Source organism: Marmota flaviventris, chromosome 6 (genome assembly GCF_047511675.1).
Source record: "Marmota flaviventris isolate mMarFla1 chromosome 6, mMarFla1.hap1, whole genome shotgun sequence".
Lineage (NCBI taxonomy): Eukaryota > Metazoa > Chordata > Mammalia > Rodentia > Sciuridae > Marmota > Marmota flaviventris.
The window spans coordinates 118,098,842-118,342,607 of NC_092503.1; the positions used below are offsets into that span (position 1 = coordinate 118,098,842).

A 243,766-nucleotide genomic window follows, 5' to 3' on the forward strand; every position below is an offset into this window, starting at 1 on the left:
AAATGACAACCTCACACAATGATGTGGGTGAGTCTTGGAGGCATGATGTTGAGTGAAAGAAGCCACACGCAAGGGGACATCCTGTATGACTCCATTTATAGGAAATTCACAGATAAAACTGCAAGAGGTCAGAGTAGGTTTCCCCTTGGGGAGCCATTGCTGTATTGGAAAGGGGCTCTCGGGGTGGGCATGCTCTGTTCCTTGGCCTAGATGCTGTTACCTGGGTATGTTTAGTTATGGAAAATTCTCTAAGCTGTTTTGCACTTATGTTTGTTCTTTTTTATACATATGTTTACTTCAACAGAACTTTTTTTTTTTTTTTTAAGTTCTGGTTGAAGTCTGGGATGAAGGGAATGGTGAAGAAGAAAGTAAAGCTACAGAAGTCTGATTTATACCCACTTAACCTGTGCCAAGCCAGAGGGACTATGAAACAGGGCTTGTAACTCTCTTTGCTGCTTGAGACCTATACCACCCCCTCCTCCAGGCCTCTGTGAGCTGTAACCAATTAGTTTTTGAAGTCTAAATGGCATGCTTTCTACAGCTCACTCTGGGGGTGGGGTGGGGGCATGGAGAGGAAGAGGGTAGAGTCAGCACCAAGAAAAGCACTGACCCCTGAGTGCACGGCCCCTGGAGCAGAAATCCACCAGACTTGCAGGCACTCAGCAAGTAGGAGATACTTGTTGGTGGCCTGTATCATCCAAGCTCCTCCAGTGCACCCCTGAGCTCCCCCCAAGCCCTCCCCAGTCAGAAGGCCCCTTGGGATGCTGCTGAGGAGGACATAGGGTCTGGGGCCCTGGGAGAGAGATTGCATTCCTTCCTTGGGCATTAGGAGTCTGCGTTCCCTGATGCCCTATTGGATGCTGAGGGGAGGGCAGACCCAAACCAGTGACTTGGCCTGGACTGACCCAAGGTGACTCCTGTCACCAAAGAACTCTGCGGTTGGGGTTGGGGGGAGGGGATAATTTTTATTTTTGCTTGATGACAAACTGCTTAAATAATAGATCTGGCTGGGGTTTCCATTTCTCCCTGACTGGCCTGACCAGTGTGTTGGCCGATTGACTCAATCAGCAGGTTATTTTGGCCCTGTGGGGACCCAGGGCTTGGTTTCTGCTCCAGGAGGCCTTCTCTCAGGGTGTCTGGGCCTCCCCCACAGTGTGATGTTTGTTTGCCTGCCTGTCTGGGAGCCTGAGGACTGAAGCAGACTTTGCCAGACTCGGGGCTTTTACATGGCCTGGGCACGTGGCAGTGGAGAAGCAGATTCACAGAAGCAGAGGTGTTCCCCATGCGCATGCGCAGCAGATCCTTTCTCCTTCCCAGTAAATGCTCCCCTCTTCCCCGCTCGGGCTCCTCCGCCTCCCTCCCAGGAGCACACAGCCAGCCACTCTTAGCCTTAATGATAGCAGCAGCAGCACTAATTGCTTACGTGGGAAGAACGCATTCTGGTTTACAAGCCCTTCCCCAGCATTTGACCCTCCCACAGCCCTCAGTCTGGGGCTGAGGCTCAGGGAGGTTCTGGGACTTAACCAAGGTCAAGGATTCATAAAGGTTAGAGTATGTCTTTTAATATCTGGTTTCTTCTTCTCTACTCTGACCCCAGATGCCCTCCTGCTTTTGGAGACTGAGACAGAGTCTGTCATCCCAAATCCATTTCTTCCTAAGCTACAGAACCTCAACATATTCAGGCAAAAGAATGAGTCCAAGCCAGTGATATGTAAGCAAAAATTGAATGAAATCCTTCAAGGGGTGAGGAAAATGGGCTCTTTTACCCTTCTTCATGGCTCGGAGTTCAGAGATGATAACTGGGGCTTAGCAGCTACCTTGGACAATGAAAGGACTTTGAAGATAAAAGTCACTAGGGGAGTAGAACAGAGATTTAGAAGGGGTCGAGTCTCAGATGACCAGAGAGTCACCATACCAACCCAGATTCCCTACCTCCAAATTCTTTTACATGGAAGAGAAAGAAAGTTGTATCCTGTTTATGACACCGCTATATGGTTTTCTGTCATTTGCAACTCAGTTTAATTTCTCCTGATTCAGGGACCTCATTTCTGAATCGTCTGATACACAGCCCCTCTTACTCTTCTTCCCACCCACTCACTTGGGATGCAAAGCACCCTCTCCTGTAATTCTCAGCTTTCATAGTTTGTACCTCCTTGGGTCATGGAGCTATCCCAGGAAGGGACATTTCTGAGTCTCTTGAATCTGAGAGCCCTAAAGAATGAAAAGCAACCCATGACCAGCTTTCTTAGCTCCTAAGGCTGAGCAAAACTGATAGAGGGGCTGGGGATGTGGCTCAAGTGGTAGCGCGCTTGCCTGGCATGCGTGCGGCCCGGGTTCGATTCTCAGCACCACATACAAAGATGTTGTGTCTGCCGAAAACTAAAAAAAAAAAATAATAAATATTAAAAAAATTTCTTTCTCTCTCTCTCTTTAAAAAAAAAACAACTGATAGAGAACACATGAGAACCCTGCGCACTCTGCAGTTTGCATAGATTGGATTCTTCTGAGGCCAGTTTACAAACACACCCTTCCAACCTCTGTCCTCCATCCAGCCTGTCAGAGAGTGGGACAGACAGTTGATCACTGGGGCCTACTCATCTGCTCCCTTTTTCCCAAAGCACAGCAGAAAACATTAGAGTCCATGTTTTTGTGATCCCTGTCACATGAATCCACACCAGTAAAAAATTTTGAGGCTACATCTTATAGATACCAGTTTATGGACTTAGAGATGATAGCACACTGCTATCAGAGTGGATGTGTGAAGCTGAGAGTAACTAAAAACCCAGGTTCTGTGGCCATATCTCTGAAGTCTCTGAGTGGTTCCTTTAAAAGAAGTCAGGGGAGGTGGCCTGACCCTCGTTCTCCAAGTCAGGGACATCATGAGGGGCCAGGTGTGCTCTGGCTCTGAAGTTCCTTCACCCTCCAAGTGCACTGACTTTTGTTAATATCAAGGTGTGGTTAATGTCAGATCTGCCTTTTCAGCAGAAAAATGGCAGGAGCTGTGCAGGCCAGCTGTGCTCTGGTGCTGCCCCCTTTCTAAAAAGTCTTCTCCAGAAACCCTGGTGTATGTGCTCTGGTGCCTCATTGGCCAGCTATGGGTCACATGACCTCACTGACCTCAAAGAGGTCTGGGAGAGTATTAGACCATGAGGGAAAATGGCGGTGTAGATACTGCAATGCACATAATTACTGGGCTAGTACTTTGGGTACATTGTAAGAGCCACATATAAAAATAGGAGTTTAACTGGGCATGGTGGTGTAGTCCTGTAATCTCAGTGACTCAGGAGGCTAGGGCAGGAGGATCTCAAGTTCAAGGCCAGCTTTAGCTACTGAATGGAGACCCTTTCTCAAAATGAAAATTTTTTAAAAATTATAAGGACTAGAAATGTAGCTCAGTGTAAAGTGCCTCTGGTTTCAATCCGGAGCACCACTACCTCCAGTGAATGTTTTAAAAAGATAAGATTAAAAATAAATAGACATCCTAATGTCACTTCCTGTATAGCACCCACTCTGGGAATCATAGCATAGATGGTACAACCTTTGCAGCCAGAAAGGGCTGAGTTTAAATGTTGTCTCTGCTACTTATCTGCTGCAGCCTTGGTCAAATCCTTTAATCTTGTTGAAGCCTCATATTCCTCATCTGAAAAATGGGAATAGAAATAGAAATCACTTGACTAGGCTTGGTAAATTTACTAGCATGGAGCTTAGCACCTTATAAGAAACAATAACTGTTAGATATATCTCCCTCAATAACGGTTTCCCATTTATGGAGTGGGGGATGGTATCCAGGAGAGTTAAAGTATTGAAAGCCATGGTACCTGTAATCCTAGTGACTTGGGGGGCGAGGATAGAAGGATCACAAGTTCAAAGCCAGCTTCACCATCTTATCAAGATCTTGTCTCAAAGTAAAAAATTAAAAGTGCTTGGGGATATAGCTCAGTGGTAAAATGCCCCTGCGTTCAATCCCCAGTCCCAGTAATAATAATAATGTCCATCATTTAGGGATTCAGGGACTTTCCATTTCTACAGCAACAAAAGCCAAGTTCTGGAGATTCCCATCAGGGCTACAGCTTGGGCCAGGAGCTGCCAGTGTCTCTGGGCTTTGCCACTGCCAGCCAAGGCCCTCTGCCTGTGATTCTTCTCTCTGGGCTTCAGATTCTTCAAATGAACATGGAAGGTCTGAAGCTTCTCCTTCCACTTAGAGCACCCCATTGTTAATCCCCACTCATGCAACATCTGTCTGCTTGGTGTCTCCCCACTCCCACCCCCAACCTCCATGGCCCCTGGACTTGATTTCTGAGGTGCTGCTCCCTGTGACTCACCTTCCCTTTCTCTGGCCTAACCACCCTTCATTCCAACCCCAGTAACTAGGCCCTTTTCAAAGTGCTTTCTATCCTAGGATGCTGTGAGATTCCATGATCCATGAGGAGAAGGTAGCATGAAGTTCTGACCTCTGCTACAGAGTTAAAGACTAGACCTGGTTTTTGGTTTTTCCCCACAAAACATGTCCTGATCACTTTCAGTGGGCCATACTTTCTTCTAAGTGCTTCACATTTTAATTCATATGACACTAGGATGTAGATCCTATTATTGTTATCCTCTTCCTCCCTGTTCCCATCTTTAAAAGGAGGAGAATGGGGTCCTAGAGAGGTTAATTAACTTGCCCTAGGTCACACAGCTGGTGAGAGCAGAGTTGCACATTAGCCCAGGCAGCGTGGCTCTGGACACATTCTCAACCACTGTACTAGTTAATAGCTAATTTTTAAACTTTGTCTCTTCTTAGTTGCGCAACCTATGTAAGTTATTTAACCTTGCTGCTTCTTTAGAAGCTGAACCTCTTGAGAGTACCTGGCAGACAGCTGTTTCACTCTAGATATTTCACATGCATCTACCAAGAACTGGGACATTGCCCTACGGGACCTCAGTACTGTCACCAACTCAGAAAATTAAACCCCAAGTCACAGGGATTATAGGTGTGTGTCACAGCACTTAGTTACAATGTTTAAATTTTTTTTTAAATTGAGATACAAAAATCATTCTTTTGAGGTGCACAGTACAACTCATTAGTTTTCAAGTATATTCACCAAGTTGTGCAACTAGTCGCACTGTCTGGTTTCAAAAAAATTTCATCATCCTCAAAAGAAACCCCCATTTGTTATCACTTCCCATTTCCTCCCCCTGCTCCAAGCCAGTAAAAACCACTAATCTACTTGACCCCTGTGGATTTCTCTATTCTCAATATTTCCTGTAAATGGAGCACACTTCTGGCTTCTCTCACTTAACGTGATCCACACAGCACGGATCAGAATGTCACATTCTGCTCCAGGATATGGTGTATTGTGTTGACCCAGTCATCTGTTGGGTTGTTTCTACTTTTTGGCTTTTGTGAATGATGCTACTTGGGTGCTGAGATCTTTGGAGCGCAGGCTGCTATTTGGCAGAAAGTCCCTCCATTTGGATTCATCTGGCTGCTGCCCTGGGGATTGGTTTCAGGTCTGCTGCACCATCTTTCACAGCTGAGCAAATGTCCTTCTCTTTCTTCCTGCTGGGCCCGGCCCTGGGCTGTCACCTCTGCTCAGCAATGTTGCCGGCAGGTGGAACAGCCTGGCAGAGGCAGAGTGGCACTGTGTTCATTGCCACTACCCACAGGGCCTGCCACCGCCCTCCTTCCTAGTGGACCAGAACCTCTGAGCTATTCCAGGTCTGTCTGTGGTAGACCCAGCCTGGGAAAATCTGAGGTCCTGGCTGCTAGACAGCTGCCTTCCTCAGAGGCGTGAAGGTCATTCCCTGGGCTTGGCTCAGCCCCTTGTTTCTGGCTCCCTTTGGCCCTCAGCAGTCACCCCTGGCGGCAAGTGTGAGGGTGCACACGACGCATCACTGGGATGGGCTTCCTGTTGACACACGCCAGCTTGTGGCATTGGGTGTAGTTATGGTCAAAGGAGCACCTACCTAAAAATGGGCCATTCGTGCTCCATGGGTCAGAGCAGATGTCTCTAAGTCATTACTGTTTCCTTCGCACCGGCAAAAACAACCTTTCCTCCCTGGCCAGCTTCCTCTCTGCAGCCCCCAGAAGTCCCACAGCTATTTGGAGTTTCTTCTGCCTGGACCTCTTCCCCAGATTCATAGCTCAGCTTTCCTGCAAAATCCACAGGGAAGTGGGGGCTGTGGACTGGGAGTTGTTTGTTTATTCGATAGAACAGGAGGAGGCAGGGCTTCTGTGTTATTTTGTGACTTGCTGTGTGGTTTGAATGCACCACTTGACCACTCTGTGCTCAACGGATCACACGTTGCAGCATTTACCCCCGGACAGAGGTTGGTTTATGGGTGAGACGATGGAGCAAGTGATGGAGATGGGGGTGAACCCCCTTTCTTGGTGATATAAACATTCAACAGTAGCTTAGATCCCCATTTGGCCGCTCATCCAGATAAAGACATGGTTGTGGGAAGAACACAAGCTTCAGGGCCAGGCATTCCCAGAGCCAAAACTTGTCTCTCTGCATCTTACTAGTTGTGTGGCCTTGGGAAAATTACTTAATTTCTCTGACCTTTCGTAGAAGGGGGCTAACACTGGCTTTTTCATGGGGAGATAATAAAGTGCTAGGGACAGTCTGCAATGTTGGAGATGCCCCCTAAACCACAGAGATGGAGCAGGCTTGGTCTGCAGCTCTACCACCCTGAACAGGCCACATCGCAACTGAAGTTAAGCAGGGTCAGGCCTGACGGGTCCTTGGATGGGTGGCAGCAGGGTCGTTTTTGAAAATACATCCAAATTTTACTTCTTGCTCCGTGTGGGTCAGTTTCTCACACAGGGTTTTAAGACAGGTAATTTGGTGTTGCTGGGTGAATAGCCCCAAATTTACTTTGGTATTTTTCCTGGAAATTAAGGCCCTTATCTTTCAAGCTCCTTTTTGCCCAGCCCAGATTTCACCTCCTTGGGAAACAGAACCAATCAGAAATGGGTTTCAAAAGGTCTTAAGTTGGGCTGGGGATATAGCTCAATTGGTAATAAAGTGCTTGCCTCACATACATCAGGCCCTGGGTTCAATCCCTAGCACCACACACACACATAAAAGTTCTCAAGTTATCTCCAGGAAAACCTTGCAGAAGGTGAAGCGCTGCAGGGCCAGCCTGTGAACCCCACCCATGGGGCCCCATCTCCCTGGGAGGCATGTGGGTTTGGGTTCTGGCCTCCCTGGTGGCTCTAGTGGGCCACCCAGGGGGTGAGATTTCAGGACTGCCCAGCCACAATCCTCCCTGTCTTGTGTGATAATTCTTGATAGTCCACGGAGGCCTGTTGACTTAAAGCTTTGATCCCTGCTGGAAAGAGCAAGCTCTGGGAAAAGACAGCACTTTAATCCTCTGCAATCACCTAACTTAGTATATGTAGCTACAGCAGAATAGCTAGTGGTCCCTGTAAACTTTCGCTTCCTTCATTGTGAGACAGGACTCCCCAGTTCTGATGGCTCCACTAAAGCAGGTTTTCTCAACCTGGGCATTATCAAATTTGGGGATTTTTTTTTTCCAGTGCTAAGTCCTTGCACATGGTAGGCGAGAGCTCTATCACTGAGCAACGCTGCACTCTGGACAATTCTTTCCTGTGGGTGGCTGTCCTGTGCACTGAAGGACATTTAATTACAACCGGTCTCTTTGTTGTGACCAAAAATGACTCCTAACATTACCAGGTGTGCTCTGGGGGTGAGGACAAAAATCTTCCTCACTGACAGGAAGAGATGACATTCTCCAGCCTCCCTTGCAGCTAGCTGAGGTCATGTCATGAAGTACTGGTCAATGGCACATGATGTGGATCATGAAGAGGTGCTGATGTGTGCAACTGCCCAGTCATGCCCTTAAAGGGAAGTGTGTTCTCTACTTCCTGTCTTCCCTTCCCACTGGCTGGAATGTGAACACTATGGCAGGAGCTGGAGCAGCCATCTCAGGCCCTGAGATGAAATGAATGAAGAAACCTGCCTCCAGGGGGCCCCTCCTGAGTTTTAGGCACTGTGTTAGGGGGTTTTGTGAATTCTCCAAGTAACTCTGCAGGAGAGGGATTATTATCCCTGTTTCTAGAAGAAGAGGCCGAGGTTCAGAGAGGTTGAGTGATTTGTTCACCCGCATCACACATCCAACGAGGGACAGAGCCAGGGTTCAGCCTCAGGCTTTCCAGCCACCCCCTGCAGGGCACTGCCCCTTTAGTTGAGAGACTATACAGATGCGAGGCTCCAATAAGGACGCCACTGCCTTCAGGGTAACCTGTCACAGGTGTCCCCACCCTGACCCTGCTCTTACCCCCTCCCACCCCACGTTCAGCCTTACTCATCTCCCAGTGGGCCCCAATTCTTGAGAACGAGCTTGGAATCCATTCATCCTTTTAAGTATCCACAGTGAAAAATCAGTTGATAGTTGTGTGAGGAGTTTCAGTTAGAAAATGTCCTTGGGTTTTGTCCTTAAAAGGCTAAGACAGGCACACGTCTATGATCCTCACTCAGGAGGCTGAGGCAGGAGGATTGCATGTTTGAGGTTAGCCTTGACAACTTAGTGAGACCATGTCTTAAAAAAAAAAAAAAAGATCCGGGGGCTGGGGAGCTAGCTCAGTGGTAGAGGGTCCCAAGTCTAACACACACACACACACACACACACACACACACACACACGAAGAAGAAGAAAAGAAAAAGACAGCTAAAGCTAAGACACTGAGATCTAAGATGAAGCTAAAAAGAAACGACTGTGAACACTGTTTTTGCAGGTGAGCTGTGGAATGGGTCCCCTGAGACTCTCAGCAGGTCCCGGCCCCTGTCTACCCCATTGACCCCTACAAGCACCAACTCATCTAACCTCAGTGTGAGCAGAACATCATCAGGGAGAACTTTTAGCCAGAAAGCAGCCCACAGATTCCAAGGCTGAAAGCAAGACCCGGCCCCTCTGACCTCCTGCCCCGACTCCCCCAGGTCGTGGGGAATTGGTTAGGTCTCATTCTTGGGGACATGCTGGCATTCAGGGTGGGGAAGCCCTTCTCCAAACCCCACTCCTAAGAAGACTCCTGGGAGGACCGGGAAGGTCCTGACCTCCCCCATTGTGGGGGGCCACCCTGGGGTCCGATGGGGTGCCTGTAGGACGCCCTGCTGAACAGATACAGAGGTCTAGGAAGGAGCGCAGCTGTGAGCTTTCCCTTGGCCAGAGAAGCTCCCTTTCCCTCAGTGGCGGGAGAGGGTGTCCCCCCAGCTGGAGCAGCCCCGAGGGTGGATGAAAACCAGGGTTCCTGCTACCCTCACTGGCTGTGTGACCTCGGGCAAGTTACTTCTGTTCTCTGGGCCTCAGTTTCCTCATCCCAATACCAAGGGGGTCGGACTGAGCACCCAAATCCTCAGGTCCTGTGATCAAAGGCCAGTGGAAGGGCCCAAGGACCCAGACAGGAAAGCTCAGGCCTGCTCAGCCCCCATGCTAATGGCTTTGCAGAGAAGGGGCCCCGGGCCATGGAAGCTGCTTTATCAAAACGTGTTCCAGCTCACTTAGATTACACTTCACTCCACTGAACTTCAAAAGCCGCACAAGGGCTCCTCCGCAGACAATCGCCCGGGGAACATCAACACAACTCGTCAGGCTCTATGGGGTCACTTCATTGGGGAGCGGAGAGCAGGCTTTTATGGACCTGCCATGGGGAGGGTGGGGGTGGGGACAACCCGTGGTTGAGTCTTCGCGGCTTTCACATGGTGATCAGCTCTCTAGGGTCCAAATCTCAAAGACAGTCCTGACAGGCCCGAGAGACAGGCTAACTCAAATCAGATAAAGTCTCATCTGGTGAGCTGCGAGCTCAGAGAGAGACAATAAAGGAAAGCAAGATGGTGACATGCTTTAGCAACTGTAAGAAAAAGGGACACAGGTTCTCATGGACGTGAAAGGGTGATAAGGTTTCCCGAGAAAGTGAAACTTTGGTTCTGCAATTAGAGAAGTTACAGTTTGCAGCTGAAGAAAAGTGAGATTAAGTGTTCCTTTGTATAAGCCCTGACTGTGTCAGACTCTGGATCCAGCCACTTATATGGATTATCTCATCTGATCCTCTGACACCCAGTGCAGTAAACATTAATCATGATCTTTCCATATTTCTGATGAGAAAACTGAAGTTCAGAGAGGTTTAGTGACTTGGCCGAGGCCACAAAGCAGATAAAAGGCAGAGGTGGGCTTCAGTCTTGAGTCTGTCTGCTAGACCTGTCTGCATTCCAAACACATCTTTCAAATCAACATCCTGTGAGGAGCAATCAATCAAAAGAACAGCAGCTGTGAGTCTTTTAACTATTTCAAAAGTGACGGAGAAAAGGGGAATTGGACTCAGCCTGCATTGGGTCACTGGGAAGAACTAAGACCACATTATAAAAAGTAACTGTCTTCCACTTGAGGAAAGGAAGACATTTCTAGCAGCCAGTTTTCTGAAGACAGCAGGACACCTCAGGACTGATTTCTTTGACCTTAGGGGTGTTGGTGCATAAGGACCTGGCAGAGAGGCCGGTGAATGGATTCTTGGGGTGCTTGTATCAAGGCCCCAGTTGCTAACGTTGAAATTTTAACAGGAGGACCAAGGGGCAGGATCAAACAGACACATCTTGGTCTCTGACACTCAGAAGGTGACCTACAGGGCTTCTCCTGGTGTTTTGGGAGGTGTGCCCCCACCCAGCACCTCAGGCCACGGAGGACTAACTTGGCCTGAGAGAACACTGGCCTCTGTGTCTCTCTGTGTCAGGGGACCTACTCTCTTGCCTTCCACTTTCATCTGTGTGCTCTTGGGCAAGGCATTTGCCCTCTCTGGAACTGTGTTTCTTCCTGGTAAAATGAGCTTCCTGTGGGTCAGTTCCTCCGCCCCTGGGACAACAGGCCTGTATCCCAAAGGCAAGAGCTGGAGGGACAGCGACAGTGGCAGGATGCTGAGGGGTGGCCCAGGGCGGCTCTCTGAGGAAAGGGGGTCTTCTCAGTGGGGAGGGCTGAATGGGTCCTGGCCTGGGGGTTAGGGTGGGGAGCTGGGCTGGGGGCCCAAACTCTGAAGCGGGTTCTTGCAGTCTTCTCCTGGAGCTGCTGGTGGAGATGCTCCCAGCAGGAAAAACAGACACCCCAAACCAAGGTGGGTGCTGGTGAGTGTGTGTGTCCTGTCTGCTGAGCGCCACTGCTGCTGGGGTGCTCTTTCTGGCACAGAGAAGACCAGACAGGCTCTGGGAGGCCCCGAGGGAAGGAGAGGAGGGGGAGCAGGCGCAGTTCCCAGAGGGCTGCCAGGTTTGCATCCGCTCCTCCAGGTTTGACTGTGAATGAGGAAGGAGCCCCCCACCCCACCACCACCACCACCACCACCACCAGCAGCTGCTCTTTGGTGAAAAGCTGGGTTTCGATCCCAATGCTGGCACCTTCTAGCTGGGTGAATTGGGGCAAATTCACTGAGTGTAGGATCTTCCTGTGACTCTTCATGCCCAAGACAGGGCTTTTGTTAATCATGCTGGGACAATAGCCACAGGAACTCTGGGGCAGACTGGCCCCCAGGTCGCCCTGCTCGAACTCCCAGAGCCTATTTCTGCATGGGGGACGTGGATGGGTGATAGGCAGATGCACGTGCTTCATATAACTGAAGACTCAATGGGTGTGCCCGGCCTTCTGTGCGTCTGCAGTAAGAGAAGGCCCCCTGTCCCTTTCCCCATTCTTCATATTTCGGAGAGGCTGTGAAATGGGGCTACCTGGGGTCCCAGAGAAGCTGTGCTCAGATCTCCTTTCAATCCATGTGCTCTTCCCTGGAGGGCCTGCGCCTAAGCTAGGACTCGGGCCTCTTTTTGGGGATCTGTTTGCCTTTTCATAAACAGACGCAGGATTTTTCTTGGCTCCGACCCTCTGCTCACAGCTCGTGGCCTGGGCCGTGAAGCGTTGGCTCCCAGGTGATTTGCATCAGGATCTACCAGGAAGTTTGTTTTTCGAGGCCTTAGTCAACATGTGGGTGTGGAAACTCCAACCAATTTCAATGTTAGAGTCAACTCCTTTTTAAATAGGGACTTTCACATTAGTCAGACTTTTCAAAACAACATAATATTTAGACAAAATTCCATTTCCCTTTCCATCACCAGCAGCAGTTGCTGAAGATATTTCTATTCTGACCAGGGGCTTCCCCAGGCCACTTTCCGCTGGTTCCCCTCCTATGTCAGTGACGTCACAGGGCTGGGGTGTGAAGTCATTCTTCCAGGTGCCTCAGTTTCCCCTCCTGGCCCCTCAATGATGGCATTGGGCCAGAGTCTTAATGTATTTTGATTTATTTTGAACCCCTGGTTTGTCGATTGCCAGGAATAGCAACAATGGAGCCCACCTCCTCCGAGATACCACCCCTGGAAGCCATGGCGTAGTCTCAGGCATTTCTGTATGTCAGCCCTCGAATCTCATAATTCAGACTGTCTTTGAGGTACCAGGATTTGGCATGAGATGCTTTTCACAAAGTATCACGCATCCTGAATGTGGTCACCCTGAGCAGACCCAGACTTAGACCTTACCCAAACTTGTGCGTTGGCTTGGCGCACACACACCTGGCCCCTTCCCACAGTTCTGAGCTGTTGTCTGCGTCTACTCTGGTCCCTTCTCTCCTGGTTGCTCCATTCCCAAGGCTGGACCTGTGTCACACCCCTGTGGGACATCTCTTTGCTGGCTGGATAAATCAGGCAGTCTTGGGCAACCTGTTGGCTGGGCACTTCTGATGTGTCCAGAGCTCTGCTAGCGGTGATGTGCAGGATTCACTTTGTGAACAACTTGTTAGCTGGCGTTTACCAACCTGGACCCTGGGTAAACTACCACATGATCTGTCTGGGCCTCAGCTCTGAAGAATGGGGATGATCATGGTAATAGTCCCTCTTCTATGATATCAATGTGAGAATCCAGTGAGTTCAGGAGTATAAGTGTTTGGAACCTGGTGTCTGACAAGTGCTCAGTTGCTATTAGCCATTTTTACAATAAACCTTTACCATAATCCTACAAGATGGGAACTCTAACTGTCCCCACGGGCCAATGAGGAACTGAGACTCAGGTTAAGTAACTTACCCCAGACATGGGCTAGAATGAGAGGCAATGAGCATGATTTGGGAAGTCTGGTTAAATTCCAATTCGCTTCCATCTGCATCCACAGTATTTCTAGAGAACCCATGTGCCAGGCCCTGTGTTAGGAGCCAGGGGAAATGGAGATGGGCCAGACCCAGGGAACCAGCCAAGAGCTCCACCCAGTTTTTAGCCTGGCCCAAGCAGGCAGCTCTGGGCTAGGCACAGTTAATCTCCAGCCACCCCCACTAGCTTCACCTGGCTCATTAAAACCAGACACATTATGAGTTTACTTAGCATCTGCAGAGAGTGTCTTTCATCTTCAAAGGCTTCCCGAAGCACCAACCAATTAATCCTTACAACACCCTCATCTCATAGACAAATATTTATCCTCATTTCATACCCAGGAAAACGAAGGTGCAGAAAGAGAACAGACTGGGCTAGAGGAAGAAGAGTAAGTGGAGAGCTAAACACAACTCTGAAGCCCTTGACCCCTCTGGCTGCCCAGTCCATCTGGAGGCTGCTGGGAAATTCTTCCCATGATCCCTTTCTGTTTCCTTTTTTTTTCTTTTTTAAATGGAAGCAGAACCTTTTTGCAAGTTCAGAAGAATTACATTTCTTTAATAGTAACCTGCAGGAAATACATTAAAAACACATTCTATCAGTTACAAATCTTAATGTCACCAGCCAAGGATGAGGGAATTAATGCTGGGTCCCAAAATACATATAGTCAGCAACTCCGGGGCAAGGGCAGAGACGATTTATAGAGTGCGAGGTCTGGACGTCTGGAGCAGGCAGGCTGAGCTCAGCTGCGGAATTGAAACAGGGCTGTTTTCAGATGGGCCAGTGGGGGGAAGGCTGCCGAGGGCAGCTTTGATTTAATCATTGCTTCCCATTTCTCCTCCATGTAAATCACTTTTTTGATGCTATAAAAGCCAGGTTCTGATCTGTCAGGAGAAGACTGCTTTCATTAACATAAGTGCCTGTCAAGGATGCTTTGTAAAAAATCAACCCCCCCAAAACAAGCCTCCTCCCCCCCACCAAAACCAATCCCAACCCTGATTATCTCCTCTGTCTACAAGGGTCAGACCAAGGGGACGTCCAGGCGATGGTTTGGGTAGGGAACTAGACGATGAGACAAAACATATGTATGATTAATATGATTTTACTCCCTTTAACAGCAGGTATTTTTCTTTACCTTTGCATGGCAAAATAAAACAGGGTATTAAAATCCCCAACTAAATGCACAGCTTAGTAAATTATGATTAGGAAAATGGTTGGGTCTTTTTAAATTACTTTGGGAACTCAGTGCTCATTTTGACAAACTTGAACTGAACACAGCCTTGGAAAAGTGAAGTTTTGACTCCCAGAGTATAATGTGCCCATTTGGGGAAGGAAAGTGACTACAGGGATAGGAACAGCACTCAACTGTTAGTTGGGAGCTGACACGTTCCCATCGCTTGTCACCAAGAAAGCACATTAGAGGACTCAGTGGGCACCAAGTAGCTGAATCCTGCCAAGTGGAGATGGACATTGATCCCTGTGTGTCCCTAGGCTGTGTGGTTTACCTCTCATTGCAAATCACACGGCACTGCATTCTGTCACTTTGCGGGGAAGGAGACCGAAGCCCCTGGGGTCAGAAGAGATAGTCATAGGTCCAGGAATGAGAGCTGGGGTCATAGGACTCCCCATCTGCAGGCCCCCCTCTCCTCCAGCTGTGAGTGGGCATTCCACATGGCAGGGCATCAAAAGGTAGGAGGAAGAGGCGGACAGGGCTTCTTGTGCTGCATGAGTCGACTTGGAAACAGTTATCGGAACTGGGATTTTTAAATGTTACTGAAGGAAAAGGAGTCCATGCTGAATTATATAATAGCTAACACTTCGAGAGTGCTTTAAAATTCAAATGCACATTCACATTCCAAATCTTGATTATTGGGCCTCTAAGGCAAGAATGTCTGATTGGGATCATTTTTATGAGTGGGAAACTGAGGCACAGGATGACGTGGGGGCTTGGCTGGTTTGCCCAGCCATGAGGGGACAGAGCCTGGAAAAAGCTCCCATTTTCTGATCCGTGGAGGGTGCTGTTCTGCCAGCCCATCACTGGTCAGGAGCCCTGGCCAGAGGCCAGACCTTGAGGTCTGTCTTTATTTAATTGTTAGGAGGCAGGAGGCCTGAGGCAGGAGGCCTGAGGCCGGGGCTTTTCCAAATTCAATACCCAAGGATTTTAAATTAACACCCGAATAGTTCTTACAGGGGACCTAGCTTAGAAAAGAACCTTAGAGCAGTCCAAGGATGATGGGGTTTGATCAAGCAAGGTCATACACCCACCTTCTCCCTCCACAATCTCACAACCAAGCTCCTTCTGAGAACATTGGGCTCTCTGGGCCAACCAAGCCGACCCCAGCCGGGACGCTGCTCTCCACTCACATGGGACCAGCCCGACTCTGCACTTCTGAAATCAGAGCTGGAGGTGAACTGCTTTGCTCATTTCACTGCCTTTCTTCTCTCCTGAGTTTAACTGCGTTTTCTGGCCTCAGGGAATCCCTTGCAAGTTAATAAAACTCACTACATCAAAGGGCTCCACAACCATTACCCAATTAAAACCTCACAGCACTCCTGCAGCAGGTAAGCTGATTAACCCCATTTTACAGATGGGGAAACTGAGGTTAAGTGGTTTGCCCCCGGCTACCGAAGAAATGAGTGTCCCAGCTGGCATCAGAACTCGGTGGTTTGTTCAGATCCATCCAGGGGTGGTGGTTTCTGTCAAAATCTGTTTTCACAGCACTTTGATGCCTAAAGATTTCTTTTTCCTTCAGGAAACGGATTCCTTGCAGCCTGCACTCAGCGTGAAGAATTTCTCCAGAACTGGTTCATCTGATGCAGCCGCTCCTGCCTTCATGCAGGAGAGGGGACCATAAAAATAGATGAAAGCTAGGAGCTCAGTGCAGTCATTTGGGAAACAGTTTGGGCCTTTCAGAAATTAATGTTATTTAAAGATGCAGATTCATCCACCCCAGTGGCCTCCCGGGAGTGCTTCCCGAACCATCTGGTTCAATCGGCTCATTTTCTTTCCCCTAATCCTCCTGGCTCTCGTGTGTGTATGTACAGCGAAGGCTCCTGGGGAATTCACAGCATGAATAAAAAGCAAAGAGCTTTCTCTTTCACCAGGCACCTCTCCTCTTTCCCAAACAGCATAAAATTCCTAATCCTGTGTATTCTTAGGAGGGGTATAAAACTCATGTTCTAACAGACAATGAGGGGACCCAAGGAGGCCTCCACCTCTCAGTCCTCCAGCTTCACCCCATCCTTTGGGAGGACCTCTAAAACCTAGTGGTGTCAGGGAATAAATTTGCCCAGGCCTTCTGGAAGAGAAAGGAAAAAAAAAAAAAAAAAGAAATATCTTTTTGGTCTGGTTACAGCTAACCTTGAGCCACAGGAAAGATCTCAAAGACTCAGGTGAGTATTTTTCAAAAGGAGGGTTTCAATGCAGCCCCGACTGCGTTAAGTCCTGCTTCTTGCTGTTCAAGTCCAATTATCATCCACACAGGCAGGATGCCGAGTTTACATAAATAATTACCAGATTTTGGATAGCCAGACGTGTTTCGGCACACAGGAGGCAAGCCCATAAATTACATTTGAGGAATTAAGGGTCAGGTTGATCTTATCTCTGTAAATCCGGCTGAATTCCAGCAAGCTAAAGGGACATCCGGTTGACTGAGCCTTGAGAGGCAAAGGCCCCAGAAGCCAGCCCTCCTGAGGATGTCGTTAACCCCACTGCCTTCCTTTTTTACTTCTCCCTGCTCTGGTTTGCAAGCTGGTTATGAGAGCAAGGGGGTGGCAGGAAGAAGAACTGCCCCAACTTGCTCTTTGCCCAACCTGCAAGGGAGAAAATGGGAAAGGGGTGTAGGCATTCCTTCTTTTTCCTCCTGGACCACACAGGATCTCACCCTAAGAAAAACAGCAACAGGAGGGATGGGAAACAGAAAAGCTGGGAGAGCAACAGGACAGGGACCCTGCTCGCCTCCTGCACAGGCTGAGCCTCCATGTTTTCATTCATTCATCAACAAGTGGGGTCGGGCGTGGCTCCATGGTAGAGCCCTTGCCTGGCATGAGTTCCGACCTCAGCACTGTGAAAACAAAACAAAGATGTATGGACCAACTACTGTACCCGCCGGTGCCACAGCACAGTGTGGTAGGCAAGGCTCAGAATGCCTGAGTGAATCCTGGCTCTGCTAGCTACCCTGGGAAAGTGACCTAACAGCCCTGGGCCTCCACTTTCATATCTGGAAAGTGGGATAACAGAACTAACAGAGGGGGTGAGGATTCACTGAAGTCATTCATAAAAAGTCTTAGAATAGGGCCAGGCACGCAGTCAGTACTTGGTAAGTGCTGGTTGGGCACATGTGGGCTACCCTTTTGAAGCTGGTTGAAACAGATGCTCCCACTTAAACACAAAAGGGCATAACAAGGCAGTATGGATGACTAGGTACCAAGTGAGTGGAAAAGATAACTGAGTTCTAAGAAGCAGGCAGGAGGGTGAGATCACCATGGCAGGAGAAGACTTCACGGAGAAGGAAGGCTTCAGTTGGTCTTGGAGGATGTGCAAGATTTGACTGGGCCACAGAAGGGCATCAGAGGTGGGGAGCTTGAGGGGAAGGGCTGGAGCCCCAAGGTTTCCCAAGAATTCAGCTAGAAGCCAAAGTGGTAGGCACATCTGATACTTCCAAGAGGATAAGCCAAGTCTTTTCATTAAAATTTACAAATCAGAACGTTGGCTCTCTGTAGAGAAAGAAGTGATTTGTGTTAAGTTCATCTGACAAAAGAATTTACTGCCGAGCGCAGTGACGCAAGCCTGTAATCCCAGTGGTTTGGGAGGCTGAGGCAGGAGGTTTGTGAATTCAAAGCCAGCCTCAGCAATGGCAAGGCGCTGCGCAACTCAGAGAGATCCTGTCTCTAAAATAACACACACAAAGGGCTGGGGATATGGCTCAGTGGTTAAGCACCCCCACATTCAATTCGCAGTACCCCAAAAAAGAAAAGAAAAATGTTACCAAGTGACATTACAAAACCCATTGTGAAGAGACCAGAAGAAGCAAGAACCTATTCTAAAGAGAGCTTTGATTTATAAAATGGAAAGAGAGGCATATCAGGTAGGATGTTATTGAAAGGAATTATATTATTTGGTAAAGTAAAAAGTGTTCAAACCAAAAAGTGTTCCATTCATTCATTCTTTAATACATAGTGCTAGGTATTCAAGGGGACTTTGGTAATGATATTAAACATCAATACATCAATATGTATTGATTCCATATTTGTCATTTTCTATAAGCCAGAAAACAATTTAAAATAAATATCTGGAGGCAGGTTCACATAAAACAAGTATTTGGAAAACATTTCTTTGTAGTATTGTCATGAAAAATTTAAAAATCTTGGAGCTGGGGTTGTGGCTCAGTGGTAGAGCGCTTGCCTAGCATGCATGAGGCCCTGGGTTCGATCCTCAGCACCACATAAATGTAAAATAAAGATATGGTGTCCACCTAAAACTAAAAAAAAAATTAAAATCTTACTCTATGCAATTCCATAAACAAATCTGATCTGTATTTGAATAAGAATTATAAGAATTTTTTATTGAACTTTAAAAAAATTAATCTAATAACCTACAATGGAATTTCTAAATAAACTTTTGCTTGGATATCATTATGTACAAAGATAAAGTAATTCAAGAAGCAGTCAATGAAAGAACCAACCATATTTTGCCCAGCACTATTCTAGTTGTTACAAAGGATAAGCATTTGAAGAGAGAAGACTTTTTCTTTCAGTCAAGATGGAGCAATAGCAATTGGATTTATTCCACCACCTGGGAAGGAAGGAGGGAAGGAGGGAAGGAGGGAAGGAAGGAAGGAAGGAAGGAAGGAAGGAAGGAAGGTTGGTTTTTAAGACTGTTTGAGGCAATGAAGGACAGTCACTGAAGGGAGGGAAAATGAACAAAGTTCTACAGTTACCCCATCTTATTGCCTCATGAGGATATCCAGGCTGTGCACAAGGAAACTCAGCAACTTCTCTGAATTGATGATAAAACTGTGAGTCCAAAGAGACTAAGTGTCTAGAATTTGCAAGACAGGGTGCTGGAGAGGAGAGAGCTGTATAGAGGCTGGAGGTGCCTGAAGAGTCCCCCTCAAGTATTTGGCATGATTAACTCATGTGTGTGAGGAAGCTACCCAAGGCCAGGGAAAGAACTGCCTAGCAGATTAGAGAACAGTGCCAGGTTCACACAAGACTGGGAACAGTGGCTGTTCCCACGACAAACTAGAAAACTTCATAATTCATGGGGCATTGAGTACAATACTCAAAGGGTAGTGGAGAATAATTAACCCTACACTAAATAATGCTCTGTCCTGCCTAATAACTCTTAAAAGCAAGACTAAAAGGATCACACTGAAGCTGGGGATGTGGCTCAGTGGTAGAGCGCTTGTCTAGCATGCAGGAGGCCTGGGTTCAATCCCCAGCACACACACACACACAAAAAAAAAAAAGAAAGAAAGAAAGAAACTGTTTCCAAGTAATCATCTGAATCCCACAACAAAACTCAAAAATATTTATAGAAATACCAAAAACCTCTTGTAAGATAAAATTCACAACATCAGCCATCTAATCAAAGATTTCCAGGCATACAAAATATTAATTATAAGGAGAAAAACCAATCAATCAATTAAAATTGAACTAGGACTGACATAGACGTTAGAATTAACAGATAAGTATGTTAACATAGTTACTATCACTGTATTTCATAATTCAAAAACATGCATCTAAAATATGCAAAGTGAACTTTTAGAGCTGAACACTACATTGAGTAAGATGAAAACTATGTTGACTAAGATTAATAGCATATTAGATATAGCAGAAGAAAATTATTGACCAGAAAGGCAGAAACTATTCAAAATTAAATACACAGAGAAAAAAATAGTTTAGTCGGGCGTGATGGTGCACGCCTGTAATTCCAGCAAATCAGGAGGCTGAGGCAGGAGGATCACAAGTTCAAAGCCAATATCAGCAACTTAGTGAGGACCTAGGCAATTTAGCAAGACCCTGTCTCAAAATTTAAAACAAAAAGGGGCTGAGAATGTAGCTCAGTGGTAAAGCACCCCCGGGTTCAATCCCTAGTAATGGGGGGAAAAATAGTTTAAAATTAAAGAGCATCAGCTATCTATGGGACTTCAAATAGTCTAAGATATATGTAATATATGAATTGGAGTCCCTGAAAAAGAGGGGAGTACAGAAAAAATATTTGAAGACATCATGTCCAAGCCAGGCATGGTAGCACATGCCTGTAATCCCAGTGTCTCCAGAGGCTGAGGCCAGAGAACCCCAAATTCAAAGTCAGCTCAGGCAACTCAGCCAGACCCTGTCTCAAAGTAAAAAGGGCACAGGAATATATAGCTCAGTGGCATAGTGTTTGACTAGCATGTGCAAAGTCGTGAGTTCCACCCCCAACACCTTAAAAAAAAAACAAAAAAACAAAAAACAATGTTCAAGTATTTTCTAAAGTTGATGAAAACTACAAACCCACAGATCCAAGAAGTTCAAGAGCCCAAAGCACAAGAAATCTGAAAAAAAAAAAGCACTAATATACATGTAATTAAATTGCTCAATATATGTGAGAAAGAGAAAATCTTAGAAGCAGCTGGGGGGCATATTATGTAGAAGAATAAATATAAAGATAGCAGCAGATTTCTCCTTGGAAATAGTGCAGTGAGAAAGAATACTTCAAAATATTTTAAGTGCTAGGAAAATCCCCCAACAATTTGTCAATCTAAATCTTTAAACTAAGCAAAAATACCTTCAAGGGCAATCCCTACTGCAGTCCCCTCTTGACCCTGTGAGAGTTCTGTTTCTATTCTTTACACTTGAATAAATCCCACTCCTTTCACAATTAAAATAAAAATTCTTCAAAAATAAAGGTATGCTGGGTGTGGTGGCACATGCCTGTAACTCCAGCAATTTAGGAGGTTGACACAGGAGGATCACAAGTTCAATGACAGCCTGGGCAACTCAGTGAGACCCTGTCTCAAAAAAAAATTATTTTTTTTTCTTTTTATAAAAGGACTGGGGATGTAGCTCAATGGTAAAGGGCTTGCCTGATATGTACAAGGACCTGGGTTTGATCCCCAGAACCATAAACAGACAAACAGGTATAATAAAGATCTTTTCAGGCATACAAAAACTGGAAGAATTCATCACCAGCAGAACCACACTATAAGAAACTGTTAAAGAAAGTCTTTCAGGAAGAAGGAAAATGATACCAAATGGAAACTTCTATCTACCCAAAGGAATGAAGGCAAAACCACAAGATTAAAAAAAAAATGTTTATATCTTTTTAGAAGATAACTAACTGCTTAAACAAACAACAAAAAGACATATTGCGTAATTTATAACCTGTACAAATAAAAAAATATAACAATAAAAGAGAAGGGTCAGGAGAAGAGAAATGGAAGTATATTATAGAAAGTTTCTTATACTATATGTGACATGGAGGAAGTAGGCTATGATAAGATATGTATATAATAAACCCTGTAGCAACCACTAAAACAACAAAACAAAAATTGTAGCTACTAGATGAAGAAAGGAGATAAATGGAATCATGAAAAGTATCAATCAATTCAAAAGAAGGCAGGAAAAAATAAAGGAACAAAAATGAAATACAGTAAATACAGAAAAAAAAAAACGCAAGATAATACAGATTTAAACCCTAACTCATCAATAATTACATTAAAAGTAAATGACCGCAGGGTAGGGTGAGCCAAGGGGTTTGAGACCAATCTGGCAATATAGCTAGACTGCATCTTAAAAACAACAAACAAACAAAGTCAACAGGCTATCCTGTATCCATGTACATGAGGTATCTATGCAGCCAAACTCAGAAACATAAACAGAATGGTAGTTCCCAGGGGCTAGGGGAGGGGAAAATGGAGTTATTTAATGGATATAGAATTTCAAGTTTGCAAGATAAAGAAGTTCCAGAGATTGGTTGCACGATGATGTGAATATACTTAGCATTACTAAATTGTATACTTAAAAATGGTTAAGATGCTAAATTTTATGTTATGTGCTTTTTACCACAATTAAAACAAAGCAACCCCACGTATTTCTTTGAGGTGAAAAATAAAAGTAAATGGTTTAAATGCTCTAATTAAAAGGCAGAGATTGTCAGACTGGATAAAAAAAGCAAGAGCAAATTATATGGTACTTGTAAGAAGTACACATTTACTATAGAGACACAGATATGTTTAAAAAATTAAAGGATAAAAAAAGATATACCATGCTAACACTAAACAAAAGAAAGATGGAGTGACTATATTAATATCGCACAAAGAAAACTTCAGAGCAAAGAACGTTTCTATGACAAAGATCATTCCACAATAATAAAGGAGTTAATTCATCAAAAAGTTTATGGACTTACTAACAACAGCTTTAAAATACATGACATAAAAATGAATAGAACTGTAAATGCAAATGTAAAAAAATCCTAATTTCAATACTCCCTCTTAATAACTGATACACGAGTAGGCAGAAAATAAGCAAGGGTATAGATGACTTAAACACAGTCAACTTGACCTAATTGATATTTATAGACTACACCACCCAACAATAGCAGGATGCACATTATTTTCAAAAGCACAAGGAGAATTTACCAAAACAGGCCATATTCTGGGCCGTAAAACAAGTCTTATTAAACTTAAGATTCAGTTCATACAAAATGTTCTCTCACCACAATGGAATTAAGTTAGAAGTCAGTAATAGAAAATTTCTTGGAAAATTCTCCAAATACTTGGAAATTAGATAATGTACTTCTAAATAACTCACAGTCAAAGAAAAATACAAAAGGGAAATGAGGATGTATTCAGAACAGAATGAAAATGAAAATCCAACCTATCAAAATTTGTGGGTGCTATTACATCAGCACTTGAAAAATCTCAAACCAATAATCTCTGCTTCCACCTTAGGGAACTAGAAGAAAAAAAAGAGCAAATGCAGCCCAATAGGCAGAAGAGAGGGAATAATAAAGATCAGAGCAGAAATCAATGAAATAGGATACTGGAAAACAATGGAGAAAACCCAATGAGGCCCAAAACTAGTTCTTTGAGAATATCAATACTGATAAACCTCTAGCCACATGGATTAGGGGAAAAAGAGAAAAGACACAAATTATCAATATCAGGAATGAAAGACCTGACTTCTTCACTTGAGATTTTACGAGTTGCTGAAGTCATGTACAATGTGGCTTTTTATGGGAACTCTGCTACCAAAAACAGACATGTCATTGTAATTTCATTTATATGAAATTTTAGAACAGGTAAAACTACAGTAATCGAAAGAAGATCAAGGATGACATGGGGCCTGGGATAAGAAGATGGATATTGACTGAAAATGGGCACCTAGATACTTTGGTGGGGGGTAGGAGTATTCTGTTTGTGGTGGTGGTTACATGGGCAAAATTCATTCAAAATGTACACTTAAAATTGGCACATTTCATTTATGAAAATCATACCTCAATAAAGTTGAGTCTTAAAAAAAAGACATGTAAAATGCATAAAGCACAAGCTATGAATGCAATTTAAGGGAGTTGTGAAGTCTGCCAACGCTTCATATTTTTCATTTTTCAATTTTGGCATTTTAGAGAGATTTATTTTCAGCAACAAAGAGGGATGTAAATGGAGCTCTCCACTGCTACAGGACCCTAGACCAATAACCCTATATTTCCCATAACTTATATATCAAAACAATCAACATTAAACATTAACCAGCCATTACAAAGATATGTTGTACTTTTAAGGAAAGAAATACCGGGGCTGGTGGTGTAGCTCAGTGGTAAAACATGGGCTCAAGGCCCTGGGGAGGGGAGGGGAGAGGAGGAAGAGGAGGGAAATAAGATCAAGAATGCTAGACACCAGCAAGGTGGCACATGCTTGTAATCCCAGCTATCTGGAGACTGAGGCAGGAGGATCATAAATTGGAGGCCAGCCTGGGCAACTCAGCAACATCCTCTCTTAAAATAAAAAAAAAAAAAAAAAGAAAGAAAAAAGGGGCTGGGGATGTAGCGCACTTGCCTAGCAAGTGCAAGGCCCTGGGTTCAATTTCCAGAAATACACACACACACACACACGCTTAAAGACAAGAGACAAGGGATAGATGACTTTATTTTCCAATAATACCATCCTGGGTCATCTAACTGCATAATGAGGTGTCTCTCTACTTCGCTCCATACAAGGGCCGAGGATGCAGAGGAGGAGACAGACGCGGTTGGTGCCCTCATGGTGCTTACATCCCAGCGGAATTGGGGGGGGGGGGCTGCAAACATCCCAAGTCAAGATGCCTTAATGTCTTAATGTACTGGCTTAATGTGTGGACTCTATGCCAGGGAATCAGGCAGCAGAGCTCCAGGGGTTCCCTACCTCTCTCTGGGCAGCGAGGATCATAGCCCAACGGCCTCCCCATCCCCATCCTGGCAGGGCAAAGTCTGGAACAAGAGCTCCCCTTTCCAAAGGCAGTGGCTGGAGGTCCAGAGATAAAAGCTTCTGGAAACTGCTAGCTGACCCCTCCTGTGCCTCATTGGCCTGACTTGTGTCACGTGTACTTTTCTGAACCAATCACCGTAAGGAAGATGAGGCCCTTAAGCCAATCAGGTTTCCCCAGGAACAGGGTGTGATAGGAATTAGCTGGGCAGGCCCTAGAGACAAAAATTAGGAGACAGTTTGGTTAGTAGGAGATGAGGCTTGGGGAAGATTAATTCTAATTGGACTAAATGAACTCAAATATGCATATAATAAATGTAAACATTGGTTCAAGACACTTGATACGCCCTTAGCAACTTCCAGAAGAACTGATTCTAATACTGGTGTCAATCACAAACTACTTTAAAGGGAAGAACTTGTACCCAAACCATAGAAAAGTCCAGAGGTTACACTTCGTGACTCTGCAGTCCCTGAGCCATGGAATGACTCATCCTGCCACTGTTTTCCTGCTTGGGAGAGGCAAGACTTGAGCTGGCTCCAGAAGCACACAGCTTGTTGGCTTTCCGTCCCCAGCTCTGAGACTTGTGACTTGTCAGCTGGTAATCCCTTCAGCCTGTTCCCTCGCCTGTAAAATGGGCTATGAGACCTTTTTTATGGTAGGATTTTGGTGAGGTGACTAAATGGGATACTACATGTGAAGCCCCCTTTAACTGTACCTAGTATACAGTGAGTCCCCTTATGGATGCCACCATTATCCAACTTATGCAGAGCCAGCCCAAATGACAGCATCACTGGGTACACTTGGATACCTCTCTATTTCTGATTCACAATCTTCATCTTTTCAAAATCAGATGTTAGATTACAGTTGATTAAGAACAGGACTACCCTCTTACAGGTATTTATCAATTTTCTGCCTTTCTTCTATATTTTTTTTCTCAAATGCTTCTCCACCTCCACGGTTTCAGGAGCTGATACCAAACATTAAGAGCTCTGAAGGCAAGCTCCTTTCCTACCACTTATCTGATGTGTGACCTTGGGCAGGGACTTCTCAGGGTAATTCTGATCTGCAAAGTGAGTGTAAAACATCTTTGTCATCAGGTGATTGTGTGAATGATGGGAGCACTTCTATGAGAAGGGTCCCCTGAGGGTCTGTTATGTGATAAGTCTTGATTGGTGTTGCCTATTATTATTATTACTATCTCATCTATCAACCATGACCATGACTCCTATTTTTGTTACAATCCGTTGGTCTTAATCTCTCTCCTTAACTCCAGCTGCTTATTTCCAAAGAACATTCGTCACAAGGTCCACCCAAAATTAATTAATTTTTTTGGTACTGGGATCAAACCCAGGGACACTGAGCTTCATCTCCAATCTTTTTTTGTATTTTTTGAGTCAAGTTCTTGCTAAGTTGCCCAGGTTGCCCTGGGACTTGAGATCCTCCTGCCTCAGCCTCCCAAGTTGCTAGAATTATAGACCAAATATTCATTCTTATTCTATCCTCAAAATATACCCATCTGCTCTCTCCTTTCCTCAAATTTCCTCTTCTCCCCTGCAGCCGTTCTTTCCATGAACGTTAGCACCTATGGAAAACCAAAAGCATTGTGCCCTGTTTCAATAATTCCAGACACCAGGAAACCTCACTTTCTTCCTTGCCTTCCCTCCCTCAAATCCTTAGAAGTGGAGGACACTTCCATCCAACTTGAGGGAAACGAGGCCAGAATTGTGACTTGTTCAGGATCATCAAGCGGGCCGCAGGAAGCATCCAGGCCTCCTCCTTTCAAGGTGACCCCCCTTCCATCACTCTAGGTTTCCCTGAACCATGGACTCAACCTGCCAAGTTGTCCTAAGGGCCTGTCGCAGGCTCACAGTCTTGGACTTGGGACCCAGAGATGAGGGCCCCCAAGTAGTTCTTGAAAGCAACAAAAATCAAATATTTCTTGTTATGCAGACTTTGGAGGTGGGTAGCTACTTTGAGAATTTGCAAGCATTGTGAACAAAGTAAAACCCAAGCCTCAGGATGCCTGAGTCATTCTGAAGGTGACTCTGTTCGCCACAAGTGGGTACAAGTGATGTAAATTCTGCAGGGGTTGTGAATGGCTTACTCAGAGTTTTCCAATGAGAAATTCAGTGGCATGGAATTGAGGGTGCCCAGGGGAGATCTCTGCTTCACTTTCTCATCTCAGGTGTGTGGCTGCGGCTAAAACAGGTTCACATGAAGGCTTCAGGCACCACACATCCAGAGTGCTGAGTGTCCCTACTTCCTCAGACTATTGAAGTCAGAAAATTCCTGCCATTCCTGAGCTTGTAACAGAGACTCAGACCCAGTGACCTCCTTTTGTTCCTGCTGGGGGCTGCAGCCCCTCTGCAAGTTTCAACCCTTTGAATGAGCTCAGGCTTCCTCACAGAGATGCTGTTGCTATTGGTAGAGGAAAGGGGAGTAGAGGAGTGGGGAGATGACCCTAGGAAGGATCTAGAAGGTGAAAAGAGAATGGTCGCAGTTTGCCCCAGCCTTCTACCATCCCTGGGAGGGGAAAAAAAGCCCCAAAGAAAAACTGGAAGTGAGAGAGTGTTCTCTGTTCAGAGACAGACAGCAGAATAGAGGGGACTGGAGGGAGTAGGGAAGGGGAAGTCATTGTTTTAATGGGGACAGAGTTTTTGTTGGGGATGATGAAAACGTTTTGGGTATAGATAGAGGTGACGGTTACAAAACATTGGAAACTTAATTTGTTTAATGCCACCGAATTGTACACTTACCAAGAGTAAAAATGATAAATAGGATGTTATTTTACAACAACAAAAACCCTACAATAATCCTTTGTTCTCAGCAGTTCTTTTGAGATTGACTTCAAATAGACTGGCCCTCAAATCTATGAGGCTGCTTCTTTCTCAGATCATTGTACTTTGCTTTCGGCACAATTTAGAGAATTATGAGTGACACAAATGATTGAAACTCATTTTATTTTCTTCAGTGTTCAAACTTCCTTCATCCCTACCCAATACTGTCTAATCAGAAGAGGCTTGTCTTTACCAAAATCAGAAAAAATAAAGGAAAAAGTATAGGCCACCATCTCATGTGGGCTTCGGTTTAAGAAAAATCTCCAGTGCGAAATTTCAGATTTCGAAAACCATTTGGTGGTTGATTATTTGCCTTACAAAAGACGGCTTCACTCAACAAAAGAGTTTACTCCAAAGTTCCTTTAAGAACAGAGCTCCCTAGGGTATTTAATATTATTGGATTTTTAAAAATCATGCAGACCATTCAAGGACACGGCGCTGTAAATCCGTGAATGCATTGTATTGTGTTGTAAGAGGACTCAGGACTCTTTGACAAATGGACCATTTTGGCCCAAAGTAACACAAGGAAGGAACAAGATGAGTTTTCTTGGCCTAAAGTTCCTCGTGGCTTTCTGGGAGTTTGTGTGATTTATTTAAGACCAGCTAAGCCGTGGGCCTGCAATGTGTCCATTTAGAGAAAGGGCCTGTGCCAAACTTAGGGTCAAAGTTCTCACTCTGCTTATGCTGACCCCTGTCACCTGCCCTAACCAAAAAAGGTTCTCAGATGTGAGCTCAACTCTGTCCAGTGACGGCAGAAAAAAATATATCTGTTGCCAGAAAGTGGATTCTCTGGTGTTGAAGAATGATCCTTATTTATGTCTGCATAGGTACATTCTGGGGCCCATAAAGGTTTAATTGTCCCTCTAACTAGTTTTTTAAAAAACCCACAAAGAGGCTGCCAGCTTTCCCCAGAGTTTAAAACCAACTGAATGCGGTTCTGTGGAAACTGCTTTAAGTGTGTAACTCGCGCCGTGTCCCAGGGCACAAGGCACGATTGTTTTGGGGACTCCAAAGATGCAGCTCTCAGGAGGACTTTTGAAGTCAGTTTTTGTGACTGCTGCTGACCCTGGGTTGCTCTGCAAAGAGAGCGAGAGAGAAACTTCTTCATCCAGGATTTCTCCCGTGGTACCACTGCCCCCTACTGCCACCTTCCGGTTCAGGGGATACCTCAGTGTCACAGGACCCTAGATGTCATTCCTTTTCTCCTGAGAGAGCTAGATATTTCCACAAAGGTCACTCATGCAAACAAACGTGATACCGAAATGTGATGAGCGCTATGAAGAAAAAGTACAGGGTGTTGAGAAAAGCTAGCGGGGAGCCATGGAAGTTTCTCTGAGGAAGTCAGGCCTTATAAGTTAGATCTGCAGGATGAGAGGGAGTCAGGGAGGTGAAGGAGCTTTGCTTGAGCAGGGAGAAACATACTAGATGGAAGGACCAGTATGTGCAAAGACCCTGAGGCAGGAAGGAACAGAGCATGTTAAGATGTGGCTGGAGAAGTTGGCAATAAACACAACTTCCAGAATCTTCTTTGTCCTCTACGTTGAGCCTCCTGTCCCTTAAGATTTGTGATGGTTTCCCCATCCATCACACACACTTTGCTTTAGGCTTCAAAGAGCCACCTCCAGACGGCCCCAAGATTACCTCCACCCTTCTCAGACTCCACTTGGGGTCTTGTGAAGAAAACACATTTGTCAAGCGACTAAAGCAAATAGTTTTGACATGCGGTTCTGTACCGTTAGGGAGGCCATAGTGAAGTCAATCCCAGTTTACATGACTCCAAATGGTTCCATTTAAATGTCCCACCCTGTATTTACACATCCCTACCACTTTAGTTGGCTGTTTATCTTCCAGTGTACTCTACTCTGCTTGTAGTCTAGGCCTCTATTTAACTCCATCCCTTACTTTTTCCATCTCATGACCTATCATTTACATTTTTTTTCTTTAGGAAATGTAAATATTTATTTACAGCATTAGCTTTTACTCTTGCATTGCTCTATACATTATGGAGTAAACAGACTGTGATATGGGTTCTACTACTGAATTTTCCATAAATTGGTGGTGACCTTAGCCAAGTCATTTAACCTCACTGAGCATAAGATATGTCTTTGTAAAATGAGATGTTTTTCCTTTTTGTTTTAGCTAGCAAATCTGTATCCGGGATTTCTCTTAAAGTCTGTGATTCTATATCTTTTACATCTTTGTCTATCCACCTCTCTTTCATGATGTCTTTGCAGGTCAGACTTTCTGTATAATTTGGTTTTGAGGGGTAGTGTGCACAGAATAGAATTTGACAAATGAGAATAAATCATACTATTGAGATTGGGTTTAGGCTCACATGTATGGGGAATGGTTGAACAGTAGAAAATTCTAGTTGCAGGCTTGAAATTCTCACAGGTTGCTTTTCAAACTGGGGTGTGGGTACCCACAGGGTACAGAAGCATGACAGTGAGTATAGGAAGCCCTTCTCTCTAGAAAAATAATTCTATTCAAAGATTTGAGAAGGGGAAATCTCCCCTTCAAATATGCTTTGCATATTTGTATAAACATGGAGAGTATTAAAACATACATGGATATATTATGAATAGAAGATAAAAGTCACATGACATCTTAGTATAAAAAGGGAGCCATAGGCTGGACAGCTTTGGGATTACTATAGTGTGAACAGAAACATGGCTTTTACTTCTGTTTTTGAGTTGCTGGAGAAATACTTGCCTTATGGGTCTTTTGAGGTATGTGCACTTTAATAGGGTAAAGGTGTTAGATTACCAAGGAGGAACATTCCTGCTAAATAATTGACATATGTAGGAAATCCAGTTTCAGCCAGGGTCCTGGAGGTTGAGGGAGAGTCTGGCTGGACAGAAGACCTATCTCCAAAGACCAAGTGAGGTACAGAATCTTGCAGTACTGGCCAAAGGCTGGGCTTGAACTGATCCAAACACCTGGATGATCTCTCCCCCTCTATGTGACCTCCAGTAGACCTTGTTTGTACCCCAGCCCTGGTGCTTACAATGCCATTAAATGTTAGTTTTATTTTCTTGCATGTAGGTTTCTCAGAGTCAGGCAGATGGTGTGAATTAAGAAAAAGTATGTGATCAAGAGCCAAGACCTTCTTACCTTGTGATTCTTGCTTACTCCCTGAAATCTCTCAGATCCCATTTGCTCACCTATTAAATGGTCCAATATAACACCTACCTTGCCTACTGAATAGCTAGGCTTGTGTTCAGAGCGTATGGATTTGCAATGTAAAAGGACTGAGTAAATCATTAAACCAAAATCAGTGATTAACTAAGACCCCAAAGGGAAGGAGGGTATATCTCTCACATTATCTTTCTATTCCCCCAACCTCTAACTTTTGCCTGGTTAGTTCTGATAAGTATTAGTGATAAAAGATCATGAAATGCTGTACCTAGTCTGACCCTGGGAAAATTCTAATTTGTGTTCTCTGCTACCCCCAACTCTTTTTCCTCTTCTATCTGCAGTTTCCCACCCCCATGTTCTGCACAACTTTCGTCCTACTGACTATCCCTGAGAATTGGATATTAAGAGCACACTATTTCATTGATACAAATGAACTGTTACGGGAATTTCAGGCATCATTAGGGAGAGTTTTACAGCAATCCTTTTTTGTGGGGGGCAGGAACAAATTGGTATTAATTTATAAGCTTTCTCCCAGACATTAAACTGCCCAAACAGATTCCTGGATGTTTTTTAAAGAGAAATTAACTGCCCAGTCTAAATACCTCTCTCATAATAATGAAGCGACTATTTACTGAAGTGGCTGGTGGACATACATTCTTCTCAAGAGCACATGGAACATTCTCCAAGGTAGATCGCATGTTAGGGCATAAAACAAGGCTTAGTAAATCTAAGTCAAGTATATTTCCTGACCACAGTGGTATGAACTAGAAATCAGTAACAGCATGAAGGCCAGTCTGCCTCACAATTGATCCTCTAAGAGAAATGTCAGGAAAGGGCAAGGAGGAGGAAGGTTAGTTTGAGATATTCTTTGGGTGAACGGTAACTTTCTTCCTTTCCTGGGATTGAACCCAGGGGTGCTAAACCATTGGGACACATCCTTGGCCCTTTTAATATAATATTTTTAAAATATTTTCTTTAGAGACAGGGTCTCACTGAGTTGCACAGGGCCTCGTTAAGTTGCTGAGGCTGGCTTTGAACTCTCAATCCTCCTGCCTCAGCCTTCCAAGTGTCTGGAATTATAGACATGCACCACCACTTCCAGCTAATTCAGTTTCTTAGGCGATACTTTATTTTTTTAAGTTAAAAAACAAAAACAAACAAGCAAACAAAAATACCTTTTATGATAAGAAATCAGGTCAGTAACGGAGAGGGGTGGGAGAATGTGGAGTGGAGATGTCATTTTCAATTTCTCTCCCCAAGGGGCAGGGATTGGGGGAAGGGGAGACACTCCGGGTCCTCGCATCATTCCAGAAACCACAGATCAGACTCAGAATCAGGAGAGGACGGTGATCTGAAGCCAAGGAGCAGGAGGGCCGGCCCCCAAGTCTCAGGGGAGCCCCTGGCAAGCCATCTTGCGGGAAGAGCCTGAACGCCCCCAGCCCACCTCCCGCCCTTACAGCTTTGCAGATGACTGACCCCGGGCCAGACACCGTCCCTGCTATCGCAGTGGGGGGAGGGTGCACTGAAGCAACAGCCCTCCTGGGTGTGGTGGTGCTTCTCCTCGGGCGTGTGCACAGCCTGAGGGAAACCCACAGACTGCTCGCCCCTAAGTAGTTCCAGGTGATCTTTTCCAGCGGGGCGCGAGCGGGTCGGCCTGGTAACCGGCGGCCTGGCGAGGGAGCACGAGCCTGCAGCTCCTGCCTCGGCGGGTTACGGGTGGCCAGCAGCCAGTGCCCCGCCCGGTTGCCCCGGGCGACCTCGACGGTTTGTTTTCGGAGCGGGACCCTCCCACGCGCCCCCCTGGCCAGCGGCTGGGGCGTGCGCCTGGTGGGCTTAGTTGTCTGCGCGTCTCCGCGCGGCCGCCCCCGCCCCGCCACCCCGCCGCGGTGGTTCGGTCCCGGACGCGAGGCAGGAGGCGGCCACCGGAGCCGACGCCAGAGTGGGCGGCCAGCGGCGGGGAGAAGGTGAGAGGCTGCGGCCCGACCCGAGCGGGGCGCCCCGGAGAGGTGGTCCCCGGCGGCGGAGAAAGGGGCCTGGCCGCCCCGCCGCCCGGGGCTCCTGGTCTCAGCCCTGGGCTGGCCTGTCCCCCTGGGCGCCCCAGCTCCTGGAGGCTGGTTGGACCCCCGAGGAAACTCTGGAGCCGCCGCCCGGGCCTCAGGACCCCCTTGGCGGTCGGGGAGCCCCCTCCCCGTCGCCAACAGCACACCATTTCTCCCCCACCCAGATACCACCAGCAAAATGCCCGACATCAAGGAGAATGTGCCCCCAAAAGAACCTGGCAGCGGCTCCTGCGAGCCCGAGACCTCAGAACCGACCCAGGAAGACGAGAACAGCTCCCAGGACAACGCTTCGCGTAGGTCCAGGTCCCCGAGACCCTTTGGGGTGCCCCGTGTGGGTCCGATCGATCGCAGGGAGCCTGCCCCCTGCGCTGCAGCGCCATTGAGGGGACCACGTTGAGGGAGCCCCAGGTGCTCTCTGGCGCCTCTTCTCCCCCCTGCGCCTGTCCCTGTCCCTGTCCTGTCTTCACTTACAGGCCTAGGCCCTCTGTGGACTAGAGGGCTTCAGAGAGTCACATCTCCGAGGAAGAAGCCACGTGGGATTACTTGAATCTAAGATTTGAGGCTGAGTCAGTTCTAAGCCATCTTTGGGACTTGAGTGGAAAATGACAGATATCTGGGGTTAATTTTTAAAAGAAACCTCAAATTCCCTAGATGGGAATTGTGTTTTTTAGGTACTTTGTTGGCTTGAAGTGATGCTGTCCTAGGCTCATACGTAAGCTCTGCACCCTGTAGATAGGTGTCCTTTGGTGTTCATATCAGGTCACCAGGTCTCTTCCACACTAACTGATACGTCAAACCTCATGGAGTCTCAAGCCATCAGTTTGAAGGGCTGCCCACGTGCAACAACTTGAGCTAAAATTCGTGAAGATGGACAATGAGAAAATTTAGTTCGCACTGAAGTTAAATTAGACTCATTTCTCTTATGACCACTCGGGGTCGCTGCTGGTTAACAAAACGCACCCAAAAGGCGCACTGGCGCGCATTGGACAGATGGGACCCGATGGGTGAAAGATTTTTTTTTTTTCCTTACAGTGATTATTTAAATGAATCCCTAGGTGAGATGACTCACAGTAAAGTGAATAACCATATTCCTTCAAAACATTTTTTTAAATTTTGTATATTTTGACTAGGTTAAGTTACTATTTTATCTTGAAAAATTCTTTGTCCTTGGAATTGTTTTTGTTTGTTTGTTTGGTACCAGGGATTGAATTCAGGGGCACTCGACAACTGAGCCACATCCCCAGCCCTATTTTATATTTTTTAGAGACAGGGTCTCACTGAGTTGCCTAGTGCCTCATTTTTATTGAGGCTGGCTTTGAGCTTGCTGCTATCGTCCTGCCTCAGCCGCCGGAACTGCTGAGATTACAGGTGTGCACCACCACCCCTGGCAGCATCTGGATTTTTAAAAATCTATTTTAGTCACATTTTTATCTCTAATTATTCTTGAGCCCTCTTTCCTGAATCTTAGAGTGTTCCTAGAATGGCTTAGTGCTGTACTTGTGAATAACTGAATAGTCTTTCAAGGCTGGCTGTGAACTTTGATTTGTTACAGGGGGAAAATCCTTTAGTAAACTATTGTGGCTAATTCTCATTTAGCATTATAATTTAGCAGAGATTCTGCATATTTGTGTTTTGCCATTTTGACTGGAACTTTTTCTTAAGAGAAGCTGTAAAAATCGAGGGAATTTCGCCCACCCACTTGATGGTTCAGCTCAACTTTGTTCACCTAAGACTGAATTTTTTTATAAATGTCTAGAATCACATTTTCCCCTTAACTTTTTGGTTTGAAATACTTCAAATTTGTTGAAAGTTAAAAAAGTGAACACTTACATTACTTTTCTCCAATATTGCCTTTTTTCTCTCCATATCTGTATTTTCTCCCCTATACTGTCCCAGAGACTCCACTTTACCTCTAAAACTTTATCATGTTTCTAAGAAGGGCACTGTCTTGTGTAAATTCTTTTCTATAATAACTTTTCTTTTTACATTTTAAAATCTTTGACTATAGGAAATTTTTATAAAAGCAGAACTAATATAATGACCCACCTCCATTTACCCATCACCCAGCTTTGACAGTTATCAGTTCACAGCTAGGGAGGCTGAAGCAGGAGGACAGCAAGTTGGAGGTCAGCTTCAGCAATTTAGTGAGACCCTGGCTCAAAATAATAAAAAAAAAATGGCTGTGAATGAAAAGGTTCATTGGTGGAGGGCCTCTGGCTTGAATCCCAGTACTGCAGTGAAATGGGAGGACTAGAACTGTGGTTTCCAAATGCTGGTGCTGGTCTGTGACAAGATTCTTAGCAATATGAAATTATTATTAGCCCAAGGCATGGTAGTGCATGCCTATAATCTCATCTACTCTGGAGGCTGAGGCAGGAGGATCACATGTTTGAGGCCAGCCTTCAGCAATGTAGCAAGACTCTTTCTCAAAAAATGAAAAGGGCTGGAGATGTGGTAGAGTGACCCTCAATAATCTGTACCAAAAATAAAATAATAATAATAATAAATATATATGTACATATATATATGATATGTTATTGGCAATGAAATCATAAAGAGATTGTAATGACTTTTCCTAAAACTAAAAGTGAAATTGATTCAGCTTTAATTGCTCTTTATTTTGACAATTTTTTTTTTTTTAGATTAAATGATCCTTTCTTTTACAAAATAATTTTGGCATACTAGAGGGGAATTTTTTTACATTTATTTATTTATTTTTAGTTGTACATGGGCACAATATCTTTATTTTATTTATTTTTATGTGGTGCTGAGAATGAAACCCAGTGCCTCTCGCATGCTAGGCAAGCACTCTGCCACTGAGCGACAGCCCCAGGCCATAGAGGGGAATTTTTATTGCTTGTTTTTGCTTGTCCATAGTTGGTAAAATAAAAGTTGGAAAGTTGTTGTCAGTTGCTTAAAATATTTTTGGAAATTTTATTACTCTGTGAAATTCTAAAATCTGGGAACTACTGCCTTAGAAGACTAATTGACACTGGCACTGTTCAGTGACATCTGAGTGTCATTTCCAGTGGGAATCTGGCTTTCATCTTTGGCAGGTAGCAGCAGAGGCAGGAAGTGAAAGGACTTTAACACATCAGTGTTTATTCTCTACAAATCATAAGTTGTTTCTTTGCAGTTTTGTGATTTTACTTTTTTTTTTTTTTTTTTTTGAGACACTTGGAATTGAACCCAAGGCTTCATACATGCTAGGCAAGCACTCTGCCTCTGAGCTACATTGCCAGTCTTTTTTTTCCATTTTATTTTGAGATATGATCTTGCTTAGTTTCTCGGGCTGGCCTCCAGTTTGCAATCCTCCTGTCTCAGCCTCCTAAGTAGTGTGATTTTAAGAGAATGAGAGTGTGATTTTTTTTTTTTAAGAGAAAAGTTTTTAGTTAGTTTCACTTAATTTTTTTTTTTAGAGAGAGAGAGAATCTTTTTAACATTTATTTTTCAGTTTTCGGTGGACACAACATCTTTATTTTATGTGGTGCTAAGGATCGAACTCAGCGCCCCGCGCATGCCAGGCAAGCGCATTACTGCTTGAGCCACATCCCCAGCCCTAAATTTTTTTTTTTAATTTCTCTCTCTCCCTCCCTCCCTCCCTCTCTGTCTCTCTCTCTCTCTCTTTCTATTTTTACATGGTGCTGAGGATCAAACGCAGTGCCTCACGTGTGCAGGCAAGCACTCTACTACTGAGCTACAGCCCCAGCTCTCACTTAATATATTTTTTTAATAAACTAGCCTCTTTATCTTTTCCTTTCCCCTTTTGTTGGACTACCCTAAGAGTTTCCAGCACTGTCATGGGGCAGGGAGTTCAGAAAACATAAATAACTAGTATGTGAGTGAATCTGTTGTTATAACTTTGAGGCCTACTACCTTGAGTGAATCTCTGAATAAAATAGAAATTCAAACTCTTCGTGGGTTCACTTTTGTCCACCCTAAGTACTTTCAGTTTCAGATCTGACAGAGACAATCAATGAAGTTTCCAAGATGAGCAGCGAGATTGGATTGAATCGTGATTTCCATGGGGAGGAAAATTTGCCTTCAAACAGGTATGGATTCTCCTGCTTTCTCCATTTTGTTCACCCCGGCATCAGGGTTCAGCACTGATGGCTTCTGACCAGATTAAAAGCATGTTTGGTAATGATACACTTAGCGTTTGTGTTATAATACAGAAGATCAAGCCGTAATAGCATTATTAGTAAGAAGCAAATGTAATTTAACCAGCAAATAAACGGAATAACTAGCTGGGTGCATTTCAGATCTTCTCTGACGGACTTGAGGAAGGAGCCCGGCACTCAGCAAGCTTGGGGTTTGGGAGCATTTTTTGATTTCAGACTGAGAATGTTCAACCTGTATCATGATTTAGAGAAGAATATTCACATCTCAAGAGCACCGAGAAAGGATTTGAGCGTTTCCAAGGAGTTTGAGGTGTGTCAAAGGAGGATTTAACATGGATGTCAAAGTAACAGTCTTAGAAATTCATCACAGGATTTTACGATGAAATACAGAGTCTAGAAGAAAATCCAGAAGCCTATACAACACAACCAGCTGAATGCCAGAAAGTTGCATATTAGTAACTGTTTAGTTGCAGGTGGACACAATATCTTTATTTATTTATTTATCTGTCCTTTCTTTTATGTGGTGTTGAGGATGGAACCCAGGGCCTCACACATGCTAGACAAGCGCTGTACCCCTGAGCCACAACCCCAGCCCCAGATAGGAGGCTTTCATATTTAGCTTGTTTCTTAACTGGATCAAGGGGTTCAGAGCACAGCCTTTAACCAGTAGGACCAACAAAGCATTCGCAGCTTCTGGGGCCCAGCATTCAGATCCTCAGAAATTAAAGATCCCGTTTCTACTTTGAATCTTGGGTCTCAGAGCAGAGGGGAAAGCCAGGGGGTGGTCTGTGACGTGCTTTTCCTGTAGACCTCATGGTAAGGGCGACTGTCCAAGGCCAGCAGGGGACCCAGCACCCATCAGCCCATGGGCAGCCCATCTCCTCACAGGAATCTTATTTTTGGCGGGGGTGGGGTGGTGGTGGAGGGGTGACTGGGGTTCTAACAACCTCTTGTGTTCACTGTTTCTAACATCAGGTTGTGGCTTTGGCTCAGAGGTCTCAGCCAATGGCCAATGATTTTTGGGGGGCGGGGGCAGTAAGTTGACATTTGCTGCCAATTTTTATCGGACCCAGTCAGAAATCTGAGGTGTCTGAGGTGTTTCTTACACAAAGAAACAAAATGGACAGAAAGCCACAGTTACCCCCTGCAGTGATGACCACTCACTGGAACTTTGTTTCCTTTGAACTTACATCTTGTGGCCATGAGCTAGGCAAACCCGGAGGCCAAGGGCCCTCTTAGAGCATGAAGTGACCCTTGGTACCCTCAGACCCAGAGATCAGGGAGACCAGTGCCTAAAAGAGTTTCATATCTCAGAGGAATCTACTCATGACTTTTGGGGCTCCATGAGGAAGACAGAAGACCCCCAAAAGGGGGGGGGGAGGCACCTTACTTGCCTTCTTCAAGGGGGGTCTCAGGGTCACCAGACATCTCCTTCAGCACCTTCCTAGAGGGGCCAGAACCCACCCCAGTGTTTCCTCTGGTAGATTTTCATCCACTGACCCCCAAATAGAGGTGCAGGGCTTACAGGGGAGCCTTAAAGGGAACTGGATGGAGGATCGGAGGTGGCAACAGGAGGAGGAGGAGGAGGAGGAAATGCAAGGATCCAGCCTCAGAGAAGCCAGTGTGGGGAGAGGAGTAAATGATCAGCAGGTGTTCAGAAACGGAAGGTCAAAAGCCGAATATCTTCTCTGATAAGTGGATGCTGATTCTTAGTGGGGGGGGGGGGGCGGGTAGCAGTGAAGGCAGTCTGGTTTGTGTAGAGGGGAGGGAGGGAGGGGTGGGGCGGTGGGATGGAGAGGACAGAGATTGAGATAGACATGCACGACTGCACTACTGCAGTGAGTCTGCACCAGGTACAGAATGAGAAGTTGTGCTCCACTTGTGAACAGTGTGTCAAAATGCGGTCTACTGTGGAATGAATGAATAAATAACAGGGGTTCAGTTGACTGAGAAATTTCCATGGGAGAGCAGGAGCCTATATAGAGAGAAATGTTACAAAAATGATACCCTGAACGTCAGCCTTTAATTGACCCGAGTTAGATCCTAGAGCTCTTTTAAAAAATCTTTTTCCTTCTTTTTAAGTATAGGACAATTCTGTTTTTAATATCCTTGTTCTTAAATATCTGTAAACCTCTGAAGGCAAACAGGGAAGTTTCTGTGGCTGATGAGAACGATTGGTGGACTTTGAGTTGCTTGTAGAATCACACTTATGTCTTTATAAAGATTCAAGTTGCAGCTGAGTGCCGTGGCGCACGCCTGTAATCCCAACTGCTCAGGAGGCTGAGGCAGGAGGATTGCAAGCCTAAGGTCAGCACCTTAGTGAGTGCCTGTCTCAAAATAAAAAATAAAAAAAAGCTATAGCTCGGTGGCTGAGTGGTTGCCCAGCATGCATGAGACCCTGGGTTTGATTCCCAACACTTGAAAAAAAAAAGTCGCAAGGCAAGGGGGGTTGACATTAATTTTTTTAAAAATTGGGTGGCAGCCTACTGTAATGAAGGGGCTGACCCATCTGTCTGTCATCTTGTCTTTCATATCAGAGAGCAGATTTCCAACTAAGATGGAAAAAAAGATTTTTCTCTGCCCAACATAGAGCTATTTGAAGTGTTTGAATACACCACTTTCTTTCTCTTTGAGTGTATGGTTCCATTGTTGCTTAGGAGAGAAGGAAAAAATCTCTTATGCTCAGAATAAAAGTCAGAATTCCAAACCAACAGTACATGTTCAGGTGACTCAAGGCACAAGTATAAATCAAATTAATTTTTACTCGAGACCAAAACTAACAAAATCTATTATGACTTTTCCCAAGGTCTTCAGAAGAGGGAGCAAAAGATGCAACCCTTTCACGAGGCAGACCATTTGCAAAGATGGGCAAGAAGAAAGAAGAGCTGAGACAGTTCAGTGGTCGGTAGGCGGCGGCCAGGGGGTGCGGCCCCTGCTCCTCCCTGACAGGGTCTCAGGGTTCCCACCTGGTGGGTGGCTGCCTTCCCACAGACCCCAGACACACTGACCCCATCGAGGAACAGTGAAACAAGAAAACAAAAGCTGTTCACAGAGGAGGAAGGAATCCCTAACAATGAGAATCCCAACAGCCGAGCATCACACAGATTCAAAACAACAATTCAAACTAATTTTTCTTCAGATGTTTTTCTCCTGAATTTAAGGAATTAATGTACTAAAGAAATAAGAGTTACATTCAGTGGAGTGGAAGTTTAAACCAGGGACTCAGAGATTCAAAAGGTCTTCTGATTTAAAGAATTTTAGCCAGGTGTGGCTAAAATTAGCACGCCTGTAATCCTGTGACTTGGGAGGCTGAGGCAGGAGGATCATAAGTTCTAGGCCAGTCATAGCAACTTAGTGAGACCCTGTCTCAAAACATCAAAAGGACTGGGGATGTAGCTCAGTGGTTAAGCACCTCTGGGTTCAATCCACAGTACAAAAACTAAAAATATTTTTAAAATTTGTTCGATTCATTAATTAATTGAAATAGGGTCTCACTAAAATGCTGAGGCTGGCCTTGAACTTATGATCCTCCTGCTTCAGCCTCCCGAGTTGCTGGGATTATAATAATAATTATTATTATTATTATAATTATTATAATAATTATTATAATAATGTGCCTTGTCCAGCCATTATTTAATATTTAAAAATGAAGTTGTGACATTATCAGACAGACCTAAGATCAAGCTAAAGGACAATCCTTAGGACTGAATGTATTGTCTGATGGTAAGAGGGACCTCATCTTTCCTCATTGTTCATTTTCTTATTGTTGAGGGTATGTTTTGGGGTAGATAGAGTGATTCTCTCTTTTAACCTAGTCACAGTTCAGAAGGCAAGGTCAAGGAGACAATGCACAATGACTTTTGGGACCATCTTAAGGAACAGCTAATAGCTACTCCCCCTGACTTCAGTTGTGCTCTCGAACTTCTGAAAGAAATCAAAGAGGTGAGTGACTTCCATTTGTAAATAGAAAGTTCCCAGATATCCTGAGCTAATACTGAGTATCAATGACTAGCAAATCCTAACTGAACATGGTCCATCAATCAGTCACACAGAAATTTGAACAGGAATGGTTTAATATCAAAATAACTCTGACAACAGAATTAGAGAAATGTCGGTGCTTGCCAGAATTTCATTCCTTTTTATGGCTGAGTGATATTCCATGCTTTGGATAAACCACATTTTCTTTATTCATCAGTTGATTGACATGTTTGCTTCTGTCTTTTGACTACGGTGAATAATACTGTTATCAACATTGGTATACAAGCATCTATTTGAATCCCTGCTTGGAATTCTTGTAGGTGGATGCTTAGAAATGGAATGGCTGGATCATATGGTAATTTTATGGTTGACATTTTGAGGAACTGCCAACTCCTCCACAGCAGCTGTACATTCCCACCACCAGTGCACCAGCGTTTCAGTTTCTCTACGTCTTCGCCAACACTTTACATATTCTAACTTTTTTTTTTTTCCCTTGGTGTGTAATACTGAGGGTTGAGCCCAGGGTGATTTTACCACTGAGCTACATCCCAAGCCCTTTTTATTTTTTATTTTGAGACAGGATCTTGCAAAGTTGCTGAGACTGGCCTTGAACTTGTAATCCTCCTGTAGTAGCTAGGATCACAGGCATGCACCACTGTGCCTGGTGCTGTGTTCCAGTTTTTTGATCATAGCTTTCCTAATGGGGGTGAAACATTATCTCACTGTGGATTTCACTTGTGTTTCTCTAATGGCTACAGATGTTGAGCACCTATTCATGTACTTACTGGCCATTTTTACATCTTTGAAGAAATGTTTACCCAAGTCTTTTGCCCATCTTTAAATAGGGTGTCTGCCTTTTTGTTGCTGACTTTTAGGTGTTCTTTACATATTCTAGATACTTTATCTTTGTAGATATATGACTTGCAAATATTTTCCTATTCTTTGATTAGTGTTTTCATATTTTTTTTGTCTTATGATGCTCAAAAGTTTTAATTTTGATGAAGTTTACCAAATTCAGGATCATGAATAAGTCTATTGATTTTTTTTTCCTTCTCTGTAGTGCTGGGGATCAAACCCAGGGCCTCACCCACATTAGCAAGTGCTCTTCCACCAAGCCACACCCCAGCCCTTCCTATGATCTGTTTTAAGTGTTTCATAGTTTCAGCTCTTAGGTTTTAGATCTTTGATCCATTTTGAATTATTTTTTAATAAATAACTTCATTCAGCTTCATTCTTTTATGTGCAGATATTTTTTTCTTTTATGTGCGGTATTTTTCCAACACCATTTGTTGAAAAAGATGTTCTTTCCCCCATCAAATGCTCTTGGCCTTGCTGTTCAAAATCATTTGACCATGTTTCCTTCTGGGATCTCTCTCTGTTGGTCTATATGTCTGTAGTTTTTTTTCCATTAAATGCTTGGTTGCTTATGGGCCATTTTATTTGATGACGTATTCCTGTTGTGCTTGTCCACTGAGATTGGCTGGGTCCGTCACACAGCACCTAGCTCCTGGTGGGAAGCTCAGCCCTATGGTCACTTGATGCCATAGGCTCAGTAGGGAGCCATTTCTCAAAAGGCAGATAGTTATCTGCAACAGAGGGTGTCGATGTGCTTCAGAATCCCAAAGGTCTATGTTGGGATTCTCCTACAGTTGCTTGCAAGACGTTTCTTCACAGCATCCTTGATGACCACGGACACTTAAGGTGCCATTGGGTCTCCTGGCTCATAAGACCCAGGCTGTAGAGTGGCTTGTGCTGCCGTCTGAACTTGCTGCAGAGCCTGCTCTTGCTCTGCTACTCACTGGAGATTTGTAACCTTATGAGTGATTCTAAACGAGTAAACTCGAATCTGGTGTATTGCCTCAAAAATCCAGAAAAGCCTCCCAAGTGTGCCTCTGTTGTGATGGTAGTGGTTTGAAGGTAGCAACTTGTTACTTGTTTTTCGTCTCGGAGGGGATACCTGTTAAGCCCAGACCCCTGCAGCCGTAGAAACCACGAGGTGTGCTGGCCTCTGAGTGTATGTGGGGGTGGTCTCCGTCTTCTGGTCTGCATCATCTCTTTGAGGCGTCTCAAGCGCTCACTGTGTCCTGCTCACGGGATCCAGGGGCAAGTGTTGGAGTTCAAACCTCACTTACGGGCCGACTTGTTGGTCAGTCAGGGTACGGTAGGAGGCAAGAAGCACGCCTGGTTTGAACAGAGACGCTTCTGAGATGTAGGAAATTGCTGGGAGGAGAGGGCCGGAGCCAGGGAGGAAGACCCTTCCTCCTGAGAATCCCTTTGGTGCCTTCCATGCACAACAGCCTCCCAACCAGCAAAGGAACAGGAGTTCAAGGACCAGCCCCATCTTCTCAGAGCAGGCGCTGCAGGGCTGGTTTGGAACAGTCTCCCAACTGGTAACTGTCCTAACTCGACCGTTAGGATAGGGAGTGTGAGCAGCACCGTCTTCTCTAATGTGAAGCTGGACGGAGACCTGCTCTGACACACAGCGCTCCCCTGGATGAAGCCTGGGGCCCAGGCCTCGCCACAGTGTGTGTTCCAGAGGCAGAGAGGTGAATCCGAATCCCTGTCCACCGGGAACTTACATTTTTGGGTTTAACAGGTGACTTCAGGGGCCTCTGAGCAGCAACCTGGTCTGTTTGGTCACTGCCTCTCCAGGAGGCCTCCCTTTACAACTGAATGGTCACATCATGTGATGACATTTGATGTTTGTTGTACTCTGTACTTCTTAATCACACTCCTTAATTTTATTCATCTCTTTATCCCATTTTGTATAGAAAATGTTACATTATTGCTATAATTGGTCCTCTTAAAATCTGAATTATCATTGGCCTCTAAATAAAGATAAATAATATCCTATAAGGAATTTAGAGGCTCAAATTGTGTTCCTCAAAAGATACAGGCTGGGATCCACCTTTTGGCCATCTCACCAAGCAGTTCCTGTCACATACGCAGGAAGGAGAGAGGAGGGGAGGAGAACAAAGGAGGCCCAGGATGCCCACCTCCTGGGGTACCAGGACACCAGCTATGGCCCCTTTCCCTCCTGGGAGAAATCTGTTATCCCTTTTAAAATAAACCCTTCTTCATATTCTTAAAAAAAGATATAACCTGGATGGCTGGGGCTGGGGCTTAGTGGTAGAGCACTCGCCTAGCACGCGTGAGGCCCTGGGTTTGATCCTCATCACCATATAGAAATAAATACATAAAACAAAGGTGTTGTGTCCATCTACAACTAAAAAAAAATCTTAAAAAGATACAGGCTGTCCCTGGCTAAAGGGGTGGCACAGGGCTGGGGTGTGGCTCAGGGTAAGAGATTTCCCCACTGGGGAAAGTTGGGACTCTGAACAGAACTGGACTCCTCTTGACCTTCTGTCCTGGGCAGATCTTGCTGTCACTGCTGTTACCACGTCAGAACCGCCTGAGAAGTGAGATTGAAGAAGCTCTGGACATGGAGTTGATCAAGCAGGAGGCAGAACACGGAGCCCTGGACGTCCCTTACCTTTCAAAGTACATCCTCAACATGATGACTCTGCTGTGCGCTCCGGTCCGAGATGAAGCCGTACAGAAACTCGAGAACATCACCGACCCCGTTCGGTTACTGAGGTGTGAGACTCATGCTGACCCCCGAAACCTGCTCCTGCCCCGGCCGGGGAAAGTGGAGCCAGACACGGGTCATAGCCATCGTCTGGGCTGACTCTTCCCCGCCAAAGACCTAACACCCCTGTTCTCCTCTCGTCTTTTCCAAAGACGGCCCCATCGTGGCCTTGTCTGTGGGGGACTCCGCTGTGTGACATGCTACCATAAGACAAAAATCCTCTCTCCTAAAGAGTGAAGCCATCCGTTCCCCGGGTTTTCTCTTGCCCATTTCACATAGTCTAAGGGTCAGTGATGGATAGCTGTAGGAACTAAGGAACCGAGACCCAGGAAGAGAAAAAAAAGAAGCCGCCATTGCCCAGAGAGTCAAAATAGCATCCCCTGTAATCCCACTGCGCGGAGGACACCCCTGACAAGCTGGTGTGTCCCTCCCTGACCACCCTTTATAGGCGACAGCAGAATGACCACTGTGGGAAGAGACGGAGCTCTTCCTAGTTGTGCCACTCCCTCCCTCTGGGCTTCGGGTCATGTCCCGTGTCTGTAGACGTGGGAGGTGGGACTAAGTGGGTCCTAAGACCTCCCCGATCCCAGAGAACAGAGACGCCATGACCGCCGCCCAGGTGGGCGTCCCTCACTAGATTCCCTTCATGGTGTGACTGTTCTGTCTCCCGTGTCAGAGGGATCTTCCAGGTCCTGGGCCTGATGAAGATGGACATGGTGAACTACACCATCCAGAGCCTGCAGCCACACCTCCAGGAGCACTCCATCCAGCTGCAGCGGGCCAAATTCCAGGAACAGCTCAACAAGCAGCCGAGTATGTAGGCCGCGAGGAGCGGCAGAGGGGTGGGGGGAGCTGATGAGACCTTCCCGAGCCCATGCGGACTCTTTTAAGAATAGAAAGTTTCTCCCTCAGGTAAGGGGAGGGAGAAGGAACTTGAAGACAGAGAGACCCCAAAGCACTTACTTACTAACCAGGACATTTTGAAAGGAACCTTGGTCTTCAGGCCCCAGGGGAAAAGGTGCCAAAGATGCTGTCACCCCCGCTCCCCGCCCCAGGTCTCCTGGACCACACCACCAAGTGGCTGACGCAAGCAGCGGCCGACCTGTCCACTCCACCCTCCGCGGCCCTTGACCCGCCTGACTCTTCCAACGTGGCGGGCCCTGCGCCAAGTGAGGCAGCCAGCAACTCGGAGCCCCTGAGCCCCACGATGGTGCTGTCCCAGGGCTTCCTGAACCTCCTTCTCTGGGACCCTGAAAACGAAGAGTTCCCCGAGGTAGGAATGTGGGGGTCTTGCCTTGGTCTGTATTCTGGCCTTCTGTCGCCACCGTGCTGTCCTGAATGACCGCTGACCTCTGCTCCCCAGACCCTGCTGATGGACAGAACCCGGCTGCAGGACCTCGAGTCCCAGTTGCACCAGTTAACCATCCTGGCCTCGGTCCTGCTCGTGGCCAGCAGTTTCTCTGGCAGCGTTTTGTTTGGTTCGCCCCAGTTTGTGGATAAACTGAAACGCATTACCAAGTCCCTGATGGAGGAATTTAAGACCAGGTGAGCGCAAGGTCTCTTAGAGTAGACGGTGAATCACTGCTCCCTGCCCACCACAGACCACAGGCCCTCGGGGGCCACCCACAAGCAGTGGTTTCTTTCCCTAAGTGATCTTGAGGCTTGTGACAAAGAAAAATAAAACTTTCTTCCAAAAAGGGTAGTGTGGAGGATGCTTAGTAGCAAAGGGGTCGTTAGACACCAGCCCTTCATTGTTGTGGGAACGTCACAGCCGGTGTTAGGCATACCCAGGAGTTGGTCAGTCAGCCACAGTGACTGAACACCCCTGAGTCCAGGCAGAGAAGAACCAGAGGCCAAGGTGAGGGCTGGGATGTGACTCAGAGGTCACGCCGAGCCTGCCCGGCACTACAAGGCTCTGGGCCAATTCCCAGCATCACAAAAACCCGACCCCACCAACCCCAGAAGGACAGGATTGTAACTGATGAGGTAGGACAGAGGACCAAGGAAAATCTTTAAAATGTCCATATAAAGTCCATGGACAAAGGAATGTGGATGGTGGCTCCTGGGGCAGAGCTAAGCCCCTTCCAGAGTTGGTTTTATAGTCTGTCTTCCAAGGAGTAGGACGTGGTACTGTGGGTGGAAACAGGTGGTGTCTTCGAAGGAAGCAGAGAGGACACAGTACCTGGACAGGGGCCTGTCCACGGGGCCTGGGCCTTGCCAGGGGGTGGGGCTGGGTAGATGGCTGGGACTCGCTCTCAACTGGGCCTAAATTCCTGTGGAGTTTGCTGTGTCTCTGTGCCTCTGCCAGGGTCACCACTGGGTGCCAGCTGACTTTCTTTCCTGGTCTAGGCCTGAGGAGGCTATGAAGACTGTGAGCGAGCAGGTGTCTCAGGAAATCCACCAAAGCCTCAAGACCATGGGCCTGGCTGCGCTGAGCAGTGAGAACACGTCCTCTCTGACAGGGCAGCTAGAGAACATCGCCAAGAAGGAGAACTGCGTCCGCAGCGTCATCGGTGAGTGTCCCAGAGGGAGTGTCCCAGCCCAGAACGTCACTCACTGAACCACAACAATTACAGACCGGGTCACTGGGCAGCCACCGTTTACCAGGCTGGAATTACGTCCCTTTGCAGTTCAAGGACTGACTATGCTCTAAGGAAGATTTGCTCCCAGGGATTCATGACCCTTTGGGTGTGGGATATTGTCCAAACTGGACACGTCACTCTGGCCCACTGGGTGTTCTCTCAACTGTAATCTGAGACCCTTGGCATCCACCAGTAGGGACACACACACACACACCCCTGCCAACAAGAAATTATTGCTGGGCTGGGGTGCCGCTCAGTAGGACAGTCTGCCTAGTGTGCATCAGGCCTGAGTTCCATCCCCAGCGCCACAAAAACAAAACAACAAACAGTGTTGCTGAACAGGCTGAAACCCATGTCCCCAGGGTGAGGAATTGCCCTGTCCACCTGTTGGAATGGAGACCCTGGACTTGGGCAGCTGAGATCCTCCTGCAGGCCAGATTCTCAGTAGGATGGACTGATGGCTACTTAGGCCTTCCTGAACGCTCAGAAACTGACTGACCCTTAAGTGCTGCATAACCTCAGCAAAGCCACCTTCCCCTTCTGCGGGGAGTGGGCGGGCTGCTTCATCTCTGAGCTTGGAAGGCGGTGAGTGGAGTGCAGGCCCAGTGCTTCTCCCTGAAATCTGCCCTTTCCCCCCTCTCTTTCTTCCTGCTCACAGATCAGCGGATCCACTTGTTTCTCAAGTGCTGTTTGGTTCTTGGAGTGCAGCGATCTCTGTTAGACCTTCCCGGAGGCCTCACCCTCATTGAGGCAGAGCTGGCGGAACTGGGCCAGAAGTTTGTGAACCTGACACATCACAACCAGCAGGTGTTTGGCCCCTACTACACGGAGATCCTCAAGACCCTCGTCTCCCCCGCTCAGGCCCTGAGCGCCAAAGTGGAATCTCTCTGATAGCACCACTCAGAGCCCTGGCATATTGGACTCAGGAGAAGGCCATCATCTTCCTGGGTGACGTCACCTTGACTGGCAGGGCAGCGAGGCCCGATCCCCACAGCCAGTATGCCAGGGCTGAAGGGACTAGCAAGTGAATGCCAACTGGTCCAAACCCATTCACCAATGAACATTCAAACTGCAAAGTAAAAGAAAAGAAAAACAAAACAAAAACAACCCTCCACTCTTCCTGTGCTTCAGCTGAGGTCAGGCCCCGGCCCTCAGCCCAGAGCTAGCTGAGAAGTCAACAGGCCCCATGTCCCCTTCTTTGGCCTTAGGTCCCCTTTAAGCACGTGCAGCTGAGCATCCAAGACACTAGGTCCTAGCATTAGTTTCTCTTAAGGGTGAAGCATTTCTCTGAGAACTCCCATGGAATTATCCAAGATGTGAGTCTAAGGACTTCTCGGGACGCCTTTGTTTCGTCCAGTTCAGATGGGCAGAGGGCATGGTTGGAAGCAGTTAGGAAACTCTTGGTCAGGACTAGATTCCCCTGAAGGTTTCAGATGATCCCAGAAGTAAAGGAACAGGAAAAGCCTCAGCTTCATCTTGAGTCAGAGTTGCAGACTGGCAGCTGGATGCCCATGGGCGCTGGGGACAGGGATCAGCACTCACCGGTCCTCCCAGGTTGTCGGGGTTCAGCTGGGGCCTTTAGGTCAGTTTTCCTGGTCCTGTTCTCTAGCCCAGCGAGTCTCCTGCTCCGTCTCTGAGCTTAGAACACCTGTTCTTCAGACAGAGGGATGATTGTGCTCAGAGGGGGCGGGCTTCCCTCCAGCTCCCCTCTGGTCTGGGAGGGGCTCCTTGTCACTGATAGACACCAGTCGGGAAGGTTCTAGGAAGGACCTGCTTCTCTCGGACTGTAGGTTTCCAACCCATGGTTTTCAGGCCGACTGCAACAGAGCAGCCCCAACATAGTGTGGTTGAGATGAGGCAGGTGTGATCCAGATGTGATCTCTTTGTAATGGACAAGAGAACATGAAGGTGCACTAGGGTGCCTTCTCAAGGGGCGGGAAGATCAACAACACTCGCCATTCAAGAGACGGAGGTGTAACGCTCTGAATGTAGCAGTGGCAACACGGAGAGATTTGAGTTCTAGATCTAGGGCTCTCCCCTAATGGAGGCCATTTGCTAGAGGATAGAGTCTAGGGGTGACCAGAAAGCTGGGGGCGTGGATCATTCCAAGTTTCCAGTCTCCCACCTGCACAGCCTCAGGACGGGGAAGCCCAGAAAAGGTGGTGTGTTGAATAAACAGTGAGGCTTGGTGAACTGGATACTCTGATTTGCAACAATCTGATTTTGAAGCCATCCACATTTTGGAAGCCTCAGGCTCTTAGAGGCAGAGGTGCTCTTGAGGGATTCCTGTGGGGAAGAGCTCGGGCTGTGGCGCTGACTCCGGGCTGGCAGTAGAACCTGACTTTGTACTCAATCATTAAAATCTGGAATAATCAACTAACTAGATATTTCGAATTGTTTTTTCTTGTGCTTCTACATGGAAGAGACAAGGATCCTGTCTCTAAGTCCATTCAATCCTCCTCACTGTTTTGAGGGGATTTAGTATTTTTTGTATTTTAAATTGTAGATAGAACATGAAGTTTGCTGTCGGTGATACTGAATCGTTCACAATGGCATCCAAGATCCTGGCTAAGTCCAGAACATTTTCATCAGCACAAAAGGAAATTCCATTCTAGTGACAAGTGGCTCCGTCCTGCCCCCTCCTCGCCTCTGGTAACCACTGACCTGCTTTGTGTCTTGATGGGTTTTCTGACTCTGGATAGTTCACGGATCCTTTTGTTTTCCTTTGAGCCACGCTGGTTGAGCCCAGGGCCTTGGACATGCTAAGGCAAGACCACCACAGAGCTGCATTTCATTCCCTAGCCTTCGTGTGTGTGCTCTGGGCAAGCGCTTTACCAACACTGAGCCACATCCCCTTCTCCCCAGCCCTTTCTACAAAACTTATAAGACAGGCTGGCCTCAAACTTGGGATCCTCTTGCCTCGGCCTCCTGAGTAACTGAAACTACAGGTGAGCACTGCTGTGTCCAGCTCATGTAGCTTTTCCTGACTTCTGACTTCTTTCAGTTTTCAAGATTCATAATGTAGCATGTTCATCATGAAAAAGTTGTTTGAATGCTTTTTCCTGAATCAAGAAATGATCGTGGGGTTTTCTTCATTGTATTTGTGTGACATATTAACATGATTTGATGTTCCTACAATGAATCACCCTTGCATTCATGGGGTAACACCACTTGAAAATGGTGTCTGGTGGCTTTTTTTCTGGAGATGGGGGTCTTGCTATGTTGTTCAGACTGGCCTCCAACTTCTGGGCTGAAGCCATCCTCCTGCCCTAGCTTCCTAATTGGACTGCAGGTGTCTGCCTAGAATCCTTTAAATATGCTGTTGGATTCAGTTTGCTAGTATTTCATCGAGGATTTTTGTGTTCTCATAAAGGATATCATGTTGTAGCTTTCTTGTGTGCCTTTGCCTGGCTTGGAATTAGGGTCATTCTGGCCTCCTGCCAGAGCTAAGAAGTGTTCTCTCTCCCCTTCTCTCTCGTTTGACAAGAATGGTGTCAGTCTTTCTTTAAATGCTTGCTAGACTTCAGTAGACCAGTGAAGCCATCTGGTTGCAGAAGTTTCCTTGTTAAAAGCTTTTAATTACTAAACTCTGTATCCATTTTTTTTTTTTTTCTTAAATCAGTTTTGGTCATTTGAATGTCCCTGGGACTTGATCCATTTCATGTAGGTCATCTACTTTGTTGACATACAGTTGTTCATGGTGTGGTTTTTTTTTTTTTTTGTAATTTTTTTTTGTTTGTTTCTGGGGGATTGGTAGTAAACTGCCCCCACCCTGCATTTCTGATTTTAATTACTGTATATTTTTATTATTTTCAGTTGTTAGCAATAACTGCTAATTAATAGAAATTGTAATAAAGGTTTGTGAATGTGGTCTCTCTAAAAGTATTTCATTGTCCTCTCTCTCCTTGTTCTTGTGATGAGGTGGAGTGAGGTTGGGGACGTGGCGTTTGTCTTAGTCTGAACCGTTATTGACATTGTTATGATCTGTCAGCAGGATCCTCTGTTTGACTGTGGAGCGTTGAGAGGGTCTGTGCAGGCAAGGCTGATAACTGGAGCTCCTCAGTCGTTAGGGCTTTTCCTGACACTTGTAGTAAACACTACAAGTGTCACTAATTGGAATTTCTCCTCATTGGAAGTTGTTTTTGTTTGTTTGTGTGCAGCGGATGGCGCCCAGGGCGTATGCTCTGCCATGGGGCCATTGATGAATGTCATTGCATCATCAGGAGTGAAGACCTTCTAGAACTGCACTGTGTCTAGATCGATTGCTGATTATGAGAGCTCTACCACTGCGCCCCCTTTTAACTCATCCAAGTACGGCCTCAGAGTTTCCATCCTCCGGTGATCATATGGGTGATTCAATGCTACCTTCCATCTGAGGACTGTACTCTGTGACTTTGTCCTTTTGATGCATTTGAAACACTTCAACACATTTCAGGAATGTCCACATCGAGGTTCTGCTTGTCTCTTCCTCTTCCTCTTCCTCTGTAAATGACTAAACAAGTCCTTCCTGTTCCTTTCTTGTTGATACTTTTCAAGACTCGTGATATGTTCTTCCAGTTCTTCAAGCGTGTTGTCAAATCCCCCTCCCACAGCTTCTCTGGCTGCCTGGATGATATTTCTCACTTTTGTATCAATCTCTGGGAAAGCTGTGAAGTCACTCTTGATTCGATCTATATGTTCTTCCTGCAGGTATTTGCAGTTTCTGGTTTTAATTCATCCATTGCAACTTTGAAGAACGTTATTGCATCAGCAGGAGTGAAGACTTTCTAGAACTGCCTCATGTCCAGATGAGGGTCTGCTTCAATTACTGATTATGAATTAAAAAAGAAAAAACAGGCGGAGGGATGTGGCCTTGGAAAACGGACTAATTGCCCTGGCCACGGGGCTGAGGCAACGAGGTTGTATTTGAACAATTGGAATAACAACCTTGATATCGTCTTTTTTTTTTTTTAATCTTTATTTTTATATGGTGCTGAGGATCGAACCCAGGGCCTCGCACGTGCTGGGTGAGCGCTCTACCGCTGAGCCCCAGCCCCAGCCCAATATTGTCTTTTTAAATAGCAAACAGATCCAGAATGGCCAGCTGCATTGTCTAGTGATCGTAGGACTTGAAATTCCAGCCCTTCCTCTGCCACACGCTCTCGTTACTCCTGGGATGAAACGCTCCATCAACAAGATGACTGTCACTTGTGCTTCCTCAGCAGGTTGCCAGACCTGGGCAGGTGAATTCTGCCTTTGGGAGTACACGTGTCCCCTTCTGCTTTACCCCCGGCTTTAACATGTGCCCTGTGGCATTGCCATGCAGAGTCCCTCTGTCCTGCCGCGTCCCCTCTCTGGTGCGTCCTTTGCTCTTGTATGCAGGTGGGTGCCAGTGAGCGCCTCTCCCAGGAGAGCCAGGTTCCCTCTCAGCTGATGACCCTGTGGTCGTGCCCTTTCTCCTAACTTCAACCCTCCTGGAAATGTGCCAAACACAGCCTTGGCACTAATTTTTGTATTTTTCAGTCCACAGCTGATCTGGAATCTGTGTAACCATCCCTCAGTCATAGTAAATGGCTTGATGTCACTTGTTGCAGGGTGTCCCTGGCTGAGGCTTTTGTGTAGCTCCAGCTCTGTTTGGCACAGTGTGGCCAACAGCCATGGAACATTTTCTCTTCAAGTTTTCCTGCAAATTTGATGCCTTTTCCATCACAACTAATTCATCGTACACGGTGGCCATGACTTTTGTACGTATGACAGCAGAAGTAGCTGGATTTCTTTTCCCTTCGTCATACATCCACAGATGAGTCTCACTGTAGATTTCAGCAACTCAGCACGATGTTTTTTCCTTTATCGAGTCAAGAGTGTTCACTTTTCACTTACGGGTGGCACTTGTGGCTTCTCTTTGGTACATGCAAATTGTCAGTGTCAGTACTTGTCAGGGTTTGGACCTGGAATGTCCCCCAAAGGCTTGTGTGCTGAAGGTGTGGCCCTCAGAGCAGGGATGTTTGGAACGGCTCTTGGGAAGGGACTGGATCATGAGGGCTCGACCTCATCAGTGGATTAATGGATCATTGATGGATTCATAATTTGGCATTATCAGGAGTCGGTGGAAACTGGGTGCTGGGGCCTAGTTGATGAAATAGATCAGTGTTGGCCTGCCCTGGAAGGGTCATCTCTCCCGGGCCCCTCCCCCCATCCCCTCCCCCCATCCCCTCCACTTCCCCAGGGACCATGAAGTAGCCGCTCTCTTCCACCAGGCGCCCTGCCATGATCACTGCCTCGACTCAGCTCCAAGGCAACGGAGCCAGTTGACGATGGGCTGGAGCCTCTAAAACTGTGAGCAGAAGCAAACCTCCTCCTCTCTCAGTTGGTTTTCTGAGGTGCTTTATCCTAGCAATGAAGCCCTGACTCACATCGCATCCTTATGCTTTGGGCCATTATTAAGTAAGATAATGGTTCCTGGAACATAAGTGCTGCCGTACCAGGGTAGTTGGTCTGGTGACTGGGATGGCTAGTAAGTGACTGGTGGGCAGGTAGCATGGAGAGGCCTCCGACTAGTGGTCATTTGTTTTGACTTAAAATAGTGCTGTTTTCCAATTTCAGGTACAATATTCAATAAGTTATGTGAGATTTTCAACATTTCATTATATAATATACTTGGAGCTGGGGATGTAGCTCAGTGGTAGAGCACTTGCCTAGTGCACGAGGCCCTGGGTTCCAATCCTGGCACTGCAAAAAAAAAAAAAATCACACTCACACATATGGTTTGCCCGACTGGAGGCTAACACAAGTGTTCTGAGTGCAGTTAAGCCGGGCGAGGCTAAGTATGATGCTCGTAGTGTAGGTGTATGAAATACCTTTTCTATTTACGATGTCACAGTGCTGTTCCCTCTCCGGGCGGGCAGAGCAGGCCAGTGCCAGTTTCCATTGCACTACTCGGGACGGCACGCAAGTTATGAACTATTTCTGGAATTTTCAATTTGCTATTTTCAGAATGTGTTTGCAGAAAACTGAAACTGCAGAAAGTGAGATGATGGGTGCAGGGGACTGCGGACGTTTGATCTCTGTTCAGTAGGTCCAAGGACTAGGCTTCCAGAGACGCTTTCGATATCTTATTTCCCCCCAGCAAATAGGCCATGTTTTCCTGTTTCCTTATATGTCTTTAATTTCTTCTTGGAGATCGGTTTTAATATCATGGTGTGATTCTGAAAGTCAGGTTTGCCCTTCTCAGGAGTTACTGCTGTTGCCTGTCGTGGGCTGCAGTCATCCACTGAGGCTGGGACTTCCCGCCTGGTTCCCCTCCACACCCCAAGACTGAGCTCCTGTTGCTTCACCTCAGGGGTCATCCGTGACTGAAGGAAAAAAAAGTGAAAGTGTAGACACACACACACACACACACACACACAGACACACACACACTCTGCTAGATAACAGTGCAAACAGTAGGCGGATATAAGGGTTCTGAACACGCTCAAGGCAGGCTCGCCTAAGCGATACTCAGTAGGTGTGTTAACTGCATTTTCTACTTTTGAGATTTCCAGCTTCCAGTGAGGTTATCAGGATGTAACCCCCTGAACCAGCTGGGAACTCCCTGCACATGGTTACAAAGCACACGCAGTGAAAAGTCAGTCCCTCTCATCCCTTGCCCAGGAGTAATGGCTAGTACTAGTTTTTTGTATGTATATCCTTTCAGAGTCAGTGTATGGGACGGCAAGTATATGCATATATACGCACACACAGATCTCATATATGGAAATATGTAATGTGCATACATACACATAGGCGTGTACATATATACGTGAAACCTTGTGAGTACCGTGGGCCAGGCTCTGTTAGAGCGCAGGTTCTCTGCACACCCTCCCAGGGCTCCTTGAAGTGGAAGTACTGTTGCCTGCTATGCTGCACCGTCTCTAAATCCTAGTTTTTACTACAAATGTTAATATGTACAGATACGGTCGCCTAACACATGCATCCTCTTAAAAACAAATCAGTAGATCTGGGTTGTGGCTCAGTGGTACAGCCTTAGGTTCAATCCCTGGGACTGCAGAAAACATGAATCCACAACTTTGGGGGATAGTTGTTTTCACTCAGTGTGATTCTCTGGAGACTGATCCAGGTGGTTCTGTGGCTCGGTGATGATTTTTCTTTTTATTGCTATTAGTCCATGATACGGATGAACCACAATTGATTTAACCCTTCACTTGTTGAACAACATCTGGATTATTTCCAGTTTAGGACTGGAAATAACAATGTTATAATAGCTATAATAATAGTATAGCTATCACAAACATTTATTTACAGTTTTTTTAAAATTTTAAAATCAGTGCATTTATGCATCATAGTAGGATTCTTCGTCACACATTTGCACAATTACACAATGATAATGGGGTCAGCTTTGTCCCTGAGTACCTCTCCTCCCTCTCCCGCCCTCCTCTCCCCTGGGTCTCTTCCTTTACTGGTCTCCCTTCTATTTTCATGAGATGCCTCCCACTTTTTCCCCCTTTCCCTTTCTAGCTTCCACACATATGACCTGTGACCTTCTGAGTTTGATTTGTTTGCTTCACACAATGTTTCCAAGTTCCATCCATTTCCTGCAAATGACACAATTTCATTCTTTATGGCTGAATAAAACTCCACCGTGTCTCCACCACACTGACTTTATCCATGCATCCTTTGATGGAGAAAATACACATAACACTTTTAGTGAATGACTTTAAAAAATATAGATGAATAGTAACAAAACAAAACAAAACAGGATGACAGTGGATTTGATAGTATATGCCAAGAAAAGGCAGGCTATCAAATATAATGGTTAGTCCCTGGTTCCCCCCTGAGTGTTAGTCACTGGTAGAAATAAAAAAAAAAAAAACAAATAAATCTATGGAGTTGAGCATTGACTTCACCTGGGAAATATGAAATATTAAAGTATGAAAAAGTTTAATACAAAGTTGAAAATATAGAACACTGGGTATGGTAAATATTTGAGAATAATATAAAATAAATGAAATAATGGCTATGGTGAGATCTGGGCATCTTCCATAATTTGGTTATTGTGAATCGTGCTGCTATGACACGGGCATTATTGACGGGTTTTGTGTGAGCACTGTCTTCGTTTCTTTGGGATACATTTCCAGGGATGTAACTCCTAGGACGTACAGTAGTTGTGTATTTAGTTTTTTTAGGAAACCGATAAACTATTTTCCAGATTGTGAAATTTTATACTTTCACTAGTAATGTGCGGATGATCCAGTGCCTCTGCACCCTTAGCAGCATGTGGTGGTATCACCGTTCATTTCAGCTGTTCTGACAGGCGTGCTCCAGGGTCCCATTGCAATTTTGGTTGGTACTTCCTAATGACGGAGGATGCTCAGTATCCTTCTGTGTGCTTATTTGCCATCCGTATATCTTATTTAGTGAAATGTCTTTTCGTGTTCTTTTGTCCCCATTCTAATTGGACTGTTTATTCTTTTACTGTTGAGTTTTGAGAGTGTATTCTTAATATTACTCCTTTGTTAAATATATGCTTTGAAAAATTTTTTAAAATATTTATTTTTTAGTTTTAGGTGGATACAATGTCTTTATTTGATTTTTACATGATGCTGAGGATTGAACCCAGTGCCTCACACATGCTAGGTGAGCACTCTACCACTTGAGCCACAACCCCAGTCCTGAAAATTATGGTTTTTTCAGTCTGTGGCTTTTCTTCCTCTTAAGAGGAATGCCCATAATCCCATGACTTGGAAGGCTGAGGCAGGAGGATCACAAGTTTGAGGCCAGTCTGAGCAACTTAGACTGTCAGCAGCTTTTTGACTCTGTTTCAAAATTAAAAAAAAAAATTAAAAATAACTGGGGAGGTAGGGGTAAAGTGACTCTGGGTTCAATCCCCAGTGTCATAAAAAGAAAAAAAAAATCAAAAACATTCATAGAGCAATGGTTTTTAATTTTGAAGTCCAATTTATCAGGTTTTTCTTTTTACATATTGTGAGTTTAGTTTATAAAAACTCTCTACCTAGCCCTAGATCCCAAAGATGATCTTTGTTTTGCTAAGAGTTTTATACTTTTATGTCTTACTTTAACTCCGTGATCCATTCTGAGTTAAGTTTTGTGTGAGGTGTGAGGCTCCGGTCGGGGTGTGCTTTTTACCTATGGACTTCCACTGGCTCCGGCCCCATTTCTCCATTGACTGCCTTACACTTGTGTGAGTGTCTTTCTGAGTCCTGGTTTCTGTTCCATCCATCCATGCCGGTCACTGCCGCACCATACAGTACTGACTTGGAGCTGTGTAGTAAGTCCTGAAATAGGACAAACTCATTCTTCCCATTTTAAATTTTTTTTAAATTTATTTTTTTATATATATATTTTTTAGTTGTAGTTGGACACAATATCTTTATTCTATTTATTTATTTTTATGTGGTGTGAGGGTCAAACCCAGGGCCTCGCACGTGCTAGGCAAGCGCTCCAGCGCTGAGCCACAACCCCAGCCCCCCATTTTTTATTTTTAAAAATTGTTTCAGTTGTTCTAGTTCTTTGTCTTTTCATAGAACAATTCTGTCTAAATCTTCAAATAACGACGACAAAAACCTGGTGGGAATTTGGTAGGAATTTGTGTTAAACTTTTCTATCAATTTAGGGAGAAGGAGCGTCTTCACCATGGGGAGCGCTGCAGTTCGTGAACACCCAGGCTTCGCTGAGCTCTCCCGTCAGCACTGTTCAGTTTTCTGTATGAAGTCCTATATGTGACGTTAGGTTGACAGCTAAGGATTTCATTTTTTGGGGGGATTTTCTATTGGAACTTGCATGTTTATGTTTATGTTTTGCTTGGAGACCTTCCATCTTAGGCCTCTGATTTACCTGACTTTGTTTGACACTAGCAAGGGAAGGGCTTCCTTACTGCCAGGTAGGGTGGAAGTCAGGTTCCCACCTGGCCTGCAACGCCACAGGTAGAAGGCTCCTTGCTACCAGGGTGTGGGTGTGTGGGAGTTCTGACTCCAGGTGGGAGTGGCCCGTGACCACTTGTTACCCTGATCTGACACTGCCCCATGGGAGCACTGGGCCACCTCATGACAACCTGGGGAGGTGGCAGCTAGGCTCCTCACCTGGCCAGCACAGGTGGGTGTGGGGCCACAGTGTCTCTTCTGGTGTTTGGCTGGGGTAGAGCAACCATTAGCTAAGCTCCTGTCTTGTGAGGCTGCCCTTTCCTGGTCCTGGCTGGCTGGTGTCCCCTGCGAGGAGATCCAGGTGTTTGGTCTGGTTTTGCTCCTGGGTTGAACCCAAGGATGCGCTACCTCAGAGCTGCACCCAGCCCTTCTTATTTTTTAAAATTTATTTATTCTAATTTGTTATACATGATAGGTCCCTTTTTATTTTTTGAAACTGGGGGTCTCACTAAGTTGTCCAGGCTTGGCCTTGAACTCAGGATCCTCCTGCTTCAGCCTCCTGAGTAGCTAGGATTACAGGCATGTACAACCACACCTGGCTAATTGTTTCATTTTCTTTTCTTTTTAAATTTTATTTCTTGTAGTTGTAGATGGACAGCATGATTTTATTCTACTTATTTTTATGTGGTGCTAAGGGTTAAACGCAGTGCCTCACACATGCGAGGCAAGCACTCTGCCACTGAGCCCCAGCCCCAGCCCTGATTGTTTTTTTTTTTTTAATTTTTATTGTTTTTCTTAATGGAGCAGTTTGCTATGCAGGACTGTTTGTGTCTTATGTAGTTGAATATGTTAGTCTTTAAAAAAAGAATTCAAGAGTTTTGTAATACGTTTGAAAAGAACTTTCTCATACCAAGATTATGAAAAAATGTCTCCCTTTTTTCCTAGCTTTGAGGTTTCTTTTCTTTTTTACATTTGGATATATGTGAGCCATCTGGGATTTATTTGGGGTAAGTAGGAAAACAAATCTCCTGCACCCTGAGCCCGTGGCTACCTAGTCATCCCCACTCCACTTACCGGATAGTAACTATCTTAGGTGTCTGGACAGTTCTTTACTTGGCACACGCTTGTTTATGTCCCCAACAGCCAAGTCCTGGAGAGAACAGCATGGGGTCCTGGCACCTGCACCGAGCCTGAACAGTTCAGACCTTGGGTGTTAGTTGGTGACAAGTTGTGCCATGGGAGTGCAAGACACACTGAGGTTGGCTGAGCCTGTCTGTGGGACTCGGGGGACCTGGACACGCTCTAGGAAGCTGGGTGGCCGCGGCTGACTGGAGGGTGTTTCCCACTGCCTTAGAAAGTGCTCCAGTGGCCAGGTTCTTCCCCCTCAGGGCCCGCTCCTGGCTGAAGGTGACATTTCCACTGGTACTGGCATTGCCACAGCCACCTAGGAGCTTGGCCACAGACATCTGTGAAGAGGAGACCAGCAAGGATGTGGGGAAGTTGACAGAAACAGGCCTCTTCAGGGGGACAGAGAGGAGCGGAGGGAGAGGGCTGTGAGGTTCCCCATGCTCCACTCTAAGGCCCGAGAGCAGACACTTTGCTCATCGCTTGGCCTCTTCCTGCTCCAAGTCCGCGTGCTTCCAGGGTGTAGACCAGGCTAAAGAGGCAGAGGGACACTACACTGCTGTTGTGTCCCATCTATTCCCAGCTTGATGCCACCTTCTTCCTTCTCTCCCTTCAATTTACCTCTGGCTCAGGGGCAGGCTGGATGCCAGCCACGGACTCTGCCTCCCCACCCTCCCAGGCCTGGGCACATCAGCCCCGTGGCCTTGGGGGCAGAGTAGAAGTCTCCTCCTGTGAGCTTCTGGGTGGCACCAGAAGCAGGTCATGAGTGGCAACGTGTCCCAGTGCCATATTGCAATGGCATAGTGACACTATTTATGACCAGACTTGTCTCTTCTGTCAGGTTTCTCCTGCCGCGGACAATGCCACAGCGGCTGGAGAGGTGGCCCCAAGCCTGTGCCCTGCCTGCTGTCCAGCCCGAGTGCTGCGATGCTCTCTGGGAAGCAGAGCCTGGGTCGGGACCCCTCGGCCATGGGCTGGCTGGCTAAGGCAAGAGCCTTTCCTTGTCTTGGACCTTGTTTTCTTCATAAGTAAAACACGGTGCTGGGCTGATCATGGTTTTTAAACCTTTTAACAAGTGGAAGATTTCACAGAAACTCACGTTCTGTGTTGGGCACTCGGGTTGAAGCAGGCCTAGGAGCAGCTTGGAGCCACTGGGGTGGTCTCTAAGTCCTCCTGTTGGCTCTAAGCCTTTCTGAGCCTGTTTCCTTCTCTATGAAGAAGAGATAATACCTCCCCATAGAGGCGTGGGCTGGGGCGATGGCTGCTTTGAAAGTTTTCCACGGGACTTGGAACGCAGGTATTCAGTGAGGCTGCTCCTGTTTGTGCCTTTCCTCTCCCTCCCACTCCCCAGCACTGGGGACTGAGCCCAGGGGCGCTCTACCACTGAGCTACATCTCCTTTTTATTTTTTGAGAAAGGGTCTTGCTAAGTTGCCCAGGCTGGCTTCAAACTTGCAATCCTCCTGTCCTAGCCTCCCAAGTCTCTGGGATCACAGATGTGCACCTGGCACGTTCTCTCCTTTAAAAACCAGTTCAGGCACCACCCTGTCCACCATCGTTACAGCTCTCGGACTGTCTCACAGGCCTCACGATGAGGCTGCAGGCCAGTAGCTAGCTGGTTATATCGAAAACTTGACTTCCACACTTCAGCTCTAGGTTCCTGAAGGGAGACAGCCTTCCTTCAGTTTTAGATCCACCAAGGTGCACAGCCTGGTCCCTGGATGTTCAATAAATGTTCATGGACTGAGAGCGCAGCCCAGGACGCAGACATGTACCTGCAGCAGTGTGGCCCTTCTCTGGTATTCCTAAGGATGGGGAGGTGAAGAGCAGGGCCCCTCCACTCACAGGGTCAGCTGTAACAGGCCACCCGTGGCAGCTACCTTTGAAGAATGCCTGGCAGGGAGCAGAATTCCCAAACTGTCACCTAAGCCAAACAAAGTAGGGTGCTTATTCGTACCCTGCAGCAGCACCCAGCCCACATACATGCTTCTGCCAGGAAATAAAGTTCCTATTTCAGAGACTTCAAAAAATAAGGCTGGTTTTGTTTCACTTCTCATTTATTAATTCAGTCTGTTCTAAGTTGTACAGTTATGAAAATAACAAAACCAAAGCTGGAAGCCCAGAACTATTTACACTCTCTTGTGTAGTGAGGTCAGTCTATGTTGCTGCACAGATTGGTTATGTTTGGTACCACAAGATGTTTATAATTCAGACAAAATCAGATTAACAATTATATGTACAGTAAAACAAAAGGGGAAGTCATTCAAGTATCAAAATACAGAGACAAAGATTAAATAACATTTTTATTACAATTCAGTCCCATCGCCACACCATTAGCAGCAACGGTCTTGTGAACTGCGCTCTGCGGGCCTGGGTATCTCAAAGCTGACCGCGTTCAGACTCAGGTTCTAACGTCTTGATGCAAAGCCGCGCCCGCCGCCTGCTCAACCCCAGGCTCCTCCAGAACGCCCGACGCGGAGGCCAGGGGCCGAGAGGGAAGGCGGGAGGGAGGGCGGCTGGTGAGAGGAGAGCAGAGGCCAGGGGACCTGCGGCCAGCACAGGACTGAGCGCACGTGGGCTCCGCCCAAACACCGCGCAGACGCAGGAGCCACACGGTGTGGGGTGCACGGAGAAGCGCAGGGGCCGGTCCACCTGAAGCCTGACCTTAAAGTTGCAATATTCCTTTCTGGGGAAGGTAGAGGAAGAAGGAAGGAGAGAGCGAGCAAGAGAGGTCCAGCCACTTTCCTAGTTTCAACATTCAGAGAGAAACCCATCCCGCCCCCGGGGCACAGGAGCACAGCCCTGGAGGCTTCCCAGCAGGAGACACCTGAATAAATACAGAGGACTAGCAGCTTCGGGGGAAGAAATGCCTCCACGTGTCTAAAAACAAGACAGCTTCAGGGACTCTGTAGTGTGTTTCCGGCAGCTCCTGCGCCAGCAGGGCTTCATGCACCGCGGGCTCCGAGGAGCAGGAGCGCCAAGGGGGGAGAGGGGGCGGCCGGGGGCGCTGGCAGCAGCCCAGCGCAGGGCCGGGAACCGGGTCTCTGCGTCTTTCCCACGTGGTGTGACCCGAGGGGAGGATCCCTATGGCCAGGTGCAACTTCAAGGTGTCAGGCCCTGGTTTAGTCTGGAAGTGGAGGACAACCTGCCTCTACTGCAGAGGGGGCTGCGCCCCACGGCACTGTCTGGGCGCTCAGCAGACGGACACGGCCTGCTGTCCTCTGCGGGGTGACCACCGGGGCTGGGAAGGTGCCCAAGGGCACGCCCTTGCACACGCACACCAGCACAGACTCACTCACAGCCTCTGCTGGGAAAGAGAAGCGCCGCTGAGGCCTGGATACTCACCCAGGACCAGAGCGACCCAGGCCTGCTGACCCCGCAGCACGCTGCCCTGGAAGAGACTGGAGGGCAGCTGGCCTGGCTTTGCCTCCACCCCTTCAATTCTCCAGCCCAGGAAGAACAACCCCAAGCAACTTTCGGATGAAAAGCAAGGGCTAAGCAGCAGTGGAATGCCAGGACACAGCCTGCCCTCAAGGCCACACAGGAGGAATCACATGGACTGTCACCTCATCTACTTTTTCCACCCCTGGAGCCACATGTGCCCAGCAGTGGAGAACTCAACACTCAAACCATAACGCAGAGAACCAAAAGCAGCCCAATCACACAGACCTGGTCAGGCAAGTCGCCAATTGGCAAGTAGCAATCTTAGCTGACCTTCCCATTAATGCCCAAAACACGGCGATTTTCCCGTTTAACTTGGTTGAGGCAGAAATATCAGCGGGGCATGTGGGGCAGCCAGCCTGGGCAGTGCCCAATGCCCACCAGGTGAGCCACCGGGAGCTCCCAGTACCAGCCGTGACATCCTGGCACCAGAGACTGTTTGCCTACCTCCCTTCTGGCCCCTGGACCTTCACACTGGGAACCCCAGGAGCAGACCAGAAACCTCTGCTTCAGCCCAGGTGCCTCTGAGGCTGTGTTCTTACTGAAGAACCCGAGTCCAGCTCTAGATGGGGACAGAAACTGAGCAGTCTGTGAAGGACAGCAGCCACCTTGCTGGGTCTGAGAAGCAGCCCCTCAGGAATCCCTCACCTGGGCCTGCTCCTTCCAACTCACCCAGGGCCACTGCCCGCTCCTCACATCCCAGGCCAGACCAAGGCCCCAAGCTGAGGACAGGGCTTTCCCGACTGGCTTTTTGGCTAATCTCAGTCCCTCAGTCCTCTGACCCCATGGTTATTCGTCTAAAGATTGGCAGTTTTACCTAGAGGTTTGAGCCAAGTGTTAAAAGTTCATTTTATAAAAAGATTTTTTTTTCCTATTAAAAACATGTTACTCTGGACAAGTCACTTCTTGACCCTCTGGGCTTCCAGGCTCATCTGCTAGAGGCCTGGAGTGCTCCTCCGCACCAGGCAGGGCTCACTCTGCAGGACCTGGTGGTGGCAGACCCGGGCCAAGCAGCTGAGAGGAGGTCCTGCAGGCGGCTGGGCTGGTCTTCAGAGCTGCAGGCCAGGTGGCGGTGGCAGGGGGCAGACCTGCTCCCCGCGGCTGTTTCCGCAGCACAGTGTGGTTCCTCAGTGGCTCAGCTTGGCAGAAGCAAACAATGGGGGGAGGAGAGGGTTAACCAAGGGGCCTGCACAAGGCGGAGGAGACTGACAGGAACAGAAGCAGGACAGAAAGGCCCTTGCCCCCCAGCCCATCACTGCCTCTGGCTCAGGAAGGTACAAGGACAGGCAGGCAGCAGCAGGACCCACCCTGGTTTACACCGTGGGGTGGCTCTAATTGCTGGCTTTTGCCCTGGACTGCGCTACATCTGCCATGTGCCACTTCCCATGAAATCACTTCTTTCCTGTCTCCTGCCCTCGAACTGTGGCCGGCCCACGGTGGGGAGTGCGGCCTTCCTCCAGGACTCGCTCACTGTCCAGCGGCTGTGAGGAGATGGCCTGGCCCTTCCCAGAGGAGTGGAGACTTGGGGGAGAGGCCAGTCGGGCACTGGACAATGGCTCTCTCAGGTCCCCAGACTGGGGAGAAGAGTCAAAGCTCCCAGAGACCATGGGAGGTGCTTGGTCAGGCCCTGTGCTCAGGCAGCTGCTCTGGGGGAGAAGAGAGTGCACGTGTGTGGGACCCAGACCCCCCTTGAGCTGGATCCTACAGAAAGGGTCTCCTCCTCGTGAGCTGGGCTGCAGAGCCAGGACCGCTACACCTGTTCTCAGTGGTGAGATGTGAGGAGGGGACGACCACAGGCCCCTGCTTCCTTGGCATGGAAGGCCCACCAGGACAAGGGGCCCTGAGACGCCAGCCTGTGGGCCTCAGATGCTCACAGCCCTGCGCCCTGCATCCAGCTGTGGGCAGAGTGCAGGGTGCTCTGGCACCAGGTGATCACAGTGCTTGGTTGTGTCAGGAAAGGTGAACGGAGTTAGCTCTTGGCATCCAGCTGTGGCTCAGGATGGAAGACGGGAGAGAACAGCCAGCTCCACAGAGCTCCCAGGCGCCCACTGGCTTCGCCCAAAGCCCACCCCTCAGCAATGCAGTGCCCACTGCAGGGCTCCTGGTCGCAGCAGAGCCCTCTGCCCCTCGTGCCCACCTCAAAGGCAACTCGCCCCCCCAGCTGTCCTCAGCCCAAGGGGAGAATTCACAGTGTTCGGTGGTATTAGGTACAAGAGCTGTGAGTGTAGCATCTACAGCTGCTGCCCGGGAGGGGGGCAGGTCCCCGCGAAGGTGGGGCCGTGGTGGTGGCAGCTGGAAGGAGAGAGTCGAGACAGCAGAAAGATCGGACGGCAAAGGCACAGTGAGACTAGTGGAGACAGGGTGGGCTGTTAGAAGATAGTGGTCTCATACTTGGTGCTGAGGCTCCGCTTGGAGTCTGGCTTTGGGTCCACAATCCAGGAGACACTGGCGTGGGACTGGGCCTCTTGGTCAGTGTCGGGTGGTTCCAGCTGCCAAACAAGGAAATGGGGCAAGAGTGAGCAGCTGCCCCCGGGCCAGGGGCAGGTGGGGCCCAGCGTAGAGCCAAGGAACAGGCCCCTGGGAGGGGACGGGAGGAGTGTCAGCCTCGCTGGAGCACCTCCAGAGACAAGTGCCTCTCCCAGGGGTTTCTTAGGACTGTGTGGGTAAAGGAACCAACCCACTAGAGCCTCCTGCTCTAAGCCCCAAACCCATCCCATGTGGGGCCTGCAAACCCCAGTCCTGGGGCCAGAGAGCTCAGGCTGAGGAAGACCACAGCAGTCACCCCAGACCTCAAGGAGGGGACACGACAGAGAAACAGCTAAAGCACACACAGGAAGGGCAGAGGGTGTCTCAGGAAAGAAGAGAGTGTCAGTGCAGGTAGAGGGGAGGCCACCAGAGTCTGAGAAAGCTCACGTCACTTGAGGGAGACTGACACACAAGACAGCAGGAGGCGCAAAGACCTTGACTCCAGGACTAACAGACGGCAGCGGCAGGTAGGAGGGGCGGTGGGTGGTGCAGGAGTGACAGTGACAACAGCGACTATCAGGGGTCAGCGGTACCTGGGGTGCAGAGCAAGCAGACACAGACACAGGGACCAGGTCACTGTGGGCTCCCACAGGCCCCGCTCTCAGCAGCCCCATGGTGGCCTGTCCTGACAGAGGAGGGGAGCAGCAGACCCTGGGGCAGAGGAGCTGTGGCCCTGGGGCGGGGAAGGGGCCTGGGAGTAGGGGCCAGAGGGCTGTCCCTGGGGAGGAGGGAGCCCAAGCTGCAACCGTGGGTCAGGGAGCCGGGGAGTCTTACGACTGGGCCCACGTACTGCGGACTTCCTTGTGCCCACCCGAGGCTTAGGCACCGGTTTGGAAGATTTTGTTTCGATCATCTCGACAGCAGAGGCCCCCAGCGACCTGGACTTCTGGGCCTGTAGGGCCAGCTGATAGGCCACCTCGAACGCCTGGCCCAGCGTCAGGATGATCTCATAGGTCAGGTTCTGGGAGGAAGCAGAGTCCACTTGAATGCTTGGATTTAGGAGTCACCCCCTGCCTCCTGACACCTTCCCCACCCTCACAGGGAAAACGGAATTGTTGTTTTGAAAAAACCCAAATTTGTTCCAATGCAAGTGGCACATTAGGGAAAAATTTGAACAAAACACAGTTAGGATCCAAGTTTGAGGCCAGCCTCAGTAACTTAGTGAGACCCTATCTAAAAAAGGGGCTAGGGAAGTAGCTCAGTGGAAAACACCCTGGGTTCAATCCCCAGTACCAAAATTTAAATAGTTTTTTTGTGTCCTTGGGTACGATTTTGTCTGACAGAAACACTAGGTACACATAAAACCCGCAGCCTGCCGAGCTGAGTCACGTGAGATGAACAGAGCGCACGTGCCATCTGCACGGTGCCTCAGCACTCCCCTGGAAGCCTCCGCCTCAGAAGGTACCCAGCTGTGCAGCCTGCCCACCTCCTGGCCACTGTGTGGTTGACTCCTCCGTCTCTGTCCTTCTCTCCTCTCTCCCTCACTTTTGTTCTCTTCCCACAAGGCAGTGGGCCTGGGCTAAGGAGGGCAATTCTTTATTGTGGTGCCAGGGACTGAAGCCAGGGGCACTCTACCACTGAGCCACATCCCCAGCCCTTTTGATTTTTTATTTTGAGACAGGGTCGTGCTAAGTTGCTTAGGGTCTCACTCACGTTGCCCAGGCTGGCCTCCAACTTGCAAACTTGGCTGGGAGTGCGTGTCCTGCAGGCCAACCTCAGGTCCTTCTCAAGGTAGAACTATGGCTACTGTAGTATTAAAGGTATTTCTTAATGATCTAACATGAATAAAATAGTGCTAGTGGTTTTGTTCTATTTTAAATTTTAACCATGTCACTGACAATTTTGCTAGTATTATGCCTCAACTCTATTTGCCGATAAACCCTAAGAGTGTTTCTTTTTTCTTTTTTGTGGTACTAGAGATGGAACGCAGGGCTTTGTGCACGATAGGCCAGGGCGCTACCATAGGGTTACACCCAGTACTTTTTAAACGTGTTTTGAGACAGTCTCACTGTATTGCTGAAGATGGCCTTGAACTTGTGATCCTCCTGAGTCTCTGGGATTACAGGCGTGTGCCACTGGGCCAGGCCTACTCTGTGGTCTTGACTGATTTTACAAAGTGTGGTGATGGTAGGAGCATGGGTGCTGCATTACAGCAGGGTCGGCTGCAGGTAATCAGCCATCGATCACCAGGGTCGTGTGGATCACCTCATTTAAGCTTCAGGCAGCCCCATGAGGCTGGTTATAATTCCCTTTGTACAGAGGAGGAAAACAGGTGAGGTGACATTTCCAAGATATCACAGCCACAAATGGCACAGCTGGGTGCCTGATTTCAGAACCCAGGCTCCTAGACCCCATTGGCCCAGAGCAAGCAGAGGGTGAGCTGGATCAGGACCCAGGGACAGGGACTATCCAGAGAGATCTGCGTTCAGGAACCACAGAGATTCTGGAAATAGCTCCTTTTCCTGAGGGTGACAGGGACTTGACGCCCCTGCTGAGGTGAGGAGATGGCCTGGAGTCCTGGCCAGACCTGGTCTCAGGGCAGAGAGCATCCCTGGCACCGGCTGTAAGCTCCTGTGCAGGCTCTGTGGGCAGCTGTGTGTGGAGGAGGTAACTCTGCAGCCCTCCTGGGAGACGCTTACTGCGGAGGGCACTGCTGCCCCAGGGCGACGCAGAGGGCACTTCAGGAGCCTGCCCACTGAAGGTTTGGGGAGTTGGGGCAGTGGGTTCACAGACAAAAGGCTGGAGAACAAAGGCCTTGCCTGACCAATGAACAGTGAGCCAAGAGCTGAGAACCTCTGTTGCTAGCTGCAGAGCCAGCCATTCCTTCATCTCTGAGACTCAGTCTCCTCACTACATGAAAGGGACAGGAATGGATGCTGCTGGGCTCCACTTAGGAATTACACATTTTGCCAAGCGCCAGCAGGGGCCAGGACAGCAGCCCTCCGTGCCCAGCCAGAGAGGGCCAGACCCTTCCAGGGCTCACAGTCCCCACTGCCTTCTTGGGGCCCAGGTGGCCCCTTACTCACCACATCTACTGTGCTGAACACGTGGCAGTAGTGGTGGCTAGTCTGCAGGTCCTTGGTGATGTAGGCAAAGGTACAGAGGTCCTCTGGGTCCTGGGCTGCACAGGAAATGTTGCGGATCTCATGCTCTGCGATGACGTTCTGAGGGGAAGCAGTGTTCTGGTGTTTCTGGGCTCCACCCAGAATGCTTCTGGCACCGCCCACCATGGCCTCCCACGTCGCTACCTTTCTTCATCTCAGCCTAGACATTAGCCAAACCCCACTTCTTCCCCCCAACAGTGGGAGTGAGAGCAGTGTCTTGCCTGGCTTAAGTATGGGTCTCACCTGGACCACGGCAACTAAGGCAGTGAAGCCTTTACCGCCAACCATGAGCTCTCTCCAGCCCCTGCCACCACCAAGGGTACAGGGAGGTGGAAAGGGTCTCAAGAGGGGCGTGGGGAGTCCTCTGCTCTCTGAGGGATATACCACTGAGGGCCCATGAGCAGGGAAGCCAGTAGACCTGAGTTGGGAAGGCAGCACCTGCTGCCACTACAGTGGGGACAGGGGTAGGATCCAGGGTCAAGGATACAGAGCATATGAGAGACAAGAACTTGTGGAAGTGGTGGACACGGGAAGTAAAAAGAGGGAACCAGGTTGCTGTCTCGAGCCGGCTCAGAAGGGGAGATGGCCCCACCCCTTCTTAGTCCTCCTAAGAAGCACACCTTATTGGAAGCATCGATGAACTTGACACCTTTGTATGTGATGGACAGGATGATGGTGGGGATCTTCTTCATGTGCTCGGTGGATTTCTATAGGAAACAAGGGTGGTCCTGAGAACGCCCCATTCCCCTGGAATCTACAGCCCCTGCCCGCTTCCATCCCTCTGCAGTGTGGTGGGCCTGGGCAGCTGCAGCCAGGACTCGGCTTGCTGCTTTCTGTCCTAGGCACGCCCCCCATCCCACAGGTAGCCTACCCGCATCTTGGCGCAGGCGTCCTGCGTGGATTCTGTCCCGCGCAGGTCTTTGATCAGCATGGAGCCCAGATACTGTGAAACAAGCAGCAACTGGGATCAGCAAGGAATGTCTGCATCCATGCAGGTGACCCAGGAAATCTGGGACGTCCTACCATACAGTATTCACCTCTCCCAACAACACCCTTCCTACCCCAGCTGGGGAGGCCCCCGTTTTCATTTCTGGTTAGACCTACCCAGAGGCCTCTGCTCCTCCCCTTGGCTTCTAGGAACAGCTGAGGGCAGAGGATGGCCCTGGCCTAGTACTGCAGAGGGTCAGGGGCCTGTGGGAAGGGGTGGGAGCAGGGAGGCTGGCCACCTGAGAGGGCGAGAGTGACTCACGTTGGCCTCGTAACCGCAGGACTCGAAGATGAGCTTCTCCGGCTGGTGTTGCCAGCTCTGCACGGGGGCATAGGGGGCGGCTAGGCTGGGCGGCCGCAGGGTTAGTTTGGCCTCGCGGTGCTCCTCCTGCAAAACACACAGTCGGATAGTCGGACAGCTGCCCACCTGCTCCAAGGGAGCTCAGGGGCCTGTTTGGCTCCACATCAGGGAGGAAGCTGGTGACCTCAATGAGGTCAAGGGTCAGAGCAGAGGGTGGGGGGGCAGAAAAGCAGACTGTGGTGGAGTGGGGGGCACTACCGACACCAAGGAATAGGCAGAGTAGCTGGGACCCAAGCCAGCCAGGAGCAGGGCTGCAGGAGGGGTCAGCATTGTCTGATGAGTCTCGAAAAGATGGAGGGACCACACAGCAGAGCACGTAGGGGAGCATTAGCTGTGGGTCATTCAACACAGAACAGGGGTGGCCACAGCAGGAGCCAGGTGCCAGAGCGCCTCAAATCCCAGTCAAGGGCTGTGGACTCAGTCCTGGGGTGGGGGTGGGGGGAGTGAAACACCAGGGCGAGGCCACATTTCAATGGATCCTTCTGGCAGCAGCTAGGGGTGGGGAGAGGGTCCTCTAGTCCAGGCCCCAGTGGAAGGAAGATTCAGGAAACGCTAAAGATTCCCACTCCCAGCAACACGCAGAGTCTCCACACAGAGCCACTGAAGCTGAGGGGTGACGTACATATTAGATCGTACATAATTCATGGCTGTCAAACTATGGAACCCGCCTAGGTGTCCATCAGTGGATGATGGATAAAGAAAATGTCCTATGTATATGCAATAGAATTTTATTCAGCCATAAATAAAAATGAATTTATGTCATTTACAGGAAAAATGGATGGAACTAGAGACCATCATGTTAAGAGAACTAAGCCAAACTCAGAAGGTCAAAGGTCATTATGTTTTTCTCATGTGAAAGCTAGAGCAGAAAAAGGAAAAGAAATGTGGGGGTGGGGATCTCATGAAAATTAAAGGGAAATCAGTAGAGGAAAGAGACCAAAGGGTGGGAGGGAGGGGGGAAGTGCTGGGAGTGATACTGGACAAATTATATTGTTACCTTGTTTGCATATATGAATATGTAACAACAACTCCATCAATATGTGCAACTACAATGCACCAATAAAAAAATGTGGAAAGAAAAACATGTGGCTCGGCTGTGGAAAGTGGTGGACACGGGAGACCCCAGGGATGGTGGGCAGCAGTGGGAGGGGTGAGTAGAGGGCAGAGTTCACCCTGGGGGCAGAGGGACACGGACAGGCCAAGGGACAGACAAGGGTTAAAGCCAGAGATGTGAGCAAGGCTGGAACTGGGACAGGTAAGTCCTGAGTAAATCTGGGAGCCCTGAAAGTGAGCCCCAAGGCAGAGGGCTCTCAGTGCAAGAGGCTAGCCCTGGGCAGGGGCTGGAGGCACCCTGCAGCCTGTGATGAGCTTCTGTTGGGCAGGTGGGATGACGACGTGGAGTTGGGGCTTAGGGACACTGGTGCTGAGGAACAGACAGGGCGAGAGTGGAGGGGACAAGGGCTCTGTGATGGCTGTGGTGACCAGCAAGGGCCTGCAGGGCTGGACTGTGGGAGGCTATGGTCCCAGAGGAGCCAGCAGAGCGAGCTGTGAGGAGGACGTCTGGGGTGTGGTGCGCCGAGGCAGGCCCAACGCGTGCATTACAGTCTGCTCTGGGAGGCCTGGGGCTGGACGGGCCTCACCCAGGGAGCTGCGTGGTGAGTGAGGGGAGCAGGCTGGGGTCACTCGTGATTCATGCCAGCACAATAGTGCTCAGCCACAGCAGGTGGCTCCTGGAGGCCCTGCCCTACCCAGGGGACCTGGCTGCAGTCTCTTCTGCCTACCTGGATTCTGAAACGCTCTGCTCGAGAGGGTGCTGCAGGGTCCTGAAGACTGTCATGCCGCCTCCTGCCTGTGTCCCCAGAAGGCAGCAGCAGGTCTGCTGACCGCCCGGTGCAGGAATCATTCTGGCTCAGTGGGGACGAGGTCTGGGAAATCAAGTCTTGGCACTGTAGGGGGAGAAACTGGGTGACGCCGACCAGTCATCAGCCCAGTCCATTGGCAGGCTGGAGGTGTCAGGGGTGCTGGGCTGACTGGGGCTGGGCATGGGCAGGTCAGTGAGACAGGAGAAGCAGGGAGCTGAGAGCCAACAGCAACGAGCCTGGGGTGAGGCCATCAGGACCACTTGTAGTTCAAGAGTGTCCCTTGGCTGGGGCTATACCAAAAAGATGGTTAAAGGGTAAGGGAACCAGAGAAGGATTTCCCAAAGATGAAGTCATCCCTAATAATCCATTGCAGGACTCTGGGTTGTATGACTAAATATAAAGTCTTTCTCAAGACCCCACTCAACTGCAGAGGGCACCTGATAGCAAAGTCAGCTGGGTGTTTGGTTTTGAGAATGGGGCCAGGCCTCAGCCTCCTCTCATGGAAGGGAAGGAAACAGCCTTTCTGAACTCCGCAGAGCTGAATGGGATGTGCAGCAGGCAGGAAAAAGTGCAGGTCAGGGGCCGGGGCAGGGCTGCCGTGTCACTTGCCATCACAGCCTGTTCTATCCTGCAGGTTTTGGGGAAGCGTACCCTGAACACAGTCTAGCATATTTCCGCAGTCAGGGATCACCTGGCTTGAGCAATCATCATTTGTGAGGCTTTTAAAAACACAGATTCTGCAGGACATGTGGTGCAAGCCTATAATCCCAGTGGCTGGGGAGGCTGAGATGGGAGGATCACAAGTTCAAAGCCAGCCTCAGCAACTTAGCAAGGCCCTAAGCAACTCAGTGAGACCCTGTCTCTAAATAAAATACAAAAAAGGGCTGGAGGTGTGGCTTAGTGGTTAAGTGCCCCTGGGCTCAATCCCCAGTGCCAAAAAAAGAAAAGAAAAACATAGATCCTTTTACTGACCCTGCAGGAATTCTCAATCTGAAGACTTGGGAGGGGGCCCAGGAAGCTGAGCATCCTGGCTGGGGATCCCTAGCTTTGTCCGGCTCAGTCAGAGGGCTGGAAGGGGGCTCCTGCAGCCTCTCTGCCCCACCCTGCTTTGTCCCCATCAGGTGCACAGCTGAGCTCAATGGCCACACTGGCCCCACTGAGCTTGGGGTCTATTAACTTTGTGATATTTAAACTGAGTTCTTTATTATAGTCCATCTCAAGTGTTTTGGATAAATAACCAGGCAAAAACCTTTCTCTCCTGAGCTTGTCTTGACCTCTGTGAGGGAGGGCAGGGATTTGTCTCTCCTGTATGCAGACGTCACACAGTCTCTGAAGAAGTCACCAAATGCCAAGAGCAAGCGCACAGATGTACCCTTTCCCTCCCCCCAACTCACCCTCAGCTGGGAAAACCTTGGGGGCTTCTGCGGCGGCTCCTCGTAGGGCCTCTCTGCCAGGGAGGCGATGATGCGCTTGCGATGGCCCAGCAGGTGGACCTTTAGGACCTGGGCAGCGAGGAGGGGGGCAGGCAGGTCAGTGGCTGACAGCCCCCAGCCCCCCAGCTCTAGGCCTCCTGCTGTGGGCCAGGCTGTCACCGAGGGAACCTGCATGTCAGGAGGGGCCGGCGGCCCAGCCTGGAGCCGTACTCACGTTGACAAGCTCCAGCTCCCAGAGGTTCTTCACAGTGTCGATGGAGCTGTAGCCACTGGACAGGAAGGAGTGGACGTAGTCCTGCAGCCCCAGGGAGTCCAGCCAGGAGGGGACGGATGGGGGACTGTTCCCATCATAGCCCAGGGCCTTTACCTACAGGGCAAAGAGGTGGGACCAACATCTTAGACCCACAGGACGGGGATGCAGGGACCAAGGGCCCAGGTCAAGAGGGTCCCTAGAGGCCTGACTCCCTAGTACTCCCAAGACTGATCTTGGCACAGCCCTTTCTATCAAGCTCTGGGAAGTGGAAACCACTGGAGAACTCCCTGTCTGGGGGGACAGGGCAGTGGTGCTTCCTGAGTGCTGGCAGTGGACGGGACGGGACTGCACCAGCACAGAGGCTGAGGCTCAGGCCCACTAGCTCCTGGGAAGCTGCCTCCTCTGCTGCCTGCTCCTACCAGGTCTCCCTGGGGAGGGCCAGATGCCAGGGTCAGGATGGGCTGGCCTGACACTGTGAGGCAGGAGAAACCCCAAAGCGGGCTCTGGTGTCAGGCCAAGTCTGTGGCACCTGGCTCCTGAGCCAGGAGGATCCCTCCTCAGCCCCAACAGGATGCTCGATGTCCCTAGAGCTCCGCTGACTCCAGAAGCTTCAGGACTTAGTGAGGAAGGGAACAGGACCTGTGCTCTCTGGGGCTCCACGATGAGGGGCAGACACTCCACTGAGATCTGCACACCAGAGCCAAGCTCCTTCCCTGTTCCCAGTCTAGGAGGCAGAGGGAAATGGAGCTGGCCCTGGCAGAGGCCAAGGCTACAGTGCTATTGGTGGTCACCTTGGGCAGAGAGCGTGCAGCCTGGAGCAGCTTTCGCCGGTGCTGTGGGTCACTGATGCCGATTTCCCGCAGGTCCTGCTCTTCCATTACGTTAGACCCCTGAGAGCAGAAAGGAGGACGTTAGGGCCCCTCCAGAACTGATGGTTGATGGCCGGGACAATCGTCCTTCACGGCAAGCACCTAGAGGGTGTGGAGCTAGAGCCCCCCACAGGAGGCTGGGCACGCTATGGACAACTCTACCCAGACTGCCCACTCCTACAATATGCCTGAGGTGTTGACCTGGGCCAGGACACATGGGGCGAGCAGGCTGCCAGGTCCTGCCACAAGCCCAGCTCCCTTGGTGCATATGAGCATGTTTCTGGAAAGCAGGTTCCAATCCAAAGTGGAGAAATTGGGGACCAGTGCCAAGGTTTCTCACAGATGTGATTTTGTAATTACAAGGCTGCAACAAGCTCCTCAGGTGGACAGCTGGTGACAGAGGCAGGTACCAGAGGAGCCAGGCTCACCTCAAGGAGTAGAGTCAAATGGGGAGATTTGGAAAAGTTCTCCCTGCCAGGGGGAGAAAGGCCAGGGCTGGGCCTGATCGGGGCAGTTCTCACTCAACTCCCCAGGCCCTGATGGGAAGGTGCTGCAGTGTGGCTGGTGCTGGGTGCTCACTTCCTAGGTGACAGGGGACTGAGAGCTTTCACATGGAACATCCCGCTTCACACTCAGGCCCTGTGCAAGGGCCTTTTCAACCTCATTTCATAGATGAGAAACCTGAGGCGCGAGGGGTCAGAAATCCTGAGAGCTCACCCACCTGGTGGTGGAGCTTGGAAGTGAAGCCAGGCAGCCGGACCCTGCTCCATGCTCCTCACCCCTAGGACACCGTGTCATTACGACGCCAGTCACAAGAGGAGTTTTCAGATTACATTTCAAAATACACAGTATTGCCAATGGCAGGAAAGCCACAGGTTGTGCCTTGTCGCTCACAACAGCCCTCCCAGAGGCAACTGCTGCCACTTCCTGGATGCCGCATTCTAGCGGGGCGCGGGGTGTGTGCACACGGACCTGTGCGGTTCCTCTCTGCACAGACACAACCGTGACTGCCGACTGAGGCCCTCCTCGCCACCTCGCCACACACGGGCAGGCCTGCCTCTTTCCTAGGCTGTGGGGTTATCGGGCTTAGGGAAGGATTTATGGAACCCATTCCCTGTAGGAGAATGTTTGGTTCCACATTCTGTGGCAGACAGCACTGTACGAAGAGCCCCCAGTGGGCATCACTTCTAGACTGGATTTCAAGAAATCTGAAAGTCTATTTTTTTTTTTTTTGGTGGTACTAGGGATTGAACCCAGGGGTGTTCTACCACTGAGCTACATCTCCAGCCCTTTAATAATAATAATAATAATAATAATAATAATAATTATTATTATTATTCTTTTTAAACTTTGAGGTAGGGACTCATTAAGTTGCTGAGTCTGGCCTCAACCTTGAGATTTTTCTGCCTCAGCCTCTGGAGTAGCTGAGAGGCACCACTGTGCCCTGGCTTATTTAAAATTCTGATGGACATTTCTTTCTCTCAATGATGTCAGCTAGGTTCCCGTGCTGTCAACAGCTGATGGAGAAATGGCCGTCACTGCATAGATGCTAACACAGTGCACTGGCCTAAACATTTCAGTTAACAGATTTGTTTAGCTTCTTCCATTTGTTGGGGGTGGAATAACCAGGGATTGAACCCAGGGGCATTTAACCACTGAGCCACATCTCCAGCCCTTTTTTTATATTTTATTTAGAGACAGGGTCTCGCTAAGTTGCTGAAGCTGGCTTTGAACCCAGAGCCACAAGGTGGGCTCTGAGCTACAGCCTTTCCCTGTCCTGACTCACTCAGTCCCCAGGGCCACCTGGTGTGTGTCCTCCTGTGTCCACTCCACAGATGGAGACCAGGAGGCTGGCTAGGCAGCCTGACTCTCAAGCCTGCACTCTGGTTGTAGCCTGTTTTCGAGGGCTTGGCCTGGACAGTGACTCCCTGGCACTGAGCAGGGCTGAGGCCCCTGAGGAAGGCATGGAGCTCAGGGGAAGTGGGAGGAACTGGCCAAGGCCAAGGAGAAGGGGCTCTCCCAGCACCCATGGCCTTCTCGTCCAGCGTCCTCTGGCCCTTCAGAGCCTTCTTCACTATATGATTTAGAAAAATGTCCTTTTGCATCCTGAAGAGCACCTCCTTGCTAATATTTTGCAAGTAAGGTCTTCACTCAACAAACAGTGAAAAAGCCTTTGAAGGGCAATGTCTGGGAGAGGTGACACATTTAGAGCCCCTTCAACCAAAGGTGAACAGGGCGGATTTCAATTCTCTGCTGAGGGTCGAAAGGCTGTTCCAGGACTGGGAGGGGCCAGCTCAGGACTTTGGCTCCCTGCCTGCTGCTCAGTCTGCTCAAAATTCCTGTGTGTGTGACAAGCTGGGGCACAGGGCAGGTGGCAGGGAGGTGTCCTGGGACAGAGGCCTGCGTGTCTTAGCACAGTTTGACCTCCTGTGCCCGAGCAAGGCCTGGCTGACTGTCCGTGCTTGATATCTGTGTCCAATCTGGTAGGAGGGGACACCGATGACTTAAATAAAGAAGAAGAAAAAGAAAGAGGCCGAACAGCAGCTGAGCCATGTAGACTTCACAACAGGCCTCTGAGGACCCTCTGTGAAGACGGGCAAGGGCTGGGGCGGGGAAGCTTTTTCTTCTACTCCTCCTACATCCCAACTTCCCTTCTGACCCCAGGAGGCCTTTTCTCTCCTGCAACAATCCGATGCCCTGTGGACACCAGCAGGGTGTCCTGCAGCTTTACTCAGTTCTGACATGTCCACCTGGGGTGAGTGCAGACCCACAGGTTGGCGCCCAGTAGCATAGGACCATCCCACTTCAGATGCCAGGTGTCCCCGCGTACCTGACCCACTGGTTCTAAACCTGAGGTTCCACGCCCCGTCCTGGAGCTGTGGTTGGCTAATGGCTCACAGAATGCAGACGTGCTCCCCACTTACATCTGCTCCTGCACTAAAGAGCACGCAGCTCAGACTGGCCAAATGGACGAGATGCCCCGGGCAGGGTACCGGGAGACGCAGGAGTTTCCATGTCCTCTTGGGGTGCACCACTCTCCTGCACCTCCTCATGGCTACCAACTCACAAGCGGTCCCAACCTGTCCTGTGTTTTTATGGAGGCTTCATTATGCAGGCATGACTGGCTGCTGGTGTTCCACTCAGCCTGCAGCCCCTTTCCTCTGCCACGAGGTTGGGGGTGGGGCAGGACCGAAGTTCTGACCCTTTAATGGCCTGGTGGCTCTCCTGGAGGCCAGCCCCACTCCTTGGACTCTCCAGGGGCCCAGCCACCAGGCATCTCATTAGCGTACAAAGGGAGAGTCCCAGCATTTTGCATTCTATGTGCCAGGAAAAGAGAGGAGGACCCCAATACATATTCCTTCTTACATCACACAGCCCAGGAGTGGGGAGGAATGGGGACACTAGAGGGAAGGAAGGATGCAGAGCGAAAGGGACCATGACCTCAGGGAGCCTTAGGGCTAAAGGGCAGGCTGCAGAGGGCATGGAGAGGGTAGAGGGCAAGGCCAGGAGGGCACAGTAGGTAGAGAAGCAGTGCGTGTGGGAGGGGCGCCCAGGCTGGGGAGGGATGGCTGCTGAGGGCCAGGCCATGAAGCTACACCAAGGGCAAGCTGCCCCCGCCCCCCGTCAGCTCGCAGAGCCCAGATGAAAAAAACTGGAAGCAAAGCGAGGTCACGTCTGAACTCTGAGTGACAACACTGCCCGTGGTGCTTCCCTGGTCTGAGTGGGGAACCTGGGGTGGTCTACGTTAGGAAAACTGAATGAAGAGCCCAGGACTGCTGACCTCTAGGAGACCATCCACATCTGACGTCCTGCCACAGCACTGAGCTCTGCCCACCTGCTGCTGCAGAGTGGCATGGGACAGGGAAGGACACGGCAGTCACCCACAAGCACAACTGGTGGCAGCAAGGCCTCACTTGACTGTTGCTCACATGCTTCAGCCTCTCCTAGATGAAGACATTTTCAGTGTGGGACACTTAGTGTACCCTGAGCACCACGTGATCAGATCACCAGCAAATGTCAGGTGGGCTGGGCTCCCCATTCCTGCCAGCTGTGAATCTAGGCCCTAGAAGGTGTGCATGCTGGTAAGTCCAAAGCCAACTAACACTTAATCCCAGCCTTTGTCCAAGAGCCATCAGAAGAAGGGCAAGGCCAGCAGGTGCCTAGAGAGTGCCTAGGTGGTCTAGAGAGGTTGAAGGGGTAAGTGGCTAGGGAACTCCTGCTAAGGCCACTGCCCAGTAGAGCCAAGGGAAACCTCAGGCCCATCTTGGTTTGTCAGCAATTGAGTATCCCCTCCCTACACAGAGGGTCAGAGCTCCAGGGACCTGGCTGCTACTGCAGCATTGACTTTGGTCAGTTCTGTCTACAGTCAAAGATATGAATGTCTCACTGGTCCCCATCCACCTCCACCGCCCCACCAGGTTCCTCCTATGGACTCTGCAGCAACACAGATCACTCAAAGAGGAATTTATAGAGAGAAAGCATACCACGGCTGCTGGGCAGACACAACCCCCTGTACCGTGGAGATGGCTCTGCTGGGGGCACAGGGCTTTGGGGTCTGGGGACGGGCTGCGAGCACTGAGGTACCTAATCCTCTCTGGTGAAGCCTTTCTCCCTCAGTTGGACACATGTCACCTGTTAGAACTCTGTGATTTGGGTGTATTAGAGTGCTGTGTCCAGAGGACCTGCTAAAAGGAACACATATCCCCACACCTTGGCACACCCAGGTTAGAGGTCCTTGTACTTGGGGCTGCCCTGGATCCCCAAGGCAGGCAGGGCTGGGCTTCCACCCAGAGCACCTTGGACAAACCTGCACTGGAACACACCCTGGTGCACTGCGACTGTGCTGATGTCTCCAGGGGAGGTGGTCAGTGCTTGGGAAGCAGGTGCTTCAGCATGGTCACCTCCATGGAGTCTGCCCACCACACCTGCAGGCTCCACGTCTGATGATCCAACATACTGCAGATCGAAGGCCATCATCCCTCCATAACTGCGGGCTCCGGACTAGGACCGAGGATGTGCAAGTCCTTTATGTAAAATGGTGTGGTGTGTGCCTATCACCTGTGCACGCCCTCCCTACGCCTTGTATCTTCTCTCGATTACAATGGAAATGCTGTGTACATAGTTGAGTATTTTTACTTTTTAATTTTTTCATTTTTATACTAGGGATGGAACTCCAGGGCTCTTTACCACTGAGCAACATTCCTAGTCCTTTTTCACTGTGAGTCAGGGTCTCAATAAATTGCTAAGTTCTCTTTAAGTTCCTGAAGCTAGTCTTGAAATTGAGATCCCTCCTGCCTCAGTATCCCAAACTGCTGGGATTACAGGCATGTGCCACCATACCTGACCTATATTTTTATTTGTCTTATGTACTGTCAGTTTTCCATTTTTAGTTCTACTCTTCCTATCTCTTTTTTTTTTTTTTTTTTTGGGTACTGGGGATTGCGCCTGGGGGCACTTAACCACTGAGCCCTATCCCTAGCCCTATTCCTTTTTTTTTTTTAGTTTTGGGACAGGGTCTCACTAAATTGCCAAGGCTGATCTTGAACCCGTGATCCTCCTGCCTCAGCCTCCCAAGCAGCTGGAATTACAGCAACTGCACCCAGTACTTTTCATATCTTTTGGATTCATGATTGTGAAATCCAAGGACACGGAGGGCTATTATGAAATAATCATGTCTGTACAGCCTTTCCTGCTTGTCTTTATTCCCTAAACAATACAGTATAACAACTACTGATGCGGGTCCGGGAACTCTAGGACACCGGAGGGAAGGGGGAAGATGGAGCTGGAGTTGGGGTGCTGCAGGGGCTTCCCTAGAAGGTGGACTTAGGTAAAGCTGGACCCTGCAAGATGGGCAAGGGCTGGACAGGTGCCGCAGAGGCAGCAGAGAACAGGTGCTGCTGCCAACACCATCATGGCCTCAGCATGGGTGACAGTGATGACAGCCCAGTGTCCCTGGCACTAGCCAAGTGCCTAGCGCTAATCTCATCCAATCCTCCACAAGGTGGGAGAAAGACCCATTTTATAGAGCAGGAAACCAAGGGAACTAAGTTAGTTTCCCAAAGTTACCACATAAACCAGTGGTGGAGCTGGGGTCTGCTCCAGAGCTTGCACATCTGAGGGGCCTGGGGTGGATGGAGCAATGGGCCACAGGAGTGGGGTGCAGAGGGGGAAGCAGACCTCATCCTAAAAGCCAGAAAGCCTTGAGTGGGAGGGCATGGGTCTTCCCAAACTTAAGGTTTCCAAAGAGAGCCTAGGAAAAGACTGCAGCCTGCAGCTCCCCTGCTCCACAGCTGCGGAAAGGCCAGGGTTGCCTTCCACACCCACTGCCACCCGGAAAAGCTCAGGGAGCCCAGGTGGTACTTTGGAAGAGATCTGAAGGGCTTGGTGTGGAGGGACAGTCCTGGGCCCTGCCAGTGACCACAGGTCAGCCCGCCAGCATCTGAGCTTCACATAAACCAAGGCCACAGGCAGTGATGGACACATGACTCTTGGGTGAGCTGCACTGGGTGGGACCAGGATTTGGCAGGGCCCCGCCTGCCTCACTTGCATGTTTGTCGTTCCCCTGCCTGGCACTGGGCATCAGAAGGCAAGGGCAGAATCTCCTCTCTTGGAGGAAGAATGACCAGCTCTGGCCTGCGCGGCAAGGTGACCACTCTGCAGCCCTGCCTCCTCAGGGTTTCACAGCCAGGGTGCTTCCCAGGGGTTGGGGGCTGGTAGGACTTGGACACACAAGAGAATGCAAACAAGACAAGAACAGGTTTCTCAAGTAGGGAGGGGGAGGACGATGGAAGAGCTGAGCAAAGGGACAAAGTGGTGCTCAGCTCCCGGAGGGACCGATTTACAGGGCCTGCCTGCTCCTGGGGCGGAGCTGTCAAAGCTCATTCCTGAGCCCTGGGCAGAGGCAGCAGGCTCCGCCCACCAGCCCCTTGGCCCTTCCCCAGCGCCTCTCCGATCGCTGAGGGGCATCTCACAGCTTCCTCAGGCCTGGGCAGCTTCCATGTGCTATTTACTCCATTTCTACCTTCCAGAGAGGGCTAGATTTCCACTGCCTCTGTCTTCCTCATATTAAATTTTTTTCCCTCAGTAGAAAAGTTGAATGAGTTATTATATAAAATTGTAAAAAGAAAAATATATAAGGGGGTGGGCAGGACTATCATACTACCGTTATGGTGAATTCTTCTAAGTGAGTTAATTATCTTAAAAACCTAAGATTGGAATGACTTCTACCATTATAATGTATTTTCTAAGCTTATATTTAAAAAAGTTTTTAGCAAAATTGGATTTGCAGTGTGTACATGCTGTTTTTTTCATACAACAGTATACCAGGTGCACACACGTCCCTGTGACACTGAGCTGTCTCAGTGAATGCCTGCAAATACTGCACGTGCTCCAACATGCCCGTGATCCCACCTGCCGCCAGAGACTGGGCTCCTGCCATCGCAGGCCACCCCTAGAGCCTAGTACTGGGCAGGGTCATCACCAGGGCATCGGTCACTGAGCACAGGGCCCCGGTGTTGGCCAGAACTGCCTCTTGAGCTGGGCTGGTCATAACCACAGGTGTGCCCTCAGGTGGCAGGAGAGGTGGAGCACCCACTCTGCTTCCCAGCCCAGACCACACCCCAGGTCTGGTGACGGGGGCATGTGCAGCCAGTTCAGGGGTAGCAGGAAGAACCACTCTGAGAGGGGACAGAAAGCAAGGAGCTGGGGACAAGCTCTCTGATGTTTACCCCAAATCTTATCAGCAATGGGAGGCATGCTCCCTGAAGCCAGGAGCAGTCACCTGCGGGGTGGGGGGATGCTTACTGAGTGTCACGCTGAAAGGCAGCTATGGCACAGGCATGAGAACGGGGTCCTCGTGCCAGTTCTGTGGTCCATGTTCTCACAAAGACAGCACCCGGTGGACAGGTGAACCCCTACTCACACCACCTCTCTACTCTCACCTGGCAAGGAGAGGTGCTCAGCCTCAGCTCACACCTCCGGCTTTCCCAACTGTCCCACACTCTGCCCCGCCCAGACCTTGTCCTTCCCTTAATGGTGACAGCCACCAGGAAGAAGCAGAAAATATTATCAGTCCAGGTTCCTGAAGTTGCCACAGGTGACTTTTGGAGACTGTCACCTCAACTCTGCTTCCTGCAAACAGACTACTGCTCGCCCACTCTGTTGGAGAAAGTACCAGCTGACACAAACAACAATGGTTGGCTCTGCTCTGATGCTATTCGTCACTACATGTGACAGTGTGGCCCCTTCCAAGCTTATGCCCCATGAAGGAAGTGAGTTAAGTGCAATACCATTAACCAAGGACAAACATGGAGACGGAGTAACCTGCCCTACGTCTAGAGGGGGACTTGGAGAACCCAGGTCTCCCTACTGCGGTCTCTTTGCCACTAAGTGGAACTAAGAGTTTTCTCTTGAGCACTCCTAATCCAGTTTATGGAACTATGAACCAACCTCGAGTGTCATGAGAGTTGGTGGCAGGAGCCCTTGGTACCAAGGCTCAGGGTGCACTGGTGGCTGCACAGGCCTAGAGGATGGCAGTGGGCCTAAGCCAGGCCAAAGGCCATATCTGATTCCTTGCCAGCTCCATTCTCAGCCTTTTGTAGAAAGACTCCCCATCTGGGGCTGGGGATGTGGCTAAAGCGGTAACGCGCTCGCCTGGCATGTGCGGGGCGCTGGGTTCGAGCTTCAGCACCACATAAAATAAAATAAAAAGATGTTGTGTCCACCGAAAACTGAAAAATAAATATTAAAAAAATTCTCAAAAAAAAAAAAAAAAAAAAGACTCCCCATCTAGAGCAGGTGAACAGAATGGTCTGTTTGCCCACCCATGCACGCCCGGAAGTGATGCACACCTGGCCTGACAGGCCCCAGGACAGGCTGGGACTCTGCAGAGCACAAGGCCTGGAGGCAGCCCATCCCTGGGAAGAGGCACAGGGACTAGAGTAGGAGTAGAGAACCACACCCTGTACCTGGCTTCTTGTCCCAGCTCCACCGCCTGTTTGAGGAACAACCTGGGGCAGACGACTAAACCCAGGAGCCTTGCATTTGGGAACATGGACTGCAGGAGTTTGTGGTGGGGACTTCGGAAATGCCCATGAACCCCTGAATTATAAGGATATCTGTTGTGCTGGGTCTATGGCTCTGACAGAGATACGAGCCCCAATGCCCTGTCCCCTGGGCCTCGCTTTCTACGCATGTACAATGTGAACCCTAAGGGACAATGGAGAAGTGAACGCTGCAGACACTCTGGCATCCAGGAAAGACACCTCTGTTGCCACTCACACCAAGAGGTCAGCCAGTTCACTTCCATCTCAGAGCACAGCAGTCAAATTAGCGATCATGAAAACAAGCATTTGAAAAGAGAGTTTCAACTACCTTCTACTACCATACAGGGTGCCGAGGATGCCAGGGCAGTACCTGGGGCCATCAGAGCTGTCTCCTGCATAATCGAGCTGTGGTCACCCTGAATAACTCTGCACAGCCAGGCAGACAGAGGGAGGGCCAGAGGTGGCAATTACTAGCCCAAAGTGAGCTGCCCAAAGTCCGCAGGTAAGAGTGCTGCCCTCACCTGGTTCCCAAGCTTGTGGGGAGGGCCACAGAGACTGGGAGACCCCTGGGTGGCACTGACTCCTGGGACAGCTGAGGAGTTCAGGTCTTACTGACCACAGAATTCAGGAGGCAGGACCCACACTTGTCTGAGTACCTTCTAGGCCTTTGCTCCGCTGGCCTCTGCATCAGCCCTACTTCAACTGGGCAGAGGGAGTCCTAACGGGCAATGGAGAGCTGGGCAAAGGCCGGCCAGGAGCAAGCCCAGGCAGGGCTCCTCTCCACACAGCAGTGGCCCCTTGGGCCTGGGACAGAAGACAGCAAAGGAGGCGCACGGGAGGAGGGGTGAAGAGAGCACAGGGACCAGGGTAGGAAATGACAGGCACCCGCACCATGGCTCAGCTGAAGCGGCTCAGAGGGCTCAAGAGGAGGGAGCTTGGGGGTCAGGGGCAAGAAGGGCACCTCAGGGGCTTGGGGGCCTGGTGGGAAAGTTTCACAGATGCTAATAAAGAGAAGACCCTCGTGGCCCAGCTTATACCTTTTGGCCCCATAAGGGATCACCCGTCTTCAAGTCTCAGAAGTAGACAGAAACGTGGTAGGAGCCTACTGCCACGTGTCTGAAGCCCAAGGAGGAAGAAATGGAGGGGAGGAGTGGAAGGTCTCTGTGGCCTGAGAAGCAAGAGCTTGCCCACTGCTCCTTCCTAACCTGTCCTGGACCTGCTGCAGGCTCGTCTCCTTTCTCACACACTCACCCCCCGCGACAACTGCTCCCCCCACAGGGCTCTCCATTGACCACCCCTTAGTCAACCACTCCTGGAGGTCCAAGGTGCACCGTATCTGGTAAGGTGGAGACCCCTCCACACACTCAGGCCTCGGAGACCTAGGGACCCTCAGCCCTCTGGTTCTCAAGGCCCTGAGATCAGGCTTAGCACACCTCTCCTGTGCGGCTGGGGCTGTGCCCTCCACACCCACACAGGCAGGCCCTGGCCCCTCCCAGCTGCCTTTCTTCTCTCTAGACTCCTCCTTAAGTTCCAGGTTCAAGGATAGACAGTCTTGGTCCTGACACTGGGGAGGACCTCTGTCCACCCCGTGCCTCCACCACCCTGTACAGGGTGAGGCCTGGGAGGCGTGGGCTCCCCTCGCCCTCCTGCAGCACTTGGGCCTCCACCACACTGGAGAGTTGGCTACTCTATTGTCTTCATTGTTTGATGTGCTGGTTTCCCAGCTGGACCATAATGTGCATTAAGATACCTACAGCACCTGCTGCTTTGATTCTACATCCATTCATAGCAGGAAATGGAGAGAATCTACTACATTCCAAAAAGAAAAATGAAGGCACTCCTGAGATCACCACTGAAGACGTTCTGGCTTTCTCCCTTACACCTCCCATGATGGATGTTTTCTTTGTGACATATTAAGATCATATTGCAGGAACTTTTGTGTCTCAATTTCTGCATTCAACACTCCAAGGTGAACAATCTCCACATCAGGTCTACTTTAAAAACACTCCAGCCTCAGGACCACTGTCGTTCACGCACTGATCCTTCTGTGAAGGGCGGCTGGGCTGTCTTCAGAGGCGGTGGGCAGCTCTCGCATTCTTGGATCCAGACATCTGACAACCATAGGTTCCCTCCCTTCCTGGATACGTTCCTCCCTTCTCCTAGCACAGCCATTGCTGTGGACAAGCTCTGTGGGGAAAGTGGAGATGGCCATGGTGCACAAGCAGTGCTGGGGGCAGACTGGCAGACATGGGAGCCACATTCCCACACCTGTCTCCCTGGCTCTGGGGTCCATCCCATCAGCATTGCCCTGGCCCTGACCTCTCCAAAAGGCCCTTCCCACCTGCAGGTAAGACGGCATGGCCGCAGTTAAAGCTGCTAGGCCTGCTTGCCGGGCTCAACCATCCATCACAGTGGGGACAGCCCAGAGTAAGTGGGAGTTGGACAAGACACGACTGGGGCCACAATCGAGGTTTCCACTTTTCGTAAACACATGCTGTGTGGCCCTGAGTGGTAAACCTCAGGCCAAGGGACAGAAGCCGTAAGGAAACAGATCCTGACTCCACATAAAGATGACTCTAAAGCAGCCAGAGCCAGGGAAGGAAGGAATGGGCTACTATTTTGTAATGAAGTGAATCCTCAGTCACTAGAAAAACAGCATGGCAGAGGTTATCCAGAAGAAATTCAGGCATGGAGAAGATGACCAGACAACATGACACTAAAGTCCCTTCACCTGAGAGGGAGCTGTGTCTCAGGTGTGTGACATTCTCTTGTCACAGGGAAATTCCATAGTACCTCCTCATCTGTGAAACATCCCATTTCCTGATGTCCCTAATACTCCTGGGAATCTAGCAGCCTGGCTTCCTGGAGCTACTCTGCATCTGGGAAAAGCATCTCCAGGGCATTTCAGAACCCAGGGAAATGTGTAGCTAACTGAAAAGCAAGCCACAGGGGACACTCCACAGCCACCATGATTAACGTCACACCACACACATGAGGGAAAGTTTCAGTAACAAAAACGCTCCCCTTCCTGTGCCAATCTCCATTTTTCCTGGTTGCTAAAACTTAATCAGCCTCAGGACTCAGCTGGCAGCTGACATCAGTTACCCAGGATGCTCTGCACGACTACTCAGGCCACTCCAGGTATCTGAAGTCACACGCCCAGCCCAGAGGCACTCAGCTGGCCTCTGTGTACAGACCCCACCTGCTGCTGCCACCAGATGGAAAGTTCCTAGCAGGGCCCTGGAGCAACTGAGCTGCTGGCCCCCATGTGGGGTCCTTGAGCAGAGGCTCTGCACTCTGTGTGGAAATCTGGCCCAGGGCCCCACTTTTCCAAATGCCCACGTAGTTGCTCTGGTTCAAGGAGTCTTGGGGCTATTCAAGAGCTGGGAACTTTATCCTTTCTACAAAAAGAGCTCCTCTATGACACTGAGCTACAGGGGACCATCGTCACCTGCACATCTGACGGGCAGTCTAATGAAGGGATGTCTCAGAGAGGAAAGCCCCTAAACACTCAGAGCTGGGCCACTATCCCGCTCACTGGCTGAGCCCCACTTCTGTCCCAGTTTGTTGTCCTTCCCCCAAGGAATGTGGCAAATCAGAGATTATGTCACAAGAACCAGAAATAACACTCGGTTTAACTTTTAAAAAGAAAGAAAAATAAATTGCTATTTCAAGTTCAGGATTTTTAAAAGTTGAGAAATAACTGGCCCAAGCTGGTTTTGTTTTGGTTGCGGTACTGGGGAGTGAACGGGGGTTACATGGAATTACATCCCTAGCCCTTTTTAATTTTTAAAAGTTGCTTAGGGTCTTGAGGCTGGCCTTGAACTTGTGACCCTTCTGCCTTAGCCTCCCAAATCGCTGGGATTACAGGAGTGTGCCCTGGCACAAGCAGGCTTTGGAACAGTGGTTTGTGATGGGCTTCGTTGTCTGTCTTAGAGATGGAGATGGCTCTGGGTAAGCAGAGCTGTCCTAGTCAGGTTCCCTTCGCAAGTAGCAGGCCAACTCCCTGGTGCGGCAACTCCCTGGTGTGGCAGGCACCACAACAAACCTGTGAGAAACCCAAAGTGATTTCACTGGAGAGCAAAGGGCAGTGAGGGGCCCTGTGCTGACTTCTGCCACTGCCCCTCATCCCTGGAGGCCAGGCAGGAGGCCCAGGCTAGAGAGACCTGCTTCAGAGGGGCAGGTGGCTCAACTCCGACCCAGGCCCACATTCTCGAGGACAGACTCGGGAGCCAGGCCTCCCAGGAAGCAAGGAAAAGTGGGGGGCAGTACAGGGCTTGCTGTGTTCACCTTGAACCGAGCCTCCAAGATAACATGTGCAAGAAGGTGACACTGGCACATAAGTGGTCACACCCACACCCAAGAAAGAGGCGTGTGACACAGTGGTTAAGCAAGTGCCCTGGGCCCAGAATGCCTGGTGCATGTTTCTACCCTACCAGTACTGACAGTGTGACCCTGAGCAAGCCACTTCACCTCTCTACCATGTTCCCCTCACATGGAGAACGGAGCCGAGAACAGTACATACCTCAGGGAGCACTAAGCAGTAAAATGAACCACTGAGAATGGCACCAGCACCCCCTGAGCCCCGATGACAGCATCAGCAATTGTGGGTGGGCACTGCTGTGTCCCCACATGCAGCCCTGGGGGTGCTGGTGCTGGCTCTGAGGTAAGTCGGAACCCTTGGCTCAGCCCACGGCCCAGGATGTGCTGTCCCTGACCAACCCAAAGGATGCAGAGGGACATGATGCTCCCTGCTCTGAGCCACCCCCTCCACTGAGAGAGGGAACACTGGACCCTAACGGGCGTCCTGGCTGGTTCCCTACTCCACAGGGAGCCAGCATAGACACACCATGGTTTTTCTTTTTGACCCCCTGAGGTCTATAAGACAGTGAGAATTACACCTCAGAAAAGCAGCCAGCCCTCCAAAACATCAACTCAGCATCTCCGCAGGCCAGGTCTGAGGCCAGGAACAGAAGGCCATGCCAAGAAGGAGCCTTTGCTTCAGTGGCAACTCACTTGACAGAAAAGTTTTGGGAAATAAAGGATATGCCTGGTCTCCAGCTCAGATGGGATGTGAAGTCACCACAGGATACCTGGCTGTCATCTCCAACAAGGATCCCTGATGGCTAATGGCTCCAAGGCTCTGAGTCAGGGACCCTACTGAAAGAGCTCTCCCCTTGGAGCACATCTGGGGCAGCGGTGGAGGGGGCAGTGTCTGCACAGGCAGCACCCAGCAGCCAGCTGACATGGTGTGGTCTACGTCACTGTTCACTCTTCCTAGATCCAGGACTACGTACTGTTTAAACTCCGGCGCATCCACAGAGCAGCGCTGGCTGGTGCTGAGGTGGCCCACAGGCACTTACCAGGAAGCGGACATCGTCAAAGCCATTCAGAAGCAACTTGCTCTCATACTGTTGCAGCCCAACCGACTCCAGCCACTCCCCGACGCTCTGCTCCAGCGTCCGTGAACCTGACGAGAGAGGAATCGGCAGACGCTTGAAAAGGGAAATACCGTTAAGGCGGTAGCAGCGGCACTCAGAGGAAGACAGATGGCACTGCCACATCATAGTCATTACCATAAAGCAGCCAAACTATGTACAAGAGACCAGAGCAGCGGGCACGCAGCTCCTCTTCCGTGGACAGGCCAAGGACAGGTGGCCCGCTGCTGCCCACAACTACCCAACCTGGGCGTCTGCTGCCCACTTATACCCCCTGGGTCTCAACTGCTCCAGGGCCGCAGCGGCACATGCACGACCTCGCCCCAGGTGGGGGAGCCAACCCCCAACAGTCTCCAGGTCAACTCCTCATCAGCGTCCACACTGAGGCGGTACAGAGAGTCTGTCCCCACAGGCACTAGAGGGGGCCAGGGGAGCTCCTAAGAGCCCGCAAGCCCCGCCGCTCCTTTCATCCATGCAACTTCTGGAGCCCCTGTCGGCTGCGGCGAGGGGCCAGTTCTGTGACCTTGCAGCATAAACCGGTCAGGAGAGAGCACACATCTTCATGCAGCTGAGGGACACAGGCACACAGCGAGGGCTCCGGGAAGGAAGCAGTGGTGGCTGTTCACAGGGACCCAGCACATGCAACACAAGCAGCACAGAACACGGCAGGGGGAGAAGAGAGACTTTTACTTGTTTTCCCCCAGCAGTCCCGGAATAAGCAAACCATGACCCCTGGCCCTTTGTGCTCAGAGGCTCAAGGCAGCAGGGGCTGAGTGGGGCGCATGGGTCAGGGCGCGGGGGTCAGGCTCAGGTGTGGCTCTGCTGGGACAGCAGCATCGCATTCCGCCGGGCTGCACGGCCAGCGGGGCCAGGGCCCATCCACTAGACTCTAGTGGCCAGTGAGTGGGGCGTCTCCCGGGCCAGGACGCTGTCTGAAGAGCTGCCTTCCTGGGCTGGGCTGGCTGTCAGGGGCTGGGCATTCATTTTCCTCTTCTGATAGTGGCCGTTCCTGTGACTTGCCTGCCTGCTCAGGTGGAAAGCAGGCAGGCAGATTCAGTTCTTGGCTAAAGAAGACAAAACCCAACCAGATAAAAGAGAGAGAAAAAGGAAGTGGTCTTCGGTCAGCTGAGCTGTGGTGGCTTAAGTCTATTCACGTTCTGCGCCGCTCTCTCTTTGGCTGAGTGATAAAGACACAACTGTCTTCCCAGGGTCTCCAGATCTTGATGGTCTCCTCTATGGACGAGCAGGGAAGGGAGGGCATTTATTTGCTAAGCCCCTTGGTTAGGACGGGGACTGTGCAGGGAGGACAAAAGTTCAGCCCTTCCCGGAAGCCGTCGGCTGTTCAGAGCTGAACGCCTTAACCCCCACCTACTTCTCTGGTTCTCACGGGCAAGAACAAGTAAAAGGAAAAAAAAAAAAGGAATGGAGAGAGAAAAAGAGGCACAGGAAGGAAAAAGAAGAGCCAACTACAAAAACATCACCTCCAGTGAACTCTTGACACGGTGAAAGTCATTCTGTCGATCCCAGGCTCACTCTGCCCTTCAGGGCAGGACAATGACAACTTGCTTGGTTATCTAAAAGACCCTGATGACCAACTGTGGCAGCCTCCACCCGCTCTCCTGTCCTCTGCAGAACGGATGGTGGGCAGGGACCTGGGCAGCCCTGGACGCAGGCTGCAGCAAGCACTCCAAAATGCCGAGTCTGGGGGCTCCTGGAGCTCCCCTGCCCTTGAGCGGGGAGATCTGCTCCAGGAACCTAAGCGGCAGGCTCTTGAATGCCCATGAAGTCCGGTGGCCCCGGCTGCTGATTCATTCTGGCTTGTAATCCCCTCGCCAGGCAGGGCAGCTGTGGTCCTGCTGCCGCCGGTGGATGTGCGCTCACAGAGCCGCAGCAGAATGCTTTGTCTAGAGGCTCCTGGGCTCCACGCTGCCTGCTGCCGGCTCCACAGTCCTCGCTCACTCTCATAATGTCTGGCCCTCCCCTTTCTCCCCTCCCTGCCCTCCCCTCTTCCACGCTCAGGAAAATACATCAGGGATCGGACATCAGAGCAGAAGCTGCTGCTGCTGCCGCTGCCGAGGGAGAAGGAGACAGCAGCACCATCAGCATCAGAGCGAGATGACAGCCGATGCTGGTGGTGCCAATGCAAACCTAAGGGGGAGAGGGCACAACTTCACCTCCAGCTCAAGGGGCTGCAACTGCGTATTAGGGAGAAGAGAGAGGGATCATTCGTGTAGCTTTGGCAGATAGTCCATAAGACAGCCAAGAGAAGGGACAGAGGAATGACACTGGCCCAAAGGCATAGTCTATAGGTAAGTGACCCCCGTCGCCCACTTGCCACTTCAGAAAGGACTGTGCTTCTCATCACAAAAATGGGCAATGAAACAAGGCCACTGCCCCTGATGTTCCTCAGGTGAGCATGCCAAACAACGTGGGGACAGACTTTTCCCGAGGCCCGTTAGAGTCCAGGAGAGAGGTACCACACCCAGAGCCACTCATGCAGTCTGGAGGAAGAGAGCAAGAAACGGGAATGGCCAAGGCCAAGTGGGGAGCAGGCAAACCCGAGTACTGCTGGGGAGGGACAAAAAAGGTCATGTGTGCAGGGCAACACATCACCCCCCTAAATATGTTGGGAGCAGGTACCTGTATCCCAACAGGCTGTAGGTAGGCACTGGTGAAGAAAGGACTTTGTGTCCAGGGAGATCAGGCCCCAGAAGGATCCTGCACTTAAGAGCTACTCAACAGTGAAAGGGGCTGGCTTTCACACAAGAGAGCTGAGCAGTTCTCTTCTCGCTTGACAGAGCAGATCTCTGGTCAGAGAAGCCAGTGTAGCCAAGGTTTACCCTCCTGGACTCCTGGGAGTTGGCAGAGGGATTAGTTGTAAAACAAGATTGTTGGGGATTTGGGTAACTAGCTCAGTGCTGGTAACCCAGGGCTCCCTGGACCCCCAAACAGGACTGTGACTCCAATGCTATGGTCTCACCCTTCCGGGAGGACCCTCTGCAAAGCTGGCTGCCCTGAGCAGTTCATGCTTGGTCTAGGAGTGCCTACTGGAGTGTCCCTCCCAGGCTTCCAGGCCCAGAGCCTCGGTTTCTCTCAATCTGAAACCCAAGGACAACTGTCCATTCAAAATAAACAGTAATTCTGCTTTGGTCTGAGCTGAAGGACAGTGCTCTCTAAGGCTTCGGGGGACAGTTCCCCCGATCTATCACTGGGAGTTCACAGGCAGACTGGCCAGCCTCTCTGTTTCTTGGCCTGGCAGCAGTGCAGATGCTGTGGTCTAGGATTCTGTAGCATGGCTGGATGAGCCCTCTGTTCAGATGGTCACCTGCATATGCCTGCTCTTGAATTCCCTAGGCTGGGGTTTGGAGGATGGCTCAGGACTCCACAATGAACACTGAAACAAGACTGTGTTGGGGTCTAGACACCCTGTGGTACAGACAGAATGCCTCTCACCATTCATGCTCATGAAGGCAAGAACTGGTGGGTGGGGCCAGATGGTAAGGAGGAGCTCAATGCTAGCCCTTCTGAGGACAAGGCCTTTGTGCTGCCCTAGCTCCTGACTGAAAGCTCTCAAGCACATGAGGTGATTTCAGCTGTGTTCCTTGGACACAAAGGAGTATGGGAGAGCAGAAGGTAGTCTCAACTGAACTGGATGCTCTTGAATCCATCCCTGACTATCTCCAAAGCACAGCTTTGAAAGTGGCTTCGGTGTTTGTCTCAATCCTGAACATTTATTCACATCAAACACTTGACCCTTGGAAAAGCCTGCACACTACAGCAGAGTGACATCACTTGACGGAGTATAAGCAATTGCCTGGAAATGAACCCACAAGCTCTTAGCCAGAAGAGTCACCTCTGTGGACTCCAGCGTAAGACTGACAAAGATGGGCCAAACCCCGGCCAGCCCTGTCTGAGCCCAGGGAAACAAGGCAGCTGGAGGGGGGATAGCTCCAGGACCAAGACTGAAAAACAGGGGAGGGAGCCAAGCCAGAAGAGCAGATGCCCTGTTCTCTAGGTTTCTCAATGTGAATAAGTAGCGATTTCATGGGGGGAAAATGGGCATAATTACTATTTACTGACTACCTCTTTTGCTCAAGTAGTTGTATATCTTACAACTACCACAAATCTATGAGGCTGTAAGCTGGGTATGGTGCTATGGACCTATAAGCCCAGAGACTCAGGAATCTGAGGTAGGAGGATTGCAAGTTCAAGGTCAGCTTGGGCAACTTAGCAAAAACACTGTCTCAAAATAAAAAATAAAAATAACTGGTGGTGTCGTTCTGTGGAGAGTATCCCTGAGTTAAATCCCCAGTACTGCAAAATATAAAAAATAACAAAAATAACAAATCAGTTGTAGGTGGGGAGACACAGCTCGTGAGATTAGGTGACTTGCCAAGAGGCTTATGTATCTAGAGGCAGGATGTGAACCCAGGGACGTGGGGCTCCAGAGCCCAGGCTCTCCCCTCAAGCCCACAACCCCAGCAGCTTCTTGGTCCCTGATGTTCACATGCATCGTGTGTCATCCCCCCCAACCCACCCAGGGCCACAGAGGTCCACGGAGGAATAGGTAGTCCCGCTCAATGCTGCCAGGTTAATCCTGGAAGAAGCACCCAAGTGAGCAAGAAGTCCCCACATCCAGTGCAGAGGCCTGTTCACCAGTCAGGGGAGAAACCAGGCTCCTCCCAGGCTGCATTTAGCCCAAGAGCCCTGGTGCCAGGACATCTGTGCGGATGCTGGGGGAGGGGCTGAGAGCTGCTCTGAGAAGCACTTTAAGAACATCTCCTCCCTGGGAAAGAGACATGGCATGACCCTGTCATCAAGGGAACTCAGCTCCCCAGCTCCACAGTTCCATTTCATATGGGAAACAGAGACAGACCTCAACCCAATGCCTCGGATATGAAAAGAATGACTAAATAGTAGGGACTTGGGGTACACTTGGTAAGAGACTAAATAAACCAGAAAATAGAAACAGACACAGGGAGAAACAGCAAAGTCACCTCCAGATAGTCCAACACATGCTGACAACGTTGGAAAAAAACAAAAACAAAAAACACTGGACTGGCCCTGAGCTGTGCCGCTGGCTTGAATGACACCAGCGTGGGCCTTGCGCTCATGAGCTGTACCACAGCCACCTTGGGAGCCTGAAAGACCAGCACTGAGGCGCACTCCAGCTGAATCCAACAAAGTCACATTTGAAAAAGGAGGAGTGATAATTGTTTATTAAAAATTTTTTTCTTGGCCGGGGATACAGCTCAGTTGGTAGAGTGCTTGCCTCGAATGCACAAGGCTCTGGGTTCAATCCCCAGTACCACACACACATACACACACACACACACACACACAAAATATTTCTTAATAGGTGCCTAAAATTCAATATGTACACTTTCCCCAATATGCTGGAGGAGCCACATCTCCCATGGTAGGAAACATGATGGGCTGTCCTGACACGGGGTGTATGTGTGTGTGTGTGTGTGTGTGGGGCAGGGGTTCTGAACTGCAAGAGCATGATGTAGTCTGCAGCTGCCCCTCTCCCACGCTAAATGCCTGTCTATGTCAGAGGGAAAACCTGAGCCCCAAAGAGCCAGAAGTCAAATCCTGCTGGACAATAGTGTGGGATACGGTACCTGAGATCTTCTGCTGTTCCTGAGAAAAGTCGATCCCTTCTCCAATAGAGCTCATGATTTTCTCAATCTGAAACAGAGGAAGAGGAACAAAGAGAGGTAGTCAGGCTTGGATTCACTGTGGCCAGCTCACCGTCAATGTCACTCAGGCTGCACTCCGGGCTCTTTCAGATGTTCCCAGTTCCAGTACCAACCTGCAAGGTATCAGAACTCTCTGCTGCTTGGATCTAGAAAAGCTCTTCTCTGGCCCACCAAGAAGGTGTGGAGAACTGTCCCCACTTCACTCCCTTCAGAGCAATCTGGTCTCCACTGCTAGAAACACCAACAAGCCTCCATTTAGGGGCATTTGTGATCATCCACGCCTTGGAACAGACTGGGGAGAAGTGCAATAGCAGGCCAGACCTGGCACATTTCACTGCTCATGCTAGAATTTAAATTCACTGAGAGTGCCAGCTCTGTTCTATGCTACACCCCAAGACTAGAGGAGAGCCTGGCAAATCGCGAGCACCCAACATATCATTGATATTACATGGCTTTCAGCTCTGAGGTGTGGACCACGTCTAGAGATGACACCAGCAGAGCACCTGCATATGGGGACCTCTTGGAAGCCAAGGGCAGGCAGGCAGCCTGGAGGCTGGCAGTCGTGGACAGAGAACTGCAACAAGGGGAGAAGGGACACAGACACTTGCTCTTCTTCTGGACCACAGCAGAGAAAGGTTCTCAACGCATCCAAGTCTCCTAAGCACCACCCCCTATATGGACCACCTGTCCCAGCCATCTGGCTTTGGTCACTCTGGGTCAGATCCAAGCTTCCCATCCCAGGAAACCTGGCCAGGCGCATGACTAGACAGTGAGAGGAGCCACCTTCTCTTCTCCTCCTCTTCCTATTTGGGCTGCAGTGATAATGAGCTCATTCACTGCTTTTTCCAAAGAAATGAAAAGAGGACCTTTTGTACCAGGGCTTGGATGCTTTTTCCTTTAAGTGCAAGTAAGGAGCCTGGGTCTGACAATCAGAACAACAACTCTCCAGCCAGCCTCCAGCTGGCAGACGAGGAGGCACATCTGACACCCAGCCGAAGAGCAGACAGCAGGCACCACCTCTCCCCCTGCAGCCAGGAGCTCGGGAGGTATTTTCCTCTAGCCACAGAAATGACCGCTGGCTCAGTCACCTGACTGCTGGTTAACTCAGATTGCCATCCCCACCCTGGAGCTCAGCAAAAGCCCAGGGAAGCAAATACATCTGACTCCAGGAGCCAACTGGGGGTGTGGCTCTCCTTCCTGGCCCAGCAGCTCAGAGGCAGACATCAGAAGCGGGGGTGCAGGGAGGCCCAGGTAAGGTCTGCACTGCCCCTTGAAGAGCATGGCCAGCCCAAGGCATTACTTCCTCTGTCGTGCCCATTTCAGGAGCTACAGCACAAGGGAGCAACCCAGACAGACAGGCAAGTGCCGTCACCCTCCCAAAGTCTCAGATTTAAATGTATAAACAGGGACTGTCACTGCCTCCCATATGGTGTGGCATGGGTTGAAAGATACTGTGTATGTCAAGTGTGCGGCCAGACAGCCCAAGTGTTGCTCAACAAAAAGTTAGTTTGCGTCCCACTCCCCTCTGTTGTCCTCAGGTGCTCTAGATCAGGAAATCAATTTTTAAAAAATTAATTAATTAAATTTAATTTTTTTTTTTTTACACAAATGGAGCATGACTTTTCACTTCTCTGGTTGTACATGATGCAGAGTCGTACCATTTGTGCAATCATAGCCATACACAGGCGTAATAATATCCACCTCATTCTACCATCTTGCCCCCACAGGAAAACCGAATTTTTAAGTTTTCAAAAATATTTTTATTTATCCTTATTTTCTAAAAGAAAATCTGTGGAAGTCTCCCTCCTCTCTCTGCTTCATCTTCTCTCTGGAGGCAGTCCACATAGTAGCCAGTTTCTCCCGTACCCTCCTAGATCTATTCTACTCAAATATAGACAGACAGAAGGGCACAGCCCACACGGCAGGCCCAACAGACACCCCACACATACCACTCTGCATGTCACTCTTCCACTTAGTGACACAGCTTGGGAGTTCCTTCCACAGTTCATAAAGATTTTTTTTGGATGGACGAACCACAACATTGGTGTATGGCTATAAAATGTCTTTGATCAAGACCTGACAGATATGTGGGTATTTTCCAAACTTCTCTCAATTCTGAACAGCACTGCGATGAATGCTGTTCTCTACACACCTTTGTACACATGTGTAAGCAGATCTGCAGGACAACTCCCGGGGTTTCTTGAGAGTCCTCAAGGCACAGCACTGGAAGTCAGCCGCAGTTAATATGATCCCAGTTCCTACCCCAGGCCCTAGTTTGCTAAAGGCCCTGCAGAAATGAGTGCTTGCTAGCTCATCCAGTTAGTTCCCCCATGTGCAAAAAGTGCCTGTTGTAACATTGGCCTTTGTATAGATTTCTGTAACTTCAACACAGTGGCACCCATTCTTCCACTGGAAAGGGGCAGGGACACTCGAAGACAGCTCTTCTCTTCTAGGCCAAGCTGCTCCCCAAGCCACATAAGTCCAACCTGACACTAAATGACACATCAGGGCCAATTCTTAAAGCCTGGGTTACTCAATCAGATTACAGAAGCCTTCAAACTGGGCAAAGAGCCTTCAAACTGGGCAAAGGTACTTAAAAAAAAAAAAACAAACCTGCTGATTTGCCTTCTTTTTTATTTCCTGTAACATTTATAGAAAAAGACGATGCTCGAGGTGACAAGAGTTTTTTTCCTATGTGGTGGAGGCAGTGGGCCTTCCACCAGGCTTTGGGTCTCTGCTCCAAGCCAAAGGGAATGGTAATGGGAGAATCATAACCCTGAGGGTTGGAATCAAATGTATTTGATTTGGCATTTCCTCTGAATCTCTCACAAAACAGACAAGCAACTCACTGAAGGAATGAATGATGGAGGAAGAAAGTGGGACTTCCATTTATGTAAGTCCAGCAATATAGATGTTGTTGTCCCCAAGGCCATGCAGAGTTCCAAGAGTGGAAAGAGCTCAAGTGAGGGGTGACTCTAAGGTATGCTTTGAAATAAAGTCAAGTCACTTACACCATGCTTTTTGTTTTCATCAAAATCGCTTAACACCCAAAGCCCCAGCGGGTCTGTCTAATCATTATCCCTTGGCTATACAGTCCTGGAGGTTTTGCCAGAAGGCCTTTTGAAATCTGAGTGTGCAGAGGTGAACATCCTGCTGCTTCTCTCTCTGCTCCTTCCTGACCTGCAAGTCTGCTACAAAGGGGGCAGCAAAGCATAGGTTTCTCTGGCCTACCCACTGGTGGGTCTGCAAGGGGCTCCAGACTGCAGGCCAGCTGGGAAGTGCAAATGGACACTGTCAGAGCAATTTCACTCAAACTAGGAAGTGTGATCTACTGTTCTGTGACCTGCCGTAGCTAGGGCAGGCTGAGAAGATTCTAGTTTGCATGGAACTGAGGGATACTTGACAGTCGGACAGCTTGTCATCCAGGACCCCTTCCTTAGCAACTGGAACCTGCTGTGGTGAAGAGCGAAGCTGGGAGAGACATCTGACTCTTTCAGTCTACCAAAGACTGCGCTGAGACAGCAGACCCCATTCTGATCCGCACACTTGGTGTAGTTTCACCACGGAGGCTGCAGTTGAAAACTAATTTGATCAGACTGCTTTCCCAGAAACGTTCTGTCTCGCAGGGAGAACGGAGGCAGGTGGAATGGAATGGAAGGGCACAGCTTACCGTCCCCCTCGCCCTGTTGTTTGCATAAGTTATTTTTGGAGAGATGGCCATGCTTTAATACTGTACTTCTTAAGAATTATGATAGAAAATGGGTATTTGTGTTGGTTAAGATGAGGCCCTGAAAGTTACCACCATAATGGACTCTCATATTTAAAATATCCTTAAAAATGTTCCATTTTCAAAAAGGTACTCAGGACGAGTCTGTTTAGACTTTCTTCCTCTACTCGGGCTGCATAAAACATATTCTCCTAATGGCTAAAAACAAAAACACAAGGCAACACTAGAGATATTGCTGCTCGAGCCATCGGACATCTGCTTGCTGGCCCACAGGATCCTGGCTACACAGGAGGTACGCTTGTCCATGGAGTGGCTTCCAGCTGTCCCCACCCTCTCACCTGGCTGCAGGGCCACTCAGATGGTGCTATTCTTTTCAATGAATACTGGGAGTGGGGAGAGTGGGAAGAAAAACTTCCCTAAGTTTTGATGAGTCTTCTGCGCGTCAGGAAGTGTGCAAGGCACAGGCAGTCCCAGGAGGACCCTGGAGGAACAAAGCTTCAGTGCAGCTTGGCGGAAACTTGCCTTCCAAGTCAGAAGAGGTGGCTGTGTTCGGGGCTCCCATTAAGGACCAAATATCAGACAGCAGGAATCGGAATGGTCTTAGAAGTTGGGGCCCCAGGGAGAGAAAGAAGGAAAAGGAATTGCCTTCCCCCTGCTTTTCTTTCTGCAAATGGCGATATGAAAGGTGACGGACGCTGCTGTAACTTACCAGCATCTGAGTTGGCTCCTGACATCTGACACTTCCTCTCAACCCTCCTTCTGCTGCTGGGGAGCTGTGGGTACCTAGGACTCTCTGGCTCCTTGGCCTGTTCCCCAGAGTGGAAGGCACCTATGTCTCCTCTTCCACCCCAGATGTTTATTACCTTAGTGGCCCACAACCACTTAACCTTGCTCTGCTTTTTCCCTGTCTCCCCGACCCAGGGGGTGGGTACCAGGGATTGAACCCAGGGACACTTAATCACTGAGCCACATCCCCAGTCCTTTTTTATTTTGAGACAGGGTCTTGTTAAGTTGCTGAGGTTGGCCTTGAATTTGCAATCTTTCTGCCTCAGCTTCCTGAGCGTCTGGGATTACCAGCATGCGCCACAGTGCCTGGCCCGATTGTTTAAATGGTGTGTCCCAAAGACACCAAGGACCCCTTAAGGGCAAGACCCCTATTTCATACAGTGTTTCTTTTAGATCCTGCCCTATGTACCCTGTACAGAGCTGGCATGCTGGAGGTGTTCAGTGACAAACAGTGACAGTCAACCACTTGTCAGATGCTCTCACTAGGCTAGGCCCCGACACACTGGTCCCTTTTGCTGTGATGCAGGGCAAGGGGCAGCGCACACTCCCACTCTGGGCCAGCCAGAGTTCTCTAGTCCTCCTTCCCTCTCTGTTTTTCAACTGTCCCCTCTGCCAGATGGCCTTGATGGACAGTATTCCCTGTCCCCAAGTATGGAGCTGAGGAATTGAACCTCCTCAGCCTCATAGGCTCTCCTGCCACTTAACACGTGATCGATGACTTCGCTGCTGGTTCCTTCAGTTGTGCGGGACCCTGCAGACTGCTGACGGCTGCACTCCCTGCGCAGAGACCTCATAAGAATTCCTCCCCACTCTGTCCCTCGCCTCTCAGCAGCAGACAAGCTCTCAGCCTAGCGTGGGCTCTGCTTCCACTTTTGAAAAAGGGTCACTGACCAGGCTCTGGGTTATTTTCTTCCTTCTCCTGCCAGACTGAATTGCACAAGGCCTCAGGAAAGACAAAGATGAATTGAAGTAAATTATTTGTCCTGATTTTCTAACCTTGTCAACTGCTTTCATGAGGGGGAGGCAGGATGGGATGGTGGAGGGGGATGAATAGTCCCTGCCCTGGGCCCAGGGCCATCCTTCCCAAGGCAGACCAGACAGGCGTCTCCACAACCATGAGCAACTGCACGGCGTTGGCTGTCAGCCTCAGCCTAACTCGTCTCATCACAGGAGGGCACGAGACCAATACCACATTTATTGTTGTCTCTCCCCACTCCGATCCTCTTTCCATTGCCACTTTCCTTCTCAATCTCCCGTTTTCTTCTATGCTAAGAGATGACAGAGGTATTTTGTTTCATAAGTGCTTTGTCCTTCACTGACAAAGGCTCAAGGCTGGACTGGCAGAGGGAGGAAAGGCAAGGGCGCTGGCTTCTGGGTGCCAACCTAAGCCGTGCACCCTTCAGACCACCTCCTTTTATCTCTCCCACACCTCCTGAGTGCCTGACCCTGGCTCTTGCTCCCCCAGAGCATCTCACACCCTACAACTACCAGCGGGCCCTTTCCTGAGCCAGAGGTCAGGGCTTCAGGCCAAATCCGCAACTTAACAGAAAGGAAATAGGTGGCCATGACATGAACATGACAGAAAGGAAACACATGGAAGTAAGCGGATGCCAAGTGACGTTCCCACACAACAGCCTCCAAAAACTGCTGAAAGACGAGAAAAGTTGGGAGACCTAGATTCCAATTAACTTTATTATTGCTTGCCACAGAACTCTGGGTTATGTGCCAGGTACTGGCTTTAGTAAGTGGGACAAGAATCTAAAAGATTAATGAGGATTATGGATCTGGGTTCTAGTGCAGTTTACACAATCTACTTTCTCTTAGGGAAGTGGCTTGTTGTTTTGGGGTGTGTGGCGGGGCAAGTAGGAAGCACACAGCCCTCAGAGAGGCACCACTTACCGGGAGCACTGGGTAACCTGCCTCTTGGTGTTTCTTACACAATCAATGACCTCCAAGCAACCTTCCCTTGGTCCTGTTCTTTCACAATCTGAATTTCATTACAGAGCACTGTACTTTTAGTCTGGCTATGGATAAAACCACCCCAAAGAAATCATGCTAATTTTCCACTCAAATTTAATTTCCTCAGCACTGTGGTCAGGAAAAAGGGTCCTCATCCATCAGGAGCTGAGATGCTAGAGGGAACACCTGTTTGTAACAGCAGGGTAGTCAGAGCACCAGATTACACACACTTAAGATCTGTAAAAAACTGATACACTTAATATAAATATATCATCAGCTGCCTTGAGTTTTCCCACAGTTTGCCACTCTTCTCACCTCTGAACTTACGAAGTAGGGAAAAGCTGGATAAATGAAATTGAGAGTCCCCAAACTTCATTTTAAGGCTCTAGAGTCCTTCAGATAATACAAAAAGGAGCACATACTGTACTAATTCCAGAATAGGCAAACTATCAGGGGCAAAATATCAGAAAAGAGAAGGTGTCAGGGATGGGGTGCTGGGTAAGAAGTGACTGGAAAGGGCATGAGGAGACTTTCTGGGGTGACGGTAATGTTCTGGATCTTGATGAGAATTGAGGTTAAACAAATGTATGTATTTGCTGAAACTTATGGAATAGAAGATAATGATTTATGCATTTACTTTGTATAAATTTTATCCCCCTTGTCCAAACCCCAAAATATAAACAAGTACTAAACTCTAGAGGATTTGGAGATGAAAAGTACCAACATCTGCAACTTCTTTGATGGATCTTAATTTTATTCATTTATTTATATGTGGTGCTGAGAATCGAAGCCAGTGCTTCATACATGTGCATCAAGCGCTCTACCACTGATCCATAGCCCAGCCCTGCAACTTCTTTGAAATGCACCAAAAAATAATGTGGATTCCTAAGTGGACTGAGCGACAGGCAAATGGATGGCTGAGATAGAGCAAGCATAGCAAATGCCAATTACAGAACACAGGCCCTGCACTGTGGATACACCTAGGCATTCACCATTCAAGTCTTTCAAGTTTTCTGTAGTTCAAAAATTCTCAGAATAAAATGCTAGGGAAAGAACATCTCTTCCAGGATCAAATCTTTTAGAAAATTAATAAATTGTAAGATCAACACTGGTTTAAATTTCATTTGTAAGGAACTCTGTTCAACCTGCTAATAAGCAAAGACATGCCCAACAGGCAAAGGAAACAAAGAGTAAGGAATGTGGAGAGCTGCCCCCCCCCCCCGCCCCCCACGGCATTCTGGTGAAGGGCTCACCCACAGCCTTGTATGATGGCTTTCTCCACCTGCAACCAGGCTAACTTCAGTCTTGCTAGTCTGAAAACTCAATTATCAGCATTCCCAAGGACAAGCAGACCCTGGGAAACTGGTTCATATTAATCAGATCAAAAGAAACCAACTCCTACATCGGTGCACTGTTTGAACATGGTAGGTAAGCAGCACATTAGCATCCTTAGCTAGTAGGACATATTTGTACCACCTATAGCCAGAAATCAATAAAATTAGGAAGTCAAATACACCTTCAGAATACTGAAAGATTAAAAGGGGTGTGGATAGTATTGAAAGCTTATTAGATTATCCCTTTCCTACTTCAGGAGGTCAGCTTTCCAGAACACTGAATCAGGTGCCTGGAAAGCACTCTGTCAGCAACATTAAAACACAGGCCTTGCAGGGTTGCTCCGCTCTGAGCTCAGTTCCGCCAGTGGGCCACACTACACTGCGATGCCAGTGACACACTGCCCAGTAAGCCAGCTCCTTGTCACGGCCATCCTGGGATTCTTCCCAGACATCAGCAAAGCATGTGGCCACTTAATTCATGGTGTCTGGCTTACTTCAGGCCTACCTCTGCTCTATTACAGTGCAGGGTAGAATTTCAAATATATCACATTGAGAATATTGGAAAGGCAAAGTATCAGGGTAGAAAGAACAAGGACTTTAAAATAAAAAACTCGAGTTCAAATTCTGGTTCTGCCACTTCATTAATCACGGAGTGGAACTGCAGACAAGTCATCTAACTTTGCTGGCTTTCCATCTCCTCTTCTACAGTGTGTGAAAAAATGCTTCACTCATAGGACCACTGTCACAGGCAAAAGATCTCTCTTCTTTAAGGATCAGTTTTCTCAAAGGCAAAACAGATACCAACTGAGGGCTGCTAATGTACAAGAGGTCTGAGAGCAGGGTCTGGTTTTCAGACAGAGCTCTGATGAGGAATTAATTCATTGAGAAGCAAATCTAAGCGAGGTGTACACTAAAGTTAGAGGACTAGGTGAGGGCGCCACTGCATGGTCTTAGTGGACATCATTCCTTCCCTGGCACCATCCTGGAAGGCTACTGCTGGAGTCACGTAGAACACCTGCTCCTCCAGAAGCACTGTCTGTCTGCCCTGTTGCTGATAGATTCCAGTCCCTGTCATCTCTGGAGCCACAGCAGGAGGAACTAAAGAGCTTTCTTTAGCAAAGTCCTTAAAAGAATGTGGTTGAGCTTAATGGTCATTTATTTCTCACTTTGCAACCCACCTGACCAGAGGCAGGCCTTCCTGACACTGGGAAACATCCTCGTAACCCACAGCTGCCAGGCCAGTAGTCCACGCAATGATACTCCCTCACTTGGGCCATTTTCAGAGATTAGAAAGGGCCTGTGCTTATGAGTCACATTCATCTTCTTCCAATATAAACAGAATTCCACCTAAAAAACAAGTTCATCAAAACCCAGGCCCTTTGTTTTTTTTTGTTTTTTTTTAAGCTAAACCAGAGGGAAAGGGTTTCCTTCTGGCAGAAGATGTTTAGAATGTGCTGTATGAACAATAGCCGCTTCCTGGACACTCAGCTGGAGGTGGCTTCTCCCCTCTGGACAAAATGTTTCATGTGAGGGAGGAGCCGCCTTTCTACGAACCTGGAGCACCTAGGACAATATCAAGATGAGGAAAAGGAGCCGGTGTCAACCCAGGCAGGAGGGGAGGGTGAGGGCTGCAGGCCAGGTGCTGTGCACCCTGGCACCAGGTACAGCACCACTCCACAGGGTGAGGGCGGCAGCCAGGAGAGCTAGTGAAGCAGATGGGGACGACAAGACTGTTAACCACTCCACTAACCTGACCTGCCAATTAGACAACTGCACACCATCTCGTCTCTCAGTGGACACCACAAGCTGGTGCCCATGTGCACAGCCGGCAGGCTTCTCTACAGCACACCTGTGGCCTTCTGCTTACGCCCACCAAATGTTATGGCTAACAAAAATCAATTTCAAAATGGCTTGGTGTGATGCTGCACACCTGTAATTCTAGGTACTCAAGAGGCTGAGACAGGAGGATTAAAGTTCGAGGCCAGTGTGGGCAACTTAGGGAGACCCAGTCTGAAACATTTTTAAAAGGACTGGGGATGCAGTTCAGTGGTAGAGAGCTTGCCTGGCATGTGCAAGGCCCTGGGTTCCATCTCGAATACCATAAAAAACACCCCCTCCCCCAAATAACCCCTTGTTTATGATGGTTATATCTGTTCATAAAAATAGGAAATAAAATATTACAAAAGTGATGAAACAAGTGCAAAAAGCTGTTTCTGTGACAATCAAGTAGATAACTTCAAAAAGACAATAATGGGATCATTTTTAAAAAATGTGCTCTTGAATTAAGTGTGCTTGGAGAAATAAGTTTAAGAAAGTCTATACTCAGATTGCTTCACTAGTGGCTAAATTCTGGCTTTACTTTTAAGAAAGTCAAACTGGAAACTGCAGTCAATGGTCATTGTGGATGTGGCTCACTTAATAAAAAGAGGACAGAGAGCTCTAAATAAGCAGATCCACACTGAAAAAAAAGGCCCCAGCTCCACATCAAAAGCCAGGCATACACATCTATCATTTGGGGTTAAACTATTATGTTTATATTTCTTTTTAAAATGACTTCCTCCTTTAACAGGGTTTTGTAATTAACCAAATAACCCCATCCCTAGTGGCAGCCTAAGAGGTTTCTGCTAGGAACAATGGTCATGTGGAAAGCCCTGGGGGGAGCTGGCAGCAGTGCCCCACCCACACATGCACTGGAATCTCAAATACGCTCCTACCCAGTTGAAAATAAACACAATGGCTCTAGTCAAAACTACCATGCCGCCTATCCAGCAATTTGGGAGGCTGAGGCAGGTAGACTGCAAGTTCAATGTCAGCCTCAGCAACTTAGCAAGGTCCTGTCTCAAAATAAAAACAATAAGGGCTGGGGATATAGCTCAGTGGTTAAGTCCCTCAAGTTCAATCCCTAGTACCCAAAACAAACGGAAGCTCAACACTTCTACTACCCGCCTTGCTATCAGAAGTGGCACTAAGTGGAGAACAGCTGGTATGGGGACCAGCAAGCCCCGTCTTATAGCTCTTACTACCATGTTGGTGGCAAGGAATGAAGCCATGGGAGGCAGGGGCTGCAGGTTCAGCAAGCAGGGGCTCCGGAGATTCTCTAGAAGAATCTCTCTGTGTAGCAGGTGAGCAAACCATGGCTCAGGGAATCTAAATAATTTTAAAGTAATTTGAACAGGCGGAACAGGGGCTAAGCCTTGCTTCTTGCCTCTCTGCTGACACTCCATGGACCCCCATGACTGCGGTGGAAAATGGGGCAGTCCTGGGTGGAGGGGCTGGTTAAGGACTGAACTGCATCCTCCTAAACTCATACGCTGAAACATGCACTTGCTTCTCTCAGGAGAAGGCTTCCGAGAGCACTGCCTTGTCCCACTTCAGCAGGGAGACACAGCGCAGTGATCCTGCACTTGGTTGGACTGGGAGGAATGGCGGTGTTGTAAGTCTATTTACATCATGGCAGATAGAGACTGAGAAGCTAACAGGATGGCAATATGAGGCAGATCTTTGTGGTGACAGGATACTGCTGCATCCAGACTCAAAGTCAGTACATGAAAACACACACACACACACACACACACACACACACGCGTAAAACCCGGTCTGTGGATTGAACAATGTCAGTTTTCTAGTTTTGGTATTATATTAGCGTTTTGTGATATATCACCACCAGCAGAAACCACGTAAAGGAACTAATTAAAGGACCTCTCTCTACTATTTCTACCACTTCCTTGAAGCTACAATTATTTAAAAATAATAAACTCTGAATAAAGGAAAAAATTTAAAAACCAACATGACAACTATCCACTTATTTCATAAAAGAAAGAACAACTAGAGTCTGAGAGATGAAAAGGACAGACATAACCAGAGTAAAGGTGGCCAGCAACCAAAGGCCACCACACCACCACGACACCCCACTGCCCTTGATTTTCTTCTCCACCATGGACCAGGCCGAACTGTACTGAAGACAATCTGTGTAAGAACGCAAGCCCTGTCCTCCGCCTCACGGGCCTGGCAGGCAGGCTCATGCCAGGGCACCCACCGGAAGCAGGCCTGACATAAAGCTCCCTTTCTCCCAAAACAGGGGAGACTATTCTCTGCAGCCTAGAGAACAAAAGTGGGGCAGCAGAGGAGTGTGGGTTGGTGCTGGGAGAAAGGGGCCTGGAGAGGGGGAGCCGGGGGCTTTGGTGGCAAAAGAAAAAGTGAGTTTCTCTTCTGCTTTCTACTGCTCTCCCCAAGCCCAGAACCTCTGCTTTCAGTTGCCCTCCACCAGAGAAGAGGGCTGAGGCCAGCTGTTCCCATGGTCCAGGTTTTTTCATTTAGTCCATCCTGCCTGTCCCCGGCCCAGACTCTGCAATCCAGAGTCTACTCTCATAGTCCCCTCCTCCTGCCTCCTGCCACCACCCATGGCAGCTGTTTTCAGGCTCTGGGTGCCACCCACCCACCCACACTTCTCCAGAATCAGGACCCCAGGAGCAAGCCCTGCCTGTGCCAAGGTAGTGGGTGCTCCCAAAGACCACCTGGGGCTGCAAACAAGAACGAGGAGAAGCCTTGGCCTGGGACAGCTCGTCGGCAGAGCAGTGCCGTGTGCTGGGGGTCCGCCTGTAGCCCCCTGCACTCAGCAATTGAACCCGGGGGTGCTATCCACTGAGCCACATTCCCAGCCCTTTTTGCATTTTATTTTGAGTCATGGTCTTGCTAAGTTGCTGAGACCAGCTTTGAACTTTCGATCCTCCTGCCTCAACCCCCAAGCTGCTGGGAACACAAGTGGGCGCCATTGTGCCCAGCTTACACTCAGCATTCCTGAGTCCTCTAATCTGCCAGTCTCTAATGGTCAGATCCTGTGATAACCTGAGGTCCTCTTGGGCCCCAAGGCCCTCTAGGCCTGGGTAGCAAGTAAGTCCTGACCCCACTCTCACTAGGGGAGCAGCTCTTACCAGGCTGACTACACCCTTCTCCTCTATCCTGGCCAGTCTTCCCAGGGCAAGCCCTGGGCCCAAGGCCTAACCTGCTGGATAACAAACCCTTCACTGGTTCCCCTTCTTCCTCAATCCCCTGCTCCCATGGTGCTTGCTGGAGTCATCTCCCCAAAAAACCATTTGCACTTAGATCCTGCTTTTGAGGGAGCTCATCCTAAGACAGGTGACCACAGAGAACCCCAATAACTGGAAAAAAATCATCTGAACTTCAAATATGGGTGAGTGTACCTGTGGGTGTGAGAGCTGCGCCTTGTGTAACAAGGGAAATCGCCCACAGTATGGCTGCCGGCAGAAACTAGGAAGCTAATGGGCTGAGGGGGGCCGATAAAAGCTTGATTTGCTTGGGTAATGCTCATTATAGTCGTTTATGCGAACTGCTTTTCATTTGCCTAATTAGCTCTGGCACAATAATGACCACATATATGCTAAATGTGTCAGATAAAACTTGCTAAACTGGGCTGGAGTAGTGGCTCAGTGACAGAGCACTTCCCTGCATGTGTGAGGCCCTGAGTTCAATCCTTAGCACCACATGTAAATAAAATAAAAGATCCATTGACAACTAAAATTTATTTTTAAAAAACTTGCTAAACTTTTGCTTGATTACTAGCATTATGCAAACCCACGCTTGGTTCTGGAGGGTTTGTAACTGGGTTCTCACACTGCAGCCTGCTCACCACCAGAGGGTACACGGGCAGGACTTTGCTCTTAAAGCAGTGTGGTTCTCAGACTTCAGTGTGCATGACAATCACCTGGAGGGCTTGTTAAGCCACTGATTGGCTGCCCAGAACCAGAGTTTCTAATTTAGAAGGTCTGGGAGGAGGGAAGAATCTACGCTTCTTACAAATTCCCAGCAGAAGTTAATGCTGCTGGTCTGTGATGCTACTGAGAACCACTGCTCAGAAGCACAGGGTTAAACCTGCAGGTCAGCACTGGCAACCCAACAGGGTGACCAGTCTGTATACTGTTTCAAGAAAACAGGTGGAATCTTCTAACATTCTAGGTCAGTCACTGAACCACAACCAGATTTGGTATGCTGACTGTGTAAACCAAAAAAGGTAAATTTAACTCTGTTACTCAAATCCCAGGAGAGCTGGGTTTGCTCATTTATCCAACAAGTGAGTATCAAGCTCCAAATCTGTACCAAAGATGTCGCTAGGCAACGGCAGTTTGGATACTGTCAAAGGTTGTGTGAGACTCTGAGTAGGTCACATCCTCTGTGGGCTTTAGTTGCTACCTGTAAAGGAGATCATTCATGTTTAGGGAGTCCCTGGTTTTGACATTTCACAATGAAAAGCAAAGCAGCCTTACAGCTCAGAGGAATGACACCTTGCCTAGCTGTTTGGGCAGTATGATGTGGAATGTAGGAGCCCAGATGCTCCACAGGCCAACTGTGACAGGGCAGGTGAGGTCCTGGCGGCAGTCTTGGCCCTGAGACCCTTCTGGCTGGTCAGAGTCCAACTCAGTTCAATGAACACCCCAATTAAGGGTGCTGCCAAGGTAAGTCAGTACTATACACAGTACCAACCAAGAATGCAAAAGCACCCAGCGTGAAATCCACGTTCATAATTGGTACTCCCCTGATACATTATGACATTTAATCACTTGAACTGCTGAAGGGAAAACAAGAGCTGCTCACTAGAATTAAGGATGCTGTGAGAACCTCCTTGCTGGGGTTTAAATGAACCTCATGCTAACAGCATTCCTGCTTTGAATGCAAAGCAAGAGGCAGGTGGAGAGAGGCGGGGCAGCCACCTGTGAAGGGCATTGGTGGCTGTGGCTGCTGACACTTCTAGTCTTTCTGTGAAGGCTGGCTTCTGAATGAAGCCGGCAAGCACTGACCTTCCACACTCCACAGGGAACACTCCTGTTTTATCTACTTTACAGACAGACAGAATGACACCCAGGGATGACCAATGAGTCAGCATGGGACTGTGCTGGCTGATCTATGGCTGACCCAGGCTGGTAACCGTGGGTTGGGTTTGAGGTAGAAAATAATTTTGTTAATGCAAACATCCACCACAAGACCTAAAGTCACTGTCACACAAGGGTTACACAGGTGTGCAGAGAGTCCAGCCCTGGCAGCAGCAAAAAGGGGCACCCAGGGGCGGGGGCACATTTATGCAGCTCAATAACCTCCTGGCAAGCCGATCCAATGGAAGTACATTTCTTTTATATATAAACAACTAACATCTCAGTCTTATATAAGGTACAAATAAAAAGCATATTCAGTAAACTATTTTTTTTGTTAATCTAACACACAAAGCTTAAGTGAAAGCAGCAAAGCATTCTAACACAAGCCCCTAACCCCTACTTTCAGTCAGACTGCTGCTCCAAAGCTGCCTTATATGGAATTCAGGAGCCACCCACTTCACTCAAGAAGCCACCTAAGAGAAGGAAATGTGTCATTTAACTATCTTCCTACACCCAGCATCTACCACAGAGCCTGGCACATAGCTGGCAGCTAATAAATACCTGCTGATAAAGTAAAGGGCACGGTCCCAGCCAGCCTGGTCAGCCGCTGGCAGTGAGCTGAGAGCAGGATTCCTGGGAGGACAGCAGGCGCTGTTTTGCCTGTTACTAAGGGTGAGACTGTTCCTAAGCCAACCTGTTCCACTCCTCAGAGGGCAGCAAGTCCCCACGGGCTTATTTCCACTAGTGCCAACTGAACTGCTTCTTTCTTTGATCTAAAAACCTCACTTTAAGTGTCAGTGTCTGTGTTTTGCTCACGATGCCAGGACTCAGGATCAGGGCTGTGCTCAGCCTACTACTCCATCTGTGATGTCACAGGTGCCAATCGTTTCTCAGCTTCATCTTCCTCTCTTTGGACTCAACTTTTGGAGATCTGATTTTGCCTCTAACCAAACTCACTTCAGATTTATGTCTCACTTCCTTTTTTAGTTCACTGAAGAAATATAGACACAATTACCTTATTACCTAAAATTTGTCAAATGTAATGATATTGACCTGAGTAATGCTCAGTCTATAAAAATCTGGAAATTTAATTAATACAACCAAGAGGCATTGCCTAGCCTACGGCAAATAAAGGGCACAGCACAAACCCGATAGGGGAATGTGGGCTCCCCCAAAGGGAAGCACACTTTCTGAAAGCCAGGTTTGGACCAAGGAATCTTGTCATTTCCTTGTTTCAACCACTCTGGCTAATATCAACACATGCCTGGTGTGGTACACGCCTGTAATTCCAGGGATCTGGAGGATAGCAAGTTCAAGAACAGTCTCAGCAACTTAGTAAGACCCTGTCTCAAAATAAAAAGGCCTAGGGATGCAGCTCAAGAGCAAAGCACCCCTGGGCTCAATCCCCAGTATCACAAAACAAATATAAATAAATAAACGATTCATTTAATTAGATATTGTATTTAATTAAATAAAAAGAAAAAGAAGAAAATCCTGCAAAGTCAAACAGAACCTCTTATATTGTCATCTCTCTGGTTCTTCATAGTCACATCTTCCTAATGTCAATGAGTGACCTGCATGTCCACCTGCCCTCCTGATGTCACTTAGTGTGTACCTGAGAAACACAGCTGGATGGGACTAGGGACTGCAGGACAGTGTGGTCCCCCACCGTTCACTTTTCAAGTCTGTCTCAGGTTTGACTCCAGAGAGAAAAACATTCAGAGAGGAAAAAACCCAAAATGCTCATGGTGCTGTTGGAATAGAAACCCACCTACAATTTGCAGTGGGCCACAGCTACGAAGTCAGCACAAGCACACTCTCCTCAAAAAAGCAAAAGCAAAATGAAGTGGCAGAAGAAGTAACAAGGCATCATCCACCTCTGAGAAACGCAGAGTTAGAGCCCTCGTTGGCCACACGGGAATACCACCACGAAGCCCACGATGGTGGGTTCTCACAATGCCACCCCAGCAGCAGGGCCTGCTACCATGGGTGCTCAGTGAATGCTGCTTTGTAGTGGAGCTGTGGGTGTTAAAACTGGGGGGCTTCAAATAAGTGGCTTAGTGGGAGCCCAACCCGGAGAAGTGGGTGCCTTCCAGAGCACACAGACTTTAATGCATCTCGGCATTAGGACCAAAAGACTCGCTCTTCATTGACCAATCTGTTTCCATCCCCAAGGGGCTTGGAGATTTTACACTGAAGGGTTTGTCAACAGTGAAACAAATGCATCCATCACCATCCTTCAGCCTTACAAACTGGCAGCTCTTGAATTGCTGCCTAGGAAGAAAAAAGGCTGAATCTAATCGAACCCTCAGGAGGAATTTAGCATAGAGAAAATGTGACCTGAATGGGAGCCCGGCCAGACCTCTGGGTTAATACCCCTCCAGCACAGGCACACCAAGGCCTGATTTCTGGATCAGCAGCAATATTTCTGATTTTTAAAAAAAATGGGCTTTGGAAAAGTTCTTTAACCAAATCAATACCACCAGCATAGCAAGCCAGACATGCTACCTCCCTGCGTGACGGAATAAGCTCCTGTAAGTCTATGAATGGCTTTGTACAGAAGGGGCCTGCTAAGGACTCGTTCAGTCATGCACTCATTCCACTGCACCAAGTCCTTCTGGGGACCTGTGGGGACAGATGAGGTTACCTGGGCAGGAGCTGGCATGTTTACTGAAATATGCCGCATCTGGCTTGGTTCTTTTTTCCTTTCAATCTAATTTAAAGATTAGGGGCCAAGAACCTGCCAAACATATTTCTATTCTTGACTTACATAGAGGATACTTGAAAGTAGAAAAAAAGTAGGCACTGATCATGACATCAAGGGGGTTTCAATTTTCCCATTCTTTAGAAATGCTATTTTATTTATAGGAGGAAGGGCAGGCAGGGAACGGAGTAAGCCTAAAACTTATATTGACATTTAAACATGAAGTTTTCAACTCCTTTTTTTCAAACCTACCTGTTTTAGTAAAAACAAAACAGTTTCAACTTTAAAAAATGGAGGAAGGGTAGTAAATCTATCAAATTAAGTGAGAAATCTACAAAACATTAGTAATACACACCTCCTGAAATCTGTAGATTTCTGTGCTTGCATCTGTGAAACTAATTATCCTCGCTATTCTTTAGAATCCCCCAGTTATGGTATAAATGGGCTATTGTTATTACTAGACAATTAAAAAGAAAGCAAAATTCAAAATTTAAGGGTGAGGAAAAGGAGAAAAACTTAATTTCTGTATCTTCCTCAAGAAGAAAAAGAAAGCTACCCCAAATCACTACAAGGTCTTCAGCATCCGGATGTTGAGCACTTTGGAAGGGCTGTGACAGTTCAAGGATTCAGGACATCCACATCCTTCCTTCCTTTCAAGGCCCTTAATCATTCCCTCAGGTTCCTGAATGCCCACTGTGGCTGGGGAGCCCAAGGGCTTGTAAAAATGAACTTTGATGGCTACTCTTGAACTGGCTCTCTCAACTAGCTGGGGAGACATATCAGCAATCAAACTAGTGCCTGAGGAGAGAACTGAGGAAAGCCATCTCAATGCTGGAGGGTCAGCGATGGGCCCTGCCTTCTGGGTTTCCTGATAGCTCCTGACACAGAGGCCTTGACACCCGCCAATGTGCACAGGGCCGACCCCACCTCCCACAGCACTCTTTTTCTTCAAGAACACTTCTTTTCTTTTTCCTCCCCCCACTTTTTTTTTTTTTTTGTATCAGGGATTGACCACAGGGTGCTCAACCCTGAGCTTTAGCCCAGCCCTTTTTGGGGTGTGGGAGGGGGACGGGGATTGAACTCAGGGGGCTCAACCACTGAGCCACATCCCCAGCCCTATTTTGTATTTTATTTAGAGACAGGGTCTTAATGAGTTGCTTAGCACCTCACTTTTGCTGGGGCTGGCTTTGAACTTGCGATCCTCCTGTCCAAGCCGCTGGACTGAGAACACTTATTTTTGTTTGTGATACTATTTTTATTTGTTCGAACTTGTTTAATATCTGTCTCTTCCTTTAGACTCTAAGTTCCTCAAAAGCTGGGCGTTTATTTTGGTTAAGATTTCATTTTGTACATTCAGTCCTTAGAACTCAGCCAGGTGCACAGCAGGCTTTCAATATGTGGGGAAAGAATGACACAGCCCTTAAGGAAGGGTAGGATTTCAACAAAAAGAGCTGGAGAGGGCTGGGAACCTGGCTCAGTGCGCAGCATGTGTGAGGCCCTGGGTTCCATTGCCAGTACTAACGTCCCCCCACCCCCACCCCCGCCACACACGGGAAGCGGAGGGCACCCTAGTCATATACCAGAGTGCAGAGGAAAAGTGAGCAAGAGAATGGACCAGAGGGTCTCAAGTTTATCTCCCACTTTTCCTTTCTTGGCCAAGAAGGAAGCACTGCTCAATTAGTGCTCGACCTTGTGACTGGTTCCAAAATTCTGGGAGGGAAAAAGAAACTAGGGGTTTAAAAAAAAAAGCGGGGGGGGGGGTGGGAGCAACATTAGACACACAGGATGTGGACTGTTCTCCAGCTTAATTTATTTGATACTGGGGACTGAACCCAGGGTCACTCTACCACTGAGCTACATCTCCAGCCCTTTTTATTCTGACACTGGGTCTTACTAAGTTGCTGAGGTTGGTCTCAAACTTGCAATCCTCCTGCCTCAGTCTCCCAAATTGCTGGGATTACACCACCATGTGCACCACCATGCCTGGCCCTGGTCTCACTCTTAATGGTGAAGACTTTGGTCGATTGGTTAAGGTGTCGACCGACGTCATTATTATAAAGGTTCCTCCCCCACCCCTGTTACTAGTGGGAACTAGTGAGAAGACTGTATTCCTAAATACTTTTCTAGAAACCAAAATGTTGCACCATACAACTTTATGTCCTGTTTTTCATTTGGCAAGTTGCAAATATCTTCTCATACCATTAAATATTCTCCAAAAACAAAATAAAAACAACTATACAACAACAAAAAAAGGAGGAGGAGGAGGAGGAGAAAAAGAATTATTATTATTATTGACTGAAGCCAGAAAACTAGGGTTTAAGACAAGAGAGAAAGCAGCTAGCTACAGAGGCTGGAGCACAGGGTCATTCTCGGGAGAATCGTGAACTCCAGGCTGGAGAGTTTGGATGTTATACTGTGGCAACAGGGAGCCCAGGGAGGTTTCCAGTCAGGGGACGGTGATATGAGATATTTCAGGAACACTGTAAAGCAGCCACAAGTGAGATGGACTGGAGGAGATGCCCAGAGGAAAGCTGTACAGATGATCCAGAAAGGTAAGTGGGAATGGAGAGGAGGGAGAAAGGTGTTGGGAGGAAACCTTCATGAGCGGCCAGATGGGCAGAAAAAGGAGGATTCAGAGTCAAGAGCCCTTGAGGGCTTGAGCTACCCATTATAGGGTCTGGTTTGGGGTCATTTATACCACTCAGGTTTTCTCAGTCCTCGCCTAACTGATTGATTTCAAATGAAAAACTTGTACAAAAGCATCTTTATCTACAAACCAAGGTCACTGCAAGTCATATAGCTGCTAAAAGTGCTTGAAAAAGTCTCACGGGCCCAGAACAGGGCAGGGATGCTGTTAGGTGGAGAGTAGGCAGAGTCCTTGGGATGTCATGGGGCATGGGGAAGACCTGCATTGATTCGCCCAAAAAGCACAACAGGGAGAGTTTGAGTTGTGTCTCCTAGGCAGGAATCACAATGGATGCTTCAAAAGGTGACAAGCAGCTCACTGCACAGAGCAGCTTTCTGTGTGGCTCCTGAGGGGGAGAGGAGGAGGAAGCAGGCATACTGTGCTTAACTGAAGTCACCGACAGATTGATCCCTTAATTTTTCAGAAGAATGGGAGGTACACTCAACTCCTTGATGAAGCATTATCAAGTGCCATGTGGCAAGTGAAATCTCATGATACGCGATGCCATGTACATTAGGTTCAAGCATCTGTAATGGGATCACATGACTCCAAGAGAGCCTGGCGACCTGGCACACTTGAGAGAACAGCCAGGACAGAGCAGCTGGAGAACAAGTCATCTGAGGAGAAGGAACTGGGGTGCCAGGCAAGGAATCTGGATTTGAGAAGAGGGGACATAGCTGTAACTTCTAACATCTAACAACCATCGAGGAGGACAGTGTTCATGATGGGGCAGAGGACACAGATTTTAGCTGGAAATGAGAAAGGAGTTACAGCAAACGAAGAGGGACACCTGGAGTTTCCAAGCCCAGGGTGGAAGATCATTTTTTGGGAAACACGTGACTTTGATCAAAAGGGAGTTGGACTACATGATAACCAAGAGGCCTTCCAATTTTTTGACTTTAGAATTTGCTGGAAATCACTCACTTTGCAGTTTACAAAAGAAAAACCTAACAGGCCCCTGCCTGGGACAGCAGTAAAGGCAAGGAATGAAAGGAAACTTGTCCTTCTCCCATCAGGCCCCTCTCCCAAATTTTCGTACACACATTTTTTTTTTTTTCCTAGAGTTGGAGGAGAAAAGTAAGAGAGTGTTTCAATAATTTGGGTCGAAATAAGAGGAACTGAAAAGTAACCACTAATTGGTGCCAAAACAATAATTTACCTCACTGAAATTCTACATATAATCTTGTTAAGACTTAATCACTGGTTTCCCTCACTTATCAACCCTAAGACCTTAAGCAAGTCATTTCAGCTCTCAAAACTTTAGTTTCCTCACTTGAAAAACTGAATAAACAGTAGGTTAGATCAAATAATTGCTAAAAAGCAACAGGATATTTACCACTCCTTATATCAAAAGAAATTCCAGAAGAAGCAAAGACTTAAACCTGAAAAATTAAACTATAAAAGCACTAGCCAGGTTTTTATTTTCTTCTTTTTTGTAATCTTAGAGCAGCGAAGGTCTTTATAACTCGGATACGAGATTGAGAATTCAGGCTGGGGATGTATGTAGCTCAACGGTAGAGATCTTGCCTAGCATGTGTGAGGCTCTGGGTTCAATCCCCAGCATTGCAAACTAACAAACAAAAGCCCAAATCCAGAAGTCATCAGATTGACAGATTCACCTACATAAAAGTTTAAAATTAGTGCATATTTAAAAAAGAAAGAAAAAGATGGTTCACCCCTGTAAATACCAGCAACTCAGAGGGTGAGGCAGAAGGATGGGGAATTTGAGGCCAGCCTCAGCAATTTAACAAGGCCCTGTCCAGATGAAAAATGAAAAAAGGATTGGAAATGTAGCTCAGGGGTAAAGTGCCCCCAGGCTCAATCCCCAGTACTGCAAAAATAAAAAAACAAGGAGTTGGAGTTGTAGCTCAGTGGTAGGGTATTTGCTGAGCATGCATGAGGCCCTGAATCTGATCACCGGCAACCTCGCCCCAAACCCCACAAAACACCATAAGAACAAAAGACAACTCATATCACAGGAAAAAACTAATCTCTCCAAACATGAAGACCTTCTTGCAGATTAGTAAAAGATAAATTCAATTTAAGTGGGGGAAGAAATATAACAGTGCTTTTTAAATGCAAGATGGCAACCTTACTCATAATGAGAAAACACATTATAGGGCTATCCCAAGATAATACTGTCAGACAAATCTAGTAACGGAAAAGAGATTAAGAGGCTGAACGTCTACCCCCACATTGGTAAGGTATAGAGAACAGGCTTACCTTTTTTTTGATACCAGAGATTAAACCCAGGGATGCTTAACCACTGAGCCACATCCCCAGCCCTTTTTACACTGTATTTTTGAGACAGGGTCTCACTAAATTGCTTAGCGCCTCACTAAGTTGCTGAGGCTGGCTTTGAACTCTTGATCCTCCTGCCTCACACTCCTGAGCCTCTGGGATTACAGGCATACGCCACTGCCCCTGGCTAGAGAACAGGCTTACTTTATTGGAGAGAGTAAATTTAACATGAATGAATTCTTCTACACAACTGTGCAACTTCTAGAATGCTATCTTAAAAACGACTCTGCACAAGAATTTGCATCACTAATGCTCTTTGTTTGTAAAATCTTCACAATAACCAAAATGTCCATTGTCAGGAAACTTTTCAAATAAATGGTAATGTATCTATACCACGGAATACTATGAACCATAAAAAAAGGAAAGGAAACTCTTCATGTATTTAATTAGAATGACTTTTTTAAAAAACTGTATTATTGGGCTGGGATATAGCTCAGTGGTAGAGGGCTTGCTGAACATGCCCAAGGCCCTGGGTTCAATCCCCAGCACTGCAAAATAAACAAACAAAACCTACTGTTACGTGAAAAAAGTTTGGAGTGGTATATAGAAGAATAGTACCTCTTTTCACATTAAAAAGAACGTGTAACATGTCTAAAATGCTTGTATGTGCACAGAGTATTTATGGAAGGCTATTTAAAAAACAAGCTGGTATCTGTGGACAAGGAGGGAAGGAGATCTGTTTCTCTTCTGTTTATCTTCTTTGGTGCCTTGAAAATTTCAGCCATATTCAGGAATTAAAAAAAAAAAAAAAATCCTAGGGTATAACAATTCCATTTCCAGGGTTGGCTTTGCCTAGATTTCTACATGCAGTTAGATATGGTAGCTGTTTAAAGCAAATATTCCTTCCATGGGCACAGAAATCACTCCAGGACACTTTGGGGGTGGGATAGTTCTACTTTAAAGTACAGTATGAAGGCAGAAGGCCCCTCCTCTGCCATAGCACCCCAAGTTCCATGGTATTTTCTACTGTCCTAAGGGCCAGCAGGAGGGTAGGGCCAACCCCCAAAGATAATCTTGTCCAGGCTCTGCACCTCTGAGTGTCGGAAGGCAGCTGTTCCCCAGCAGGCAGCCTCAGTGCTGCATACCCCTGCCTAACAGATCCAAGGCACTCCCATGGTTTTAGGGGAAGTTCTGCTGAAAATAACAAGATCCATAGCAGACAAGAACCAGAACATTGACCAAAGTACACTATTTCAGCTGAGCTTACAACAGCTTCCTGTCTGTTTTAATCAGGACAGCCAAGAACAGATTGCCAGACAAATTGTCATTTGTAGGCCCCTGGTGAGCCGAGGCAGTTTTCCACCTGTCCAGACAGACCAACAGGCTGCCTCGGGTTATAGACAGGTGGGCCCTGTGGTGCCCGAGACCGGGTCATTAGACCGCATGATTAGACCGCATGAGCAAGACAGAGCAGGATGCCTGGGAAAGTTCTGCTCAGCACTGTGGCCCCGCCGGGCACCTACGCCTCATAAGCATCCTTTTCATCCACTGGTCTCACCTGGTGGCATCAAAAAGGAGCATCAGTGGGGAAGAAAGCAAAACAGAGGGAAGTAGAGGAACCACGGGCAAGAGGGTAGCCTCCCATGAAAGAGGACATAAATACTCTGTGCATATATAAAACTGAGGTCAGAGAACACATCTTTGAGGGTGCTGCCCAACACCAGGGGACAGAAAGCAGCTGTGTTGTTTCTGAGGGTCACAGATTCCAAAGAAAGCCCAATGATAATAATAAAAGCCAGTCCCCTACTACCTACCACTCTGACCACACAGCACGAATTAAAACAAATCAGCTTCTCCCCCCAACACACACAGACCAACCTCTTGGGACATCAGCAACCGTGTCCCACACTGTACTGCTGATGCCGCGATTCACCTCCTGACTCCGCCAACACCTTGGCATTGGATCTCCTGTTCTTGAGATTCCCTTGCCTTAGAATCCTGGATTTTAGTTTTTACTTCTGTTTTGAGTGTGTGGCAAGTTCACTGGAATGTATTTCTTAAGATAATGACCTAGAACTTGGGCCCTCTACCAGAACTCCCCTGACGATCCATCTTTACTTAGAATAATGACAAAGACATCAATCAAGTTTGAGAAATTCTTAAAAGTTCAGATCCCATTCTAGTTCAAAGATTTCAAACATATGAATGTAAGCTGGGCACTGTGGCACATGCCGGAATCTTGGCTACTTGGGAGGCTGAGGTAGGAGGATTGCAAGTTCAAGACTAGCCTCTGCCACCTAGTGAGAATTTGCCTAAAAACTAAAAAGGGTTGAACAAGGTGGCACACACCTGTAATTCTAGTGGTTCAGGAGTTTGAGACAGGAGGATTGCTGGTTCAAAACTAGCCTCAGGGGCTGGGGATGTGGCTCAAGCGGTAACACGCTCGCCTGGCATGTGTGCGGCCCGGGTTCGATCCTCAGCACCACATACAAACAAAGATGTTGTGTCCGCCGAAAACTAAAAAATAAACATTAAAGAATTATCTCTCTCTCTCTCTTTAAAAAAACAAAAACAAAAACCAGCCTCAGCAACTTAGTGAGGCCCTAAACAACTTAGCAAGACCCTGTCTCCAAATGAAAAATGAAAAGACCTGGGGATTTAGCTCACTGGTAAAGCACTCCTGGGTTAAGTCCCCAGTAACCCAGCCCCCTCAAAAAAACCTAAAAAGGGTTGAGGGTGTAGCTCAGTGGTAGGGCACCCTTGGGTTTGAGCCCAATATCATGCCCCAGCACACACAAATATATATACACGAACTTAAGTTTGAAAACTTACCCAACACAGTTAAACTCGGGGTGGGGGGGTGGGGGGTGGGAAACAACACAAGAAAAGAAGCCAGTGGCAATAGTGTCTCAAGAGAAAGGGGGCCTGAGGTCACAGCGCAGTGGTAGAGCACTTGCCTAGCGTGTGTAACGCACTGGGTTCGATTCTCAGCACTGCATATAAATAAATAAAGATTCATTGATAACTAAAAACATAAAAATAAGAAAAAAAAAGAGAAAAGGAAAAGAAGTTAAAAGTGAAAAGTCGAATCATAAGGAATATTTCTAGGACAACATAAGTGAGGATGGAATTTTAAATTTCCCTTCCAGCAAAAACCAAGAGAAGCCTGCTCCACACCACCACTCAGGCGTGCCCTCCCTGCCAGGCCAGGGGCGCCACTTCCCTTCCGTCGCACCCGCCCTCCTCTCCCCATTCCTCATCTCCCACTTATTTTTCTCACAAGCAGCTTATCACCACCTAGTGAACTATGAATTTTACTGATTCACCCTTTTTTCCTGCTTTCCCTTCTAGCTTTTCAGAACATCAGCTCAGTGAAGGCAGGGGGTCTGGTGTCCTGTAGCATCTGCAGCCCTTGGAACAGAGCCCAGGAGCGAGCGGGCCACACACCAGCTGAGGGAACGAGGGACGCACTAGGAACACGCAGCACTTCAGGCTGGCATTATTATTGGGCAGGTAAGAATACCTCTGCTCAGACCCTACTTATTACTCATCTTATTGGAGTAATAAGATGAGCTATTACTCCCTGAATTACGTAAGCTCACTATCTACATCCTACTGATGCTGTTCCAAAAAAAAAAAACAAACAAACAGGAAACAAAGATGCAAAAATCAAAATGAAAGTATATAAAGAACACTCCAGAAATCTCTCTATGATTCTCAACACTTAGGTGCACTGGAACACAGATCAAGTTGCACTCATCAATTCGTCAAGCTTTTGGTCTGGTTTAAAAAAAAAAAAAAACTAACAAAATGAAATGGTGAGAAAGGGGACATTCTCATTTTGCTGGCAGCTTCACAGCTACCTCCACAGTGCTTGCTGCTGCCCCTCCTGCCATAGCTAAACGGACCCAGATTGCTTGTGAAAAGATGGGCAGGGTGTGGGCGGAGGCGTGGAACTCCAAGTGGCAAAAATGCCTCTAAAGACTATAAACATGGGCAAGCACTGGCACAGCGTCAAAGGGAAAAGTCCTTCAGTGGAGAGGGAGGGCTGCGAAGGAAATCAGAACAGCTCCACCAGTGACAGGAAAACAAAACGAATGCAGAAAGTTAGGAGGAAGAGAGTCAAGGGCAGGCGAGAGCACAGGAGGAAAGGGGAGAAATGCCAAAGGGGACAAAGTGCAAGAGAAGGTGGCAGGGTGGCAAGGAGGAAGGAGACCCTGGCAGAGAGGCGCGGCGACAGCAGGGCACCCTCCCAGCCCAGTCCCAGGCTCTGGCAGCATGCTGTCCAGTTAGAGGGGTGATGTCATGGGGTGGGTGGGGGGAGCGCGAGAGCCCTGGGGCTAGGGCAGGAGGCTTAAACCACCAGCCTCAGTTCCCCAGGCAGTGAGGGCAGGGCTGGTCCCCACCAATCCACAGCACTGGAGGCTGCCTGCTGCCATCGAAGCTGTGGAAATGCATGTCCCTGGGCGAAACAAATCCATCAATGCAGGTCACAAAAGTCTCTTTATCTTACACAAAGGCTAAAATATAGGGCTGCCCATAAAATAAGTGATTATTTTAAAAATATGAACAGAACACCTCAGGCTTCCCAGACCACCTGAAACCCATGGAAATTTAGAAGACATGTCATCCAGAATAAAAGCTGTCACTCCTGTGTACACCAGGAAGCAACTCAAACAGAGTGGATGTCCCAAGAGCAGGGAATGTCACATTCTTGTTTGGAGGGAGAGGGCTGAGCCCAGGGAAAAGGATGGCACAGCAGCCTGTTTACATGATAAAGAGAACTCACTCCAGACAGGGTAGAAGGCGGCTGTAACCAGGGGAGACTCAAATCTCCTTTTCACATCCCGCCACTCTTCCCACACACCGGATCCTCAGGGGTTAAGAGCAGCCAAAGCCTCTGTGGAGTTGAGCCAATCGTCTTTCCTCTTGATGACATCACATCTCTAATGGGACAGTGCTGGAAAAGGCGAGGCGTCTGGACCTGGGCCTGGAAGGGTGCCCTCTCTGCTGCTGCTGCCACTTCATGCCTCAAGAAGGGATTTAAGAGCCCAGGGTCCACTTGGCTACCACATCAGACAAAACCAGGACGTTCCCCAAATGGACATTCCTGGCCAGAGATCATCCTCGGTTCATACAAAATGCACACCAGGCCCTGCTCTTCACTCATTCCTCACTTGTTTAATATTTATGAAAGTTGATCACAAAATACAAATTTATCACTTAAGCCTTCTGCCAAGTTTTAAATGACTCCATGTTTATACCTAGTGGACAAGCAGCCCTCTGTGGTTTTCTCTTTCATAAACTTCAATCCCATTCAAAGGCAGGTATGTGAGAGACCTAGCTGACCCCAAAGACTAGATACGTCCAAATCACAGCCAGACCAGAAAGTTATTTTTTGTTCTTACAGTCAACCCACCCATATCTGAGGGTCCCGCACCTGCAGGCTCAACCAACCACAGACTGGAAAGTTTTGGGGAAAAAAGTCTACACTGTGCACATACGACCTTTTTTCATACTGTTATTCTGTATGCTAGAGTAAGACAACTATTTACACAGCATTTCGTTGCCATTTCACAAAGGGACTTGAATTGAGCATCTGCAGATTTTGGTATTGAGATCTTGGTCCCAGAATAGATACCCCAGGTCCAAGTGCTGCTGCTGCAATGAGGGTGGGAGTGGGCATCACAGTGTGCAGGCAATAGGCTGAAAACACACTGTAGGCGCTTTTGATAGGGGAGCAACTGAAATGATGCACTGCCAACTTGGAAGGAGGGAGGACAGGTTTCTTTCCTATAGTTGAAAGTGGGAAATCTTCAAGTTATGATTTTTTTTCCTGTTCCCAGCACCATGAATATCCAAACCTTTTGGTTCATTTGCAAATGAAAATTGGTTTACAATGTACACGCTAGAATCCTATGGACTGCTCTGGCACACAGCCATAGACGCTTGTTTAGAGATGACAGAAAGAGGGTCCCTACAGGAAGAAGAGTAGGGAATAGAAGGAACTTCCGAATAGGCTCCTTCATTTAGGCTGGTCTGGGCAGCACGCAGGGAGAGCCACAGGGACAGAAGCTGGTCACAGTGAAGAGCCCCAGGCCAGGAGGGGGAAGAAAAGGCCTCCAGTAAAACCGAGATAGAACAGCTGCTGGGAGAAGATCCCTCTTAAGACTGGTGCGTTAAGGGACACAGCCCTTCCAACATTCCCTTGGCCTGTTAATGCAGGGGCACACAAGCACGCAAAGAGGGCAAGGAAATGATCCAAAAGGCAGGTGGAAAATGGCTGGCACAGCATCAAATGGTTAAAGAACAGTTTATTTTTTTGGTATCAGGGACTGAACCCAGGGGTACTTCACCACTGAGCCACATCCCCAGCCCCTTTTATTTTATATTTTGAGATAAGAGTCTTGCTAATTGCTTAGGGCTTCCCTAAGTCTCTGAGGCTGGCCTTGAACTTGTGATCTTCCTGCCTCAGCCTCCTAAATTGCTAGGATTATAAGCATGAGCCACCACACCCAGCAGATTTTATAATCATTAATGTTTCACAAACTTGTGATCCTTCTGTCTTAGCCTCCCGAGTCATTGGGAGAACAGCTTAAATAACAAGCCAACCAACCTTATGATAGAGCCATATAACAGAATACTAACCCTTTTAGAATGAAGAACTGAATCCAGATCTTACTGAGGCTGTCATGGTAAGATATCTACAGTTGGTAAGATATCTACAGAGTGTGGTGGCACACACCTGAAATCTCAGTGTCCTCGGGAGGCTCACAAGTTTTCAAGGCCAGCCTGGGCAACTTAGTGAGATCCTGTCTCAAAATACAAAAGGACTAGGGATATAGTTCAGTAGTAAAATGCCCCTTGGTTCAACCCCCAGTACTGAAAAAACAAACAAAAAATGATATCCACAATATGGAGAAAAGCAAATTATAAACCAGTAAATATATTAAGACCTCCAATTTGGATGTATATCAAATATCAACAGAGGTTAACTATGAGTAGAGGGGTGTGGGTTATTTCCCCTACTCTATCTATATTTAAAGCTTCCTTTATAAACAGCTTCTCAGTTTAACGTCCACTGTGCCTCAGGGATCAAGGCGATGCAGAGGGCTTTGGCTGGAGTGGAGACCGTGGACACTTGATTGGAACTCGGAGGCAGACAGCATGTTAGGCTGAGCTCTTTTGAAGGCAAATTCTATTAACGCTTCATTATCAAAACTATAAGAGAAAATAAGAAGTGACACATTAGGAAATGTGTCACTGATGGCTATTCTTTCAGAGGTTTACCTTCACCAGGCCAACGCTCAGAAGTCACCTCGTCTAGGGCAATTCGACAAGTGCAGCATTGCCAACGCTAAGGAGCATGACTCCCAAACTTACCAGCAAGGCACATTGTCCAACAAGAGGACATCCTCCCAAGCAGCCAGCCAAATATTATGTAGAAGAACACATTTGAAAAATTAATAGAGAGAGCTGCGGATTTCTAACATCTTTCCTCCTCTCAGAGAGTTAGGTAGAAAGGCTCAGTAATTCCTCAAAAATCAACAGGGGGTGCCTACCTGACTTTCCCAGGCTGGGTAGGCTCTCTATCTCTGGGGTGGAGCAGAGTCTTGCACGAGGACCCTCAGCTGAAGGGCTTGAACTGCATCTCCTGCCTCCCAGTCACTGATCACCCTTCCCTCAGGACCATACATAAAGAGTTCTGCCTTTCCTCAGGTCAGAGGCCACTCAGGCTTCCCTTCCCATTCTCTATAGCTCTAGGCACAATAATCATATTAATGCCTGCCACCCAGCCAACCCCTATGCATGCCAGGGACTTACACACATCTCTTATTGTTAAACGCTCTGAAACAGATCTGACTGCCTCTGTTTCACAAATAAGGATGACAGCACTGAGGTTTGTGAGCCCATCCATGCACCAAAGGGAGCAGACGATGACACTGGGCTCAAAGCCAGGTCTACTGAGCTCTGAGCCCATCTTCACCCTGCTTTGCCTTCGAGGAGCCACCTGCCAGACTCACCGCAACTCCACCTACGCTGAGATCACAGCTGCCCGGCCCCTGGGCCTTGCTCTCCCTCCCCAGGCCTTGGAATGAGGAGCTGAGCCGGGTCCAGTCTCCTCCGGAGCAACTTTCCCTATATATTGGACACTGAAGGTCGACAAAGAGGAAATCAGCAAGCACAGGATATGGCAAAGCAGCCTTTGGGTACTTGGTCAGGGTTAGGGTGGGGCATGACCGTTAACCAAGGTCCTATCCTAGGAAAGGTTGCCAAAGTTCTGAGTTGAGGGCCAGTGACTTCATTTTAGATGGAGCCTCAAAAATCAAGTATCACACAGCTCAACGACAATGTAAAGGGCCGAGGATGTAGCTCAGTGGTGGAGTGCTTACACAGCATGTGTGAAGACCTGGGTTCCATCCCAGCACTGCCAGCCCATCCCACCCCCAAAATTGAAGGGTTATGCACCACGGGCCTTGCTGCTTTTCATTATGCAGGCAAAGCTCAATCTTCTAAATTCTTTTCTCGACTGCTGGGGGCTGAGGTTGTGGCTCAGCAGTACAGCGCTTGCTTAGCACATGCGAGGCACCAGGTTCAATCCTCAGCACCACATAAAAATAATAAAATAAATAAATAAAATAAAGGGATTACATCCAACTACAACTAACTAACTAACTAAATAAGAAAGATCTCAACTGCCTTTAAGGTTTTTTGGTTTTTTGTTTGTTGTTTTTGTGGTGACAGGGTACTAGGGATTGAGTTTGGGGGCACTCAACCACTGAGCCACACCCCCAGCCCTTTTTACTTTTTATTTTTGAGACAGGGTCTTGCTAAGTTGTTTAGGGCCTTGTTAAAGTTACTGAGGCTGGCCTTGAACTTGAGATCCTCCTGCCTCAGCCTCTTGAGTCACTGGGATTACAAGTGTGCACCACCATACCCAGCTACATGCCTCTAAGTTTTTTCAAATTTAAAGTATTTCAAGGCTTCTGGTGCTTTAGCCAGACTGTAGAACTGGCCCATTCCACTGAGACCTCCAGCAGTCCCTGGTTCACTGTACTACCCCTAACCTCTACCTGAAAAGGTAACATCAGTACGTGGACTTCCTCACATTGAAACACAAAGAAAACTGGTTCATGAGCCCAAACAGCTGACTTCAATTAGGCTGGGCTTGGCTTCCGTGATTTTGTTTCTTCTTAAGGAGGAAATGGTGGGGCCCATTAGACTGCCTGGCAATGCTGTAGGTTAACCAGGCCTGAACATGCTGTAAAGAATTGCCCAGCACTCCTGCCTCTCAGAGTGAAGGTGTGCTCAGAGACGGAGCCATAAAGAGGTAATTCATTAGACTGATAAAGCCGCCTTCCAGCACCTGAAGGACTCTGAGATGCAGCCCTGAGAGCAAATCACCTGCTCATCTCTTGGCCTCACGTTCAAGGCCCTTTCACGTCAGCTCTGAATCTCACTCTTTATCAGTATTTCTTATTCTCCCCTATAAACACTCAAGACTGCAGAAACCAGAGGGCCTCAGATCTCCCAGCCCTGTGCTCTGCCTGTGTTCCCTCGACACCTGCCACGCTCTTGCCTCATCCCATGACTTCACTCCGGTTTGAACCACAAGAATTAATTCTTTGATTCCACATCAAATTCTCCTTCTCTGTGGTCTTTCCTGAGGCTCCTTCCCACCCTCACCGCCTCCCGTCTGAGTCCCCTACCACACACCTTCTTCTCTCTTCATCCCTCCTCATTTCAAAGCATACTGTGCCTGTCCCCATCCTGCCTTCAGCTGTCTTATTCTGTGGCTCCCTGAAAGTAGTAAGACTGTTTTGAAAAACATATTCCTACAAATACAAATATTCTTGTGTGTAATGTCCTAGGGGACACCCAGGATTACCTCACACACAGTGTTTTTCCACTAGTGACCAGGCATCTGGTATAGGTTCACCAAGTCTTTGTTTACTAAGCAACGAAAACCATCTTTTGCACAGGATTCCTCTGTCTCTGACTAAACAGAGTCCTAAACTGCATCTTATCTGGAGATAACAGTCCTGGAGGAATTGTCCCCACCCTGTTCCCACACTGGGAATGAGATTGGCTTTGGTTTACATAACTTTGCAGCTGCAACCCAAATAGAGTTGGGTAGGGCATCAAGTCTACAGAATGTTCAGATGGGGCTGTCAGCTGCCTGGCTCCCTCCTCTTGGAGGGCTAAATTCATCTCTTGAGATTGTTCTTGGGAGATAGACTGAGTCCACTTCAAAGGCAAAAAACTTGCCAGGGTAGCACGTTAACATTCCTGGCTGTTTACCAGTCTTTCACAAACACATTCTTCTGCACAGTGAGACACGCCATAGGTCACTGAGAAACATCTGGGTACATGTTTCCAACTATTCTGTAACATGGTTATGAAAAGCACCTAGGCCTCACACTGCATGGATTTTCTCCCCAACTGTCTTTCTGGGATTCCTGAACCACCAAGCCCTCTGCGCCTCACCGATATGGGAATGTGGGTCAGGCAGGATACTTTACTGGGAGAGGCATTAGATCTTCTGGGGAATTATCATGGAGGTGCCCAGGATGGAAAAGCCCCCTCAGATCCTCGCTCACAGTAGCTTCTACCCAAGCTCCCCTCCTGGTCCCTACCCCAGCTCCTCGCTAACCCTGGGTCCTTCCTCATCCTCCTGAAGGGCTCACAGGAAGTACTTCAGCTCTTCCTAAGCTTCTTCAGGGTGAGCATAATTCTTTCAATGGGGCTCCAAATTTTTCCAAGCAGCGTGTCATTTCTAGGAACTCACCACTCCCTGGGCCCCGCTCTGCTGGGGCCTCCACCCTTAAATTTAACCGTTCACGGACCTGTCCTCTGTGACCCAGGTTACACAGGGCTTGCTTCCCACCACAGTCAGGGACATGCTGGTCACTCAGTGAAGGAACCAAGGCAACCTGAGCCCAGGTCCTGGTCCCAGGGGTTGGCACACGGGGGAGCTGAGGTGGGCTGCGGCCAGCCCAGCCAACCCAGTTCTCTGTGACGTCACGTTGGTCTTACCTCATCCCACTCGGAAGCGAAGGAAGGCGACTTCTCCAGCCTCTTCTTCCCAATGCTACAGTTGGACAGAGACTCACTCCGGCTCCCCATCGTAGCGTCCTCGGTGGGTGAGCAGGTCAGGAGATCAGAGTCAGACTTGGACAAACTGCGGCTGAGTTTGAGCTCGGCTTTGGGTTTGCTGGTGGGAGGGGCTCGGCTTCTGGCCCCACTCCGGTCTCCTTCTTCCTCAGCACCACCAGGGTGCGGGGATGCCGTGCGAGTCCAAGTTTCGGGGTGTGACAGGCTGCTGGTGGGGGGCAGGCCCGCTGGGTAGCCTGCTCTCTTGCTCTGGTCCAGACCACAGGGCTGGGAGGCTTCTGGAGTGTGCATACCCGGCTCCTCCAGCTGCATGCTGGCCTCGTGGCAGGCGCCCTGCTGGGGGGACCCGTCTGGATGGCTCTGGCCTGTGGTGGAGAGCAGCTGGAAAGGGTCCTGCCCCACCTCACACACCGGGGAGGAGCCGTGGAGGAGACCGGAGAACTGCTCGGGGACCTGCCCGTCCTGCCCCTCTACAGAGTCCTGGCTCCGACTGCTGCTGCTCCGCCTGTGGTCTTGAAGTGGACAGAGAGAAATAAAAAATTAAACGTGGCAAAAATCAACAAAGTTCCAATGCAGCAAGCGTACAGCAGAGCAGAATTCAAAACCAGAGAACAGAGAGAAGCTGGAGAGGGTGGGGAGGGGCGAGAGGGAGAGAAGAGGAGAGGGGAAGGAAGAAAACAGTTTCATATTGTTCTTCATGTTCGATTTGTACCCAAAGTCAGAGCATTTATGAAATTCCAAACACTGGCCTGATTAATGCTATCTGGCAGCCCTCCCTGTTGTTAGGGTGCTGTTAACATTAACGACCAGACCTTGCTATATAAGGCGAGGAGAAGTGTTAACCATATCCTACAGAAAGGACACAAGTGAGGACGGAGCAAGTGACCGAGGAGCAAGAGGGAAAGGAGAGGGAGTGTGCGGCCAGGGCGCGGGCGCCAGCGCCAGCCAGCCAGCAAGAGCCTGCGAGACTCACTCCTGGAACATCTGATACATTTCCATAAAGGCCAAAGTGTTATTTACAGCCACCCGCCCTCCCTTCCTCTGGCAAGCAGCAACACAGGAAAAAAATGGAGGTCATGATCCACAACCTGCAACTTCTGGAATTCCTTAACTGAAAGTGCAAAACAAAACAGCAGAGAAATAACTGCTTCCTTCCTCAGAGGGGGCCATTCAGAGCTCCACGCCTCGTCCTTCCTTCCTCAGGGAACACAGACTTTTCTTCTTTTAAAGAATATGCGTATCTCACTCCTGCCAAAGACTCCCAGCTGCTCATATTTGTTTAAGTTTAACCTTAGTTGATCCTCTGAAAACAAAATGGTCTAATCCGTCAATGCCAGGAGACATTTGTAGTTCTCTGGAGACCTCCCCAACATCCCAGAAACCTGACACTACTAGCTCATAAGGCCAACTTCTACTGTATGCTCAAAAACTTCTGTCCTGAAGTAGCATAAATAATTGACCAAATTAGTGTCTAATATCAGCATCACCCTGGGACACCCAGGGGCTTTCCCTGCATGAACTCAGTCCATTGAAGACTTCCATCACATTGCCAGGGGACACAACACTGTCTCCTGCACTAGGTCACAATCCAGAGCTAATATTCAAGCTTATTTTCTCTGAGTGGCATCTACAGATGCACCAAATAATTCCCTAGTCTGCCCAAAGCTCCCAAGAACTATTCATAAGATCAGAGAATATTAGAACCAAAGGGGTCCAGTGTGAGTATTTTTACAGATGAGGAATCTAAGGCCCACAGGCCTGCAGTGGTTTGTCCAAGGTGGTGGGAAAAAGAATCTGATGCAAGAGTGGGAAGATCTGGCTCTGGTCCTGGCTGTGCTTTCTCTGGCTGTGTGGCCTTGGCACTGGTGACTTCTTGCTGGGCTTCCATGTCTAAAAGAGCAGGTAGGACTGCAAGGTTCTTCAAAATCCTTTCAATGCTCTGACAGTAATGAGAACCTCAGTCTACCATGTGGCAAACTTCTCCCCCTAGGGCGCTACAGAGCTCTGGCTGGGGGATTCGCCTGTTGCTGTCTGTGGAGCACCCACACTCCCCGACACATGTAGCTCAAGGCCCCTTCTGAAAAGAGAAGTCAGGTGAGCACTACGATACAGACCTGATATTCTAAAATGTACATGCTGCTAGTGCCCTACAATGCTGTTCTTAAGACCCAAACAGTCAGAACTCTCAAGGAGTCCACTGTCCCAAGGACTGAATTGGACATGGTTCCACTCACCTCACCCTCAGTCCCCACAGTCAGATCAGCTTTTGGCAAATATGCAGAGGGGGCCGCCAATTAACTGCACTTATGGCCCTGATTACTAATTTACAGGAGCCCAGCTGTATGAACTTCAGTGTCTCCCTCCTCTGCACTTGACCACGTTAGAACTTTCACACCCCCCAACTCACCCATCTTACAACACAAGGGTCAGGTCCTGAGCAATGAACAGATTCTGACCTACTTGCATCACTTCTCTAGGGAAGAAGAAATGCTGAGACCTGAATTCCTATGGCTTGACTGGGGCCCCAGGAAGCTATGACTTCATGGCTACGAATATCCTGCATAACAACTGGCAACCAGAATGAAGCTGCCCAGTGGTAGTGCCTGCTGGGGCCACAGAGAGAATGACACATGATCACACATGGTGGTTCAGGTCAATAGTCCCGAAAAGGCTGACAGGGGAGTCAACCAGGCTACAAAATCTGACACACAGTCTAATGACCAACTGTGTGTAGATCATGGCCCGAGGTAAATGTCCTCTGCATGTGAACGCAAGACAGGACAGTGGTAACAGGAACACAGGCCCCTCCACTGCATTGGCTTCCAGGTTCTCATTTAACAATCTAGGGGTGGGGAAGGCCCCAACAACGAAAGAGAAACACCACAGCCCAGACTGGGAGTCTACTTGGCTGCACTGCTTGGGTGGACCTTGGAACCCAGGCCCCAGAGAATGTTCTGAGTGCCGCTGTGGGGGCTGACAATGAAGGCCCTGTCAAACAACCACTCATTCATGCAAGCCATCAATGAAGAAAGGGAGGCAGATGCCAAGAACTCAATACCAGATGGATGCCAGGGGGAAAAAGTGGGCAGAGAGAAGAAATGGAAACTTCTGGAGGAAGGAAATATGTGGAGAAGCATCTCTGAGGATTGTAACCCCATTACAGAAACACAATCTATCCAATACATCATGGATTGTAAGAAATCAAAGGATTCTGACAATCACACGGACTTACCCAGGCAATGCCCTAGGGTGGATACCTTGTATCTGAAAAGCTGTCAAGATCCAAGAACCCTAGAGTTGGGCACAGATGCCTAGGCCTGCTATCCCAGCTACTCAGGAAGCTAAGACAGAAGGATTGCAAGTTCAAGGCCAGCCTGGGCAATTTAGTGAGACCCTGCCTCAAAATAAATTTTAAAACAGGACTGAGGATGTAGGTCAGAGGTAGAGCATTTGCCTAATATACACAAGGCCCTGGGTTCAATCCCAAGTACAGTACTGCAAAAAAAAAAAAAAAAAAAAAAAAAAGGGGGGTGGGGTGGGGTTGTGGGTGTGCTTAGCATGCATGAGGCCCTGGGCTGATTCTCAGCTTCCTGCGGGGACAGGGGCATCTAAGAACCTGAGGATTTTAACAAGCTGGCATTCTCTTTCCCTAAAAACCTGCATATGTTTCCTGGCAATTCAATGGGTGGGAAAAGAACTGCTCAATGCTTTTTTTCTTCTCCAAAGTCAGGATGACATAGGTCTTTAGGGTCAAGGGATGAATAATATGAGTACAAGTGAGCAGTCTTAAGCAAATTACTTGACATCTTTGTGCCCTAATATCATCACTTGTCATTTTGAGATCATAATAATACTTCATAGAACTGGTGCGAAAATTAAATTACATGTGTAAACCATTTAGAACCATGCCTGGTCCACGCTAAGACCTCAACAGATGATGGCAGTTGTTACTACCCACCATACAGCATCCAGCACAACACACTCTGCTCATAGATGAGACCAAATACTTCTCTGTTTCTCACAGGTGTGTCACAGGGATCCTCAATGGCATGGTACATGAAAGTACTTGAAAGAGATAAAGCACGTTATGAGAATCCATTAGGCTCATCATCCCTGCAACTCTCAACAGCAGAAGGAAAGGACAGAAGGTAAGATGGAGAGAACGTTGAAGCCCCAGAACTGGTGTGGTGACCATTCATTCTGATTACCTTAGGGCACACCCAGGGGGTATAAAGACACCATGTCTGCCCCAGTGGGCTTCCTAAAACTGGAAGAAACTGGCATATTCAGAAACAATTAGAAGGGGAATTAACATATTCTAAGTAATGTGAAGACTAAATGCACAGTGAATAGAGGAAAGTGCTAATGGCCCTGAAGCTCAATGGTAGAGCACTTACTTATTAAAATGTAAGAGGCCCTGGGTGAAAGGAAGAAGGAGGAAGGAAGGAGACTGGAAGGAAAGTGGCATTACTGTAGGCCAGGCGGCTTCCCCGCCTGTGGCTTCTGTGCTGGACATTGAAGAAGTGACCCTTGCCAGTTATGCCCCATCATCTTATGTGCAGGACACTTGCACAAACTTAAATGGAGCAACTTTATAGGTGTCCTACAACCTTCATAGGTTTTGATAAGTGTCCTACTTATAGGACAGTGGGAGCAACAAGGTGAAGAGGAACAGACACACATCAGAAAAGGTGGAGCCACACACCTCGTCCAGGGACCCTGTGGCGTGCAGGAGGAGCCTGCAGACCCAGGCCCTCCAGACCACCTACGGTGCTTCCAGCAGCTCCCCCTGCCCTCAGCCTTCCTCCCATCTGCCCTCCTAGAGAGAAACAAGGAAGCAACCCACACAGAGGGAGGGCTGCTCCTTACTCTCCCTGGACACCAAGGCCAGTGGCTTCCCTGAATAGGCCGCTAGTGGAGCCAATTCCCAGCCCATCAACTTCCCATCTTTACCCATTCTTGGTGCTGGCTTTCCTTTTACCCTGAGAGCTGCTGAAGCAAGAGGTCTTCTGTGCTGCATTTTAATGACTGTGATGGTCCAGGCAGATCACACAGGCTGGTGAATAAATAACATTTTAACATTTGCACATTTTCAGTCACCTCTGCCTATTTAAATTAGGGATGAAAAATGCAGCTCATGAGAGGAGCTGCTAACTCCAATCACTCCTCAGACCCAGAGGAGAGAACTGGGCAACCAGTCTTGCAGACTGTTCTGCCTCCTTTGTTCCATGAGGACTGGAACCCTCCAACTGCCTAGTCACTGTGGTGAGCATCTGAAACTCTACGGTTTGCCGGCTATGGTGGTACAAGCCAGTAATCCTAGAGAGTTGGGAGGCTGAGGTAGGAGAATCAAAAGCTTGAGGCCAGCCTAAGCAACTTAGTGAGACCCTGTCTCAAAATTTTAAAAGGGCCAGGCCCAATGCTGTGGTACATACCTGTAATCCCAGCAATGCAGGAGGCTAAGGCAGGAGGACTGTGAGTTTGACCAGCCTCAGCAACTTAGCAAGACCCTGTCTCAAACTAAAAAATATAAATTACAAAAAAGGAGGCTGGGTTGTAGCTCAGTGGTAGAGCGCTTGCCTAGCACACATGAGGCACTGGGTTCGATCCTCAGCACCACATAAAAAATAAATAAAGGTATTGTATTGATCTACAACTAAAAAAAAATAAATAAAATAAGGGCTGAGGATGTGGCCCAGTGGTAAGTACCCAGGGATTCACTCCCCAGATCCACAGGAAAAAGAAAACCAAGAAACCGTGTGGGCCTAGTAGAACTCCTAAGCACAGGGCTGCTTTTTGAGGGTTACTGGAAGGAAGGCACTGACTAGGTTATGCAGACAACTGCTGAAAATGATGACCTGATAACCAGATGACCACTCTGGTCCATGGTGATCTGAGATACGGAACAAGAGCTGGACTGAGATTCAAGGGGCCCAAGTTGTTGTCCTCCTAGAACTTTTCCTCTGGGTCTCTTTTAAAACATGAGTGGCTGGGATGCATTACCTGGGGCTTTGAGACTTAGTATGGTGTGAACCTGTCAACAGACAACCTCTCTGGTCCCCTGCAGTTCTATGATAGTGGCAGTGTGAACTGCAGCAGGGCTGCACCTCACAGTTTGAAACACAGGCTTTGGATTCAGTCAGACAAGGCCCACACACTCCACCCTAACATCTTACTAATCTACCACACGGGGACAAAAACCAGCCCCTACCCTGAAGATTTATCCTGAGACACAGAATGACATAATCTGTATAAATCAACTCAGCATGGTGGCTGGCCCCCAGAGAGCATTCAGTAAGTGGTAGCTGCCACCGCTATCATCATTGTTCATTTACAGCCATTTCCAAACCACTCTTCATGCTAACACTGTACACAGAGGTTGGCTTCTTTTTCCCTGACTCTGGATACTGGTTTCTTCAATTTCAGCAAAGGTCCGGTGGCCTTGCAAGTTTGGTTCAGGGTGACATACAATGGCATGGTAGAGAACCTCCGGGATATGCCATCTCTACTCGCGTCATTCATAGGCTCCACACTGACTGGGTTCTGACTACCTCATGAGCTAAGAGTTCCCCATTTCCTTAACCTCTTCCTTTAGAGTCTACTCACTACCAGTCATTGGCCTCTGGCCCTCACACTTCAATCTCCTTCAAAATGCCAGCTCTGCCTATCAGGTTCCAACCAGCCACGGTATCTAATCCTGTCCAACTTAACAGCACATTTGCTGTCTTTGTCCCCCTTGATCTCCAATCACTTCCAGCACTGGGTATTCAGAACCATCTGCTTTCTCTTCTGCAGTTGCTGGAATGTTGAGCCCTGCTAAATACTCAAGAAGCAACTGAGTCCTCTACCAATTCACTGAACTCAGCTGGCTTTCAGCAGCCACCACTTATTAAGTACCAGTTATTCTGTGCCAGACACTGTGCTAGGTAATTTTAATTCTTAAAAACCATGAAGACTTAGTATTCCTTCTTTACTCCTAGCAACCGAGGCTTAGAGGTGAAATGACTCCCTTGAGGTCACTAGCCAATTTGAGGGAGAAAGAGTTCAAATGCAAGCCTGACTATAGGGCCCAGTCATCCTTTGATTCATTTCTTAAAAACTGAGACCACCATCAGATTGATTCCTCATCTCTCTTGCTCTTTCAAACCATCACCTTTATCCATGGCACTTGTACTCTTAGAGGATAATCATGTCCATTCCTAAGAAGACTCAGACAAGACAAACTCCCTTAGCTCTTTTCAATACCATGTCAACATTTGGTGGTGATTTTACCTCCTCCCATTTGCCTCATGTGAGATGTGCCAAGTGCTTTTTCTAGTCATCATCCTTCTAGCTCTTTCTGCATAAATGGATACTATGTTTCTGGTGCTCCCAGTACCCACTTCCCTTCTTCCTTGATGATGGGATTTTAATTAACTAATTAATTTAATTTTGGTACTTTAATACCAGGGGCATTTTACCACTGAGCCACATCTCCAGCCCTTTATTTTTTTTCATTTATTTATTTTTTATTGAGACAGGGTCTTGCTAAATTGCTTAGGGTCTTGTCAACTGCTAAGGCCGGCCTCAACCTCTTGATCCTCCTGCCCCCCAGCATCTAGAGTTGCTGGGATTACATGGGTGCACCACCATGTCTGGCGATTATGGGATATTTAAAAAGCCTCCCAGCCACCTAGAATAAAGACTACATTTCCCATCTCCTAGGTACAGCCACATGACCAAGTCTTGCCAATGGGTGACAGTGGTACATGTAACTCTGGGACCCCAGGACAACAGGAGCCTGGTGCTGGACTTCCGTCTTCTCTCAGCTGCAGTTACCTTGGTGGCTTGTCATTGGCTGGTCACACTCAGCCTTGGCCTCTGACGGCTGTCCTAGCTATCTTCCTGTCTTTCTTTCCTTTTGCACTTCTAAGTTGGATCTGTGATTTCTAATCTTAATGTCTCTCTTAAACATCAGACCCTCATTTTCAAGGGTTTATGGAGTATTTTACTCAAATGTTCTCCTGGTATCTAAAATACCTTAAACTTTAAAACCAATTTACTGTCTTCCCTCATATACACCCTGTCCTCGATTCCCTACTGCCAGTGACTATGGTATTTTCTCAGTTGTAGGCTTAAACCTCAGCACATCCTTAATACCCTCCCCTCGTCCTTCCACATCTGGTTATGATCCTTTAATTCCTCCCTAATACTTCCCTCATCCCCACATCCCCACCCTCCTTCCTGTAACTTCCCGCGACCCTCTAGTCTGGGCTCTGTTTACCTTCAGGAGACTCCTCGAGGTCTCCTTAGGGCATACCTGCCTCCAGCCTCCCCTAATCTCTCACAATTATACCTTCTTAAAGTCTGGCTCCTCTCTGGTCACCCCTTCAAGACACTTCAACAGGACTGCACTGTCTCTGGGATAAAGACTGACATTTGAGATGTCTGTGACAAGTTCCCCTGGTTCCAGTCAGACCGGATCAGCAGCCCTCCTCACATGCTCTCCATCTTCTCAGCACCTCACTGCTGTGTGCCCCTCCCTGGGCTTGCAGAGCTCCCTCCCTCCTCCTTGCTTCTGCCTATCAGGATTAATTCTCTATTTTAGGATGTAGCTCAAATACCACTTTCTCAGTGAAGTCACTTCTGATCTTTTACACTGACATAACTTATCCCTCTTTTGAATAGCAAAATTACTTTGAACCCAGAGGCGCTTTACCACCGGGCTATACCCCCAGCCTTTCTATATTTTGAAACAGAGCTTAAGTTGCTGAGGCTGGCTTTGAACTTGTGATCCTCTGGTCTGAGCATCCTGAGTCACTGGGATCACAGGCGTGCGTCACCATATCCAGCTCTTTCTCACGTACACATGCTCATAAATGGTTGTCATAACTTGTGATGGAAGAAAATGTAGACACATAGTTTACAAGGGTTGGGCTTGTTCTACAATGGAAAGAAAAGTGAACTATTCCAACTCAGAAATATAAGTTGGTAAAAATAAGATAACTATACAGCAAGGCTTTTGGTAAGAGCACCCCTTACCAAAGAAGGTGAGGGAAGAAGCTGCTGATCACAGGCTTAATCATTAAACTGTCTTGTTTACACGTTTTGCCTTTGGAAAAAGCATCCAAACTTACTCAACCTTGGCATGAAAAGCTAGCCTGGACTTTAACTGAGGTACCTATTTTGTCCTCTTGCTGCAATCCCACTAAACCAACCAGCAGATGGAAGCATGCCTGAGAAAACTCGATCCCAAGGGGCGAAAAAGCCACAATAGCCACTCAAGGGTTCCCTGAAGACTCAGGAACTGGCAGAGCAGTGGACAGACGTGGGAGTAGGAAAAGCTAAGATACCAGATTCCTCCCCTGTGAAAGGGTTAAAGTCTTCATACTCATGCACAAAGTGCACAGAGGGAAGATACGTACAGCTCTCAGGCACACTGACTTCCCTGGACCCCAACAACCTCGGAAGTGTGAATGTGCTGTGCCAGAGATGGCCTCAGTGTCTCCAGCCCTCAGCCAAGCAGACACCTTACACAGCGGCCGCGGAAACAACACCAGAGAGAACAGAAGGAATTTAGGCCTCCTGGCTACTTTCCCATCTGCCATCAAACATGGAAAGTTGTCCACTGTTTCTCTGAGTGGTAAAATGCTCAGAATGTCCGGTGACCAGAGTCAAATATTAAAAGAAACAAATAACTACACTGCACAAAATGGAAAACACTGTTCTCAGTTATGCTAGCCCTGAGTAATGAGTTGGGAAGACTTTTCCAAAATTTGAAATAATTTAAATCACCAAGGAAGAAGATTCACTAGGATAAAACCATGAGGTGTAGTGCCATTTTGGGGGAGATAGGCTTTCAACTTGATGGATCCATCCGAAGTCTTCTACTGCTACCAGTTTTTGTCCCTTCTACAAGGCAAAAATGGCATTTATGGGTAGAAAGACCTTCCACTGTGTAGGACTCTCCTGCATTGCACAGGATGCTGGCTTTCCTCATTACCACTAGGCACTAGGTGCCAGCAGCAACTCAAATTCTAAATGCTCCCTGGGGGTTGGTAGCAACTCTTACTTACTACACTAAAGGTGTTCCTATAAATTCTCTTATTATTAACTTTTACAATCTCTTAATTTGTGGTCAAATATTCTCTACATCATTCCTATATGTTGCATTCCCACCCCCATCAGAATTATCAGAGATCTTTAAAGAAACAAACAAGTTTTCATTTGAATGATTAAGTCTAACACTTCTTGGCTTCTTTATACCATTAGTCCTTTCTATTTTCTTTAATGGAAGTAGAACTTGTACACCATCAAGTATGTGAAGTATACTATCCACTTTTCTCTTTATTCTCCTCTGCTTTCTTTTGGTGATGTTTTATTATTATTTATTTTCACACATAAACTCAAGAATATACACTTTCCTCTGAGTACTACTTTGGCCAAACATTATAGGTATGAAATGTTTCTACTATAATTAATTTCTATGTAAAAGAAAGAAAAAAGGCAACTCACATACTGAATAAACAACAAAATGCACAGGTTCATGAGTTAGGCAGATGCAAATTCTACGCAACACCTAAACAAAAACTCATATATCTAAAACATTCAAGAGTGATACTATGCCGAGTCAGGCAGGCTTGCGGCAGAATGTGCTCCGTTCAGGAAGACTGAGTTGGCTCCACCAACTAAACCAAGACATGCACTGACCAGCTAATTCTACTCTCTCAGATTCTTTTGAAGAAATACTCTGATAAGAATATGTGGGGCCAGGGCTGTAACTCAGTGGTAGAGTGCTTGCCTGGCATGTGTGTGAGGCACAGGGTTCTGTCCTCAGCACTGCATATAAAGAAAGATATATATGTATAAAGCTACATATACAGAATATCCACAGCAACATAGTTTACAACAGGGAAATAGTGGAGATAGCTTAAGTAAACATTTACCAACTGAAGAATAAGAAAAGAAAAAATGAGTTATGGGATATTTAGTGGCTATTAAGAATAAGATAGATTTTAAGAACCAAGACAAAATTGTATCCACGGACAAAGGAAATATAAAAAACAAATCCACAAAATAACTTGTGAAATAGGATCCCATTTTAGATTAAATACAAACAAAATAACCTCTCACAGTCGCTTCTGTATAAAGACAGCACATGGCCCCGAAGCACACACTACAGACTGGCCACCGCTGGCAACTCTGTGGACAGAGGTGAGAAGGCCTTTGCCATTTTATTTTTATTCACTTCTGTATTGTTCAAAATATTTTATTTCCTTCTCAGTGAGTGCATACTAATGTGATTTTAAAATGTAATTAAAAAAAAAAAATCCTCCCACTTGACCCTCACTTCTATTTTCTTGAATATACTGAGGGGCTAGAAGCTCCGGTGGTCTCCATAACACAGCCTTTGGAAAGCTCACCAATTAGTTCATAAAAGCTGCATGAGACAATGACCTTAGTGGAAAAACAAAGTGATTGGCATGACTGCCTCCCCTTTACCAACCCTGGCGGGTGCTCCTCCCATCCAAGCTACTCCTGCCAAGTTGATGAGACAGGAGGTGCTTCTGAGACACTGGCAAGCCCATTTTCATATGTAATGTTTCTACCCCTTCTTCTGAAAGCCCCCTGGTGACCCACACAGCCAGCCCAGAGGGGTGCGCCTCATCCTACATTTCAATTCCATCTGCTTCCCAGCGCGGCCTGCTCAAGCAGCCCAGGGCCAGAGCTGGAGGCAGCTGAGGCAAAGGAGGAACCCATGGCAGGCAGCAAGCCCTCCTCCTCTTCCACTGTTCCCTCCCTCACCTGGAGAATTCCTGAACTGGGGACAGAAAATCCCCACCAGGACGTCTGACAGCCATGGGAAGCTGTCTAACTTCCCCTTCTTTCCTTCCAAGTGTTGAGCTAGCTATTTGCTGGGTGTCCTGGTGAAGCCTGTGAATTCAAGACAGAAAGATTTGGAATCTTCTTCCCCAATGATGCTGAAGAATTTTCCCTCACGGAGAACCATTTTCAAATTAAATTAAGTGCCTATTCTGTGAGGGTTAATTTCAGTATGATTTGGTTTTAAGTACCTAGAGAAGCCACCAGTACACTACTCCACCCTCTTTGAATGTTTTAGATAAAAACGTGCCAACTTATTTGGATGACTTCATACAGTTAAGATGGCAGCTCCTCAGGCTGGGGTTGTGGCTCAGGGGTAGAGTGCTCACCCAGCATGTGCGAGGCCCTGGGTCCGATTCTCAGCACCATATAAAAATAAAATAAAGATACTGTGTCCAACTACAACTAAAAAATAAATATTAAAAAAGAGATGGCAGCTCATCACAAGCTGTGACACAGATTCCATACAATCCCAATCAAAATCCCAGTAGGACTTTTTGTACAAATCAACAAGTTAATTCTAATTTTGTATGGAGAGACAAAATATCCAGAATATCTAAAATAATTCTAAAAAAGAATAATGAAACTTCAAAGGCAATTCAATGAAGTGCTGAAATAAGTGAATATATGCAAAAATTATCTTAAAGTGGACCATAGACTTAAATGTAGAACTTCAAGTTAGAAAATTTCTATAAAAAAACATAGGAAAAATATATTGACCTTATCCACTTTTCTAAAAGGATAAATTACAGGGCATGGTGGCAACACCTGTAATCCCAGCTACTCAGGAGGCTAAGGCAGGAGGATCACAAGTTTGAGGCCAGCCTGGACAACTCAGTGGGAGCGTACCTTAAAATAAAACAAAATAGGCCAGGAATGCAGTTCAGTGGTAGAGTGTTTATCTAGCATGTTTGAGGCCTTGGGTTCGATCCCACATAATGCAAACTAATAAAAAATGCATAAACAAACTTTTTCAAGTTAAGAATCTCTGCTCTTTAAAGTACATTGTCAAGACAAAGTCACATTAAAAACACATTAAAGAACTTGTGTCCAAAATATATGAAGAACTCACAACTCAATAAGAAAAGAAACAACCTGATTTTAAAAAATAAACAACATTGGGCTGGGGATGTGGCTCAAGCGGTAGCGCGCTTGCCTGGCATGCGTGCGGCCTGGGTTCGATCCTCAGCACCACATTCAAACAAAGATGTTGTGTCCGCCGAAAACTAAAAAAAAAATAAATATTAAAAAATTCTCCCCCCCTTAAAAAAATAAAAAATAAACAACAGATATTTCATTAAGTGGTAAATAATCCCATTAACAGATTCTCAATTAGATAAATGCAAATTAAACCCATATTCTAAATTTTAGAATGACTAAAAATTTTAAAATCTCATAATATTAAGTGCTAGGGAAGACACATGTCCACTGGAACTCTCATACCACTGCTGACAGAATGTAGAATGGTACAACCACTCTGGAAGATGGTTTGGTGGTTTCTTTCCAAAGTTAATGATATACATATACATATCTATATTTACAATATTTACTAGGATCCAGCAATTTTACTTCTATGCATTTATCCAAGTGAAATGAAAACTTAGGCTTATACAAAAATCTGTGTGCAAATGTTTATAGCAGTTTTATTTGTAACTGTCAAAAGCTCTAAATGACCCAAATGTACCTCAGCTGTGGTACACCTATACAACAGAATAGAAGTCAACAATGAAAAGGAACACATTTCTTTTCTTTTCTTTTAATATTTTATTTACGTTTTCGGCAGACACAACATCTTTGTATGTGGTGCTGAGGATCGAACCCGGGCCGCACCCATGCCAGAATAGCGCGCTACCACTTGAGCCACATCCCCAGCCCCATGAACATATTTCTGATATACGTGACAACACATGTATCTCAAATGAATTATGCTAAGCGAAAGTGTACATACTGACCGAATCCATTTATATAACACTCTGGAAAAGGCAAACCTGTTAGGACAGACATCAGGCAAAGGTTGCCAAGGCTAAGAGAAGCTGACTGTAGAGAGACATGGGGAAATTTTTTTGTGTGATCAAACTGTTCTGTATTTTGATTCTGGAGACAGTTATACAACTCTATTTTTCAAAACTAACAGAACTGTAAACAAAATGAATGAACTTTATGTATCTAAATTATGACCCTTTTTTAAAGCTCCAAATGGAAACCATAAAATACAAAACAAAGATTGCTATGGAAATGACCACAAAATAGTGTCTACATGCCAGAAGAGAAAAATTTTTAAATAAGGCCATTAAAAAGAAGGTCTGCAATGTCACACACATATGCATATCTTCTCTTTGCCATCCAATACCCTTTGAAAGGTCTAGCAGAGGGGATTTCAAAGGAAACCACCTTATCCCCCATTCTGATCAGAACCCTGGGGGGTCTCAGAGCTGAAAGGAGTCATTACTAATACCCACAAAGGACTTAGAACCTGCAAGCCAAGGGGAGCTGGGAAAGACCCCGGGCCTTCCTTCAAAATGCAGTGGGAACTGCACTGCCCCTCTGCTCTGTCCTTGGGAGGACTAGGTTGACAGGAGACTCCAGCCACACTCACCTCTGTCGGGCCTGCACTTACACTGACAGGCTGATGTCAGTCCTGCAGCACTCGCTCCCTCACACAGGAAACTGAATTTTGCAGAGGCAAAGAAAGTAGGCCAAGGCGACAGAGCACTCTAGTTCAGTGGCAGCCAATCACGGGCCCCTCCCTAGGAGTGTCTCGCTCTGAGGTCAGGACTCAAAGGCACAGTCTGTGCCGTCAGCCTGAACCCAAAGGGACCAACCTGTTGGGCGTGTTTTCCACACAAGGCCATGAGGGTTTAGGACTGAGGCTCCAGATCCACCTTTGCTGTGATGCTGGCAGGCCCTCTACTTGCCGATACCACATGGGCGACCTAACCTCCTCTGGCTACATGTGCAGAGGATGACAAATCCAACTGGATGTGGAGTTCAGAGGTGGAAAATGAAAAACTGTGATGCGCCCACCACCCCAGGCTGCCACGAAACCCAAGTGCCCCAACCCAACCAATGACAAAGTGACAGGGTCTTCCCCTTCCACCCAAGATCACAAACTTGTAAAACTCTTTTGGAACTGGGGCTGCCATGGAGGGGTCAGGGCGATGGGGGGGCAGGAGGGGGTTGTACCTTTTGCTTTTCCATCCACTGACACCAGCTTCTTTGTCTCTGCTGTTAACAGCAGCTCGTAAGGGTGCTCATCCTCTTCCTGGGCTGCATTCCCCTGAATCCTGGGTCTCGTGGCCAGGACCTGAGAGGGAGAAAGAGCCGATACTCCTTGTACACAAGGCCAATACCAAGACAGGTGGTGTGGGACAAATTTTAGATTATTGCTGCCTTTGCATCGAAGGATCATGGAGAAGAGGAAGAGAAGCTGAATGATTCAAGTGTCGCATGAAACCCTGACTGCTTTTCTGGTTATACACCTACTAGGGCTTGTCCCCCAGAGTCGTGTGCTGGAAGCTTGGTCTCCTGTATGGTGGTAATGGGAGGCGCTGGAGCCTTTAAGAGGTGGAGCAGAATGGGAGGTGTCAGGCTTTGGAGGCCCCACTCACGATGAGGGAATGAATTAATGCTGCTCTCAAGGTTTTGAGTTCTTCTGGGCCTAAATCAGTAGCACATTGTTGTGCTACCAAATTAGTTGTGACAATGTGAGCAGGGCACCTCCCCAAGCTCTTGCTTCTGAAGGCACTGCTCTCTGCTCTTGCAGGTATTCCCACTATGCGATGCATCTGCCGTGTTGTGATACAGCCAAAAGGTCCTAATCAGAAGCTGAACAGGTGGGGCTGCCTGTCTTGGTCTTTTTGCCTCCAAAACTACGAGCTAAATAAACCTCCTTTCTTTATAAAGTACCTAGCCTCGTGTGTTTTGTTACAGCATTACACAACAGACTAGTTTACACGTTACCTCAAATCTCAGTGGACTCTGATTGGAACACTCCCCTTTCCTTATCTCACTTTATCCTTCAAAAAAATGACAAAAGTCAACACCTTTCCTTCCCTTGCCTCTGCATCTCTCAGTGTTCCACATAATCTTTACTGTGCTGCTTCATGAAATCCATCTCTGTCCATCTTTCTTTCCTAATATGTACCATGCTAACCAAAGGCTAGAGTCCTTTCCACTTTCTCATGAGGAAACAAAAGTGACTTCCATGCCTGACATTTACTAAAACAAGTGGTCAGAAAGTCTGTTTTTGTGAGTCTTTCTTCACAGATCCTGGGGACTGTAGGAAAGGATTTCCCTAGACCTGGCTTCCTACGATATTTACAATACAACTTTTTTAGATAACTCCCACCAATCCCTGCTCTGAAGAATCAAGTGGTTAGGAAGTCTGAATTTCCATGAGGTAAAAGCAGCTCTGTATACTGAGAAGGCCCAGATTCAGGCAGTGCGTGTCTCTGATGAAATAACTGGATCAGAGCTGGCTTCTAATTCTACCCCTGCCCACTTGAGGCTTCAGTCAGTTGAGGGCCTGGTAGCCACAGTTAGTCATGATACCAGAGTAGCCAAGCTTCCCTTGAATAAAGCCAGGGAAACCATCACTGGTACTAGTGTGGCAGTGGGAGAGGGAATGGAGACCCTCACTTTAGAGGATAAGTCTACTCATCTGTCCTAAGGTGTCAATGTGCCTCACAGGCAAATTAATAATAATCACACACTAGCTATTAGAATAGCAAACCAAAGCACAAAATCTCTTCCTGAGCAGGGCTAGGGTAAATAATGTATTATGAATAAGGTAGAGATGGGGGATTTCCAATTAAACCTAAAATAATGACACCCCACAAACATGATTCCTTAGCACCCAGGAACCTCTGACCCTGAAGGATCCCACACCCCACTGGAAGTGCACCAGTTTTGTGATTCACCAGGGTTTTGCTTCTTTGAGGCAAACTGCTCGCTCTATTATAGCCTAACAAGATGATTAGTATCTCAGATGAAATGAGAAGCTGCTGCTCCTGTTTGTATCGAGGCTGCCACTCTAAAGGCAGAATGATAGTCTTTCTCCAAAATTCTGCTAAGCTCAGCAGGAACCTCCATAAGCCACCTGGAAGCTAAAAGCCATTTCATCACAATGAGCCATTTGCCTGCATTACTTATTCCATGCTTCTTCACAGGAACACAACTAAGGGAACAAAGAGGGACCACCAAGAGCAGTTCACACAGTGTCTACTCAACAGAGCAGGCTTTCCAAGCTGGAGGTAGGCTCTGCAGGTGGACACTCCCACAGCAGAGCCCTGGCAACCTGACTCCCTGTGAGTTCCACACACAGAGCCCCAGGTGGGCTTCCCAGAGAGAAAGCTGACAGCCAGGATGCCTGGCTTGTACCATCTTTTCCTCTCAAACAGAACAAGACCAATGTCTCCAGAGAATGAAGGCTGCTGGGCCTGCTTTCATTCTGTGCCTGACTCTTATGCAGGACAACGGAAAGCAAAGACCACAAAGGTCAGAGGTGGAAGGGAGCTAACTGTCACAGTCACAGCCAGAGCACCTGTCCAGCCCTTTTATTTGTAGATGACAAACCTGTCCAAGAGAGGCCCCAGGACTTGCCCAGGGTTACAGAGAGAGCTCACAGCAAGAGCCATGGACATAAAATTCAGTTCCCCTAATTCTGGATCAGACCGGCCTCATTTTCTGTGGCTCTCATTTTTTCTCCATCCAATTTGGAACGCTCTCCTTCCTTCAGCTGTCTAATGAGAGTCCCCTGCTCATACCCAGATAATAAAGGACGGTGTTCTTTTCCTCTTGGTGCGGGCCCTACCAGCCAGGGGATTAAAATCTCACAGTAAAGCAATAAATTGCTTTCTTCGAGCCATCCTAGTTCCCACTAAGAAGCCCGGTGTCCTCGTGAATATGGCAATAACTGATTGTCGACAGAAAGGGTTCTGCTCTTTATTAAATTACTTCTTAATCTTTTTTCCCCTTTTCCTCCAGGGTTGGCAATAAATCAAAGTTGAAAATATATATATATTTTCTTCTCTGTGGAAAGCAACACTGCTGCTGCAAAGAGAAGCTACAAGCAGCCACCACCGAACTGTGATCAGTGGAATGTCCATTTGGGGTGTGGGTGGCTTTCTGGAAAAAGATACCATAGCAGCTGCAGCCCCCAGGAAAGCTTAACACATCTGAGCACAGAGCAGGCCACAGTGAGTCCGAACAGCTGGCAGCCCCTTCTGTGGGGCAGAAGCGTCCTTCAGGGTGTGCGTGTGCATGTGCTCTGAACTCGTCAAAGCGGGTTCTGCAATCAGGCATTGCTGTGCTAACCTCTCCTAGAGCCGGGTGTCCTCCAGCTTCCCTTACAAGCTTCTATGGGTCATCTCATGATGACAATCCTCAGGGATAAGGACACAAAGGTTGGGGCAGATTGCCTGCCAAAGACAAAACCCTTAAGTTGGGTGAAGCCCGTGTCTCTTGATATATGAAATTTAGGGCTTTAAAGCTTTTAGAGTTTAAGATATAAAGTTCTGTTCTGTGAAAAAGATCACAGAGTTAAAAAAAAAAAAAAAGAAAGAAAGAAAGAAAGAAATCAGTTCACTTTTGGAGAAGACCTATTCATTTGGACCATGGCCTATGTAAAATATTTGCCTAGATCATTAAAAGGAGAATGAGTCAGGCTGCATCACTTATATATTTGTGCACCCATAATTACCAGTAAATAAGCAAATTCAGAGTTCTCATGGTCTTCCAAATGATGATTGTGCTGGTCAAGATTTCAATAATTCAAACAGAATTCTAGGCTATTCAAAAGTACATTCTAAAAGATAAATCTCACACAGATTCTCCCATCCAGGAAAATAATATGGAGATTTCCCCCCTATGCCCTGCCACCTTTTAATACACGTTACATTGGGAAAACAGAAATCCTGGTTACCCCATATTTCTTTAAGAGTCTTGCCCTGTTCTTAGGCATTAGCAATTTCTAATCAGATTCCTGGTTAAAGAGGCAGCACAAAGCATTTATAGAGACCCAGTCCCAACTCAATATGCTCCACACTACTAGCTTTCTCCTTGTTAAAAAAAAAAAAAAGGTGTTGTGGGGGAATAATAAAGCAAGATGCTATTTGCAGAAAAATGTGTAGGGACTTACTGTATGTACTTGTACCAACTAGCAAAGTATCATTACTCAGAGGTAATAAGAGGGTGCAATTCTAGGGACAACTGGTTGGAACATGACAATAAGCATTTTATAAATGAGGGACCAAAAGAAATAAGGAGGGGCTGGTGTCATGGCTCAATGGTAGAGCGCTCACCTAGCATGTGTGAGGTCCTGGGTTTGAACCTCATTACCGCATAAAAATAAATAAATAGAATAAAGATATTGTGTCCATTTACAGCTAAAAAAATAATTAAAAAGAAATGAAAAAATCTGTAGCTATTGTAGAAATCCTTCTATATCTCTAACACAGATTTTTACATTTTTAAAAGGGCTTTCTTAATATAGTGTGTGTGTGTGTGTGTGTGTGTGTGTGTGTGTCTGTCTGTCTGTCTGTCACTGGGGAATAAACCCAGAAGCACCTTACCACTGAGCTACACCTCCAGCCTTTTAGTTTTTGAGATAGGGACTGGCTAAGTTGCCCAAGCTAGTCTTAAACCTGTGACCCTCCTGTGCCAGCCTAGCGAATCACTGAGATTACAGGAATGTATCACCACACCCGGCTGCTGAATTTATACATTTTCTGAAACTAAAGTCATGCTTTTGGTTCCATGTGTTTATTTTGAATAAAATAACCTATCTTACTGATGGTACATGGCAATGGTGAGAAAATGGTAATTCCAACTTCTAGGAATAAAATGATGAGACTTAGCTGATTTACATTAGTTGATTTTTAAAAAGAATAATAGAATTCTGAATAAGCTATAAAGTAATTTTTAAAAATTATATTACATTTTGAATAAATACTCCACACTTGTATTCTATGAGTGATAAGATCAAAGAAAGCACAATTTTCTTCTCACATACAAGGGAAAAAACTCTTAGTTGCCACATGGTAATATTTCTTTTGTAAAAAGGTTGACTTCTTTTCAAATGACCTCCTTTGATTTTCCTGTCTGCCCATTCCACACACCTCCTCTTTCCTAATCTATAGTTCATGACTCAATTCATGTTTGTATTATGTAGAGTCTTTGTATGCTGAGAACAGGAAAATGCAAAAATAGAAATAAAATGAGGCAGAGCCACCAAAGTTTGCAAACATGGCACAGTGTAGACAGTAGTGATTAGGGGACACTCAACATTTTGTATCAAAAGACATGTGGTTCATTCCTTTAATCCCAGCTCTTAGGGACACTGAGGCAGGAGAATCACAAGTTGGAGACCAGCCTGGGCAACTTAGCAAGACCTTTCTCAAAATAAAATTTTAAGGGCTGGGGTTGTGGCTCAGTGGTGGAGCACTTGCCTAGCACGTGTGAGGCACTGGGTTCAATCTTCAGCATCACATAAAAATAAACAAATAAAATAAAGGTATTGTGTCCATTTATAACAACAACAAAATATATTAAGAATAAAAAAATAAATAAAATTTTAAGAAAAGGCTGGGGACGTTGCGTGTGGTGGGGGCATGTCTATAATCCCATCGACTTGGGAGGCTGAGGTTGGAGGATTCCAAGTTCCAAGATCAGCTTCAGTAACTTAGCATGGCTCTATGCAACTTAGTGAGATTCTATTAAAAAAAAAAAAAAATGGTGTGTGGGGGCACCTGGGGATGTGGTTCAGTGGTTAAGTGATGTTCAATCTCTGGTACCACCCCCACCCCACCCCATCCCGCAAAATGAAAGGGGGAGATTGAGGATGCTGTTCAGAAGTAGAACACTCCTGGGTTCAATCCTCCCAAATAAGAAAAATAAAAAGAAGAAAGAAGACAGAAAAAAAAGACAACACAAGTATACAAGCAGAAGGGAACTGTCCAGCTTACAGGAGTCATGAAAAAAATGTGTACGTTTTACTTTCTACGTGGTATGGTTTATCAACACTTGGCCTGTCTGCTAGAGAGCTACATTAAAATTCTTTCAGTACTTTTAGGTGAGTTTAAAAGGTCATGTTCTAGATTAATGATACACATAATACAAACCTACCAACCAAAGAAGTAATAAGATAATGAGAAAGTGGGCTGGGGTGTACGTAGCTCAGTGTTAGAGCCCTGACCTAGCATGCATGAGGCCCTGGGTTCACCCCAGAACCACAAAGAGGGGTGGGAGTGGGGGATAAGAGAGCACAGCCGTCTTTAAGCACACTCTGATTCACTCTGCCACGAACCCATGTTTCAGTGATGGGAGTAAACCCTCAACCCTCTACCTCAGAAGCTGTCAAGGGAAAATACTTCTTATCTATGCGGTCTTCCTCCTCTTCATCTGGTGGTGGCTTTGCTGGAGGCGGTGGACGTTCTCTCTACAGAAGAGAAAATAAATAATTCCTCTATTGCTTTCTTTAAGTATCCAACTTTCTGATTTACCTTTATTTTAGCCGTTGGAATTGAAAAAGAATAATGTCAAGCACTCCCCCAAGAGACTAAAGTTGAGGTTTGGTTTCTGAACAGATGGAGAACCCTGCACACACATACACAATTCAATTAGTAAGCTCTGTGGTTTTTCATGTTTGTAGCAAAGATCATAAACACCTTTTTTGTACCCTAGACCACAGTGACAAGTACCAGCACTGGAAACTCCTAACTAGCTTGATGGGAAATGCCCTACATAAAACTTCAGTAAAGGGAAATCTGTGGCTCAGTTTTCAGTCTACTCTAAAAAGAGGAAACTCTAGATCAAAAGAATCAACTTGTAGGGGCTGGGGTTGTGGCTCAGCAGTAGAGTGCTGGCCTAGCATGGGCGGGGCCTGGGTTCGATCTTCAGCACCACATAAAAATAAAGGTATTGTGTTGTATCCATCTACACCTAAAAAATAAACATTAAAAAAAAATTTAAAAAAAGAATCGGGGGCTGGGCTGTAGCTCAGTGGTAAAGTGCTTGCCTCGCATGTGTGAGGCACTGGGTTCGATCCTCAGCACCACATAAAAATAAATAAAGATACTGAATGTTCATCTACAACTAAATAAATATTAAAAAAAAAAAAAAAAAGAATCAACTTGTAACGGTAGCACAAGCCTGTAATTCCAGCAGCTTGGAAGACTAAGGCAGGAGGGTTGAGAGTTCAAAGCCAGCTTCAGCAAAAGCAAGGCGCTAAGCAACTCAGTGAGACCCTGTCTCTAAGTAAAATACAAAATAGGGTTGGGGATGTGGCTCAGTGGTCGAACGCCTCTGAGTTCAATCCCCTGTAACCAAAAAGAAAAAAAAAAAAGAATCTACTGGTGAAATGGTCCTAAAACCAAGGTTATGAGGAAGTACTGAGAAAAGTAATCGAGGATAAAACATCAACTCCTATTCAAACTTCAATGTGATAATATTGGTCTATCGCCACTCACTAAAAAAAGTTCTAAACCAATCTTTGAGCCGGGTACAGAGACACATGCCTGGAGCCCCAACTTCCTGTGAGACTGCGGCAAGAGGATCACTTGAGCCCAGGAGCTTGATACCAGCCTGGGTGACACAGTGAGATCCCATCTTGAAACAAAACAAACAAAATCACTGATCTTTAGTCACCTCCTTCATTAATGAATAGTCCATATCATCATTGCATAAAGACTATGTGACCTAAGCTCATTTTAAAAAGGACTACTTGTCAGTTGTCAGCCCTAAAGCAAGCTTGCCCCTTCCTTCCTTCCTTCTCCTTCCTTCCTTCCTTCCTTTCCTTTCCTTTCCTTTCCTTTCCTTTCCTTTCCTTTCCTTTCCTTTCCTTCCCTTCCTTCCTTCCTTCCCTTCCTTCCTCCCTCCCTCTCTCCCACCAGGGATTGAACCCAGAGGCACTCTAAGCCACATCCCCAGCCCTTTTTCATAATTTATTTTTAGACAGGATCTCAATGAGTTGCCTAGGGCCTCACCAAATAGCTGAGGCTGGCTTTGAACTCACAATCCTGCGGCAGCCTCCCGAGCCACTGAGATTACAGGCATGTGCCACCATGCCCTGAGGCAAGCTTTTCCTTACAGGGTCATATAACAGACATGTAGTACATAAGGAAAGACAATATGTAAATGATCGAGTGTAGCTGTGTTCCAACAAAACTGTGTTTACAAAAATAGGCAGCTGGTGAGCTGCAGTTTTCCAACTCCTAACCTACAGCAAGAAACTCACTGAAGAGAGGACACTGGTCAGTCAGACAGATCATGGGTAGACAATTTTAAGACTACACAGATGATCCTGGTGAAGGAAACCCAAAGCTAAAAGCTGAAGAGAGATCTGTGACTGCTCTCATTGTAACTTCAGCATTGTTTATATTCCCAAGCTCTCGCTGTGCTTGACAGTCAGTGTTCTTTACTGAAGGGAACGGGATCCTGAAACAGGGCGCACATTCCCTGGCTTGCATATTAGTTGGCTAAAACAGTACTTCAAGAAAACCAGGGCAGAGGTCAATTTGAATGAAGTGAGATCCCCAGAGAAGTTGCCAAGAAAGTCACTTCTCACATTTCAGGAGCTCCCAGTGTTACCACTTTGCCATCCAGGATCTCTCTGTTAACCCATGCTTCTCTGCTCAGTATTATACCTCAATGAATCAGGTATCCCCACAGTCCCTGGAACCAGAAGATATCCAATGGCAACATCTTCAGGACAGTTTTGTGTTTTAATGTCCAACAAAGCTATTTAGATCAAATTTCCCATGAAGTCCCATTTTCTCCACCCTTCTTTACTCTGAAAGCGCAGGAACAGGCCTGGTCCCAGTGCTAGCACGTAAGAAAGGGAACAGCTGAAGGATGCAGTCCCATATCCACACACTTACCCCCCCCCCACCACCACCACCACACACCAGTAAACCAAACTTGGGAAAAGCTGCTAAGGAAAACCAGAGGAAACATATTAGCAGAAAGGATCCAACCTAAAGGATCCAAGGCTAAAAAAGCCTGAAAAGAGTAATACAAAAGCCCTCTGAAGAAGATGTGATTATCAGGGACACTAGAGGGAAACAGAAGTGCCCATAAGCCTTTTTACCTTTTTCTAAGGTGAAAACGTTGGACCAGAAGCCTGGAAGTACAGAACTGATTTACATATATTATCCATTATGTTTACCAAGATGTACTCCTTGGCCACAATTAATTAGCAAGGATCAGAAATATGGAAGAGCAACACCCTTCATATACAAGCAAAAATGGCAAAGCGGGCACCCCAAGAAGCAACAGTTTCTATTTAGCAAGACCAGGGGAGGCTGGGCTCCTACAGCAGGATGGAACAAAGGGGCTGGAGTAAATCAATCACAGAACTGGCTGCTTCTTGCAAAGGCTCCAGCTCCCCCTAATGGGCATCATCTGTAAGCACCATTTAAAGCAAGGTCGTCTTCCATAGTTGGATTTGCTATATTCATTTATTTGTGCCAAACAGTGAAAGAAATGAAAAAACAAAAATAAACAAACAAAACAACTAGCTGTCCAAGAAGCACTCAGTAGTGGTACTCAGAGGATGTATTTGCTTTCACTATTCACAAGTTTCATCACAGTCCTTGATAACACCTACTCGATGGGCTACATAGTCTAGCCGGCTCTCCAAGATCCACACTGAAATACTGGGATTATTTCAGGGAAAAGCAGAACATGGTAAGGAGTTCAACAAAAGAACACTCTAAGAAACAGGTCATTCCCAGAACACACCTGGAGAGACCAAGGACAGCCAAAGGAGAATCAAAATGGTTATGTGCCAGATTCAAACCAAAAGGGAAAGGCCAGCCTCTACACAAGAAGAAATAACACCTGTCTGAAAACACTTCTGAAGGTGGGTCAGCAATGGCATCCTATTAAAGCAAGGCCAGCTTCGCCAGTGGGCAGTGCTCAAAAACCTAAATTATTATGCCTGGCAATGCAAGAAGTAGAGTCAGTGGGACAGTGACTCAGGTCCAGCATAACCCTGAGGGAAGAGAGGGAGTTAGGAGTCTTGAGAACCATGTACAAGACTAGCAGTAAAAGCAAGTACTAGAGAAAGAAGCACTGAGCCTGGAAGGCAGAGCTGGAGAATGGCACAGGCAGAGAGCTGTTCTCATCCTCACACTTCAGTGGCTAGAGATGTAGTAACTGGATAAAATAGAAATACCACAAACTAATAAATGCTATGCCTGATCAAACCGTGCTATAACCCTGCTAAATACAGACTCTGTCCAAATCAAATGGATAATTCCCTGGAGGCAAATGGAAGTGGGCATGTACTCAGAGCAGACAGGGTCTCATTTCATTGTATAACTCTGCTCTCCAGAGAACAAACAACATACAGCAAGCATCCCAGGCTACACAGGAATGAGCGGCTTTAGTTTGCTCTAGAGGTCAGTGAAATAATGGAAAGACTCAAACTGGTTATAATGAAATTGGAAAACCCAAATTCGACGTCACTGTGATCCATACAGTTTCACCACACTGAGCAAGAGAGACGTGGCAGAGCCTGAGAAGAGGAGTAGAGCAAGTGGGATGCAGGTCTCTGAAATGCAAGTGGGCACGAGGCCTCACCCTGCCTCTTCCTAGGGCCCCTCAGCAGCATGCACAGCCCCCAGAAGGCTCAGGCCTGGGGCCACGTACAGGCCTCACTCCAGCGGTTCTTGCTCCTGCTGCCTCGGTCTCCTTGTTCACTGAGTCCCGGTCAGATGATCTCCCGCTGGCCATGCTGTCTAGTGAATGGCAGGAAACAGCGTTGTACAGCGCCTCGTAGGGACCCTCCTCTTCAGTATTTGGGTCAAAATCGATGATCAGTTCAGTTACTGCTTTTTCCACATCACCTGGAGAGGAGGGTGGGGACAAAAGAGTCAATAAGAGGGGGCATAATCAAGGGCTCCAACTGCTATGGTGACCAAAGCCTCTGTAGCTATCTGAACTTGACAAACACTAGCCCCAAGAAGGAAAATGATCACTTTGCTCCAGGGACAGGAATAAATACAGAATTTCAGCTGCTCTTTATATCCTGTGATCTGAACAGATTTTTCTCTAATTCAATATGAAAGGGCTGGGGGTGCAGCTGAGCAGTAGAAAGTGCTTGCCTAGCGTACACACAGCCCTGGAATCCATCCCCTGGCCACCAAAAAGGAAAAGATAAAGACAGAGAAAAGGAAAGCCCCTCGACATCCATAAGGCAACCTTTCTAAAACCTTTATGAAATCCCCAAATGTCTCAATACTACAAGGGCATAAACTTAACCAAAAAAAGAGAGCAAAGTATAACTGAAAACTGAAGCAAATCCTTTAAATTCTTTAGGAAGAGCCTCCACATGCTCAAGCAAACCAGAGGACAGCAGAGCCTTTCTGAAAGGGAGGTGGTGTGCAGCCGGGAGACCCCTGGCTAGACAAACACCAACCACAACACCCAGGACACTGGCAGGATCTGTGGCTGCAAAACTATTGACTGTGGAAACTGTCTCTGGGTGGACTGTAAATAGTCAAAACTATAAATGTAAACCCTTGAAAGCTAAGAGCTTACTGAGTGACTGATCTCATTACTAGCAGATTAGGAGGTCAAGGAAAACGAGTGCAAGGAGATGAAGACTGCTCAACTGAGACCGCTGGAGGGACACTGCTAACCCTCTGCCCAGAGCAGGAAAAGGATCCACTCTGCTCTCTCTGAAAGGACCCTCTCCCTTTTTCATTTTGAGTTCTGTTCCATTTCTCTAGCCTTCATTATTACCATATGTATTGGGGGAAAGGAGTCGGTCACTTTTGTTGTTGTTGTTTTTAAAATAAATTTTGTTTTTTAGTTGTAGATGGACATTCCTTGATTTTATTTATTTATTTTTATGTGCTACTAAGGATCGAACCCAGGGCCTCACACATGTTGGGCAAGCATTCTACCACTGGGCCACCACTCAGCCTCAATCTTTATTTTGTCTTTGTCATTCATCACACAAAGGCCCCCAAAAGCTACTCAATAATCTGAAAAGAGATCCTGGCTAATGAAGAACAGGCCGGACTGCAGACCACATCTAATGACCAAATGACATATTACCAAAATCTGCCATGTACACATCTACCAACCAGAATACACTTATGAAAAAAACACTATGGGTCAACTATGCACAAAGCACAAAAGTATGTTAGAAAAAGGTTTCACTGAGATCTGAGTTCATCTTGGGATGATCCTGCCAACTACACATCCCAGAGCTGACTGCAAAAGCAGAGGAAAAAACACAGTAGGAAAGAAGCCCACGGCCAAAGACTTACACTGAAGTCCAACAAACCTTTTAGTTGGAAAAAAACGAACTGAACATAAACTTATTAAGTACTCACAACCCCCTGAAATTATTTTTTGAATTGAGATTTTTCCATTCTGCCCAAGAACATTCAACTCTTTTGAGGCTGAGAGTCCCTTTCCTGTCAGAGAAGAGTCTCCTCACCCTGAGACTTTGGTGCTACGGAGTCCGCGATGGAGAGGAGAGCTGGCTGGGGCGTGGAGATTTTCTCTATGTCTTTTGTACTTCTCTTTCCAGTCATGTGATCTACATGGAAAGATTTTTTAAAAGGAAGAAGAAACTGCACCAAATACAAGTGCCTCAGTCTGGTTAGTATTTCCCCAGTCACCCCAACAGTGACATGGACAATACCTTCAATAAGTGCTGCTATCTGCTGGCTCTTCTGAGAAGGCAGTTCCCGCACAGTGTCTAGGGCAGTCAGTCCATGGTTATCTTTTATGTTGACATCAATTCCTAGAAAGGCAGAGCAGGTGGACCAGGCAAGTGAGCATTTATTTTAAGCCAGCCTCAGAGAAGGTCAAATTCCAGGACACCTCCAGCTCCCAAGCAGCACACCCAATATTTTTCATCTGAAGCTATTTAGTAACTAAGGACTGGTCCACACACTTCTACCCAATCCGCAGAGACACAAACACACTGGATTCAAATGCAGCCAGCAAAACCGCCCTCTGAGGAGCCTAGGGACAAACAATCCCATCCCTGGCATGCTGTGTAGACAAGAGCGCTGCCGACCTCTCACCTGCAGCCAGCAGGATTTGTACCACATCGGTCTTGCCAAACAAAGCAGCCTCATGCAAAGCACTGCCCATCTCCGTCTGGAAAGCAAATGAGAGCGCAGAGCAGGATGTCATCAGGGCAGTTTGGGGTGGCTTCACATGACAAATGGGACATAGATAAGAAGGGACAGGAAAATAAACTACACACAGCCCTCTGTCATTATCTTTCCAACTTTTTTGGTATGGATTCCAAAACCACCAGCTGGATCCATACATCAAGGCCACCGGGCCCACCAGAGGCCACGTGTGAGGAATCATCACTCCTGGAGCCACCATCAAACAACCCAACTCGTTCTTCCCAGCGGAAGGAATCATGAGAAGAGAAGTGAGAGGGAAGTAAAATGCTTTCACTTCAAACATGGATCAGTCAATGCCGAGCCTAAGGAACCATTCGTCCCAGCGGGGAAGGCTGACAGGGAGGGCGGCGCCCGGTCCCCTGGAGCCTCCACTGAGGAGACTCTGAAGGACAAGGGGGCAGTGGGAATACACGTGTAGGAAGATAATGAGACTTTTCAGTTTTGAGGGCACGCCCATTAACATGTCTTTTCAGGGTTCAATATGTCATCCCCTGAAAAGAAATAAAAAAATAACCATCTTACTCCAAGAGCTCATTTGTCTCTAAAGTTTCACACTGAAACGAGTCAACAAATGGAAGCATCCGAAACGTGATGGAAAACAGCTAAACGAGACCCCCCCCCACAGCAGCATGGTACTTATGCCTTTTCTGTCTAAGTCCCTGGTGCCTGGGTGGTGCACCGCCCTGCTACCTGGTAGTTGCTGTCCATGCCAGCATCCAGGAGGACCTGGACCACAGCCCTGTGGCCATTCCTTGCTGCAAGGTGCAGCGGGGTGTGCTTCTTAGTGTTGCAACTCAAGAGGTTGGGGTGCGCATTGAGGAGCATCTTCACCACCTCCAGCCGCCCGTAGAGCGCTGCCAGGTCCAAAGGGGTCTCGAATTTGTTGTTTCGCATGGTGGGGTCTGTGAGCTCCTCCAAGAGCACCTTCACCACCTCTGTGTGGCCATACTGTGCTGCACAGTGCAGGGCTGTCTCGTTGTCATTGTTCTGAGGGTTAACAAGCACATCGTGTCAGAAAGGGGGCAGGTTGGCATCTGGCTGGGGGAAACACACATAAAACCACTGAAATTTAAATGAGAAAAATAGCAGCAATATTTGGCAACTAATAAGGCATCCTCCACCATAAACAAGCCTGGCTGCTCCCATCAGCCACATCTTCCCCCAGTTCCTGCAAGAGGGGAACAGATATCCCCCAAACATTTGCAGACTCTTGTGTACTATGAAGGGCGTGTCTCCAGGCAGGCAGGAGAGTGAATGAGGGAACGTGGCAGGCATTTGGTAGAAGTCCTGGCACGGACGCATGCTAATCATATCACTGCCATTGTTTCATTTTAACTTCAACTGGTTTTACAAGAATTTCTACTTGTTCAACCCGTGGTTCTGATTCTGTATTTGTCAACCATCCACAGTCTTTCACACAAGCTTTACAAAAAGAAATTGTCATCTGTGTAACTTCTTGCATGCAAATCAATCAGCCAAAAATGAAAATAATAGAGCAGAGCACAAACATCACTCTCAAGGTTATCAGCCGACAGCCATATCCAGGAGAGGGACGCCTTGGCTTGGTTGCAGAGGAACTCTGGACCCTGACACCGTACCGCTTCTATTCCCGGAACCTGCACCCATCAATGCATGCAGTATCTACTTCATTAAAACAGCCGCCAGCACAGGGAAGAATTTCTTATGTAAGAAAAATACAATCAGATGCTGGAATGCTTGGCATGAGAGGTGCAAAATATTCAAATGCAATGGTGCTGTCAATTCAAATTCACAGCCCATGGTCCTCTAATATAAGTTTGTTTCAAACTAAACATAAAGTCTGGGATTAAAATGGGAGAAGTTTGTGCTTTCGCAACCATCAGAAGCAAAATGTTAGTCATTCCAATTATCAGGTTTGGGGATTTTTTTTTTGTTCGTTTGTTTGCAGTGCTAGAGAAGAACCCAGGGTATTGTGAATGCTAGGAAAACACTTTACCACTGAGCTACCTCCCCCAGCCCATCAACTACATTATTTTTTTAACAATATTAATTATGTGCAATTACAGTGGAAATAATTTCCTTGATTTCTCTTTTTTTAGAAGCATTAATGAAAATAATTCTCCCACAGTATTTTCAGATTCCCAAATTTATCCAGGAGGCCACTTTTGGAAAACAAATATTAAGAGGAGGCTTGGTCAACAAGTTAATATTGTGCACCTTTCAGTGGTTCAAACAGTAACAATTAAATATATCTACAACTGCTTTAATTCTAATGATGAAATTAAAAGTGACAGATTAGAAGTTACCCAAACATGCATGCAATTCCATCTGCTTTTGATCTGGCATTAAACTGCATCATTTTTCACATCTACACAAAGTATACCAGAAAGATCCAGAGCTGCTGGGAGCAAGGCCCCAGAAGGTCAGAATGGCAGCAAAGAAAATTATAAAAATGAAATAAGGACAGAAAAGGTCTTAGCAGGGACACATGCAAAGGTAAATGCACACAAATAAATAAAGAATGCGGAGGGAACAGCACTGATCTCAATCAGCTCAGGGAGAGCAGATGCGGAGAAAGTAGAGCTTCCCTGGCCGCAGAGCACACACAGCCCATCAGCAATGTCTCCTATGACACAAAGGGCCCCACAAGCAAATTCCACACCAACCTAGGTGTCCGCAGGAAGGGGAGATAGTGGGCAGAAAGCAAATGCTGTGCCAAACAAATCAATGGGAACACCTGTTTGTAAAGCCAACTTCCTATGAGGCTATGGCATGAGTTAGTTCCCCGAGCAGACCCAGGGCTGTTGCTTTGCTTTCTCCTGATGAAAACACAGCTACATCATCAATTCACAGGAGCTTTCTGTCAAGTGATGCTGGAGCACAGCTGGCAACCCAAAGAAGTTTAAGAGGATTCTCTGGGTTTAAATCTCAAGATTAGCACAACAGCGAGGACCAAGAAGTCAGCTTACTCTCATTAAAACTCCAATTTAGAAAAGCTTCTGTTTACTCTGAAGCAAATGGTAGTGTCTCTTTTATTTTCAAGTTATCTCCCAACATCTAGAATAATTTGTCCTTGATTTTGTAAAATGGATGACATTAGGGTCTGAAGAAATATAAAATCCAGATTATACAACAACAACAAAATATCAAGGCTGGGAGCAAAGCTTGTAGAGCCCATGCTCAGCATGCATGAGGGCTTGGGTTCAGTCTCCACCCCCGCCCCTTCCAGAAACAAAGGAAGAAAAAAGAATGAAAAGTCTATTGTATTTATTTTTTTTTTCTTTTTTGCTAAAATAATGGCAACTATCACAAAGCTAGTTGGCTACAGGCAAAATCTTGATGGATGCCTGGTGCGGTGGTGCACACCTATGATCCCAGCTACTAGGGAGTCTTGAGGCAGGAGGCAGCCTGGGCAATTTGGGGAGACCCTGTCTCAAAATAAAAAAGTTGGGGGGACTTGGGGGAAAAAAAGGTCTTTAGAAAAATCTTGATCACTACTGGCAAATTTCCTGCCTCATGTTAAAAGGTCTAACCACATCTCTGCGGAAAGTTATGCTCATATTCACAGCGTAGGAGGCACCTCAGTATGTCTCAGCCTTGCCAGATCTGGCCTGGTAATTATAATTCTCTCGGGTTCACATCTGCAGTGACCACATCTCTACCACTGAACACACGCCATCACAACAGGCTATTACTTCGGTTTCCACTTTGAGCTTGACCACTCTTGGTTAAGAAATCACAAAGTGCTGACTCATGGACCCATAAGAAAGGGAGGGATTCCAAGGAGAGGAAAAGACTGCTAATCATCTGGACTCCTTCCCTTTCACACCTTCCAAATAACATTATGGAGTCTCACAATACCTTGAGAGTTCCCAACTGCTATGAGTGTGGACTCGGGGAGGGGAGTGGGGTGAAATACCCCAATGTTCTCTGAAGCCTTTTGCACAAACTCTCCATTCCTTCCCACCTTAAGACTCGCTTTCATTTCTCCTTGCAATGGTCAGTGACCCTAAGAGAAAAGGGGTCTCTGTGCATACTCCTTCCATCTTAAGACACCAATCATAATCTATTATATATATTCAAAAACAACAAGCAGCAGAAAGCCATACAGAAGAACTCCCATAGCCTTTCTCTCTTGGAACTATGTGAGGACTATCACCTCCCAGTGATTACAGCCCACTGTTGACAGAAACCTATGTTAAGGACACCTGGGCTACAGTTCTCTGTGGCAAGGACAATATAGGCTCTAGAAATATCGTAATTGGAAAAAACACTGGGTCTACTGAGATTGAGAAGACAGAGAAAACAGGATAACTGAGTCCATCATTCAAAGAAAAAGAAAAGTTGGACTTAGTCTTAATACTTAATTCTCTTTTTCTTAATCACTCTGTAAACTCTGGAAAGCAGAACTCTAACCAAAAGATGGAAGGTTTAGGAAAACAGATGCCAAACAAGAAACAAAAAAATCAGTGGAATCCAAGGAGGCTGTTGGGCAGTAATGACTTGTGTTTATCACTAAGAAAAACAAACACATGAGTAAATAAAATAAAGAACAGATGGCTGACCTTTCAGAGGACAGAAGGAAGATGATCCTTGCTCAGGGTGGAAAGTTGGCCTAGATCAGAAGTTCTCAAACCAGCTTCCTTTAGGATTACCAGGGGCTTAAAAACAACTAATAGCTGGTCCAATACCAGACTTGCCAAGAAAGCACCTCAGAGAGGAAGGCCCAGGAAACCAATGTTAAAAAAACTTCCCAATCTGGCAGGCATCAGCCTAAGCACTCAGTCTTCATCATCAAGAATGAGACAAGGGCTGGGGTTGGGGCTCAGTGGCAGAGCGCTTGCCTAGCATGTGTGAGGCACTGGATTCGATCCTTAGCACCACCTATAAATGAACAAATAAAATAAAGGCATGCTGTCCATCTACAACTACAAAAAAATTTAAATATTAAAAAAAATAAAATAAAAGAATAAGAAAACAGAGATCATGTGCCTTGTGACAGGATGAACAAAAAAGGATATAATGTCACTTTTGTGGCATTTCTGCCAAAAATGTATGGCATGCAATCATGAGGAAATATCGAACAAACCTAAACTGAAGAACAGTTTACAAAACAACTGGCCTATGCTCTTACAAAATGTCAATGTTACGAAAGAAAAGAAAGGCTGAGGAACTGTTCCATATCACGTATGATCATGGATTGGATCCTGATCCAGAAAAAGAAAATCCTCTAAAGCATATTATCGGATGCCAGGCACAGTAACACAAACCTATAATCCCAGAGACTCAGGAGGCTGAGCCAGGAGGATCACAAGTTCAAACCTAGCCTCAGGAACTTAGCAAGACCCCATCTCAAAATGAAAAATAGAAAGGACTGGGGATGCAGCTTAGTGGTAAAGCACCCCTGGGGATTAAGGGGAGGACATTACATTACTGAGACAACTGGCAAAATGTGAATGTGGATTGTAGATAATAATATTTTATCAATTTTGAATTTTCTGAATATGATAATTATATCATGGTTTTATAAATGAATGTCCTTGCTTTTTAGAGACTAAGGTTGAAGAACTAATCAAATAATTTAGGATCAAAGAGTCATAATGCTGATGACTTCATCTTGACTAGTTCATCTTGACTCAGGAGGCTGAGCCAGGAGGATCACAAGTTCAAGCATAGCCTCAGCAACTTAGCAAGACCTGTGTGTGTGTGTACAGGAAAAGCAAATGGGACAAAATGTTAACAATCTGAGTAACAAGAATATATGCAGTTCACTGCATTATTATTATTAGAACCTCTTTTAAGTTGAAATTTTTTTTTTCAAAAAAAGTTGTTTAAAAGCTTCGCAGGTGATTCTGATGCACTCAGACAAGCTCAGGAGAGTTTGGAGACAATCGGTCTAAATAAAACTCCAAGTCCCTTCCAGCTCTGACACTATGAATTATCTTTAAGTGAATAGAAAAATAGGCATGTTGCTCACTTTATGATGGCCAGACTGAGTTAAAATTGTTTCAACAGTGGGGTTAGTGAACACTTTTGTTGTGTTGCAGTGGGGATTGAACCCAGGGGTGCTGTACCATTGAGTTACACCAGTAACTTTTTTTTTTTTTTTAGTTGTTAACAGACTTTTATTTTATTTATTTGTATGTGGTGCTGAGAATCGAACCAAGTGCCTCACACATGCTAGGCAAGCATGCTACCACTGAAACACAACCCCAGCCCCTACACCAGTAACTTTTTTGAGATGCTGAGACTGGCATTGAATTTCTAATCCTCCTGCCTCAGCCTCGGGAGTCACTGGGATGACAGGTGAGTGCCACCTTGCTCAGTGGAAATGAACAATTTTCATAGTTCCACCTTAGCTGTGCATGATTCACATAAGCACTGGTTTATACTGACTTACTGAAAAAGGAGAGGCCCCAAATGTTAAAAAGGAACATCAAAGCTCTTGAAAACCACATCTGTTCCCAAAAAGGCACCTAAGACTTCTAATTTTTTACCAGTGCTAGATAGGATTTAGCATTCAAATATAACTTAGCAAATCAATTCCTCGACACAAACCAAGTCAATAAAAGCCACTGAGGACAAAACCTAGTGAGGCTGGCAAGGCTCCACAGGACCTCCATCCTCCAACAACCCAGCACCTCCCTCCCCTCACCGCCAGGTGCATCATTTGTCCTGTCAGAGTAGATGGAAGGATTTCAAAAGGAGAAGTATGTTTTTATTACATTTACACTAGTTTTCCTTGAGATGTGCAAAACCAAAGGATAGGAAAACATACCTTTGAGAACCAAAGTTATAGCGTTTAATCAAAGCTTCATACGCTAAATAAACCACTGCAGGAAATAACAACCTCAAGGTCCCTTCCCACAAAACAGAATCCTGACTAATGGAGCAATGGAGCAACGTTTCACTAAACATCATCTACTAGCCACAAAGATTCCAAAATGCCCTTTCAGAAATACTACTATAATCACACAGATTTTGAAAAATGAGGATTTTAAATATTATTAGTTGCTGATATTTTTACTTTAATGTGTTTTACTATTACTTACTAAAATTCTGAAACAACCCAGCAAGGTAAATAGGTGGTAATGACCCATTTTACAGAAAAGGAAACTGAGGCACAAATTAAGCAATTTGTTCAAGTTAACAAAACCAAAAAGTAGCCACCTAGAACCTATTCAGGTTTGACAGGAAAGCCTGGGACCTTTGAGTTCTCTGTTGCTGTGCACCATCCACAAAACAGCTGAAGTATAGAATCTGCCTATTTGATAACAAGAATTTACTAAAAAGACCAAATTTAAGAAAAAAAAAAGATTTTAAAGAATGGTCCAAAACAGGGCCGATGTGTTCTACCACCTCAAATCAAAAGGCTTTTCCACCATTAAGGCCCAACAGCTAATGAAAATCTCCTCCAAGGCCCTCCCAGGTCATTTTGTGGGGAGGTGCTATTTGGACTTTCTCAAAGAAAAGCATGGAAATCTCTGCCTTGAGTCTGTAAACATCAGAAGTACCTTGTGTCTCTTCCCCAGGGCAGTTGTATTCAGAGCAAGTAAAAAGTAGCTAAGGCAGATAATGTAGCACCTCAACCAAACTCCAGATTGTTGTCAAAAAGTAAACAATTTCAATCAAACCTCGGGTGGAAAGGCAGCAGGGTAAGGCCCTGGGTGCTGAGGCTGGGCCAATCAAAACCAGGCCTATTAGGCCACTACCTGTGCCCACCACCAGGCAAGCCCCCTGCTTGGTCCTGCAACACAGTTTCCTGTTTCAGAGCCCTTCATGGGTCAAGAGTGACAAGCAGAAAGTGAAGTTAATGGCTAGAGAGATTGGCCTGAACATCTAAGAGAAACACAAACTCCAGGAAATGAGAAGAAAGTGGCAAGCAACAGCTTTTAAAAGAATAAGTTGGAGTCACCTGTTCTTTCCCCTACACTTCCACCCCAGCTACTGAAATCTGAAGGAAAATCAGATTCCACTTCAAAAAATACATAGAAAGCAGACCAAAATAAGAATCTTAATTCCAAGAAATACAATTTAATTGTTTATCCGTCTTTATTCGAAAGTAAGTTAATTTGACTACATTTTCTTTTTTGAATTTAAATGATTTAGAAATCACAATAGTAAATTAAGTATATAATGTGATCCCTTCTATCTCTTTATTCCTACCATTTCAGATGTTCTCCACCTTTCCAGAATTAGCATTAGTTTTAACAATAAAATCAAAACCTACTGCAGCCGCATTTTCCTATTCTCAGACAAGCCAAAAGCAGATGGGCTGAAGCAGATGACAGTCAGGGGGACAAGGAGGAGCCTGAGTGTACAAGAGTGGAAGCCAGAGAGCGCCATGGAGGGGGTACCGAGTGGAGAAATGATGCAGAGAAATCCTGGCAGCAAAGTACACACCTTGGCATTGATATAAGGGTCAAAGGGGCCGTACTTTTTGAGTTCTTTGATCTCAAGAGCATTCTACAAAAAGGAGAGGAAAAAGAAAGTGTAATGATAAAATGGATGAAATATATCAAAGCAATACAGAGTCCCACAGGGGCCCAACACTGGAACTCGGGTCTGCCCTCTGGATGTGTCACAAGGAAGTTAAGGGGGAAGACAATCTCTAGGGCACCTCACTCATTACCCCCCTTTTATCCAAGCATCCAAATGGAACCACATTAATGGTTTTTAAATAAATCAATGTAGTTCTTGTAACTAACTAGATCCATTAGGTTCTTCAAGCTACTTGAAGACATCTTGCCCAGTCCCTGCCCCACCCACCTGCCTGCCAGATACTCAAGAGCACTAGGCTGGTGTCCCACCCACCAAGGAGTACTCTAGGCAGGAGGTGGTCGTGAGCAGGACAAGCTAGCAGACTGAAGTGGCTCAAACTTCAAGCAGCTGTGCTCCAAGGTGAAAGTGGGCAAAGACAGGATTAGAAATGGGTGATGCCAATTGCTTAGATGAGAAGGACTTTAATGGGTGGCCAGATTTTTCAACATCGAAGAATATTAGTTATAAGCAAGCTTTATTTTTTTAAAAATATTTTTTAGTTGTCAATGGATCTTTATTTTATTTATTTATATGTGGTGCCGAGAATCAAACCCAGTGCCTCACACAAGCTAGGCAAGTGCTCTACCACTGAGCCACAACCCCAGTCCCATAGGCAAGCTTCTTCACATATCTCCTCCAGTGAATAGAAATCATCCTTGCAGTCAGGAGGAGTAAAATCACACTTAGATTCTAAAGAGGCAATTCTAAAGAGAGGCTTCTCATTCCAAATGTTGTGGACAAACATTCTCACTGATGATCTTAAGCGTCTGCTGCTTACCTATCTAGAAAATACATCCCCAGGTGGGGGAGAAAAGCTGATTAACAGCTACATACACACAATCTCCAAACTGACATATTTAGGAACTCTCATTTTTTCAGGCTTCAGAGAGAAGCTGCCCTTCTCTGAATAAAGTCAAGATCTTAACAGTTCACTGAGAATCTTCATGGGTCCTGTTAAAAGATGGACTCGCCAGAGTGATTTCCTATTTTTTGAGGAAAAACCTTGTTTTAATCCTACAGGTAATTTAACAATTTTCTGTCAACAAAGTCATTAGGAAAACAGTCCTAAACTTATTGAGAGAGAGAAACATCACCCTCATTCAAGCAACAATAAAAGCACCTGCTATGGTGCAGAGCAGAACACAGGACAGCCATCTCCCCTCAGACGGGCGGGCATATACCTCTGCACCAAACCCCGGGAGCAGGGCTCATGAGAGGCTTGTCTCAAACCTATATAATTCAAGTATAATTTTCCCAAAGGAAAAAATATAAAAAGAAGTGTATTGTAGGAATGCTTAAATTCAGGGCCATTGTTATGCCTTTCTTATTTTCTAAGAACAGTCTCTGCCTTTCCGAAGTATGCTCACTCTTATTTAACATCAGAGGACATCATGGAAATGCTCTTCATTCTGCTGAATCATCTCTGACTTCTGTTCATTGTGAGTTCATGTTTCAGCACTAACACAAGTACTTCCACTCCTGCATGTTCTGATGTAGGTACAATGACAACATGGGTCACACAGTACTGGGGAACACTGGGAAAGCCACATTGCCATGTCAAAAGCATTAAGCACAATTTACAATTAATTAGGCCTATCAGTTTGAAACTGACTCCATGCAATTTTGAAGGATTCCATTATTTCATCTTTGTAATATTCCAAATCTGTATGAGCCAAATGTATATGAAATGCATCCTCATAGTACAGCACTTCCCTGACCCACCAGGACATGGAGAAATGGCAAGGGGGAAGTCGTGTTTAGGGTTTGGAAGAGCTGGCTCCCTGAGATATGCACTCTGGAGCTGAGGTGGGGTGGCCGAATTCTGGTCATAGCTGAATGGAAGGAGGAAAGCCTCCTTCTTCCGACCTGTTCATTGACTCTGGTGTGTGAAGGCCCTTGATGGATGAGCAACCGCACTATCTGGGCATCTCCTTTCCAGGCTGCCAAGTGCAGAGGGTAACAGCCTTTAGAGTCAGCCACATTGGTCAGTGCATCGTTCCTCAGAAGAACTTCCACCACATCCCTAGAAGGCAAAAATCAATCATGAGCTGCAGAACCCAGCGTCTTTCCTGCTACCAGATCTTTACCTCTGTACAGTACAAAGCCCTTTCATAGGTCTTGGCCCCTCTCACTTCCTGAGCTCATTTCCAGGCTTTTCCTCTTATTCCATGAGCCCCTGGTACACCTGCTAAGTGGCTGACCCATCTGAAGCTATGCTGTGCTAATTCACGGCCTCCCCATTAGGGATCTCTTGATAATCCACCTATTTTCCTCTACTTTGAAAATATCTGGATTCCTTGCCTAAACCTTGCAATATTTCCTGGTTTGTGATGTTTAAATAGCATTCAAGGATAGAATTTACAGAAAAATAGTCAAGCAAGACAAATACCATTATTCACTGCATTACTCAGATTATTTAGTGATATGGGAGCTGAAAATGGGCAGGCAAACCAGAATTAAAGCTGAATCCAACATAGCCAGACACACATGGTATCATTTGAAAGCTCCAGAAAGAAGGCCTTGGCTTTCTTCTTGGTGACACCAGTAATTAAACAGACCCAAGTGTATAATTAGCCCCATGCACACGAGGTCAAAGAAAATCCTCCCTGTAAATAAAAACAACATCTGGAGATGAACTTGGCTAACAGGCTATAGTTCTCAGAATTCAAGATTCACTTTCATTTAGGTTATCCCATTATTTACATATTTACAGGGAAGAGATCTCTACAGATTTTTTTTTTTTTTTTTTAGTTTTAAGAGGATTACAGAAAAGACAGTGATCACATTTGATATATTTTAGACAAGTTTAAAGCTAAAGAAAACAACCATGATCTCTTTTTGGCACACTGGAGTCAATCAGGCTGGGCCAACTATTGGACAAATGACATGGAATACTGTAAGGTGGTGAGGGCCTGCTCCTTGCTCAGAAAAATCTAAAATAAGGGGCAGTGGTGTGGTTTAGTAGTAAAGTGTCTCATCTATGAGGTCCTGGGTTCACTATCCAGGAGTAAAGAAACAAAATGTGAAAAGGGAGAAAAGAAAAGTTTACAGTAGTTACAATATTCCCTCCTCATAAAAACTCAACTACTGCTTCAAACTTCTTTAACACCCTCCATCCTGTTAACACCTTCTATTCTTATTTTCATTCTAGGGCATTCGGGCAAACCCATTCACTGTGCCCTACAACCAGGTCTGCCCCTTTGCTGGGGTACTACACCTTCCTCACCTGAAGCACAGAACCCAACCCTTTAAGCCTCTGCCTTCTCTCTCAGAGTTCCTCCCAAAGCATGCCTTCTCCAGAAGTCTTTTCATGCAAATGCCACCCAATTCCTAACACCCTCTCCTGTAGTTTATCTATATAATTTTTTGCCCTTAAAAATGGTTTTGGGGGGCAGAGACTGTGGCTCAGTGGTAGCGCACTTACCTGGCATGTGTGAGGCACTGGGTTCAACTCTTAGCACCGCGTGTAAATAAATAAAATAAAGGTCTATCAACAACTAAAAAAACATTTAAAAAAAATATGGGGCTGGGGTTGTGGCTCAGCAGTTGAGTGCCTGCCTCACATCTGTGAGGCACTGGGTTCAATCCACAGCACCTCATAAAAATAAATAAACAAAATAAAGGCATTTGTTCATCTACAACTAAAAAAAAAAAAAAAATGGTTCTTGGGGGCTGAGGTTGCGGCTCAGTGGTAAAGTGCTTGCCTACACATGTGAGACACTGGGTTTGATCCTCAGTACCGCATAAAAATAAATAAATAAAGGTATTGTGTCCATCTACAACTATAATAATAATAATAATAATAAGGTTCTTGGGGTCTGGGGGTTTTAGCTCAGTGGTACAGTGCTTGCCTAGCATGTGTGAGGCACTGGGTTCCACCCTCAGCAAAAAGAAGGAAAGAAGGGAGGGAGGGAGGAAAAGAAAAGAAAAGAAAAGAAAGAAAGAGAGGGAAGGAGGGAGGGAGAGAGAAAGAGAGAAAGAAAGAAAGGTGTTGTGTCTATTTAATACTAAAAATATTTTTTTAAAATGGTTCTTGGGGCTGGGATTGCGGCTCAGCAGTAGAGCGCTCATCTAGCGCATGCAAAGCCCTGGGTTCGATCCTCTGCACCACATAAAAATAAATGAAATAAAGGTTAAAAAAATTGTTCTTGGGTTGGTGGTATGACTCAGTGATTGAGTACTTGCCTAGCATGTGTGAGATTCTAGTTTCAATTTCTAGTACTGTCAAAAAAAAAAAGGCAGCTCTTGTTGTCTATGAAGCTGATTTATGAGGGAAAGAATGACAGAGTAAATGACAAAGTACTCACAACAGAAGACAAGTTTCCCATGACCACTCAATCTATTTTCAGTTTATCAAGGGGTCACCTAAGAGATTCCAGCCCCTTTATGATTTGGCTGCCCCAAATTTGATCTTCATATTTACATCATTGTGAGACACTAGAACATTCCAGAGGGGAAAAGGACAAGCACAGGAAAAAGTAAAATTGAATCCTTGGCTAAAGCTTTCAGGGGTGGGGGGCAGGAGAGGATGTTTAAATTATACACTAAAGAAAAACTCAGGGATTCTGCATGAGCTGAATAGAGTTTCTTTTTCTCTGTTCCTCGGTGCCTTACTTAGCCAAGCTTGACAGGAAGTGAAAAAGACACCCTGAAGGCCTGGGTTCTGAGGGCAGGGCAGGAGCGGAGCCGTTCGTACTCACTTATGGCCGTTCAGAGCGGCGTGGTGCAGCGGTGTGTAGCCGGTGCTGTCAACACAGTTCACATTTGGGCCTCTCCACATGCTGTCAGGGAAGAAAGAAACTGATTTCAAACACTGAAGTCATAAACCAGCTAGCTACTTGGATTAGACTTCTATGTGGCGTTTAGCCAAATTAGAGACTTCCAAATGACTCCTAATGAAGGTCAGCCGTGCACACTACAGAAGTGCCCAGCAGGGAGGGTGCACAGTGGTCTGCCAAGCAAGGAAGCAAGAGTCAAGACCACAGTGTCTCCACTGAGCTCTGGTTTCTGTATCCTCTGCTCATCTGTAACTTACCATCCAGTTGGGGACTCATTCCTCTGTACTCCCTGTTCACTGAAAGGTCATCGAAAACACCATGAAACCAACCCCTTAGTCAGGTGCAGGTACACAGCACCCACCTGTGCTGGCAACTGAAGGCTTCAGAGAAACCTCAACACAGACCATGCAATCAAGACGGTTCAATAGGCAAGGGCCACTATTAAAAAGCACCAGGACACACATGCTAAGATACATGTAATAACCGTGTCTTTTCTCTGTAAATAAAGCCAGCCCTCTGTAAAAATGGGTTCTGCATTTAGATTCAACTAAATTCAGAAAACAAAATATGTCTGTACATGCACAGATCTTTTTTCTGGTCATTATTCCCTAAACAATACAACATAACAACTATTTACATAGTATTTACATTGTATTAGATATTGTAAGTAATTACTTATAATCTTATAGAGATGATGTAAAGCACATGGGAGGGTGTGCAGAGGGTATATGCAAATACTATGCTATTTTATATATGGAACTTGAACATCTGCAAATTTTGGTATCCTCAGGGGATCCTGGAACCAATCCCTCATGGATACTAAAGAATGACCATATCTTATTTGTCAGTGTGTGTATATGTATGTGTGTGTGTGTGTCTGTCTATAAATTAGTAGAATCTACAATTTTAGAGTCTTGTTTGCATCAGAAATACTGTAACAATGGAAGCATAAATGTCACCTTATTTAATCCTCAAAGCCTTAATTCTTATTTCTGTTCCACACCTCACTGTATTGGTCAGAATTTCTAAAATATTAAGCAGCAGAGGAAGTCCTTGTTTGTTTCTGCCTCTAGTAAGAATGTGTAAATAAAACATTCTCCCTACTTTTTTTTGTTTTAAATTTTATTTATTTATTTCTTGTGGTACTGAGAATCAAACCCAGGACCTAATGCATGCCAGAGGTAAGCACTCTACCACTAAGCTACATCCCCAGCCCTTCCTTTAAAAAAAAAAGTTATTACAGATAGTTGTTCAACTTAAATGCATTTTCTGCATCTATGGAGGTAAACACAATTTTTCATTTAATGTTCACAGGTTTCTTAACATTGAATCATTCTTTCATTCTTAGAATACATCTTCTCTGGCTATTATTCATTGTACCTTGCTGGGGAAATGAATTTGATAGTATCTACTTGAGAATATATTATTTTGGATTTTCATATCTATATTCAAAAGTGACGAAGGTCTCAAGTTTTTGGTTTTTTGCTACTATTATTGGATAGTATCAATGTTAGTTTTGGTTTGGGTTATAGATCAGATAGGCAGCAGTCTATTCATCTTTATATTCAGAAATCACTGACCAAGAGTGATAAAATTATAGAGTCACTAGTAAAACCATCTGGGCCACAGCGTTTAAGCTCAAGTGCTGGAACCAACATTATTTCAACAATAACATTCTGGAAATAGGTATCAGTACAGAAATTATTATACCTACGGTGAAGACAGAGTAAAAATATCACATTCCAGTTATACTGCTATGTAATAAGACAGAAAAGAAAAAAATAAGTGTTAAAGAGGAAAAAATTCAAAAGTGTAAATATTAGATAGTTACAACTGAAAATCCATGAGAGAAATTTACCAGGATAGCAGACTGAGTGCAGAAGTTTATTCCATCCCCTGCCTAAAGACTTATGAAGTGATAAAAAAGATATCCTACCCTGCACTGATAGGACAGACACACAGATTGACTGGGCCCAGGAAAATAATAAAAGATGTCATTGAGTAACTGGCAATGATAGACAGAAAGGAAACAAGCTCAAAGACACAATCTAGAAGAACGCAATAGTAATAACCACACAGCACTTTTTACCTATCAGACTAAAAGCATAAACTAAAAATAATGACATTATCAAGTGTTTGGAAAAAAGCACTCCTGAACACCATTGGTATGAGTTTAAATTGGTGAAATCCTTTGGGAAGACAATTTGGCAGCATCCATCAAAAAATAGCATCCATCAAAATGCCATAAAAATAGCATTCACTTTTGAGCCAGTGATTCCACTTCCGGGCAATTGTCCAACAGAAACATTGTACATGTTCACAAAGACATGCTTGCATAAGATTACTTCATTATAAGAGTAAAAAAACTAAAGCCTTAACATCTATCCATAGATAAGCAGTTAAATGTTAGGTACACCCACAAAGTGAAATACTACATAACCATTCACAACAAAAGAAAGAAAAGCATTGGATCTACATGTCCTGACAGGGAAAGGTTTCCCAAGACACACTACGTTATGGGTAAGTGAAAAGCAGAAGTTACTGGTAAAACACAAAGAATACGAGCTCCTTTTAATAAAAATGCATGTAAACACACACCTCAGTAAATGGATGGCACGTGGAGAGTACTCACCAAGTGCTGGCAATGGCTACCTCTGGGGAAGGAAATTTGTGTGTTAGGGGATACTGCAGAATGGTGGAGAGAGAGCTTAATGTGTCTTGTTTGTTTATTTTGGTGTTGGGGATTGAACCCAGGGACACTTTACCACTGAGCTACATCCCCAACCATTTTCATTTTTTACTTTTTTGAAACAGGGTCTCATTAAATTGCTCAGGCCAGCCTTGTGATCCTCCTGCCTCAGCCTCCCAAATTATTAGGATTATAGGCATGCACTGCTGTGCCAGCTGACCTGGATATTTAGGGCTGTATTCTACCACACTGTTTAGAACACTTACATTGAGACTATATTCGTGTAGTACTTTAATAATAATAATTTTTGGGGTGTGGGGTATTTAGAGATTGAATTCAGGGTACTCAACCACTGAGCTATATCCCTAGTCCTATTTTGTGTTTATTTAGAGACATGGTCTCACTGAGTTGTTTTTCACATTTGCTGAGACTGGCCTTGACTCACAATCCTCCTGCTTCATTCTCTCAAGCCTCTGGGATTATAGGCCCAGCTAATAATAATAATTTTAATACTGTCTCTAAGAGATTCATCTCATAGGTAAAGACATCCACAGACTAAAAGTAAAAGAATAGGAAAAAACATAACATTCTCATGGATCTTATAAACAAGCAGGGCTTTCTATCCTCATATCAATAAAGTGGACTTTGAGCTAAAGTTATTCAGAAGGGACAAAGAAGGACGTTTCATGCTGCTTAAGGGAGTTATATATCAACAAGACAAAACAATCATAAATATTTATGCCCCAAACAATGGACTGATTACATCTATCAAACAAACCCTTCTTAACTTCAAGAATCAAATAGACCACAATATAATAATAATACTGGGTGACTTTAACACACCTCTCTCACCACTGGATAGATCCTCCACACAAAAAACTACATAAAGAAGCTACAGAACTAAAAAATAGAATTAATAATTTAGACTCAATGGACATACATAGAATATTCCATCCATCAATGACTGAATACACTTTATTCTCAGCAGCACATGGATCCTTCTCTAAAGTAGACCATATCTTAGGCCACAAAGCAACTCTTAGCAAATGCAAAAATAATAGAGATAATACCTTGCATTCTGTCAGATCATAATGGAATGAAATTAAAAATCAACAGTAAAATAAAAAACAGAAGCTACTCTAATACCTGGAGACTAAATAATATGCTACTAAATGACCAATGGACAGCAGAAGAAATCAGGGATTATATGAAAAATACTTAGAGGTAAATGAGAACACCTGTAGAACATATCAAAATCTCTGAGACACTATGAAGGCAGTGCTAAGAGGAAGGTTCATTGCATTAAGTTCATTTTTTAAAAGACTAGAAAGTCAACAAATAAATAACCTAACATTACATCTTAAAGCCTTAGAAAAAGAAGAACAAATCAACACCAAAAGCAGAAGACAGGAAATAATTAAAATCAGAGCTGAAATCAATGAAATTGAAACAAAAGAAACAATAAAAAAAAAATCAACAAAAGAGTTGGTTCTTTAAAAAAATAAATAAAATTGATAAATGCTTAGTCAAGCTAATAAAAAGAAAAAGAAAGAAAACTCAAATTACTAAAATTTTCAATGAAAAAGGAAATATCACAACAGACATTACTGAAATACTGTTGATAATCAGAAATTATTTTGAAGATTTATACTCTGATAAAATAGAAAATCCCGAAGACATCAATAAATTTCTAGAGATAGATGACCTAGCTAAATTGAATAAGGAGAACATAGAAAATTTAAACAGATCAATTCCAAGCACTGAAATTGAAGACGTCATCAAAAGACTACCAAGAAAAGCCCAGGACCGGACAGTTTCTCAGCCAAGTTCTACCAGACTTTCAAAGAACTAAGGCCAATCCTCATCAAATCATTCCATGAAATAGAAAAGGAGGGAACCCTTCCAAACTCATTCTATGAAGCTAGTATCACCCTGATACCAAAACCAGGCAAAGACACATCAAGGAAAAAAAATTTCAGACCAAAAATTTCAGAACAAAACAGACCTGATGGAAGTAGATGCAAAAATTCTTAATAAAATATTGGTAAATTGCATAAAAAACATATTAAAAAGATAGTGCACCATGATAAAGTGGGGTTCATCCAAGGGTAGCAAGGTTAGTTTGACATACAGAAATCAATAAATGTAATTCATCACATCAATAAAGACAAGAATCGTATGATTATCTCAATAGATGCAGAAAAAGCATTTGACAAATTATAGCATACATTCCTGCTTAAAACACTAGAAAAATTAGGGATTATAGGAACATACCTCAATTGTAAGCGCTACATATGCTAAACCCAAGGCCAACATCATTTCTAAATGGAGAATAATTGAAAGCATTCCCTCTAATAATTGGAACAAGAGAGGGATGCCCTCTTTCACACAGTCTATTCAACTTCTATTCAACATAGTCCAGGAAACTCTAGCCAGAGCAATTAGAAGAAAGAAATTATAAAGGATACAACTATCCCTATTTCTGATGACATGACTCTATATTTAGAAGATCCCCCCCAAAAAAAACTCCACTAGAAAACTTCTAGAACTCATAAATGAATTCAGCAAAGTAGTATGATATAAAATTAACACTCATAAGTCAATTGTGTTCCTATACATCAGTGATAAATCAACTGAAAGAGAAATTAGGAAAACTATCCCATTCATAATAGCCTCAAAACAAACATAAATATATTTGGAGATCAACCTAGCAGAAGAGGTGAAAGACATCTAATGAAAACTACACAACTCTAAAGAAAAAAAAAATTAAAGAAGACTTAGAAGATGGAAAGATCTCCCATGTTCTTAGATAGGCAGAATTAATATTGTCAAAATGGCCATACTACCAAAAGCGCTATACAGATTTAATGCAATTCCTATTAAGGGTCTAATGACAATCTTCATAGAAATAGAAAAAGCAGTCATGAAATTCACTTGGGAAAATAATAGGCCCAGAATAGCCAAAGTGATAAGAAAACTGAAGCAGAAGGCATCTCAATACCAGACTTTAAATTATACTACTATAGTAACAAAAACATCATGGTACTAGCACCAAAACAGACATGAAGACCAGATAAACCCACTTAAGTACAGTCATCTCATACTAGACAAAGGTGCCACAAACATACATAGGAGAAAAGAGCCTCTTTAACAAATGGTGCTGGGAAAACTGGAAATCCATATGCAACAAATAAAATTAGACTCCTCTCTCTCTCAACTTGCACAAATATCAACTCAAAGTGGATGAAGGACCTAGGCATTAGACCAGAGACTCTGTGCTTACTAGAAGAAAAAGTAGGCCCAAATCTCCATCACTTCAGCTTAGAAACCAACTTCCCCAATAAGATTCCTAACACGCAAGAAGTAAAATCAAGAATCAATAATAGGATGGTATCAAACTAAAAAGCTTCTTCACAGCAAAGAAACAAGTGAAGAGAGAGCCTACAGAATGAGAGAAAATCTTTGCCACTTACACCTCAGATAGAGCATTAATCTCCAAGATACACAAAGAACTGAAAAAACTTAATACCAAAAACAAATAACACAATTGACAAATAGGCAAAGGAACTGATAGGTATCTCCCAGAAGAAATACGATTAGTCAACAAATACATGAAAAAAAGTTCAACATCTCTAGCAATTAGAGAAATGCAAATCAAAATTACTCTAAGATTTCATCTCACTTCAGTCAGAATGGCAATTATCAAGAAAACAAGTAACAGTAAATGTTGGTGAGGATGTGGGGGAAAAGGTACACTCATACATTGCTGGTGGAACTGCAAATTGGTGCAATCACTCTGGAAAGCAGTATAGAGATTCCTCAGAAAACTTGAAATGGACTACCATTTGACCCAGTTATCCCACTCCTTAGCATATACCTAGAGGACTTAAAATCAGCATAGTATATTGGCATGGCCATATCACTGTTTTTAGCAGCTCAATTCACAATAGCTAAGCTATGGAACCAACCTAGATGCCCTTCAACAGATGAATGGATAAAGAAAATGTGGTACATATACCCAATGTAATATTACTCAGCCATAAAGAAGATTTAAATTATGGCATTTTCCAGTAAATGGATGGAACTGGAGACTATCATGCTAAGTAAAATAAGCTAATTCTAAAAAAAAAAAAAAAACCAAAGGTTGAATGTTCTCTCTGATACCCATATACTGACTCACAATAGGTGTGGGTTGGATTGGACAGGGCAGAGGAGGGGAGAAATAACAATTTTTAAGGGGAACAGGGTTAAGAACCTATACACAGAGAAGACAACACCCCCCCCCAAAAAAAAGCACATTAAAATGTTGATAATAAATAGCTGAATATAGGCGACAGATCACTTTAATAAGCATGTAGAGGGTAGAGATGTAGAGTGCTTGCCTAGAGTGCATAAGGCCCTGGGTTTGATCCTTGGCACTGTAGAAAAATTTAAAAAGCATGATGATATATTAGATTCAACATCTTAAGTAAGAAAAGTGGATGGAATTCTGCACAGCAAAGAAGCAATCAACCTGGGGACGGGAGAAAATACTTGCAAGCCAAAAATCTCATAAGAGGTTAAGATCTAAAATATATATGAAACTCAACAGCAAGAAAACAAATAATCTGATTTAAAAATGGGCAATGAACTTGAAAGGATATTTATAAGATGACCAAGTAGCCAACAAGTATATGAAAAAAATGTTCAACATCACTAATCATCAGGAATGCAAATAAATATCACAATGTGAATTCATTTCATCCCTGTCAGAATGGTCATTATCAAAAAAATTAAGTGTTGATAAGGATCTGGAGAAAATTAGAACATTTGCATACTGTTGGTAGGCATGTAAATTAGTACAGCCATCACAGAAAACAGTGGCGGTCCCCCCCCAAATTATAAACAGAACCACCATATGATCCAGTAATTCCACTGACAGGTGTACAACCAAAGAAATAATACCAGTGGGTTGTAGAGACACTGCATTCCCATGCTCATTACAGTACTCTTTGAAATAGCCGAGGTGTGGGAACAATGGATGGTCGGATACAGAAAATGTGGTAGATGTTCACACACTGGAATACTATCCAGCCTTTGAAAAGAAGGAATCCTGTCATGTGCAACAACATGAACGGACCTAGAGGATCTATATTAAGTAAAATAAGCCAGGTAATGACATAGACAAATGCCACATAATCTCACTTACATGTAGAATCTAAACATGTGGAATTCAGAAATGTAGTGTAGAGTGGTGGTTATCAGAGGCTGGGAGGAAGCAGGAAGTTTGGGCAAAGGATACAAAATTTTACACAGTGTATTACACACTGTGCTCTTGAAAATCACTAGGAAAAGTTTTAAGTGTTTTCACCATGAAAGAATACATGTAGCAATGTATGTTAATTGGCTTGATCAGTTATTCCACAATGAGTATATATTTCAAAACATAACGGTATACAATGTCACGTTTCTCACAAAACACTCAGGGTCCCTCCAAGGCAACTGGGCTGCACAAAATAATCACACAAGAGACAGAGATACCTTTTTCTTTGGGGGTGTTGTGTTTGGTCCTCTGACCTTAAGGGTCCGCAGAAAGAGGGAAAGCTTGTGCTGAACCCTTTTATTGGGGAGAAGCCACTCAAATGAGGCAAGGGGTCAGGTTTCAGGGGGTTCAGTCTAGTTTCGTGATGTCTGCTGTCAGCAGGTTGACTGACATCTAGGAAGGCCACACCCAAGGACAGAGTAAGAGAAGGGGACACACAAAGGGCATTTCAGTGGAACATTCTATCCCAAACAGGGCAAAGGGGTAATATCACAAAGGAACAGGTGAGCATAGCTCAACCCCATGGGTGACACGCCTTCATCTGAAGACACACCCTCAACTTCCTGGACGGGACAACGCCCAATGTAGTGATCAGTCAGAGTCTCTTGCTTCAGGATGGAAGGCGTGGGTCATTCAGAGGGGCTCCCCACAATACATGATGTATACATATAAATTATATTTTGTATTTTTTTTTTTTGTACTGGGGATTGAACTCAGGAGTACTTAGCCACCGAGCCATATCCCTAGTCCATATATATATAATAATTATTATTTACAGACAGAGTCTCACTGAGTTGCTTAGGACTTTGCTAAGTTGCTGAGGCAGGCTTTGAACTCGCAATCCTCCTGCCTCAGCCTACCAAGCCTCTGGGATTACAGGCATATGTGACTGCACCTGGCTAAATTTTATTTTTCAATTAAAAATAAAAAGAAGTTTAGGGGCTGGGGATGTGGCTCAAGCGGTAGCGCACTCGCCTGGCATGCGCAGGGCGCTGGGTTTGATCCTCAGCTCCATATAAAAATAAAATAAAGATATTGTCTCCACTGAAAACTAAAAAATAAATATTAAAAAAATTCTCTCTCTCTCTCTCTCTCTCTCTCTTTCTCTCTAAAAAAATAAAATAATAAAAATAAAAAGAAGTTCAATGTCTAGGTTATCTGACATACCTGTAAAATGACCTCATTTTCCTTCTTTCTTTTCTTTTTCTTTCTTTCTTTTTCTTTTCTTTTCTTTTTTTTTTTTTTTTTTTTTTTTTGTGTGTGTGTGTACACCAGGGACTGAACTCAGGGGCACTTAACTACTGAGGCACATCCCCAGCCTTTTCTTGTATTTTATTTACAAAAAAGGTCTCACTTAGTGCCTTGCTTTTGCTGAGGTTGATTTTGAACTCAAGATCCTCCTGCCTCAGCCTCCAGAGCCACCAGGATCACAGGCTGCGCCACCATGCCTGGCTACAATGACCTTATTTTCAAATTCAAAAATTGTACAGCTGGGCTGGGGATATAATTCAGTTGGTAGAGTGCTTGCCTCACATGTACAAGGCCCTGGGTTCAATCTCTAGCACCAAAAATAAATAAATAAATAAATAATAAAAAGTATACAACTGTGCTTGACAGTTAATCAAAATGATGGAAAATAAATTGGATGTGGAAAATCTAGGAGGTATAGTTCTCACACTTGCTTTCCAGTTGTTACACAAGTCAAAAAAAAAAAAATCATCATTGGTCTAAAGCAGGTAACACAAAACCCCAAAAACCAATTATTTGGTTAAATCACAAACCATATGGGTGTGGTGGCAATCCCAAAGACTTGGGAAACTGAGGCAGGAGGATGACAAGTTCAAGGTCAGCCTCAGCAACTTAGCAAGACCCTATCTCAAAATAAAAAATAAAAACAGCTAGAGGTGTAGCTCAGCGACGAAGTGTTCTTGGGTTCAATCCCTAGTACAGCGGGGAGGGGAAGGGCAAGAATCATAAACCAAACCAGTAGCAGATCCAAAGCTTTCATTTATAAGAGCCCTTGGCATTTGGCCAAATAAATACTAATATCTAACTGGAATGACAATGCAAAGTGAATATACGCTAATGCAAGGCTTTAAGGGTGAAGCAGCTGAGGGCACAAGCCTATCCAGCATCCACTGGGAGTCAGCTACCTGTTTAGCCAGTGCAGCCCAGCTCCCAAAGGAACCTTGAAACAAGGTATTCAACTGCCCTTTATTTTAATGAAAAGGCAGAAATGAGCAAGTCCATCAACATTTTATTTTACCTCCATGACTCTACATTTTATTTTACCTCCATGATTTAGAAGTAATTAAATTTGGATATCCCATATCAGTGTTGAAACTCTCTCAGAAGTAGAAAAGAAAGACAGGAACTATCCTGAAGACAGCTACATTCCCAACCTTCCTCCCATTCTTCTTTTTCCATCTCCTCTTTTGAGGAGACTAGTGTCTCCTCAAGATGCCCATCCAGAAATCCTAGGGACTGGAGGAATATATTAATCAAACCCTAAATGAAAATGGAGCCGGGCGTGGTGGCACACATCTGTAATCCCAGCAGCTCAGGAAGCTGAGACAGGAAGATCATAAGTTCAAAGCCAGCCTCAGCAAAAGCAAAGTTCTTTAAAAAAAATAATAATAATAAAATATATATATATATATTTAGTTGTAGTTGGACCACAGTATCTTTATTTTATTTATTTATCTTTATGTGGTGCTGAGGATCAAACCCAGCACCTCGCACATGCTAGGCAAGCACTCTACTGCTGAGCCACAGCCCTAGCCCCACAAAAGCAAGGTTCTAGGCAACCCAGTGAGACCCTGTCTCTAAATAAAATACAAAAAAGGGCTGGGGATGTGGCTCAGAGGTTGAGTGCCCCTGAGTTCAATCCCCAGTACCAAAGAAAGAAAGAAAGAAAGAAAATGAAGAACTATAATCTCCCTGTTTAGAATTTCAGCTTCAGACAGGATGGTACTAACATCCCCCTCCACCCAAGTTTCTTCCTTTTTGGCAGCTCAAGAAAAGGACTATTTACAACTGAGGGCTTCCTCCCTATCACATCTGTCCTATTAGGTTTTTCTACAACAGTAAGTACCAAAGGGCTGTTCACCAACAAACAAAAGTAGAAAACAATGCACCAAGAACCAGGCCAAAAAAAATTAAAACACCATCCAAAAGATCCCTAAACAAAATCTCTATAGATTCTGCAGAAATGCAACTGCTGTCATTGGCTTGCAAACAAATTCTAAGACTAATATTGAGGGGTCTCTGAGCAATCACAGCTATTCTGTGTTGATGAAACTAGAGAACCCAGGTTAAGAGTCTGGGGTCTGTAGTTAGCAGACCTGACTTCTTCATTATGTGTCAGTGTGTGACCTTAAACAATTCACTTAATTCTCAAAACCACTTTCTCTTCATCTATAAATTCTGTGATAAACTCCCAGGATATAAATCATTTGTGGAGACTTCTAGAAGCTTGAGTCAGTTTAACAGCATTAGGGTTGAGGGACTTGAGGTGTATTAAGCACAGCACAACTGCTTCAACCTGATGCATAACACAGCAAATCCTGCCCTCTGTGCTTCAGAAGGACTCATGTTTTGATACGGCACCTAAAGACTGCAGAAGGCAAGGAAGAATAGGACTGATGAAGACTTGTGGCTTCAAAGGCCTCCTTCCATCCCTTTTAAAACTATCTGCACATTCATACATGGCCCAGTGCTGGATTTGGAGGTACTGAAGAACGGTCCATTTAGTGAGCCAGGTGGGGATGAGGTCCTGTTCAAGGGGCCACTCTCACAGGTGTTCAACAGATAAGTGGAGAGTGCCCTCCATGTGCCACACACTGCTCCAGGGGCTGGACATGCAGACCAGAAGAGACAAAGTCTCTGCCTTCACAAAGCCTGAATTCTAAGGGGAAGAAGAAAGAGTGAACAAATAAACAAATAAATATGTGGTATGATACCAGGTCGTAATAAATTGCCAGAAAGGAGCAAAGAAAGGGATGAAATATGACAGGAATGATGTTTTAGATAAGGTCATGAGGAAAGACCTAAGAAGGCGATCTTTGAGAAGAGATCTGTTCAAAGTGAAGCAACAAGTCCTGTGGGTGCTGATCCCTGAAGATTAGACACTAAATCTCTAAAGAGAATCAGGGTTCCTCCACCTGATTCCAAAGGCCCAGCAATATTTGTACTAAACTTATCATTCTTTAGTCCTAGCAAAACTCAGGCAGAAAACTGGGACAAAACTGTCTCAATTGTGAAGTCAAACGGTTAAAAATACGCTGAGAGAGACAGTGTTCTATCCAGCAGAGAAAGCAGCTCTGCTCAAATGACCCCTGATCCACACCCTTTCCTAATCTCACCCTCCCTATATGGTCAAGATCATCTATATCCTCAATATTTATCACGTGTGACCTTGAACCACAGTGAATTCTTTATGCTGCTCATTCATATTACACATTGCAGTCCCTTTAGGGGAATCCTTCATGTTTCCAGGAACACAGACTGCGTAAGGAACAATCCCAGGGCACAAGTTCTAACATTCAGTTTTCACAAACCTGATAATTAATTCCCTTTTCCAAATCAGATTCTTACCAAGCCTGTACCAACACTAACCCAGTGTGGTATGGTTTCTATGCAGTATAACAAATTTATGATATCGGTACCCATTAAAAATGGCACAATCTCTTGATGCGGCACAGAATACTCCATTTGAGATTTCTCTGCATAAAACAGAGAAAGAAGGATCATAACTGTAACCAAAGTGCTCAGCCCACTTTCATCTGTGATCAAATGATGTCTTAAAGTGGCTCTTAGCTGGCAGTAAACATGCTTCTGGTGGTTGCTCAGCTACTGTACTGCTTACTTTGCAAAGACAACTAATGGCATCTCAAGGAGCCAGAGGGTGTCCAATCTACTCCAATTCAAAACGTTTACGCCAGGTGCCAGAGTCCCCCACCCTCAAGTTGAGTGGGGAAGTCAGACAAGCAAACAAATGGCAGTACCGTGCCATGTGTAACGTTCTGAGAAGGAAGAATATAAAATGAGAAGGATAGAAGACACATACTCATAGGAAATGGGAATAGGGAGGCTTTACAAAAGCGGAGACCCTTGAGCGGAGTCTTGAAGCTTTGGAGGAATCAGGCGGGTAGAAGCAACAAAACGGAATTCAGATTCAAGGTTCTCCAGTAAACAGCCAACTGGGGCAAATGCCAGTAACCGTTGAGTGCGTGCAGCCTTGAGGGGAAAAACATGAAGGAAGGTGGAAGCGGCAGGCAGGTCCAGTTTGCTTTGAAGTTTCCAGCAGGGAACGATCACAAGTACACATGGAAAACTCCTGTGACCGCCGGGAGGTGGCGGGAGGTGGCGGGAGGTGGGTCTGTTATTCACCATACTGCTGTGATGACCTAACAGATTTCATAATTTTTTAAAAAATCATTGTGATGAATGGTTGCCCAGATGATGAACTAGCAGTGTGTGCCTAGATGGGGGTGGGGAGTTAGCTATTCAGGCCTGAGGTGAGGACATGAGTAAAGGCAGTGATAATGGGGACAGAAAAAAAAGACAGATTCAACAGGAAGGATAGGACATAATGATTAGAGGCAGAAGGAGATTGGACTCTGGGGCTAGGTGAACTGGACAAGTCCTTGGACAGAGCAAATTCAGGAGGAAAACCAGAGTTACTCTGCAACTATGGGAATATGAGGGAAGGGGGGAGGGGAATTTTGTTTTAGATTAGTTGAAGAAATGAATTTTGACACATGTAGATATCAGGGCAGTAGGTGAACATGAGGGCCTAGAACATCATAGTGATAAACTAAAGAATTTTAAATGACAATGTTCAAATGTTTGCATGCATGTTGCCTGCATCTGACCCTTATAACAATATTAGAGTAAGAAAACATGCTCTTATTTCCATATTACAGGTAAGAAACTGAAATTCAAATGTCTTACTGGTCTTCATATCACTAATTAAAGGAGAAATAAAATCCAACATTTAACCTCTAGTGCATGTTCCTTCTAATTCTCCAGACCCTTGACCTTAAAGATGGAGAGAAAACAACTTGCAATTCTATGGCTCTCCTCCTGTACTAGTTCACAGAGAGTCAAAGACTCTTAGAGTATTAGGTTAGAAAAAGGCTTTCTGGATCACAGACCTGGTAAGATGAAGCAATGGCAATGAACTTGTGGGGAAGAGAGGTCCTGGGGCAGCTCTCTACCATTCTTCATTAAATCATAAGGTCTCAAGGAGTTTGTCTCATCAGCCTCTTTCTGCCAAAGACATTACTGTTTTCTTCTCCTGGTTATCCTTGCAAAGTCAGGTTTATCTCTGAGACTCAGAAAGGACTGGCAATTTTCCAATAAAATGAAACACTGTCCAAAGTCAGTCTAATTCAGAGAAGACTCCATTTTACTTCAAATGAATTTTGACACATAATTACTAAAATACTTTCTATATAATTAATGGCTTAGGATAAAAGGAAACATACAAGGAGCCTGTGAAACCATTCCCACTCTCAAAGAAGCTTAAAATCTTTGGAGAAACACAAAACTTAGATATGAAGCAATCAATCACAAAACCACCATTTAACTGTGAAACCTAAACATGAGCTTTTATTTCTGCTCCTTCCTAAATTCCACTAAAAGTGAAGTAAAAACAAGCAAAACATGTCAAAAGGAACAGAAGATAACAATGAACATAAGATATAAATAACCTCCCCACGCCCAGAACTGAGGGGTGCTTTACCACTGAGCCACATCCCCAGCCACTTTTATTTTGAGACAGGGTGTCACTAAGTTGCCCAGGCTGGCCTTGAACTTGCCATCCTCCTGCCTCAGCCTCCAGAGCAGCTGGTATTATATCTTAACACCTGGCTGGATGTCAATTTTTTTGAAAGGTCTAAAGTAGATGAATTAGCAGAGATGAGAAAGTGAATCCCTGCTGCCAGGGAAGTGATTGCCAATTCACACAGCATCCCTAAGAAGGCTCAGGGATCAGAGGTACCAGGTGGCTGAGGAGGCCAGGGATAAGGAAGGGCTGAAAGCCAGGGCTTCACATAAATTCTGTATGAGAAGGTCTTAGGCCAGAGGCTCTGCTGTCATATCCAGAGCAGCCAGGAGACTATGTATTACTCCTCTACCCAGGCAGGAGAAGGTGGATTAGTCTGTGTAAAACCAGACAGGGCTGAGAGCAGTGGCACATTCCTATAATCCCAGCTACTGGGAGGCTGAGGCAGGAGGATTGCAAGTTTGAGGCCAGCCTGGGCAACTTGGCTAGACCCTGTCTCAAAGAGGAAAAAAAAAGGTATGCGGATGTGGCTCAGTGGGAGAGCACCAATGGGTTCAATCAAACAAAACAAAATTAAAAAACAGACAGGTTCTAGACTCTGAGACATTAGGAACAGGAGATGGCAGGGAGAGGCACTGTACCGAAAACAAAGCCCCTAAACAAAGTCTCCATCTGGAAGGATGGCCTGCTTGGCCTCCAGAATGCTGGCAGTCCCAGCCCACCCCACCACCAAAGAGAGTCTTCTTTCCAGGGACAACCAACTGAGTCCCTGAACAAGATCAAAAGATGCTGACTTTGGGGAATTCCTCAACAAATCAGGTGGGTCCAAACCCCCATCTCATGGAAAGCCTACCTTGACGAGCTCTTCCCAGCTCTGTATAGAACGTCCGTCCAATCAGCTTTGCAGTGTCTCGCGCTTACGCAAATAAATGACAAATGGGAATCACCAGACATTTGAGGAAAACCCTCAACAGGGAAAGATGGGAGCACAATACAAATAGAAAACAGTGACTTGAAGAAACAGCAATGAGGAGCCCAATGCTGTCAACAGTGATCACAAGAGTGGGACTAGAATAAACAGAAGAAAATCAGTGAAAAGTTCTTAGAAATTAAAAATGATACGAGAAATAAAAAATATAAAGAACCAAAAGATAAAGTTAAAGGGCTGGGGTTGAAGCTCAGTAGTAGAGCACTTGCTTAGCAGGTGTGAGGCACTGGTTAGATTCTCAGCACCATAGATAAATAAATAAAAAGAAAGGTCCATCAACAACTTAAAAAAAAAAAAAAAGATAAAGTTGGATAAATCTCTCAGAAAGTAGATCCAAAGCTAGATGTGGTAATGCACACCAGTAATACCAGCTAATCCAGAGGCTGGGGCAAGAGGATCACAATTTCAAGGCCAGCCTCAAGCAACTTAATGAGACCCTATCTTAAAGAGTAAAAAGGTAGGGATGTAACTCAGTGGCAAAGCACCTCTGGGCTCAATCCCCAGTATAAAAAAAAAAAAAAAAGGCCAAAGATAGAGTTAATAGGAAAGATAAGAAAATTAGAGGACCTTGAGGGTTCCAGAGGAGAAAATTAGCAAAGAAATAGCTTAAGAAATCTGCCTTGAACTTCTAATTGAAAAAGTTCAGCCTGTGCTCAGCCCAATAAATTAAAAAAGAGAAAGAAACAAAGCCTTCCCCAAAGTTCCTTGTGGAATTTCAGAATACATGGGATAAAGATAACATAGTTCCAGAAAGTAAAAAAACAGTTCACATGCAAAGGACTGAGAGGCATCCACTAGCTGGCATATGCTATTTCACAGTGTCTACTTTCAACAGAAGCCACAAGACAAAGGAGCAATACTTTCAAAATTCTGAGGTGATCTGATTTCCAACTCAGAACTGCACAGCAGACAAGTTATCAGTCAAGTTTAAAAAAGAGAATAAAGATATTTTTAGATATGCAGGATCTCAAATTTTAACTCCCACACATCCTTACATCAGGCAGCAAATGGAGGACATGCTCTATCAAACAAATGAGCAAGCCGAGAAAGAGCAAGAGGGCAACCAGGAAACCGGTGCCATGACTCAGCCACATAGCAAGCCTCCAGAGTGACCAAGCCAACCGTGGCTGGAGAACACAGGGAGCCTAAGAGCTGTCTGCAGGAGACAACGAGACGGACAGGATCAACAGATGCATCTGCCTAGTATGTGGAGAAGAATGTTAGGGATTTAAAAGTTTATGGCTGTGGTTTGGGAAGTAAGAGCGAGCTAAACAAAGAGAACTCAGAAAACAAAGCGAAATTAATGAATTATACAAAAAAAAAAAAAAAAGAAAGAAAACACAACATCTTGATTGGCTCAACAGGTGAATGTTACTTAAACATAGCATTAAATACAGATGTGACCAAAAATCATGATACATTTGAAGGATGGAAGGAAAGTTAGACTGAGAGACCATAAGAAACTAAAGCCTTCCTCTTCTGCAACGAAGATCACTAGACAATGCTAAACCTCAAAAATGAAAGAGCTGTAGAAGCAAAAAAAAAAAAAAAACCAGAAATGTGGAGGAAACACCAAAAGAAAGTGAAGATCCAGGACCTGGAAATGGTTGCTTCCCTGGACAGGAACTCGGGCAGCATAAATGGCCTTCTGGTAGGAACAGTGCAGGAAGGATTCTGATGCTACCTGACAGGTTGGAGGAGCAGTGAATGTGAAAGTCTGGGACCCTGGGGTTTTTGTGGCCATGTATTTTCGTGTTTCACGCATGGGATGAAAGCCGCGACTTCAAAGGGTTTCTCCCACAGGAGGGAAAAAGGGACAGCAGGCAAGGCAATGCGCCATCATAACTGAACACACAACACAATTCGGACACACACTCACAAGAGCAGCAGCTCCAGGCAGCCAGCAAGGTGTTCCTCCCTTGGTCCTGCCAAGGACAGTTACCTGCAGGACAGACATACTGGTTATATCCCACCTTGCTCTTCTCACCACCCTGTTCGAAGCCCTTCTGCTTCTAGCTAGCAATCTGAGGACACATATAATTCCACACACTCAAACTGGCAGGTTCCTGGAGAGCAGGGACTGACTGAGACAGGATGACACATTTGCTGTAAGGATTGCTATTTGCAGCCACTGCTCCCTCAGGCAAGGCCTATGACAGGAAGGTAGAATGTGAACAGTGCTTGAAGGAGTGCAGAGTGAGACTGGTTCCCATCCTGACAGGGACAGGACGCCTGAGAAGTGCACCATGGGAAATGAACCCATTAAGGTCTCTTTTAAGTTGTATTCGCAGGAGTTAACATATAAGTCACATTTTCACAAGTCCTATATCCTCACCAGTTTACACTTATTTGGGGACCCTTATCTTTGACTTCATGCTATTTATCTAAGCAATGGCTTCGTAACACTTGAGCATTCAGCATTTTTGATCCCCAGCCACAAAGAAGAAATGGAACTACTGACCTACAAAAGAATGTGCTCCAGAGCTTTCGACCCTAAGTGTGAATTATCCCACATCTTCACATACTGAGCACACAGCTTCCTGCATGCTCCATGACAGCAGGGACTGGGCCTGTCCTGTGCACACAGCACCTGGCACTAAGCAGGAAGGAAGAAAGGAAAGGCCACTATGCAACTCACTCCAGGTATCTCACAATGAAAAAGACAAGTCCCTCCCCTAAAAGGCACCAGAGATACAGAAACAAAAAATTGCAGTGCAGTGTGATACCTACAAATGCTAAGGAACCAGAGATGGCTTGAGAATGGATTTCATCAGCAAGCCGAAGGGAGCAAGGGCGTGCAAACAGGGAAAGAGCAGCAGAGGGCTCCCAGCTCCTGCTCCTCACACACCCCCTCCAGGGTGCTCTCTCCCTCCTCTGCCCCAGCCCCATCCCATCCTCCCTCCTCAGCCCCTACTGCCTGTGGAGCTGGCAGGGGGCTCCTCCTCAGAGGGCTCTTCCCCACCGTCAGCCTAGGCAGGGCCTCTCCTGAGCTCCAGCCACCCAGCTCCCAACCCTGCCTTCACTGCCTCGTTCTCGGCTCAGGAACCTGCATTTGTCTTTGTTTCAAGTCTTTCTCACCAAACCGCAAGCACCTTAGGAAGGATTCAAATGCTTTGTTTATCACTGTAGCCTTCTGCAGCTGGCACCAAGAGCTCAACAGGTAAGAAACACCCACACCGAAAGGCATTAGGGGTCCAGCTATTTAAAGAAAAGGATGGCAAAATTATTATTTTTTCAGATGACAGAAACTACTTATAAATACTCAAATATCCTCTTCTAAGTTGTTTTTGTATTTTAAAAAAAACTGCACATGTTTTACTAAATACTTGTACAGACCCATAACACTCTAGGACATGCTACCTAGAAAGAAAAAGCAAAGTGTCTTCTGTGAGTGACTGAGTGTCAAAGGATTTTTAAGGACGAAGTCATGCTCCCTGATTTGTCAAAGTCCAGAGGCTTAAACAGGCTGAGGTAGGAATGAAAGATGACTCAGTCACATATTTGGGGGGCACAGAGGGCTCCACCTTAGGGAAATCATAAATCCTGGCTTATATCCGTTGTCCCAGCATAATGATTAATAGCACCCAGCCTGGACTCTACTCTGAATGTTCACCTCACTCCATTCAGACTTTGAGACCCCTTTCTTGAAATGTGGCGACTAAAAATCCTAGAAATAACATTTATTAAATGTTTGCTATAATCCAACCATACCTAAATTGTATTAAATAACCCCCTCTTATGGTTTTTGTTTGTTTGTTTTGAGACAGGGGTCTTGCTTTGGTGCCCGGGGTGCTCTTGAATCCCTGGGTTCAAGTGATCCTCCAGCTTCAGCCTCCTAAGTAGCTGGGACAATGGGCATGTGCCACCATGCCCAGCTTTTCTGTATTTTACTTTTCACAGGAAGCCTGTAAGGGAACCTATGGAACTGACAAGTATGGAGGAGAATAACTTACCTAGGGTCAGAGAGCTGGTGACCCCGTGGTGGGGGCTGAACTCTTAACCACTGTGTGATGCAGCTCTAGTCACCGGGCTTCCCCTCACTGTTCTCCGTCCCTGCGGCTCAGATTCCTTCATCTCCTCCTGCCTCACATTCCCCACTCCTCACTCCTCCTGCCTGGTTCTTTTCCTCTCCAAAGCCATAGGAAACCAATAAAAGGCACCAAGGAAGAGAGGCAGGATGTTCTAGGTAGGAAATGGGTCCCGGAGAAAAATAAGTAGAAGTAGTTAACGCCTGGCTCCATTAGCATTTCCAGAAATCCAATTAGCTGACAAATTTTGTTACTTAAGGTAACTATTACAAGCATCGACATTAAAATGAGACACACAGGAATTCGTTTAATCTTAAGGTATTTAAAATGATTATTCTATTGTTTTGAAGAAATTAAAACAAGTATTTTCTTTTTTTGGTATGTGTGTGGGAGTAATCAGGGATTGAACCCAGGGGTGCTTAACCACTGAGCCACATTCCCAGTCCCCTTTTTAAAATTTTTTATATTTTAGTTAGAGACAGGATCTCACTAGGTTACTCAGAGCCTCACTAAGTTGCTGAGGCTGGCCTTGAATTTGTGATCATTTTGCCTCAGCCTCCTGAGCCACTGGGATTATAGGTATGAGCCACCATGCCCAGCCAAAATGAAAATTTTCAATACAGAAATTAATAACACAGGGTCAGGTTTGTGGTGCACACCTGTATTCCTAGTGACTCCAAAGGCTAAGGCAAAATGATCATAAGTTCAAGGCCAGCCTCAGTAACTTAGTAAAACTCTATCTCAAAATAAAAAATAAAAAGAACGTAGCTCAGTGGTAGTGCTCCTGGGTTTAATCTAAAGGAAGGCAGGGAAGTGGCGGGGGGGGGGGGGGGGGGGATCAACATTCAAATGAGATTTACTATCAGATTCTAGGTCCTTCAAGATACCACATGTACGTCCTAAATATCCCAAAGTGCCACAGACAAAAATCATATTCTGAATATGGCTAACATGTAAGATAAATATTAAAGATCTAAATTTATTTTTCACACATGCAGCTGACCCATGTATCAATCCCAGACTTAACACATACTAGCTGCAAAATCTCTAGGAAATGGTCAGAGATGGAGATATTCCCTGCCCTATCCCCACCTTCAGGGAGTTGTTTTATGGAATAAATGAGATGTGTATGTGGAAAAAAAGTTGTGAACTGGAGGTATAGGCACTGGTATTTTAAACCACTTCCAGTTTACAGTTTTGTGTAAACAATGTTTAAAGTGAGGCAGGCAAGAGTTAAAGAATGAGACTAGTGTGTGTGTGCTGACGTGGAAAAACATCTAAGATATATGGAGTGGGAAATGCACCTGCAGAACAGTATGGAGAGCATGATCTCATTTCTCTTTAAGAACAGAGTATTTTTCTAAGCTATACTAACAAGCCAAACTGTTACACACCAAACTGTTAAGACTGATTAGTTCTGGAGGTGAGGCATGTATCACTTTGTAATAAAACACACAATGACAGACTCTCTTCTTGACCAAACTTAAGTCCCCCTTTTTGAAACGTGTTTTCCACTAGGCCTTGACCTTGGCCCCACAGACCTGCCAAGCCCTGTTTAGCAAGAATCCAGTTAAGTAAGTTCAAAAGTCCCTTCACCCTGGATATCCAATCAAGTTCCTCATCCCCAACCTGTGATACCTAAGTCCTTGGCCTTCCTTTAGCAAAAATCCTGTTAGGTCAGTTTAGCAAGAATCCCCCTACCCTAGATATCTCCTTTTTCCACCCAGTGATTTTCTACCCAGGATTCTTGCATCCTGCTCCTTGGCTGTTAAGTCCCACTGGCCCATGTTGTATTGGGAGTTAAGCCTGATCTCTCTCCCCTATTGCAATATCCCTACTTAGATGGTTTTGAGTAAGTCTTCCTTACCTTGTCAAGAAGTATTAAATTTTTTCTTTAAAACACACACACACAACTTTTTTTTTTTTAAAGAAGCCAAATCTAGGGGCTGGGGTTGTGAGTAAAGTGCTCGCCTAGCACATGTGAGGCCCTGGGTTCGATCCTCAGCACCACATATAAATAAATTAAATAAAGGTATTGTGTCCAACCACAACTAAAAAAATATATATTAAAAAAAAAGAAGCCAGATCTATTCCAGATAGAAACAGGTTCCCAGTTACAAGATTTTTAAGAGTTCTTAAAGGAAAAGGTTCTGGGGATCATTTATTTCTAGATTTGGCCTCCTTTTTTAAAAGCCTCCTGTAGTCTTTGATTTTTCCAGCCTCCAGAGGATGAACATCAATTACTCCCCCTTGCTTCTGAATGAAGCACTTCAATTACAGAGGCTATGAAGAAGCTTGCCCTTGTGACTTCAGTACCCATCCCCAGGGGAGATGACCAAATGGGTCAGTGATTTCAAAGGCCAGTGAATTTTATGAGACCCTTTAGGAATTGTACATTATGGCAATGTCCCACTAGTTTAAGTGACAGCTGAGGTTAGGGGAGGTGAATGAATCAACTGGAGGTTACTAAACCCCACATACTTTATACCTTAAAACAGCTCACAATTTGGTCTCTTCCTCTTCATTTCCAAAGTCACTGCTTTACTCTTGAAATAACTTCTAAAATGATTTTGACAGCCTCAAGTCTCTTCCTCCATCAAAAAAAAAAAAAATCTCTAGATGTTTACATTATTAACTTTTCAAATGCTTAGCTACAGGGTCCTAATTTGAGGTGTTCTTTTCTTTTTTGGCACCAAGGATATAACCCAGGGATGCTTAACCACTGAGCCACATCCCCAGCCCACCCCCCCTCCTTTTATTTGAGATGAGGTATCACTAAGTTACTTAGGGCCTCACTAATGGCTGAGGCTGGCTTTGAAATCGCGATCCTGCTGCCTCGGTTTCCTGAGCTTCTAGGATTGCAAGGGCATGCCCGCCTTAGTAGTTTTCAAAGTGGTCTCTTACCTAGAGCAGACCTTTGGTCTGCTGTGCAATAATGACCTCCCACCTATCCCAGCTACCTTTCTGGTGCCACCACCCTCCGCACTCCAATGCACACCCCCGGCAGCAGCAGTGAACTATCTGTGCCTTTGAACCTGTTCTCTCTGCTTCTCTCCATCTTCATCTTTGTGAAACCCCCAAAAGGCTTCAAAGCCCCACTGAAATGTTGACTTTCCAGGTTGAGTTAACCATGTCCAGGGCTCTTCTTTATAGACCCCTACTTAAAATATTTACAACATTACATTTTCTTTATTTGCTTTCAACCAATCTGTTTCCTTCTTCAGATGATGTCCTCCTCAAGGACAGGGGTCTTGTCTTATTCCTCTCTATCCCCAATGCCTAAAACTATCTTTCCTCAAGTCTTCATAGGTGGAGAAACTGAGACACAGTGAGGAAAAAGGGACAGCTCACAAATGGCTGAGCCAGGCTGGAACTTCGGCTGCTGTCTCCTAACGAAATGTTCTTCTCACTACTCCACACGCTGGGATAAGTTCTCTTTGTGTCCTCAGGGGGCACTTTCCTCAGCCCTTCTCTGATCATCTTCCCTGACTTCCCCCCTTACTTTCCTTCATGAAATGACCAACTAAGAGCCTTGAAAATTCCATCCAACAAACACATAAACAGTCTAACCCGTAAGGCTCAGGATCACTTTTCTATTGGTAAGTATGTAAATCTGCACGTGAGGAATGGTTTGGTACTGTGAGGTCAGAGGAGGGCATGGGGGTGAGGTTCAGGTCTACTAGGTTTGCAAAGGAAGTGAGCACTGAGAGGACTGATGTGTAGCAAGCAGCTCCCAACTGGGGCTAGCCCCTGGCCTGCCAAGCTCCTACCTCAGAGCAAAGATGACTATTTTTTTGTGTGTGTGGTTAGCGTGGGTACTGAGGATCATACTCAGGGCACTTTACCCATCCCTTTTTCTTCATTTTGAGACAGAGTCTGGCTAAGTTGCTGAGGCTCACCTAGAACTTGAAATCTCCTGCCTCAGCCTCCCAAGTCCCTGGGATTACAGGTGTGCACCACTGTCTTCAGCAGGCAAAGACTTCTTGTTCAAATGCCATCATTTACTCTGAATCAAGACAGTATATAAAGAACTTCCCCTTTCTCAGAATCCTTTTACTAGTAGCCTTCTCTATTTAGTTCCGTACAGCCAAGGTGACCTTCCCAAACAGACCCTTTCCCTCCTAAAAGTTCCATTTAGTTCAGAAAGGAAAGGAAATTATTTCTGAAAATACATATTTACAAGTTTAACAGATCAAAATTTGCTACTGTAAGTTTTTCATTTATACTAATTAAAACTATTTTTTTGTAGTTGTAGATGGACAGCATGCCTTTATTCTATTTGTTTCATTTTTATGTGGTGCTAAGGATCAAACCCAGTGCCTCACACATGCTAGGCAAGTGCTCTGCCGCTGAGCTATAGCCTCAGCCCCTAAACTAATTTTTAAAGAAGTTATTTCTCCATAATTTAGTAAGCACAATAGCCACTTAGTTTAACCTCCATTAGTAAAAATAGCTGAACAAGACAAATTATTTTGGAACATTATTTAAAAAAAAAAAAATCTTTGGCTTAAACTAAGCCCATTTTTTCCCCTCACTTTCCTTGTCTCTATTTGTAATGTTTAAATTTAGAACCAGAGTCTGTCTCAGGACTCTACTGAGATCTGTATTTAATCAACGTTCCAAATCTGCCCTATTTGTCAAATTCTTTTTCTAGCTTTCTCAATAGGCACCCAGTACCTTGTCCTTGGAGTCTTTCCAAAAATAAGCACTCACTTTGGATGACTAGGAACCTTGGCAAACACCTGGCTAAAAGGCCTCACTAGGCTCTGTGTAACATCTCCCAACTGAGGACACTTTATCAGGAGGGCTATAAAGGGAACCATCTTCCAGACTAGATGGCTTTCCTGCAAATAGCTTTTTGCTTCCTAGATTTTAAATTTACAAGTCAAGAGGCAGCCATTTATAACAATCAAAACTCTATATGGGTAGAAATACAGCTGCATATGTCAAAGAATAAGAGGACAGCCCTGTCATCTGCCAAGGATTTAGAATATGAAGAAATTCAGAAATTCTTTAATGACTAATAGATATTATATAAGAAGCATAAAATCTGCAATAGAAGATCTACTATGTACTAGTCATCACAGCAGATGCCTAATATATATTAGTTCTGCTTTTCATACCAAATAGTAAAATAAGAATTTGCATTTTATAAATCTTAACACTCTCAGGTGAAGTCACCCACCCGAGGATACACAATTACCACCGGAGGCCAGCACGGAAACTTTTTGCCTGTCTCCTAAGTCTGTACTATTCTTTCTTATTCACCACATACCCCAATCCGTGGTCTGACAGATTTAACTGTGTGTTCATATAACTATTCTGTTAAGCCTAAGAAAGTCTAAAAAAGCTCTAATGATATGTTTGTTTTTAGCTCCTAATTCTTATACCTTTGTGCACACCTACATGTAACAGCTACTGGTAAAAACTTAGAGACTTGACTCAAAGCCAAAACACCAGGGTTCTAAACTATAATATGAGCTAAAATCTCAAATTAGTTCTCTAAAAAAAATAAATAAAGTTGATAAACATTTTGCCAAGCTAACCAAGAAAAAGACAGGACACCCAGTATTAATGCCAAGAAAGAGGGGCCATCACTACTAATCCCGTGGACATGAATACAATAAAGGGGTATTATAAATATCTCGGTACTTACAAATTTGATAACTTCCACAAAATAAACAAATTCCCTGAAAGCTACAACCTACCAAAATTCATTCAAGAAGGAATAGGTCATTTGAATATGCCTATATTTATTTTTTTTAAATTGAGTTAATAATTAATTTCCTTACAAAGCAGAAAGCACCAGGCCCAGATGGTTTCACTGGTAAATTCTACCAAACATTTAAAAAAGAAATACTAGTTGTCTACAATCTCTTCCTGCAAAAAGAAGCAGGGGGAACACTTTCCTAACTCATTCTGTGGGATCAGCCCTGACCTAATACCAAAACCAGAAAAGGACATTAAAAGGAAGGAAAACTACAGACCAATATGTTTCACCACAGATACAAAATCCCTCCACCAAAGATCAGCAAATCAAATACAACAGACTACCAAAAGAATCATACCATAACCAAGTGGGATTCAATCCAGGTTTGCAAGACTGGTTCAACATTTGAAAAATCAATGTCAACAAACTAGAGAAGAAAAATCATATGATTATATTAATATACGCAGAAAAAGCATTTGACAAAATCAAAAATTCATTCATGATAAAAATTCTCAGAAAACTTTGAGAAGAACTTCCTTAACTTGATAAATAGCCTATGAATAAAACTGAAAGCTAATATCATACCTCATGTTAAGAAACTAGGTGTGTTCCTCCAAGAAAAAAAGTAAGCAAGGATATACCCTCGCACCACTTCTATTCAAATTCATATTGGAAGTCCTAGCTAATGCAATAAGAAAAGGATATATAAGGTATACAAATTTGGAAAGAAGAAACAAAACTGTCTTTGTTTGCAAATTTCTGATTGTCTGAAGGAAAACAAACAAAACCCCCCAAAGAATTGGCAAAACAACCTGTGGAACTATTAAACAATTACAGCCAGGCTACAGAATATAAGCTTAACATACTAAAGTCAATTGCTTTCCTGTACACCAGCAATGAACAACCGAAATTTGAAAATTAATACAATTTATACTAGCACCTAGAAATAAAACACTTGAGTAAAAATCTTAACAAAAATATGTGTTTGGATCCATAGGAAGCCAGGCGCAGTGGTGCATGCCTGTAATCCCAGAGGCTCGGGAGCCAGCCTCAGCAACTCAGTGAGGCCCTAATTAACTCAGTAAGACCCTGTCTCCAAATAAAATACAAAAAAAAAAAGGGCTGAGGATGTAGCTCAGTGGCTAAGTGCCCCTGGGTTCAATCCCAGTACCAAAAAAAAAAAAAAAAAAAAAACCAGATCTATATAAGGAAATATATAAAATTCTGAAGAAAGAAATCAAAGATCTGGGACTGGGGTTGTGGCTCGGGGTAGAGCACTTGCCTAGCATGTGCAAGGCCCTGGGATCAATTCTCAGCACCACATAAAAATAAATAAATAAAATAAAGGCATTGTATCCAACCACAACTAATAAATAAATAAATAAATAAATAAATAAATAAATGTATATATATCAAAGATCTAAATAAATGGAGAAATATTTCCTCTTCATGGATAGGAAAGACTCAGTATTATTAGGCTATTAATTCTTCTAAACTTGATATGCAGATTTAACACAATTCCAATCAAAATCCTAGCAAGTTATTTTGTGGCTATCAACAAATTGTTTCTAAAGTTTATATGGAAAGACAAATGACCCAGAATAGCCAACACAATATTAAAGGAAAAGAATAAAGTTGGTGGACTGACACTACTGGACATCAAGACCCATCATAAAGCTACAGTGACTAGGACAGTATGGCACTGGTGAAGGAACAGGTAACTAGATCAGGAAAACAACACAGGGCCCAGCTCAGTGGCGGAACGCTTGCCTTGCATGTGTGAGGGCCTGGGTTCAATCCCCAGTGCTGGGGTGGGAGACAGGGAGCAGGGCTATGGAGTAGGAGAAGGCAGAAAGGAAAAAATGAGGGGGGGGAGTTTCTTACAAAGCTAAACATAGGCTTATTGTGCGATTCAGTAATCATACTCCTTCATATTTACCCAAATAAGCTGAAACGTGTCCACGCAAGAAACCACACATGAATGTTTATAGTAGTTTTTACTCTTAATTGCCAAAACTTGGAAGCAACCAAAATGTCCTTTGACAGGTGAATCAATAAAAACACCAGCATTCACCCATACAGTGGAATATTATTTAGGTATAAAAAGAAATAAGGTATCAAAACCACAAAAAGACCTTGCAGATTAATTTTAAATGCATATGCTAAGTGAAAAAAGCCAGTCTGAACAGGTTGCATACAATATGATTCCACCTATATGGCATCCCAGTAAAGACAACTACAGAGGATTAAAACAATCAGTGTTTGCACGTGTGCAGGGGTTGAAGCGGAGGAATGAACAGATAAAGCACAAGGCATTTTTAGAGCAATGAAACTATTTTATCTTATATAATAGGAGATATAGGATATTATTAATTTGTTGAAATCCATAGAAACTATACAAAAAGCAAACCCTAATGGACTTTAGTTAATAATTTCAATATTACTTCATAAATTATAAATAATGCACCTTACATTCAAGATATTAATACCAGGGCTGGGGTTATGACTCAATGGTAGAGCCTTGCCTAACACTGTGTGAGGCACTGGGTTTGATCCTCAGCACCACATAAAAATAAATAAATAAATAAAACAAAGGTATTTATTGTGTTCATCTACAACTAAAAAAAATAAAATAAAATAAAAAGATAATAATACCACACATGCAAAAGTGTCAATTATAGGGAAAATGGAAGAGGAGGGTATGCAGGAACTCTGTACTTTCAGAGCAACTTTCCTATAAATCTAAAACTGCCCTTTAAAAAACTGAAAAAAAAAAAAACAATTCTTGCTGGGCATAGTGGTGCATGCCTGTAATCCCAGAGGCTCAGGAGACTGAGGCAGGAGGATCTCGAGTTCAAAGCCAGCCTCAGCAAAAGCAAGGCACTAAGCAACTCAGTGAGACCCTGTCTCTAAATAAAATACAAAATAGGGCTGGGGGTGTGGCTCAGTGTTTGAATGCCCTCTCACCCCAAAAAACCTTAAACTCCTAAAAATAAACACCAATGGCAGAAGTAACAATATGCAATATATAATCCAAAACACAGAAGAAGAAAATCAGCATTACGATAAAAGGAGACATGAACCAACGAAGGTGGCACAATTTCAACAAAAGTCAAGATTCTAATTTTCCATCTCCTCTCCACAGGCTTCGGTTCTTAATTGAGGAATCAGTCTAAGAGAAGTGGGTGCATTCACAAATATATTTATGCAACCAAAAATCTCAGAAAGTAGAGGCAACTGCAGACATCACTCACCAACACAATCTTGAGATTGGAAGCTTGAAACCTAAATGTCTAAACCCCTGTCTTGGCTTCTAAATCATATCTTTTATGCTACTAATCTCAAATCTAGACTTTAAACGCAAGTAAATACTCAAGTTCTTGCCACTCATGGTGACTGTTCATAGCAAATCTCCAATTACTCTGTCATGCACTGCCAAATTCAACAGTTGTTATAGACAGAGCTGGTAGAGAAAATTTTCACTTCCTCAAAGAAATAAGTGGGCAAGTTCTGGCCTAGCACTCAAAAGACATGCCAATATTTTAATTGGAGGATGATATAAGAAACTATCTGACTATTAAGCTATCCTTAAAGGACTATGAAATAAACTCCAAAACTGATGACAGTCAAAGCATTTCTAAATCCCTTAGTACCAGTTACTGGGGAGGCTAAGGCAGGAGGATAGGAAGTTTGAGAATAGTCAGGACAACCTGGAGACCATGTCTCAAAACAAAAATGATAAAAAGGGCTGGGGATACAGTTCAGTGATTAGAGTGCCCCTGGGAAGTGGTGGTGAGAGATTGAACCTCAGGATGCATAATATTCCTTGAGATTATAACTAAGACAATGCTACTCAGAATCTAATAACTTTGTAGATAATGTATTAACTTTTTATATTGTTAGCTTCTAATTAACAGCATCATCTCCAATAACCATCAAGACTATACTGAGAACAGATCCTGGAAGAGCTGGATCATTATTTCCTCTGGATCTGTAGTACAGATGGTCAGTCACATTCCTGGCACAGTATATGTTCCTCTTGGGTGTCCTAGCTCAGGTGACACAATCTGTTCATATGTGACATCCATGAATTAACTTTAATGAGTAATCAGTTGTCAATTTTAAAAACTCACTAAAATTATCGCAGGAACATCAGGAGTGCAGCACACCAGAGAATCTGATGTATCCATTAAAGAAGAAAAGTCATATATTCCTTTCATTAGATTATAACATGCTTGATTCAACACTCATTCATAATTTTAAAAAAAAGGAAGGAAGGGAAGAAGGGAGGGAAAAGAAAAGTGAAGAGAAACTCTTCAATCAGCTTAGATAATATATTAAGAGAAGTTGGGCGCAGTGGCACACACTGCCATCCCATGTATTTGGGAGGCTGAGGCAGGAGGATATCAACTTTGAGAACTTGGCTAGTTAGCAAGATCCTGTTTCAAAATAATAAACAAAAAAGGCTAAAGATGTACTCAGTAGTAGAGTACCCCCTGGGTTCAATCCTCAGCACCAAAATAATAACAATACACCAAGTGAACAAGCGAAGCTGCAAATTATGTATCTTCACAAAACAAAAATTGACTCTATTTGATCATGAATGGAAAACATCTGAAAAATACACATAAAATCGTTTGAGAGACTAATGAGAGGCTGAGACCCTTTATAATAATTTTTACACTGTTTGGGTTTTTTTCATCAAGAGGATATATTGAGGATGCTGACTCATAATGGCGATGGAGAGGGAGCACGGGAGGAATGGAGGAACTTTAGATAGGTCAAAGGGGAGGGAGTGGAGGGGAAGAGGCAAGGGGGTAGGATTGATGGTGCAATGAGTTAGACATCATTACCCTAAGTACATGAGTGAAGACACAAATGGTGTGAAAATACTTTCTGCATAATCAGTGACTTGAAAAATTGTGCTCGGTATGTATAATATGAAATGAATTGCATTCTGCCATCATGTATAACAAATTAGAATAAACAAATATTTTTAAAAGAGGATATATTTTAATAATTTTAAATGATATTTTTGTTTTACCAAAATTAGAATCAACAGCACTCCTAATCTCAGTTCACCCAATTTTATGTGAAAATTACAAAAAATACAATTTTACTAAGAATTGTCGGAAAAAAATGATTTATTATACAGATGTGTGAAAATTAAATCTCATTTCTATTTTTCCTCCAAATTCTCATCCTTGTCAAGCATGCCACAGGCAGACTCCCACATGTACCTCAAGGATAAAGGTCATTTCAAGTACACTGCCCGGAGCACTCTGCACATTGATTAAATACATTTTTCAAGAGTAACAATGTGAAACAGTACATTCCCAACTTCCTGGATCCATCTTCAGGTCGGTGAACTACACTGATCAACACAGAGCACTTGGCGAGATAAGGAATATATAATTAATCTTTTCATTATCTTCTGAATTTAGGGGCAGTTGTTTTCCAGAGCTCACTATGTGGAATCTCAACTTTCAGGACACAAAGTATTCATCAGACAGTGCAAACAGTCTGTCTGTATATCCACACAGCTGCTTATCTCGTGACTATTCTTAGCCTGAAAGACAAGTGAATAGTCCTAAGAAGCCAAGTCCGAAAATGAAAGCAATAGTGGCCATCTCACCAGGACCAAGGTGACATACTTGTGCCTGTACCACAGCGTTTCCTCCTGAGCCCAGTCAAGTGGCTTCAGCCACTGCCCCCAATCATATTTCTTAGCTGAGCAAGATGTAACAAGGCTACAGAAATAGAAAATGTTCCTGACTCTTCAAGTTTGCTAAGGCTGATTTTTGCACCATCATCTACTTTGCAGACATTTCTTCTAAGCAGAATTTCTGATTACTTGAAAGCAAAAAGCAAAGGCAACATATCATAATATGGCTACAACAAATTGCACAACTTCACAGTATATTTATTGAATACATACTGCAACTTAGATGTCCATTGAATTAAAAGATCTGCAAGCAAATTCCTAATTTGATGAAATGTACAAGATCAAATCAAATAAAATTGATGAAAATTTCCCATCATTCATGTGGAGTTGCTGGAGAGGCTCCATGGCCCGCCCTACAGGAGGCAGACAATCTCCCTGACTATCTATGAGGCAGAGGGCCCAGCCCGTGGGGAAGGGCTCCTGAGACAGCTGTGCTGATGACTGGCCTGTAAGAATGTCTACTCCGGATGCTAAGTTTCAGAGAGCTCGTCTGGCTGCAGATCAAGGCCATAACTGTCAATCACCTTTATTGGTAATAAAAGTGTTACTTTATGTCCATCTGTCTGATTTTATGTTTCAGAAACAACAAAAGAGAGGTCTTCTTTAATTGGATCCCTTACACCTCATATAAACTATAAACTACCTCCAAAAGCGTCTGAAATCAGTGCTCTAAGTTCTAATGTAATCTAAAATCAAATTTTTTTAGTTGTAGTTGAACACAACATCTTTATTTTATTTACTTATGTTTATGTGGTGCTGACGATTGAACCCAAGGCCACAAGTTCGAGGCAAGCACTGTACTGCTGAGCCACAACCCTAGCCCCTAAAAATCAAATATTTTTAGAACAAAGATTCATAATTCACAGAACCAATTAATGTTCTAATGCTGAAACACAAGTGAGTTTCTAAGACCCACTTGTTTTTTAAGACTCTTCCAAACTTGAAGGGAAGAAAAACAAGGTAGAACCACTGGAGTATCCTAGAAAGCAGAAAACAAAACTGAGGAAGAAGTAAAACCTCACATGTGACAGAAACAGACTTGTCAGGGGGCTGGGGTCCGACTTGTTCAGTGGTGCAGTGAAGCCTAGCATGCTTTAGGCTCTGGGTTTGACCCCCACATCACCATCCCAGAAAAAGAAACAGACTTCTGAGGAAGTGGGGTGGAGAACAGGCGTCAGGCTGTGTGCACAGCACAGAGCAGTGGCCTCAGTGGCACAAGACCAACACATCTACCCACTGAGGAGCAGGTGTCCATGTGTGAGGAACAGGATGACTCACATCAGAGCAGGAGCAATGACTTTCCATAGAGCTGTTTTACCCCTTTATTCAGGGGAGAGGACAGCTCCCTTTGGGGAAAACATGGAGACACCCCTGCCCTCTTACTCTAAAAAAATAAATAAACTAAATAAAATTGATTTTTTTAGGGCTACTTGAATAGATCTAAAAGGATTTTACCCAATTTACTTGATGCTTGAAATTTCCTAAGGAAAAGAAAAGCCTTTTAAACTATAATTAGAAATAAATGGCTAAAGAAAAAAATGGCTTAAAATGTGCTTTAAAATGAATGAGAAATAATGCATTTGCTTTGACTGCATTTTATTTAATTATGAATAAGTGACATATCAAAACCTTCCCATCTTAGACAGAGGAAGAAGAAAACAGGTCAATAGGTGCCCTAAGTGGGAGAGAGGTCACTACAGAGGGAGGTGTGGGTGTAGAGGGTGAAAGAGATGTAGAAAACATCACTTTAAATGATGTCTAGTTAATTCAATGACAAAGAAAAGTGTCCGTGATATAAATGGGACCAAATTAGACCTATGAGGTAACTGACAGTTCAGGCACTCAAGGCTGTGTCCTAACAAATTTCTCCTTTATGGGCAACATAAAGACTGCTGCCAGATTAATTTTCCTAATGCCAGAGTCTGATCATTGCTGGCCCACTCTAAACCCTTCCACCTTCAGAATAAGGTCAAGATGACCCAGTGAGGAATCTGAGGCCTTGTGTGAGCCGGAACACAACTTATTTTTCCTGATGTTATCATCATTGTTGCTCCTCTACACTCCACTGATGGCAAAATTAAGCTACTCTCTAAATGTGCTCAGCGGCTTCTGCCTTCCTCCTCTACCCTCCCTTCCCAGCACCCCAAGCCTCAAGTCTCCTCCTCCTCCGAGGATTACAGCCCACACACCCTTCCCTGACCCTCCACATACAGAAACAAGGCCTACCATAAATGTGTGAGGCACTCTGCCAAGGGCTGCAACCACATTACAGTAGCCCCCTTACCCACGGGGAACCTGTTTCAAGACCTCCTGTGGATGCCCAAAACTGTGGATGTATGTATATATGGGATGAGTGTCTTTTTCTTATACATACTTATATTCGAAGAAATTTAAATTAGGTACAATAAAAGATTACAACAATAATATCATGAAACAGAAAAGACTGTAATAAAAGTTATTTAAAACTTGAGTAGTTTCTAGAATTTTCCATATAATGTTTTTAAACTGCAGTTGACCACAGGTAACTGAAGCTGGGAAAAGCAAAACACAGATAAAAAGAGGCTATCATATATTGTTTAATTTTTGCCCTGCTCTGTGAAGTAGGTACTTATTTCCCCGTTCACAAGATGAAAAAAATTTTTAGAGAAATAAAATAATTCACCCAAGGAACCTACAATAATGAGTACAGTCACGTGTCACTTAACATTGGGAATGTTCTGAGACATGCACTGTTCATTAATTTTGTTGTTGTGCAAATATCAGAGTATACTCACCACCTAGACAGCATGGGCCAGTCACATAACATGGCTTTTGTTTGTCTGTTTTTGGAGAAAGGTCTCACTGCACTGTCCAGGCTGACCTTGAACTCTTGGGCTCAAGTGATTCTCCAACCTCAGCCTCCTGAGTGGTGGGACTAGAGGTACATGCCACCATGCCTGGCTGATATGGCCTCTGGATGCTATCAAGAGACTTGGTAAACACAAGATGTAGAGGCTATGCCAGTGTAACATAGCATACTGTTTCACGGTAAACTTTGTCTTTCAATAAGCAAAAGGAATATGCTCAAAAATAACAATTAAAAATACAGTAAATACATAAACCAGTAATACCTACCATCATTATCAAGTGTGTTGATATATCAAGTGTATTGTGCATATGGCACATAACTGTTTTTGCCGTATTTCTATATGACTGGCAGCTGCATGTTTATTTACACCAACATGACACAAACACATAAATGCTTTAGGTTCTCTCACGATGGCTACAACATCACTAAAAAACAGGACTTTTCCCACAGGCAGATGCACAGCGAGGAAAAGGCCCACAGGTGCGCCAAGTGCGGGAGGGCCTTCAGTCACAAGCTGGGCCTCAGCCTCCACGGGAAGAGGCACACGGGGCAGAAGCCCCACATGTGCCCCTGGTGCGGGAAGGCCTTCGCTGACAGGTCCTACCTCGTGAAGCACCAGAAGAGGATTCACCCCGGAGAGGAACCCGGGCATGTTGAGCATGCTCATAGATTGTGCCCCTGGGCAGCGCCCTGAAACCCCAAACCCTAAATGGCCTGCAGTCTGAAGGCTGCGCAGAGGGCAATGAGGACATTGGCTTCTCCTTGGAAACTGATCTGGTTTATGCAGCCAGCAGATTTTGTTTGTTAGTTGTTTTTCCGTTTATTTTGGGGTTGCTTTTGTTTTGTTTTATTTTGTTGGTACTGGGGATTTAACCCAGGGGCACTTAATCACTGAGCCACATCCCCAGCACTTTTTTTTTTTTTTTAAGAATTTAACCTTTATTTTACTTATTGGTTTGTATGTGGTTCTAAGGCTCAAACCCAGTGCCTCATCTGTGCAAGGCGAGTGCTCTACCACTGAGCGACAGCTGCAGCTCTCCCCAGAATTTTTCATTTTTTATTTTGAAACGGGGTCTCACTAAGTGGCTGAGGCTGGCTTTGAACTTGCGATCCTCCTGCCTCAGCCTCCTGAGCCCCTGATACAGGGGTGTACCACCACACCTGCCACTCAGCCAGCATTTATTGAGGACCTTGTGTGTAACAACTCTAGTAAATACTGAATACACAGCCATAAACAGAATGTGACAAACAAAACCAAAAAACAGGACTTTTCAGCTCCATAATAACCTTATGGGACCACTGTTGTACATGTGGTCCCTCGTTGACAGAACCATCCTTATGTGGCATATGACTGTACTGATTACAATCTGGGTATTTGACTCCAGAGTCCTAAGCCATGGCCATCACTGCTCTTCTCAGTACCATATACCCAAGAGGAGTATCCTCTCTCCTCTGAACTTCCATTTTATTTTACCTGCTTAATAATGAAAAGTGACGATACGTTTGTCTGCATGTACACACATGTATGTATGTATGTATGTATGTATGGGATGAGTGCATGTCTTTCTAGCTGCCAAACTTGAGAACAAGGTCCATCCTGTGAGATTCATCTTTGCATCCACTTGGTGTCCAGCACAGTGACCTGTACACAGTCTTAGATAAAATGTTTGATGAGCAGATTAAGTTGTCTGTCAGTTTTATGCTTTGTTTTTCAAAGAGTAGCTTCTTATGAAACTTTAACTATCAAGGAATTTCCTTATCTGGGTGCCATAAGGAATAAACTTCAAATAACAAAGAGGCCACTGGTCCTATACATGTTGGGGATGGAATGAATAAAAAGTGAGGGGAATGGACATGCTTAGGAGCCATCCCTCTGGTTACAATGCCTTAGGGACTTACAGGAACTAGGGGCTGAGGGCTGGTTTGAAATCACAGCAGCACTTTGACCAGGAAGGGAAGGAAACATGGTGGAGGCAATGGGACAGACTCTAAAAAGGCCTGGCAACAGAAGCAAACAGCCTCCCTCAGGCTCAACATGAATACAAAAAAATTGATGATAATGACCTTGATACTATCTCCCGAGTCATCAACAGTGAAGAGGACTGAAATTTCACTAGCCTCCCCTGGTCCCTCACAGCTGGAGTGTTCCCCTCTGCTGCACTGTGCTCTTCTATCTGTCCCCACTGTGAGGACAGGTCTGGTCAGTATGTGTGGCTCCCCAGTGTCTCCACCTCTGTGGCAGTGGAGGTCAGCCCTGCCCGTATTCCCCCACTGGAGGCGAGAGCTGGTTGGCATGAGGCCTCCTTCAATGCACACTGTGGCCTCAGGTTCCAAGCATCTCAAACAAGTTCCTGAAATCCCCTACCAGCCCAGCTGCTGGGAACATGCTAATCTCATCACCACTTCTCCAGAAGAGTATTTTTAGAAAGAACTTGCACCTTCTTTCTTTCAAGGTTCTCCTTACACAGATGGTGGCCAGACACAGGAAGTACCAATGAAATTTTTGATATTTAAAGCTGGTGTATATCTTACCCACTAGTCTTTTTGCAACATATATTAATTAAAAACATTTATGCCTTTAGGATTGAGTTTAAAGATGCAAGACAACTAAAGCTATAGGAAAGAGGAGGCCTAGTATTTGAAGCAGTTTCCTTTCTTCTCATATTCAAGTACAAACGAAAAAGTCTATCAGTATCACAGAGTCCCAGCTCTCCATCTCATCTCAGCAGTTTTCAATACAAACTAATGTCAGGGCAGTCTGCTTTTGATTTGGAAGCTAGGGCATTAAAAAATGTAAGCCAGCCCATCCCTGTCCAGAGAAGCATGAAAATGAAGTCCAAACTCCAAGCATGTCCAACAGACAAAACTCGATTCTCTTACATTAGAGTGAACGTGAATGGCCTCATATGGTCACTATTTAAAGAGGGGAAGCAGAAACTGAGCATACCAGTGTTGGAAATAACTTGAAAAAGTGAATCAAAACAGTCTTAAATGGGAAGGGGAAAGAGAGTAAGGCCTGAAGGCCTGGGGGTGGGGAATGAAAAGAGAAGGGAGTAAGACAAGACTGTTTGAACTGAGATGTTGACAGTTTTCTCCCCCAACCCCCCCTTAAATGCCTTAGCCAAAAGAAACAGGTTTCACATGTGTAAGAGCAAGGGAAGCTTGGCTCAGAGCCAACTTGTCATGAAGCCCAGTTTCCAGCATTTACTACAAAGAAAGATGCAAGGATTTTACTCTTGCATGAGGTTCCGGGGAAGGAAATGTAGTTAAGACCCCTGAGCTCTATGCAATTGCAAATGAGAAAATGGACAATAATAACTAGGTAGGGTCCTCAAGTAATGCCAAAGTTATCTAAAGCTAATCAAGTTCTAGGCAAGCTCTAAAGACTTCAATGAATAGAAAAACAATTTTCCTAGGGAAATAAAATGAGGGCTTCCTTCCATATCAGCTTTCTGGAAAAATGCTTTGATTTGTAAAGAGTACAAAAGAAAAAAAATCAGCTTTCCACTCTAATATATATATATAGTAGTTTCGTGGGTTCTTCTATTCTCCCTTTCTCTACTCAACTCTGGGTATGACCACTCAGCCATCCTGAATTTATAATTGTTTTGTTTCCCATTATTAATAATTGATTTTAAAAAGTCTGCTTAGCCAATAACATTTAATCAACAAAAGTAATGACAGAATGATTTGTAACCTAAATTTGAATTCTAGGCTGTCAAATAAAACTTCCAAAAAGAGACTACTCCTAAAACAATAAAAAAGACATATAGACCAATTTAAATATGGCCATATTTAAATTAAATCTTCATTCTGAAGATTTATAAGTTGTTAATAAGCACATAAAAAGATGTTCAATATCACTATTTATGAAGGAAATGCAAATTTAAAAATCACATTATATAGCCAGGTGTGGTGGTGCACACTTGTAGTCCTGGCTACTTGGGAGGCTGAGGGAGAGGGATCACTAATCCCAGGAGTTTAGAGCCAGTCTGAGCAACATAGCAAGAACCCAGCTTAAAAAAACAAAACAAAACAAAAACTGTGCACCCACTGGGATAGCTAAATTAAAAACAGATAAACAATAACAAGTGTTAGTGAGTACATGGAGAAACTGCGACTCTCATACATCGCTGGTGGGATAGTAAAACGATACCGTCACTTTGGAAAAAAACTTGATGGACAGGCCTGGGTTGTGGCTCAGTGGTAGAGGGCTTGCCTAGCATATGTGAGGCACTGGGTCTGATCCTCAGCATCACATATAAATAAATAAAGTAAAGGTTCATTGACAACCAGAAAAATATTTCAAAAAAACGATGGTCTTCAAAAACTTAAATACAGAATCATGGTCAAAGGGAGATTTACACTGTCCAAGGCAGAACTGAAGATAGACCTCAAGTCAAAGTCTGGGGGAGCTGAGGATCAAACCCAGTGGCTCATACATACTAGGCAAGTGCTCTACCACTGAGCCACAACCACAGCCTCTACCTCTAGTCATTTTAAGATTTAAATAAGATGTAAGACTGTAGCTTCAAGGAAAAAAAATGGAGCAAAAGAGGAGGGTCCCCTGCATAAAAATAAAACTTGTTTCTGAGACCCCTCAAAGCTAAGAAGACATGGAGGTCCAAGATGAAAAACAGTCTTTGCTTGAGGTAAGCATACAACTCTTCTCAGAAGGAACACAGAAGAAAGGTCATTTCTGATTAGCAACATATCAACTGAAAAGGGGACCCAGCTACATCTGTGACAGTGATCATGGGTGGGTGATACTTAATAGGAGAAACAATACTCCAAAGTTTGCAGAAAAAAAAAATGTAGTTAATTTCCATGAGAGGAGTTGTACAAAGGCAGAAGGACTAGCCTCATCAGAGAGGAAGAGCAGGAGAGATGAAGAAAGGGGAAACAAATCAGATCCACCCTGTCCTTTCACCCACCCTCAGACTCTGTGCAGAAGATGCTAGTACACCTTTTTCACACAAAGGGAATCTGGAATTTGGAGGAATTAAACAGCCTGCCCAGGTCATACAGTATGTGGCAGGCTGGAGCCTGAACCCCACGCTGCTGGGCTCCTCAGCCTGGCTGGCGGCTCCCAGGAACATCCAACTCTGTCTGGAATCAGAGGCTTCTTTCTCACATTCCTCCCTCTGCTCGGGAGACTTATGCTGCTGACCCTCCAACCACAACCCAGGAGAGACACACCCACCATCCCCTTGCTAGGTCCCCCCCAGAATAAAGTAATGAGAAAAGACTAAAGACTATTATTAAAAACAAAATTATGAATATTCCAATAGATTTGGAGAGCATGCAGAATAATTGGGAAATGATTATATTAGATCTGGAAACCAAATTTTTGTGGTGGAAATTACCCATTGATATAAAAGAAAGAAGACCAATAACTTTAAGTTAGTAAAATAAGTCTTAAAGAATCTAGTTGGGGGAAGGAAGGAAAAGGAAGAGAGAGGTAGCTATTAAGGAAAAATAACTAAAAAGAAAAATTTCACTCATGAATTTCAGAACTCAAATAGCAGGAACATGGAGAAATAGCCAGAATTATAAGGGAAATAAATAAGAAAGAAAGGCCTAAAAGGTACAGCACTTTTTAGGGGATTGGGTCTCATAACTTAAAAGTCATGGTTAATCAGTATGGTCTTTACAATAAAGAAAGAGGTAGAATATCTCAAAAGGATAAAGGAAAAAAATACCCAAAATTTAAACAAAGAAACAGATGGCTAAGTACTCCGAATGACAAAAATGAAAAACAAAACTGGGCAAGTGGCGCAAGTCTGTGATCCCAGCTATTCAGGAGGCTGAAGCAGGATAGCAAGTTCAAGGCCAACGGGGCAACTTAAGGAGAACAGGTCTCAAAATAAAATAAAATGGGCTGGGAATATGGCTTGGTGGTAGAGTGCTTGCCTAGTATGTGCAAAGCCCTGAATTCAATCTCCAGGACCAAAACAACAAAGAAAAAAAAAAAACCCTGCCCACTGGACTAGCTATCTGGATACAAAACTGTGCTCAGGTAAACAGAAGGGGAACCAAGTCACCCAGCTGGCATATCTATGGATATGTTTCAGAAAAAAGGGAGCCTTTCCAGGCAGCTAGCAACTAAACAAGGAAATCAAACATAGGTGGAATACATTTGTTCATTCATCTTTCCTAATCTTATCAAGCCCCTACCATGCAAGGTACTTTCGTTTGTGAAAGTCAAAAGTACATGAAATCTAACCAATGGGACTAAACGAAACCACCACCGCCACCACCACAAAAAGTCCTGGAAGCCTGCTAGTACTGATAACGCTGAGCAGTACTACATTTCCAGTATTATTCTAGGTGCTTCAGAGCAACACTTTTATGGAGATAAGCATTATAGCTTCATTTTTTTTTTCTTCTTTCATACTGGAGATTGAACCAAGGGTGCTTTACCATTGAACTACATTGCTAAATTGCTGAGACTGGCCTTTAACTTTGTGATCTTCTGCCTCAGCCTCTCAAGTAACTTGGGATTATGGGTGCGTACCACCTCACCTAGCTAACATTCTTCAACAGCACTACAAAGAGGAAACAGAAAATACCCCCTTCAAAGTAGTGGCTCCAGCTAACTGAAGGGAGGCTGTGATACAGGATGAGTGGCGCAGGAGCCCTGGAGCCAGCCCTCTAGGAGTCAAATCCCAGCTGCATCAGTTCAAGATGTGCAACTCTGGGTAGACTGCATGACCGTGCCATGCCTCAGGGTCCTCATCTGCAAAATGAGGTCCTCATCTGCACTCTGCCCATAGAGGCGGCCGTGAAGATGAAACGAGGCCGAATATGGAAAGTATAACCAGGCATGGCACAAAGCAGTGAGCAGAAAAGAAGAAGGAATGAACACGACTCTCAAGAGACTAAGCAAGAGACTGAAAGACAAAGCGGGCTTGGATAAGGTCCTCACCCCCATTCGCCCCACTGTGATAATGCTTTTATTAGGAATTTAGGCTACAGCCTTGGCCTAGGGGAAACCAGGGTTCTTCCTTATCATAAAATTTCAGCTTGCCTGTGACAAAGTACTCCTGACAGAGTGATTCCAAGCATGAAAATCTGAATCCTTTCGGATGATCCTGCGAGGCTTGGGACTCTCAAAAGGCTGTTCCCTTCTTCCACTGTGCTTTGTCCTTTGCTGTCTCAAAAGTAATCACTGTCGGTACCTAACCATGGCCTAACTGAAAGAGCTATGCAGAGATCTGAAAAAAGCTAGGCTGTGGTTCATGAACACAGAGATGGGAAGAGAGCATGCCCAGTCTCCATCACAGCTCAGAGGTTCTGCTAGGAAGGAACCCAAACCCCGCCGGACACTCTGAAAACTCGTGGGTCAGGAGGATCAGAGGGAACAGGCAGTAGAGTTGTGCAGTAGCTACCAGGAAGCAAGTGCCACCCATGGGGACTGCATAAAGCAAACCAGTGGAGCAAAATGAACGAGGGACGTGCCAGTCTTGCCTTCTGCTCCCAGATACTAGAGCCCCAAAGAAGCCATTTCAGTTTGGAGAGGGGGTTCCTCTTGGTTGTAAGGAACAGGTGAAGAACTCTTCTCTTGCTTGTCACAAACCTTGCCCTAATCTGCTCCCCTCCCCACTCTTGTCCCTCTGACCAGTTTTTCACATAGTCACTCATGCAGGATTGAAGATTCCAGTCGCCGTGCACTTGCCTCGGTGTGCCTCCGTCCTGTACTTCACAGTGCTGTTTCAAAACACCACCCACCCGTGCCCCTTCCTCTTTATTCCCACAGTCCTCACCTAGTCCAGACCCAAATGTGTGACTATCAGAACGGCTCCTGGCCGGCCTCCAGCCCCGATCAGCTCCTCACTACCACAGAAACCCATACTTGACTCAGTTGCTTGACCTTCCAGTTCCTTCTGTCAATTCACAGCTCAGAAACCCTGGTGGCCTCAATGGTCCCCTGGGGTTCCCTCTATAAAAGCTCATCTTTAGTGCCTATTTATAAGTATGTCCCACCTCCTATCCTCCCAAATCACACACCCAGTCTAATTTCCCCTCATCCCACTCAGTTTCTTTAAGCTTCTAACACACAGCAGACCCTTCTACTTCCGCATCCCCTGCACACCGCTCCCCCGCACACTGCTCCCTCGCACACTGCTCCCCCTGGCCTGCAACACCACCTCCACCCCTTCTCAATCTGATTCAAACCTTTACCCATTCTAAGCCTCACCAAGGAAGCCTCTCTGGACCACACCTCCCTCAACACACCTCCAGCTGATTCCCCAGCATTTATAATCTACACCACACACCATTCAATGTCATAACATTACTGAGCACTTACTACGTACCAGGCACCGTACCAGGTGTTCTAAAATTATTTCACCCTTACAACAAGTTGATGGAATTATTCTCATTCTATAGTTGAACAAACTGAGGCACAAATAGGCTAAATGACCCAAGGACACACAAGCAGGAACAGCCTGGTGCAGAGCCTACATTTGTATCTACTTTACAATAATTATAACCTGCTTCATACTGGACCACAATTATAAGCTGATCAACAGTGGGATCCATGCCCCTACTGCCCACAGTCAAGTCCCAGAGCTGCTAAAACTCCTTAAAGGATGACAGGAAGCAGGGTCCGGCCCCCTCAACAACTGCTCCTGGAACCTAGCAGCAGCTAAAGAAGAGCAGCTCTTCTCCTCCTGAGAGTTTGGGGGTGAAGAACACCAGAGTAACAGTCCATGAATGAACTGGAGCACTTATTAAATAACTCCTGACTCGAGAGTGTCAACGTGAAACCCGCCTCAGTACAGAGACAGAGCACACTTTGTCTTTGCCTGCACACTTTGCACCTCCAAAGTCCACAGCCCAAGGGCCTAGGACTCTATATGAGAAGTACTTGTTTTAAGGTGTTCAAATTAGCTATATGACAAACTGGAAAGAATCACAAAACAATTCAAAAGGCTCCATTTGGCAACTCTATAAGAGGTTGGGAACACCATGCTGAGTCCTCTAAAGAAAGCTTCTTGGGGATTCTCTTTCTCCTTAAACACTCCCAATCCCAGGCACACATGGTCAAGGGAGGGTTTTCCAGCTGTCACAGGTAAATCTCTTAAGCTGCTGCCACCCAGATAATGGGGGCTGGCCTCTGAAAGTCCAAGACCCCAGAATGCCCCACCTTTCTCACAGGTAAACATCCTCCACCTGTGTCCTCTACTGAGAGACACACCAGTGGCCTGGAATGTGAAAGTTTCCTTACTATAATTTTTGATCATTAGAAGATACAAACCACACCAGGAGAATTACACAAATCCACCCTCAGCTGTATTTTCTTTACATTAGTTGAGGACAGGTTAATATATATAACAAGACCTGAGCCTTTTCCAGCCAATTCCGTTTCCTATTCTAATTCCATTCCTGATGAAACTCTCCAGGACCTTTTCTAAAGCAAGGTTTCTAACCCTCAGCACCACTGACATTTTTTTTTAAGTCAGACAATTCTTGCTTATGGGGACTGTCCTATGCAATGTATGGCCTTCTAGCACCCTGGTCTCCACCCACTAGATACTGATCACTAACCCCCACCCCAGCAAAGAGGGCAAATTGACCATGTTTTCAAACAATGTCCTGGGGTGAGGGGATAGGTGCCAAAATCAACAAAATGAATCACTACTCCAAAGAAAACCCATTTCTGGGGGTGTAACTCAGTGGCATAGCATTGGTCTAGCTCAATCCCCAGTACTGCAAAAAAAGGAAAATATAGTAAGAAGAAAGCCTATTTTTTTTAACATTTTTGTTAGTTGTACATGGACACAATGCCTTTATTTATGTATTTATTTATTTGTACGTGGTGCTGAGGATCGAACTCAGTGCCTCACACGTGCCAGGCAAGCACTCTACCACTGAGCTACAGCCCCAGACCATAAAGTCTATTTTTTATCTGGATCCCAAAGACTACACCTCCCCTGCCTAGTATAATGATGAAACTACTTTTCCCTCATTTTCAAAAACCCTATACACCATTCCGCAGAATTCTACTGACACAAGTCACCCTAAACTAGAGTCTCCAGCTCCTGGGGATCAGTTTCTTCCTCCGTGTGTTATCACCTAAGCCTTCTTCATGTTTTCTCGCTATTATTCTAGAAAGGGTCTAAGTTTCCTGCACAGCTACCCTCGTCCACAGATGACTCTTCTATCACACACAGAAGGCACAAAGGCCTGAGGCCCAAGGCCAAGCTCATTATCTGCTCATAGCCATGGTCTGGCCAAACTCCCCTTCCAGTCAACCTTGATGTCAACTGCCATATAAGACTTTAGGAAAACATTCTATCAGCAGAAACTGGGGGAAGGAATGACCCTACCTTGGGGAGAAAATATACTAAAAGAGCATTTGTGGAAGGTCCTAAAAAAATGGGTTTTAAGTAAGAGGCTGCTAAGACAGTCAAGGCTTCTGAGAGCAGCAAAAGAACAATGTGAGACAATGTACAGACCGGTATGATACCAAGAATTAAAAGCCTTTTTATAAATTAACTTAAGGAAGGAATATGAGAACACTTAAAAGTCCAATAGAATAAATATTATAGTAACTGTTGAGGTGCCTAATTTAAAACATTAGGCTTCAACAGAAAAACAAAAGGCAAAAGACCTATAAAATTGGGTAGAAAAAATAAAAGTGATACTAGAGGCAATTAAGACTCTTCTAAAATCAGGTGATATGAATAAATGTAGTAACAGATTCCTCTCTGTCTTTGTGTCTCATTTTGTGTCCTCCTCCACCTCCTTTATCATTTCAAACAGTTTCTTGACATGGCAAGAGCCACCCATTTGGAAATCCAAAAGCCCCTGTACCAGTGTTTCCCAAACCACACACAGAAATAGCAGTATTGCAGGGAAATATGAAACTTAAACAAATTACCCCAAGGAATGTCTCCTTAGAGTTATTCTGAGAAAAACAGGAAAATGCATTTGTAGCAGCTTTTTGGAAGGCAGCTACATTCATCCTATAGAAGCTTCAGGGAGCAAGGAATGTGTACAAATCTTCAACTATTTTATGAAGACTATAATGAGTATTGAAGGCTATAATACACAGGTCCTGGAACCTATAAATGCATAGTAACAAGAAATCTAAAGATAGTTGAGAGAAAAGTAAAGGAACATGTATCTAAAGATCTGATCCTGACCAACTCTTGTCAGACTTCATAGACCTGGCTGGATGGTTCCAATTTACACCCATAAATGCTGGGAAAAAGAAACACACACACACACACACACACACACACTCCCTCTATTCTATGCCAAGTACAAATAGATCCTGGGAGGCTGTGGGGCCAAGCCAACATTCCAATATATTCATGACCCACAGAACTGGCTTTTAAAAAAACCTCTCTAGATGTCTGGAGCTCCTGCCTCCATGAGAGGACTTGGCCATTGGAAACAAAGCAGACTCCCTTTAAGCAACCTGCAGGCTCTCTGAATATGCAGCAGGTGGGGTGGTGGGGGACAGTTCCAAGCAGCAAGGAACAGTATAGAGGGCGATATTGGGTACAATACAGGCACTAAAAGAAGAGTCAAAGAGGTGATACACTCTCCCCTCCCCATCTGAATTCAGGAATCCTTTAGTCTCACTGGAAGAAAAGTACCTCTTCTAGGGCTCTATGTCCCCTGTCATCTCAATTACAACCATGACATGGCTTGACAGAACCAGCTTAAAACCATCAACCAAGTAGCAGCTTGAGCTTGGGAAAGTTGCTTAAGAACTCTGTTTCCCCAGTTCTAAGAGACAGTTTGATATCCACTTCCCAGGGTTGTTGTACAGAACAGGAAAAGTGTGTCCCCAGTACCTGGCGCATAGCAAGCAATACGTGTGTGACAACTATTAACATTGTCCCTGCCTCTTGGGTTCCTCCCTTCCCATCAGGTTTTGGCATTGCTTTCAAATGTGGTCAGAACAGATCTTCTGACAAAGGAAAAGGCTTCCTGGCCCCAGGGCCCCTCAAGCTACCATCCTCATTCAATTCTTCCGGTTCCTGCCAAACTTTTGAAGTCAATGTTCTACATGGCACTCTGACAGCAGAGTCACAACCATTCTCTGCGAAGCCCTGGGGGCAACCATTGCCTTTCCCTCACCTAACAGAGCACATTCTCCCAGGTCAGCCACACAACACACCCCAACACCAAATCCACTTCTGCTTTCTTTCTCCTTGCTCTGAAGCATTCCCTGGCACTGGCCTTTCTGGGCTCCTCTAGCTTTTGCTGGATCCTTCCGTGGTAGACTTTCTGGCTCCTCTCTTCAATCCTCTTTCTCTGCACAAGCTTGCTCTTGGGAGGCAGATACCCTCTCAGCAGAACCTATCTTCCATTAAGATGAGTCCCAGAGGGGCTGTGGCTGGGGCTCAGCGGTAGAGCACTCGCCTGGCACGTGTGAGGCCCTGGGTTTGATCCTCAGCACCACATAAAAATAAATAAAATAAAGGTATTATGTCCAACTACAACTAAAAAAATAAATATTTACAAAACACAAAAAAAAGATGAGTCCCAGAGCTACATTCTGCAAAAATAGATTTGCCCTCTACAAAATTACTGAAACACAGACAGGTGTGCACATCACGGTAGAAAGGCAATGTTTGTGAAAAACCAACATGTGAAAATGATAGCCTGTATTGGTATGTCTACAAAATGTCCAAACGTCTCACGATGTCACCAGCCCTGACAAGTAGGGGATGCTCAGGAATGCAAGCACTGGAGCCAGACCAATGTGACTCATCCACTTACATATCCACTCCACAGCCTCAGACACGTTACTCAGCCTCCCGGCCTCAATTTCCTCACCTGTAAAATGGGAACAACAGTACCAACACACAGTTTTGTGCCATCAGGAGGTACCTGTAAAGCATTAGAACAGTGCTTAAAGTACAAGTGTGCAAGAAATTTCAGTTGCTATTGCCCTTGTCTTATTCTTATATTCAGAGTTTTACTCAAAAAAGCATGTTGGTTAAGATGTCTCAACACAGACAAGGAAGGATAATCCATACTGCAAACACAATAAGGAACAATGTTTGAATTATCGGCATATAATAACCTGAAGGAGGGATGGGGTTGTGGCTCAGTGGTGGAGCGCTCGCCTAGCGTGCGTGAGGCACTGGGTTCGATTCCCCGCATCACATAAAAATAAACAAATAAAATAAAGGTATTTTTTTTGTTTGTTTGGGTTTTTTTTGGTGCTGGGGATTGAACCCAGGGCCTTGTGCACCCGAGGCAAGCACTCTACCAACTGAGCTATATCCCCAGCCCCTAAAATAAAGGTATTGTGTCCATCTACAACTAAAAACAAAATTTAAAAAAAATAACTTGAAGGAGGGTACAGATTTATTCAAAACATTTAGATATGTTCTTCTGAGTCTCTCTAAAGCCATTAACATTTATCATAAAATGTTTCCAATTCTTTTACTAGTCAGTAATTGCCACAACACTGAATCTGCAAGTTTGTATAAATAGACCTACATCCCCCCCCCCCAAAAAAAACTCAAGATTTTTTGTCTTGGCAGTGTTGGGAATGGAACCCAGAACCTCAAGCACACTAGTCAAGAACTTTACCACTGAGCCACATCCCTAGCCCAACCTCAAGATTCTGTGGCTTATGATATTGCAAACTCCAAATATCAGTTGTTTTGATGAGTCATTACCTACACCATCTTTTGATCAGAGCACTTCAGGTAATACCAGATCTTTTTTTAGAATATAAGTTGCCACATACCTACACTTTCAAAATGCTTTCTAAAAGATGTTAACGTTTTTGAAAGACATGAAATCAACAGCGAAGTCTCTGTACTTCTTTCTCCTATATCATCGGGGGTCTTGGACATTTCTGAAGCCCAGCATTCCTCAGCTGCTACACCTGGAATGGTCTTTTTTGTGTGTCCCTGGCTTGGGAGAGGGACTGAAGTCAAACCAGGTGACAAGAAGCCTTTGATGTCCTCAGGTGCTCCTGGCCTACTGCACAAGAAACAGCTCGGCAAGTGGTACTGAGGGTCCCAGAACAGGCTTCACTAGTGGGTGCTTCTCAAAATATGCAAATAGAAAAGTAAAACTGCAATGATGTTATAAAATGCTGGGAACCTGGCAAACCTGACGTTATTTTGATTCATTAGCTTAGCCTATTATTTGAAAGCCAGCCAGTCAAAACAAACCCTAGTTTCCAAGGGTTTGTTTGTTTTGTTGTTTAAAAATCCATATTCAGAAGAAAATATGGCTTGACCAATGGCATGTTTCAATAGAGAGAAAATTTTAAGTCCAACTTTCCATTGGATACATTGTGTAAATTTTCTGTACCAATTTGAGATCCAGGTGGCCACATGGCTTGATTTACTCTATTTTTAATTTTTAGACAAACTAAGAAAGGAAACCATAAAAATAGTTATTTCTCAGTTCTCCCTGCCCTAAAGTTCCCATGCTTCTGTTTGTCTATATCCTTATCTGCTTGTATGATAGTCTCATTGTTTTGTGAAACTGAAGTATTGAACTGCACAATATAAAACCATAGCCAACTCAGGAGCTTCCCTACAGAAAGAAAGAACCCGTTTAATTATCACTTCTTCTTTTCTTTTGCTTTTTCTCCACCCCCACCCCCCACCCTTTGCAGTACTGGGGGTTGAACCTAGGGGTGCATTCCACTGAGCTACATCCTTAGCCCTTTTCATTTTTGGGGGGTGAGGTACGGAGACTGAACTCAGGAACACTTGACCACTGAGCCACATCACCCTATTTTGTATTTTAGTTAGAAACAGGGTCTCACTGAGTTGCTTGGCACCTTGCTTTTGCTGAGGCTGGCTTTGAACTCACAATCCTCCTGACTCAGCCTCCCCACCAAGCAGTTGGGATTACAGGCATGTGCCACTGAGCCTGGCCCTTTCATTTTGTTTTGAGAGAATGCCTCACTAAGTCTGCTCAGGTTGGCCTTGAATTTGTAATCCTCCTGGCTCAGTCTCCCAAGGGATTATAGGTGTGCACCACAATATCCAGCTAATGAGCATTTCTGAAGTCTAAAGTACAGCATTCTAGAAAGGGGGCAGAAGGGCTGGGACAGCAGTTATGGGCAGGGAACCAGTCAGCCAAGTCTTCAGTAAGGCAGTGAGCACAAGAGGAAAACAGGATGTGTCATGAAGCCAAGCAGATCCAGAGCACAGTCTGACTTGACCCTTACTAAGCTGAATGAGCACCTCACATCATTCTTAACAGGTGTGTTAGCGTCTAACTCAGAGGAGTTGAGGACAATTTCAATAAGACAAATCTAAAGATCCTACTGTGATACCTGCCACAAAATAGGCTTAATGAGTATCATTTCACACACTTGGTGCATTTGTAAAAACTGCCCTAATGAAGGGACAGGGAAACACAATTTTAAAACTCCTGGCTCCTGCCAAAACAGGCAAGTAGATTCATTCATCAATGAATCAATAACAATTTAATTAGGGACCCTTAAAAAGCAAAAACAAATAAACAAAAATCATCTACCCTAATACTTTCCAGTAAGTGGGAAAGGAAACAACGTCTATTAGGCAGTAGGGATATGACTGTGTCCCAGAAATAGATTTTATCTACATTTAAGAAGGTGGCAGGGCTGGGGTGTGGCTCAGTGGTAGAGCACTTGGGTAGCAGGCTCCAGGCCCTGGGTTCAACCCCTTGGACTCCAAACAACTGAAAGGAAAGAGAAGATGATGAAGATGAAGAAGCTGGCAGTCTAGAAGTGAGGAGAAACAAACAGGGAATTACAACACAGCATAAAAAACACAATGACAGGAGTTGTAAACCAGGATCTGGGAGCACAAGCACACAGGAAAGGCTCTCACAGTGGAATGGGAAAGACTTCCTGCAGGCAGTAACATAAAAATGATAATAATAGGCCAGGCATAGGGGCGCACACCTGTAATCTCAATTAGTTGGGAGGCTGAGGCAGAGAATCTCAAGTTCAAGGCCAGCCTGAACAACTTAACAAGACCATGACTCAGAATAAAATTTAAAAGGCTGGAGGTGTAACTCAATGGTAGACCGCTTGCCCACCGTTTGCAAGGCCCTGGATTCTATTCTCAGTACAGAAAAAATAACAACAACAACAACAACAACTGTTATCAAAAAGCTACTATATATGAAGAATATACCAAGTGTGCTTATGGGTCACCTAATCTAATTCTCAGAACCACACTGTAAGCCAGTTACTATTATTACTGCCATTTTAAAGATGAAACACAGAGATTAAAAACTTCCAACTTTGCCACTACTGACAAGTGGTAAAGTTGTGTTTTAAATCCACACAGCTTAACTCCAGAGCTTAGGCACTTTACTTACCACCTACTGCTTTTGGTAAAGTGAGGCCAGAAGCTGTCAAACAGCACAGCACGGGAAGTTTTGTAGGCAAAGAGACATGCATACAGATCTAGCTTCAAGTTAGCATGGGACCATATTCAAGTTAACTGCAAACAGCAATACTGTAGATACAGAAAAGACACTTAATATTTGTTAAATTAGCTGCGTGTAGTGGTGCATACCTGTAATCCCAGGGAGGCTGAGGCAGGAGGATTGCAAATTGAGGCTAGCAAGACTAACCTCAGCTGCTTAGCAAGACTCTGTCTCAAAAATAAAAAGGGCTGGGGATGTAGCACAGTGGTAAAGTGTCCCCAGGTTCTACCTCCAGTACCAAAAAAGGGGCGGTGGGGGGTAGGGTGCTGGGGATCAGCTCAGTGGTTAAGTGCCTTTGGGTGCACTCCCCAGTACCCACCCACCCAAGAGTTTTTTGTTGTTGAACTAAGTAATGTTGAAGTATATGCAGCAAAGCTAACGGTGGGGAGCAATGAACAACTGACCTCAAAACCAGAAGTAAAGCAGACTGCAGAAGCCTCAAAGACACAGGAAGGAGTTTGGACTCTAGGGCAGCCATGACCCTGAAAAGGTGCTCTAAGTCAATATTTAATTTTCTCTTTAGAAAGAACAGTGTTCTGGAGGAATCTTTGCCAATGATTACTTTCTAACTTTTTGCATAAGGAACTAGAAACATCGTTTACCAACCTCAACTGATCAATTTTTTAAGACAATATGTAAAGTTCAAAATGTAACAGTTACCAGTCTGATCCACATTTAATGCCATGTTGCATGGTGTTTTGTTAAAAAAAAAAAAAAATCATGATTTCAGTCAATGCTTTTATTCCATTGAATCAGAAGACAACAGAATACTTTTAATGAGACTATAAAATTCAGGAAACAGATTTAGCAGCCATCTTTAAGGAGTCCTTGAGAGAAGCGCTCAATTGATGGCTTTTGTGAAACTGACCCAGAGGCCTTACACTAGCTTCTTTTCCTTACCATAATTTTCTGCCCAAAACGCAGGGGCACAGTAGGGTTGGCTGTTTTGGCCGCCCCCCAGCCTGAGGCTCCACCTTGTGGGAGAGGTGGAAAGCCAACCCTAAGAAGCCTCGCAGTGTGCTGGGGGCCGCTGGAGAGGCCTCCGCAGCATGGTTCCCTTTGCCCCTCACAAGGACTTACGAGGTGGACGCTACATGAGCACGCTGGACACGGAGAAACTGAGGCAGGAGGAGTTTAATACCCCATTGCCAAGCAGAGACGGCACGCGAACCCAGGCCAACCTGCGGCACAAGCCACACTCCAACCACTACATGCCCTCTCCCCAAAGTCACACCTGCCTTGGGGGGGGGGAATCATACCAACCCACAGGGATCAGAATTCCACACCCTTTGATTTTCAACCGAAAGGGGCTCCACACATGCAGTCTTAAGGGTGTGATTTCCACAATGACTAAACTCAGTCTCTAGAAGAAGCAACAGGGGCTGGCCCCAGGGGTAGAGCAGAGGGAGTAGAAAGAACAGCATGGACACTTCTGGAGTGAACTGGAGACAGAAAACCTGAAGGGGAAAGTGGCCCTCTAGAAGAGGCTCCATGTGTGTCGCAGGATGGGGGCAGGGCCGCCGGTAACAAAGAGAAAGCCTCTTCCTTTCCCAGGGATTTACAACGCCAGAGTTCTAGAAGTTGCTTATCAGCCCCACCTACAGCTCCACCCTAGCAAGCTGTGGTGAAGCTGGCCAGAACAGAAACACCACAATTCCCCAGGCAGGCGGCCACAGGCAGACAGGCGGTGCCCAGCTGTGCCAGGGGCCTCCTAGCCTCAGGTCCGGAGAATTAGCTGCGTGTAGTGGTGCACACCTGTAATCCCAGCTGCTTGGGAGGCTGAGGCACGAGGATTGCAAACTCAAGGCTAGCAAGACTAACCTCAGCTGCTTAGCAAGACTCAGTTGCTTAGCAAGACTCTGTCTCAAAATAAAAATAAAAAGGGCTGGGGATGTAGCACAGTGGTAAAGTGTCCTCGGGTTCTATCTCCAGTACCAAAAAAAAGGCGGTGGCGGGTGGGGGGTGGTGGAGCATGTGAAGTACAGACAGCCAGTAGTCAACTCTGTGGGGACAGGATGTCCCTTCCCTCCCATCCTGCTGGAAGAAAGCACAGAGCTGCTGCCCAAAAAGATCTTTTCCTACATCACATCCCCAGACTTTTGGTTAGTTTAGCAGAGAGGTAAGCGGGGGCAGAATGGCATTTCATCGGCACTGAGACAAGACTGATTTGGGGGCATCATGTTGAATCTATTCAGTGGTTACAGGAATTTTGAGAGGTAACTTTAACATGGGGTGGGATGGGGTGGCAGCAGGGCTTGGGTCAATTTGAAGAGGTCACCAAAATGAAAAGCATCAAAAGAAACATCACTGACCTCTAAGTGGACCTTGGTCAGATCTCCCTCTCCACTCAGTGGAAGCTTTGCTCCCCTTCCTCCCCAAGGGCTCTGTCCTTCCATGCCTGGGGGAGCAGGAAAGCTGCCAACAGGTTGCTGGGGCTACTTCTTAAAGCCCTTTTCCTTCTTCAACCCCTGGTGCTTCCCCCACCAGAGCATACAGGCCCCATGGGGACTTACACAGGACACTGGGAGAGGGTTGATAGTGGATCAAATAATGAACAGACAGAGGTGCTTTAAGTTGCCCCCAAAAGAGTGGTGCCAGTTAGAAGGATTTGTGTTTACAACTATAAAAGGGAAATGCCTCCCTTTAAATATGAGCCATGCTGTCTTATTAAGGTGGGATGATGGTATTAGGAAATACCTGAGGCTGCACAGCTTATAAAGAAAATATGTTCATTTGGCTCATAGTTCCAACAGTTCAAGGATGTGATGCTGCCATCAGTGCAACTCTGATAAGGACCTTCAGGAAGATGGCATCGTGGTGAGAGTATATGCAAGAGGGAGAGCTCACATGGCAAGCCAGAGTCAGATGCCAGGCTCATCTTTTCATAACAATTCACTCTCCAAAGAACTAACATGGGGGTCCCATGAGAGCTACCTTGATCCCTCCTGAGGACAGTGCTCCTAATGACCACCATTCTGACACAGCCACACTGAGGTCTAAAGCTCCAACATAGGAACTTCTGGGAACCATGTCCAACTCACAGCAGATGTCTACGGCTAAAGGCTAAACCTTAGAACCATGTTACAGGCAGCAGTGAAGTTGCTGCTGCCTTAGGGCACAAGGAGCTGTTGTTCACAGCAGGTGCTCAATAAATGTGAAGGGAAACATCAAGACGGAATATACCAAACAACTTAAGGAAATTTTCCAAAGCTCTGTAGTCCAGTAATGTGGTATTTTTCGCCTTTATTTTTATGCAACACAATTCCCAGCGGAACTACACAGTATGACAACCGCAACACAGAAGGGACTCTGAATGTTCTGAAACTTTTTTAAAGTTACACAGGGGCAGAGAATGTTTCAGAGGCAAAAGGAAGACTTTACAAGAGACCAAATGAGGAAAAAAATTTTTTAAATGAGACATCTGGCAACTTAGCAATTCACTTTTCATTTATTGATAAAGGTTTCTTAGACCTAGGTTCTTCTCTGAATCATTCTTCTTAAAATAGACTCTATAGAGAACATTTTGTCTCATTCTTCTCCCATCACAGGTTCCATTGAGAATACAAAAGAAGCAGAATCTCAATCCAGAGTAATTTCATTTTCATATTAATAAACAATTGAACTCCAATTCAGCAATATTTGCTGAAAAGTGTATTGTGGTTCAGACTTTGGTCTCACAAATCTCAATGTCCAGATTCTCCTCAGTGTGTTGTGAGTGTGATGCAGACATGATGCTGCTTCACCTCCAAATTCTTCAGAGGCTTAAACAGCTCGTCTGGAACCACGTTTGTTCCCTAAGAGGACTGGCACAGAGAGAACCAGCTCTGTCCTAAAGGAGGAGTGGACCCCACACAAAACAGGTGGCTCAGAGATCAGGGCTTCAAGAGCATGCTGGCCCCCCACAAAGTGACAATACAGCAAGCCTTTTTTTCACATCATTATTAGGGTCTCATTGATCAGGCTGAAGTAGAAGAAGAAACCCCTCTGGAAATGTTGTGAATACAAAAATTCAAATGGCACCGTGTTAACAACACACCATAGGCCTGAAGCTTTAAGATGTTTCCAAATACAGGTTTCTGTCCATAGGAAGCATGCCTGCACCCTTCCCATGCCAGCATGGCTCTGACCAGGTATGTGAGGACCACAGTGGCAGGGGTACCTGGTGAGAGAAGACACAGCCCCAGACCTATGGAAGGTATATTCTTGTGATCCCAGAAATAAGCATGAGAAGAGCCAGCTAATACTTCCCAGCGCACACAGAAGGATCTTCTGCAAATGCCATACTCCAAAATTTCATTCTGGAATAAAATACAGCCCCAATTCACAGCTGGAAAAATCAGGCCCATCAAACTGTTTGCCCAAGGTCATACAACTAATCACCTCAGTTCCAGAAGGCCTCTGAGGCCATGTTCTCTCATCATGCCAGGCCAGCTCTGCCTCTCTCTGCCACTCCCAACAGCCCTCAGAAAGACAACCCTACAACTGACCCGGCTCCCAGACACAGAGCCCGGGGACAGGCCTATGTTCAATAAACACTGTTTGGGCTGTCTATGGTACGATGTTAGTGCTCACCTCATTTTACTCAGGGAAATTTTTCTTCTAAAGTTGTTCAAAAAATTGAACGAAGTCAATTAACAATTAACAAATACATTTTTCACAAAATAAACCTAAACTTATTACCACACCCTGGATGATTCCTAGGTGCAAGAGAAAATGGGCTGAAACATTCTCTTAAGTGTTCTTCCCATCCTGTCCGACTCAATATCAGCCAACAGAACTTTTACAACTGTCTCCTTTTCATCTTTAGAGAACTCTTACTGTCTCCCAAACGAATTTAAAAATACACTGGACCTGGGGGCTGTAGCTCAGTGGCAGAGCACTTGCCTAGCACCCAGGAATCCTCGGGCTGCATCCCCAGCATCACAATAAAATAAAATAAAAATATATTGAGCAACATCTTCCTGAAAAAACTATGAGTCCTTAATTAGTACTGTTAAATTTATGATATTTTTAATTATCAATTTTTCACTCAGTAGCCCAGTCTAAGAATAATTTGTAATGAATTTTTTTAAACATCCACCTAAATTTTGGAAGAAGATAACAGCCTTCCTGATTGGTTAGTTTTAAATTCAAAACTATTTCATTTAGACTTCCTTAACTGATTAGTTGGGGTCAAAAGACTCAGCATTCAGCTCAGTCAGTATTGCGACATATAACCTAAAACAAGTCTGTTCATCTCTCTGTGACTACTTGTTTGTGTTATGGGCACATGAACAGCCTTTCTCCATTTTACAGGGATGAGCTAAATGTGAAAAGTATTATTTGAGATACTTGATCACCTTTTTTTACCTGGTGCTAGCACAGGGCCTAACATAGGTCAGAAACTGTAAACATTTGAAGAAAGGATAAATTTCCCTTTGTAGAAGCTGACAGCTTTCACAAAGCACAGGAAAGGAAATTCAACCTCAAAGTACCAAACAGTGGATCCAGTTAACCACAATAAAAACAGACAATACACACAGCCTGAGGACCACAACAGAAGGTTCTGTATCTGACCACCAAACAGCCATCCACTGCTACATGCCACAGATACACAGAGGTCAAAAATGTTAATCCAAATCAATTTTCTTTCTCAATCAATCCAAAATGTATCCTGTTCTTTTCGATGATCCTCTAACCAAGATGTCAAAGTATTCCTCCTGATGCTTTCTCTAACCTCTAATCAGTTTCCAAGTGGAATAAGGCAATTCTATAAATAAATGTCTATTCAGTCCTTACCATCTGATAGTCAAGAACTTTCAAGTTATTTCAATCCATCCTCTTTCATAATACATGGTGCCAACTCTTTTTTCCAAGATGAAGGCAACTCTCTCTCACCCCAACAGCATCTGCTGTCCCATTCCTGGGCAGGCCACTGGCCCACAGGGTCTGGAGCTTCTCCTCTCTACAGAACCCAGCCTCACAGATCACCTGAGGTCAGGAATAACTCACAGGAGCTACTTGGAGGAGACTAAGTTGGGTGAGGAGAAAGAAATTGGGCTGAAAACCACCCACTTCCAAGGAGCTGCTAGGAAAGAGAATCCCAAGTTGGTGTTTTAACATAGAGAAGTCAGAGTAGTCAAGTGATGAGGATCAGTCTTACAGAGGCACCAATAAAAATGCTGACAGTGATACTAACTAGAGATGCTGGAGAATCAACAAACGAACAAAACAAGAAACTGAAAATTTGATTTGGCCATATACAAATTAATACTAATTACAGTCACTATGGATCCTGCTTCCCTAATTACCATGCAGCACAATAATGATCATGTGTACCATTAAAGGTGTCAGACTATGAGTATTTGATTTCATTACAACATTGAACTAAGGTCACACGTGCTCAGCTTCATAAACTGCTGTTCATACAGCCAAACTGTTTACTTATAACTTAAAATTGAAATGAACATCCCTGGCAGACAAGAGCTTGTGTTATTGCAAAAGCACTAACAGTCCTGGGGCACAACCTGAACACTGGAAAAGCAGGGACTCATGGTGACTGAGAGCACAATACAGATTCTAGGGGCAAGAGATTTGTCTTGCACCAGGTGCAGTGGTGCACATGCCTATAATCCCAGCAGTTCAGGAGACTGAGACAGGAGGATTGCAGGTTCAAAGCCAGCCTCAGCAATTTAGCAAGGCCCTAAGCAACTTAGTGAGACCCTGTCTCAAAAAAAAAAAAAAAAAAAAAGGCGGGGGAGGATGTGGCACAATGCTTAAGCACCCCTGGGTTCAATATCTTATACCCCCAAAAAGAAAGAAAGAAATGTATGTTGTAATTTTAAGGATTCTGTGCCCTACACATCACCATCCTTCTTTCTAAACTGTCAAGGATTTACAGTAACAGGAAACTTGGAATCTGTCTGAATTTGGGCTGACTAGAGAGAAAAGCTTCCCCTCCACAAAAAGGGTGTGGTTTGGATTTCTTAAAGACCACTCAGGATTAGGACTCCAGACAGAGCCAATCACAAAGCTTGTTATGCCTTTTCTAGAAGTTTTCAGTCCTACGCATATGGTCCTTGAGCTTCACTAGAAGACATTCTCATAGCCAAGCCAGAGTAAAGAAGCCCTGGGGGTCTACACCACAGCCCTGCTGGATGAAGGATCCCCTCATCCTGCACACACAAAGGGAGCTGTTTCAGCAGAGTCCAAAGCAAACACAGGGTCAGCTTTAAACTTTATAAAACCCTTAGAGTCCACACTAAAAGCCATCTCACAAGAAGTGCTGATTTGGCTTTCTGCACACTTTTCAGTAAATAAGTAACTACATAAATCCTGAAAGGAGTAGGAAGGTCCGCCTTCAATACTTTCCATATCACTGGCTCCCACTCAGTTCAAGGGCTCACAGATCTTCTCCATTAACACCCAATAGAAAATTTAGTTTCTACTACCATAAACAAAAGAAGATTAAAACAAACCAAAAGACTTGACTTCTCTGCTGCCCTTTTAAAAAAACAAAAACAAAGTCATCCAACAACTTCATCTACAAGCTCCTGTGCACACTAACATAAGTACTACAGCAAATGCTACTCTTCTACTAAAGAGAGTGTGTGGGGGGGTCATTTACGTATAAAAATCCAGTTCTTCCACAAAACCTCTTTTCCCCATTTTACCTTGTAATATCCTGTTTAGATGCAAAGACATAGGAGAGATGATCAGCTTCTTAATCACAAATCCATATGGATCACACTTATTCATCACACCTCCTGAATATCACTCAAATTTGGCTTTTTCTGTATATCCATGGTTGCTGCCTTCCATCAAGAACCTAATCATATTGCACTCCTGGCCCACTGATCTGTTTCCCAAGAATTTGAAGTGATCTTCCTAAATGCAAACCCATCATTACCTTCACTATAAAAATCACACACTGTAGCATGGACATGATGGTCTCCCCTCTGCCTGCGACCCCAGCTTCTCTCTCCCTACCCCAAGCACCTGCCTCCCTCCGACACACCACACAGTAACGTGCACATCTCTAGACATCCATTCTTTGTATACACTGTACACACTCAGTCCAGCCTAGAACAACTCTCACTTTCTCTAGACGACTAGACAATCCTTACTAGCTTTATATTCCACTTGAACTTCACCTATTCCAGGAGAAACATTTCTTTTTTTTAATTTTTAATATTTATTTTTCAGTTTTCAGTGAACACAACATACCTGTTTGTATGTGGTGCTGAGGATCGAACCGGGGCCGCACGCATGCCAGGCGAGCGCGCTACCGCTTGAGCCACATCCCCAGCCCCTCCAGGAGGAACATTTCTCAAGCCCCATCCCTGGTTTCTTCTCTGACCCTCCTGGGCCCTCCATTTTTCAGCACTCATTACACAATTATTACGTGCCTGTCTCCCCCTTAAGAAGATCAAAGGCTGTAACTGAGACATCTTTTCTCTCGATAACTCCACTGACCAGCACATGATTTGGCACAAAAGAGGCACTCATTAAGTGAGGAAACTGCCCCTGTCCTTGGCTCCAAATCAGCACACCTCCCCCCACCTCCCAAGAGAGAGAGATGCAAAAAGCTTTTCACCATTTAAACACACTTAGAAATGATGACTGGGTGTTAAGTGCTGGGTTTTGACCACCATAAAAAATACTGAAGAGTCCAAGAGGACTTTTCATTAATGACAATGATAATTATTACAGTAAATGTCAGACTAAGACACAGAGCATAGTGCAATGGGAAACATGGACTCTGGAGTCAGAGAGATAGGACCAAGTTGGACACATCACAAAAGCCCAGGTCTGTGGCTTCATGGGAGAACCAGGAAGTCTGAGAACGTGTCTACTGTAGTATTCAACCCACACAGGCCCTCCTCTGCTTTCACTCCACTCTACAGTGGACCTGGGTGATGGTGGAGAAAAAGAGTTATGTTCCCAGGCAAAACTCCATGGTGTTAGAGGTCAGAAAAGTGGTTACCTCAAGGAGGGACAGTTTTAGCTAAGAGTTGACACAAGGGAGCCTTCCAGGGTGTTGGAAATGTTGCTCTGGTAATGATTACATGGATGTATTCATAGGTAAAAAGACATTAACCTGTATATGTAACATCCATGCACTCATCTGTACTTATACTTCAATTTTCTTTCTTCCCCCCCTCTTTCAAAATAATAAAAGAAACACACTTCTCCTATGACAGAAGACAGCACAAAAGCTGAGATTCTGAAGTCAAAGCATGCATGCAAGCAGCCCCTCTGCCCAGACCATGTCGTTATTATCAAGGGGCAGCCAGTGCATGCACACACCAAGCTTTGGCAGGGGGTGGAATAAATGTCTCACACAATAAATGTTATCACAGCGTCCCAAAGGTACAGAGAAGCTACCATACTTAATAACTAAAAATTTATTTCAGAGGGTTACTAAACTCATAATCACTGGAGCAAAATAAGTGCTCAGCCATTTAGCCACTGACATGCAGAAGCTGTGCTGAAGGAGTTTAAAGAAGACGGTGGTCAGGCCTTGGCCTAACACACAGCTTGCCCTAGGGAAGTAAGTGGCTACTCAAACTACTCCACAATGCTATTGAAACAGAAACAATGTTTTGAATTGTTTCAATTCTCATTCATTCTCACACCCCCCCCCCCCCCCCCAGATAAAAGGCCTGGAAAACAGTCTGAACTCCAGGAACTCCAGGAAGCCAGCATCCAACCCAGGACAATCTGGTACTGGCCATGTTCCCAACCTCACCTCCACTGATTCCAGGGAAGGCCCCGCCCACTCCTGCCTGATAGCTGCTTTACTCACTGTTGGGTCTTTCCCATTTTAGCTCTTCCTCCTTCACCTAGCAGTTCCTCTGCCTGCCCCATACCAATCTTATATCAGCTACCTGAGTCTTCACCCTTTGCAAACGCAGAACCCAAGTCCCATTTCTCAAGGAAAATGACGTGGTAGGGGGAAGGACTCCTCCCGGAAACTCCTCAGCACAGCATTAGCCTCCTCCATGGCTAAACAGTAGGGTGCCCGGATTTCCTCTGTATAAATAATAATATTCCAGCTGACACTGCTATGTTCCATCCACCTCTAAGTACTTTATATGCATTAACTCAATGAATCTTCATACAACCTTACATGACAAGTTCTATTATCATAGCCGAGGGAACTCAGCCAAAGCAGCTAAGAACGCTGTCTGCATCTGCCATCTGGTAGGTGACAAAGGAGAGATTTGAACTCAGGCAGCTTCATTCCAGAGCCACTGCTTAATAGAGCTTTCATTTGCATACTGTTTATTTTTATTTTTTTTTTAAGACAGAGAGAGAATTTTATTTATTTTTTAGTTTTTTCGGTGGACACAACATCTTTGTTTGTATGTGGTGCTGAGGATCAAACCCAGGCCGCACGCATGCCAGGCGAGCGCGCTACCGCTTGAGCCACATCCCCAGCCCTTGCATACTGTTTAAATAATTTTAGACTTACAGAAGAGTTGTAAAGAAGTACAAAGAGTTCCCATCTCCCTTTCACCCAGCCTGGTCTTTTAGAATGACAAACTCTGTAACAAGTCAACTGAAAACCAGGACTATTAAGATTAAAAAAAAAAAAAAAAAAAAAAACCTCAGATATTATAACAAATCAGTTTTATAAATTACAAACATCAAAGAAAATCTTGGATTTAGCTTCTACTATATCATTTCATTAGTACTAGCAACATTATACCACCTGATAATTTCATATGCATTCTTCTCGGGAAACAAATATTTTTAAATGATTGCAAGATTTCACTTGAAAGAATCAGGTCTTCATAAATATCTGCCAACTAAATGAGAAGCAGCTAAGTATCTGGAATGCCATTTTCATCTGTTCTCTCTGTAAATGAACTATAAAGTTGTCAGAAGAACATATATTAGAGAGAGGTCACTGGAAATGGTAGTAACCAAAGGTCTAACAGATCATGATGTAACCCATGATGTTACATTCTATTCCTTTTTTTTTTTGATGGTGCTAGGGGTAAATTCAGAAATTCAAGACCTCGAGCATGCTAAGCAAGCACTCTACCACTGAGCCACATCTCCAAGTCCTTTTTATTTTATTTTGAGTCAGGGTCTCACTAAGTTGCCTAAGACCTCGCTAAATTGCTAAGGCTGGCCTCAAACTTGCAATCCTACTGCCTTAGCCTCCCCAGTAGCTGGGATTACAGGCATCCACCACCACATTCAACTTGAGGAAGAGATATTTTAAAAAGAGATAGCTTGCCAAGCACCGTGGCACACACTGATAATCCCAACGGCTTGGGAGACTGAGGCAGGGGGATCACGAGTTCAAAGCAAGCCTCAAGAACTTAGCAAGGCCCTAGCAACTCAGTGAGACCCTGTCTCTAAATAAAATACAAAATAGGACTGGGGATGTGACTCAGTGGTAGAGTGCCCCTGGATTCAATCATCCCCAGTCCAAAAAAAAAAAAAGAGAGAAAGAGAGATAGGTCTATCAATTTGGCCAACAAAACTAGTAAAAAAAAAAAAAAAACAACTGGATCCTCATTTCTTATAAAACGTAACTAGTAAAAAATACTGGATCCTGATTTCTTATAAAATTCTTTCTTTAAAAAAATAACAACTGCTGGGGTTGGGAACTTAGTTCTGTGGCAGAATGCTTGCCTAGTGCATGCAAGGCCCTGAGTTTGGTCCTCAGTCTTGAAAAAAATTAAAAAATAATAATTGTTAAACTTTAAAGCAAAGCCTTAAGTTCTGGATCATTTACTTAAAAATCTTTTCGAAAATCTGCTGTGGGTCTGCTAATGATGGACAAAGGGATGGCTGATGAGTGACTAGCAAGAAAACTATTCTCTAGCTGAATCTTAAACATACAATTATGTAGATAGCAACAGATTAAAAAGTAACAAATCAGGAATCTCTGCCAATTTCAACATCTGAGGTATTTTCACTGGTAACTAAAAAGTAATAGAGCAATTCTATTACTGCTAAGCATATAGGACCCATAGGTATTTTCAGAGCTACTTAGCTAGATTGTCTTTTCCTTTCACTCCCTCTACCAGGGTTTCAGACATCTTTCTGGTAGCCACAATCTCCACAGAAAACAGACTCTAAAAGTCTTACAAACAAACTTTGGTCCTGGGCAAGTCCCTCTTAACCTCTTTGAATCTCATTAGAAAAATGGGCACCAAGCTGGGCACAGTGGCACATGCCTGTAATCCCAATGGTTTGGGAGGCTGAGGCAGGAGGATCAAGAGTTCAAAACCGGGCACCCATACCTGCATGGAAGGACTGTGAAAGGTAAAGCACCCACGTCCCAGGCTTCAAGCTACTGTCAACGGCCACTGACCTGGCCAGAGAGCATGCTCTGAAAATCATTTTATGGACAAACTAAATTATTATTTAGGAATGCAAAATATGGTTGTAAACCGCTAATGAGTGAGGAGAAAAGATCATTAAAACAAAACAAAACAAAAAAGTAGAGCTGGAAATAAGTATAAATACACAGGCCTCGGGTTTCTCGCTGGTCGTTTAGATCTGCTTCCCACACACTCTGGCCCTGTGGTGCATCTGGCTAAGGGGGACCACTCCAGATTTTCTTTTCAGTAAAATTTATGAGTATGTGAACCAGCTTTGGAAGAAAATGAGCAACAGTTTCTAGAAAAGTCTAAAAAGTCAATATGGGAGGTTAGTTTCTCTTCACGAGCTGCAGGGCATTTCTGTATATCCCCTAAACTGATATATAATTTGGCATATATTTAAAGACATTCCCTTCATCTAACTTTCCTATATTCCAGGGAAATTGCCAAAGACTAAAAACAAATAAGCTTATCTCCCTTTTCAGAGTCAAAGTGTTCCAAGAGATTTGTGTTACATTCTTGAATAAAAGGAAGATTTCCCAGTTATATAATAAAGAAGAGTAAGATCCAGAGCCAGGATGCCTGGGTTCAAACCAAGCCCTACACCTGCCAGCTTACTACCCTGGCAAGTTCCTCGAGCTCTCTGTGCTTCAGTTTCCTCATCGGTAAAACGGCAATACTGAGTGCATTCCCCAAAGAGCTGTTAAAAGGACAGAATGGTGTCTGTAAAGTGCTCAGGACAATGCATGGTTAAGTTCTATAAAAGCAACTATTAAATGAAAATAAATCCTTTAATTAACCTTTTTGGTAAAATTCTGCCACAGTAAATGATGGCTTTAATCTCATCCAGAGACTGCTTTTTCCCAAGTGGTCAAACACAGTCCTTCATTAGGGACAGTTTGGGAGTCAGACTCCTGGCACTGCTCTCTTCCATGTGGCCCTATGCTAGTCACTTTAAGCCCTCACTAAATCTTTGTCTCTCCTTCTATAAAATGGGAATAATAGCAACTATCTAGCAGGTGAGCTATGAAGGTTAACTGAGAAAATACAGGTGTGCAGCTCTTGGCAGAGCCAGTGAAGTATAAAGTGCCCAACAGAGAAGATTCCCCCACTCATCAAAAGTACACCTGTGCACACCTACCCACTGCTGCCAGGAGCACCAGCACTGAGTTGGTGAGTGAGCCTGTGATACTACAAGATGGGCTGGGCTTTGCACTGAAGTTTTATCATGGCTGCAGGGCAACCCAGAGAATCTAGCAGATGGACTCCAAGAAGACTCAGAGCAAATTCACAGACTTCATAGGATCTGAGAAGAACAGAGAACAGGCTAGTGACAAAGCCAGGCCTGGGGCTTCTCCCCTGGCCCAGCAAAGAGTTAAAGATCTAAAAGCAAACACCAGAAGGTCTCAGACTCTTCCAGCAACTCAGGTAAACAGCCCTGAACTGATCTGCTTTGTAATCTTTTCTGGCCATCATACTTTTTCTAAATAGGACTCAATTGTAACTTAAAAAGCAAAATAACTTGAGAAATGGATTGTGTTTAAAGAAAACTGAAAACACGAATCACAACAAATGCTTACTGGATCAAAAGGAAAACAGTCAACAGAATAGTTCATTGGACAAAGAGGGCTGGGGTGCTGGCAGATACTGCCTTTAACAGGATCTCTAAAAGGTTAAAGCACCACCTTTAAACTAAAAAGTTTGTGTTTTCTGAGTACAAGACACCTCAAGTAACTATCACTTTTTCTACCTTTCACAGGGAAGAATAAGAGTCTCCAATTTTTTAAATTAAATATGTCCCCTTAAAGAAATATCATCTTTGCATTTTAAACTTTCTCTATAACTTAAAGGTTGTAAGTAAGACTCCTAAACAGACAGGGCAAAGCTGAAAGTCACAGAATAAACAAAAAACAAAAACAAAAAAAAAATGGATAGGAATAAACAATGTACTTTCTTAATCCTGTAAGTGCAAGCACTTAACAATGCCTTCCTTTTAAAAGTAAAATTAATGCTACAATCCAACACCAGCGAATGCTCAACTATGATTATTGGCAAAGTGATTAGCAAGACAGATATCTGCAGCTGCTTTTCCAGTCACAGTAAAGGAGAGCCTGATTGATCTCTGCACACCGTGCTGCTTCTAGTCACCCTGGTAGAGACAAGTGCAATATACAAGCCATGACAAAGGATGGGCCCATCGAATGGAGGCACATAAGGCCTTGGTCTTACAAGAATTGTAAGGTTTGGAATGTCCCATGACAACAGAACAACAGGAAAAAGCTTTCTATTTCATTCTGCTTGGAGCATATTGCTCTATGCAGCTGTATTAAGAGCCCTCTCCTAAACGTTCTGCCTGTGAACAACACATGAGACTTTAAGTTGACATTAAACTTAAACAGGAGACTGGGCAGGTGAAATACAAGTTCAAGGCAGGCTGAGTGACCTAGTGAGACCCCGCTTAAAAATAAAGGAGGCAGATACCGAGGATGTAGTTCAGTGGTAGAGCACTCCAGGCTCAATTCCTGGAAAGGAAAAAAAAAAAAAAAAAAAAACCATAACCCTGTGTTGCACAAAGGTAACTTTCTGAATGTAAGTAGCACTTAGCAGCCATAGATCAGTACACTACTTCCCAATTACAAGAACCCAGAAGAGTTTGGGGGCCTCAGAATTATTAGAGTCCTTAATTTCATGTGCACATATATGATTTTTACAAGGGTTGGATACTCAAAATACATCTATTCTCCTATTGAGTATACAAAATATTACACACCTGGTATGTTGTAAACTTATCTACAAGGATAACTAATGTTAATAGCAATTAATTGAATATTTCAAAATAGCTAATAGGCTTTTGAATGTTCCCAACTTTTTCAACACAAATTAATGATAAATGTCTGAGGTGATAAGATGTCCCATTACCCTGATCTATGTGTATTTAAGTCTCTTACCATACCTCCTAAATACGTACAATTACTGTGTCAATTAAAAATAAATATATGAGGGGGGGTGTGGTGACGCGTGTCTATAATCTCAGCAGCTCAGGAAACTAAGACAGGAGGATGAGAATTCAAAGCCAGCCTCAGCAAAAGCGAGGCAATAAGTAATTGAGACCCTATCTTTAAATAAAAGACAAAATAGGGCTGGGGATGTGGCTCAGTGGCCGAGTACCCTTGAATTCAATCCCCACTACCAAAAATAAACAAATAAACAAAAATAGGTTTTTAAAAAACTCATCTACAAGGATGTTTATCTCAGAGCTATTCTAAAGCAGAATACTAAAAACAAACTCATGTCCCATGGCAGAGAAGGGGTTAAATAGATTACAAATTCACATCCACTATAGATACCACTCAAACACTTAAAAGGAGGCTGAGGAAGAAAAGAAAGTGAGAGGAAAATGTTCACAATATATTAAATGAAAGTTTGAGACACAGTATGTCTCAAACAATATCACTGCCATTAAAAAAATAGTTTGCACAGAAAAAGACCAAGTTCATATGCCAAAATCACCACAGTTGATTTCTTTAGATAATAAAATTATAAATGATTTTATCGTTTGCTTTGCACTTATGTGTCTTCCAATTTTCCTACAAGGCAGAGCTCTATAATCCCTTCTTCCGCAATTCAGAAATCCAGAAACTCATTTTTTTATGAAAATGTATTTTTGTCAGTTAGCAGCAAACTTGTTTAGCTGCAAAACCTGACCTAACCTGATATGAAACTGCTTCATATTTATCCCATTTAGTGTAAATATTTACAGGTTTTACAATAGATACATAATTCCTCATGTTGCTGTAATCCCATTCAATATCACTCTCCAAACACCCAGAATTTTGGATTCCAAAACATCAAACACAGGATTATTTACCTGGATTTACTTTAGTAATTTTGAGATCGTTACTATTTTTAGGTCTTAAAAATAGGATTCCTCATATATGAAAAGGTAGGGAACCTCTGCAATCAATTACTATAAATTTTTAAGTGATAACATCAATAAAAGATATGTCCTTAACAAACAGGATCATCATTCGGATTCATCAAAGGTAGCTAGCATCTGCTCCCATCAGATGATCAGATGGTTCTGGCAGCAAAGGTCTGCCAAGCCCTAGGCAAGCACCAGGCATATATATGTGCCTTGCATATTTTAGTTTATTTGACGCTTCCTTAGAAGGTAATTACCATCCCAGACCCATTTTTCATATGAAGACACAGAGACTCAGAGAAATTTCGTAACCTGCCTAAGTCACAAGACAGAGTTGGGTCAGACCCTGACCCCGAGTGGCCATGTCATGCCCTCCTCAGTTCAGTGAGCCAGGAGGCAGTTCTGCTTCCTGAGTCACCTCCACCATTTTGAACAGTAGCAACAACATCCCCAGCAGATACAACTGACTGACTGTTTTTAATGCACTGACTGGTTTTAATGCACAGACAACTGACTTGTCTTAAAACTCTTTTTCAATTTGTAAAAAAAAAACAAACTTGATCTACAAATTACTGAGAAAGGATAAATATGAAGCCATACCATATAATTTCTAGTATTACCGCCATTAACACTAACCACACCAAAGTTATCTGAAGATGTTCTATGAATGCAACATGTTGTACAATATAATTTTCTACACCACAGAAAATCTCCCAGTCATCTTTTGGAAATCAATGTGGGAAACATTTTCTGAGGACTCTCCAAAAAAATGACCAAGTTCCTACCCACAGGAGAGCCTGCTTTTCCAAAAACAAACTCTGCACTGTCTACTTTTGGAGTTTCCTTGGTGTCTCTGGGCTACAAACCCCAGTAATTTACTTTCCTCACTGAAGACTAAAGCAGAAATAGCCTGGACTTCCTTTTTGCAAACCAAAATTCACAGCTGTTTGGGGTGAACAGACCAAGGGGGGAAAAATCTTTTGAAGAGATTTTTCTGGCCAAGGATGTAACTTTCACTGGGACTATAACCTCTGTGTCAAGTGAACATGCTGCTGCTGACTGGATACAAATCAAATTCTTTGGACCACAAGATTGTTCCACTGTTTCCTGTCTCAAATTTTTGTAACCAATGCAGCAGAAACTGAACTTCAACGGAGAACTCAGGGAAAGGGAGAACACTGACTTACTACATTTCTGTAAATTATCTTTTACTACAATAACTGCCCTACTTAGTTTAAGATTAGGCAGCACTCTCCAGATTTTTTTATATAAAGTAACCATCACAGAAGTCATTTCCAGGCATGCTACTTTGTTTTGTTTTTAACAAGGGAACCACATTCTTCTTTAGAGAAAGTAATAATGTTCAGCGATTCTAAAATAAAGGAATAGGGCTGCCATTCCAACAAAATTACACTTAAAAGATATTTTAAGAAGTTCTTGAAAAATTGTTCTTAATTAATTAAGGTAGTTCAGTGGAAGAGCCAGAAAATGTTAACTTTGGGGACTGTGTTTTGCTTTTTGTTGTTGTTGTTCTTGTATTCTTTTGGAAGAGCAGGAACTTAGATCAGACAAATCTATGAGATCCTGTTTCCCATTATACAGTCCTTACATGGTCAATGTTGCCCTCTTCCTTAGGATGTTAAGATCATTTTGCTCAAAATAGTTATTGTTCAAAAGAAATCTGTCACAGTAGGAAGGCAAAAGTAAAAGGGTCAGCAGGAGAAAAAGGTACAAAGCCATTAAAAGTCTCAAAGCTCCTGGGTGTGTGGTGCACACTTGTAATCCCAGCTAGTTAGGAGGCTGAGGCTTGAGTAGCCTCAGTGACTTATTAAAACCCTGTCTCAAAATAAAAAATAAAAATGGATGGGGATGTAGCTCAGTGGTAAAGCACCTCTAGGTCATTCCCAGCACCAAGGGGGGGGGGGGGGGGAAGCAACAACAAAAAAATCTCTAAGCTACAGAACCAATCTAGGGGTAAATAAAGTACCAAGTCAGTAGAATGGTTATGCTAACCACTCTTTCAAAAACAAGTTTGAATTCCTTAAATAAGCATTAGTAACCTTAAAAACAATCACTTGTCATATATTCTGACATTTGAGGGAATCTGTTACTGTCCACAAAAAGGAGCCCATATTTTAAATCTTTCATTATTCATTCCTTATTTCAGAATCCTTTCATATCTCAGGAAATTCACATCTATTTTAGGATTTTTTTTTCTTTTTTCACAAGACTGCAGAGTAAGAATGAACTTATACCCACATTTATTGCAACTGTCTACAGATTTTAGATTTCTCCAGCAAGCCTCCTTTCTGCCCCATTTTTATTCATTCTTCTTATGCTTAAGAAATTAAGGCTAAGGCTGGGGCTGGGGCTCAATAGCAGAGCACTTGCCTAGCATGTGTGAGGCACTGGGTTCGATCCTTAGCGCCACCTATAAATGAACAAATAAAATAAAGGCATTCTGTCCATCTACAATTACAAAAAGAAAAAGAAATTAAGGTTATAGGGAACTGGAGTTATAATTCAGCGGTAGAGTGCTTGCCTGCACATGTGAGGCATTGAGTTAGATCCTTAACACCACATAAAAATAAATAAAATACAAGTATTGTGTCCATCTACAACTAAAAAAAAAAAAATAAGGATAGAATTTTCCTAAACCATGATATAAGTCTCTACCACAATTTCACACAACTACAACCTTTGGTTTGGTTTCTCTACTTCTGAACCCTGAGGAATGTATTTCACTTTATCTTTCCACTCACATACATCAGTACATGATTCAACCTAAGTTTCAAGTTATTATATGATGAGTTTTATTTTAACATTTTCTTTTCTCAGATCTTTTGGCTTTTTAGTTGTTAGACTTCATTTTTAACCGAAATCATACTGCATTCTCAGACCAAAACTGCTTTCTTAGAAATTAGTACTTTCACTATACCCTCAACATAGCAAACTCTTTATTACATGAGAATGTGAATGCCTGCTATGTGCCTGGGACTAGAAGTTTAATACAGTACCTGTCCCAAGCTATAGCCTGAAAGCATGTATCTATTAAACAGAAAGGAGTCAGGGTTACATAAAGTATAATCAATGCAATTCAGAACTTCTGCAGGAACTACATTTTGGGTAATTATGCTTTCTAGAAAATATATTGCTTATACTTTAAAGTAACAAAAATTATGGTGGCACAGATCTGTAATCCCAGCTACTAGGGAGGCTGAGGTAGGAGGATCATCTGAGCTGAGGAATTCAAGACCATCCTAGGCAACATAGTGAGATCCCATCTCAAAAAAGATTAAGTGATGGCCAGGCATGGTGGAGCATGCCTGTAATCCCAGCAACTTGGGAGCCTGAGGCAGGAAGATCACAAGTTTGAGGCCTGTTTCAGCAACTTAGTGAGAACCTGTCTTAAAATAAAAAACAAAAAAGGCTGAAAAACAGATCACCAAGCAGTGGTAAAGCACCTGGGTTCAATTCCCAGTACAAAAAAAAAAAAAAAAAACTAAAACTAAGAAATAAATATTTTTTTAAAAAAAGAAAAAAAGATTAAGTTAATAAAAAATTATATTTTGGATAGAAAGCTAAAATATATTTATAAAATTTCCTCCTTTTATTAATGTTATATGGAACATAATCTTTATTTAATGGCTAAAAGTCATTATAAACAAATTATAGCACTAAGATATAGTACAATGATGTGTGGGCCTACTTAGGTGTATAGGGTTATAAACATCTATGACAATAACTTTGAAAGACTGGGGGACTGAGAGCTGGGTTTCTTTTTTTGGTCAATCTCTCACACAGACATACCACACTACCATAACCTCAGTAAGACCACAGTGGGAGAGGGCCTAATTCTGAGAACAGCACCTACAATGTGCTAGGTCTACCATAAATTTTACAGGGCAGCTGGCAATCACTTGGCCAGACACAAAGTCAATGATGAATAAACATTGGTTTAACAAATGGCATTAATATGTCTGCCTGAGCAGGTCCTCTCCCTTATTGCTTCTAATCTGCCATGGTGGGAAAAACAGATCACCAAACATGAAAGAACACTAGGTAAAATGTGCCTGGCACAGTAACCTGCACATGGCAGGTGCAACATGGCAAAACTGTATGTGATAAGCCAAAGATGGCTACCAGTGAGAACTTGAATGTACTAGAAATTGTGATAAGCCTGTTACATATACTATCTCAGACATTACCTATAAGGCAGGTAATATTATCCCCATTTTACAGACATAGAAATTGAGGCTCAAAGTGGTTAACTTGTAGAAAGTCAGTACAGTAAACAAGTGAGGATCAGAAAAACAGGACAACTCTTTTGTTCCTAGTAGAAGTCATCTTGACTGACTTTCTGATTCTCAGGTATACTCTGAAAGGTGAGGATTTCTGACTATACTCAGAAAGTAGAAGCTCAGGAGATCTATGTTTATTAGGATCACCAGGAAGGACTTTAAGAAGACTTAAGCCAAAGCAGTATAGAAAAAAGAGATGGGCTAAGAGAAGGCATTTTGGAACTTAATTATAACCACAAAACCTTTGTGGAATAAAAGAAGGAGATGATAAACACATGAATAAACACACGTGTTTGAAACATCTATACCCACTGCAGCTGTAAGCTCCTCAAATAGTTGAACAAAGGTAGGTACAACAGCTGAGACAAAGGCCAGATGTGAAGCTATAATTCCACAGCTCTCATTAAATAACCCAGGGTCCTTGTCAGAGAGGGGGGTGGGGGTTGGGAGCATAGAGGAATCACCTCTACTATTTCCAAACTTACAAAAAGAAAGACAAGCTGGGGCTGGGGTTGTGGCTCAGTGGTAGAGCATTTGTCTAGCATGTGTGATGGACTAGGTTCGATTGTCTCAGCATCACATAAAAATAAATAAATACATAAATACGTAAATAAATTCAAGGTCCATCAACAACTAAAAAGAAAAAAATTTTTTAAAAAGAAAGACTGGCCTAGGGATTATTAAAATGCATGGTCTCATTTGCTCAGAAATCTTTCACAAAGTTTAACCAGAGTTTTCCTCTAATTAATGACACACCTAATATAACAAGTGCCTGAAGATCCTCCTTACCCCTAGCAGTCACAGGAGCCGGGGGCTGGGAAACTCGGGGGCTGGGAAACTCGGGCATCTATGGCCTCTACAACAGACACAGGGCAAGTCAGGAGTCAGCTCTCCAACTCTGGGGAGGGGAGACACACCCACAGCTTATGGCAGAGACTGGACAAACCATCAAGAGGACCAAAGTAAAAATACTGTGCTCATCAGGCTTCCTTGTCTTAACTACACGGTGGCTAAATCCTCAGCAAAAAATTCAACAGTATCTGAATGAGAGCATTAAGAATAACTCGACCTGTACTGAAGAGAGAGAAAGATGTTCACTAAGCTTTAGCAACTCTCCAAATGCCATATCACCAATTCCAGAGAGAAAGATGCTCCTCCAAACCTCCATGTCTTTCCCTTACCTCTGACATCAGAACTGCAGAGGGTCAAACAATCTAGGTAGGATTCAAGACCCAGGACATACATTCAACATACATTAATGAGCACCCGTGGGTCATCAGGCATTAATCTAAGAACAGGAGTATTAATATAAGAAACACTTGTCACTCAGATAGAAGTATACCAGTCATTATTATTTACCTTTATCTGGCCCAAATACTCAAGAGTCCAAGTAAGAAGTTGTGCCCCACAAGCACCAAATAAATCTCCTTTCTCATATCTGATTCTGATCATGGTGTGCCCACTTGGAACCTTCCCACCACACTTGATCTTACAAACCCTCATATCTTCAAGGCCAGCTTAACTCCCCCTCCTCTAGAAGACCCTGAGCTCCCCCACATTCCAAAGTGATGTCTCTGTTCTCCAAACTACCAAAAATTATAGTAACACTACCAGATTATTCATAAATTGACTGTTCTCCAAATGATAACTTTTATTTATTCAACAAATCTTGAGTACCTACTATGAGCCAGCACTGTTCTAAGGGCTAGAGAAACAGCAGCAACAGTAGCATATTTTTCTTCTCCAAAGGCAGCTCCTGGGGAGGGTTCTACTCTTGCCTTCAAAAACCTTCCTGTAAAGATCTGGGTTGGTACTCCGTGCTTAATACCTAACGATTTATGAGAGCCTGGGGCTTTTTTGGTCCAAGCTCACACAAATCGAAGTTACATAAACTAATGGGGAACAAAAGCTACCAAAGCCATTTCTAAATGAACTTCCACTTCTTAAAAACCCCAGAAGAACAAGGAAGGAAAAGAAAACAGGCTATGAAAGCACTGCTGAACCAACATATTTTACTCACGCTGACAAAGCACCTCCAATCCCCCTTCCAAGCCACACAAAAGTGATCTTTTCCCCTCAAGCCTTGCAGTCCCAGACTCAAGTGTTTATTTCAACAGATCTCGGAAAGTTTAAAGCACTTCTCAGTTTCCTAAGCAAGACTTTTTGAATATTTCTTAATGGATAAGCCCCCTAATGAATCCTGCATATGCCGCTTAGACTAATCCAGTGAGGTTGACAACAAGGAACTACAATTTGAGCTTCAAGCACTAGAGGGGCTCAAAGATGAACACTTAGAATGGGGTAAACCCAGGGACGATTTTAATATAAACAAAAGTCCAGTCCCATAGAGCTCTGTCGAAGGTTCCAAGTTCCTAAGAGAAGGAAATCAACAGAATTCCCTCCGGGGAGCCGCAAGACTCTGCAAGGCGTGCGAGTATCTGCAGGAGGCGAGGGAGATTTGAGCTGTGTATGTTTGCTCTAAGGTGGCTTTTGTGAGAAACGACAGCTGGCACCTAGAGCGGCAAGGGTGAAGCCGGGCTGTGCCATGCGGCGGAGGCTGCCACCTGGGCACTCCCACCATTCTTCGCAGCGGGGTCAGCACGCGAAACCAGGAGAGCCAGGCTCCGCGCGGACCCGCACCCGCGCCCCTTCGGGCTCCCGGCTCCGAGGGTCCTCGCCCCGGGACACGACGCAAGCCCACCCCGCCCGGGTCCCTGGAGCCACGACCTCTCTGGGGATCCAAGAGACCTGCGGGGGAGCGGGTCTCCAGGCGTCGGCCCGGCGCGGCGCGTACCCACCTGAGCAGACTGGAGAGAGGGTGGCTGGAAGAGCCGAGGCCGCCGCCGCCCCCGCCGCCGCCGCCGCCCCCGGAGCCGCCGCCGCCGCCGCCGCCCCCGAAGCCCGAGGAGAGCCGCTTCCCGGACAGCAGCTTCTCCACGGCCGGGAGGTGCCCGGTGCGGGCCGCCTCCAGCAGCTCCTGCTCCTTCCCCATCCCCAGGGCCGCCACCCCCTGGACCCCCTCCCCGGGGCCGCCGCCAAGCCTGCACGGGCTCCCAAACTTTCCGTCTCCGGGCAACGCACCCCCCAAACCGGCCGGGGACACCACCCCCCTCCCCCCCCCGCCTCTCCCCCCCCGAGAGCGCGTCACTTCCGGGATCTGGCGTCACGCGTCACCGCGCCCCCGCGCCCCGCCCCCTTGCCCACCTAGCTGGGCGGGGCTCCGCGGGCCCGCGCAGGTGGACTTGGCTGTTCTGCGACCCGCCTGGCAGAGCGAAGTGTCAATGTCACGCGTGGGCACCACTGAGCAGGTGGAAGAGAACAAACGGGGCCCACCTGTACGCGCCTCCAGAAGCGCGCTCCTTCCCCAAAGGTTTCAGGAGCTCACGGGACTGGAAATACGGTAATTCGTCCAGGCAGTACAGAAACAAAGAGAGAAATATGGTAACGCGCACCCGCATTTCCTAGCCCATTCAGCACACTACATTAAGTATGTTGTAGATGCGGAGACCTAGTGATACACAGGTGAATAAAACGCCCAACTCGTATCTCAATGTTGGAAGACAGGAAATTTTTAAAATAAAAAATATCATTGCCACTCCATGAAAAGATTCATTTAAGTGAAACGTGCAAAAGAGAGACCTCCCTCTTTGTAGGCTTTCTTCCTAGTTTTGATGAAATTAACCAAACTAATTTTTAAAAGAAAAAGTCAGGTTTGTAAAACCACACTCGATCTTAAGTTTGGTTACTACTGCTGAGCTGGAGAAAAAAAAGAAAAAGAAAGTATGAGATTCAGTAGAAATTGTCTGTCGATCCACGATACTAGCAATGTTCCTGACTCGAAGTAAGCGATCAATAGTTGTGGAGTGAATAAATGAATTAGATTAATACTGCTTCGGCTCTCCCAGTCCCTCTCCCATCTCCACCCCCGCCTAAGTGGTTGCGAAATAGAAAGGAAATGCTAACCATTCAATAGTAAATACAGGCCTGCGGCCACCGTCTAATTGGAAGGTACATGCCTGAATCCCTGCTTAAAAGTTTGCCAGCCAAAGGTAGCTGCATTCCCCGACACCAACATGCAACGGAACTGAGTTTTAACCCCG

General features: G+C 45.5%; 2 protein-coding genes and 2 non-coding genes across 16 annotated transcripts; 3 read left to right on the forward strand and 1 right to left on the reverse strand.

The window, feature by feature from the left end:
* The first annotated feature begins 18,477 nt into the window (after nucleotides 1-18,477).
* On the forward strand, nucleotides 18,478-18,550 carry Trnaa-agc (transfer RNA alanine (anticodon AGC)). Its single transcript has one exon. It is a non-coding gene; the product is annotated as a tRNA-Ala (tRNA).
* Nucleotides 18,551-19,484: 934 nt separating this feature from the next.
* Trnaa-agc (transfer RNA alanine (anticodon AGC)) lies at nucleotides 19,485-19,555 on the forward strand. The gene has a single exon. It is a non-coding gene; the product is annotated as a tRNA-Ala (tRNA).
* Nucleotides 19,556-32,765: 13,210 nt separating this feature from the next.
* Nucleotides 32,766-47,748, forward strand: Tcp11 (t-complex 11). 4 transcript variants are annotated; one of them, XM_034636748.2, is made up of 9 exons: nucleotides 32,766-32,880; nucleotides 36,531-36,639; nucleotides 40,530-40,650; nucleotides 44,063-44,283; nucleotides 44,952-45,088; nucleotides 45,331-45,548; nucleotides 45,639-45,820; nucleotides 46,625-46,788; nucleotides 47,516-47,748. In XM_034636748.2, the coding sequence occupies exons 1-9, from the start codon at nucleotides 32,766-32,768 to the stop codon at nucleotides 47,746-47,748; spliced, it is 1,500 nt and encodes a 499-aa protein (XP_034492639.2). The 4 variants fall into 4 exon arrangements, with proteins under 4 accessions (XP_034492639.2, XP_034492638.2, XP_027799537.2 ...); XM_034636747.2 differs by having other exon boundaries at nucleotides 36,546-36,639; XM_027943736.2 differs by lacking the exons at nucleotides 32,766-32,880; nucleotides 36,531-36,639 and having other exon boundaries at nucleotides 40,555-40,650; nucleotides 44,093-44,283.
* A 13,127-nt stretch (nucleotides 47,749-60,875) lies between these two features.
* Nucleotides 60,876-242,729, reverse strand: Anks1a (ankyrin repeat and sterile alpha motif domain containing 1A). 10 transcript variants are annotated; one of them, XM_027943499.2, is made up of 25 exons: nucleotides 242,465-242,729; nucleotides 168,535-168,615; nucleotides 165,701-165,857; nucleotides 163,697-163,759; nucleotides 156,005-156,301; nucleotides 155,201-155,276; nucleotides 154,813-154,914; nucleotides 154,606-154,707; nucleotides 152,805-153,001; nucleotides 148,498-148,590; nucleotides 142,338-142,458; nucleotides 127,215-127,804; nucleotides 93,779-93,845; nucleotides 88,080-88,186; nucleotides 73,595-73,693; nucleotides 72,765-72,917; nucleotides 72,512-72,619; nucleotides 71,037-71,201; nucleotides 69,157-69,282; nucleotides 68,779-68,850; nucleotides 68,528-68,614; nucleotides 67,830-67,967; nucleotides 65,594-65,764; nucleotides 65,238-65,336; nucleotides 60,876-64,766 (listed from the first exon to the last, which is right to left on the reverse strand). In XM_027943499.2, the coding sequence occupies exons 1-25, from the start codon at nucleotides 242,656-242,658 to the stop codon at nucleotides 64,647-64,649; spliced, it is 3,585 nt and encodes a 1,194-aa protein (XP_027799300.2). In that variant the 5' UTR covers nucleotides 242,659-242,729; the 3' UTR covers nucleotides 60,876-64,646. The 10 variants fall into 10 exon arrangements, with proteins under 10 accessions (XP_027799300.2, XP_027799296.2, XP_027799301.2 ...); XM_027943495.2 differs by lacking the exon at nucleotides 65,238-65,336 and having other exon boundaries at nucleotides 60,876-63,416; nucleotides 64,669-64,766; nucleotides 242,465-242,726; XM_027943500.2 differs by lacking the exon at nucleotides 163,697-163,759 and having other exon boundaries at nucleotides 242,465-242,728.
* Between the last annotated feature and the right edge of the window lie 1,037 nt (nucleotides 242,730-243,766).

What these genes read in the sequence shown, in the direction of transcription:
- Tcp11 (XM_034636748.2), top strand. Translation starts at nt 32,766, where the DNA reads ATGCCCGACATCAAGGAGAATGTGCCCCCAAAAGAACCTGGCAGCGGC. An exon ending in GAAAATTTGCCTTCAAACAG is followed by an intron (nt 36,640 to 40,529) that starts GTATGGATTCTC and finishes ACCTAGTCACAG; the next exon opens with TTCAGAAGGCAAGGTCAAGG. An exon ending in TTCTGAAAGAAATCAAAGAG is followed by an intron (nt 40,651 to 44,062) that starts GTGAGTGACTTC and finishes TGTCCTGGGCAG; the next exon opens with ATCTTGCTGTCACTGCTGTT.
- Anks1a (XM_027943499.2), bottom strand. Translation starts at nt 242,658, where the DNA reads ATGGGGAAGGAGCAGGAGCTGCTGGAGGCGGCCCGCACCGGGCACCTC. An exon ending in TTCCCTTGACAGCTTCTGAG is followed by an intron (nt 142,459 to 148,497) that starts GTAGAGGGTTGA and finishes TCTCCCTCTCAG; the next exon opens with GTCCTGGCCACGAGACCCAG. An exon ending in CAAGGTTTTCCCAGCTGAGG is followed by an intron (nt 71,202 to 72,511) that starts GTGAGTTGGGGG and finishes CTCCCCCTACAG; the next exon opens with TGCCAAGACTTGATTTCCCA.